Raw genomic sequence first — 288,358 nt, 5'->3', positions numbered from 1 at the left:
ATATTATTATCCTCATTTTACAGTTGAAGCCCAAGACTCCACACAGTTAAGTGTTTATCAATAAGTAATACAGGTCATTTGTAAAAAGAGTAAATGAAAGAAGAGATGATATGTCCTCCCTGAGGCTAACCATGCCAGGAGATATTTGCAAGACTTATGACATTTTTACTTTGCTTCCTTACTTCCCTTTTCTCTGTTATGTAAAAGAAGCTGGCATCCAGACCCCAATTTGTTGTTCAGTCACTCTGTTGTGTCTGAATCTTTGAAACCCCATGGACTGCAGAACACCAGGCTTCCCTCTCCTTCAGTATCTCCCAGAGTTTGCTCAAACTCATGTCCTCTCAGTCGATGATGCCATCCAATCATCTCATTCTCTGTCATCCCGTTCTCCTCCTGCCCTCAATCTTTCCCAGCATCAGGGGCTTTTCCAATGAGTCAGTTCTTCAAATCTGGTGGCCAAAATATTGGACCTTCAGCTTCAGCATCAGTACTTCTTATGAATATTCAGGTCTGATTTCCTTTAGAATTAACTGGTTGGATCTCCTTGCAGTCCAAGAGACTCTCAAGAGTCTCCTCCAACACCACACTTCAAAAGCATCAATTCTTAGGTGCTCAGCCTTCTTTAAAGTCCAAATCTCAGTCCATACATGACTACTGGAAAAGCCATTGCTTTGACTATATGGACCTTTATCAGCAAAGTAATATCTCTGCTTTTAAGTACACTTCTAGGTTTGTCATAGTTTTTCTTCCAAGGAGCAAGCATCTTTTAATTTCATGGCTGCAGTCACCATCTGCAGTGATTTTGGAGCCCAAGAAAATATAGTCTGTCACTGTTTCCATTTTTTCCACATCTATTTGCCTTGAGGTGATGGGACTGGATGCCATGATCTTAGTTTTTTGATTGCTGAGTTCTAAGTTAGCTTTTTCAATCTTCACTTTCACCTTCATCAAGAGGCTCTTTAGTTCCCCTTTGCTTTCTGCTGTTAGGGTGGTGTTATCTGCATATCTGAGATTATCGATATTTCTCCCAGCAATCTTGATTTCAGCTTGAGCTTCATCCAACCTGGCATTTTGCATGATGTACTCTGCATATAAGTTAAATAAGCAGAGTGGCAATATACAGCCTTGACATACTCCTTTCCCAATGGAGTTTGTTGTTTCATGTCTGGTTCTAACTGTTGCTTCTTGACCTTCATTAAGGTTTCTTAGGAGGCAGATAAAGAGGTCTGGTATTTCTATCTCTTCAGGAATTTTCCACAGTTTGTTGTGATCTACACAGTCAAAGTCTTTGGCATAGTCAATAAAGCAGAAGTAAATGTTTTTCTGCCATTCCTTTGCTTTTTCTATGACCTAAAGGATGTTGGCAATTTGATCTCTGGTTCCTCTGCCTTTTCTAAATCCAGCTTGCACATCTGGAGTTTCTCGGTTCACATACTGTTGAAGCCTAGCTTGAAGGATTTTGAGCATAACCTTGTTGACTTGTGAAATGAGTGCAGTTGTGTGGCAGTTTAAACATTCTTTGGCATTGCCTTTCTTTGGGATTGGAATGAAAACTGACCTTTCCCAGTCCTGTGGTCACTGCTGAGTTTTCCAAATTTGCTGGCATATTGAGTGCAGCACTATAGCAGCAGCATCTTTTAGGATTTGAAAAAGCTCAGCTGGAATTCCATCCCCTCCACTAGCTTTGTTCATAGTAATGCTTCCTAAGACCCACTTGACTTCATACTCAAGTATGGCTATAGGTGAATGACCACACCATCCTGGTTATCTGGGTCATTAAGAGCTTTTTTGTACAGTTCTTCTGTGTGTTCTTACCACCTCTTCTTAATCTCTTCTGCTTCTCTTAGGTCCTTGCCTTTATTGTACCTATCTTTACATGAAATATTCCCTTGGTATCGCCAATTGTCAAAAAGAGATCTCTAGTCTTTCCATTTTATTGTTTTCCTCAGACTGGGCAGGATGGTTATTTGGAGACATTAGTCTGCCATCTTCTCTGTTTGCTAGCTTTCTGAATAAAGTCATATTCCTTGCAGTAAAGGCTTTGTAGGTGGCTCAGTGGTAAAGAATCTGCCTACCATTGCAGGAGATGCAGGGGATGGGGGTTCAGTCCTTGGGTTGGGAAGAATCCCCTGGAGAAGGGAATGGCAACCCACTTCAGTATTCTTGCCTGGAAAATCCCACTTCCTGGTGGGTTTCAGTTCAGGAGGTCGCAAAGAGTTGGACACAACTGAGCGTGCATACATGCGCACAACTTGCCTTTATAAAAAAAGAGTGGGCAGGGAGATGGGAGGGGTCTTCAGGATCGGGGGACACATATAACCCATGGCTGATTCATGTCAATGTATGGCAAAAACCACCACGATATTGTAAAGTAATTAGCCTCCAATTAAAATAAATAAATTAATTTTAAAAAAGAAGAGATAATACCTACTGAATAATTGGGAAGGAAACAATGTGTGGTCTTTTAATAGAGGAAATAATAAGGTGAAAATAGTTGAAAGCTTGATCTGATGGCCATTTGTAGGGTAGTAGAGGTAAGTGGTTCTGAGATTTGGCTGTATGATAGAATCATCTGAAGAGCTTTGAAAAATCCAGATTGTCCCTCAGTACACAAATTCTTTACCAGAAATCTCTCCCCCAGATCTTTCCTGCTTGTCTTCTCCTCTCTCATATGCACTGCCACTTCAGCCCCAGTTTTCTCTTCCATTTCCATTGTGGTTATTTTTATTTTGCCTACTCACCCTATCAGACTAGCTCTTTTAAAAATGTGGTCCCAGTATGCCCATTCCTCTTGTGGCAGATCTACTGAGTATTGACATCTCTTTGTTAGTATTACCAGATTCAGAAGAATCAAGTCATTGACCTCTTTAAATTTTCTCCCAGTTCCTGAGCAAATGTGGAGTCGGTGTCTGTCTTTCTGTCCATCTGTCCATCTGTCGATCTCTTTCCTTCCTTCTATCCATCTACCCATCCACTCAACTTTGGCACTTGTAGGGTAGGGTAATTCTGGTAAAGATTATAAATATTTAATCCTCTCTTCTTAATTGATGTCTCTGCATAGTTATCCTATCTCCTGCTATAGACTTCTTTTGTTTGTCTACCTATTTTTGCTTATTTTGCTGACTGAATCCTGCAAGTGGTAAGAGCCATGCCTTTTTTATTTATCTAAACAACAGTTAGCACAAAGCAGCTTCAGAGGTAGTAGTAAATATTTTTTCAAGAACGATATCAATAGCCCTTTCTGAACAGAAGGGTTAAGAGCTTGCATCGCCCAGCTGAGTGTGTTAACTCTAGCTTCCATGTGGATTTTAACTTAAGATGGAAAACACAGCTGGCAGGGTGAGCGCTTGTGTTTTCTTCTGCCCACCAAGGCAGGATGTGACCAGATGCTCTGGGATTGCAGGGGGAGCACGTGTACATGGGGAGGCCCAGAGAATCTTTTGATCTGGCTTGCAGCACAATGATTCTGCCTGAATGATTCATCTTCACTCTGTTTTCCTACAGGCAATACAATCAATCCTCTTAAACAGTGGTTCTCATATTCTTTACCCCAGGAGTTTATACAGGCTGAACATATAAACAGGTTCAAGAAAAGTTTAGATAAATTAAAGAAAGGCAGGCCCATTGATTTGTGTTTCTGAAGGGAAAGGGAAGTTAGAGATGTGAATTACCCCTGCCTCTGACATTATCATTCAGAGTAGCCCTCTCTTTTGGCCCTGTTCTCAGACTTGCCAGACTTAATTTCCTAAATGTTGGGATTACAGACATACAGTGAGGTCACTGATTCTACATATATCTGGGACAGTTTCAGTCTGAGACCCTCATGTGTGAGTAAATGATGCTGTCAATCATGTCATCACAAAATCTCTAACAAGGAATGGAGATTTTCCATTGTTTTGTTTTTGGCATAAAAAATAGAAATGTACCCTCTTATAGTCTTGGAGGCCAGAAGTCTGAAATCATTTTCCCTGGGCTGAAGTCAAGGTGTGATCAGGGACACTCTACCTTGGGCAGGGCTAGGGCAGAAAGTGCCTATCTCTTCTAGCTTCTGGTGAGATCCAGCGTTCCTTAGCTTGTAGTCATCTCACTCCAATCTCTGTTCCTGTCTTCACATCAACTTCTCCCCAGTGTGTCTAATTTCCTTCTGCTTCTCTCCTATAAGCACTTGATGGCAATTAAGATTCACCCAGATAATTCAGAATAACCTCATCTCAAGACCCTTAACTTAATCATACCTGCAGAATCTTTGTCACCTAAGGTAACATTCATTAGTACCAAGGATTGAGACATCTTAATCTGGGGATTATGATAGACTTTTATTTCTTTCATAAAAGAAATCTGGAGTTAGGCAGCCAAAGGTAGCTGTGCAGTGTCAGCAGAGTGCTGCGTGTGCGCGCTCTCTCAATCATGTCTGATTCTTCGCAACCTCAAAGACTGAAGCCCGCCAGACTCCTCTGTCCATGGAATTCTCCAGGCAAGAATACTGGCGTGGGTTGCCGTTCCCTTTACCAGAGGATCTTCCTGACCCAGGGATCAAACCCGGGTTTCCTGCATTGCAGACAGATTCTTTACCATCTGAATCACCAGGGTGGCTAGTTCTTAAATAATTGGCCAAATGCATTATGAGATAAATTTCAAGTGAGATTGTACTAATACCTAGCAAACTACTGAACAAGCAATCTGTGGTTGATTCTATTAATACCAGTGAGAAGATCATATAGGAGAACCTAAAGGAACACTCTGAAGAAGATGTCCAAGTTTGGGCTAATGAACCCGCCCAAAAAGATTCTTTCTTTAAGAAAAGTGGAAACATTAGTTTACCATCAGGTCACTCTCTTTCTGGTAAAATGGACAATGTAAAGTTTCTTTTAAAAAGTGTTGACTTTAGGCCTCATTATTTTACTTTTCAGAAATGTTCCAGACATTGCAAATAACTTATGCAGAGTGAATGCTGACAGGTCAATTAGCTGCCAGATCAAGAATGAGGAGACAGGGGGACACTTGTATTGGAAAATTCCACTTACCTGAGCAGCCAGGGGAAGCTGACATCTAGGAGAAGAGAAGTACAAACAGTGCTTCCCTAGTGCCTTTCATAATGTGGCAGCAGAAAGAACAAACTAAAGAAACTGGACCCAAACCAGACAATAGCAACTTCCTGTGGCTTTAAAAAATAATAATAACCACAGCAAGCTACAAGATGAAACTCTGGCAGTAACAATAAACAGAAGAGAGGAAATGTGCCTTTGAGACTTGGGGTTCAAAACGGCAATACTCACTTGCCAGGGATTATTGTGTGACTGCTGACCACAAGCTATTTCCTTGGCCCAAAGCGAGAGCTGAAGAGCGCGAGGGCACAGGGGACTCTTCCTGTGTGAGAGGTGGGGCTTCGAAGCTCAGATGCTCGCAAGGCCTCGCCTGCAAATGCAGAGAAACAGCCTTTATTTTCTTAGCAACTGAATTGTAAAAGGGGTGGAGGGGCATAGGGGCTGCTTTGTTAGGAGGAAGCATTCATAATCCTGGATTTAGCTAGAGGACAGTTCTTCATATTCTCTGAAATTAGAAAAGCAAAATGCTAAATCTTTAAGGAAATCAGCTCAAAACCAGGAATAGCAGATATCATTAGGATATTCAATTTAATATATTGGTTGTGAATGCTGGGATCATTGAACAGATGGGAATAGGCTGCAAGATTATATATTTTTCTCCAAGTTCTCATGGCTTGGGTTCGTTTGTTTTATTGGAGTGAGTCATGGTGCTATAAGAATTTCCTGCTGCCTAAGCTCCCGCCCCCTTAAAGCAGGGGTGTGCCCCCTAGCAGTCAAGGCCTTAAAGTTACTAGCTCTTCTTTGCTGCCAACTGGAGGGTGATTTTTCCCTGGATGTGGGATAAGCAGTGATGAAACTGCCCAGTCTGAGCTTTTATTGTGAATAAAAAGTGAAAACTACCTCTTCATGAGGTAACACAGCCTCTTAATAGTGGATGCAGATGACTTTATAAAAGTGATCCTATGGCATAATGATAATGAAAACCAGAGAACATGATGCTCTTGCTGATAACTGTGGTCCAGGGGATGAAGTAGTAAATAGGCTGAAAGATGCTACATGTAAAAGTTAGAACTGATAATTATTCTTTTGAATTATATTTATCTTTAAGACTTTTGTCTTTGGAAAAAGATTTTTTTTTTTTAAGTTTGCAACATCAATTTAAACTCAGATATTTAAGCAAAATTTTATGAAGTCAAGCTCCGAAAAGAATCCCCTATATTTATTTTTACATATGCTAGGAAAGAATGGGGTAGAGTGTGGTTATTCTTAGGTCCCATTCAAGATGTCTGCTTGAAGTCAACTAAAATTGTAAAAGTTCACATGAATTTCCCTGATTTATTTTTAACTGCCTTGTCAAGGTTGACATATAATAACTGCACATATTTTAAATTGTGCAAGTTTGATACATTTTGACATATTCATATACCCATGAAATGATCACCACAATCAAACTTGTGAACATAGCCATCACCCCTAAAAGTGTGGATCTGTTGGTAATTCCTCCTTCTGTCTCCTCCCCACCCCTCCCTTCATTCTAGACAACCACTGATCTGTCATTATCAATTAAGTTTGCATTTTCTAGAATTTTGTATAAATGGAGTCATAAAATATATACTCCATTTTGCCTGGCTTATTTCTCTCAGCATAATAGTTTTGAAATTCACCCATATGTGTATATTTCTTTCTATTCCAGAGAGTGTTACACTGTACAAATATACCACAGCTTGCTTATATTTTTTATGTTACAGGTAGTATTCTGTTATATGGATACACCAACATTTACATATTTACCTTTTGATAGATACTTGGTTGTTTTGAAATTTTGGCAATTACAAATAAAAATTTTAATGACTTTCGTATAAAAGTCATTGTGTGGACACAGTTTTCTTCTTTCTCATGGCTAAATGAGAATGGAATGTCTGGGTTTTATGGTAGGTTTATGGTTTTTAAACTTTGTTATATTTTTCATTTTATGAGTTCAGATTATCTCAAAATTTCTCTTAAGATGTCATTGATTTGTGGGTTATTTAGAAATTTGTTGTTTAATTTCCAAATATTTGTGTTTAAAACTCCAAATAGAGTTTTCCAGATACTCTGATTATGATTTCTAGTTTAATTCCACTATGTTGTACAATTGCTATTCTTATTAATTTGTTAGTGTTTGTTTTATGACATGGAATATGGTCTCTCTTATGAATATTCCCTGTACACTTGAGAAGAATGTTCTCCTGTTGTTGGATGAGTGATCTATAAATGTCAATTAGGTCAGGTTGTGTTGTTAGTCTCTTCTCTATTCTTACTTATTTTCTTACCACTTTTTGTATTAATATCTAAACCCAAAATAGTAAAAATACATTGTGTTTTAAGCATATGTAAAAGTAAATTGTATATTAATAATGACACAAAGGATGGGAGGAAGGAACCAAAAAGACACTTTTACAAGATCTTTATATGACATATAAAATTTTATATTATTATTTGAATTCTGATTAATTAAATACACCTGTTGTGAATCCTAGGGCAGAGACTAGAAAGGCGTTTTCTTTTAGAAATAATAGAAATAACAAATCAGCAGTGGAGACATGATCGAGGCATAAAAATAGTCAATCAAAAAGAAGAAAAGAAAAGGAATAAGTAATACAAATGGGAAACATTTACTAGGATGATAGATTTAAAACTTACCGTATTAATAATATTAAATGCAAACTAAGCATCTCAATCAAAAGACAAATTATATAATTAGACAAAAATTAAATCAGACCCAACTATATACTGTCTACAAAAATCAACTTTAAACATAAACTAATAGCTACGTTAAAAGTGAAAGAATAGAAACATATTACACACAAATACTACTAAAAAGGAACCTGGAAAACTAGATTCTTGGTGGTAAGCAGGCTAGCAGTATATTCAGAAGCCGAATTATAATTTTGTACAAGTGAAAAATACAATGTTATAAACCAATGTTACCTCAAGGAAAATAATTATTATTTGTGGGAAAAAAAGAGAAAGCTATATTGATATCAGGAAAAACAGACTTAAGAATGAGAAATATTATAGTTACCTTTTAAAGCAAGTTTTTAAAAATAAAAATTATTTTTGCCTTCATTTATTCCATTTACAATGTTGTTCATTTCTTAGTGTAGATTCAAATTTCTGTTTGATATTTTACATCTTCTACCATAAGAACTTCCTTTAACATATCGTGTAGTGAAGAGCTCATGGCAGTGAATTAGTTGAGATTTTGTTTGTGTGAGAAGGTCACTATTTCGTCCTTCCTCTTTGAAAACTCTTTTCTCTGGGTTTTCGAGTTCTGAATTGACAGGTTTTTCTTTTTTCTTTCAGCACGTTTAAAGACATTGCTGCATTGTCTTCTGGCTTGCATGGTTTCTGATGAAAAGTCTGCTCTCATTTTATTTTTATTTTTCTGTACTTAATGTGGCTTTTACCTTCTAGCTGCCTTTAAGATTTTCTCTTCATTGTTATTGTTTTCAGCAGTTTGAATATCTTGTTTGATGTTTTCTGAGCTTCTTGGATCTGTGATTTGGATTTTGTCATCAAGTTTATTAGACCATCTGACATTATTCTGTATCTCTTAGATGCTCTTTTTGATTTTTCCACCATTTTTCTTTGTGCTTTTGTTCGAGTTATTTCTGTTGATTTATCTTCAAGGTCACTGATTTTTTCAACTATGTGACATTTACTGATGGGCATGTGAAAGGCATTTTTAATCTCTGTGATTTTGTTTCTAGCATTTCATTGGATTATTGTCTTACAGTTTTCATCTCTCCACTAATATCACCCATCTGACCTGTTGCTTTCACCTCTTCATTAGTCTTTGACATCTTAATCAGTGTTTTATATTTTCTTGCTATTTGATTTCTGTTTATCCCACTTGTCTTTTTTCCTCTTTCACCTCTTCACTGCTTTCTTTTAAAGTATATTTTACAATTTTACTCTGTTTCCTTTACTGGAGTATTAATTGTCACTCTTTGTTATGTTAGCAATTGCAATAGTATTAACAGCACACTTAAATACTTAGTACAGTTTACCTTAAGTAACACTTTTTTTTTTTACCTTAAGCAACATTTTATGTTTCACATATAGTAAAAAAAAAAACTTAGGGTAATATATGTCCAGTTAAAAAACTTTAAAGTAATATATGTCCAGTTTTCACCTTCTGGCTTTAATCTACAGTTGCCACATTTTGTATTTCTATATGTGTCATAAATCCCACAGTATGTTATTATTATTTTTGCTTTAAATCAGGGATTGGTAAACTAAGGCCCAAGGGTCAAACCAACCTCCCACCTGTACTGGTAAGTAAAGTTTCACTGTAACAAACCCATGCCAATTTGTTTACACACCTTTTAATGGATGCTTTCATACTGTAACAGCAGAGTTGAGTAGTTGCCACAGACTACACATCTTACAATGACTAAAATATTTACTCCTTAACCCTTTCCAGAAAAGTTTTTCATTCCCTGTTCTAAACAGCCAATTATCTTAAAGATATTCCAGTAGTAATAAATAAATCATATTTACCCATGTAGTTACCATTCTGATGTTTTTCATTCCTTTTGGCAGAAACATATTTCTATCTGATATTATTTTCCTTGTGAAGTGAAAGATTTTCTTTAATGTTTCCTGTACTGCAGGTCTGATGCTGATGGATTTTCTTTCAGCTATTGTATATCAGAAAAATGTTCTATATTTCACCTTCATTTTTAACACATTATTGACATGAGATGTATTAAATGCCACAGGTGTTAGTTTCTGCAAAAATCCCCTAGTCAATGATGTGTTAAAAGATTTTGCTGGATATAGAATTCTATGCTGACAATTATTTTTTTTAATACCTTAAAGATGTTCCACTGTCTTCTCATTTGCATTGTTTTTATGAGAAATATGCTTTTATCCTTATCTTTGTTACTATGAACATATCATGACTTGACTTTTTTTTCCCACTGCTCTTAAGGTTTTCTTTTTATCACTGATTTTGAGCAATTGGATTATGATATGCTTGGAACAGTTTTCTCATAGCCATCTTGGTTCTGTGGGTATATAGTTTTTGTGTTTTTTTAAATTTGAAAGTTTTTTAACCATCATTTCTTCTATTTTTTTCCTATCCCTTCAAGGAGTCTAATTATATAAATGTTAGGCATCTGAAGTTGCCTACGTCTCCTTTATTGTTCCCCAGAGATGAAACCCGAGTCTTTCACATTGCAGGTAGATGCTTACCATCTTAGCCACCAGGGAAGCCCTGAAACACATCTCATTTATGTTCTCTTAATTATTTATTTGTATGCTTGTTTTCTCTGTGCTTTATTTTGGATAGTTTCTATTGATATCTTCCAGTTTTCTTTTGCAGTGTCTAATTTGACCTCAGTCCTACCTAGTATATTTTTCATCTTTAAAAGATCATTGTGAGTCTTTTAATATATGTATTTTACATTTTTACCTAACATGTTCCATCTTCCCTGCAACTTTTTGATCATCTAGAATATAGATGTAATCACAATGTTAAGATCTTTGTCTATAATTTTATTATTACTGTCAGTGCTGAGATGGTTTTGATTTTTTATTTATTTCCTCATTTTAAGTCAAACATTCCTGCCGCTTTGCATACTTTATAACTTTTTAGTCAGCGTTTCAGGAATCAGTGAACTAAAATGGACCAGAATGGATGAATTTCATTCAGATGATCATTATATCTACTATTGTGGACAAGAATCCCTTAGAAGAGATGGAGTAGCCCTCATAGTCAACATCAGAGTCTGAAATGCTGTACTTAGGTGCAATCTCAAAAATGACAGAATGATCTTGGCTCGTTTCCAAGGCAAACCATTCAACATCACAGTAATCCAAGTCTATGCCCCAACCACTAATGCTGAAGAAGCTGAAGTTGAATGGTTCTATGAAGGCCTACAAGACCTTTAAAAACTAACACCAAAAAATTATGTCCTTTTTATCATAGGGGACAGGAATGCAAAATAGGAAGTCAAGAGATCCCTGGAATAATGGGTAAATTTGGCCTTGGAGTACAAAATGAAGTAGGGCAAAGGCTAACAGAGTTTTGCCAAGAGAATGCACTGGTCATAGCAAACACCCTCTTCCAACAACACAAGAGAAGACTCTACACATGGACATCACCAGATGGTCAACACTGAAATCAGATTGATTATATTCTTTGCAGCCGAAGATGGAGAAGCTCTACACAGTCAGCAAAAATAAGACCAGGAGCTGACTGTGGTTCAGATCATGAACTCCTTATTGCCAAATTCAGACTGAAATTTGAGAAAGTAGGGAAAACCACTAGACCATTCATGTATGACCTAAATCAAATCCCTTATGATTATACAATGGAAGTGACAAATAGATTCAAGGGATTAGATCTGATAGAATGTCTGAAGAAATATGGATGGAAGTTCATGACATTGTACAGGTGGCAGTAATCAAGACCATCCCCAAGAAAAAGAAATGCAAAAAGGCAAAATGTTGTCTGAGCAGGCCTTACGAATAGCTGAGAAAAGAAGAGAAGCAAAAGGCAAAGGAGGAAAGGAAACATATACTCATCTGAATGCAGAGTTCCAAAGAATAGAAAGGAGAGATAAGAAAGCCTTCCTCAATGATCAGTACAAAGAAATAGAGGAAAGCAATAGGATGGGATACACTAGAGGTCTCTTCAAGAAAATTAGAGATACCAAGGGAAATTTTCATGCAAAGATGGGCTCAGTACAGGACAGAAATGGTATGGACCTAACAGAAGCAGAAGATATTAAAAAGAGGTGGCAAGAATACACAGAAGAACTATACAAAAAAAGATCTTCATGACCCAGATAACCATGATGTTGTGATCACTCACCTAGAGCCAGACATCCTGGAGTGCGAAGTCATGTGGGCCTTAGGAAGCATCACTATGAACAAAGCTAGTGGAGGTGATGGAATTCCAGCCAAGCCATTTCAAATCCTAAAACATAATGCTGTTAAAGTGCACTCAATATGCCAGCAAATTTGGAAAACTCAGCAGTGGCCACAGGCTTGGAAAAGGTCACTTTTTCATTCCAATCCCAAAGAAAGGCAATGCCAAAGAAGATTCAGACTATCACACAGTTGCACTCATCTCACATGCTAGCAGGACTTCCCTGGGTGCCTCAGATGGTAGAGTCTGTCTACAATGCAGGAGACCTGGGTTTGACCCCTGGGTTGGGAAGATTCCCTGGAGAAGGAAATGGCAACCCACTCCAGTACTCTTGCCTAGAAAATCCCATGGACGGAGGAGCCTGGTGCAGGCTACTGTCTATGGGGTTGCAAAGAGTTGGACACTACTTCACTTTCACTTTCACGTGCTAGTAAAGTAATGCTCAAAATTCTCCAAGCCAGGTTTCAACATTACGTGAACTGAGAACTTTCAGATGTTCAGGCTGGATTTAGAAATGGCAGAGGAACCAGAGATCAAATTGCCAACATCCATAGATGTTGGTATAGAACATCTATGTTAATAGAAAAAGCAAGAGAATTCCATAAAAACATTTACTTCTGTTTCACTGACTATGCCAAAGCCTTTGTGTGGATCACAACAAACTATGGAAAATTTTTAAAGAAATGGGAATACCAGACCACTTTATCTGCTGTCTGAGAAATCTGTACACAGGTCAAGAGGTAACAATTAGAACTGTACATGGAACAATGGACTGGTTCCAAATTGAGAATGGAGTACATCAAGGCTGTATATTGTCACCCTGCTTATTTAGCTTATGTTCAGAGTATACATGTGCAATGCTGGGCTGGATAAAGCACAAGCTGGAATGAAGATTGTGGGGAAAAATATCAATATTCTTAGATATGCAGATGATACCACCCTAATGGCAGAAAGCAAAGAACTAAAGAGCCTCTTGATGAAAGTGAAAGGAGAGTGAAAAAGCTGGCTTAAAATCAACATTCAGAAAACTAAGATCATGTTATCTGGTCCCATCACTTCATGGCAAATAGATGGGGAAACAATGGAAACAGTGACAGACTTTATTTTCTTGGGCTCCAAAATCACTGCAGATGTTGCTGTAGCCATGAAATTATAAGATGCTTGCTCCTTGGGAGAAAAGCTATGACACACCTAGACATCATATTAAAAAGCAGAGATATTACTTTGCCTGCAAATGTCCGTCTAATCACAGCTGTGGTTTTTCCAGTAGTCATGTATGAATGTGAGTGTTGGACCATAAAGAAAGCTGAGTGCTGAAGAATTGACGCTTTTGAACTGTGGTGTTGGAGAAGACTCTTGAGAGTTCCTTGGTCTGCAAGGAGATTCAACCAGTCAATCCTAAAGGAAATCACTCCTGAATATTTATTTGAAGGACTGATCTGAAGCTGAAGCTCCAATACTTTGGCCACCTGATGCGAAGAACTGACTCATTTGAAAAGACCTTGATGCTGGGAAAGATCGAAGGCGGGAGGAGAAGGGGATGACGGAGGATGAGATGGTTGTATGGCATCACCAATTTGATAAATATGAATTTGAGCAAGCTCCAGAATTTGGTGATGGACAGGGAAACCTGGCGTGCTGCAGTCCATGGTGTCACAGAGAGAGACAACTGAGTGACTGAATTGAATTGAATTTTTTACTATATATTAAATATTGTGAGGTTTTTTTTTTTGTTTTTTTTTGACTGCTAGTTATTTTTGTGCCCTATAGATATTCTAGAGTTTTGTTTTTGGATATGGTTAAGCAGGGCTCCCAGGTGGTGTTAGTGGTAAAGAACCCACCTGCCAATGCAGGAGACATAAGAGACATGGGTTCAATCACTGGGTTGGGAAGATCCCTTGGAGGAGGCCATGACAACCCTTTCCAGTATTCTTGCCTGGAGAATCCCATAGACAGAGGAGCTAGTCAGGCAACAGACCATAGGGTCACAGAGTGTCAGATACAACTGAAGCAACTGAGAACAAGGTTAAGTAACTTGAAAGCAGTTTGATCCTTTTGGGTCTTGTTTTTAAACAAATCAGCCTGATTTCCAGTTTCAAGAGTGGGGATCCACACTTATCTGCTTTCCCTTCATGCTGAGTGAGGATTTTCTTTTCATTATTCTTGTACTGATATCATCTCTTAGTTTATAAAGAGATGCCTCGATCTTGCGATCACAAAATACCTTTTAGATTCTCTAGAATGCATTGCCTTGGATGTTCTATATCAATACCTTCTAAATTCACAACTTTCCACAGTCAGGTTTCACAGCAGCTGGAGAGGAATATGCAAAGATAAAATATGTTGTTATGAAACCCTCCTGATGGTTGAGACATATGAGCTACTTTAGAGGCTTAACGGTATGTCCTGGTGATTACCAGCTTTCTTCTCTGCACCAGGCTCTGAGTCCTTGCTGCACCTGAGTTGCTGCTTTCTTCAGCACACCTACAGTTGTAGCCTAAGGAAGCTCATCCCTGTGTGTGTCGTGGGGGGACTGGGCAGGAGAGATTCTTGTGCGCTTGCTTTGAAGCAAAATACAAAAATCAAAAATGAGCTACTAATGTTTCCCTTGAGTCACTTGGCTCATCTCACAAAGAAACCACTACTTACAAAGAAATAGATTTTGTGGAACTGACCAAATCATAGAACCTTGGGATGGAACTGAAGAGGCCAGAGTCAAGGCATTCAAGTGTGTAAGCAGGTGAGAGAGCTGTATGGATATAATGGATTAAGTTTGTAAATTTACACATGTACTTTATAATGTGCTTTTCAAACTTTATTTTGTGGGTGAATCATGTGGGAAACTTACTGACATAGTAGATCTGGGATAGGTCCTGGGATTCTGCATTTCTCACAAGGTTCCAGCAGTGCCTATGCTGGGAACTATACTTTGAGTAACAAGATTTTGAAGGTATACATTCAGGAGTAAATATATGAAAAAAGAAGAGAAATGCAGTCACAATCAATATTCATTCATTTATTCAGTGTTTAAAGGCCTAGTATGTATAGCAAACTAAACTTAGTTATATGGGAAAAAAAGGGGAATCAGAATATAACCTGTTATTACAAAGTAGAAAGAGGTTTAAAAATATATAAGCATTAGATTATGAGTAGTATAGTGCAGAACCTAATGGTTAAAGATGCCTGGGCTTGAATCTGGTCTGTGAAAAAGTGACCAAGTTACTTAAGCACTATATGATTAAGTGACGATTCAATTTTCTCATTTGTGAAAAAAAAAATATGACTAATGATAACATCAACAGCATAGGGAGGTCAAATCGATTAAATGAGTTGATACATGCAAAAACATACAGAACAGTAGCTGACACATAGAAAAGACTAAAAAAATTTTTTATAATAAAAGTTGAAAGATGAGAAAAGTCATAAAATAGGTTTAGATAAAATATGAAGTTCAGTCTCCATCAATTGCCAGTGACCATTCCCTTTCAACTGTATGTTTGAAAATGGAGAGTTTTTTTTTTTCCTGCCAATGCCAGGCAGATATAGAGGGCAGATATTATGTTTCCCTGCTATATAGGGAGAAAATACAGAGGGAATTTGAGAAAAAGGTTTGAAAAAGCTGTCATTAGTGTTTCGTTGTATCTCTGATATTTTTTCTTTCTTTCCACAAATCTAGATGAATTGACTCTGTTGCTCATTACCTATAACAATGATACATTTCTCAATCTGACTCTGCATCAGGAGCCTTATCTTTAGAATGGAGATAACAATGTGTATGTGATTGTGTAGTTGTGAAAATTAAAAACAGATTTGTAGGAGGTTGATTAATAATGGCCCTGAAGATATCCAGGTTCCAACCTCTGGAAACTGTGAATGTTACTTTATATGGAAAGAAAGATTTTGTAGATGTGATTAAGCCAAGCATCTTGAGATAAAGAAGTTATCCTGGATTATCTGGGTGGTGTTCTTATAAGAGGGAGGCAGAGCAAGCTTTGACACAGAAGGCAGCAATGTGACCACTGAAGCAAGATGCCGTATGGCTGACTTTAAAGAAGAAAGGAGTCATGAGCCAAGAAATGCAAGAAAAGTAGCTCTAAAAGGTAGAAAAGTCAAGAAAACAGTTTCTCCTCTAGAACCTGCAGAAAGGAGTATGGCCCTGCTGACACCTTGATTTTGGCCAAGCAAAACTGATTTCAGACTCCTGAACTCTAGAACTCTAAGAGAGTAAATGTACAATTTTTTAAAGCCATCAACTTTGTGGTGATTTGTTATAGCAGGAACAGGAAACAAATAAAAAATTATGAAAAGCAGCCATGGAGCATTCCACAAATATTATTTTTCATCCATTCCCTAAGTGGAGAGCAATCATGAGTATGAAAGATCTTTTAAGTTAAGGCCACTGTAACAGTTCTAATTTTTCCCAAAGAAACCTAAGGCCATGAAACAATTTCTTCTAGCCTGTAAGATTGAGATATAAGTGAAGCAGTCCTTCTGATTCTCCAGAAGGATATTCATAAATTTAGTGACTACGCTACTCTTAAAGAGAAGTCAAAAGACTAGGTGACCAGATGTCCCAAATGAAAAAAACACTTCTCAGCTTTCAGTTTGTTTCAGCAGGGCATTTGTCCTGTGGTCTAAATTGAGTCTTATGGATCCTGCTAGAAACTTCAGAAGCTTCAGAACACAAAAATATAGTTATTTCAGATGAGAACTTCAGAAGGGAGGGAAAAGGAAGGGATAACCCTGGTGGTTCAGTGGTAAAGAATCTGCCTGCCAGTAAAGGAGATGCAAGTTTGATTCCTGGGTCTAGAAGATCCTCTGGAGAAGGAAATGACAACCGACTCCATTCTTGCCGAGAGAATTCCATGGACAGGGGAACCTGGTGGGCTTAGTCCATGGGGTCACAAAAGAGTTGGATGTGACTTAGTAACTAAACAACAACAAAACAAATGATTTGTGAAGTAATTGAAAAGCATTGTTTGTGTTTAGGATTTCTTATCCTTTTCAAGTTTCAATTTGGGTCCCAAATTACATTTTGTTTAGTTCTGTTACTCTAAGTTGATATTGACAAACCTTTGGTATTTGAGTTAAGAAGGAGAAAGATTTTGTGAAAAAGTTAATTTTTAATATGCTTGGTATAAACAAATTACTAGTTCAGTAACACAAGATTAAACTTGTGTGCCTTTAAATCTTTAAATAAGGAAAAATGTTCAGTAAAGGTTAGTTAATCCATTAATTATAAAGTGAAAGGATCTTTTTCTTCCTCCCTGAATATGTCTTCCTTATGTTCCCCCGTAGACACAGGGGCACACCCAGACCAGTCTGACACATAAAGAGAGCAGAGAAGGTGTGTCAACAGTCAAGACTAGCCTTTTTGTCTTCTTACACTTCCTACTCTCTTTTAATCTTCTGTTCTCCACTAGCTGATTTTCTTAAAGAGGTGATCTAAGTTCTCAGCACAAAGGTTTGTGATCATTCATTTAAATATTTTTGAGACTCTATCATGTTGTCATGTTACTTTCAAGTAACACCCAATTAAACACACTAGTTTTGCCAAGAGTTAATAGGGTTCAAATGCTCCACCAAAATATAGTATTTGATAACCATTATAGTTAACCTAGCAAAGTTAGCCTAGGCATCCTTTGAAAACTCTGTCCTTTAATTTGGAGAGCCCAGAATCTGACCCTCAAGTGAGATATTTATGGTAACCTTTGGGAAACTGAAATATGTAGTATGCAATATTATATAATCATCACAATAACTGCAACAAAAGTTTCAGGAAAGAGGACACCTCCCAGGGCCTAGAGTGAGCTCTTGTCTAATACTCAGAAATAAATTGAGGAGACACATATGCTGACATAGCAGGAGACTTTATTGTAAAGGGCTGCCCAGGGTAAGGGAACCCAAGAGAATTGCTCTGTCACACGGCTTGCAGTCTTGGGCTTTACGATGATGGGGTTAGTTTCTGGGATGTTTCTGGCCAGTCTCTCTGGCTCAGGGTCCTTCCTGGTGGTGCATGCATCACTCAGCCAAGATGGATTCCAGTGAGGATTCTGGGAGGTTGGCAGGACATATAGACTGGTTTTTCCTGTCTTCTTTTGAGCTTTCCCGAATTCTCCAAGTTGGTGGTAGCTTATTAGTTCTGTATGCCTTACCAGAACCTCCTGTTGTAGGATAGTTAACTCATGCAAGTGGTTACTATCTTGCCTAGCCAGGGGAGGGTGGTTTCAGTCAGTGGTTCCCCTAACACAACCACATGCAAACAGAAAACATTTGGAGGAGGACATTGTGTATAGTGGAGCATCCTATGGAAAGTAAGTCTCCCTCTCTAGTGGAGTTTTCTTCCATAGAGAGGTTCAGAGTTCCTGACTTTGGCCTTCACATAGAGAAGAATCTTGTCTGAATGGTCACAGTATTGAGAGCCCTCCCTGCTGAATCCTCTGGTGACTGATAATCAGCTTGAGTCCTGACGCCTACATCCAGTCTTATGTAAGCAAGATGTCTCCAACAGCAGATTTTATCTTTCTTTCTCCCCTCTTATTACACTTTTCACCCTTTATTCTCTCCAGCTAGCTCTTTTGTTCCCCAGGCCACCAATCTTCAAATTCTAATCCTATTTTAAGGACTACCTTAAACTATCGTAAACTACAAATAGGGTTAAAACAGATGTCAAAAAGTTCATGAATGAAGGCACATTCCATGTCAATCAAGGTTAGAAAAGGATAACAGGCGAAGTCATGGAAGACTTTGTATACTAAATGAATGCATTTCAGCTTCATCCTGAAATTAGAGGTTGTTTTTCTTATTTCTTTTTTTAAATTTATTTTTAATTGGAGGATAATTGCTTTACAATACTGTGTTGGCTTCTGCCATATAGCAACGTGAATGAGCCACAAGTACACATATGTCCCCTCTCTCCTGAAGCTCCCCCTCACCCCATCCCAGCCCTCTAGGGGGTCACAGAGCACGGGGTTGAGCTCCCTGTCCCGTCAGCAGCCTCCCACTGGCTGTCTGTTTTCCCCATGGTAGTGTATATATGTCAGTGCTACTCAAGGTTTGTCCCACCCTCTCCTTCCCCCGCTGTGTCCAAAGTCTCTTCTCTATGTCTGCATTCGAGGTTGTTTTTTGAAAGAATTTTAAATAGACTATGTTGTGACTAGATTTGTATTTTAGGTAGATTATTCTGAGAGCAGCAGTGATAGATGAACCTTATATGAGGTTATGTGTTGGGTGAGGTGAACTGGGCAAGCTTGTGGGCAGATCGATTAGTGTGGAAGGTATCGCAATGGAGCAGGCAAATGGCAATAATACTCTGAACCAAAACAGTTACAAATGGAATGGGAAAAAAAAGGGATTAGATGGGTAACTGGTGACATTTATGCAGTGGCATCTATAGGACATGGTGAATATGTGAAAGTGGGAGAGCGGGTATCAAGTAGAAGAATACCTAAGCAGAAGAGAGAGCCAGATCAGAAAGCCCTTTCTACAATAATTGCTCCAGATGGAAATAACAGCTCCATCCCAGACTAAATTGTCATTGTTTATATTTCCTTATGGCTCTTATGACATTCTAGTTTGTATTTTATATTAATGTATTTTATTCTGCTACTGATTGGCAAATTTCTAGGGCACAGAGACTGTTGTCGATCCTTCTGTCATACTCCTGAAATATCTAAGTCTTTGCCTTAGACTGACCACTAAATAGATGTGTTGAATGAATGATTGAGAGCATGAATTAGAGGATTCTACAATCTGTGAAGTGCTTTCATGTGTATAAATCTTTGGATCCTTTCAGCATCTTTGGGAAAAAGTATAGCAGGCTATATTATTCCCATTTTTCAGAGAAGAAATGGTCAGAAATATTAATATAACATAGCTAGTAGTTGGCAGAGGTAGGCTTGATACTTTTGACCCAGCACCCACCACTCAACTAAGCTGTTTTTCATTATAAAAGGTCTCAGTGTTCTCACTCAGGGTAGTTTATTCTTAATAAATTATCAGATTTTCTACTCAATACCATGTTAAGTGCCACAAAAATAAAAGATGGAAAAGAATGGAGTGGGATGACTAGGACAAACACACATAGTAGGTGGTAGAGTGCTCAGCAACAGGCAAAGAAGGCAGGAAAACCATATGTACAATTGATGTCTATTCATGTCATTCTCTCCTGAATTCTCTCCTATGGGCAGGCCCTGGGAGTCTGGAATCTACATTTCCTTTTACTAGGAGGGTTCAGGTTTTGGTTTTACCAAAGAGATGTTTGCACAAGACATAGAATGTGTAAAAGGAGAGGCTGTTTTCTAGCTATAGCTTTAGTGGGCATGTGGACATCAGCAGTAGCAAAACGAAGTTTTTTCAAGGACTTCCAGATAACCCTCTGAGAATCACCTACTTTTGCACCACAGTTAAGGTCATGAAGAACAGCCTCCGATGAAACCTTCATTTTCTGAATTATTAAGTGCTAGAAGTGGTTTCCCTGATCTTTCCATCACCCAGCCTTTTCAGTGATTGCATATGTTGCTAAAATTCCTATATTACATTCCATCATGCTTTAAATACCTAGAGTGATTCTGTTTTCCTAACTCACACACCATATGGAGAAAATACAAGTATTAAAAAGGCATTGCACACTTGAAACTAACACACTGTTTAAACCAACTATAGTTAAATACAAAAAAGTATCCCAAGCTTAGATCCTATAAAGTCAAACAGTCCTGTTTGCCTCAATCACCTTTAGAACATTCTTGCAATAAAGTCCTTTAAGAAGGAGGTCCTTTAAGAAGGAGGAGTAGATCATAGATTGACAAATAACTTCTACTCAAATTGGTTTAAATACAAACCTCCGATAATTTAATGCTGAGGCTCAATACTTAGAGCATTTAGTTGCCTAGAAAACTTGGCTCTTCAGTTGACCTCATTCCCCTAAAACACTGGCAAGAAAACTAAAGTTTTACCATGGGTAGAATGGCATTTCACAGTGGCCACATGCAAGAATTAAAGGTTGCTAAACTTGAAATTTCATGTATAGTCATGTTCAGATGGGTTGCTGATAGATGGATTTAAATTTTTTTTTCCATCAACCCATAGGTTGATGGAAAGATATTTCAATGGACTGGCATTAGAGTGCAAAAATTTCCATGCAATTCTTTGGAATTTTTTTTTGAAAAAATAAAATTAAGTTCTTAATGCCTGAAAAAAACTTCTAAACAATATTACCTTACTTTTCACCAATAATTTTATTGTCCATTACTCTTCTAAATTCTTCTGATCAATGCAGGTAATATAAGCCTCCTGTCAGCCATCCAGCTATGGTGATGACCTCCCTCAAATGAGCACTTCCTATTTATTTGCTGCTTTGTGCTAATTTTCTAGGCTAGACAGCACACTGGCTTTGGTTCAGTTCTTAGTATCTTGGTGAGGGAGGAGGGGAGCAACTCACCTTTTTCTCAGGTCAACGGATTGCTGCCTTTTGTGGTGCTGGGGCAGACTGAGTTACTCAATAACTATTGGGCATTTCCACTGCACTCCCAAGGCACGTAGACAGTTTTGGTGCTTCAGAAACTTATTTCCCCACAAATACATTTGAGAGTGAATCAAACCTTGATGAGCCAAATTCCATTTTTCCAAACTCCAGGGATGGGTAAACCTGGCTTTGTGTTCAGTTCACTGAATATCTCAAAACTATTTTTCAAATGTCCTGGGTTTGGCCAAAGCCAAATCTACTTTGCCAAACATTTTACTTTATTTAATAATAACAATAAAAAAAAACCCCATCTGTGTTTTAATGAAAATTTAATCCATATGTTTGATTCACTTTTTGCACTCAATCCATCAAAATATTTTGTAAGAGTTATCTGAAGTCCAAGAGGCCTTCTAAGCCATTAAAAAAAAAAAAAAAAAAAAAGCCAGTGTAAGCCTTTCTTTCCTCACAGTTTTTTCCTCTGCTAATAGGGAATTGTTGTCTTCTCAGTCCCTACCTGACTCAAGCTTTATTGTACCCTTCCTCTGACTCTCATTCCATGCCAACTGTACTCTGGTATGATCGCTGATGACTTTCCTCATGGCTCAGATGGTAAAGAATCTACCTGCACTGCAGGAGAACTGGGTTCAATTCTTGGGTTGGGATGATCCCTTGGAGAAGGGTATGGCAACCCACTCCAGTATTCTTGCCTGAAAATCCCATGGACAGAGGAGCCTGGTGGGCTAAGTCCATGGGGTTGCAAAGAGCTGGCCATGACTGAGTGACTAATACACATACATGATCACTGATTGAAGTGGCTCATCAAGACTATCCATTTTGTTTTCTTGTGCTACCTGAAGGAGGAAATAAGTAAAATAGAGGAAAGAATGAAGAAAAAGACCTTAACTTTTCTTTTGGGTAGGAGTCTGATTCCTTTAGTAATTTGCATCTTCTTTGGTCAGGGTTATTGTTCGGTCACTCAGTTATGTCCAACTCCTTGTGACCCTATGGACTGCAGCACATCAGCCTTCCTTGTCCTTCACTATCTCTGGGAGGTTGCTCAAACTCATGTCCATTGAGTCAGTGATGCCATCCAACCATCTCATCCTCTGTCGCCTCCTTCTCCTCCTGCCCTCAATCTTTCCCAGCATCAGGGTCTTTTCTAATGAGTTGGCTGTTCACATCAGTTGGTCAAAGTATTGGAGCTGCACCTTCAGCATCAGTCCTTCCAATGAATTTTCAGTCAGAGAGTGGAATGAAAAGCCATGTTCCCACATTTCTGTGGAGGTATTCAGTGCTGAAGGAGGATAAGAGAGATAGTTAAGAGTTTCCTCTAAATATGACCTATAGAGATAGCTCCAACAGAGAATTTTTGGGGGGAAGAAGAAGAAAGAAGACCAACCATTGGAAAGCAGACATGGACAGGATTGACAGATTGATAACTCTTTCTTGATTCCGTGGATGGTGGTGCACTTCTACTGGTTTAAAGTTTAAGATCGATCGGGACAGGAAGACACTTGGTTGGTTGATTGGAAAAGAGACTGTAGGTTCAGTATATTGACCTATTTACTTCTCAGGTTAGCTCTGCTTCACTGGGCAACTGGCAGTCCATCGGTGATGGAGAGGAGGTAAGGCAGGCTCGGAGAGGGAGGGTCAGGGCGGGAGGTTGGTGGCCTTGGCTGCCTCCTTCTGTGATGTAATCCTTCCTCAGCGCCGCACCGCCGTCTCTGTGTCTGTGCCCCAAAAGCTCCAGATGCAATTGATCTCATTAGAGATCAGAACAGAATTGGCTTGGACAGCCTGTTCTTTCCTAGTGATTAGGACATAGCATAGTTTTCTTACCCCTCCCCCCTCAGCCCTGGCTGAAGGTTGTTTTGTCTTTGGATTAATCTAGGGTTAATCTAAATCTGTTTACTCACTGCAAGGCTTGGGCTGACCAGGTAGACACAGGTCTTCATATACCTCTGAAAAATCTGCTCCATCATCAATGTGTGCTCTAATTAGTTTAATCTCTGTCTCTACTGGACCCAAACTAACCCAAAGAAACTGGCCACAGGACTTAGTAGGATTAAATCAAAGGTTAGTTTTGCTCTTATCTGAGATGACATATTCATTTTGATGTTTACTTGCTGGGAGGGCTCTCAAAACTTTATGTTTCTCCTAGAGAACATTGAATAGAAGAATCATGGGACATGAAAGGAATTTCAGCAGTCCTTCAGTAAGGACTGTGTGTCAATTAGTCCTTAATAGAGAGCTCCTTCTCCTTCTTCAAACTGTCTAGAGAGAGACCCACCAACCCCTTGCTAATGTGTCTGTGTCTCTCTAATGTAAGGCAGTCCCTAGGGAAGCTGATTATGAGATTTGGGGAGCACAGATGGTAGGTCATGAGCTGCCTCTCTCTCTTAAGAAAATGAAGGATCAAAAAGCAAGAGCTGAAAACAATCTTGTGGTTTGCAAATTTAAGGAACATTTTTCCTTACTTGGACCTAGAAGCTAATTTGACTCTGAGTTAGTGACATAACCTGTTTTGGCCTTGGTTTCCTTGTGTGTGTAATGAAGATCACTCCAGTCTCTTACAGCTCTAAGATTCTTATAGCTTGTGACTTAATTCACTTGGGAAATCAGTTGCTAGTTTCAGAAGAAAAATGTAATTAGTGACCACTGGTTGTCTCACATCTGCCTTGGAATCTTCCTTACTCACACACCCAGAAATTTACCTACCTAAACAGGATACAGATTTTTCTATTTTTTTGGTACATACCAAAGTTTCATGCTTAGAGTTACTAATAGAGTCTCCTAAATGTTTTGCCACTATTTGACCCTTGGGAAACGGGTATGAAGCTGAGAATCCACATGTCCTCACTTTCAGCCATTGCGATGCTATGTCAGCATCTAAAGACAGACCTTTGTTACAAACTTGAGGCTTTCTCTTAATGGACCTTCATTATTGAGGGAGTTAGGTACTATATGGGTTTCACAGGTAGCACTAGGGTAAAGAACGTGCCTGCCAATGCAGGAGACCTAAGCACCGCATGTTCCATCCTTGGCTGGGAAGATCCCCTGGAGGAGGGCATGGCGACCCATTCCAGTATTCTTGCCTGGAGAATTCATGATCAGAGGAACCTGGTGGGCTATAGTCCATTGGGTCTCAAAAGGTCAGACATGACCGAAGTGATTTAGCATGCATGCATGCAGATACTGTATGCTTTTTCTGTCTGTATTCCTCATCTCTTATTTTTTTGTTTCTCTATAGATAAGGAACTTCTAATAGACTCTGGATTTCAAGGGAAAAGATATAATAACCAGAAAAGACATGGTATTTAAGTAAAGAAAATCCCCAATGTTTCAGGATTATTGATTTTAATGTTCTAGTGATATTACCATTGCTTGGCAGCATTTACTCAGGGTAAGACAGAGTTCCCACTTGGGCTTGAGTAATGCTGAGCAAGCCACTTACAAAGCAATTTTGAAGTTATGAACGGAAAGTATAGATACGATGTAATTTGAAACAGAGAAATAAGGCTTAGTAAGACAGGACTCTGTAAGGCACAGTTTTTAAAGTTTGACATCTGGAAACCACTTAAGGAATAGATTACTGATGTCCAACAAGTGAAAAAAATTCATCATGATGTTTTAAAAAGAAAACGTATTTTTAAATTAATCTGAATAAGAAAAGCCTTGTCTCAACCTCCGTCTGAGTTTTAGGCCAGATTCCACATCTAGGTGGCTTACCTTTTACTTTTTCTTTGTATTTAATTGCAAAAATCTTAGCAGAATTATAGTTCTTTAGAAATGGCAGTGAGTGCTAGGTATTAAGATTGAGAAATTATGGAGCAATTTCTCACTGTAGATTGCTTTGGGTTTTTTATCATATGTTGAGTCGATGTGTCCATTACATTCAAAAGTGGGACATTTGAATGCTGAGTGACTCAACTTGGAAGATGAGGGTGAATGGATTCCAAATTACCTCTTTGGTAGTATTGGCCTCTGTACTTTTCCGTGTTCTTTGTTACAATGTGGATGTGATTTTTGAAAAATATGCTCAATAATAATACTCCTAGATTTATTTTTCAGTTGAGTGAAGAAATTCATCTAATGCTGAAAAGAGACAAGCTCAGAGAATGAGCCATTTGGGTCACAGTTTGGTCATAAGAATGCCGATATTTTGTGCACAGAACTAAAATCTGTGTGATAGTTTTATCCTAAGGCAACAGGTCCAACCTATTTAAGATACTATATGCATCACTGATAAACGCCACTCAAGATCAGTGTCATGAAGAAATCTTTTCATTTTATCTTTCAACCCAAAAATTACTGTAAGCACCCTTATTTTCCATGGATAGAACACTGCAGGTGGAAACACAGAATATCCAACATCCAGTCCATTTCATGCCTCAAGTTATGACTTGATTGTATTAACAATTTTCACTACTTCCCTCAACACTGAATCAGAAGTCAAAGATGTATTGCTGACCATGGGCTGCTGTCTGTATATAAGCTAACATGTGGACTTATATTCAAGTGTAACATCTTTTATTCATATAATAAAACCATCTCTTGCTCTGTCCAGTCAGTTGGTATTTAACAGCTGTTAGCCCAAATGCAACCAAATGGAATTTGTCTATACCTTTTAACTCCCCAAATGATTGGCATTGAAAAATAAAACAAGCAAACATCTTCTCTAGTAGCGTGTGCTTTCAGTGATAAAATCTACATATTTACCAAAAGTTCGCCAACATACCACATATATGCCAAGAGTTGATTTGTTATGTTCACCCGTAGTTTTGTTTCACAAAATAGTTTATGTATATATGAAAGAATTGGATGTCCACAGTTTGATAATATGCACTGTCCAGCAATATTATTTGACACAGGAATTTAAGAAATCTTTGCTACCACCTTTGTAGCTAGCTGTAAAATTTCTTGGAAATATTATGACTTTGAACTTCTTTTTGTTACGAAGAGTGCACTTTTTGAATGATACACCTGAGATTTTCATCTCTTCTCTGCTCTAGACAATAAAATTAATCAATTTTGGTTTGAAACAAAATTTTCTCTCATCTAGGAAGACTTATTTGGTTACTGTGCTTGGTTATTTGTCTATAAGAGATACTGTTCTAAGACTTCCTTGGCAGTCCAGTCGTTAAGACTTTGCCTTCTGATGCAGTAAGGGTGGTGGGTTCCATCTCTGGTCAAGATCCCACATGCCTCAGGCCACATAACCAGAACATAAACAACAGAAGCAATATTGTAACAAATGTAATACAGACCTTTAAAAAAGGCACTTTGCTGTTATTGGTCTTCCATCCTTCCTCAACAAGGAAATAAAAATAGTCTTTAACCAATGTGACTTAAAAAATAGACCTTGAGCTTCTTATTTGTAATGTTAAAGATATGTTGGGAACTTAATAAATTGGTTGGGCCCAGATGGTGCAGCAATTTGATCTATGTGATAAAGAATTTGGGAAAGGATTCTACACACTATATGATTGACTGATATATTTAACTGGGAAAGTAACTGCTATAGGAATATTTATTTGATGTTAGTGTGATAAACAACTTCTAAGTGTAGAATATAAGAGGCAGAGAGGCTATGTAGGAACAATTATAATTAATCAAGAGCCTTAAAAATATTCATAACCTTTTATGGAGTAACTCTACTCCATACACAGAGAAGTTCCTAATATGGATAATGGTTCATACATGAAGATGTTCAGGATTCCCCACATATAACTTGCTATTCCACCTCCTTTTTTTTATTGAACTCTGATCTCTGAAGCTGGAGAAATATGCCCTCCATTTGCACTGAAGCTGTTTAATGTGAAGTTAACTGCATAGATTCTGAAACTAGACAACTTGACTTTAAACTTTGGCTGCAAATGTGTGAACTCCTTAGGTCTCAGACTCTTGAGCTCTAGAAATAAGGATAAAATACCTCAAAAGAGTTATTTTGAGGCTTATATAAGATATTTATAAATCCTTTAGTGTAGAATATGTCACATAAAATATATTCAATAAGTGTTGGCATTGTTATTATTATAATCCGAGCCATCCTTGAGAACAAAACTTAAAAGCCATCTTCCTATGGAACCTCCCTGAATCCCCAAAGTCAGCATCCTCTTCTTTTTTTTCCAAAATGTTTTCTATAGTACCTTTTAAAAATAGCCCACTGATTCGTGTCAATGTATGACAAAACCCACTGAAATGTTGTGAAGTGATTGGCCTCCAACTAATAAAATAATATTTAAAAAAAAAAAAAAAGCCCACATAATACATGCATATGTGTCCACTGGAAAAATATTCTAATAGTTCACAAAATGTAAAGTGGACATGCCCCAGATAACAGTTTGGTGTCTATCTTTGTGGGCTTTTATCTGTGACACATAAATATGGAAGTGCTTTTCTTTTAAACCTTCTGAATACTCTTCTACCTCATAGCAAGTTTCACATTTTATCCTTTAGTTATTTTTGTATCTATTTCTCTATAAAGCCAGATTCTAAATTTCCTTCCCATTAGGAAAGGTGCTTTTCACTTTTGCATCAAGATCTCCTTGGCAAACAAGGGGCGTTCAAGCACAGATGTTGAATGAATGGTGACTGTCCTCTCCCTACTCCCTGTCCCCATTACAAACAAAATATTGAATATAAGCTCCCTTAAATCCCACTTTTCCATAATGTTTCTCTAGACCATTTATCAGATCAATCTTCTACTTATATCCCACAACAGTTATCTGTTTCTGAGACTTTGGTTCTGCCTGGTATCATGAATCATCTGTTCCATGTGGATTTAAAATCTTGTCTGTCCCATCAGATAGGAAGCTCCTTGATAACGTGAATCACATCTACAAGGACGGGGCCCTACACATAACAGACACTCAACGAATGCTTCTCGAATTAAAGAATTGAAGAGCTGAACCGTGTGTAACTAGGAGCAAGCTGAAGAAAGGAGAAAGAAACCCTATCCATGTTCTTTACTACATGAACAATTTAGATTCCCCATTTTGAACGTCTAATGACGTAAACATGAAGAACACAGACACTTGAAGCTTCTAAGAAAATCCCCTTTCCCTTGCCCTCAAAGGCTCACAGGGAGACAAACAACACATGGAGGAGATAAAATTAGAGGGAATTACAAAGTGCCAGTTCACAGGTGCTTGTTTGCATTATTTCAGTTTGCACATGCTGCGTTGGTGTTTATCAGCTCCCGTTAGACTGAACCAAGCGTGACTCTGGAAACAGTGACTGATGGTGAAGTCACACATTTCCATGAAGTTTCTATTGCAAGAAGCCTGTTTGTTTCTTTCAGAGGAGTCACGTTAGAAAGACAGTGCTTATTTTAAGTGTGCTGCCATTATTTAACACATTTTTCAAAAGTCCAGTTTATTAGCCTACAAAAATAAAAGATACTTCTTGTGTTGTTGTCTCCTCTTGCTGCTGACATAAAACTGTTATTTGTTTGTATCGCCCATCTACTTTAACAGTTATTTTCAAAAGGCTTTCAAGACTGAAAAACACATCCTTCAGGAACTGTGACAATGGTAATTATACTACTAATAATACTAATAACATTTACTGAATGCTTGATAGGTGCCAAGCACTGTGCTAAGTACTATTTGTGAATTTTCTCATATAACCTGCACAGAAAATCAGTGAGGTAGATTCCATCATTATCACTATTTTACTGTGAGTCAACTTAGGCACAAAAAAATTAAATCACTTGCCTAAAATGATTTGTCACCTTTGAGGTTGTTTAAGAGAAAATGTTTCAGACTCTGGAGGGCAATTCCAAAAGTATTTCTTGGCCATCTTTGGCCAATGGCATCATTATGACAATGTTTATAGCTTTGTGGGTGTCATCTGTGAAGGAAAAGAGTAGTTTTTTGGATTCAAAATATTGGGATTCTGTTTAAAAATCAGGCTCATGAGTTTATAGCCTCACTCCTTGAGCTGCTTCTCTGTTGCTATTTCTCTACAGAAACTAGTGCATTATTTTAAAGAAAGTGGAGACACAGTTGATGTTTCTTGTCTGGTAATATGCAAGCTAAATCTTTAAGGATTGAAGTTTTTTAATGACAATTGTGGTAACATAAAAAGTCATCTTTCTTTTAAATTGCAATAATAATAATAACCTTAAAGGAAACACTTCTTTGTCCAGTGAGTGAAGAGTAAGGGGCCTTCAACTCCTGATGGAGTGGGGATGGTGCAGCTGGGGGCAGGAAGGGACGGAGCTGGCCAGCTAGGCCGGCCAGGCCTGTTTAATGGTTATAACCCCTACTAGTTCTTCCCATAGCTCTCCTGCTCTGCTGTTGGGCTGAACCTCCTCTGCCTCGTGCAGGGTCTTGCACACATCTCCACTAGGTAAATATTTGATCTATCTGTTTCTGAGGCTGAGTAAATGCTGAAACTTCAAGTTAATCTTCAGCAGACTTGAAACCATCTCTGTGACAGTTATGTTCTAAGAATATTATTTATTTAATACCTTTGAAGCCTCATTCCTTCCAGGCTGTACATAACCCCAAACTATGAAACTCCAGCTTCCTGAAGTACCTATAAGTTCAAATATCTGTTGGTTGCTGTTTTGAAATGAATGGAGACAAGCCAATTCCTATTGTTTCTCATTTTACTCTTGATATAATAGTAAGCCTTCATATTTTACATTTCTTTGAGACACCTTAATAAATTATACCTAGGTTCATCTGTGCTGCTACAAATGGTATTATTTCATGCTTTTTATGGCTGAGTAATATTTCATTGTATATATGTACCATATCTGCTTTATCTACTCATCTGTCAATGGACATTTAGATTGCTCCCATGTCGTGACCATTGTAAATAGTGCTGTTATGAACATTGGGGCACATGTATCTTTTCTTTTGGGGAGTACATGCATTAAAATTTTTGCTGAAGTATTTGCAATATTGTGCCAGTCTCTGCTATAAACTAAAGTGACTCAGTTATACACATATAGACATCTTTTTATAAAATATTCTTTTCCATATTGCTTTATCACAGGATATTGAATATAGTTTCCTGTGCTGTATAGTAGGACCTGTTTTTCAGGACCTGGTCCTTGTTTTTCCATCATATGGAAAATATATATATGAGTTTACATCTGCTAATCCCACACTCCCAGTCCTTCCCTTCCCTATCCCCCTACCTGTATATTTTCTAATTAGAGTTTTTTCTTGATATATGCCCAGGAATGGGATTGATGGATCATAGGATAACGGATAACTCTATTTTTAGTTTTTTGAGGAGTCTCCATACTGTTTTCCATAGTGGCTGCATCAATATACATTCCCAACAACAGGAGAGTTGGTGAGGGTTGGAGGGTTCCCTTTTCTCCACACTCTTCAGAATTTACAATTTGTAGACTTTTTATGATGGCCATTCTGATTAGTGTGAGGTGATACATCATTGTATTCTTTCTTTGCACTTCTTTGATAATTAGTGTTGAGCATCTTTTCCTGTGCCTACTTGGATATCTTCTTTAGATAAATGTCTATTCAGATTTTTTTTAAATTGGGTTGGTTGTCTTTTTGTTATTGAGTTGTATGAGCTGTTTGTATATTTTTTAAAGTAAGTCCTTTACTTGACCCCTCTGTCCATTTCCTCAGCTATTTGGTTTGAAAAAAAAAATTCATTATGTAGACAGACAAAAATAACAGAAGTGGGAAAGGTATTGGATTAGTTTGCTAGGGATCCAGTAACAGTGTCACAAACTGGAAGTCCAAGATCAAGGTATTGACAGGGGTAGTTTACTCTGAGAAGTATGAGAGAGAATCATTTCTATGTCTTTCTTCTAGCTTTTTGGTAGTTTGCTGGCCATCTCTTTCATACCTTGACTTGTACAAGAACTGCCCCATTTCTGCCTTTATCGTCACATGATATCCTCTCTGTGTGACTCTAAATTTTCTCCTTTTATAAAGACAACAGTCATATTACATTAGCGTGCTCCCTAATGACTTTATTCTAACTCTATTACGTCTCCAAAGATCCAACCTCCAAAAAAGGTCATATTCTGAGTTGTTGGGGATTAGGACTTTAAGATATAAATTTAATTTCCCACCTTAAATGTCTAAATGACCAATTCATTTCTTAATGAAGACATGGCAGGGAACTGCAGTTTACACATCACTGTGCCATTCTTAGGTTGTTTTAAAGTTCAATTTATCCGGCTCATCCAGAAACTCTCCCTCTTCACTGCTGTAGAGACCACTCTCTTACTTCTAGGCTGTGAATCCATGTGAGCAAATTCATCACTTACTAGCTAAGTGACCTTGGGTAAGTCATCTAACTTCTTTGTACCTGAGTTTTCCCATCTGTAAAATGAAAATGATGATACCGCGTGCCTCATGGAGCTGTTGTGAGTATTCAATGAATTAATAAATGTTGAGCACTTAGGGCCAAATCCTTGCACTTAGGGCCAAGCACTTGAAATAGTTAAATTGTTGAGTCTGATTCATATTAAAAATGATTATACAGCCATAGAAATCTACCATAGACATACTACCAGGAGTGTACTCTCAGGGAAGGCCAAGACAGTCTAGCCTGTTGAGTCTTTGTACAGTTTAGTGCGTAGTTGATCACCAATATGCTGTAGATATTCCTAATACCTACGATAATCTGGGAAGCAGACATTAGCCTTTTTTCCTCTGTAGAAGGGGTGTCATGAGAAGCTGATCATAGTGGTGAGAGACCCTCCATTTCCTTTCCTATGCTAAGCTAATTGCCTCGCCACCAGCTCACTGAGTCTAGGTAGAATCCAAGTTTGACAGAAAGATACACGAAGTCTAAGTTTCCTCGCATGGATTCACAGTCCAGAAGTAAGAGAGTGGTCTCTGTGGCAGTGGAGAGGGAGAGTTTCTGGATGAGCAGGATGAATTGAGCTTTAAAATAACCTAAGAATGACATGGTGCTGTTAACTGCAGTTCCCTGCCATGTTTTCACTAAGAAAGGAATTGATCATTAGGACATTTAAGGTGGGAAGCTGTCGTGATCAAAGATTTTTCAAAGGGAATGAAGAGGGTTAACCTTATGATTTTACCATTTAAATGACAATTCTTGCTAATTGGATATTGTACTCTACTCAATGTTTTGCATATTTCTTCTAATTATAGAATAATCATTTTCCTATTAAGTTTCTTTTTAACTGCATTTTAACAACCACATAAAATTCCTCACATGATGCATTGTGATTTACTTTAGTGTCCCCTTGTTGGAAATTTGGATAATTTTAATTTTTTCATAATTACAAATAGTGCTGTGATAAACATCTTGGTAAATGAACCTTTTCCCATATTTTGGATTGTTTCCTTAGGACAGGTTCCCAGAAGTGAAATTATTGGATCAAAAAGTAACTACATTTTTACGCTTCTTTATACATATTACTAAATTGCTTTCCTAAAGAGCTGTACCAATTTCACAAACATAGCAGCTATCGATAAAAGTGCAACTATTACAAATCTCTCCAGGATTGGATTTTATACATTTTTGTTTATTTCTTCAGTAAAGGGGTATCTTTACTTTAAAGTTGGATTTTATTAGTGAGACTGACCACCTTTCTAATTTTTAAAAGTTTTTTCCTGTCTTAAACTGTCCTTCCTTTGCTCATTCAGAGATCTTGGTAACTCAATAAATTAAGTTCTTTTTTTACTTTGAAGATATTATCCATTTGTATATTATATATAGTACAAGTAATTTCTTTAGTCTGTGACTTCTTTTAATAGATTTATTTGTTTTTATTCATTTATGGACATTTAGGATTTAGTAGTAAGCCTGTTGACTTTTCCCTTCTAAAATAACTTCTGTTGCTTCTAAGCTTACAGTCATTCTCTCTTCAGATGTTTGATAGTTACCTGATTCCATTTTCTCCTATGATTTGAATTTTTTAAGCAATTTACTCTAATCCATCTGGAATTTATTTTGGTCTATGGTATAAGAAAGCATTTTTTTCCCATTTATTTAAAGTGATTCTTAATTTAGAATTTCCTTTTGGAAAGATAACTTTAAGGTAAAGAACTTAATTTAAAAGTACTTATAGGAAGTCACTAATGGGATGAGATCTCTGGTTGGGAGAAGTGGAGCAGGGAGTTGAGGGAATAAAGGAATTGAGGGAGGACACTGAAATTAATGGATGAAACTTAGTTGAAAGCAGGAAGATGGAGAAAATAATAGAGCTTCCCTGGTGGCTCAGATGGTAAAGCAGCTGCCCGCAATGCGGGAGACCCGGGTTCTATTCCTGGGTCAGGAAGATCCCCTGGAGAAGGAAATGGCAACCCACTCCAGTGTTCTTGCCTGGAGAATCCCAGGGAGAGCGGAGCCTGGTGGGCTGCCGTCTGTGGGGTCGCACAGAGTCGGACACGACTGAAGCGACTTAGCAGCAACAGCAGCAGGTCCTGAGGGTGGAGTGCTCATTAATAGAATTAATGTTCTTTGAGACCCAAAAGAACTCCCTTACCCTTTTCAGCATAGGAGGACAAAGGAAAAGATGACTGTTTATGACCCAGAAAATTTTTAACAAAAAATAAATCTTCTGGTGCCTTCATTTTGGGTTTCCCACATTTTGTAATTGTTAGAAATAACAATTTCTGTTATTTACAAGCCATCTAGTCAATGGTATTCTTTTGTAGTAATCCAAACATACCAAGACAGTCTCTCTATGCAAAAAAGAAAAAAAATCTTTTAAAAAGTATAGAAAAAAGTACCATTTATAACACATCCCAAAATAATAAAATATTTAGTAATAAAAGTACTGATAAATCTTTAGAATTGACACAAAGAAACTTTTGCAAACCTAGATAGGTATGAAAACTTGAGTAGAATGAAAGAAAATACTTTTTTCATGCATAGGAAAGCTCATTATAGCAAAGATAATTTCTTCCTAAATTAATCTGTAAATTCTATTCATAGAATTTAGTAAAAAGAGAGAGGATGTTTAAATGTAATCTTTTGAGTTGGTGGTAAATTCATTTAATTGGAAAATCTAGAAAAATATTTAAAAGTTAATATATTCCTTTCACCTTATGCCTAACTCATATAGCCTTCCCCACCAACAAAACCTCTGTTTTACATTTTTAATGTGGCCTTCCAGTGATCTTTATATAAGCAAATATGAATGTATTTAACACTTACCCCAAAGTTATCATACTTATTCTGAATTTTGTACCTAGTTCTTTTTATTTAATGTATCGTGGAAATCTTTTCATATCTCTATATAGCTTCCTCATTTTTTAAAACTTCCTAGTATTTTTCAATGGATGTACTATACTATTGCTTATTTAACCAGTCATAGTGATATTTGGGTTAATTTTACTATTAAAATATTGTAAAAATAATACTAAATACAACATTTTCAGATATACCCATAGAATAAATTCTCCAGTACTGGATTGCTCAGTCTGGGGCATATGTATTTATATACTTTTGTAATTTTTGATAGATATTGCCATCAAAATGTCTTTTTAAACATTTGGATTTTTGGTCAATTTGATGTCAATGTTAAAAAATGCATCCTAGGGTTGTTATAATGCGCATTTCTTTTTAAAAAAATTTTTATTGAAGTATAGTTGATTTACAGTGCTGATTCAGTTGTACAATCATATATACATATACATATATATATATATATATACACACACACATGCATACATACATATACACATTCTTTTTCTTATTCTTTTCCATTATGGTTTATCACAAGATGTTGAACACAGTTCCCTGTGCTATACAGTAGGACCTTGTTTATCCATTCTATATATAATAGCTTGAATCTGCTAATACCAAGTTCCAGATCTGTCTCTTCTCCACTTGCCCTTCTCATTGGCAACCACATGTCTGTTCTCTGTGTCTGTGAATCTGTTTCTGTTTTGTTATGTCATATTTTAGATTCCACATATAAGTGATATTGGCCTTCCCTGGTGGCTCAGCTGGTAAAGAATCCTCCTGCAATGCAGGAGACCCTGATTCAATTCCCGGGTCAGGAAGATCCCCTGGAGAAGGGATAGGCTACCCACTCCAGTATTCTTAGGTTTCCTTGGTGGTTCAGATGGTAAGAATCCACCTGCAATGCAGGAGACCTGGGTTCGATCCCTGAGTTGGAAAGATCCCCTGGAGGCGGGCATGGCAACTGACTCCAGTATTTTTTCCTGGAGAATCCCGATGGACAGAGGGGCCTGATGAGCCACAGTCCATGAGGTCACAGAGTCAGACGTGACTGAGTGACTAAGCACAGTGTAAGTAATATCATGTAATATTTGTCTTTCTCTGCCCGACTTACTTCACTTATTGTGATAATCTCCAGATCCATCCATGTTGTTGCAGATGGCAATATTTCATTCTCTATGATGGCTGAGTAATATTCCATTGTCTACATGTACCACATTTTTCTTATCCATTCATCTGTCAATGGACGTTTAGGTTGTTTTCTTGTCTTGGCTATTGTAAATAGTACTTCTATGAACATTGGGGTACATGTATCTTTTTGAATCATGATTTTCTTTGGGTACAAGCCCAGGAGCGCTATTACAGGATCATATAGTAGCTCTGTGTTTAGTTTTTAAGGAAACCCTATACTGTTCTCCATAGTGGCTGCATCAACTTATATTCCTACAAATAATGTACAAGGGTTCCCTTTTCTTTATACCTGTCCAATATTCATTATTTGTAGACTTTTTAATGATAGCCATTCTGAACAAATCCCTGGGTCAGGAGGATCCCCTGGAGAAGGAAATGGCAACCCACTCCAGTATTATTGTCTAGAGAATCCCATGGACAGAGGAGTCTGGCAGGCTATAGTCCATGGGGTCGCAAAGAGTCGGACGTGACTGAAGTAACTTAGCATCAAAATATCATCAAAGCATTCTGAACAGTGTTAGGTGGTACCTCACTGTAGTTTTGATTTTCATTTCTCTAATAATTAGTGATGTTGAGCATCTTTTCATGTAACTATTGTCCATCTGGAGGTCTTTTTTGGAGAAATGTCTATTTAGATCTTCTGTCCATTTTTTGATTGGGTTTTTTCCATTTTTCTGTTATTGAGTTGTATGAGCTGTTTGTAGATTTTGAGAATTAAGCCTTTGTAGGTTGCATCATTTGAAAATATTTTCTTCCAGTTCACAGGTTGTCTTTTCATTTTATTTATGGTCTCCTTTGCTGTGTAATAGCTTATAAGTTTAATTAGGTTCCATCTGTTAATTTTTGCTTTTATTTCTATTACTTTGTGAGACTGACTTCAGAAAACATAGGTGTGATTTATGTTAGAGAATGTTTTGCCTATGTTCTCTTCTAGGAGTTTATGGTGTCATGTCTAATATTTAAGAATGTAAACTATTTTGAGTTTATTTTTGTTCATCGTGTGAGGGAATGTGCTAACTTCATTGGTTTACATGTGCTGTCCAGCTTTCCCAACACCACTTACTGAAGAGACTATCTTTTCTTCATTTTATATTCTCACCTCCTTTGTCAAAAGACTAGTTGATTGTGGGTGTGTGGTTTATTCCTGGACTTTCTATTCTGTTCCATTGGTCCATATGTCTGTGTTTGTACAGTGCCATATTGTTTTGACTACTGTAGTTTTGTAGTATTTTCTGAAGTCTGGAAGGGTTATGCCTCCTGTTTTGTTCTTTTTCTTCAGGGTTGCTTTGCAGTTCTGGGTTTTTTATGGCCTCATATTGATTTTATGATTATTCATTCTAGTTCTGTGAAAATGTCATGGGTAATTTGATAGAGATTGCATCATTGCTTTGGGTAGTATTGGATTGGATGGTATTGTATATTGCATTGGGTAGTATTGCCATTCTAACAATATTCTTCCAATCTAAGAGTGTGACACTTTCCTTTATCAATGTTTTATAGTTCTCAGCATGTAAATCTTTCACCTCCTTGGTCAAGTTTTTTCCTATGAATTTTATTTTATTTTTGATATGATTTTAAAAGGGGTTGCTTTTTCACCTTCTTTTTCTATTATTTCATTGTTAGTGTAAAGAAATGAAACCAGTTGCTGTATATTAATCTTGTATCCTGCTACCTTGCTGGATTTGTTGTTAGTTCTAATAGTTTTTGTGTGGCATTTAGGGTTTTCTGTATTTGATATCATGTCATCTGCTTCCCTGATGGGTCAGACAGTAAAGAATCTGCCTGCAATGCAAAAGACCTGGGTTTGATCCCTGGGTTGGGAAGATCCCCTGCAGAAGGGAATGGCTACCCACTCTAGTATTGTTGCCTGGAAAATTTCACTGACAGAGGAGCCTGGCAAGCTACAATCCATGAGTCAGATACGACTGAGCAACTAACACACAAACTTTTGCATGTAATGTTTAATGTACATCGCTTTCACTGATATTAAGCATCTTTTCAAGTGTTGTTTGTATTTCGTATTTCATATTCTGTGAACTTCTGTTCATATCACTTGTCTATTTTTATGTTTTTTTTAAATTTATTCTTTTATTGAAGGATAATTGCTTTACAGAATTTTGCTGTTTTCGGTCAAACCTCAACACGAATCAGCCATCGGTATACATATACCCCCTCCCTTGTGAACCTCCCTCCCATCTCCCACCCCATCCCACCTCTCTAGGTTGATACAGAGCCCCTGTTTGAGTTTCCTGAGCCAGACAGCAAATTCCCGTTGACTGTCTATTTTACATATGGTGATGTAAGTTTCCATGTTACTCTTTCCATACATCTCACCCTCTCCTCCCCTCTCCCCATGTCCATAAGTCTATTCTCTATGTCTGTTTCTCCACTGCTGCCCTGTAAATAAATTCTTCAGTACCATTTTTCTAGATTCGGTATATGTGCGTTAGAATATGATATTTATCTTTCTGTTTCTAACTCACTTCACTCTGTATAATAGATTCTAGGTTCATCCAACTCATCAGAACTGACTCAGATGTGTTCCTTTTTATGGCTGAGCAATATTCCATTATGTATATGTACCACAACTTCTTTATCCATTCATCTGTCAATGGGCATCTAGATCACTTCCTTGTTCTAGCTGTTTTAAATAGTACTGCAATGAACAATGAAATACATGTGTCTTTTTAATTTTGGTTTCCTCAGAGTATATACCTAGGAGTGGGATTGCTGGGTCAGATGGTGGTTTTATTCCTAGTTTTTTAGGGAATCTCCATACCATCTTCCATAGTGGCTGTATCAATTTATATTCCCACCAACACTGCAAGAGTGTTCCCTTTTCTCCACACCCTCTCCAGCATTTATTGTGTGTAGACTTTCTGATAAGGGCCATTTTGACCAGTATGAGGTGATATCTCATTGTAGTTTTGATTTGCATTTCTCTAATAATGAGCGATGTTGAGCATCTTTCCTTCTATTTGTTAGCCATCTGTATGTCTTCTTTGGAGAAATGTCTATTTAGGTCTCTTTCCCACTTTTTGACTGGGTTGTTTGTTTTTCTGGCATTCAATTGTATGAGCTGCTTGTATATGCTAGAAATCAATCCTATGTCAGTTGTTTCATTTGCTATTGTTTTCTCCCATCTTGAGTATTGTTGTTTCACCTTGCTTATAGTTTCCTTTACTGTGCAAAAGCTTTTAAGTTTAATCAGGTCCCACTTGTTTTACTTTTGTGTTTATTTCCATTACTCTAGGAGGTGGGTCAGAGAGGGTCTTGCTTTGATTTAAGTCATTGTGTTCTGCCTATGTTTTCCTCTAAGTGTTTTATAGTTTCTGGTCTTACTTTTAGATATTTAATCCATTTTGAGTTTATCTTTGTGTATGGTATTAGTAGTGTTCTAATTTCAATCTTTTACATGTCGCTGCCCAGTTTTCTCAGCACCATTTATTGAAGAGGCTATCTTTGCCCCATTGTATATTCTTGCCTCCTTTGTTGAAAATAAGGTGCCCATAGGTGGATGGGTTTATTTCTGGGGTTTCTATCTTGTTCCATTGGTCTATATTTCTGTTTTTGTGCCAGTACCATACTGTCTTAATAACTGTAGCTTTGTAGTATAATCTGAAGTCAGGAAGGTTGATTCCTCTACTCCATTCTTCTTTCTCAAGACTGCTTTGGCTATTCAGGGTCTTTTGTGTTTCCATATGAATCATGAAATTTTTTGTTCTAGTTCTGTTAAAAATGCCATTGGTAATTTGATAGGGATTGCATTGAATCTGTAGATTGCATTTGGTAGTATAGTCAGTTTCACAATATTGATTCTTCCTACCCAGGAGCATGGAATATCTCTCCTTCTGTTGATATCATCTTTGATTTCTTTCATTAGAGTCTTATAATTTTCTATGTACAGTTCGTTTGTCTCCTTAGGTAAGTTTATTCCTAGATATTTAAATCTTTAAGTTGCAGTGGTGAATGGTATTGATTCCTTAATTTCTCTTTCTGATTTTTCATTTTTAGTATATAGAAATGCAAGTGATTTCTGTGTATTGATTTTGTATCCTTCAACTTTGCTAAATTCACTGATAAGCTCTAGTAATTTTCTGGTACTATCTTTAGGGTTTTCTCTGTGCAGTATCATGTCATCTGCAAACAGTGAAAGTTTTACTTCTCCTTTTCCCGTCTGGATTCCTTTTATTTCTTTTTCTTCTCTGATTGCTGTAGGTAGGGCTTCCAAAAATATGTTGAATAATAGTGGCAAAAATGGACACCCTTGTCTTGTTCCTGATCTTAGGGGGAATGCTTTCAGTTTTTCACCATTGAGAATAATGTTTGCTGTAGGCTTATCATAAATGGCCTTTACTATGTTGAGGTAGGTTCCTTCTATCCCATTTTTTGAAGAGTTTGAATCATAAATGGGTGCTGAATTTTGTCAAAGGCTTTTCCTGCATCTATTGAGATGATCATATGGTTTTTGTCTTTCAGTTTGTTAATATGGTGTATCACATTGATTGACTTGCGTATTTTGAAGAATCCTTGCATTCTTGGAATAAACCCAACTTGATCATGGTGTATGAGCTTTTTGATGTGTTGCTGAATTCTATTTGCTAAAATTTTGTTGAAGATTTTTGCATCTATGTTCATCAGTGATATTGGCCTATAGTTTTATTTTTGTGTGTTGTCTTTGTGTGGTTTTGGTATAAGGGTGTGGTGGCCTCTTAGAATGAGTTTGGAAGTGTTCCTTCCTCTGCAATTTTTTGAAAGAGTTTTAGACGGATAGGCATTTCTCTTTAAATGTTTGATAGAATTCTCCTGTGAAGCCACCTGCTCCTGGGCTTTTGTTTTTGGGGAGATTTTTTATCACAGCTTCAACTTCAATGCTTGTGATTGGGTTGTTCATAATTTCTATTTCTTCCTGATTCAGTATTGGAAGATTGAGCTTTTCTAAGAATCTGTCCATTTCTTCTGGGTTATCCATTTTATTGCCATGTAATTGTTCATAATAGTCTCTTATAATCTTTTGTATTTCTGCATTTCCTGTTGTTACCTCTCCTTTTTCATTTATAATTTTGTTAATTTGATTCTTCTCTCTTTTTTTCTTGATGAGTCTGGCTAAAGGCTTGTCAATTTTGTTTATCTTCTCAAAGAACCAGCTTTTAGTTTTATTAATGTTTACTATTGTTTCATTCATTTCTTTTTCATTTATTTCCGCTCAGATCTTTATGATTTCATTCCTTCTACTAATTTTGGGTTTTTAAATTTTTTTGTTCTTCTTTTTCCAGTTGTTTTAGGTGTAAAGTTAGGTTTACACCTAACATATATTCAATGTTTTTCTTGTTTCTTGAGGTAGGATTGTATTGCTATAAACGTCCCTCTTAGAACTGCTTTTGCTGCATCCCATAGGTTTTGAGTTGTCATGTTTTCATTGTCATTTGTTTCTAGAAATTTTTTTATTTCTCTTTTTATTTCTTCAATAACCTGTTGGCTATTTAGAAATGTGTTATTTAATCTCCATGTGTTTATGTTTCTTACAGTTTTTTTCTTGTAATTGACAGCTAGTTTCATAACATTGCGGTCAGAGAAGATGCTTGATATGATTTCAGTTTTCTTAAATTTACTGAGGTTTTATTTGTGACCCAAGATGTGGTCTATCCTGGAGAATGTTCCATGTGCACTTAAGAAAAACATGTATTCTTCTGCATTTGGATGGAATGTCCTGAAGATATCAATGAGATCCTTCTCATCGAATGTATCATTTAAAACTTGTGTTTCCTGATTAATTTTCTGTTTTGATGATCTGTCCACTCGTGTGAGTGGGGTGTTAAAATTTCCTACTATTATTATGTTACTGTCAGTTTCTCCTTTCATGTCTGTTAGTGTTTGTCTTATGTACTGAGGTGCTCCTATGGTGGGAACATAGATATTTGCAATTGTATGTCTTCCTCTTGGATTGATTCCCTTGATCATTATGTCCTTCCTTATCTCTTGTAATCTTCTTTATTTTAAGGACTATTTTGTCTGATATGAGGATTGCTACTCCAGCTTTCTTTTGCTTTCCATTTGCATGGAATATATTTTTCCATCCTTTTACTTTCAGTCTATATGTATCTTTAGGCCTGAAGTGGGTTTCTTGTAGACAGCATATATGTGGGTCTTGTTTTTGTATCCTTTCAGCCAGTCTGTGTCTTTTGATGCAGCATTTAATCCATTTACATTTAAAGTAATTATTGATATACATGTTCCTATTGCCATTTTCTTAATTGTTTGGGGTTGATTTTATAGATCTTTTTTCCTCTCTTGTATTTCTTAGCTATATAGTCCTTTAACATTTGTTGTAAAGCTGGTTTGGTGATACTGAATTCTCTTAAATTTTGCCTGTCTGAGAAGCTTTTTATTTCTCCATCAATTTTGAATGAGATCTTTGCTCTGTACTTTAATCTTGGTTGTAGATTTTTCCCTTTCAATACTTTAAATATATCTTTCCATTGCCTTCTGGCCTGCAGAGTTTCTTCTGAAAGATCAGCTGTTAAAGTGTAGAGGGTTTCCCTTGTATGTTACTTGTTGCTTCTCCCTTGCTGCTTTTAATATTCTTTCTTTGTGTTTAGCCTTTATTAGTTTGATTAGTATGTGTCTTGGTGTGTTTCTCCTTGGATTTATCCTATATGGGACTTTTTGTGACTCTTGGACTTGACTATTTCTTTTTCCATGTTGGGGAAATTTTCAACTATAATCTTTTCAAAAATTTTCTCATACCCTTTCTTTTTCTCTTCTTCTTCTGTAACCCCTATAATTCGAATGTTGGTGCATTTAATGTGGTCCTAGAGGTATCTGAGACTGTCCTCAACTCTTTTCATTCTTTTTACTTTATTCTGCAGTTCAGAAGTTATTTCCACCATTTTATTTTCCAGCTCACTGATTCATTCTTCTGCTTCGTATATTCTGCTATTGATTCCTTCTAGAGTATTTTTAATTTCAGTAATTGTGTTGTTTATCTCTGTATGCTTATTCTTTAATTCTTCTAGGTCTTTGTAAATTGATTCTTGCATGTTCTCCATTTTGTTTTCAAGGTTTTTGATCATCTTTACTATCATTATTCTGAATTCTTTTTCAGGTAATTTTCCTATTTCCTCTCATTTATTTGGACTTCTGTGTTTCTGGTTTGTTCCTTCATTTGTGCAGTATTTCTCTGCCTTTTCATATTTTTTAAAGTTATTGCATTTGAGGTCTCCTTTTCCCTGGCTTCAATGAAGGTTGAATTCTTTCCTTGAAGAAGGTTGAATTCTTTCTTCCTTTTGGTTTCTGCCCTCCTAAGGTTTGTCCAGTGGTTTGTGTAAGCTTCATATAGGGTGAGATTTGTGCTTAGTTTTTGCTTGTTTGTGTTTTTCCTCTGATGGACAAGGCTAAGTGATGTGGTAATCCTGTCTGCATTATTGACTTTGTATTTTTGTTTTGTTTGTTGTTCAGATGAGGCATCCTGCACAGGGTGCTACTGGTGGTTGGGTGATGCCGGGTCTTGTATTCAAGTGGTTTCCTTTGTGTGAATTCTCACTATTTGATACTCCCTAGGGTTAGCTTCATGGGAAATAGATGAGGAAACAGTGGAAACAGTGGCTGACTTTATTTTTTGGGGCTCCAAAATCACTGCAGACGGTGATTGCAGCCATGAAATTAAAAGACGCTTACTCCTTGGAAGGAAAGTTATGACTAACCTAGATAGCATATTAAAAAGCAGAGACATTACTTTGCCAACAAAGGTCCATCTAGTCAAGGCTATGGCTTTTCTAGTGGTCACTTAGAATCTGAGAGTTGAACTGTGAAGAAAGCTGAGCGCTAAAGAATTGATGCTTTTGAACTGTGGTGTTGGAGAAGACTCTTGAGAGTCCCTTGGACTGCAAGGAGATCCAACCAGTCCATCCTAAAGGAGATCAGTCCTGGGTGTTCATTGGAAGGACTGATGCTGATGCTGAAAGTCCAATACTTTGGCCACCCCATGCAAAGAGTTGACTCATTGGAAAAGATCCTGATGCTGGGAGGGATTGAGGGCAGGAGGAGAAGGGGATGACAGAGGATGAGATGGCTGGATGGCATCACCGACCTGATGGACATGAGTTTGAGTAAACTCTGGGCGTTGGTATAGACAGGGGGGCCTGGCATGCTGTGATTCATGGGGTCGCAGAGAGTCGGACACGACTGAGGGACTGAACTGAACTGAACTGACTGAGGGTTAGCTAGACTTCCCTGTAACTCAAATGGTAAAGAATCTGCCTGTGAAGCTGCAGACCAGGGTTGGATCCCTGGGTTGGGAAGTTCTTCTGGAGAAGGGAATGGCAATCCACTCCAGTATTCTTGCCTGGAGAATTCTATGGACAGAGAAGCCTGGGGTTGCAAAGAGTTGGACATGACTGAGCAGCTAACACAGTCCATAGAGTTAGTTCTCTGGTAGTCTAGGGTCTTGGAGTTGTTGCTCCCACTGCAAAGGCTCAGGGCTTGATCTCTGGTCAGGAACAAAGATTCCACAAGTGGTTTATTATGGCATTAAGTGAGATTAAAACAAATATCCAAAAACAAGAAACCAAAGAGGAAGCCCAGACAAATGGCAGTTACAAAATCAGGCAAATAATAATTAAAATAATGGAATATACACATATACATATACACCCATGAGAAAAGTCAAAACAGTCCAACAAAAATAAAATACAGTAGATTGACCTGGCAAACAAAGGAAATAAAAAATTATATTTACCAGTTAAGAACAAAACTAGAAAACAAAACTAAAGCAACGTGCCAAGTGGGGAATAAAGCAATGAAAACAAAACTAGCAAATATGTTGAGAGGAGAAGAAAGGAAAGAAAGAAAAGAAAGAAAGAATAGATATGCAAAGTTGAATAGAGGTAGATAAAGAAGATTTATATACATTAAAGATTAACTTTAAGGGGAAAACAACAGTAGGAAAGGCAAACAAAGGAATAAATATAGAAAAAATATAATAGTTTTTAAAAAATTAAAAATTAAAATTATAAAAAAGAGGAAAAAATGGAAGAAGAAAGAAAAAAGGGGAAAAAAAAAAGAGAAAAATGCCACAGAACTGCAAAAGCCCAACACAGAGGCAGAGGTTTACAGCAACAATAAAAATTATGACTGAATATACACATATGCATACATACCCATAAGCAAAATCAAAACAATCCAAGAAAAATAAAGTACAATAGATTGACCTGGTGAACAAAGGAAACCAAAAACTAACTAAAACACAAACTGGAGAACAAAACTAAAGCAGGATGTCAATTGGGGAATAAAGCAATGAAAATAAAACTAACAAATTTGTTGAGTGGAAAGGAAAGAAAGAAAAGAAAGAAAGAATAGATATACACAATTAAACAGAGCTAGATAAAGATTTATATACATTAAAGATTAACTGCAAGGGGAAAAGAACAGTAGGAAAAGCAAGCAAAGGAATACATGCAGAAAAATAATAGTTTAAAAATAAAAAATTAAAATTAATAAAAGAGAAAAGAAAAAAAAAAAAAAAAGAAAATTCCACAGAACTGCAAAAGCCCAACGTAGAGGCAGAGGTTTATAACAACAATAAAAAATTTGACTGAGGGATAAAAATAAGCTCAAAAGCTTAATTAGATTTCAGAGTGCCAATAAAATCAACACCTACAACAGAGGATGGACAAAAAGGGAAAAAAAAAATCCCAAAGAATCTACAGAACAAGTCAAAACATGAGAATAATAAGTGTTTTTCTTGAGTCACTGCTGTCAGAATCCTTTCCCTGGCTGGGAGTCACAGTCCGCCTCACCTCCCTAGGACGCCCTCCAGCACTGTGCTGATCTCTGGACCTGCTGTGGGGGCAGCTCAGATTCTAATCTGGTCCTACTCCTGTGTGTTCTTGCCTCCAATGTCCACAGCTATCAGAGCTAGTGAATTTTATTTTGTGGGAGCTCTCAATGGCCTTTTATATATTCCATAGACACAGAGTCTGCCTAGTTGATCATGTGGATTTAATCTGCAGCTTGTACAGCTGATGGGAAGGTTTTGGGTCTTCTTCCTTAGCCACATTGCCCCTGAGTTTCTGTTGTGGTTTTATTTCCACCTCTGCATGTGGCTCATCCCCTGGGGTTTGCTCCTGAGGCTGCCCTGGAGGGCTTGGGTTTGCCCCTGTGAGGGCCAGGTGTGGAGGTGGTGCAGCTGCTTGGGTTGCAGGGGTTCTGGCAGCACCAGGTACTCAGGGGAGTTGGCGGCTAGGGCAGCAGGAAGTATAGTGCTCTAGAAGGGGATGGCAACCAGTATTGGCCAATATGCTCCAGTATTCTTGCCTGGAGAACCCCCTTCTCTGACAGAGAAACCTGGCTGACCACAGTCTACTGGGTTGCAAGGAGTCAGACACTACTGAAGCGACCCTGGGACCCTGGGCGCATGGACACAAGACTTTTTTTCCTGTGCCAGCTCTGCCCCAGTGAGAGTTGAGTGTGAAGGTGGTGTAGCTGCTTGGATTTCGGGGACCCAGGTGGTGCCAAATGTGCAGGGACGGGGACTGCCTCACCGCAGGAGTTATGGCCCTCTCGAGCCTCTTGTAACTGGCCATCAGCAGGCCTCTTTGACCAGACTTTCTCCTTATCTCCGCCTGTTCAGGCACTTAAACGGCTCTCTTGCCTGGCGTCCTTCTCTGCTGTTCAGAGTGTCAGGCACATAGAGGGGCCCCCCTGGCTGGGTCTCACTCTGTAGATCGGGGTGTCAGGCACTGACAGGGGCACCCTGGATGGGGTCCTGCTCTGCAGTTGCGCGCATCAGTTACTCAAGGGGGCACCCTGGGTGGGGTCCTGCTCTGTTGTTGCGTGCATCAGTTACTCAAGGGGGCACCCTGGGTGGGGCCCTGCTCTGCAGTTCCGTGTGTCAGATGTTTGATGGGCCAGCCTCTCTACTGTTCAGCTGGCGGTGCTGGCGTGTGGGGAGAGGGAGGCTATGGTGATGGCTCCACCCCCTAAACGTGACTCAGCAGTATTGCCTTGCTTCCATGGCGGCCCGGCTTTCCTCCACAGGCACTTCCCATCACAGTCTCCTCCCTCACCTCCCCTCAATCCATCTCTCCACAGTCAGCACCAGCCATTGCCCTGGGATTGCTCCACAATCCCTAAACTTCAGCTCCCAGCCGCTGTGCCTTCCAGGGGACCTGCGTCCCTGTCCGGGGTACCTATGGCTGCAGCAAGGACTGTCTGCTTCTCATTCCATTTAGGCTGCCGCAAATCAGCTGTTTCACTCTCAGCCTTAAATGCTTCTCCTCTGACTCAGACAATTGTCCTGCTGTGGGGATCGGACCCCTGCTTCAGTTCCCCCACCCACCAAGGGCAGGTCCAGTGCTACTAATACTCCTGTTTCCCCCCTAGTTCCTTCATCCTACCGAGTTTTGCATGGTCTATATATTCTTTTCCTCTGGTCAGGTACTCCTGTCCGCTCTCAGCTGGTGTTCTGCATGTGCTTCTGTGTCTGAAGATGTATTCCTGGTGTATCTATGGAGAGAGATGTACTCCACATCCACCTACTCCTCCGCTATCTTGTTGTTCTGTCCCGTTTTTCTCTTTAATTGTTGGTTGTTTTCTTTTCACTTCCTAGGAGTGCTTTAAACGGTAAAAAAATTTTCTGTGGTATAAGTTGCAACTATTTTTTCTTAGTTTGTTATTTATCTTTTGACCTTGTTTATGATAATGTTGCCATGAAGAAGTTTTTTTTAAAAATGTAGTTACATTAACCTGTACTTTTTATGGTTTTATGGTGAGCTGTAGTCCATGGGGTTGTGAAGAGTCGAACATGACTGAGAGACTAATGCTTTCACTTTGACTTTATGACTTTAGGATTTTTTTGTTTTAATCTGAAGTGCTAGTCGCCTTTTAAAATAAAAAAAAAAGTCTCTCACATTTTTTCCTATTACTTTGAAGGTTTAATTTTGCATGTAGGTCTTTGAACCGTTTTCATTATATTCTGGTAAATTGTCAGGAGTTGATATAACAACCTTTTTTAGATGACTGTTCTTTTAACTCTTATTAATTTGAAATGTCTCCAAATTGATTTCAGCTATTTTTCTATTTTCTATTTTGTGCTGTTCTGCTGTCTATTCATAGCCAATATCATACAATTTGAATTATTGTAGCTTTATAATATATTTTAATATTCAGGGAGTTTTTTAAAAAATTGCTTCTCTTTCTCAGAATTCTACTGAAAATTTGTATTATTTTTCACACAATATTTAAAATCAGCTTATCTAGTTTCAGACAAAAAGTGTTAGTGTGCTATAATACAAATTTGTTGATATGTTATAAAGTTATTAATTTATAAAATTACAGCATTTAATTAGCTTCCTACCTCAGAAAATAGTGTCTTTTTGTTAGTTCAGATGTTATTTTATACCCTAGAAGAGTGTTAAATGTCTTTTTTATTCCTTTCACAAACTTTTGAAAACTTTTTTAAAATTTTCTCTTAGGTATTTTGTGGTAGAGATTATATTTTAAATGGGATTTTTGTTCCAATACATCTTGTGATTATTTGAACACATGAAAGCAGTTAATTTATATATTTTAATTTGTGAATTCTCTAATTATTCATAGTGGTTTTTTGATTCATTTGATCCTTTTGAGAATTCCAGTTATATTCCTTATATATAATTTTTATACCATTTTTCTTTTTCTCTCAGATAATTGCATTACCATAGTGGTGATAGTGGGCATTACTGTATTATTTCTGATCCAAATTGAAATGCATGCAGTGTTTTTCCATTGAACATGACACAACTTTGGAGCTGAAATGCATATTTTAAAAATATTTAGATGTCTTTACCAATTATCATTTTAGAAGAATTTTGTTTGAAATCACTCACCTGGAAATCCATGAAAATCATTGAATAAGAGACTATATAGTTAGCTATTAGGGTTTAAGGGCTTCCCTTGTAGCTCAGACGGTAAAGCGTCTGCCTACAATGCGGGAGACCCGGATTCGATCCCTGGGTCGGGAAGATCCACTGGAGAAGGAAATGGCAACCCACTCCAGTACTCCTGCCTGGAAAATCCCAAGGTTGGAGGAGCCCAGTAGGCTACAGTTCATGGGATCGCAAAGAGTCGGACACGACTAAGCAACTTCACTTCACTTCATTAGGGTTAAAAATTAATGTACAGATGTCAACAGGTCACAAAGTTGAAGGTATTTTAAAAAACTATATAAAAGTAAAACAAAACAAAAAATAAAACAAAAAACAAACAATAAAAATGAGAGTACTATAGCTAAAAAATCTACCATATCAATAAATGTGAGTTTGATGCATCTATTAAATGAATTAACTTTTCAAATTGAGCTATATATCAAAACCAAATTTGATGAACAAGTGAACACTTAAAGCTAAAAGATATTTGAAAATGAATAGGTGAACAAAAAATGGTAGAGCAAGTTAAAAGACAAACACACTCTCCCCAAATAAAAGTTGAAGCCCTGATATTAATGTTAGATAAGGTGGAATTTAGGAAGTTAAATCATTTCAAGGAAATTAACGCTAAATGGTGCCATAGGATGCAGTTTGTATGGGTGATATTAGCTACAAATATGTCTCTAATTTACACATCAGCAGTAACAGGAATTATAGGAAAAAGGGGCCAAAATAAGAGGAAAAAGTAAGGCTAAAGACAACTAATATAAGATAAATAATATAGTAGTTGCTATGACTTATATGTAGGAACTGATAATTGGGAATATTCCATCTTTTAATACCCAAGAACATTCATGAAAATAGACAAATACTCATTTCATATTAACCAAATATTAATCTCAATAAATTCCAAAAATGAGACATACTGTAGTCAACACTTTCTAACCACAATTCAGTAAATTGGATATTAACCATATCTAAGGACAAAGAGCTTGAGCAAGCTCCACGAGTTGGTGATGGACAGAGAATCCTGGCATGCTGCAGTCCATGGGGTCCCAAAGAGTCAGACATGACTGAGCGACTGAACTGAACTGAAAGACAAAGGCATTTACCTGTTCTATAGAAGCTTTCTAATGGAGTTGGGGCCTATAAGGATTGTTCAGTTTGGTGAAATATTTGATTTTTATAAAATCTATCCATGAAGTGACAGTTCCTGTGGTTAAAAAGTTTCATCAAAGTTGCATGTATATATGTTCAGTAAGTACTTGATAGGCAACTGAAGTGAAAAGAAAATTCTCTCTTATAATATTGAAGTGAGCGTAGAATGATGCTATTATTGATAATGGAAAGAAGTTACTGAGGACTTAATTTAGCCATTTCCAAGAGATATTAGCCTATCTGATACTTTTGATATTACCATCAAGTGCTTGCTTCTGAGTAGATGAAGAAAAGTAAGAAATGTGTGAGAATGACACCAAGATTGACACATATGTAGTTACTGTGCTTACTTGTTTATGGTCTTAAAGCCAGTTTGGTGAGCTGTAGTTCTAACAAAAACTTTGTTGGAATCTCAACTGACCGAATTTTAAATTAAATATTTCCCAAATGGAAGTTGTAATTTAACATTATCAACTATATTTCTGTTTTTGAAAGTATAAAACAAAATCAGTACTTCTTTTCTTGGTATTATCCAAAGCAACAAAGATAATGAAAAGCAGAAGCAAAAGTTCTATTATCATTGAGAAAAGAAGACACCTGAAATTTAAACCATAAAATAAGCGGAAGCACTGTCCGAAACAGTGAAGGTCAAGCAGTAGAGGAAGACACAGAGAAAGGATGCTTTGAGCATCTCACTGCTGCTGCTGCCAAGTCACGTCAGTCGTGTCTGACTCTGTGTGACCCCATAGACGGCAGCCCACCAGGCTCCCGTCCCTAGGATTCTCCAGGCAAGAACACTGGAGTGGGTTGCCATTTCCTTCTCCAATGCATGAAAGTGAAAAGTGAAAGTGAATTCGCTCAGTCATGTCTGATTCTTCGCAACCCCATGGATTGTAGCCTACCAGGCTTCTCCGTCCATGGGATTTTCCAGGCAAGAGTACTGGAGTGGGGTGCCATTGCCTTCTCCGGAGCATCTCACTAGAAATTAGCAAACACACATCTTTAAAATAAGTGGTATATTTTGTTGTTGTTGTTCAGCCACTCAGCTGTGTCCTACTCTGTGACTCCATGAACTGCAGCATGCCATGTTTCCCTGTCCCTCACTGTCTCCCAGAGTTTGCTTAAACTTATGTCCATTGAGTTGGTGATGCCATCCAACCACCGCATTCTCTGTTGCTCCCTTCTCCTCCCCTCAATTTTCCCAGCATCATGGTTTTTCCCAGTGAGTCGACTCTTCTCATCAGGTGGCCAAAATATTAGAGTTTCAGCTTCAGCATCAGTCCTTCCAATGAATATTGGGTTGATTTCCTATGGGACTGACTGCTGAGGTATAAAACCAGCTTTCCTTTGTTTGTATCAGTAAAGATGGAGTGAGCAGACTGGCAGAGGCAGCTTCCATGAGTCTGTACAGAAAGGTGTTTTGAGAAGCCAAGTAATCAGTATTGAAGAGGAAACATATAGACGGTCATGTTGACTGGAACTGGTTCACTGGTGAGACTGGAGAGAAACCACTTTTGACTCGCAGGGTGAGCCGTGCAGTGTAATTTTTGTTAGCTAGGGAGTAAAGGTTAAACAGTCTCATTCACATACTCACAGCCTGGTGCTATGGTAATTATTTTGTCTTTGAACAAGTTTGTAGACTTTTCCCTAAAGCAAGCTGACTGTGAATAGCTGATGCAGAAATCATTTATCTGATTCAAATATCAACCACCACGTAGTAGCAGAGGAACCACCACAGGATCTATATAGAAATAATACAAGGAAAAAATTTGGAAAAAAGGAGGAGTTACCATTTGACAGGGAAAATACTTGTCATTAAAATGTTGTTACAGCACAGGTAAAAACTGTGATTCCACATACTGCTATAGGGTTGAAGAGAACTTATAGACCTGGGAGACAGGCAAAGAAGATCCAAAATATGCACAATTAGCATTTTGAAAGTAAAGAGTCAAATAAAAATATATTTAAAGAAACTTTCAGGACTAGAATCTAGAAACTTTTAGGATGTATCAGGGAAACATTGCCATAGAACAATAACTCCAAAATCTCCCTATAAAATTACTAGACTTAAAGCTAGAGAATATTTTGGGCATCTGGGCAAAAAGATGATGTCACCTATAAAGAAAATAAGTAATGCCAGACTTCTTCACTGCAACTTTCAGTGTTGGCAGGGGATAGAGTAGTATTTTTAAGTACTGGAGGAAAGAAAATATAAGTTAAGAATAATATACTCAGACAAGTTTTCATTTACACATAAAAATAAAAACATCAGCAGAATATTTAACATAAAAAATAATGGAATTTTTTTTCCCATAAGCTCTTTATAAGGATATTGACAGAGAATTTTAGCCAACCAGTAAGTGAATGAAAAAGTAAAGATAAAGAGGAATGGAAACAGTCAACAGAATATAAATATTACAAACCCTAAAAATGTAGAAATGAGGTATATAATAAAAATTGATGGGGATGGGGGATGAAAAGCTATAGATAGTGCAGTTATATCTGACTTTTCTAATACTACAGATCACAGAAAAAGAATGTAAGCTTCCAAAACATTTCACAATGCAAGTATAACACTGATTTCAAAAGACTGAACAAAAAGCTCAGGCTATCAGTTTCACTTATGTCGTCTAATATAAAATCCAAAATAAAATAGTTGCAAACAGAATCCAACAGAATATAAAAAATTAATATAGCATGGATAAGTTTATTTCAGGAAAGCAAGAATTATTCAATATTATAAAAATTTAATTTCAAAATCTATAATAGTTATAAGTAAAATAAAACAAATATTATAAACCTCCATAGAGGCTTAAAATGCATTTAATAAAGTTCAGTTTTTATTCCTGAACTTTAAAATCTCTCAGTAGATAGAAATGGCCTGTGTTTGTGTATGTATGTGAATATATATACATGTGAATATAAGATATATATATATATATATATACACACACACACACACATACATTCTGCTCAACCATGATGGTTCTTTTTTATAAATTTATTTGTTTTTTAATGGAAGGATAATTGCTTTACAGAATTGTGTTGGTTTTTTTCCAAACATGAATCAGCCATAGGTATACATGTGTCCTCTTCCTCTTGAAACTCCCTCCCATGTCCCTCCCCATCCCACCCTTCTAGGTTGTTTCAGAGCCCTTGTTTGAGTTTCCTGAGTCATACACAAATTCCCATTGGCTATAAATTTTACATACGGTAATGTAAGTTTCCATGTTACTCTCTCTATACATCTCACTCTCTCCTTCCTCCTGCCGTGTGATTCTAAATAGGAAAATATTAGAAACATTTCTGTTAAATTTAAGAACAAGACAAAGATATACTCTGTAAGCAGTCTTATTTTATAAGCTCTAAGGATTCCAGCCAATGCAAGTAGATTAAAACAAAAAGGAAACTTGCCAGAGAAAAACTTAAATGCTAATAAGAGACTTGAAGACTAATAAAAGAAGATTTACACAAATGAAAAGGCATGCTGTTATTGATTTTGGATAGGAAGCATTAAAATCAGAGAGATGTGTATTTCCCGTAATCTCTAAATTTCATGTGATCCCAATGCAAATATCAAAGGATTTTTCTTGTGGAACAATACAAGCATTTCTAATGTTCAAATGGAAAATAAGCAAAGGTAGCTAGGGAAAATTCTGATAAAGAAGATAATAGGAGGGAGAAACTAGCCTTACTAGCTATTAGTTCTTGTTATGAAGCTGTAATAATTAGAACAATCTGATATTGTTTCATGAATAGACAGGAAAATCAGTAGAACAGAACAGAAATTATCAAAATAGATCCAAGTCCATATGGTTATGTAGTACATGATAAAGATGATATTTCAAATCAATGGAGAAAAGATGGATTATTCAATAAATGGTATTGGAAGAATTGAGTAACCATCTGGAAAAAATATGGGAACTTTGCATGCTATACCAAAATACAGTCCCAATTGATTAAAAGTTTCAGCATAAAATATAAAACCATAAATACCTTAGAAAACTCTGGAGAATTATTTTTATAATCTTGGGATGGGAAAGACTGAAGCATAATATGAATCACAGAAATCATGCAAGAGTGATGTATTAGACTATATATATATTTTTTTATTTATTTTTATTAGTTGGAGGCTAATTACGTTACAATATTGTAGTGGTTTTTGCCATACATTGACATGAATCAGCCATGGATTTACATGTATTCCCCATCCCGATCCCCCCTCCCACATCCCTCCCCATCCCATCCCTCTGGGTCTTCCCAGTGCACCAGCCCTGAGCACTTGTCTCATGCATCCAACCTGGGCTGGTGATCTGTTTCACCCTTGATAGTATACTTGTTTCAATGCTATTCTCTCAGAACATCCCACCCTCACCTTCTCCCACAGAGTCCCAAAGTCTTTAGACTATATTTTTTAAATGTTTGTAAAAGTCAGTATAATTGAAGTCAAAGTGTAAGTGGCAATCTGGAGGAGATATTTGCAACTTACAACACATATAAAGATTAATATACTTATATAGAAAGAGCTTCTACAAATAAATACATAAATATCCAAGAATTTAATAGAAAAATAGGCAAAAATTACCAGTGCTGTTTTACAGAAAAGAAGATACAAATGATTCTGAGAACTATGAACAGATATTCAATCTTCCTCACAATTATAGAAGCGTGACTTCAAGTAAAATAGATTCCATTTTTACTTAATATTGTCAGAGATCAAAAAAACCAATAAGGCTTCCCTGGTAGGTCAGTGGTAAAGAATCCTCCTGCCAATGCAGGAGACACAGGTTCGTTCCCTTTTCTGAGAAGATCCCACATGCCACAGAGCAACTAAGCCTGTGTTCTAGAGCCCAGGAACTGCAACTCCTGAGCCCATGAGCCTTAGAGCCCACACTGCAACCAGAGAAGCTGCAGGAATGAGAAGCCCACACACCACAGGCTAGGGAGGAGCTCCCGCTCGCAGCAGCTAGAGAAAAGCCACGCAGCCGCAGACACAGCACAGCCAAAAGTAAGTATGTATACATACATACATAAATGCATAAATTATTTAAATGGTTGGAATGGCAGATTAAAAAACCCCCAAAAACCAATAACTCTTGTTGGTAATATAAATATATACAATCTCATGAAGGAGAATTTATTGTATCTATCAATAGATAGACATAATAGATTTTTGTTCCAGAAATCTCTTGGCTAAAAATTTAGCCTCTAGGTAGATGTATACTTGTGTGAAATTACATGTGCACTGTATGTAATACCAAAAAAACTGGAAATAAACCTGAACTGAACTGAACTAAGATATTGATTGAATAAATTATGGTGTATCCATACCACCCATTTCTAATCAGATGTAAAAAAGTAATGAAGTTCTTTATATTCTGATGGAGAATGAGCTTCAAAATATATTAAGTGGAAAAAGCAAGGTGTAGAGTATGTATAGTATACTACCATTGTTTTAAGAAAGTAAAAATAATGTATTAAGAATATACTTACACATATATAAAATATGTCTAGGAGAATATACAAGAAGTTGATAAAGTTAATTGCATATGGGGATGGGAAATGGGTGCCAGAGGAAGGAAGGAGACTTTTAGTGTATACTGTCTATACAATCAGCGTGATTGATTTACATATAATAAGCTGCATTTATTTATAGTGAACAATTAAATGATTGTCACAGTATCATATATGAAGCTACTGATACAATGAAGATATAAAATATTTTCATCACCACTAAAAGATTTCTCATGCTCCTTTGCAATAAACTACTGACTTCCAGCAATAACTGATCTGTTCAATTTTTAAAATAATAGCTTTATTGATATACAATTCACATAACATGCAATACACCCATTTAGAGTATGTAAATCAGTAGTTTTCAGTATATTCACAAAGTTATGAATATAGGCTACAAAACAGACCACACATATAAGATCTATCTATAGATTTGCTTATTCTGGACATTTCCTATAAATGAAATCTTTTGTAACTTTTGTAACTGGCTTCTTTCACTTAGCATGATTGTTTACAAGGCACATCCATGTTGTACTGTATGTCAGTACTTCATTCCTTTTATTGTTGAATAATAGTCCTTTGTATGTATACACCATGTTTTTATTTATTCATTCATCAGTTGATGGATAATTAGGTAGTTTTCAATTTCTGGTTATTATGACTAATATTTTATTATGAACATTCATATGTAAGTTTTGTGTGGGGGTGTATATTTTTGTTTCTCTTGGGCACCTGATTGGTAATGAATCACTGATCTATTTTTATTGCTATACATTAGTTTATATTTTCTAGAATTTTGTTTAATTGGAGTCCTTTATATACTCTTTAAAATTTTTTTAAATTTATTTTTTAATTGGTGGAAAATCACTTGACAATTTTGTGTTGGTTTCTGTCATACAACCACATGAATCAGTCATTGTTTCATATGCATATATATATATATATATATCCCTTCCCTCCAGAGTCTCCCTCTCCTTCCCCATCCTACTCCCTGGGTCATCACAGAGAGACAGGCTGGGCTCCTTGTGGTATAAAGCAACTTCCCACTGTCTATTTTACAAGATAGCATATATATGTCATTGCTACTTTATTAACTCATCCCACCCTCACCTTCCCCCACTGTGTCCACAAGTCTGCTCTCTGCTGGGTTCAGTGCAGTCACTCAGTCGTGTCCGACTCTCTGCGACCCCATGAACCACAGCACGCCAGGCCTCCCTGTCCATCACCAACTCCCGGAGTTCACCCAAACTCAAGTCCATCGAGTCAGTGATGCCATCCAACCATCTCATCCTCTGTCATCCCCTTCTCCTCCTGCCCTCAATACCTCCCAGCATCAAGGTCTTTTCCAGTGAGTCAGCTCTTTGCATCAGGTGGCCAAAGTATTGGAGTTTCAGCTTCAACATCAGTCCTTCCAATGAATATTCAGGACTGATCTTTAGGATGGACTGGTTGGATCTCCTTGCAGCCCAAGGGACTCTCAAGAGTCTTCTCCAACACCACAGTTCAAAAGCATCAATTCTTCAGCACTCAGTTTTCTTTATAGTCCAACTCTCTCATCCATACATGACCACTGGAAAAACCATAGCCTTGACTAGATGGACCTTTGTTGGCAAAGTAATGTCTCTGCTTTTTAATATGCTGTCTAGGTTGGTCATAACTTTCCTTCCAAGGAGTAAGCGTCTTTTAATTGCATGGCTGCAATCACCATCTGCAGTGATTTTGGAGCTCAGAAAAATAAAGTCAGCCACTGTTTCCACTGTTTCCCCATCTATTTGCCATGAAGTGATGGGACCGGATGCCATGATCTTAGTTTTCTGAATGTTGAACTTTAAGCCAACTTTTTCACTCTCCTCTTTCACTTTCATTAAGAGGCTTTTTAGTTCTTCTTCACTTTCTTCCATAAGGGTGGTGTCATCTGCATGTCTGAGGTTATTGATATTTCTCCCAGCAATATTGATTCCAGCTTGTGCTTCCTCCAGCCCAGCGTTTCTCATGATATATACTCTGCATATAAGTTAAATAAGCAGGGTGACAATATACAGCCTTGACGTACTTCTTTCCCGATTTGGAACCTGTTTGTTGTTCCATGTCCAGTTCTCACTGTTGCTTGCTGATCTGCATACAGGTTTCCCAAGAGGCAGGTCAGGTGGTCTGGTATTCCCATCTCTTTCAGAATTTTCCACAGTTTATTGTGATCCACACAGTCAAAGGCTTTGGCATAGTCAATAAAGCAGAAATAGATGTTTTCTGGAACTCTATTGCTTTTTCGATGATCCAGTGGATGTTGGCAATTTGATCTCTGGTTCCCCTGCCTTTTCTAAAACCAACTTGAACATCTGGAAGTTCAGGGTTCCCGTATTGTTGAAGCCTGGCTTGGAGAATTTTAAGCATTACTTTATTAGCGTGTGAGGTGAGTGCAATTGAGTGGTAGTTTGAGCATTCTTTGGCATTGCCTTTCTTTGGGACTGGAATAAAAAGTGATCTTTTCCATCCTGTGGCCACTGCTGAGTTTTCCAAATTTGCTGGCATATTGAGTGCAGCACTTTCACGGTGTCACTTTTCAGGATTTGAAATAGCTCAACTGGAATTCCATCACCTCCACTAGCTTTGTTCGTAATGATGCTTTCCAAGGCCCACTTGACTTCACATTCCCGGATGTCTGGCTGTAGGTGAGTGTTCACACCATCGTGATTATCTGGGTCATGAAGATCTTTTTTGTACAGTTCTTCTGTCTATTCTTGCCACCTCTTCTTAATATCTTTTGCTTCTGTTAGGTCCCTGCCATTTCTGTCCTTTTTTGTGCCCATTTTTTCATGAAATGTTCCCTTGGTATCTCTAATTTTCTTGAAGCGATCTCTAGTCTTTCCCATTCTATTGTTTTCTTTGCATTGATCACTGAGGAAGACTTTCTTATCTCTCCTTGCTATTCTTTGGAACTCTGCATTCAAATGGGTAGATCTTTCCTTTTCTCCTTTGCTTTTTACTTCCCTTCTTTTCACAGCTATTTGTAAGGCCTCCTCTGACAGCCATTTTGCTTTTTTGCACTTCTTTTTCTTGGGGATGGTCTTGATTCCTGTCTCCTGTACAGTGTCACGAACCTCCATCCATAGTTCATCAGGCACTCTGTCTATCAGATCTAGTCCCTTAAATCTATATCTGACTTCCACTGTATAGTCATAAGGGATTTGATTTAAGTCATACCTGAATGGTCTAGTGGTTTTCCCTACTTTCTTAAATTTCAGTCTGAATTTGGTAATAAGGAGTTCATGATCTGAGCCACAGTCAGCTTCCAGTCTTGTTTTTGCTGACTGTATAGAGCTTCTCCATCTTTGGCTGTAAAGAATATAATCAATCTGATTTCAGTGTCGACCATCTGGTGATGTCCATGTGTAGAGTCTTCTCTTGTGTTGTTGGAAGAGGGTGTTTTCTATGACTGGTGCGTTCTCTTGGCAGAACTCTATTAGCCTTTGCCCTGCTTCATTTTGTACTCCAAGGCTAAATTTGCCTGTTTCTCCAGGTGTTTCTTGACTTCCTACTTTTGTATTCCAGTCCCCTATAATGAAAAGGACATCTTTTTTGGGTGTTAGTTCTAGAACGTCTTGTAGGTCTCAATAGAACTGTTCAAATCAGCTTCTTCAGCATTACTGGTCGGGGCATAGACTTGGATTACCATGATATTGAATGGTTTGCCTTGGAAACGAACAGAGATCATTCTGTCATTTTTGAGATTGCATCCAAGTACTGCATTTCGGACTCTTTTGTTGACTATGATGGCTTCTCCATTTCTTCTAAGGGATTCCTGCCCACAGTAGTAGATATAGTGGTCATCTGAGTTAAATTTCACCCATTCCAGTCTATCTTATTTCACTGATTCCTAGAATGTCGATGTTCACTCTTGTCATCTCCTGTTTGACTACTTCCAATTTGCCCTGATTCATGGACCTAACATTCCAAGTTCCTATGCAATATTGCTCTTTACAGCATTAAACCCTGCTTCCATCACCAGTTTCATTCGCAACTGGGTGTTGTTTTTGCTTTGGCTCCATCCCTTCTTTCTTTCTGGAGTTATTTCTCCACTGATCTCCAGTAGCATATTGGGCACCTACTGACCTGGTGAGTTCATCTTTCAGTGTTCTATCTTTTTGCCTTTTCATACTGTTCATGGGGTTCTCAAGGCAAGAATACTGAAGTGGTTTCTCCAGTGGACCACATTCTGTCAGACCTCTCCACCATGACCTGACTATCTTGGGTGACCCTACATGGAATGGCTTAGTTTCATTGAGTTAGACAAGACTGTGGTCCATGTGATCAGATTGGCTAGTTGTCTGTGATTGTACTTTCAGTGTCTGCCCTCTGATCCCCTCTCTCAGTGCCTACTGTCTTACTTGGGTTTCTCTAACCTTAGACGTGGTAAAAAAAAAAAAATCTATTTATTTAGGTCTTCTTTAATTTTTTGTAATGATACTGTCTATTTTTTAGTGAAGTTTTCCTTTATTTCATTATATTTTTCTCTAGATATTTCATGTTATTTTGATACTATTGTAAATATTTTCTTTTTCATTTTTCTTTCCTTTTTTGTTTTGCTAACAAACAGAAACACAATGATTATTGTTGTGTAAAATATCATCCACAAAATTATCTGGTAGTAAACAACAATAAACATTTCTTACATCCCACTGTTTCTGTGGGTCATAAATTTAGGCTTAATTTACCTGGATAGCTATGCTGTAGATTATTTATAAGATTTCAGTCGAGGTGTTGGTTGGGGCTGCAGTTAACTGAAAGAGCTGAATGATATGCTTCCATGATGGCTCACTCATGTGATGGCAAGTTGGTACTGACTCGTATAGAACCTCGGTTTATTTCCACATAGGCCTCTCCATAGTGCTGCTTGAGTGTCCTCATGACATGATAGTTAGTGTCTCCCATAGCAAGTGATTCAAAAGAGGGCTAGGCAGAAGCTGCAGTGTCTGTTAAAGACTCCTACTGATCTAGATTCATGAGCCATGTGCTGTTATCTCCATAATATCCAATTAGTCACACAGGTCACTACAGTTTTCTGTGGGGGAGCAGGGGGAAATATGCAAGAGCATAAATATCAGCAGGTAAGGATCATTAAGAACCATCTTGGACATTGATTATCACATTTGGTGCATATGTGTGTGTGTGTGTGTGTGTGTGTAAGACTTTTTAAAGAGGAATTTTAGATTCACTGAAAAACTGAGAGAAATGTAGAGAGATTCCCTCTGCTCAAAACATGCATAGCCACCTCTATTACCAGCATCTCTCATCAGAGTGGTACATTTGTTAAAACTGATAACAACCTACATTGGCACATCAAAATCACCCAAAGTCCATAGTTTACATTAAGGTTTGCTCTTGGTGTTGTACATTCTATGGAATTGGACAAATGTATAATGACATTTACTAATCATTACAGTATCATGTAGAGTATTTTCACTACTCTAAAAATCCTCTGTGTTCCACCAGTTCACCTCCTCCAACCCCAACACACACACACACACACACACACACACACACAAAACACAGGACAGCCACTGATCCTTTTACTGTCTCCGTAAGTTTTGCCTTTTCCATAATGTCAGATAGTTGGTAACATACAGTATGTAGCTTTTTCATAGTGACTTCTTTCACTTAGTAAAATGCACTTGTTTCCTCTGTGTCTTTTCATGGCTTTACATCCCATTTCTTTTATAATTAAAAAATATTCCTTTGTCCAGATGTACCATTTAGTTTACTTATCTTTCTTGGTTGCTTCCAAGTTTGGGTAATTATGAATAAAACTGCTATAAATATCTATATGTAGGTTTTTGTGTGGATATAAGTTTTCAACTCCTTTAGATAAGTATCCAGAACCTTAATTGCTGGGTTGTGTGATAAGATCATGTTTAGTTTTGTAAGAAAAATGGAAGACAAAATTGTCTTCCAAAGTGCTATACCATTTTTGCATTCTCACCAGCAAAGAATGGAAGTTTCTCTTGCTTCACATCCTCACCAGCATTTAGTATTGTAAGTTGTTCTGGATTTTGGCCATTCTATTAACTATGTGGTGGTATCTTATTTTTGTTTTAATATGTCTTTTTCTGATGTCATATGTTGTGGAGCATTATTTCATATGCTTATTTGCCATCAGAATACTTTCTTTGGTGAAATGTCAGTTAAGGTTTTGGTCCCTTTCTTTTTACTGGGTAGTTTGTTTTCTTATTGTTGAGTTTTAAAGTTCTTTGTATATTTTTGGATAACAGTTCTTTATCAGATATGTCTTTTGTAGATGTTTTCTCCCAGTCCATGACTCATCTTCTCATTTTCTTGACAGTATTTTTTTCAGAGCAATATTTAAAAATATTAATGAAGCCTAGCTTATTATATCATTCATGGATTATGCCTTTGGTGTATATCTAAAAAGTCATTGCTATGCCCAAGGTCATCTAGATGTTATCCTATGTTATCTTCTAGGGGTTTTTTCATTTTGTGTTTTACATTTTGACCTAGGATCCATTTTGTATGAATTTTTGTAATGGATACAAAGTCTGTGTCTAGATTTTTTTTCTCTCGCATGGATGTCTAGTTATTCCAGCATCAAATATTAAAAAGACTATCTTGTTCCCATTATATTACCTTTGCTCTTTGTCAAAGATTAATTGACTATATTTGTTTGGGTCTATTTATGGGTTTCTTGGGCTTCCCAGGTGGTGCTAGTGGTGAAGAACTCACCTACCAATAGAGGAGGCCCCAAAGACCTGGGTTCTATCCCTGACTCAGAAAGATCCCCAGGAGGAGGGCATGGCACCCCACTCTAGTATTCATGTCTGGAGAATCCCATGGAGAGAGGAGCCTGGCAGGCTACAGTCCATAGGGTTGCAAAGAGTTGGACATGACTGAAGTGACTTTGCATGCACACGCACATGGGCTTCTTATTCTGTTTCATTGATCTGTTTGTCTCTTCTTTCACCAGTATCAACCTGTCTTGATTACTGTTGCTTTCTGCTGCTGCTGCCAAGTCACGTCAATCATATCTGATGCTGTGCGACCCCATAGATGGCAGCCCACCAGGCTCCTCCATCCCTGGGATTCTCCAGGCGAGAACACTGGAGTGGGTTGCCATTTCCTTCTCCAATACATGAGAGTGAAAAGTGAAAGTGAAGTTGCTCAGTCGTATCCAACTCTTAGTGACCCCATGGACTGCAGCCCACCAGGCTCCTCCATCCATGGGATTTTCCAGGCAAGAATACTGAAGCGGGTCACCAGTGCCTTCTCTGACTGCAGCTTTATAGTAAGTCTTTAAAAGTCTTACAATTTTGTTCTTATCCTTCAGTATTATGTTGGCTGTTCTACAGCTTTTGCCTTTCCGTATGAACTTCAAAATTAGTTTATCAGTATTCCTGAAATAACTCACTGGGATTTTGATTGCATTGAATTTATAGATCAAGTTGGGAAAAACTGACAACTTGACAATATTGAGTCTTCCTATCCATGAACATGGAATAGCTCTCCATTTACTTAGCTCTTCTTTTATTTCTCTTACCAGAGTCTTGTAGTTTTCTTCAAGCAAATCTTATATACATTTTATTAGTTTTGTACCCAACAATTTCATTTTGGGGAGGGTGCTAATATAAATGATATTATATATTTAATGTCAAATTTCATTTGTTCATTGTTGATGTACAGGAAAGCCATTAACTTTTGTATATTAGTCTTATGTCCTGAAACCTTACTATAATTGCTTTTTAGATCCAGAAATTTTTGTTAATTTTTCAAGTTCTATATAGGTGACCATATCATCTGTGAACAAAGATAGTTCTACTTATTCCTTCCTGATGTGTATATCTTGAATTTCCTTTTCTTGTCTTATTATGTTATCTAGAACTTCCAGTATGATTTTGAAGAGAGTGGTGAGAGGAGACATCCCTGCCTTTTTTTTTTTTAATATTAGTGGGAAAGCTTCAAGTTTCTCACTATTAAATATGATGTTAGCTGTAGGATTTTTGTAGATATACTTTGTCAAGTTGAGGAAGATCCCATCTATTCTGAATTTACTAAGAGGTTTTATCATTAAATGGGTGTTGGATTTTGTCAAATGTTTTTTCTGTGTCTATTGACATAATCATGTGGTTTTTCTTTTTTAACCTGTTGATGTGATGGATTGCATAATTGATTTTAGAATGTTGAATCAACCTTTCATACCTAGGATAAATCCCACTGGGTTATGTTGCATAATTATTTTTATACACTGTTGTTTGATTTGCTAATATATTGTTAAGGAGTTTTACATCTATGTTCATGGGCAATATTGGTCTATAGTTCTATTTTATTACAATACCTGTCTGACATAAGTATTAGGATAATGCTGGCCTCCTAGAATAGTCCTTCTGTTTCTGTCCTCTGAAAGAGATTGTAGAGAATTGGTGTAATTTCTCCCTTACATGTTTTATAGAATTAATTTGTAAATTCATTTGAGCCTGGTTATTTCTTGTTTGGAAGATTATTAATTTTTAATTTAATATCTTTTCTAGATACAGGTCTATTAATATTACCTATTTCTTCTTGGATGAGTTTTGGCAGGTGGTATCTTTCAAGGAGTAGGTCCATTTCATCTATATTATCAAGATATGTGGGCATAGAATTGTTCATGGACTTACTTTATTATCCTTTTAACTTCTGTGGGGTCTGTAGTGATATCCTTCCTTTGGTTTCTGATATTAGCAATTTGGGTCCTCTGTTTTTCTTGGTTAACCTGACTAGAGGTTTATCAATTTTGTTGATCTTTTCAAAGAACCAGATTTTGGTTTTATTGATTTTCTCTGTTTCCTGTTATAAATTTCATTGATTTCTGCTCTAATTATTGTTATTCCTTTTCTTCTGCTTATTTTGATTTTGCTGTTCTTTCTCTAGTTTCTAAGGTGAAAGCTTAGGTTATTGACTTTAGATCATTCTCCTTTTCTAAAAAATTATTAAGTGCTATAAATTTCCTTCTAAGTATTATTTTTTCTGCAGCCCACAAATTTGGGTAAGTTGTTTGTTTTCATTTAGTTTTGAGAGATTTAAAATTTTCTCCTGAAATTTCTTCTTGACCAATGTATTATTTAGAAATATGTTGTTTAATCTTCATGTGTTTTGGTATTTTCCAGTTGTCTTTCTGTTACTGGTTTTTATTTTAGTTCCACTATAGTCTGAGAACAGACATTGTATGATTTCTATTCTTCCTGATTCATTAACTTGTGTCTTAAGGCCAGAATGTGGTCTATCTTTGTGGATGTGGAATTTTAAAAATTTATCTTCTCAAGATTTTCATACATTGTAAAAGTGTAAGTTTTAATTTTTAAAATCAGTTGTGGCGTATGTTCAGCCATTTTTTTCTTTAAATATTTTTTTCCTGCCTCTTTCTTTCCATCTCTTGATTCAGAACTGCAATTACACATGTATTGTATGATTTGATATTGTCTCACATGTTACTATGGTCTCATTCATTTTTCCTCCGGTCTTTCTGTTTTGTGTGCTTGTTTTGAGTAGTTTCTATTACTATGTCTTAAAATTCAGTGATCTTTTTTTCCTGCAATATCTAATTGGCCCTTAAATACATAAGTGAATATTTTCATTTCTGCTATTGCATGTTGGACCTCTAGAATATTTATGTGACTGCTTTTTATGCTTCCAACTTCTCTTCTTTTCTTTGTTTTCTCTTAAATTGTTGGCCTTTTATAATAACTCTTTTAAAGTCCTTGGCTTCTAAGTTCATATCTCTGCCACTTCTGGGTTTATTTTCATTGACTAATATTTTTCCTGATTGAGGTCACATTTTCCCATTTCTTGACATATCTGGTATTTTTTAATTGGATGTTGGATGTTAAGAATGTTACATTTGTGAGTGTATTTTGTTGCTTTCTCTCAGAAAGTATAGGCAATTGTACTGGCAGACAGGTTACTTGTGATTTGTTTGATCCTTTTGAGGGTTGTTAAGTTTTGTTAGGGCAGATCTAGAGTAGCCTTATTATAAGGCTATTCTATTCCTACTACTAAGCCTTGAGTTGTCTTTACGTGAATGCTTAGGTGTTCAATGAAATCTTTCCACTCTGAATGTCTCTTAACCCAGTGTGAGCTCAGAGAATTGTTCAGTTAAAAAGTCCTTGCAGCTGTTCTTTGCCTCTTTTGTGGTGTTCAATACGTATGTGCAGTTTGGGATTCAGCCTAAGACTCAATGAAACTCCTCTACAGACTTTTGGAGCTCTTGTTTTATGTAGCTCTCCCCTCTCTGAAATGCTTCCCTGCAATTACCAGATGCTTCAGCTTTTCCAAGCTCCTTTCTCTCTCTCTCTTCAGCTCAAGTCTCCAAGCTCTACAGGTGCACTCCTGCCCTGCCCTGAGGCTAGAAAATTTGCTCTAGGATGAAAATGCTGCTCTTAGGGATCACAGATTTGTATGTATGTTATCTAATATCTAAAATTTCATACTTTTCGTCCAATTTGGTAGTGTTTATCAGTTATGGGGCAGGGGGAAGAATACAAATACCATCAGTTACTACTTATCATGGGTCGAAGCACAAGTCTTTCCCTTTGTGATTTTAAAAATAAATGGGATGAGCTATTAAAAGGAATAGAAAACAACTCCAGATAATAAAAATAGTAACAGTTAATATCGAGTATTAGCTGGAGTATGTGGAAGTAGGCCACGTTAAAAAACTACTGTTTGGTGCTTTACTTTGAACAGTCTTTCAGGAGGACATTTTGGCAAAATAAAAAAGAAAACTTAGCATTTTCAATTTTTGAACTAGCAATTTTTCTTTTAGAGTTTTATTCAGAGAAAATAATCAGATATATAAAATTATACATTATAGAATTAATTATAATTAAAAAGTTAACATATAATAAGCAAAAAATTTAACCTAAATGTCCAACCATATGAAATTGGTGAAATAAATTTGTTGGTGCAGCCGCATAAAGATATACTATTTAACTACAGAAAATTTTTTTATAAATATAACAATGATACGGGAAAATGTTTTAACAATTTTACTGAGTTGAAAAAATTAGATTACAAAAAGTATGCTCAGATTAGTTACAACAGTATCAACCTATTATAAGCATTCTTGGGTGATGTAATTATAGAAATATTTTCTGCTTTGTGCTTTTCTTAGTTTTCCAAATTTTCTACAATAAACAAAACTTTAATTTTTTTAAAATTTAAAACATTATTTAAAATACTTTAGTAGATTAATTTATATTTTAATTAGAATCTAGATAAAATATCTGTAAGAGAACTGATATGGTGCAATGGATAAGGGGACAGGACATGAAATCTGGAGTTGAATTTCTTTCCATAGTTTGTTAGGTGAGTGATCTTGAGCAAATTATGTAACTTCTTGGAACCTCTATTACCTTACCTTCAAAATGGGGATAAATACACTACCTACTTTTTAGGGTTCCTTCCCTGGTGACTCAGGTGGTAAAGAATCTGCCTATAATGCAGGAGACCCAGGTTCAACCCCTGGGTTGGGAAGATCCCCTGAAGAAGGGAATGGCAACCCCCTCCAGTATTCTTGCCTAGAGAGTCTGGTGGGCTATAGTCCATGGGGTTGCAAAGGGTCAGACATGACTGAGCAACTAACACACATACGAATTAAATGAGATATTCTGCATAAAGCTTTAGTATGACAAGATTCTATGAATGTCAGTTAATACATTGTATTATTACTATTATTTTCACTACTCCTGCTGTTACTGCTACTAATTACCAATGCAGCTATTAGGATAAAAGACCTTATGCGGATATGGGAATATTGTTAGAGTACAGAAAAAGGAGAAAGCCAAGAGCCAGAATTAAACTTTACTAATTTCATGGTTTTTCTTGTGAAGAATATTGTTTAACAACAATAACAACAAAAATCTCAAATGGAGAATTATTTTCAAGATAATTACGATAAGCACTTATCTTTTAAGAGCCCCAGAGAGATAGAAATGAGACTCCTGTTCAGTTTACAGGGTATCAGGGTTTTTTTTTTTTTTTTTTTTTTTTTTTTTTTGATAGAGAATCTCTCTAGGTAAGAAAATGGATTATGGAATTTTCAGATATTAATACTGACTTTCCTGGTGGTCTAGTAGTTAAGAATCTACCTGGCAATGCAGGGGATGCGAGTTCTATCCCTGGTTGGGGAACTAAAATCCCACTTTCCTCAGAGAAACCAAGCCTGTGCGCTGCAACTATTAAACCTGTGCCACAACTAGTACATCCACGCATCACAATGAAAAGGATGCCTTGTGACCCAATAAAGACCCCGCGTGCCACAACTAAGACCTGATGCAACCAAATAAACAAATAAATATTAGACAACTACTGACCAAGATACTTATCTCATGACTCAGTTTTCCCTTGTCATATTTAAAAGAGTTTACAATTTCAATAGGCTTTTAAATAAGATATATAAAATGGAAACCTTAAAAACATATGGGAATCTATCGCTCGGACATGGAGGCAACCTAGATGTCCACTGGCAGATGAATGGATAAGAAAGTTGTGGTACATACACACGATGGAATATTCCTCAGCTAGCAAAAAGAATGCATTTGAGTCCTTTCTAATGAGGTGGATGAAACTGGAGGCTATTATACAGAGTGAAGGAAGTCAGAAAGAAAAACACCAATATAATATGTTAATGCATATATACAGAATTTAGAAAGATGGTAATGACAGCCCTATATGCAAGACAGCGAAAGAGGCACACATGTAAAGAACAGACTTTTGGACTCTGTGGGAGAAGGCGAGGGTGGGATGATTTGAGAGAATAGCATTGAAACATGTATATCACCATATGCGAAACAGATGACCAGTCCAAGTTCCATGCATGAAACAGGGCACTCAAAGCCAGTGCACTGGGACAACCCAGAGGGATGGGGTGGGGAGGGAGGTGGGTGGGAGGTTCGGGATGCGGGGGCACATGTGCACCCATGGCTGATTCATGTCAATGTATGGCAAAAACTATCACGATATTGTAAAGTAATTAGCCTTCAATTAAAATAAATAAATAAATTTTTTTAAAATATGAGAATCTGAGCACTATTTTATACCTTCACTGCTATAACCATGGGCTAAGCCACCAGCAACTACCTCAGTCCATTCTTCTGCTCTATCCTTCTAAAGTCTGTTTTCTATATAATATCAACACTGATGCTTTTGGAACATAAGTGAAGTCAAAACAGTGAGAAGCAATTCCAGACTAAGAGAACGACATGTGAAAATGCAGAGAGGCACAGAACAACAAGGCGTAGTTAGGAAACTGTTAGAGTTTGTCACGGCTAGAGCTTCATGTGAGATTTGGAGACCAAAGTAGAGAGAGAGGTTGAAAAGTTTGAGAGGGACCATATCCTTGTGTTCCACATGTAGTCAACAAAGGATGTACGTTTTAGGGGACAAAAATTCATTTAACAAATTTTAGCAGAGGTGTCACAATTGCAAGTAAACATTTTAGAAAGAAGAGAACAGACTTAAGAGGGAGAAGAGAGATGAAAAGGATGAGATTTAGGTTAGTATATTTAAGAACTTACTATCTGGGATAGTGGGATAACAACCTGTTCACTCACTTAATTGGGACAAAAGCTGCCTCAACACATCTCCTCTAGGAAGTTCACTATCTGATATAAAAGAACTTAGAGAAAGATTCTGAATAGAACTGTACCTCTACTTAGTAAAAACAGTATGAGTTTAGATTATCCAGCAATTCTGTCTAAACTCATTTGATCATTACATAGTTTATTAGGGGTCCTTTCACAGCCAACCGTCAGGCTGAAGATGTGTTACGAAGATGTTCCTGAAAACTCTGGGCTGGGAAAGAAATGGTTATTATGGAGAGAGAGAGGGAAGAGATGATTACAAAAGAGGTAGAATTACTTTGTGAGTAATTGTGGGATTTGAATAAGAGGAAGGAGTGAAAGTTGATACCTAGGTTGCTGGCTTTGATTACATGCAGCTAACAGAGATAGAATTTCAGGAGGAAAATCAGATTTGGGGAAGTGGGAGATGACAGGTTCTGCTTTAGGCAGGAGGTTAAAGTTCTTTTGTATCATCCAAGTGAGAACAGCTAGTCAACAATGGATTAAAGCAGATGAGAGATATTTGGGCCAGGTGTGATAAAGTGAAAGTAAAAGTGTTAGTTACTCAGTTGTGTCTAACTCTTTGCAACCCTATGGACTGTAGCCCACCAGGCTCCTCTGTCCATGGGAATTCTCCAGGCAAGAATATTAGAGTGGGTTGCCATTCCCTCCAAATAACACAGAAATTCTCAAGCTATGTAAGTGGTGTGGTCTCTCCAAGGGCCATTTTGAAATATGAAAGTGTGTTTTTGGTTGGCACAATAACTGGAGGCGGTACTGATGGCAGAACTGAGTGGGAATTGAGGATGTTAACTGTCCTGCAACACAAAGAATAGTTGCGCATGATGAATTTTTCCAGCCAAATTGCCAATAGTGTTCCCCTTAGGAATCACAGAAACACTGGAAGGGAGAGGGTGTAAAGTGAGCACAGTAGAGGTTACAGTTAGGACAGAGAAGTAGGACCCAGCAATGGAAAGCAAAAAATGGTTAAGCAGAGTATGCCCTAAAATGGGAAACAGGTTGCTCTTGAATCATTTGTTTCTAAGAAGAACTGAGGGAAAGTGTTCCATGAACAAAGGTGAGGGAAATTGCTGAGGTACTTTAAACTATTTAATCATTCCCATAATTATCAAGTATTTTTCAATCAGAAATAGAACACTTTTTAAACTGCAATTAGCATTTGTGGTTCTACCTAGACAATAGTGACAAATGATGCTTTTGTTTCAATAATTACCATACTGCTTGGAACAGTCTTTATCCTAATAATGCTACTTTGTGTTTGTGATGCCAGTATTTTAGAAGAGGTTGTCTTATATTGGTTATTGCGGTCTAGTTTCATAATTCCCATCTCATTTTACAAATGGAGAAAGAATCAGAAACTTTAGCACACTTATGAAGATGTGCACAGAATACAAGAAATCTGAGCTATTCAAATCTTACCTGGGAGATTTTAGGTGTGTTTGCCCTTTGGTTGACCCTTGCTTCCTATAGGTAGAAAAACCTAAACTTCTAAGGCATTCTGAGCTTATTTGCTGTGGACAGAGTTCTGTCGAATTTCCTAATTTTTGTTTACATCTCTCTCCCTCCCTCCTTCCCTTCTTTCTTCCTATCTCCTTTCTTCCCTTCCTTCCTTCCACTATATAAAACCAGAAGGGACTGAAACCCCAGTTTATGAGCATTCGTGAAACATAAAAACAGCATATATAAAAAGCAAAGATGAAAGAAAATATGAAGCAAGGGAGGGGATCATTAGGTAGAAAGAAGATACTTGTTATTTAGGAGTAGCAAAGCAAGAAATTGCCCTTAATGCCTTATAATTTGGGACCCACTCTGGTAATGAACGTTGTGCCAAGAATTTTAAGGTTCATATAGATTATTGATAACCAAGTGATTTTGAACACTGCTGGTACCTGGGGATGTTATTAACATAAGTGTAAGGACTGGGAGCCACAGACTTCTGATTATTAAATCCTAAAATATTGTCCTAGACCACATAAAGTAGATAAAATTGTCAAACTCAAATCCCTTGCCTGAGGGAAAAGAGCTTGAGTGGCTTGTCCCAGAGATGGAGTAGAGGAGGCCAGGTGGGAGGGATGAGTGGGGATGGAATGTGCCCAAGAAAGGTGGGGCTCCCAGAGTGTGAAGGGGGGCTGAGAGGAGCATAAAGTGTATTGATTGCAAGAATTCCAAGTTGTTCTTGGCAGCCCTCAGTGTCAGGAGGTCCCATGATAAGTCTGGGTTCAGAAGGCAAGGAATTGTCTAGAAGGCAGTCCTCTTGAAGGCAGAATGGAATATTTAGCAGGCCATGCAAGCTGGGGTGTGTAAAGAATATGGAGGTGTGGCTTAAAATGAGAGAGGAAAAGAATCTCACACATTGGTCAAATAACATTCATCTTGGGTGCGGAGGCCCTCTATCAAGAAATATTTACTGCAAGCAAACTATTGCATCTGAATTCAGGCAAAACAGCACGAGTTGCAGGACTCTGGGGCATGTGGAATGCATGTTGCCAGAGTGAATGGTATGTGACAAATATGCATTTGGGGCTGTGGCATGCTGTGAAGCTGCACTGTGTCCTTGCCAGTTTGTGGTATGCTGCAGGGTATGAGCAGGTGGATGAGAACCATGCTCGCCTGTGTCCCTAGCTGGAAGCTTGCTGCATATCATATCCCCTCAAGCACTTCGTATAGGCAGCAGCTTTTTGACTGCATTCCTTCATCATAAGAGGTGTAAACTGCCAGAAAGACATTGGTTAATGTGGATAAGGCAGCACCACCCAACTCTTCAGATAAGAACTAAGATTACTAGGGGGCACAGCTGTTGCCTATAACTTGCTCCCCACCCCACATGGACTTTCCTTCCTGACTTGCACATGATTTGGATCTGAATTAGTAAGAAGAGGACACAGAAGTTTCTATCAAGATATGTAGAACCAGGAGCTGCAGAGGTCTGCTCGTTTGAGAACAAGTGCAGTTAAATGTACAGGCTCTGAAGTTGGCTGCTTGGACTCAAATCCCTGTGTGATGTCAGGCCTCAGATTTCTCACTTGTAGAATGGAGAAGAGACCAGAACTGTCCTTTTGGAGAGGCTGTGAGGATTTGGTGAGCTGATACGTGGAAGTGTTAGTCACTCAGTCGTGTCCAACTCTCCGCAACCCCATGGACTGCAACCCTCCAGGCTTCTCTGTCCATGGAATTCTCCAGGCAAGAATACTGGAGTGGGTTGCCGTGCCCTCCTCCAGGGGATCTTCCTGACCTAGGGATCAAATCCAGGTCTCCTGCATTGCAGGCAGATTCCTTACCATCTGAGCCATCAGGGAAGCGCTGGTATATGGCAAGTATACTTTCAAAGTTTCTGGACCACATCAGATACTCCATAAATAATAACTAGCATTCTTATACTTATGGTCATGATGCTCAGAAGTGAGGAAAGACCTGCCGCACATGGCAAAACTTCTGGTGCTAAGGCTGTGCCCACCCCCGGCATGGACTTCCTTGTCAGCAGGCCCTTGTCCCTGCCTAGTTCAATACAAACTGCATTCTCTGCCCTATCAAAGTTCTGCTTTATTCCTGGCAGAATAGGAGTGAAGACAGAGCTGTCCCTTGGACCTGGAAAGAGTGAGTGGCTAGTGCTGGCCCAGATCCCTGGGATCAGAGGTCCAGCTCTTCTGTCCGAGGTGCTGAGTCATGCATGAGCTGAGGTTGCAGCTGCTGTGCTGCTGGGCTTGGCATGGCATCTGGGGAGGATTAGGAGATTATGATTGGAACAAGACACAAAGGAATTGCAGCTGATGTTGATAAGGGTTTTGGAAGGTACTCAGAGGAGGGGAAAACATGAAGGCAGTCTGCAGAATCAAAGTGAGCGTGGGCAGAGAGAGCCATATATCAGGCAGGGGCATAAACCATGCAACTCAAAGAGAGTGAGGGCTGCCCTTTCTGTTCTTTCTTTGGGTGCCTAAAGGGAACTGTTGAAAGGACTTTGATTTTGACATTTAGTGAAATAAAAACACTTAAAATGTAGAGCAAGGACTTACTCATTACATTGCTGATGGGAATACAAGATGGTACAACCACTTTGGAAAAGACTATGGTAGTTCCTTACAAAACTAAACATGCAACTATGGTATGACTCAGCCATTGCACTCTTGGGCATTTATCCCAGAGTAATGAAACCTGGCTTCCCAGGTGCCGCAGTAGTAAAGAATATGCTTGCTAATGCAGGAGACGTAAGAGACACAGGTTTGATCCCTGGATCAGGAAGATCCCCTGCAGAAGGAAATGGCAACTCACTCCTGTATTCTTGCCTGGAAAATCCCATGGACAGAGAAGCCTGGCAGTATACAGTTCATAGTGCGGCAAAGAATCGGAATGACTGAGAACACACACATATACACACATACAATGAAAACATATGTCTATACCAAAACCTGAAAACAATTGTTCATAGCAACTTTATTTGTGATAGCCAAAAATTAGAAACAACTCAAAAGTCCTTCAGTGGGCAGGTGGTTAATCAAACCATTGATACGTCTATTCCATGGATACTCTTCTATGTATTCCATGGATACTAATCTATGATATAAAGGAGGCTTCTGAGACATACAACAGCCTGAATGAATCTCCAGAGAATTATGCTGAGTGAAAAAGCCAATATCAAAAGGTTACATAAAGGTTATATAGGACCCATAAATATAAATTCCTGCAATAGCAAACTACTAGAGATGGAGAACAGATTAGTGGGTGCCAGGGACTGGGGGTGTGGAAGGAAGTGGCTGTGGCAACATCTCTCTATTATTTCTTACAATTGTGTGTGAATCTACAATTTTCTCAAAAAAGTCATTAAAAATGTAAAGCAAGCCCTTAAGACGCCCCTTCTACCTGGAACTTTAACATTGTTAGAGGGATTTTGTAAAGTATAGTCCATATTGGTTTATACAGGTGAAGTCCCATTAAAAGAACAACTGGTATCAACCCTTGGTCTGAGGCCAAAAACTAAGTCATGAAGGTCCAACCTAGCCACACTTTTAAGAGTAAGTCCTATTTGAAGAGAAAAAGAGATGAAAAAACAGGGTGGGAGAACAGAGTTGGAAGCAGGAGGGGGATGGTGGAGCACTCTGGTCAGCTATTGGTGGAGGAATCTCTGCTCAGGGACATTCAACCAAGATCAAGTTCCTTGACAAATGGCTTGTAAGAAGTGGCTTAATGTTTTACCCTTGCAATTGCATTTTCACAGATGTCTTTGGTGTCTTAAAACAAAGGAAGGTTTTATGGTGGAGCTTTTAGAGACCACGAGAATTGGAGTAATTGATGTGTTGATGTATTTGACTGAGAAAACTTTTCCAAATTTCCTCCAATAACATTCCCTCTGTCAAAATTAGCAAGTTTCCTGGCCAGAATGTAGGCTTTCTAGGAGTTGAGAGGTCAGATCAGAGCAAACCCCATTATTCCTTAAGCTGTTGTGAAGCAGAGAAGTGGATAAAAGCTCTGCCGTGCAAACAGCCCATTGGTGGTTATTCTTGTTCTCCTTACTTGGGAGCCATAGAAGTTGTCCTATAGATTGTGTTTCTGCTAGAAATGAGGAATGTGGCTGGACTAACTCTTTAAAAAAGGGAAAGTTCATTATCCAACCCACTGATTCGTGCTCATAAGTTCGCATTTGCCAGAAATCCAATCTTTCCTCATACTAGCTATCACTTATCCATTCCCTCACTTAGGCTTTTCCATTTGGGTACCATGAGATTGACCTTGCTCTGTGGAAGGGAGAGACTGCCTAGAACTCCCTTGCAAAACAGGGGCACTTGGATAGGTCAGATGTGAAACTGTGGTCAAAACATAGGCTGGGGCCAGCATGTAGAGTAAATCCAGAGTCCCACTGTTCAGAGAATTTTGCCTTATTTTTACCATTGGTAGAAAGAGTTCTCATATTTCTTATTGACTCAAGATATGTTTGATATGGTTGCTTGGCCTCTAAGTGTGTCTGCCCGACAACTGCAGAAGATCCAGAGATACACAGCCATCCATCAAATCTGACAAGACTGCCTCCTACAGCAGCTGTATTGTTTATGAAATGAGTCACTTTCATAGCAAATCCAAAAGCAAACTTGTGCTGGATTTGACAGACGCATCCCACTTCATTCTTCTCATTCTCTCCCTTCACATGCTTGCCCAGCTCCTGAGTAGCAGCCTAAATTTGCTAAGATAGAATTGAGAAACACAAAGTAGGGTTATTTTCCTTGAACAACATCATTATACTTGGTTTGCTAGGTTTAGATTAGTTCAGCAAGCATGTGTCTTATCTGTTTTCAGCAGAGGTAAGTGAGGGAGGAAAAAAATGAGGGGGAGAGAGTGGTGGTTGCCACACATGTATTCAGAGAAAAAGAATCTCATTATTATGTTATTCTGTTTAATGGCCTATATTGTATCTAAGTCCTGAATATTCATTGGAAGAACTGATGCTAAAGCTGGAGCTCCAGTACTTTGGTCACCAGATGCAAAGAACTGACTCACTGGAAAAGACCCTGATGCTGAGGAGAAGGGGATGACAGAGGATAAGATGGTTGGATTGCATCACTGACTGGATGCACATGAGTTTGAGCAAACTCCAGGAGATGGTGAAGGACAGGGAAGCCTGGTGTGCTGCAGTCCATGGGGTTGCAAAGGATCAGAAATGACTGAGCAACTAAACTGAACTGATTGTATCTAAAATTTTTTATACAGCATCAATTTCTCAACAGAGGTCTAGCTTCACTCCCTTATGAACAGTAAGAGTGAAATGGAAGCTACTAAAGATGGGGCTTTGTTGACTACATGACTCTGAGAAGAAATGAATGACAATTAACTTAAGAAATAACCAAGGTGTTGGGTAAGAAAGTCACTCAATCTGATTCAGCCTCAAATGTGGATAAAATAGGCCTAGAGACAGAATCCTTTGAGTGAATTCAAAGGATTCAGTCCTTTGGATTTTGTTCTTTTTTGCTAATAAAACTAGTCTTGTAATAGGGTTATGTGACCACTTAATACCATGTGACCAACAAGCTGATGATGTCATAAGATGCTGAGTTTTGAATAACCCAGGAGAATTTAACATGCAAGACACAGATGTTAAAGGATAAGGAGCACCCAAGGGAGAGGAGAGCCCCCCCAGTGATGACATTCACATATGTCAGGTAGGTATTCACTGTAGCATTCACCTGTGTTGAACGTGCACTGGGTTAGGTTCTAGGGCTAAAACAGTGAATCAAACATAGTCTCTGCCTTCAGTGGAGGTCAGTTTAATTGGAGACACAAACATCTGCCCAACTGCATAAAATATGGTAAATGGTATAAAAGAAATGCTATTTGATGCTATTAAATGTGTCTTATCCAGGATATTGCAAAGCCATCCTTGAAAAAATAAAACCTGTCACTTAAGGAGCCTGTGCAGTTCCTCAAGGTTCCTAGAGAAGTCAGACCTGAACAACTCCTGGTGTAGGAGGCAGGGGACAGAGGATGCCACTAGGGAATCAACAAGGCTCGTGAGAGGAAAACACATGGGAAACACAGAAGATAAAAAGGAAAAGACTTATTACTTGACTACATAAGCATTTAAAATTTTGGCAGGAAAAAGTTCGTAAATAAAACTGAAACTTGGAAACAGGGAAGAAAATGGGCCACATTAAGAGCCACCTTCCTACATATGTAAAGAGCACTTACAAAAGAAACACTGAATCAGTGAGCAGAGGTATATTTCACCTCTAGGTGACCTTAACTGATTACTCAACAGGTTCATGGATCAAATTTGATTTCACAGTTATTCTGGGAATGATAACAAGTTTAGAGCAGAAGATGAAAACCCCATAATGCCCTTAGGAAACTTAGCTTTCCTTTGCTTCTTGGCATGAGCACAAAAATGATTGTGAGGGGAAAGGGCTGCAACTATTTGACTGTGACATGTGATCCAGGAGGTTCTTTTAGCAAAATGTTTCCATAGCACCTTGTGTTCTGACTGAACACTCTGGTGGAGTGTCTTGAAAATCCTAAGGCTTCCATTTGGAGATTATATCCCTAGAATATGCTACTCAGCCTGGCTTTCTAAACTCTATTAGAAGTGACCATATTCACCCTATAGAGAATATTGAAATATTTCGATCTCATTGTGATTTTAATCTTTCAAGTGGCCAGCTAAAGTTGCAGTGACATCCACTGTTCCTATTATGGGTTGGATCATGACCCACTAATTTCATTTTTTTAGGTCCTAATCCACAGTACCTCAGAGTGTGACCTTATTTGGAGACTGGGGTCTTTTTAGAGCTAATCAAATTAAAATGAGATCATTAGGAAGGGCCCTAGTCCAATATGACTAGGGTCCTTATTAAAAGGGAGAAACTTGGAGACAAACAGGCATACAGAAAGAATGCCATGTGAACGTGAAGACAGCCACCTACATATGATGAAGGCCTGGAAGAGATCCTTCCTTCATAATCCTCAGAAGGAATCAGTCCTGCTCACACCTTGGTTTGGCCTCCTGGCCTATACATTTCTGTCATACAGGCTGCCTTGTCTTTGATATTGTGTGGTGGCAGCCCTGTGAAACTGATCAAATGCTCACGTTCAGTCATTTTCACCCACTTCTCTATGTTTAAAGTAAAATAAGTTTTTATTTTAATGAAACCTTATATTCTATTAAATTGTTTTCCCATATGGAAAGCAATGGAGAGATGGTGAGAAAGAGAGAAGGACATTTGGCTATTTAAAAACTCTTTGTGTTTTATAAGCATCCCTCTATATGTCAGGCACCATGATATATATACAATGGTGAATAACAGAACATGGTTCCTGCCCTCATGGAGCCTATTATCAGAAGAAAAAAAAAAAAAAAAAACCTGAACCTAGACAGAGAGAGTGTGATGAGTGTTTCCTGTGAGAAGGGTATGCAAAGCCTCCTGTGAGAGGAGGTAAGAGAGCCCTGAATCTTCTCCTGGGATCCAGAAAGACTTCTCTGTTACTCTGAAGAACTGAGCTGAAACTTGAGTCATGGATAGAAATTTATTGATGAAAGGGGTGTAAAATCAATGAAAAACAGTGAGGGCAAAGGAGGCAATGTTTCTAGATAAAGGCAACAGCTAGGCTGTTTCACTTATAAAGAGGGAAGTAAACTTGTTCTCTATTTGGAACTGAGGAAATGGCCTCAGGGTCACCAGGGAAACAAACAAAGCAGGTAGAGCTGTGCAAGTGGAAAAAAAAAGTTATCAGCGGCAGACTTTATTTGGGCAGCCTGTAGGTATGGAGGTGACCTTGACCTTGGTGGATCACCTCAAATGCTAAATGCAAGAGGAATAACACTGGCTGCCCCCAAGCAGCCCCTCAGGCATGCTATCCAATCTTCCTGACCTGTGTCCCAATGTTCTCACACAACACTTTCACAGCCTGATTTGGGAGTTTCTAAAAATGTTTTGTACAGAGCCAGATTTTGTGAGGGGGCTAGGCAACAAAGAACACCCCACTTAGTCGATGGAAGCATTGTTCAGTCTTGTCCCCTGATGGGAAAGGCCACTCCCTCCTCTCCCAATCCTTTCCAAGAACCTTAAAACTGAAAGAGCCTTTTATGTTTCTGATAAATGGTTTGGCAAACATTTAAAGTTTTGGAATTGCATCCTACCTGACTTGCCTTCCACTAATCCCCTCTCTCCTTCATCAAAATATGTTGTGTCTCCTGGCAACACAGCCTGCAGAATGAGTGGTGTCTTGGAAAGGTTAGTGTTCTAGAGGTTGCTTCTGGGTCCTCATTCTCATTTTGCTGATAACTAGTCCTGTAATGGAAAAAAAAAAAGAATCCTCTCATCCCCAAGTATCAGTTTTTAGAAGTAGAAACCAACTGAGGTCAGCAAGCCTGTGAGATGTCACCCCACCAGAGTGTTAGGATTCTGTTATTCTTTCTGCATCCATCCAAAGCCAGTTTAATTCACCCCTACTCAAACTAACCATAGTCTAGTCATTGTCAGAGGTGAGAGGAAGTGACTTTGGCAGGGGTGGTCAGTCCTATGGCCGCTGTGTTATTGTGATGGTGGGTAAACATGAATCAGCAGGAACTCAATTTCCCCTCTTTTCTCTCACCTGCCGTCATCTACTATGTCAACCTTCTCCCTTCACCTCACCCCCCATCCTCTTCCATCCACAAATTCATCCAAAAACTTTTGCCTAGAGGGTAATTCAAGACTTATTTCTTTAATGGTCAGAATTGTGCTGGGTCAAGACTTTTAACTGTGTATTTAATTAGTCATCTGTATGCATGTAACTTAAAGGCGTTCAGCTGTGCCTTTTTATAGGATTAATAAAGCGAGTTGTAAATCACCTATGCAGCCTTTAAAAGTATTTATAGCAGCTTTTCTCTCCCTTTGCCATTACAGAAGCTTTGTTTGAACTAGCTGAGGTTTGCACAGGGATAGTTCTACCCAGTTCTAGGAGGAAAGCGTTAACAGTCCCTTCCTGGCAAACCACAACCCCATCATTAGGCAATGCAAAATGTGCTGAAATGTTAAGCTCCAGCAAGGACGTTCCATGGCGTTATTGCCAACAGCAAGCCTTCTGTGTTAATGAAAATCAAAATACAAAAAAGGCAGTCAACTGCAGGCACAAAACTTAAGCCGAACTGGAGAAATATGACCAGAGTTGGAATGCCATGGCTTCTTGACTTCTATAAACCTTAACAGGACTTGGCAAGGCCTTCTCCAAGCTCATTCATTTGCACTGGCCAAACACCTTTTGAACCACCTCAGCCAATTCCGCATATCATTGAGTCTGCAGAGGAACAAGCCACCTTTTGTCTGATAGAGGTTCAGAGCTGTTGTGGGTAAAGTAAACAGTTACGAGAACCCCTTCTTTGTGTCAGCAGGAGGTTTATTTCTCATACCCTTTTCTCCTGCCTATCAAAGGAAAGATCCCAGTTCTTAAATGAGAACTAGACCTCTCTCATCTCCCCAACATAGCTTCTCTACAAGTCCTTCTTTACTTGAATTCTTCCAGCTGAAGGCAATAGAAAATAACATTGATTGGGATCATGGTTGACAGTAAGTTAAACACACACCCCCTAGTTACCATTTCAGGGTTAACCCTGGAGAGAAGCAGCCACAGGTTTTGGATTTACGACACATGTTCTGAAACCTCACAATTCATAATTCTTCTTTAGAAGAATCTTGACAGTCTAATAACCAGCAACCTCTCAGTTGAAAGAATAAAGGAAACATAACTATTAAAGGAACAGAAAACTGTGATAAATAACCTGACTTGGGGTTTGGGACAGGCTGCATTCTCCTTGGCACTGGAGATTCCATAAACAAGTAGCTGTTTGTGTATCTCCCTGGCTATCAGAAGCTAAAGGACTTGGCCAATTTGGTGGACCCTAGAGTTAGTCAACTCAGGGTGCAGCTGGGCTTTTGTTTGGAGTCCTTGGTATCACTTGTGTTCCTGTTTGTTCAGGAATGGAGTGTGAGTTGTGTGTGTGCTGTGCGGGGGTGGTAGGGGAAAAGTGTGGAATAGCAATGGGCTCTTCACCCTGAAAACTAGCCCTATGAGTGGGGAGTCAAGGGAATTTGATTCACCAACTTTGTGAAATTTTTCCTACCTTGGAGATTGGCTGGAGCTTCTTCAAATCTCAAACGCCTGTTTCTTCTTTGAACGTGCTCGCTTTTCTTTTCCTCCCTTCCATCCTTCTCCTTTCATCTTTTCTTTCTGTTTGGAAAAGGTCTTCGGTGAAAATATCGTGGGTGATATCCCCAATATCTGACTTTAGAATATGAGGTTCAGGAATAATTCTTTTTGAGATAGGACACATATATATTGAGATGGGATATCTTCTGCAAAGAAAATGCATAGAAGAAAACTAGCTTTCCCTTTGATTATGGCTTGGTTAGTTTGAACTTGTTTTCTACTGATGGATCATCTTATGCTTCTCCATTATTTTCTCTATTGTTTTCCATTATTTCTTTGCAGCTAGAGATCTAGTCTCTTTTTAAAGGGGTTAACAAACAATGGAAAGAATTTGAAGTTAAGATTGAGAGCTTAGGTTTACATCTTCTATCATGTTTCCTTTGGTGGCTACTGACTTTTAACAAACAATGTATTGTGAGATCCACCCGTTTTAGGTGTGCAGTTCAATGATTTTTATGTCTATTTATGTAGAATCTCATTAATCATATAGAAATATTTGTATCACTCTAGTGAAATTTCTCATATCCATTTTACCTAATCTATTTCCTATCCCCAGCCTCAATCTCTAGTTTACTTCCTGTTTCTTTACATTTCTTTATATCTCATGCATTTTCTTTACATTTCATATAAATGGAATCATTCAATATGTAGTCCTTCATATTTGGCTTCTTTCTTTGAGGTTTGTTAATGTTGTAGTATGTATCAATATTTCATTCCTTTTTATTGCTGAGAATATTCCAATATATGAATATACCACATTTTGTTTATTCATCAATTTGTGGACATTTGGGTTATGTCCACTTCTAAGCTATTATGAACAGTATGGCTGTGAATATTTGTGTGCAGGTCTTAGTGTGGACATATGTTACCATTTCTCTTGGTTAATTGAGTAGGTCTGGAATTCCTGGGTCATATGGTAAATTTATGTTTAACTTTTAAGAAACTGTAAAACTTTTTTCAAAGCATCTGTACCATTTTATATTCTTGCTAGTGCTGTGTGAGATTTCCTGTTTCTCCATATTTTGGACAACATTTGCTATTATCTGTCTTTTTGATTATAGCCATTCTAGTGGGCATGATACCTCGTTGTAGTTTTGATTTCCATTCTTCTAATGACTAATGAGATGGAACTTCCCTTTGTGAGCTTATTTGTTATTCATATATCTTCTTTAGTGAAATGTTGATTCATACCTTAGGTCGACTTTTATATGAATTTTTTGTCTTAAAGAGTTTTTTTATATATTCTGGTTTGACAGTCCTTTTCCATGTATGAAATTTGCAAAAATATTTTCTCTCAGTTTGCGGCTTACCTTTTCATTTTCTTAATGATGTCTTTGAAGCACAAAATTCTGAATTTTAATGAAGTTTGATTTATCAATGTTTTTCTTTTCATGGCTCATACTTTTTTGGTGTTGTATCAAGGATATTTCTGCCTACCCCAAGTTTCTGAAGATCTTTTTCCTGTTTTCTTCCAAATGTTTTATATTTTACCTTTCACGTTTAGGTCTCTGATCCATCTTAAGTTAATTTTTGTGTATGGTATGATGTCTGAGTTTACCTTTCCTCAGGTGGAATACAATTTTCCCAACATTGTTTGTTAAAATGATTATTCTTTCTTCATTGAATTTTGTGTCAAAAATCAGTTGACCTTAAATATAAAGATTTATTTCTCTCAATTCAGTTGCATCTTTATATCCTTAAGCCAGTGGCTACTATTGACTTTGATTTTTCTGAAATTCTAATGGTCTAAAGAGAATCAGTGCAATTGGACATAAGACATTAGGGTAGATTTTTTTAAAAAAACAAATCCTCCCATAAACAGAAATGGGGGAGATGAGGTGATTTAACACATGATTCATAGGAAAGGAGAACCCAGAACCAGGACTGTCTGTGGGACTGGAATGACTCTCCTTCAGAGAAGACCCACAGTATTGAATGAAAGCCCAAAGCAAATAACAAGACTTGAATTAAGCAAGGGAGTTCTCAGGAGAGGGGTCAAGAGATGGGAGAACTGTTGCCAGGTGGCCACTTAGGGAAAATATTTCTCTCTCCTGCCTGCCCAAACTCATCAAAGAATGTAAACTTGGAACAGTTTAGTAAGAACCTCTGTTTATTTTTAATGGAGATGTCTCTAAAAGACTATGATTTATGAAAAAATAAAAAACATTCTTTGTTTTCCTTAAAACAAAGAGACAAAAGCAAAGCCACTTTGATAAAGAAGAAGAGTGGGAGGAAGGAGACTTTTATTTCTAGCTTTCTTTTTTTCTCACTCTTTCCATCCTTCCTCCAATTTGTAATATGTCAGGGATCTGTTATTGGTCTGGACGCAGAACCAGCCCTCCATGATCATTTTTTAAATGTCTATATCATCAATAGCATAAATACCACTTACAGTGACAACTATGTAGCAAGCCTAGTTGAGGATTCATAATTTAGAGCAATATGCAAGGCACAAAGAAAAAATTTGGCATTATCTAAGTCCACTGATATGAGATGTTTCCCAAGGAGTCTCTTTACTCAATTACGCATGACAAAATATGAGTACTAAAATCATTTCCTCAAAAGGAATACTGTTTTCTAAGCTTCTTGTAGACCAAGAAAAAAAGTTCACTGAAACCACAGAGCTGACTATATAGAATAAAGGGGCTTTTCCTGGATTCATGTTGTGATGTGACTTTGGCTCTTCATGTCCCCTGCCTGGAGTAGTCTGAGATCCTTAAGAGATCTTAGATGATAGGCATGAGCTATAATTAATGGTGGGGGGGCGGGGGGGAGTCTCATGTATCTGTAGGTGAAGTGAGCTCCATATCATGAAACACTACAATCTAAATCCCTCCTTCACTCACTGGGTTAAGGGAAAATAATATGACCTCTAGAATCAGGAACATATTACAGTGAGTTTGGGCCAATACATGCCTGGAACCCACTGATGTTCAGCAGTCTTGGCTTCTCTTTTGTGCCTACCACTCTCCATCCTCCACTCCCTGCAGAAGGAAGCGCTCAGGAGGGCTAGGACACTAGACAGGGAAGTCATGATGGATAGCAAAGGGGGCAGAAAGATCTGGTCATGGTTCAGTGCTTGCCATTCAAGCCAAAGCTTCAGAGCTCAGCATGTGAAAATGAATAGACCCTTCAAAATGTTAAACCCATATGTATTCTGTATTAAATTTTCTTCCAAATAACCAGACTGATATCAATGATTACTCTCAGTGCAGAACAAGAATCTGATGGATCTTAGCTGAGTACCAACCCTTTCCCCCTGTATACTACACTGAAGATATACCACCCAGGGCTGGCCAGGACAAAAAAACATGAGGGAAACTATGTCTTCAAACTTCTTCACCCTGCTTGAAACACTCCCCTTTTCTGGTTTTCCTCTTCCCTGATGGCCCTGGAGCCCTTCCTTGGCCCCTGCATCACTCATGGTTTCCTCCTAGATCTGGTCACTTAGGAAATACCTTTATCATTGCCTCCCTCTCCTCAGAATGCCCTGCCCACCATGCTGTTTCTAATGGGCCCTCTGAGGAGAAGGCCACACATCCACTCACATGGACTACTATGGATTGATTGTCTTTAGGTTTCTAGAAATTACTTTAGTTGACAGAAGTTGGGCTTCCCTGGTGGCTTGGCTGATAAAGAATCTACCTGCAATGTGGGAGACCTGGGTTTGATCCCTGAATTGGGAAGATCCCCTGGAGAAGAGAAAGACTACCCACTCCAGTTTTCTGGCCTGTAGTATTCAATCACTTTCTTTTGATAGAAGCTAGTGGGGTGGCTTCTAGGTGTCACAGTGGTAAAGAATCCACCTGCCAATGCAGGAGATGCAAGAGACATGGGTTTGATCCCCGGGTCGGGAAGATCCCCTGGAGAAGGGAATGGTTACCCACTCCAGTAGTCTTGCCTGGAGAATCCCATGGATCGAGGAACCTGGCAGGCTACAATCCATGGGTCGCAGAGTCGGACATGACTGAGTGACTGAGCACACACATAGTGGAGAGGGGCTTAGACACTAAGATAAGCTTTCAATATCACTGTGCTTTTGTGGCCTGGAACCTACTCCATCTACTGTCCATCTCCCCTCTTTCTTTTGTTGGAGAAGTCTAGAGAAGCCAGGCTCGCCTAGGCCAGGTGCCTGGGGGAACAGTGGCAATGTCGTCTTGACTTTGTTCTACACAGTTAATCTCAATTATTGTAGAGCAATTCATGTCTGCTTGTGAAAAAAATCATCCCAGACTGGCCTCAGATGCTCTGGTTAGTCACTGCCATTCTATGGGTCTCTGTTGTCAGCCTGAACACATGGTTAGTGACAGCAATCGCCACAGGCTGCCCTCTGCTCTGCAACTTGGACACTTTGTTCTGACCACGCTGGGCTCTTCACTTGGCTTCCTTTCTGTGGAAGCTGTGACGTTCCCATTGTGTTGGGGTTGGCTGGGGCTCAGCAGAGTCATGCAGGGATGAGTCTGCTCGAGGGTGCACTGTCCACAGGGGTGGGGGGTGGAACATCGGAGCGGCTGTGGAACCCCAGGGCTCAGGACGGGAGTGTCCCTGGTGCTTCCTTATTCCAGGAACCCAGGAAAGAGCTCAGAGAAGGAGCAGTTTGTGTACGAAGTGTACAGAGGAGCACTCTGGGGATACAGCCCTGGAGGAGGGGTGGATGAGCAGGGATGGGGGAGGAGAAGGCAGCCTGAGTATATCTGGCTTTGACTTATTGAGCCAAGTTCATTACCACCAATTTTGGGGAGAAAATATTTAGTAACTATCGTTAAAGGGCTCAATCATTTTTTTCTTTTAAATAGTGGATTTTCTTTTCCTGTTTATAAAAACATCCACGCTCACTATAGAAAACATGAAAAATACAACACCAGTAGGAAAACAAAAATCATCTAAGTGGGGACAACTCTTGTTAATATGTTAATTCAATTCAGTTCAGTTCAGTCACTCAGTCGTGTCTGACTCTTTGCGACCCCATGAACTGCAGCATGCCAGGCCTCCAGGAGTTTACCCAAACTCGTGTCCATTGAGTCGGTGATGCCATCCAACCATCGCATCCTCTGTCATCCCCTTCTCCTCCTGCCTTTAATTCTTCCCAGTATCAGGGTCTTTTCAAATGAGTCAGCTCTTCGCATCAGGTGGCCAAAATATTGGAGTTTCAGGTTCAACATCAGTCCTTCCAATGAACAACTAGGACTGATTTCCTTTAGGATGGACAAGCTGGATCTCCTTGCAGTCCAAGGGACTCAAGAGTCTTCTCCAACACCACAGTTCAAAAGCATCAATTCTTCTGTGCTCAGCTTCCTTTATAGTTCAATTCTCACATCCATTCACGACTACTGGAAAAACCATAGCCTTGACTAGACAGACTTTTGTTGACAAAGTAATGTCTCTGCTTTTTAATATGTTATCTAGGTTGGTCATAACTTTCCTTCCAAGGAATAAGCGTCTTTTAATTGCATGGCTACAATCACCATCTGCAGTGATTTTGGAGCCCCAAAAATAAAGTCAGCCACTGTTTCCACTATTTCCCCATCTAATTGCCATGAAGTGATGGGACTGGATGCCATGATCTTAGTTTTCTGAATGTTGGGCTTTAAGCCAACTTTTTCACTCTCTTCTTTTACTTTCATCAAGAAGCTCTTTAGTTCTTTACTTTCTGCCATAACAGTGGTGTCATCTGCATATCTGAGGTTATTGATATTTCTCCCGGCAGTCTTGATTCCAGCTTGTGCTTCATCCAACCCAGCACTTCTCATGATGTTAATATTTTTACATAAATTCATCTGGTCTTTTTAACACATCTGTTGTTTTAGTTGCTAAGTCATGTCTGACTCTTTTTTGCAATCCCATGGACTGTAGCCCACCTGGTTCCTCTGTCCATGAGATTTCACAGGCAAGAATACTGGAGTGGGTTACCATTTCCTTCTCCAGGGAATCTTCCTAACCCAGGGATCAAACCTGTGTCTCCTATATTGCCAGGTGGATTCTTTACCACTGAGTAACCAGGGAAGTCCTTTTTCATATATATACACGCATATATATATATATTTATACGCATGCACATACACATATATACATATATTAAATGTATATAAAGTTATATATTGTATGTGTGTATATATTTTTAACTAAAGGAGGAATATGTCATACATCCTGTCTTTCTTACTCAGCATTGTATGTTTTTCTACAAAATGATTTTAAGAGCTATTATTCCATCTTTTTCATGTACCTTAATTTAGTCAATCAAACCTCCATTGTTGGACATGTAGGTTGTCTCTATAACTTTAACTGAAGTCTTTGTTCACCTTTATAAGTATATATTTAGAATACATTTCTAGAAGTGGAATGCTCATGTTAAATTTTTTATATATACTGACATGTTTCTCTCCAGTAAAATTGTTCTGAATCATATTTGTATCAGTAGTATATGAAATATCTGTTTCTCTTTACAGTCTACATTGGATAGACTGTTTCTTTGTTAATCTTTGTCTAGTTGAGAAGTATAAAGCTCTATGTCATTATTTTAATTTGAATCTTTTTATTAGTGTGATTTGGTATTTTTTCATTTATTTATTGTTGACATATATACATATATATCACCAATAAATGGGGTCTCCCTGTTTTTAATTGCTTTATAAGAGCTGTGTATACATTAGTATGCCTTCTCTTTCTTTTATGTAATGCAAATACTTTTATAATTTATTTTCTTTTAATTTTAGTTTGTAATTATTCAAATGTTATATAATCAAATGTACTCATCTTTTAACTTTAGGCTATGTATATATGATGCTATTTGGGAAGATTGTTTCCCTTGTAGGATAGAATAGTCATATTTTTTCTAATATTTAGAAATAACATTTTAATGTTTAAAGTAACTCTTTAATCATTTGTAATTTTCGGTACATAGTATAAGGAAGAAGTCTCACTTCCTCGCCTGACGTCTTGAGGTTAACCTATTTTCCCAGCACCATTTATTAAGTAATAGAGTCATCCTTCATTGATACAAAATGCCACCTTGCTGCTATATGAAATACTTATATATGAACTCTGTTTCTGGGAACTTTATATAATTTCATTCATCTGTCTGTACAATTCTGAAGCATTACACACTACTTGAGTAATCATAGATTCTTCTTGCCCTTATATTTATTTATTTTTTAAGCTTTTTATTTTGTCTTGGGGGTATATCCAGCTTCCCAGGTGGTGCTAGTGGTTAAGAACCTGCCTGCCAATGCAAGAGACTTAAGAGACGTAGGTTCTATCCCTGGGTCGGGAAGATCCTCTGGAGGAGGGCATGGCAATCCACTCCAGTATTCTTGCCTGGAGAATCCCATGGACAGAGGAGCCTTGTGGGCTACAGTCCATCGAGTCACACAGAGTCAGACAGGACTGAAGCGACAGCACATGAACGCGCATGGGTAATTAACAATGTTCTGATAGTTTCAGGTGAACAGTGTACAGAGGTACAGACTCAGCCATCCGTATACATGTATCCATTCTCTCCAAAACTCCACCCCCCATCCAGGCTGCCACATAACATTGAGCAGAGTTTATGTGCTATACTGTTGGCCCTTGTTGGTTATCCATTTTAAATATAGCAGTGTGTACATCCCAAACTCCCTTACTATTCCTCCCCCCATCCTTTCCCCTGGTAAACATAAATTTGTTCTCTGAGTCTGTGAGTCTATTCTATTTTGTAAGCTAATTTGTATCATTTCTCTTTAGATTCCATATATAAGGGATGTCAGATGACATTTCTTTCTCTGTCTGACTTACTTCACTCAGGATGACAGTCTCTATATCCATCCATGTTGCTGCAAATCCTGCCTTATATTTCTAATGTTCTAAGGATTCTTTCACTACAGTTTTGATTTTTCCTTCATCCCAAGAATTATTTCTGAAGGGATCTTTAAGTAATCACATAGTGATTTACTTTTCAATACTTTCATTATTAAAATAAAATATTAAATGTCTTATGTGGGAAAGTTATTACTGTCTTCTCAGTAACCCAATATAGGGAAAAATATTTATCTGTTTGTTTGGTCCAAAAGTCAATATATGTTAAATGAGCCAACTATATATCAATTATATTTCTCAAATTCTCTTTCTCTTTCTTGACTCCAATCTAGCAAAAAAAAAAAAAAGTATATTGTTAATGTCTTCCCTATTGTTGTGTTTCATTGTTGTTGTTATGTTGCTAAGTCGTGTCTGACTCTTTGTGACCCCATGAACTACAGCACTCCAGGCTTCTCTGTCCTTCACTGTCTCCCTGAGTTTGCTCAAACTCATCCCGATTGAGTCAGTGATGCCATCAAATGATCTCATCCTCTGTGTCCCCTTCTCTTCCTGCTTTCAATCTTTCCCAGCATCAGGGTCTTTTCCAGTGAGTCGACTCTTCACATCAGGTGGCCAAAGCATTGCAGCTTCAGATTCAGCATCAGTCCTTCCAATAAATATTCAGGGTTGATTTCCTTTACAATTGACTGGTCTGATCTCCTTGCAGTCCAAGGGACTTGCAAGAGCCTTCTCTAGCACCACAGTTCAAAAGCATCAATTCTTCAGCACTCAGCCACCTTTAGGATCCAACTCTCACATCCATACATGACTACTGGAAAAACCATAGCTTTGACTACACAGACTTTTGTTGACAAAGTGATGCTTCTGCTCTTTAATACACTGTCTAGGTTTGTCATAAATTTTCTTCCAAGGAGTGTCTTTTAATTTTGTGGCTGCAGTCACCGTCCACAGTGATTTTGGAGTTCAAGAAAATGAAACCTGACACTGTTTCCACTTCCGCCCCATCTATGTGCCATGAAGTGATGGGACCAGATGCCATGATCTTTGCTTTTTTGAATGTTGAATTTTAAGCCAATTTTTTCACTCTCCTCTTTGACCTTCATTAAGAGGCTCTTTAGTTCTTCTTCACTTCTGCTATGCAAGTGGTATCATCTACATATCTGAAGTTGTTGATATTTCTCCTGGCAATCTTGATTTCAGCTTGTGAGTCATCCAGGGCAGCATTTTGTGTAATGTACTCTGCAATATAAGTTAAATAAACAGGGTGACAATATTGTACTTCTATAAATTCCTTCATAAGTCTGAGGTTTTTGCTTCGTATATTTTGATGATATATTATTCTGCTCATAAAGGGTTAATGTCAAGGGGACAAATTGATGTACCACCTGAGATATAATAAGAGCATCAGTTCTGTGATATCGCTATACAAAATGCAAAATCTAATCTATTCATGAAGATAAATGCAGATTGAGGAATTTCCTATGAAATAATTGTCCTGTATTCTTTCCAAAGTGTTGAAGTTACAAAACTCAAGGGAAGACCAAAGAATTGTTCTGAATTGCCGGGGATTAAAAGACATGTGTAACTCTATGGCTGATTCATATCAATGTATGACAAAACCCACTGGGGAAAAAAAAAAAAAAAAAGACATGACAACTAAATCTAATACACAATCCTGAATTGGGTGCATTTGCCATAAACAACATTATTTGGACAATTGGTAAAACTTGAATGAGGTCTGTGAATTAGAGACTAGTTATATATCATTGTTAGTGTCTGGAATTTGATGTTTATATTATGTAGGACAATATCTTTTTTAGTGGGAGTTATGCACTTAAGTATGTTTTGAGTTGGGGAGTCATGGCACTTCTTGTCAGCAACTTAACTCTCACAAGGTTCAAAAAAAGTTCTTTAAACTCTTGACATGTTTCTATAAGTTTGAAATTATTTTAAAAGACCAATTTAATACACATATCTTCTGAGTCATCTTGACCTTCTCTTTATAACCAAATTCTGTCTTACAGTTTGTCTTCATGGTCAGGTTGGTGCCAATTAATTTCACAATAAAGTGATAGTTTTTAATTTTGAATATGTTAGTGACATCTGAATGTTCTCTGTCCAAAAGGGTCCCAGGCTATGGCCTGACAGAGGAATGACATGAATTCTGCTGAAAGCAGTAGCCTTTTGCCTCAGTGGCTTTTTAGGGGGATTAAATATGCCCTGCCCAAAGCCCTTAGGGATTTTCAGGCATCCCTGTCTCGGACAACTTCTGCAGGAGAGGTGGTGGGCAAGCCATTGCCAGGAGGCTCAGATTCCTGTCTTGCGCTTCTACAAACCAGCTGTAAGACATAGGGAGACTCACTGATGCTCAGAATGACTCTACTTTCTATTCTGTAAATGGACAGCATGGGAATCTAGGCTCCTTCCGGGTTCAAAATTATGATTTTGAATATTGATAAGTACAGACATGTTAAGAATTCAGAGAAAAGAGAGATTCGTTTGGGCTGGAGCAGATAGAAAAGCCTTGGTGAAGCTGCTAGGAGAGATGGTGAGCCTTCAATGGGAGGGCAGGATATGGACCTTCCGACAGGAGGAGAGAGCAGTGGAGAAAATGTATGCCTTGGGGGCAGACCTGGAGAAAAGGCAGAGAGGTTGGGTGAGTTCTGGTGAAGAAGGCACCAGTGGGGGCAGGCCCAGCGTGGGCTGTGGTTACTCATCTGTTACCCGCGTGAACTCTGGCCCATGAAGATCCGGGCACAAGTTTTCACTTCTCAGGTTGTTCCTGGATGAAACTCATGATTGTTTTCAGTACCAATGGGAAATGCTCAGCAGTGAAAAGTAGACCAAATTTGCATTCTTACACTAGAATTATGAATGTGGTATTTTAAGGGGATACTAGGCTTGTTTTTCCTTAAACTAGTGGGCAGAGTCGAGGAGAGGGAAGGGACTGGGAGGAAAGAAGAATTATGAAAATTAATTCATCATTGCCTTATGAAACTTAATATACCATGGTCAGGCCTTGTGGGGGCTTTATTATTTTTTCCCCTCACTCAAAGTAAGGGTATGGGTAGGGGCCATGTGGAAGAATGGAAAGCAAGCAAAATGAGGCTTACAAATTGTGGGATGACTCACGGGAGCTTGTAGACCACATCCTCTTTATTTTGGTGAGCCTGATACCCAAGACCCATGATCCGCCATGCCCACACGCCCTCTGGAGAGGCAATCACTTGGCAGCAGAGAATGGGGAGCTGCCCACAGTACCTGGGTCTGGCTGGGATACCCAGGGCACATGTTTGGGTAATGGGCCTGCCTGCTGTGGGCGACATGCTGGCTTGGTCTCATGGTGACAGAGGGTGTGATCTTTCTTGGCTGTTGGTCCTCGAGTGGTCAAGCAGGTAGAAATCCATTCCAGGGGGGAAATGTTAGGCTTAGTTGGGCCCTGTGGCTAGGAGATCGCTCACTTATATAAAGGAAACAAAAAAATGTGGGTTGACTCTTTTGTGAAAGGCAGACAAATGCAGCCTGGAGGAGGGAAGATCGTGTACCCGATGGGTAAATGGAGCGTGGAGCCCTGGCAGGGAGGAAGGGAAAGGCAGGCCTGGGCGGAGGGCCATGGGCAGCCGCCCACTGGGAGCACCCTCATCCCAATCCCTCCTTCCTGCTGTGGTCGGGAACACAAAGAGAAAGAGGGTGGGGTGGGAGGCCTTGGTCCCTCTCTCTGCAGAGGTCAGACCACTGACCTCAAGCCATTATTGTGTTTAATGAATTGCAGCTTGTAAAAGGCTTTGAAGCTTGAAGGCAGAGCCTGAGCACTGAGGATTCTTTTTCTTAAATCATTTGATTCTAGGATTCGAAAAACAAAATCTCTCTGGAGCAGAGAACAACAGTCAAGGCTGCCAACCTCCAGTGGTGGTAACTTCTCTGCTTTCCAGCGGCAGTTAAATGATGAAGACTACAAAATGAGGAAACCCAGAAGCCCAAGAAGACAAGGACATTCAGGCAGGAGGCAGGGAAATGGTACAGGGGCTTTGGCTGGAGCAATTAGCCCCATCAGCTTGTGCATAACCTGTAACTGTAAGGAGCAGAGAAACCCAGAGAGTAACTCACCGGGGGGCCCCTGGGAAAATCTCTCTCTGTTGGAACCATCTCACTAGACGGACATAAAAAGATCGTATGGCATGCATCATTCAGTGGCAATTGACCTCAAGTACTCTCCTATAGTCGATAAAGACAGCAACATGGAGGAGGGAACCGGAGGGATCTATAGCTGAGACCGGACCATCTCCACTAATTAGCCTGTGGACAGAAGCCACGTTGGGGGCATTTTCAGAGCTGGTGTAAATCCTAACCAGCACCATGTACTCCCAGCTGTAAAAGAGAGAGTAGAAGGTGTGTCTTTCCAACCAGGCCTTTATTGCCTGGGCGTTGTGACAGCATCTGGCTGCCTGCACCTTAGTAATGACCCAAGAAAGGCAAGGAAAGGAAGGGAATTGAATTCTCCAGGGTTTTTCCAAGTATCTTGGAGGAAAAAGTGGAGCCCAGCTTTCTTATTCATATAACTCCCTTCCCTGAAGAACCCCTCATTGATATTAGCACTTTAGCCTTGTCTCTGGTTTTCAGAAACACTGAAAACATACTTTTTCCCCTGTGTCTTGCCCCTCTCCACTCTTCTCCCCAGTCCTCTCTCTTCCTCCTCCCCTACCCCTTCCCCTCCAGCTCCTGCTCCAGCCCCTCCCTCCCCTTCCTCCTCCTCCTCTTTTTCTTCTTCTCTCTGCTTTGGGCAACTTATTTTCCTAATTGTTTTACACATTTCTAGGGTTTACCACTTATAGAAACTTGTTCTTATTTGTATTTCCTTTTCTACTTTTAAACAAGACTAAAGAATTACTTGCTTTTAGTTGATGTTGTCCACATTCCTATTCTCCATCATCTGGGTCATGTTTCTGCAGCACCTCTGTTATAGTACATTCATATATTCGTGGACAAGCATTTGGTGCTCTTTCTCCTTTCTTCCTTTTCTTATCAATAGGTCAAATTCTTATCTACCCTGAAACTTTTAGTGCCTCTCATTAATTCTCAAATTTGTCTTTCTTCAAAATGCCTGCCTGTTTTTAGCACTTTTTTAAATGTTGTTTTATTGTGAATTATTATTAGAAATGTATGTTTTGTTTGCCTCCCTGTTTCTGGCACAGAACTCCTAGCACCTTTGGAATTTCTTAAATGAAATAGGAAATGGCAATCCACTCCAGTATTCTTATCTGGAAAATTCCATGGACAGATGAGCCTGCTGGGCTACAGTCCATGCGCTCACAAAGAGTTGGACAAGACTGAGTCTCGCACACAATCACACGCAATTGATTAAAGTATCTCATTTTGTGTTAATGAGGTGACTTCTGGAAAGCTCCTAGGTAACCAAAGGGTGGGGGCTGGTTGCTAGGGGAACCAGCCTTGATTAGAGAGTTTGAAATTTCAGCCCCACCTTCTGACAGCTGGGGTGGGGAGAGGGCTGCAGGTTGAATTCACCTGCCCATTGCCGATGACTTAACTAACCATGCCTGTGTAAAGAAGCCTCCATAAAACCCCAAAAGGATGAGGTTTCTGAGAGCCTCCATGTTGGTGAATCAAATAGAACACATCCATGTGCTGGGCCCCAAACTCCATGGGGCAGAAATTCTTACCTTCAAGGCCTTGACCTAGGTATTTTCATATTATATGAGTAATATCCCTTGGTATGCTTTGTAATCAATTGGCAATCTAGTAGGTAAACTAATATCCTGAGTTCATTTGCACTAGTAAATGAATCCAACCTGAGGAGGAGGTTGCAGGAACCTCTGATTTGTGACTGGTAACAAAGATGACAACACTGACCTGCAATTGGCATCTGAAGCGGGGGTGTAGTCTTGTGGGACTGAACCCTTATCTTGTGGAATCTGACATTATCTCTAGGTAGACAGTGTCAGAATTGAGTTAAATTTGTGGGACATCTGGTCAGTATCCACAGAAAATTGAGTTAATTGCTTGGTGGCAGGTTGAAAAAACACACAATGGAATCAGTGTCAGAATGGGACATGTTTTGGTTGCACAATCCACGCAAATGTCTTTGATGTTTTTCCATTGTACACTCTTTCTTGATTTTCCATTTTAGGTTGCTTATCTTTGTCTCCCATTCTGCCATCTTTATTTACTATATCCTTTCCAAGAAGGTCACCTAATATAGAAGAAAGACAAGTCTTGGTTCCAGTCTTGGCTCAATTTGATCTTGGGCAAATTACATAACCTCTCAGCCTCAGCTCTCTTAACTCGGAAATTGTCAGTCCAGCCTCTGAGTGCTATTATGGTGACTAAATTAAACAGCACATAGCTGGCATCACTCACTTAGTGCCTGGTATATTGTAGGTGTCCACAAATGTTAAATTCCCTTTTCCATTTCAGGCAAACCCTATTCATTTTATAAAGTCTTTGGGAGTTTGAAATAACTGCCCTTGAGACCTTCAATACTGACAAGTGAAACTGGAGGCCTTATCTTCCATTATTGTTACACTCTGACTTGTTGGGATGAAACCATATAAAAAGAAATCTTTAATGGATGAGTCAAGTAGGCTTTGGTCATGCCAAACTTCATCTCCGAGGAGCACATCTCCTCCCCTTGCTCCTTAAGGGCTTCGGAGGCATGGCAGCTCTTGTTCAGGGCTTGTTGTAAGTTACAGAAGCTGTGCCATCATTGAGGGGACTAGTATCATCATTCTCCTTTCTGAAAGTCTTCACCATCACAAGTGAATGGGAGAGGGGAGGAGGGAGACTCCCTACAGTCCAGAGTAGAGAGCAGAGATGTTGTTGGGGAAGAAAAGGTGGGAGAAAGAAGTCCTGTTATATCCTTGCCCTTGGTAATCAGGGTATCTGGCTATTTCTGTTTCAACTGTTTTATTGCACTGCATCAGATTCACTGTTGAATTAACCAGTGATTAACTCACTCATGAGAAAAATGTGAGCAATAAATGTAAGACAGAGAGAGAATATGAGGGAGAGGGATACACCCTCCTAGAGGAAGAAAAACTCAAACTCATTGAAAACATTGGTAATAAGGTTGCATCTGTGTGGGTGCCTCAGTGGCTGAGTTCACTGTGGGATCACAATGATGGCACCAGGGGAGCTCAAGAAAGATAGGAAATGCACAGTATTCTAAACTGTGAGAACTAACTTAAGAGCTGGGATGGTCGAGAGAAAAAAAAAGTCATTCCCATAGCGTCAAGTCCTGCCCATGTAAAGGAGGCATTCACTTCCAAGGGGAGCTTCACTTCAAAGTCATAGTCTGCAGGATGGATGCCCTGGTCCACTATAGAGAGTTTATTTGGATTGAGACATTGTTATAAGAGAAATAGGTATCTCTTCTTCCTTCCCTTTTCTTTTTCTCTACTTAGCCTTGAGTGTACCAGCCATCCCTCTCAGTTTCTCTTTTAGGAAGTAGAGACAGGAACAGGAGACAAAGAATGGCATCCTGTATTTGAAGCTCTTCCTTGAGTCTATTTAGAATATGATTGTTGATGATCAGAGAGAGCCATTAGAGTTTCCAGTCTCAACCTGTGAACCTCTGATCTACTGAATCTGAAATTCTCAGGTGAGGCTCAGCGTTTCATTTTGACAAGCCTTCTAGGTGATGCTGATGTCTTCTTAAGTTTGGAGACCACTAGATGAGAGCAATTGCAGAAGGCAATGGCAACCCACTCCAGTGTTCTTGCCTGGAGAATCCCAGGGACGGTGGAGCCTGGTGGGCTGCCATCTGTGGGGTCGCACAGAGTCGGACACGACTGAAGCGACTTAGCAGCAGCAGCAGCAGCAGATGAGAGCAGGGGGCTGAAAAATGTAGACTATGTTATGCGGGTTCTAATATCAATTCTGGTTTATAGCATGACATCCAAGGGGGGTTGCAAGGATTGTGTGAGAAAATCAACACAGGTGTTGATTCCATTAAACATAAGAGAATTTGTTTTTGCTTATCAAGCCTCTCCCCACCCTATTGAATATCCTGGGTTCTGAACATGGTCTCCCTTATATCCTTCCACTATCTAAAAAGCATGGAAAATGTCACCTTGTGGGTATCTTGCTGGTGAGTGGAATGGCCCCACAGAGAACAGTGAAAACACAGGCTGAATGAGGCCAGAACTACATTTTGTTGCTTGGAAGGTGGGTGGAGGGAGCAGGAGCTACCCAGTTTTTTTTCCCCTTTGGCAACACGGTTCTTCCTGAACCCTGAGGAGTAATGAGGAGAGAAAAATGAACATTTTTGTGATTCAACTGACATTAAAATGGGAAAAAGCACATCACTGGAATTAGAATGTCCAGTTAAATTAGTCACTTTTTCTTCTAAAATTAAAATGTCTCTGCAAGCAGGAAAGAGAACAAGCCCTCGATGACCTCATAACTCATTATTTCTAAGGAATATACTTAATTCCCAGCAGAGAGAAATCTAAAATCGATTTTCCATTTCTGTCAACCATTGACTGGCGGCCTGGTGAGTCCTTGTGAAGGAGTCCTTGTGAAGGAGAATATGTATTCTTTGTGGGACTAGCAGGGGCTGGTGAGGAGATGGGGGCTGCTGTTGTTTGTAACCTTGAGGGCAGCTGCTGAGCATCTGTTTTCCTTTACAAGCCATCCTGAGCCTCTCAGAAACCAAAGAAGAGGGGCTTGGGCCGGCTTTTTCATCATAAGACCTACCCAACTGTGCACACAGCCACTTTTGCAACTGGGATCCCCTTCCTAGGCCATTAGGAAAGAATGTGGCAGGCACCACCTGCTGATAAAGAGCAAGAGGAAAAGGCACTGGAGCCTTCATTGACAGAAGGATGGTCGTTAGCAAGAGGGTCTGCTCTGATGCTTTCTGGAACATTCTTTGCCGCCCGTTCCCCAGAACTCTCAGCAGAGCTGTAGCTGAACTCTGAACTCTCAGAGAGTCCCTCCTATTGCCAGTGTTATGCCTATTGCTTATATCAGTGTTCCTTTCTGTGGTTAGAACAGAAAAAAATCCTCTCGATAAGGTTTAAGTATCTTGTACTATGTCTGGGTGAACATTAGACCCCCATGTGAGTGACATCACACTCATTACCACCCCCCACTCCCACCAACAAAGTCAAGAGACTAAGAATATAAATCAGCACAGAATTCAGCAGTGACAGATTCAGCCCTGAGCTTAGTGACATGTCCGCTGATTTTCAAACACTGTTTTCATGTTGAATTGACAGTTATCAGTTGTGCAAACATGAGATGGTAACAACGGAAGTCACGAATGAGCCACACCTCAGAAAAATGTATGCTAAATTTAACGTTTTATAACTTAATTCCACAGAAATGTGCTCATATTCATTTTTACAGCATTCATTAAATTGAAATTCTGCTCCAGGCAAAAAACAAATCATTTGGGGCTTGACAACATGATGCAAAGTAGCTGAATGGTGAGCAGATCTGTATTTCCTTAGCTATATTAACAGCCAAGTAAATTGCATTTAAATAGCAGATTGACATATACCGCTATAACTGGAGCCGTTGTGTAGCAGCACCCCTTCACCCTAGGATGACAGCGCAGTTTCTGGGGACCGGGACAGGAGACTGTTCCTTCACAGGCCCCTTGGTCAGGCTGTGTCGTTCAGTCACTCAGTCATGTCTCTTTGGGACCCCATGGACCGCAGCACGCCAGGCCTCCCTGTCCTTCACCATCTCCCAGAGCTTGCTCAAACTCATGTCCATTGAGTCGGTGATGCCATCCAGCCATTTTGTTCTCGTCCCCTCTTCCCCTGTGGCAGACTGGATGTGCATGCGTGCTCAGTCACTCAGCTGCATCTGACTCTTTGTGACTATATGGACGGTAGCCCACCAGGCTACTCTGTCCGTGGGATTCTCCAGGCAAGAATGCTGGAGTGGGTTATCATTTCTTCCTTCAGGGGATCTTTAGGGATTAAACCCCTGTCCCCTGCGTCTCCTGCATTGGCAGGTGGATTCTTTACCACTGAGCTACCTGGGAAGCCCAGTAGGCTGGATAATGGCCCCTGAAGATCTGAATCCCTGGCATCTGTGTATGTTAGGGTATATGGCAGAGTCTTTGCAGATGTGATTAAGTTAAGGTTCTTGAGATGGGGAGATTATCTTGGATTATCAGGGTGGGTCCCAAATGTAATACATGTATCCCTACAAAACGCAGATATGCCAGACAATGAAGAGAAAATGATCTGTAGTCAGATATGAGGGAGATACAAAGGTGCTGGCCTTGATGACTGCAGTGATGTGGCGACAAGCCGTGGGGTGGTGAAGCTACAAAAGCTGGAAGAGGCAAGGAATGGGTGTTTCCTAAGAGTCTCTGGAAGGAGCCATGCTTCACATTGATTCCTGCTCAGGGATAGTGAGTTTGAATCTCTGGCCTCCAGAACTGCAAGAGAATAAATTTATGTTGTTTTAAGCAACAAGGATGTGGTAATTTGTTACAGCAGCCACAGGAAACCAATACAGTACCTACAGTCTCTTCTAAGGATGAAAATGACTGGAGAACTGAGGTGCTCAGATTTAATTTCAACAACTGTGATATCTCTGAGCCTCACTACATTCAATCACTGATTCTCCCATGAGACACTTGGGGTCCTTATGGGAATAAACTGCCACTCATCTACTGTCTATGCATGCCCAGTGGAATGGCAGAATATGCAGGAAGGCCACAGCTTGGATCCCCATTCTGGATCCTATTACACAAATAACCCTATTCAGGACACAGATGTAACTTTAAGATAATGTAACCCATTACTAAAAAAAAAAGGGAAAAAAATCACTCAGTGTGGTTCTTTCTTTTATTCATTAAATCTTTTAAAATTATTTTTGAAGAGCCTCCTCTATGCCCTGAACTGTGTACTTTCAGAAACTCAGCAATAATTTATCTCCCAGTTCTTCCCCTCTAAGTCAAAACTCAACTGAATTTCATTTGGTAGGAAGTTTACACAGAAAGAAGTACTACTTTTCCTGCTTAAAGAAAAGGCCTTTCCCCAAATCTGATCTCACTTGTAAATCATTTCCGGGCAAAGAGGATGAAGTATGATTTATTTCTTCTCCCACCCAGTATGAAAGTTAAGCCATTTCTGGACATAAAGCATAGGATGTTGCCTATGATGATAATATTCAGCCTCATCAGGTTTGCTCTTATTAAATGATTTCAGGTGATGCCACTATCTGTACTTTCAAAATATCTATTGCAATCTGTACTTTCAAAATATCCATTGCATTTTAGAGTAGGGACCTCAGTGATCTGAGCTCATACAACATTAATCTATGTTGTATGATAGCTAACAGTGTCAAGTCTAGTAGCATGTATATGATGAAATTAAATTATAACAGAGGAATATGGCAAATTAACCAGACTGATTCCACTGAGTTTTATCTATTAAAATATAATTCACATGGATTCTAAATGTTAAAATCAGCTGAGTAACTTTTGCAATATGTGTTGATCTTTTTACCTCAGTGGATGTGTGTACTGGTTGAAAGTTTGAGCATCTCCAGATCTTGACAGTTTTTCGCAGGTTGTCTTAGTGCTTGAATCTCAAAATGACAGCTTCAAAAATGGCAGAATGATCTGTTTGTTTCTGAGGCAAACCACTCAGTATCACAGTAATCCAAGTCTATGCCCCAACCAGTAATGCTGAAGAAGCTGAAGTTGAATTGTTCTGTGAAGACCTATAAGACCTTCTAGAAGTAACACCAAAAAAAGATGTCCTTTTTCATTATAGGGGACTGGAATACAAAAGTAGGGAGTCAAGAGATACCTGGAGTAAGAGGCAAATTTGGCCTTGGAGTACAAAATGAAGCAGGGCAAAGGCTTAACAAAGTTTTGCCAAGAGAATGCACTGGTCATAGCAAACACCCTCTTCCAACAACACAAGAGAAAACTCTACATGTGGACATCACCTGATGGTCAATACCAAAATCAGATTGATTATATTATTTGCAGCCAAGATGGAGAAGCTCTATATAGTCAATAAACACAAGACTGGAAGCCGACTGTGGCTCAGATCATGAACTCCTTATTGCCAAATTCAGACTGAAATTGAAGAAAGTAGGGAAAACCACTACGTCATTCAGATATGACCTAAATCAAACCCCTTATGATTATACAGTGGAGGTGAGAGATAGATTCAAGGGATTAGATCTGATAGACAGAGTGTCTGAAGAACTATGCACAGAGGTTCGTGATATTGTACAGGAGGCAATGATTAAGACTGCTGCTGCTGCTGCTAAGTCACTTCAGTCGTATCCAACTCTATGCAACCCCATAGATAGCAGCCCACCAGGCTCCCCCATCCCTGGGATTCTCCAGGCAAGAACACTGGAGTGGGTTGCCATTTCCTTCTCCAATGCATGAAAGTGAAAATTGAAAGTGAAGTCGCTCAGTCATGTCTGACTCTTCGCGACCCCATGGACTGCAGCCTACCAGGCTCCTCCACCCATGGAATTTTCCAGGCAAGAGTACTGGAGTGGGTTGCCATTGCCTTCTCCGATGATCAGGACTATCCCCAAGAAAAACAAATAGAAAAAGGCAAAATGGTTGTCGGAGGAGGCCTTACAAATAGCTGAGAAAAGAAGAGAAGTAAAAAGCAAAGGAGAAAAAGAAAGTTTATACCCATTTGAATGCAGAGTTTCAAAGAATAGCAAGGAGAGATAAGAAAGCCTTCCTGAGTGATCAGGGCAAAGAAACAGAGGAAAACAATAGAATGGGAAAGACTAGAGATCTCTTCAAGAAAATTAAGAGGTACCAAGGGAAATTTTCATGCAAAGATGGGCACAATAAAGAACAGAAATGGTATGGACCTAACAGAAGCAGAAGATATTAAGAAGAAGTGGCAAGAATACACAGAAGAATTATACAAAAAAGATCTTCCTGACCCAGATAATCATGATGGTGTGATCACTCACCTAGAGCCAGACATCCTGGAATGCAAAGTCAAGTGGGCCTTACTTAGGAAGCATCACTGTGAACAAAGCTAGGGGATGTGATGGAATTCCAGATGAGCTATTTCAAATCCTGAAAGATGATGTTGTGAAAGCACTGCACTCAATATGCCAGCAAATTTGGAAAACTCAGCAGTGGCCACAGGACTGGAAAAGATCAGTTTTCATTCCAATCCCAAGAAAAGCAATGCCAAAGTATGTTCAAGCTACCCCACAATTGCACTCATCTCACGTGCTAGCAAAGTAATGCTCAAAATTCTCCAAGCCAGGCTTCAATAGTACGTGAACCGTGAACTTCCAGATGTTCAAGCTGGACTTAGAAAAGGCAGAGGAACCAGAGATCAAATTGCCAACATCCATTGGATCATCGAAGAAGCAACAGAGTTCCAGAAAAACATCTATTTCTGCTTTATTGACTACACCAAAGCCTTTGACTGTGTGAATCTCAACAAACTGTGGAAAATTCTTAAAGAGATGGAAATACCAGGCCACCTAACCTGCCTCCTGAGAAACCTGTGTGCAGGTCAGGAAGCAACAGTTAGAACTGGACATGGAACAACAGACTGTTTCCAAATCAGGAAAAGAGTATGTCAAGACTGTATGTTGTCACCCTGCTTATTTAACTTATATGCAGATTACATCATGTGAAACATCAGGCTGGATGAAGCACAAGCTGGAATCAGTTTTGCTGGGAGAAATATCAATAACCTCAAATACGCAGATGACACCACCGTTATGGCAGAAAGTGAAGAAGAACTAAAGAGCCTCTTGATGAAAGTGAAAGAGGAAAGTGAAAAAGTTGGCTTAAAACTCAACATGCAGAAAACTAAGATCATGGCATCTGGTCCCATCACTTCATGGCAAATAGGTGGGGAAACAATGGAAACAGTGAGAGACTTTATTTTGGGGGGCTCCAAAATCACTGCAGATTGTGACTGCAGCCTCTAAATTAAAGGACTTTTGCTCTTTTGAAGAAAAGCTATGACCAACCTAGAAAGCATGTTAAAAAGCAGAGACATTACTTTGCTGACAAAGGTCTGTCTAGTCAAAGCTATGGTTTTTCCAGTGTCATGTAAGGATGTGAAAGTTGGACTATAAGGAAAACTGAGCACTGAAGAATTGATGCTTTTGAACTATGGTGTTGGAGAAGACTCTTGAGAGTCCCTTCAACAGCAAAGAGATCCGACCTGTCCATCCTAAAGGAAATCAGTCCCGAATATTCATTTGAAGGACTGATGCTGAAGCTGAAGCTACAATATTTGGCCACCTGATGCGAAGAACTGACTCATTGGAAAAACACTGATGCTGGGAAAGATTGAAGGCAGGAGGAGAAGGGGATGACAGAGGAGGAGATGATTGGATGGCATCACTGACTCAATGGGCATGAGTTTGAGCAGGCTCCAGGAGATGGTGATGGACAGGGAGGCCTGGCGTGCTGCAGTCCGTGGGGTCTCTAACAGTCGGTCACGACTGAGTAACTGAACTGAACTTAGTGCCCGAAATAGTGGTTCAGAAACTGGATGCCGGAGGCAGAATGTCAGAGCTTAAATCTCTTCTCAAGCCACTTGAAAGCCATGTAATCTTGGGCATGACCTCTCTGAGTTTAAGTATTCTCACATGAAAAAATAAGAATACAATAGTTCTTATCTCACAAGGTCTTTGCAAGGGTTTTCTGAGACATGCATATGAAGTGTGTAGTATAATGTTTCCCTCTAAAATCAGGAACATAGCAAGAATGTCTTCTCATCACTGTCTTTCAGCATCATACTGAAAGTCCTAGGTAATACAGTAAGAAAAGAAAAGTGTGCAGATTGAGAAGGAAGATATAAAATTGTCTTTGCATATGATGTAATTGTCTACCTAGAAAGCTCAAAAGAGTGAACAACAGCCAAACACTTCCTGGAACTAATAAGTAATTTTAGCAAAGTTTCAGGATAAAAAATTAATATAAAAAAGTCAATGACTTTCCTGGACATCAGCAATGAACAAGCGAATTTGAAATTTAAAACACAATACCATTAACATCACCCTCCCAAAGTATAGTACTTGGTATAAATCAAACAAAATATCCTTAAGAACTATATGAGAAAAACTATAAAACTTTGATGGAAGAATTAAGAGCTAAATAAAAGGAGAGATATGCCATGTTCATGGATAAGACGATTCAATATTGTCATGGTGTCAATTCTTCCCAACTTGATATACAAATTCAGTGCATTGCCCATCAGAATCCTAGCAAGTTGTTTTATGGATATCAGCAAGTTTTTTTTTATTTTAACATAGATTGTCTTTTTAAAATTTATTTTCAATTGGAGGATAATTGCCTATAATATTTCTTCTTTTAAAAAAAATTTATTTATTTTTATTGGAGGATAATTACTTATTCTAAAGTTTATATGGACAGGCCAAGGATGCAAAATATGCAGCACAACATTGAAGGAAAAGAGCAAAGTTGAAAATCTGAAACTACCTAATTTTAAAACTTACTGTAAAGCTATAGTAGTCAAGACAGTGTGGAGTGTTGAAAGAACAGATAAATAGATCATTGGAATGGAAAAGAGAACTCAGAAATAGACCCACATAAATGTAGTCACCTGATCTTTGAAAAGGAGCAAAAGCAGTACAATGAAGCAAAGATAGTCTTTTTAACAAATGGTGCTGGAACAACTGGACATCCATGTGCAAAAAAAAAATCTAGAAACATATCTTACACACTTCACAAAAATGAACACAAAATGATCCATAGACTTAAATGTAAAGCAACACTATAAGACTCCTAGAAGACAACACAAGAGAAAAATCTAGATGACCATGGGTATGACAATGACTTTTTAGATGTAACACCAGAGGCACAATTCATGAAAGAAAAAAATTGGTGAATTGAACTTCAGTTAAAACAAAACAAAACAGCAAAACTTCTGCTCTGAGAAAGATACTACCTATAGAATAAGATATGCCACAGACTGGAAGACTGTATTCGCAGCAGACATATCTAAATGCTCACTAAATGTCAGCTATTACTATTGTTTGCTTATTGCTATTTCATTTTGCCTCAGTATCCTTCCATTACCAGAAGTTCTCTCATTTAATTTTTTGTTCATAGTAGTTGGTTTATTCCATCCAAATATTTCTCTCAGTCATATCCTGAGAGCTGGTCAGCTGATTTCACGGGGGGTTTATTGGGCCCCTTTTCTAGTCAAACCTTGCACAGAGGCAGTGAGTTTGATGGACTTGGGTTCATGCAACAGAGATGGAAGTTCAAGTGCTGTTGGGCAGATCAGAGTTAGTACCAGAAAGTGTGGGCAGCATACAGGCTCACTTATTCCCACTGCTTTTTCAGTGAGAAAAGTGAGTGGGGCTGATGACATGTAGGAGCAGACATCACTGTGTGTGCGTGCAGACTAGCTGTGAGCACTGACTGAGCCAAATTTGAAGACAGTACAACTCTACGGAAGCACCTCCCTGGCCTGCCTGTCTTCAGGAGAGCTGCCCACCTCAGGGCAGAACTCTGGAGATTCCCTCTGCTCCTTCTGGCCCTCCATGTGCTGTGGGCGCAGCCGTCACGCTGCCGTGGAGCTCACAGCGACTGGGTGGTGTTGGCGTGGAGTCTGGCCTGCGGTGGAGAGCGGACCGGGTGTGACTTCAGGGTCAGAACGGCAGCCCTGGGAGCCTGTGAAGCCTCCTCCAACACCCTCTCGCTTCCCTCGTCTCTCTCCCAGCCTCCCCTCTGGGTCACCTCCTGCTGAAGTAACAATTTTCCCTAAGCTTTTGGCGCAGTGAATTAAAGAATAATAAAATATCACAAATGAAGATTAGAGTTTTAGATTTTGGGTTTCCCTTCGATTATTGTGAGTACTTAATTGCCTACTACATATTCATATGGTGTTCTCAGCATATAGAAGATAAAGAGAGAGTTTTTGGTTGGTGGATTTATATTTTTTTCTTTAACTTACTTTTTTCAATAGAAGTATATTTGATTTACAATATTGTGTTAGTTTCAGATATACAGCAGAGTGATTGTATATATGTGTGTGTATGTACGTGTATATATATATATATATATTCTTTTTAAAAATTCTTTTCCAATATAGGTTATTATGCAATACTGGATATAGTTCTCTGTGCTATATAGTAAAACTCATCTATTTTATATACATAATGTGTATCTGTTAATCCCATATTCCTAATTTATCCTCCTCCTACCCCCCCACTTCCCTTTGGTACTATAAGTTTCTTTTCTGTGTCTGTGAGGCTGTGGGTTTATATTCTCATCAAAAATGAGAGAAAGCAAATCTATAACACAGAGATGTTCTAGGTAAAAAAACAAAGCTTCCTGGTGAATTGCTGAGAGCATTTGATTTCATTTTCCCTTTGCCCTCGGGTCTGTTCTGATCCTTCGACCTTACATCATTCAGTGAGGAGAGGGTAAAATTATCAGGATCCCTTTAACATGAAAACTATAATGAAAGTTTTTAAAGAGCACAAAGGCACAAGTTTGGCAAACCAGATTAAATAGCATGTGCAAGTAAAAATAACAGTGAGGAATAAAATAAAGAAATGGAAAAAATATGAAACTTAATGACATTTAATTCACTTTATTGACAATAGATGGTGATTGAGTACCCAGTGCTTGAGGGCTTTAGGCTTTTTGTGGAGGGAAGTGAGTCTATGAAGATACCCAGGGTTTTTTTTTTTTTTTTAAAGGGCCAGAAGGCTGTATGACTTTGGAAGCTGCTGACACTCGGCGATCCCTGTCTCTGTGATGAGCCTGTTGAGATCAGCTCTGACTGCAAGCAGTGAAGACTCAAATTATAGGAGTGCAAGTAAGACATTGCTTTCTTGTGTACAAGTAGGAAGTGGGCCGTCCAGGAATGAATGAACTCTGCTTCACAAAGTCCTCAAAAACTTGGACCCTGCAGCTCGCTGGTCTGCTGTCTCTAAAGTGAGGCCTTTGTCCTCCGAGTCCAAGATGGTGACGAGTTCAAGTCGTCAGACCCAAGCTTTAAGGAGGAAGAAGCAGTGGAGATGAAAGGGGCAAAAGGCATATTTCAGCTTTCTTTGAGGAAGTTTATTGAAACTACGTGATAGTTCCATCTATTTCCCATTGGTCAGCAATTAAAGACGTGGCTACATCTAGCTATAAAGGAAACTAAGAAATGTGGTCAGGACCTTAGCTCAAATTGGGAGTTTTAGTGTTGTGAAGGAAAGAGAGAAAATCGCCATAGTAATTTCCTCAGTCTTAGCTCTCACTAAGTCGTCGTTTGAACAATGCTTGCCAGGCTAGCCTTCAAGTAAGATTGTCATTATATGCAGTTTAAAAGATGTGGCTACTTACAGTTTAAAGTTGATAATCAAAGAATGTAGCTTTCTTCCTTGATTCTGGTAAATCTGAACGGCTCTTCTAAAAGGTGATTGAATACTTGAGTTTCCACTACCTGTTGTCAGGATTAGGAGTCAGACATAACTGGATTCGGATCCTAGGTCATCCACTTACTAGCTAGAGCTTACTACTAGAGCATCCACTTACTACTTAGAGCATATCATTTAAGCTCTCCTAGCTTCAGTTTTATTACCCTTACAATGGACTTGGTGCCCATGCCCAAAGATGTTGCTAGGGTTAAATATCAATACAAATGTGAAATACCAGGCATATAGGTACAATTGATAGGATAAATAGAAATGTCTGTTCCTTCTTCTTTTGATATACATTATTCTCTCTCATCTGGAATCTGTTCTCTGCTGTCTGATCATGTCTACACTCTCACGTTCTCAAAAAGTCTTTTTTCTTCCTGATTCAGGTCTTTTCCAATCAATACACATAAAAGACTTTTGTGAAATTAAAAATAAATTAGAACAGATTCAGCATTAACCTTATGCAAATTTCACTTACTTTAAATCACATTCTGATAATCTTGATTAGCAGAAAAGAATAGGGTGGAGTCATATACTGTTGGCACAGAAAAGGTTTAGGATCCTGGGCACAGGGGTCTTGAACGTGAAAGTTGCTATTGTCATATGGAAAGATCCCAAAAGATGGAAGGTTTTCTCCTGCTCAGAGGTGGATGAACTGGGATGTTCAAGTTAGGAAGTGCATTGTGCTAGGCTTGTGTGTGTGTGTGTGTGTGTGTGTGTGTGTGTGTGTGTACATATGTGCTTGGGAATGGTTTTGTGTGTGAGTGACCATGTGAATGTGTGACTGTGTGTTTGTCTCTGTGCATGCAAGTTTGTGTAAGTGATTGCATACATATGTGATGAATGATTGTGTGTCTATGTATGTGTGTGTGAAATTTCTAGAAGAAGGAAATAATGGGAGCCCTGAGATGTTAACAGCGGTTAGGACAGGGTGAGAAGAAAGGTCTGTCACAGGGGCAGATCCTCTTACGTTAGATCTGGTGAAAAGGGACAAAGAAGACTGTATAGAGCTAGAAACTCTGGAAGTCTGTGCCAACTCTGTATCCAGTTGCCTTATGCTTCTCTTCCTCCATTTTTTAGGATGAATGACTGTAGGCCAGATCCGATTGTAGTTTCGCCTTTGATTTTTTAAAATGAAAAACAAACATTAGCATTTTTCATTTTGTCACATGTAGAAAGCTCTATCTCTTCCTCCCTCTTTCTTTATTCTACTCTCAGAACCACCAAACAGATTGAGATCAGTCTTGCCAAGAAAGTTTTATTATGAAGATGAAAATACACAGAGAAAAGTTTTAGTCTGAAAATATAAGGTACTTAGATAGCTACAAAATTGGAAATCAAAATTTTAATGCATGGGCACATTTTGCTATAATTATTTTGCCATTAGCATGGACTCTCAAACTGTAGAGCCGCCAAAAACCTATTTGAGAACTTAGTACTAGTGAATGAGCCATTATCTTTACTGATGCCACTTATTCTCACTTTATTTTTGAAGTCCTTTGATGCCACATCCAAAGAGATTGACTTTAATGAGATAATGTAAGAGAAGAAAACAGAATAGAAATTGAAATTAACTTTCAGGCTATCTTTTTTGGAAAAAAAAAAAAACAGAATTCCCAAGGATGAGATACACTGAAGGGAGATGAACATCCTGTAACTCCTGCAATAAAATAAATATGAATCAAAATATGGTGCCCTCCACGTGGAAGATACCAAATAAGAACTTGTTTATGATAATGGTGGTGGGTGTGGGGATTTGAGATCTCAAATAAATTGAACTAAAAAAAATTTTCACGTGGCAGATATTGTTTTCCAAAGATGGCCATAATATGGTGGCTTCAATTTTATGGCCATCACAGAAATATCACTTCCCACAAGGTATTCTTACAATGTGAGCTTGATGGACCTCTGTTTTTATGTCAGAGTACGACCTTGACATGCCTTGGGTCTCTCTCTGTTGCCTTCCTGGGCAGACCTTTGTAATTACCTTGACCAACAGAATGTGGCAATGGTGATGCTGCGTGACTTCCAAGGTCATAAAATGCAATATGGCTTCTGTTCGGTTCTTTCTCTCTCTCTCTCTCTCTCTCTCACTGTCCTTGGACCCCAGCCGCCATTTTCTGAGGAAGATAGCCCACATGGAGAGACCATCTGTGTGTATCCCAACCAACAATGGTAAGGAAGCCCCCTACTGACAGCCAGCATTACTGCCAGACATGTGGTTGGAGGAGCCTTCAGATGATTCCAGCCCTCAGTACATCTTCCAGCTGAGGCCCCAGATCTGAGGAAAGTGAAAAATGAAAGTGAAAGTCACTCAGCCATATCTGACTCTTGGCAACACCATGGAATTCTCTAGGCCAGAATACTGGAGTGGGTAGCCTTTCCCTTCTCCAGGGGATCTTCCCAACCCAGGGATTGAACCCTGGTCTCCCACATTGCAGGCAGATTCTTTACCAGCTGAGCCACCAGGGAAGCCCAAGAATACTGGAATGGGTAGCCTATCCCTTCTCCAGGGGATCTTCCTGACCCAGGAATTGAACCGGGGTCTCCTGCATTGCAGGCAGATTCTTTACCAGCTGAGCTACCAGGGTCTGGTGCCCTGTCTGAATTCCTGACCTGCAGAACTGTGAGAGATAATAAATAATTACTGTATTGTTGTTTTAAACCATTAACTTTGGGAGTAATTTGTTATTCTTCTGGGAGAATTCAGGGATGCCACCAGATCAGCCACCCAGGGAACTGGCAGATTCTGCTTTTTGCAGCACTATTTTGCTAGGATGGTGCAAGGGCTGTCTGTCCTGGTCTCTCCTTCTTGACCAAGGTCCCATCATTGCTGGGCTTAACCATTAGTCTCTCATAGACTCTTCAAACTGAGGAATCAAAGTTATGGTTAAGGTTCTCTAATCTACTTATCCTTTTTATGTGTTCCAGATCCTTTTTTTTTTTTTTTTTTTTTTTGTGATGAATGTTCATAGCAGCTTTATTTGGAATAGCCAAAAACCGGATCCCACCCAGATGCCCTTAGACAGGACAGCGAGTCTGTGGTGGAATACCACACAGCAATCACGCCAGATCCTTTTTATGTGTTCACATAGTTCACTTATTTTGAATTTTTGCCAGTGCTTCCTAATATTTAATGTACATATCAATCAAGTGGGGATCTTGTTAAAATTTAAAATTTAAGTTCTCATTCAATAGCTCTAAGGTGGGGCTTGAGAGTTTGCATTTCTAAATTCTCTGAGGTGAGGCTGATGTTGCTGGTCTGGGGACCACCCTTTTAGTATCAAAAGTTGGACGGCCACAACAAAATTTTGCATAACCTGTTTCCAAGGAAGTAAACCAGGGGTAATATTTACTGTCATTGATCACGTACAGTGTGATAAGACCCTTCCTAGGTGTTCCATATATATCAACTCTACTCCTCTCAACATCCTGCTAGTAAATATCTTCATTTCTATTATGAGAAAGCTAAAGTTCATAGCCAGGACTCATCACAAAACTGAGTCCATGACACTGTGCCATCCATCTTTCCTGCTTCCTAAGCCTGGAATAGGTTCTCTGGTTATTGTTCCACTTTGAATAAGGAGATGGTGCTATAACAGTGCTGTCCAATAGAACTTTCTGCAATGATAGAAATGTTCTGTGTCTGTTCTGTCCAATATGGTAGCCATGTATAGCTATTGAGAATAAAAATGTGGCTTGTGTGACTAAAGAACTGAATTTTTTATTTAATTTTAATTAAAATTTTAAATCACTTTACGTGTCTAATGGCTAGAACAAATGGCTGATGGCTGTTGGCTACTATATAGGACAGTGTAGCTCTCTAGGAGAGGTCCTCAAGAGCACTGGGTGTGAAAGGTGACTTGGAATTGCATTGTAGGTATGTATGCCATAACTGCGTCTGCATGGACACTTTGTAAGATTTTATACAGTGTCCAGAACTTTCATCCATAACCTTTACTTCCCTCTTCTTTCCTTTCCTGTGTCCCATTGCTTCAAACAATTTCTTCCTTTTGAATTGCATCAATTAAACAGATGCCCTATACACGCTGCAAATACTGGAGGTCACGTAGAGGTAGAAACACTAATTCAGTAACAGGGAGGACTGGAATAGCAAGTGGAAACCACCCTTCCATTCTTTACAAGTTCGGGAAAGAATGAAAAAGATCTATTCAGATGCTTCCCTTTCCTCTTGAGACTTTAAACAATCAGAATGCTTTCAGCTACAAGTAGTAGAAACCCTGACTCACATTGTTTTAAACAATGAAGGAGTGTATTATTTCACGTAACTGGAAGTCCAGGGCAGAGTGGACTTCAGAATGAGTTGACTCAATGGCTCAGTCCTGGTCTCTTAAAGACCCATGTTCTCACCAACACTCCTATGTCTCATCTTTAAAGCTGGCTTCCTCTGCATTCTGGTAGCAAGATGGCCACAGTAGTTTGGGGCTACATGTCCAGACATGGCAATGTCTGCGGAGGAAAGGGGAACACAATCTCTTCCTATAGCTCTCTTGGAAGATTGAAAAGTTTCTCCAGAAGTGCTCAGATTTCCCTTCATGTTTCTTTGGCTGGAATTAGGCCACATAATCCCTCCTGAATAAACTTGACTAGGAAAATGAGATTTTCCTTACTCTTATCCAGATCACTCTTGGGGCTAGGAGTGGGATCAGTTTTTCCTGAGTACCAGGCTACCTGGACAAGATTGGGGTTCTTTTAGAAGGGAAGAAACCCCAGTATCTACTATAGTATGAAACCTTGAAGTGGGAACTAGGATAGAAAATTATTGAAGTTTAGTAAAAACAAACCAGAGAATGTCAGAGTAGCAGCTTGTTTCTCTGAGCATAACCATGGGTGGCTCCAAATCTCTTTTTGTTGTTGTTCATTGGCTGAGTCATGTCCAACTCTTTGTGACCCCTTGGACTTCAGCATATCAGGCTCCTCTGTCTTTCAGTATCTCCTGGAGTTTGCTCAAATTCATGTCCATTGAGTCAGTGATACTATCCAACCATGTCATCCTCTGCTGTCCCCTTCTCCTCCTGCCCTCAGTCTTTCCCAGCATCAGAGTCTTTTCCAGTGAGTCGGCTCTTCACATCAGGTGGTCAAAGTATTGGAGCTTCAGTTTCAGCATCAGTCCTTCCAAGGAATATTCAGGGTTGATTTCCTTAGGATTGACTGGTTTGATCTCCTTGCTATCAAAGGGATTCTCAAGAGTTTTCTTCAGTACCACAATTCAAAAGCATCAATTCTTTGGTGCTCAACCTTCTTTATGGTCCAACTCTCATATCCATACATGACTACTAGAAAAACCATAGCTTTGATTATATGGACCTTTGTTGGCAAAGTAAATGTCTCTGTTTTTTAATATACTTTCTAGGTTTGTCATGGCTTTCCTTCCAGGGGGCAAGCATCTTTTAATTACATGACTGCAGTCACCATCTGCAGTGATTTTGAAGCCCAAGAAAATAAAATCTGCCACTTTTTTCACTTTTCCCCCTTCTATTTGCTATGAAGTGATAGGACCAGATACCATGATCTTGAATGTTGAGTTTGAAGCCAGTTTTTTCACTCTCCTGTTTCACTATTGTCAAGATGCTCTTTAGTTCCTCTTCACTTTCTGTCATTAGAGTGGTATTATTTTCATATCTGAGGTTATTGATATTTCTCCCAGCAATCCTGATTCCAGCTTGTGGTTCAACCAGCTCAGCACTTCACATGATGTGCTTTGCATGTAAGTTAAATAAACAGTGACAATATATAGCCTTGTCATACTCCTTTCCCAATTTTGAACCAGTCCATTGTTCCGTGTCTGGTTCTAGCTGCTGTTTCTTGACTTGCATACAGGTTTCTCAGGAGGGAGGTAAAGTGGTCTGATATTCTGATTTCTTTAAGAATTTTCCACAGTTTGCTGTGATCCACACAGTCAAAGGCTTTGTTGTTGTTGTTTAGTTGCTCAGTTGTGTCACTCTTTCCAACCCCACAGACTGCAGCACGCCAGTCTTCCCTGTCCTTCACCATCTGCCAGAGCTTACTCAAGCTCATGTCCATTAAGCAGATGATGCAATCCAACCATCTCATCCTCTGTCATCCCCTTCTCCTCCTGCCTTCAGTCTTTCCCAGCATCAGGGTCTTTTCTAATGATTCAGCTTTTCACATCAGGTGACCAAAGTATTGGACTTTCAGCTTCAGCATCAGCATCAGTCCTTTCAATGAATATTCAGGATTGATTTCCTTTAGAATTGATGAGTTTGATCTCCTTGCAGTCCAAGGGATTCTCAAGAGTCTTCTCCAACACCACAGTTCAAAAGCATCAATCCTTCATCACTCAGCCTTCTTTAGGGTCCAACTTTCACATCCATACATGACTACTGGAAAAACCATAGCTTTGATTATACAGAGCTTTGTCGGCAAAGTAATGCCTCTGCTTTTTAATATGCTGTCTAGGTTTATCAAAGCTTTTCTTCCAAGGAGCAAGCGTCTTTTAATTTAGCATAGTCAATGAAGCAGAAATAGATATTTTTCTGGAATTCCCTTGTTTTCTCTATGATCCAACAAATGTTGGCGATTTGATCTCTAGTTCCTCTTCCTTTTCTAAACCCAGCTTCTACATCTGGAAGTTCTCAGTTCATGTACTTTTGAAGCCTAGCTTGAAGGATTTTAAGCATAATCTTGCTAGCATGCGAAATAAGCACAATTGTATGGTAGTTTGAACATTCTTTGGCATTGTCCTTCTTCAGGATGTGTGTCTTTGGAGGAATCCCATATTTGGCTCGGTGCCACATCTAGTGCATTTTAAGACTGAGAGCAATGGTGAAGTCTAGGCCAAGTCTATACATCCACTATACTAGGATGTATAGTGGTGCTTCTGATTCCCCATTTTCCAGGCAGGGCACACAGGGCCCTGGAATTTCCCAAATGGCTTGGTGAGGGCCAAAGCAGGACCAACAGGTGCTGAGAAGTCCATTGGACCTGCAGAGGCCTGAGAAGCATGTGACTGTAAAGTATGCAGTACAGAGTTCAGAGTAGGATCTCCCTTTTGCACATAAGACTCTTCCTCATCAGACTCTTGCTCTGTCTTGCTCTGTCTAGAATATTCCCAACTTATGGTGCCACATCCTACCATCCTGTGGCTGATACCTACCTGCCCCAAGATGGCTCCATTATGTCAGGGGACTGCTTGTGCCTCTACCTGAACTCTTGATTCCTTCTTCCATTTAGAGAACATCTGGCTGGCTCATCCTATGCCTTCAGAGGGTCACGTCCAGCCCTCTGTGTGCAACCAAAGGCCTGGGAACAACGTGGTTTGGGTATCTTTTTCTCCATTTAAAGATATCTAGTGAACCAATGGGTAATATCAGCATCAAGTATTTTTCTACTTAAATAGATCATCTCCTTGAGTCATATTCTCTGATTTTGCTCTTGTTCAAATTCACTTGGCCTTTCCTGGATCTCTCAGAGGGAGACACCCAAGGTGCCCAACAGTGGCCCTGAACCACTTCACATCTGTTCTGTCTCCTGGGTGTCATCACAACTTACCCTATTGAAATGAGAAAGGAGCTCAGCCTTGCCTCCATCCCCGTGCATTCAGGCTGGAACACCTGATTGTCCTGTGAAATCTCTCCTGTCCTGTGAGTTGGAAATCCCCCAGGCTGAACCGCTGCACAGCCTTTCCTGAACCACTGTACAACTTCCTCAGGCTTCCTGCCCGCCTCTCTTTCCTTGCCTCTCGAACGCCCTGTTTCTGGAGAACTTTTCTTTCATTACTCATGTCATATCCTGCCTTCCTCCTTGGTCCAACTTTCGGTTTATCCTCTTACCCTCACTCCCATGCCACTCCATCCCCGGTGTCTCTCCTAATGTATCCCTCCACCAGGCAGAACAGTTCAGAATGTTGCCACACCTCTCCCCAGGTGCCCTTCTCCTTGCCTTGGTTCTATATCCCTTGTAACACAGTGGACCAATGAGTTTAGGAAAGTCTTAACTGAACCCTGCTGGAGGACCTAAGTCATTGTTTCCAAAGGCAAGTCCACTCACGGGAACCAGGCAGTTGTATCAGAAGAGCTGTTGAAACATGCATATTCCTAGGCCTGTGTCTTGACTACTGACCTGCAGGTGGGGTGGGATGGGGTGGGGTGGGGAAGGAGACAGAGGGGAGTCTACAGTTTTAAAATATACGTTCTGAGTGATATTGTAGATCCTGGTGTGGGAATTTGTTACAATATTGCTTCTGTTTTATGATTTGGTTTTTTGGCCATGAGCCATGTGGGATCTTAACACCCTGATCAGGATCAAAAATGCACCCCCTGCATTGGAAGGGGAAGTCTTAACCACTGGATTACCAGGGTAGCCCCCAGTGTCGAGGTTTAAGGAGGCTCTAAACTCTGGTGGGAACAGTGGAAGAACCCTTAGGAGAAAAAGGGGTAAAGGCAGCCCATTGAGTTGTCCAGCTAAAGACTTGGTCAGGGTTTAAGGTTTGATGACTTCTTTATACAGGTACACCCTGTATTTAATATCCAACCCTATCTGGAGGGGACGAAGGGCTGACAGTATGGGGGCAGTGGGGAGAGCCTATATGGCAAGTCATGATGAGTGAGATTTTTGACTGTGTGGAGGGTTGGCCCCAACTCCTGCATTGTTCAAGGGTCAACTCTACTATGTTTTCGAGTTCTCCTAGTATTTTTCTATCTCAGCAGCTTGGAGATAGAGTCAGAGAGAGCAAGACTGGGTCATCATAACTCACAAAAGTAGTATAGAGAGAGAAGGAACAGATTCAAGAGACATTTCAGAACTCTCATAGAAGAGAACTACTGGATTTCCAAGCTGCCTTGATTGTTGAGGATTTTTACTTTAAGACTGGAAACTACAATATTCCAGCTCTACATAGACATTTGACTTTGATTCCGAGTTCAGAAACAACTAAAAGAAGTTTTAGGCCTGATAGATACACTGCTATTCACAACATCATTTTAAATAGGTGTTTTGTGTCAACATGAGACAGTCTATGACTTTAATGGTTTTAACCTCAAAGCAGCTGGACACTTTGCCAGATACATGTTGATTTTTATAATAACTGCATGTGATTGGTGGGTGTTCATTGTATGCCAGGACCTGTAGGAAGTGCTTTGCATGTGTTATCTCATCAGTTCTCACAACTGCTCCGTGAATTAGGTGTTATTATGATCCTCATTTTGCAGATAAACGAGTGGAAGCTCAGAAAGGAGAGGTGACCTGCTGAAGGTTTTTGTTGTTCATGCCCTCAGTCGTGTCTGACTCTTTGCAACCCCATGGACTGCAGCACGCCAGGCTTCCCTGTCCTTTACCATCTCTAAGAGTTTGCTCAAACTCATGTTCATTGTGTCGATAATGCCATCCAACCATCTCATCCTCTGTCATTCCCTTCTCCTCCTGCCTTCAATCTTTCCCAGGCTGAAGTTACACAGCTGACAAATGGTGGCATTGGAATTAGAATTCAGGTTCGCTGACCAGAGTCACTCTGGCTGCAGGCAAGGTCCTGATGAGAGAGCTCAGGGGCTTGGAAAGTGAGCTGGGGTGTGGCCACACCTCCATCTTGGTTGGGAGATCTAGGCAATGCCAGCAGCAAATTCCTCTTAGAGTCAAAGCGTTCCCTCGGGGAGACCCGCCTTCTATGCAGAAGGAGGCACCTGCAATCCTTTGACTTGGAAAAGGAAAGGTTGGACTTAGTCCCCATTTTCCAAAGCTCGCCCCTAATGCTGCCCAACTCGCATCCAGGTGGAACATGAGATAGATACGGGTGCTTGCTGGTCACAAAACTGGTTCCTGAATTGTGTGACTGATCCCCAAGGGCACTTCTAGAGATGGGGCAGTGGAGAAGGCACGACAGCCAGGAGCAGAGTCTCAGAGCAAAGCAGAGAGGGTCACCCGACACCTCTGGTTCAAGGTCCCCAACAGCTAATTGACCTTGACTCCTCCTCACCTGGGTTTTATTAAATATACCCTTTGCTCATACTTTTTTCATTTAATTATTTAAACAAGTTCTGTAAAAGGTGAACTTGCTTTTGCTTTTAGAATTCAGGCATCATAAAATCCTTGAGCAGCTTTTAAACATTTAACTCTCAAAGTTTAACAACTTCAGCTGCAACTGTGAAAGAAACAAAGTTACAAATGGCATTTAAACATAAATTGAGTTTTTTTTTTCTCACAGCTGATATGGACTTCAGTCCTGTTCACCACAGGAGGCAATTTATCTATGGAAGTCTTTTTTAATCTGTTATGGATTCTGGGGGTGGGTGGTGGGGCATGGGGAGGGGTACACTGTGTGCTTATCAAATGTAGCTGTTTTAAAAACAGACTGTTCTTTAGCCGCGGAGTCATGTCCAACTCTTCAGACCTCATGAACCACACCATGCCAGGCTCTCCTGTCCTTCTCCTGGAGTTTGCTCAAACTCATGTCCATTATGTCGATGATGCTATCTAACCATCTCATCCTCTGTCGCCCCCTTTTCCTCCTGCCCTCAATCTTTCCCAGTATCAGGGTGTTTTCTAATGAGTTGGCTCTTCATACCTGGTGACCAAAGTATTGGAGTTTCAGCCATTCCTTCTGTTGTAAAAGCCACTTGTGAATTATTTCTAACAGGGCCTAAAACCTAAATTACTAAAGTTTAAAAATACACAAAGATCTCACCAAGGCCCTTGGCTACTGTCAAGCTCTGTTCTCCATGTATTTGTCACCCTGGTCTAGGTCAGAAAAGTCCCAGCTATAATTTGGTGGTGACTAACCTAAGCATTGTGATCTATGGCTCTAGAAAGGAAAAAGAAAAACCCCATCTCTGAAAGACTTGAAATTTGCTACCACTTCACTGGCAGAAGCTGAATAGTGTAATGGTAGAACAATGAATCCACATTTCTTTGGAAGAGGAAACTAAGTAAGAATGGAACAATCTATAAATATGGGAGGGGTGTAGGTCGTGAGTCTCCCAAGGTTAACCGCATTGCCACTACTTCAGTTTTCCCAAGTTGGAAAAAAAACAGCCCAAGTTTTGCACCACCCAAAATGAAGTCAGACCAGGCCCATCATGTTTTAAATATGTGGTGATGCTTTCTTTAGAAAGGGTCCCTGAAGAAGACATAAGAAAGAACAGTTCTGCCCGCAGGCCTGGTCTAATGCTGGCTTTGACAGCTCCTGTGGGCTTTTATGTGACTATTTACTCTGAATAAATAATGGAACCACATTCTCACACAAGAACTGCTAATTCTGCAACCTTCTCAGATCCCAAGTTACCGCAAAACCAAACCTTGTAGTTACACGTACATAGGGATCTGGAGCTCCAACAAAGAGCTTGCATTCCTCTTACATTAGAATCTTTAGTTGTAACCAACACCAGGAATTTTTGTTACTTTTGTATTTAGGGCGTCCTGTAGCTTTTTGTTTGGCTGATTGTGTCACAGTTACATTTGGAGAAGTGATGGGGAAATGGAATGTGTAGATAGATTTGTAGGAAAGAGGGTGATATCAATCTCTTTCTTGTGAATCTGGCTGTGCCATTGAGTTTCCAAAGAGATGCCCTCCATAAACAGGTCTCTCCAATTCCTCACCTTGTGGCCACTGAAGGTGTTCAGATGGTTCACTGTAATGAGGGAGGGGAGTGGAATTAAATGCAGATCTTGACTGACCTCTCAAGATTGCAATTGTCTCTCATTTCCACACTTAGCACACTCCAGGCCCTCAGGGAGTCCTCTGTCTTTACAATGCCCTTTGAGAATTGAATTGAATTCCAAGCCCGTGAGAATAAATAGATGGGAAAGACTAGGAAAAAGAAGAGAAGCGGCCCTTCGATTTTACCATAGTCAGACTTCAACTTGAAAAGAGAAAGAAATATAGACTGTGGCTACTATAAACAGGGAACAGATAAAATTCTACCCGTTAAATGAGGTGCATGTTTTTACCCTGACCTACTTGGAGAAGGAAATGGCAACCCACTCCAGTATTCTTGCCTGGAAAATCCCATGGACGGAGGAGCCTGGTAGGCTACAGTCCACGCGGTCGCAAAGAGTCGGACACAACTGAGTGACTTCACGTCACTTGTAGACTTTCCAATGATTCTTTTTACTTAGATACTATAGAGCAGTTTTTTGTAAAGTTTCTTCATTTGCTGACTGTTGTCTGTAGAACCACTAAAATGAGAAAGGTGTATATTAACTTCCTCAGTAACTGCCTATTCATTACTTCTGATTGTAATCTCCTTGATAGAGGCATTGGGTCTTAATCACTGTTGTAAACCCAGGCTATTGTGCATGGGAGATACTCAATGGATAGTGAATGAATGAATGATGAATGAATGAATGAATTAGCAACAAAGGGGATTACAGAGTTCTATAGTAACAAATGCACTAAATTAACATTAAACATTCATCATGTGAATCCATAATGGTGATGTTAGAGTGAAAAATATGCTTTTTTTCTGTTTACGCTGAAGTTCAGTTTTAGGAATGAGTAATGACAAGAAGAGGTAAGGGTCAAAATACTCAGTGAAGTTGCAGTATCCAAGGATTGATAAGCAAAAGAAGTTAGCAGTCAGTGGCAGGTTAATTTTTTAAGGCTCAAATCAGTCATTTGCAAGAATGATAAAAAAAAAAAAAAAACAGAGCTGGAAAATTTTACATTTCCTCTGCCCTCATTATGACTCAACCACTTTCATCCAGAGGTGTTACACTGACCCTCTGAAGCCCCAGGTTGGCAAGACTGGCAAGACTGTCCCATCCCCCCATATTGTTGTTTCTTCTTTCATTCAATATGTATTTTTATACCTAATATAGGTGTAAAGCTGTAGAACAGAAAAAAACTGTACACAGCATACTTACCCTCATTACTTATAAACTGTCTTAGTCTGTTTGAGCTGCTATAACAAAAATATCATTGACTGGGTGACTTGTTAACAACAGAAGTTTATGTCTCACACTTCTGGGAGGTGGTAGTCCTCAATCAGGGTGCCAGCATGGTCAGGTGAAGGCCCTTTTCTGGGTTTCAAATGGTGGCTTCTCACTGTATGCTCACCCAGGCGGGGGAGGGGCAGGGGAGCTCTTGAGAGCCACTTTTATAAGGGCACTATTTCCATTTGTGAGGGCTGGGATTAGCCTTAATCTAATCACTTCCAAAATGAAAGTGAAAGAGGAGAGTGAAAAAGTTGGCTTAAAGCTCAACATTCAGAAAACTAAGATCATGGCATCCGGTCCCATCACTTCATGGCAAATAGATGGGGAAACAGTGGAAACAGTGAGAGACTATTTTTTTGGGACTCCAAAAATCACTGCAGACAGTGATTGCAGCCATGAAATTAAAAGACCCTTACTCCTTGGAAGGAAAGTTATGACCAACCTAGACAGCATATTAAAAAGCAGAGGCATTACTTTGTCAACAAAGGTCCATCTAGTTGAGGCTATGGTTTTTCCTGTAGTCATGTATGGATGTGAGAGTTGGACCATAAAGAAAGCTGAGCGCTGAAGAATTGATGCTTTTGAACTGTGGTGTTGGAGAAGACTCTTGAGAGTCCCTTGGACTGCAAGGAGATCCAACCAGTCCATCCTAAAGGAGATCAGTCCTGGGTGTTCATTGGAAGGACTGATGTTGAAGCTGAAACTCCAATACTTTGGCCACCTGATACGAAGAGCTGACTCATTGGAAAAGACCCTGATGCTGGGAAAGGTTGAGCGCAGGAGGAGAAGTGATGACAGAGGATGAGATAGTTGGATGGCATCACCAACTCGATGGACATGGGTTTGGGTGTACTCTGGCAGTTGGTGGTAGACAGGGAGGGCTGGCATGCTGCGGTTCATGGGGTTGCAAAGAGTCGGACACGACTGAGTGACTGAACTGAACTGAATCACTTCCAAAGGACCCCATCTCCTAATGCCATCACCTTGGGTGTTAGGTTTCAACATATCAAATTTGAAGGTATACATTCATACCATGGGGCTTCCCTGGTGGCTCAGATGGTAAAGAATCCACCTGCAGTGCAGGACACCTGGGTTCAATCCCTGGATCAGGAAGATCCCTTGGAGAAGGGAATGAATACCCCCTCCAGTATTCTTGTCTGGAGAATTCCATGGACAGAGGAGCCTGGCAAATCACAGTCCATGGGGTCACAAAGAATCAGACACAACTGAGTGACTAACACTTTCACTTTCACATTCACACCATAGTATAACCTAACTGAGGAGAAAAGATACAAGCACATGAAAAACTAAGGTAATCAATAATGGAAATGTCAATACAAAAATAAATAAAAGGCAATATATGATCAGAAAACTGAAGAATAAAATCTACTTTTTCCTTTTCATTTTTAGGGGATGCATCACTTCCCCATCCTGATAGACAAGATTACTGTAGAAGTCATGTTCTTGTAACGTGAACCCACCTGCTTGGCCAAAGTTGAATGGGCCAAGGGTGGTACCTGACCAAACTGGACCAATCAGATCATCTCCTGGGTATTTGGAATTGGGTGTAGTTTGGTTATTATCCTTTATAGAAGAGACGTAAACATTGGTAGCAGCTATTTTCCATCTTGACAAAGAAAATCATTTGCAGTGAGGAAAATGAATGGGGCAGATGTGAAAAGAGAAGCAAAGATAAAAGAAGGAGAGAAGGGACTCTGGTTCTCTAATGGGCTCTAGTCTCTAAGTTTCCGCAGTCCTGAGTTTCAGTTTTCTCTTTGTCCTTGAGATCCATGAGACAGTTCTGTGTCCATTTAAGGGTGCACTTCTTCTTCTGCAAGAAGCAATTTAATCTTTAACAAGTTGACGAGTTGATCTGACATCTGGCTGGCCTGGAGCATTGGAAATCCGGGGAATTTCTGGTCCAAGTTGTGGATGCTTTTCTAATATCCCCTTCCTCCCGCCCTGTGTGTTTACTAGTACCTCTCATTTAATAGCATCTCAGAGGTTGAGTCCTTCCAAAACCTCCTCATTACACTTTATTTTAGGCTCCATAGTAGACAGGTGCTTCAAATCTTTCATCTTATTTAATCCTTATAATAGCTCTTTCATGACGTAAATACTGTTATTATCTCCACTTTGCAGGTAAATTTGGTACACAAAAAGTGAGGCATTTTACCCAGTGTCACATGTCTAATAACTGGTTGAATCAGGATATGAACTGAAGATGTGTGACTCCTGAGCCCATGCTCCTAATCACTAAGCAACTCTCCCTCCTTTTGCTGGAAGAGCCCAGGGAGCATCGCCTACGGTGATCTTTTCTTTAGCACTTTATGTTGGGATCTTTCTATTTCTCCCACTCCACGTTTTATTACTGTAAAGCATATTACTTGTAGTGGAGACTAGGTAGATACTAACTTCTTTCCTCTCATCAGGCACACTGAAAGTCTAAATTTCCTATTCTCCCTTGAAGTTAATTTGAAGATACATGCTCATACTACCGCTGAAATGGGACACAAAGTGACATATGCTCCTTCCAAGCCTGGACAGAAACTTCTCTAGACCATTTTCTTTGCTCTTTCTTCTTTTTCCATATAGATAAGGAGTCCATATGCTGTAGATGATGGTGGCACAGTTATCATATGAATGCAAACTATCTAGGAAAACCATTCAACTCTTAATGACTGGGACATGAGTATTAAATGGATGTTTATTGTGCTGAGGATGAGATGGTTGGATGGCATCACTGACATGATGGATGTGAGTTTGAGTAAGCTCCAGAAGTTGGTGATGGACAGGGAAGCCTGGCGTGCTGCAGTCCATGGGGTCACAGAGTCAGACATGACTGAGCGACTGAACTGAACTGAACCAAGGTTATTTTTCATAGAAGCTTCATCCTTTTAAAAATATCTGGTTTGTATTATTGGTTAAAGAAAGTAGTGATAAAAACTCTCAGTCTCAGTGATAAAGACGCTCAGTCCCATGTTTCTGTGGTCATTAAGGGAATGGTACCATGAGTCTCTGCCACAGCTGATGGGGAAAATCTTTTTGTGTTTCCCCGGAGTATTCCCTGGATGGTAGGGTCAGCTTCTTGCTTATGCAGTGACAGAGACTTCCGTCAGAGAGTCACAGAGTTACATTTCAGGAAGGGACGCTTAAGAGCCCAGCTCCAGCTTACATAGAGGCTGCATTGAGTTGCTTTTTGACAGCAGCTGAGTGGGACAGAAGTTGTCTTTTTTTAAATTTACATGCAGTGTAGCCATTCAGTCTTCTTGGGCCCATAATTGTAAGGGTTTTCTCCCTTCCTACAAGTGAAAAAAAGAGAGTCACTGTTACCCAAATGGAAAGCTTCTGTCTTGGGTGGATAAAGGAAGATGTAACCAAGTGGTGTTGATTAAAGAATGAACCTTTATTTGCTGCAATTCCACTGGTGGAGCTATAGAATAAAGCCTAAGTGTCCCTATGCTAGGAAGTCCAAACTGGAAGCTGATGAAGTCCTTTGGGGAAGCAATTGAAAATGTGCGGTAAAAGCTGCTAAGTTTGTTCTTACTCTTGTCATTAAGTCAAAGGTCAAGGTTTTATTTCAAATTAAATTTATCATGAATTTATGAAAATGAACTTGCCACACTCAGCCATTTCCATGTGGTTTTGGTAAATTGTCATCTTGCAAAAGAACCTTCTGACTTCCTCAGGGCAAAGGGCTGTCTGCCCTACCATATTGAAGGTAAGGAGAGATGCAAGAGCTAAAATCTATGCTTTTGTTATATTCTTACAGTTTAAATTAAATGTCCCAAGACTGGGCTGCCAAAATATTGCTGCATTGAGATTCAAGGACATGAGCTTGGGAGATGTCACACTTAAAAATGATCTGGGTTTTTTTTTACATTATTCTTCATTCAATTAATATTTCCTGAGTGCTTTAATATGCTATGCACTATCTAAGTGCAACAAAACTGCTATCTACTGTCACTGGGGTAATTATTTATTTGCAATTTGCTGCCACCTCTGTGAGAGCAAGCCTTGTTTTAATGCACTACAAGATGGAATCCAGAGTCTGGCACATAGTGGGTGCTGAGTAAATGCCTGATGAATGAATCCACATGCCCATTACAACATCTGAGAAATCCTATGTGAATAGTGGCATCGGCATCACTTCTCAGACTGTGTCCCCAGGAAAAAGATGTACTTTCCCTGATCAAAAAAGGAAAGGAATTGCTTCTACAGTGTGTTCATGCAACAAACATCTGCCGAATGGCTAGCTGTGGTAGACCCAGTGCCCGGAATACTGGCTGGGGGACACTCATGCTCTGCCCTCTAGTTCCAAGAGTAGCCTGTTGGGTGCCCCAGTTTGATCGTCTTGGGTAGGGAGGTAATTAGTTAAGCACTGATACCTTTGAGAATGTCTTCTTTCTTTCACCCTCAATTATTCCAAGAGGGGAGAGAGGGAGGCAGCTGGTTCATATGCATGTCAGGGGCATAATACACCCTGACTTACTTAGGAGCACGTGGAATGAAACAAAGTGTTAACCAACATCTTCTTTGGAATGAGACTGGGAAGGATTAGCTGAGGGGAGGGCATCATTAGAGGGGAAAACATCATTAATCACTGTCCTGAAATAATCCAAGTTGAATATCATATTGTTTAATTATTTTTAATCTTCTGGAAATACAGAGCTGCCCCAGGGTGTTTTCTTTTCTCTCTCCCGCCTACGGAGCAGCTTGCTTTGGGAGCTGAAGGCTTCCTGTGTATTCCTTGAACTTGATCCAAATTCATTACAGATATACTGTGAAGTGGACAGAGATGATGAAGCTGATGGAGAGGGTAGGGGGAAGAGGAAAAGAAAGAAAGCTATGGTAAGTAGCCAGGGTGAGTTTTAGAAGTTGAAAGGTGATCTTTGACCTTCCCATGACTCAAAAAGTACTTTGTGACTCTCACCCCTTAGTCAAGACTTTTCAAGTTCAACAAAAGTGCTGTTAGCTGAAATGCCATTTTCACTCAGCCTCAGAAGGACAGCTTATTTTAGTTTCTATGTTGACCAAGTACAGTTCTTCCTTTTGACTATCTAATAGCTAACCAACTTGGTTGATCCATGTCTATTGGCTTGGTCATGCATTTGTTCCAGACATTGAATTGGGTGGTGAGGTCCTACATCTCTGTTATGGGAAGTGGATCACAAGATGTGTGTTATTTCGGCACATGGATGGATGAAAGCTGCCACCATACAAAATAAGGAGAGGAGATTCTCCAATTGAGAGTCATCCAGAGAAACAACCTCCTACATCCAGAGTTGGACCCAAAGTTACAAGCTAAGGGAATCTTTATGGTAGAAGATTCCTGGGCTCAGTACCCTAGGTCTGTTCCCAGGGGGTTCTAACACTTTTGCAGCTTCAATCTCTGAGCCTGCCCTAAGACGGATGAGGAGTGCCAGTTATTCCATTCAGCGCCAGTGAAATGTCTGGTTTCCTTATTTGGCTCTTTGAAAGGACCATAAAGCCAGATGAAAGAATTACAGCCATTCTTCATTTAGCAGGCTTTGGTGTATGCTAAGTGGTAGTTTACAGACGGCTACAAATTCTTCTCTCAATGAGAAGCGAGGTCTATGTCCGCACAGCTTCAATCTGGACATGTTCTGTGGCTGCTTGATCAATAGAATACTTTGGAGGTGTCACTGTGCCTGTTTCTGTGGTACTTTGTCGTGTGGCAGTAGATACCAAGAACACAGTGGTTGTGCAAGAGATGAGCATTTGAATATGGTGATCCATAGAGACATCTTAAAATTGTGCAAAAATGATCACATTTAATTTAAAAATCTACTGTTTTCCTGGTGGTGTGCCAAGCTGGAGCATATAGCTATTCATACATGGCTCCTGTTTTTAGAAGTTCACAGTCTGATGGAAATGATAGATGTACGTGAAACATCAAGATTTGGACCATTGATGCCATTGATGGGATGCAGGCTTAACAAGATTCCCTGTTATTCTGAAGAGCATGACTGGAAATCACATTTTTAAGGAGCATTAGCTGTAGAAATACTCCTGAGTTTGGAGTGATTCTGAGGCTGTGCAGGGCCTCATCTGGAAAACCTCCACAGAGGTGACAGTACAGTCGGTCCAGACTTCTGCCAGCCCTGTGTGCTGGGATTGGTTTGCGGTTGTTACTCAGTCACTAAGTTGTATCCAAGTCTTTCCGACCCCGTAGACTGCAGCACGCCAGGCTCCCCTGTCCTTCACCATCTCCTGGAGTTTGCTCAAGCTCATGTCCATCGAGTCAGTGATGCCATGCAACCATCTCATCCTCAGGGACTGGTATAATCTGAGAAATGCCAAAAAGCTTCCTTCCCTAACCAAAAATACCTTCCTCATTAGCCCCCTACAGGGTTCAAAACTCCTGCATAACATTTCATCCTCCACCTTTTGGCTTTGAAGGTCTCTGCAAAGTTTAAAATATTATTTGGAAACAGTTATACAGTGGGTCATTTTTAGTCACTAATATATTAGACTGAACTTCCTTATTTTTATGTTCCAAATTATTATATTTTATTGATTATCTGGGCTAGTCCTTGTGTACTATATATGCTCAAAATACTTCTTTAACAATTAAATACTTGTCCCGGGCTCATAGTGGTGTTTAAAGGCATAGATTGTTTTGAAGAGAGACACACCAGTGAGTCATAAGACACCCCTCCTTTCAAAGCACAAATTGCTTCCTAGGTAAAGAATGATCATATAAGCTCTTGAAAAAACAAATACACATTTAGCACTGAGGTGGCAGTGAGGAACACACAACAGGATTCAGCATGGTGCATTCAAAGAGGTTGCAATCTAATTAATCAAAATTAACAACACAGTCAGAGAAAATTACACTGTGTACATATTTTAATGTGAAATAATATGGCTGGCATTTAAAAGGTATAAGAATTTAGCAACAAAATCAGCCAGAGGGAGCTTCAAGTGCCAAGGAGGGGTCTTCACAGCTTGTGACAAAAATGGGCCTGTTTCTTTTGTGTGATATGTTCAAGTTGTTGCAAAGATCATCTGTAGATTAGGGAAAGAACATTAGAAACAAGAGGAAGACTATCTTTTGGCAAAGATAATTGAACATAATAATTGTTAGGGTTAGGAAGGAGGATAATTGTACTGACTCCTCAACTATTACCAAGACCAGATCATAGTCAGAAGAAATTCTTTCACTTATTGTGATTATCTAATCTCCTTGCCCTACCTGTTTCCAGAAAAAAAGTTAGAAGCCCCACAGCATCACTCATCCCATTTCTGTATAGCTAACAGCCTTTCTAAAATGAAAGTCTGATTATAACACTTCCCTGCTTAAAATCCATAAAAAATCCCAATGCCACAACCTAGCATAGGATTCCAGAGCCTGGCCCCCTTCTCCTTCTCCAGACTCCTACTTGACATGCCATTTACATTCCAGGCTTCAGCCACACAGCTTATTTATTTATTTATGTATTTATTTGGCTGTGCCAGGCTTACTTGTGGCAGTTGGCATCTTTGATCTTCATTGCGGTATGCAGTCTTTTAGCTGCCACGTGAGGGATCTTCACATATGGCTCGTGGGATCTTAATTGCAGCGTGTGGGATCTAGTTCCCTGACTAGGGATCAAACCCAGGCCCCCTGTATTGGGAGCGTGGCATCTTAGTCACTGGACCACCAGGGAAGTCCCTACACAGCTATTTTCTGAAGCTTCTCTCCCCACAGCCTTCTCTACCTATATGACACTTCTACCTGTGCGCAAACCAGCTCAGGCATCAGCTCTCTACACATTTGCTTTTAACTTCCAAGAAAGAACATATTTATTGTAGTCTTTTGTTGTGTTGCACTTGGATAAATTAGGTATTCTAGATAGGGGATTTGGCCAATGGGAGTCACTGGCAGGAGATCAGGGAGGAGGATGCAAGGGAGTTGAGGCATTTATTTCTGGGCTCCCCGCTGCATGGTTGCTATGATTTGTTAGGGTCTTTCTACCAAAAAGCTACAATTCCTCGAAGGCAACTCTCTCGCTAGAAGTATCCTTTCCTGCCTCTGGGATCCTCTCCCCCTTCCTGCTTATTCGGGTCTCTAGCGGTAGCAGCAGTTTTTCCTTGCTGCTGGCCATGGCGTATTGCCCCGCCCTTGTCTGTTCCCTGAAACCCTGCCTAGGCCTTTGTGAATGGTCTTTAATGACCCAATCTGAGTGGACCATCTGTACCCTGTAGGACTCTGAGTGATACACCTGGTTTGCAGAGTAGAATCAGGAGCTTTATGTAACATCTACAGTCTGATAATTTAGTATCTCTTTTTCCTCAAGATGCCATCTGAACTGCTTCTTTGACCTATAAGATGGGTAGCCCAGACTCAACAAGAACAGAAGACACTATCCCAACCCCCCCAACTTTTGCACCTCAGATGGGGAGTTTGGATGCCGTGTCCATTTGCTGAGTCCATAATGACATAACTAGTCAATTCTGATCAGGAAAATTCTAACAGTAGAACTTCGATATCTGGATGTACCCTATGCCCCTTAGCAGAGGAGGAAACATTTATATAAAGGCTGGAGGCAGTGTGGACCCCAGTCCTAATCTTCCAATCCCACCACCCATTATGGTGGTAGCAATGCAACTCAATAGCAGGTGTTAGTAATTTGGGTGGCCATAGATAATTAATCCAAAGTAGATGCTCAATACAGGCCTATAAAATATAATTTAACTGAATGATTGCTCAAGCCACAAGGTGCTGACTTGAAACCAGAATTGAATTCTTATCTGAACCCGCCAGTTTCTGAAGGCACCCAGGTCCTTGCTGGAACATTGATGGCAGAGGTAACATTGTGATCCATCTGTGGAGTGTCCCAAGTGGGGAAGACCACCCAATAGTTTCTCAGTTGCAAACCAAGGAGGGTAACTTGCTGTAAAGTATTTGCCAAATGATAATGTCAACTGCACATAAACCACAGCGGGTGGAAAATTACTTGTCTGAGCTGGGGACAGTTGAACATTTAAAGGTAGGATCAGCAAGGAACCCCTCTGGCTTTCCTCCCTGACAAACGCCCAGGTTCACACAAGCAGATGTATCAGAGCCTCTCGGCTGGGGGGTCTGGAGAGGCAGCCACCACAGAGAAGGAGATTTTTCCTGAGTGACGCTTATGGATGAAAGTGAAACCCTGACTTGTGTGCCCAGGGGCAAAGATCTGAACTCCTGGCCTGAAAGAGGGGCTCTGTTAAAAGAACAGTAGGCCTTCCTATGCTGAAATTGGCCAGTGGGATTTTTTCAATTTGCACCTGGTGTTGGGCAGGGGTTCATGAAAATCCACAGAAAGGAATGTTTCCGAGTTGAATGAGGGAAGAGGAAAAAAAAAAAAGTTGAGTGGTAGTCCTTTGGAATCATGAAAAGCACTGATTCAACGAGTAAAATGAAGACTTAAGTCTCTGCGGAGGAGGACGTTTCTTACCGGCCTTGGAGGTCTACACTTCACAAACATGTGCAAGGGAGTATGCGCTGTCATGCCACTGGTTAGCCTTTGAAAGCTGAGCTGAGATCCTCAAAACCACCCAAGGGGAGCCAGAAAGGTTGTCCTTTTCTAACCAGGAGTCTTTTTCATCTTCTCTTTCCAGTGCAGAAGGCTTATCCCAACCCACTAAATATTTAAAATTCATACTCAGTGACAGACCTTTCTCGACTAAGTTGAAGGGGTTGGCGGTTTTGAAGCTTACTTATTTCCAAAAGGGCCAAGGTCTTTCTGTAAAACATGTATTTTATTTCATCTAGAATTGTATTTATTTTTAAATAGTACAAAAATAAATGCTTATATACAAATTTCAAATGCCGCTAAACAGACTACTTTAAAAACATAGTCACCTTTAATGTTCTAGAAATGACCATTATCAAAGGATTGGAGGATACTTTTCCACACTTTATTTTCTAAGCATTTAAGAACATTCAAGGCATGAATTTTTTTAACTATAAAAGAAGAACCAAATATATATTTTAGAACTTGCAACTACAACAACTGAAATTAAAATCACCAAAGACCACGTGGCTTTGTTGAAAGGAAACCTCTCCACTCCAATTTTACTTGACTTTCCAGAGGATTTGAAATTGTTCATGAGGTATCTCTTTGTGCTTTTATTGCTTTTTATCAGTGTTCTGTTCTGGCAGCCCTCTTGTTTCATGGTCTTTAAAACCTGTGGCTTCTAAAGCTCTTCTGTTTTGCTACTTCAGGTCTATGTGCCCAAGATTTTCAAATCTGTGTGCTGTGTCATCACAGGGTACACGTTTTAAACATAATGTAGAAATATGAAAACAAAGTTATGCAGTGAATTCTCTACACTTAACTGCTTCACTGATAAGTATAGATGACCTAAATTGTTTTATTCTTGGCCTCTTGCTAGTTTTAAAATGTTTGGGAAACTTTCAAATGACTTGTCCTAAAAATATTAGGTGGGGCATATGTTCAGGAACTTTGGAGTCAAGGGATCAGACCCAGGGAGAGGTAGAGAGAGAGTGATTCAGAATATGATTTTTATTCTAAGGCTGGGTCCACACGAATGGTGGGGAAAGGATGGTGCTGTTAATCCAAGTAATATGGAAAATCTTTGCTATGTTTCATTTAAATGCCCTATAATGTTTTTTACAGACAGAATTGTTCTGACATTGTGAGCTCCCAGTTTCTTCCTCAGGCAAGGCTGCTGGCCCATCACTCATGATTTCAATTTACAATGAAATGCTCATTTGCTCCCAGGTTGACTTATCTCAGTCCTGTCTTCCTCTTTTGTGACCCGGCTTAAATGTGCTTGAGTTCACGTGTGTTAGATTAAAGCGGTGGTCAGACTTCAAATAATTTGTTAAGTTGATGGATGCAAAGACTTCAGAAATATTGGACTTTCTAGTGCCTTTAGGAAAAATGAAGAATTTGGGGGCATACATAATAATGCTAGTAAAAAAAAAGTTCAGTATGTGCCATGCATAAAATTGTTTCATAAGCATATCTCACTTAATTCTCCATAAACCTTATGAAGTAATTACATTTATAAGTCTCAGCCTATAGATGTGTAAACAGAGGTTCAGAGAGGTTAAGTCACTTGCCCAAGGTCACCAAGTAGGTAAGTTGCAGGATTTCGATTTGAACCTAGGCTATTCTACTCCAGAGCCTTAACTGCTATCTGCCACTGTTTTCCTTTATTGTCCTGGGGCATTTCTCATCAATTTAACTCTGTGATGGCATTCCAGGCTAGCAAGGGATCTCAACCCAGGGTGCACATAGACTCACTAAGGACCTTGTGAAATATACCAAGCCTAAGCCCAGCCTTCAGAGATTCTAACTTAATTGAAGTTAAGGAGAATATTAATATCTTCAGTTTAGGTAGAGGCCAGTATTTGGTTTTTTGTTTTTTTTTTTTAAGTGGTTCCATCTAAAAAGAAATGATAAAAATGAACTTACTTACAAAAGAGAAAAAGACTCACAGACTTGGAGAATGAACTTATGGTTGCCTCAGAGGAAGGATGAGAGGAAGGGATAGTTAGGGAGTTTGGGATCGACATATACATACTGCTATATTTAAAATTGATAACCAACAAAGACCTACTGTATAACACATGAAACTCTCTTCAATGTTATATGGAGCCTGGCTGGGAGGGGAGTTTTGGCAGAGAATGGACACATGTATAGCTGAGACCCTTTGCTGCTTACCTGAAACTACCACATTATTTGTTAACCGGCTATACTCCAATACAAAATAAAAAGTTAGAAAAAAAGTGAATGCAAAACTCAAGCAAGTTCTGGATTAGAGATACATTTTCTCTGAGAAATGGCTGCATAAATTCTGGAGATTCAATGGCTTCCCCTCATTCTTCCCCTCCAACCCACCCCCTACTCTGAATGCCCTTGCCTTCTTTTCCACAGACACTTCTGTCTCAAGAATCAGCTCCTGTAAGAAGTTTTCTGATCACTCCCTTCCTCAGTACTCCCTAAGTAATTTCATATTTAGCTTGGCCCAGTTACTGTGGTGAGTGCCTCCTAGTTGGATTTTAATCAGTTTAAGTACGCTGCATCTTCCTGCCCAGTTAATTTGTATGGTCCTTAAGGGCAGAACTATGTCTTCTCCCATTTCTGTTTCCTTTCAGATACACAGTTGAGTGCTGTGTGTGCAGGTGTGTGAAGTACACTGGCTGAGTTGGTGGCGAAACTGCTGTGGGATTTCAGACCTGTGAAAGGGTGAGCAAGGGGAAAAGAAGGAAAATAAATCAAGAATTGACAGTCTTGTTATAACAAGCAAATTGTATTTCATTTATACAGTCAGTTAATACTTATTGAGCATGTACTACATGGCAATCATATTCTAGTGAGAGATAGAATCATCACGTAGATCCATAAGCAGGTATTTCAAGTAGTATTAATATCTTGATGGAAATAAGTTAATGTGAAAGAGAGTGACTGGGCAGGAATGGAGCCTTCGGGAAAATTAGGGAAGGCCTTGCTGAGGGAGGGGATGATTGAGAGTAAAGTCTGAGTAGTCAGCCATGGGATTTCCAGAGAGTGTTCTAGATGGAAGCCCAGACGGTGGACGTGACTCTGGTTTGTGTGCTTGAAGAAGAGAAAGAAGGTCATCGCGGAGCAAATATTGAACAAAGAGGCTAGTGCGGAGGTCAGAGATGAAGGCCGTGCCAGATTCTGTGACCTTGAACGTCATAGGAAGGAGTATGAATTTCACTGTGGGCAGAATGGAATTTTGAAAAATGTGTGTAACACAATTGCAATTCACAGTCAACTGATGATGCAAGTGCAAATGTATGTGGGCTGTCCTAATTATTTCATATATTTGGGTGGGGCCTTAAGGTAATTCTACTAGTGACCTCTAGGGTAAGGAAAGCTTTAGTGTGTTCGGTTCTATTTGTTCCAACAAAACATGGCCCTTGACCCATGTTTTTCATGACAGTCTAAGGCTACCTCCTATCTTTTTGTAGTAAGGGCACTCCATCGTGTATTTAGGTACGTGATGTCCAAGTGCCTAAGGGACAGAAAGGTCATCATTATCTATGATTTTCTTTCTAACTATGCTGAAATGGAAGAGGGAGAAGGAATACCCCTGACAAACTCTTTTGCTCATTTTACTTTGGTGGTAATTTGGCAGTTGGAGTAGGAAATGGCAAGCCATTCCAGTCTTCTTGCCTGGCAAATTCTATGGACAGTGGAGCCTTGTGGGCTACAGTCCATGGGGTCGCAAAGAGTCAGACACGACTGACTGACTGGGCACGGGGTGGCCGTAGCAGAGTTGCGGTTCACTGTGTCGTCTAATAAGTTGGCTACACAACTCAGCTGTCTTTTCGGTTATTCAGCATTAAACCTCTAAGTAGCAGAAACCCTGTGATAGAATTTGGTGTAGTATTTATTGTCTCACAGATTCTGTGAGTCAGGAGGCCAGGTTCAGCTCAGCTGGGTCCTCTGCTCAGGGTCTCAGAAGGCTGTAATCAGAGTGCCTGTTGGTCTACATTCTCATCTGGAGGCTTACCTGGGGAAGAACCTGCTTCTGAGGTCACTGACAGTTTGTTGAGAGAATGTATTTCCTTGTGGCTGCAGGACCAAGGGCCCTGACTTCTTGCCAGCTGTCAACTGGAAGCCATTCTGGAGGCTGCTATTGGTCCCTTGCCTTGTGGGTCAGCCTGCTACGAAGATAGAATCTTAATAACACAACATAATCATTGAAGTGACAGCTCATCACCTTCTCCACATTCTGCTGGGTTAGATGTAAATCTAGTGCCCATACACAAGAGAAGCAGAGTACAGAGGGTGTGACTGCCCAGAACACAGGACCAGGAGTCATGGGGCCATATTAGGGTCTTCCCACCATTCTTGGTTTTATTTAAAAAGATAATTGTCTTTGGAAGTTATAACCTACTAATGTAATAAATTTCAGTGATTGCTAAGCAGCAGATGTCTTAAATATGTTCTGTTTATAAATTTAAAGTTTATTGTCCATGGGTGTCTTCTGAAACTAGGGCAGTAGGTGTATCTTTTTAATGTTAATTTGAACTGGTTTGTAAATCAACAGACATCTGCACAGTTATGTTTTTTGACAGTCTAAGGCTACCTCCTATCTTTTTGTAGTAAGATCACTCCATCCTGTACTAGGCAATATTCAGCCAAAATAAATCTATGGAATTTTTTAACTTGCCTTTCTAGGAGACTGCTATCCCTGGACTATTTGCAAAGTAAAGTACTCTGTGAACACTCATATGATGCTCTGTCATCTTTGGGAGGAGAGCCAATATTATAAAATATTGCCAGGGGAGGGGGGTGGGGAATGGATCACAGCCAAATAACCTGGGCATTTAACCAACCTGTGAGTTTGGCATGCTTAATGTCTGCATCCTTTTAGCAAAGATTTGCCTTTAATTGCCACTTTTTGCCTAACCAATATTTGAGTGTTTCCTTTTGCTTCTGGAAACACCAGCCCCAAAATATTAAGCTCAAAGTGTGGTGCTGTCAGGTCAGGAAGAGTACTAAAGAGTAGCTTGGAAGGAGTACCAAGAATCCTCATTATTACTATATCCACCCCTGCCCTCCCCTCCACATTACCACTGTCCTTTTAAAAATATGGACAGTTGATGTTTTCTCAGACTTATATGAAGTGCTGTGTAAACTGGGCTCCAGGGTGAGGTTCCCATACCTACACCCTTCTAACCAGATTGCAGCCCCCAGACCTCTCCCACTGAGGTGTTCTGGGACTTCTAAATTTCAAGTTGATATCAGCTAGGAGAGGTTTGAAAGCACTTACATCTTTTTCTTTACCCTTGCCTTAGAATTCAAAGACAAAAAAAGATTGTAAATATCGTCTGAAGGACAGATGTAAACTAGTTGCCTCCAGACCCAGAGAACTGGTTTGATTTCTCCAGGAGGTGGTTGCTGCCAACCTCTTCAAGTTTCCTGAGTCAAAGAAACAGAATTTAGAAACTATAAGTGTTGTCTACGACAAATGTGGCAGTTTTGATCAGTAAAGTATGAATAAGTCAGAAATTCAAGGTTTAAATTCCCTTTGAAATACATATACACCTAGAGGTTAAAGAGAGAAAGCCTTTGGCAGAATATATCCACGAAGTTGCCAGCCATATAATGCTTGAAAAATAGCCAGAAAGAGTTTGCCAGAACCAAAAGCAGCCAGATTTGCTCATCTCCACATTAAAGGAACATTAAGGTCTTTATCTATTGACCTGAACTACTGAGGAAAAGGGAATTTTAGGATTGAGACTAATGTGTCTTTGAAAAATATCACCTCCTACTGCCTAATTATTTCTGAGATCTCTGTGCTGTATTGCATATCTAACGCCTGATATTCAATAGTACACAAGTGTCGAGTTTGCAAGTAAGTAAAGGATGTTATAAAGAGGGTAGGGACCAGTTCATCTCATTAGGTTGAACAAGCATAAGGACAAGTAATGGCCTCTGACTGCAGTAGGGAAAAAGGAACTGAAATGTTAGAAAAGATGGCATTATGTAACAAACAAGGCCACAGCTGCATCCTCAGGATATAAAGTGACTTTCCCAAGAGCCCCAGGTAGAAAGTATAGAGCGGACAGACTCCTGAAGTTCTAAGAAAAAAAACGATGTCTTCAAATAATAGTGACAATTATTTTTTATTTGTTGTTATTGCTAATATATATTAGATACCTAGCATGCACTTGAAATTGGGTTATGTTCTGGGCTGCTGCACCCAGTGCATATGCTATTTATAAGCTTAACAACCCTTCAGCACAAGTATTTAGTTGGTGTAACTTCTTTTATAAAATTCCCAATCAGAATTTAGAGGCCGTGTTGTCATCCATCTGAATCTTAGGTTAATATGGAAAGGGATCTCCAAACAGTCAGAATGACTTATACTTAGAGGTTCTTGCAGATTTCCAACCACTCAAATATACTATCTTGCCCAGTATGACCCAAGGTGATTATTTGAAGCGTATCACAGAATTGATTTAACAACTGTGAGGTATAGGTGGCCCAGTCTGTGCTCTCTTTGCAATCCCAAGGACTGTAGCTGGCCAGGCTCCTCTGTCCATGGGATTTTCCAGGCAAGAATACTGGAGTGGGTTGCCATTCCCTTCTCCAAGTGATCTTCCCAACCCAGGGATCGAACCCACGTCCCCTGCATTGCAGGCAGATTCTTTACTAACTCAGCCACTAGGGAAGCCTCTCAAATTTGCTAAGAAGATGCAAATATTACTTTTTATTCTTTAGAATTAATGGACCAACTAACAACCAACTGGCCAATTCTATACTGATTATGGTATGTGAAATAGTATTTATTGAGAGTTTAAGGATTTCCCTGGTGGTTCAGACAGTGAAGAATCTGCCTGCAATGCAGGAGACCCAGATTTGATCCCTGGGTCAGGAAGATCCCCTAGGAAAGAGAATGGCTACCCACTCCAATATTCTTGCCTGGAGAATTCCATGGACAGAGGAGCCTGGTAGGCTACAGTCCATGGGGTCTCAGAGAGTCAGACATGACTGAACGACAAACACTTTGTATAACAGATACTATTCTAATAGCTTTATAGATAGTAATGCAGTTAATCTTTACAATAACCTTACAATATAGCTTTATTCAGGAGTGGCTCATATTTGAGATAGCATGAGAACTGACGAACTGCTGTAACAAGCATCCCCTAAATCTTAGTGGCTTGGCACAGAGGTTTATTTTGTGCTTATATCACAGGCAGCTGAATGGTTGGCAGAGAGCCGTGATTTGAGGAGGCAACGACAGCTATGGGGTCCTCACAATCCTCTGTGGGATCTTTTGTAATTGGTCAGCAGACAGTGAGAGGGCAGAAAGAACATGGAAAATCTTGTGGGAGGTTTTCAGATCTTCCTAGTAGTGGCATAACTGCTTGTGGCCACATTATAATGTTTAGAACTAGTCACTGCATTTCCCACACAGATGCAAGGGGAAAATGGGAAATGTGATTTTCCTTTGTTCCCAGCAAGGAAAAGAAAAAGTGTGTGTAGTAGACATTGCAACAGTGTTTCTGCCCCACATAGGCACTATGATAATCCCTGCTTTATAGCTGAGGGGATGAAGGCTCAAAGGTTTAACACACAATATCACACAGTAAGTCAGTAGGATAGGGGTTCAAAAACAAGTAGTTTTATTCCTAAGTCCATGCTTGTAACCACAACTCTACTGCCCCTCAGCTACCACAGGGTGAGAAACATTATTCTCAAGACATCACTATTTTGTTTGATAGTTTCACCCCAGGGCTAGCCCCAGATTATTATTTAAATATTTTTATGATTGAATAAGTGTGCCATTTACAGAGTCCCATTCACAGGTCATATTATAAGCCAGTTATTTAAACAAAACAAGATTCCAAACTCTGTAGGAAAACTGAATATCAGCCTTTCACCCTACCACCCATATTCTTTTCCAATCTTAGACCCACCCACCCACTTACTCCCTACTATTGCTACCACAACCAAAAGAGAAAAAAAGAAAAAAAAGTCCTGATAAAGCTTCCACAGTATTCAAGAAGGTCAAGGGGAGTTTAGTGAGTTAATATCTGCCTGCTCCTGAAATTATCCAGACATTTGGCTCTCGTCCTATAATGGATGGTTAAAAATATCAGACCGTGAACTCTGAAAGAGTTTGGTCCAACCTACAGGCTGTGCTTCACAGCAGGCTGCTACATGACTTTCCTTCCCCACCGCTGCTGTTTCTCATGCAATCACACCTGAAACAGTATCGCTGGGGCCCCTGCAGCGCTTCTCCCTGAAGTCTTGGAGACACCATCAGCTGGCCTGGTCAGACCCTTGGAGAGCTTTAGAAACCTGCCTGTCATCCATGCACATGTCAGCACACCACCTGTTCTGGCAGGAAACCAATTTTCTATTTCTTCCTCCTTTGGCAAGTGTGCCTGTTTCTGGCATCTGTGCCCACTTACCCAGCTTCACACACTGAGACAAAGAAGTCATTTCATTTGTCAAGCCATCTTTCCCGCTTCTTAAAGAAAGTTCTTGAGTTCTCTCTCCACAGTCCTGTGGGCTCTGTCGTCCTCCTCTGCTTTATGTATTTTAAACTATTCTTGTTTTCTTGTGTAATATTCTTCCTCTGTTTTTCCCTTCTAGTTCTCTTGTTTTCATTTGGAGTCTTCATCTCATCTGTTTTTACCACCTTTGATTACAAAAGAACGCCTCTTAAGTCATCTAAGAACAACTATAGATCTTAATGGTTTTCATTGCTATTCTGGACATTTTGTCATTCATTTTTAGGCAGGTGTGATGATGACTTGCTATTTTCTCCTTCCCATAGTATACACTAAGATATAGCCAGTCTGAATGAGAAAGCAAGACAATATTAAAATGTGGCCTCACACTACTGAGCTGTACTTTAAGAAATGCTGCTTTCTGAATTTTTAAAAGAACATTAAACTTTCTGTTTTATTTCCAAATTTCTGCCACCTCTGTTGTTTGAAACATGATTTCTTTGGAGTGTGAAAAGAAATGGGTTCCAAGGAGGTTGCCTCATTGTCGTGTAGGCAGGTCAGATGGATTTTCTTCTTCCTACAGATTCATCCTGTGATCTTGAGAAAGTGGAGCTGCAGGACAAAAGTGTATTTAAAGAAAGATATTATGGGACCGGAAGCTTAGAGAATTTAACTTTACTTCTGTGACTCAGATGGCCTCCCATTTTAAGAAAGTCATCTGAACGCTGTGTACTTTGCTTTTGCCTTTTTATAAAAAGGAAGCCAATAAAAATATAGCACCCAAAATATAGACCCTTAACAAACTCCCAATAAATGGCTCATTAAAATCATCTTCAAAGTGATGTGGGTGAAAAATTAATGAACTCACCAGCAAGTCTGTTTCCCAGGAATTGGAATTCTGTGAACACCCGATGCCTTCCTCTTCCTACCTCCTCCTGCCAAACTGTGAGCCAGGCCTTCTCGTCCAATGAGCAGTATTTGGATTTGCCTGATATGTTTCAAGGGGCATGAAAACTGAAGTGAAAAATATGGAAATCAGGGTGTGATGAGATTTATGGAGTGTGCTCTTGGACATGATGTGGATTTCCATGTCATCACCCCCTGTTCTCTCTCTGACACAGCATCACAAGTCAGTCATCCTGCCAGCTGTCAAGGCAGAGCCCCTGGGCTCCGATATTGGCTCCACTGCTGATTAGCTCTGAGATTTTCAATAATATCAGTAAGTCCTATAAGCTTTAGTGTCCTCATAAGTAAAGACCTCCTTGGGAGCTGTGAGGATGAAAGGAAGGGAGGAACAGCAACATTTAACACTGTGCCTGGCATATCGTTGATGGGCCACAGTTAGTTCTCCCGTAAGCTCAGTAGAGCTTTAAATATTAAACTAGTCTTTCTTCCTCTTCCCTTCAAACATTAATCCCTGGCAACTCCTGTTTCTGTAAATTCCTTGGACCTTTACAGTTGATTGCCACAGGAAAAGAGAGGGTGGGCACATACTCAAACGCCTCAGAAGTTAGCATTTAGCTCTGAGTTGAAAAGCTGACGTTCTGAGTCTATAGTGTGACGATAACCTTAAAAGCCAAGCCTTTGAAAAAGAAAAGACTCTTCTAATTGTAAAGCTTTCCTTTATTTAACAAGAGTCAAGATGGCTAGATTTGGATTCCAGAGCTTTACTTATGAGCCCTAGAAAAAGAAAGAAGGAAGATGTGATGTAAGAAAAAATTTCACCTGACTGAAAGGGAAATTAAGAAATCCCTGAAGGTTCCAGAGAGAGGAGTTCAAGGAGAGAGAGAGAAAGAGAGGCAAGGTAGCAGAATTGAGGAATGTGACTTCACCTTCAGGATGAAAATTCTGGGTGGAAGAAGGTTTGAGAAACCCTCAGAGTAGGTTGAAGTAGCCCAAACATCTCAAGATATCAAGGTAAGCAGAGGGACTACAAAAGCCCCTCAGTGAACTCCCTGTTCTCAGCCTAGCACTGGACCACCCGAGTGGGAATTCAGAAAGGCCCAAACTATCCTACATGGCCAGGATGGAACTCCAGAATCCTCATGCATTTCAATAAAAGAATCAAGAAGTGCTGGACACCACTGACCTCGAGAAGGACAAAGCAAAGTCCAAGAGGTGAGGTGGGGAGGTTGTTTCATGATGCTGAGTCCTCAGGTCAGGAGACTATGGCTGAAACCACAGACTTCTACCTCAAGGGCTAGGTGCACATGAGACAAGCTACACCACACTAGAGACACACACAGGTAGCAGAAACAAGGCCCAGATGGTCGCCTGGTGTCAGAGACCTGGAGCATTCAAGGGACAGCAGAGACCATGACCTGGAAGTGATGACACTAACTTTGCCTACCCGTGGAAACAAAGCACTCTTGGAAAAGATAAGATCTGAGAGACAAGATAAAGACTCTCTATTTGCTTTTGCAAATTTGAATATAATTTATAAGTTTCTGGCCCTTTAGCCTCATATTGAAGCTGGCTTTTCAATTTGCTCATGTGTCAGGAGAGAGGTATTTGGCATAGGATGTCTAACTGTATCTCAGACCTGTGGTGAAAAAGAGAAGACCCTTTTGAAAAATAAATTCTGAAGCTCTGCAGAATAAAGATGGTAGACTGCCACAATTATGCATTATTTTTTCATATGAGAGTGGTTCACCTAAGGGCATCCACCAAAACGCACACACCTGTAGACATGCCACGTCAGCCACTTAGCCATCTGAGTAGTCCTAAACAGTTTATGAGTCCTAATCAGATGTACCTCGCTACTTACTGCCTGAAGCAGTCCCTGTTTGGGGCTGAAGTAATCCAACTAAAAATATACCTACCAATCAACACCTCCCTGTTGTTCCTAACTGTGTGGAGGCTAAGGGCAGAAAAAGTCTCCAAATAGACTTCAAAGAGCCCACAGCTCTTCAGGACACTAATTCACACCAGTATTGTGGAAAGCAGAATAGATGTGTAGCATAGTTACCAATAATGTCAACAAACTCAAGGTGTTAGCGTGTGAAATGAGGTTGTTATGTTGATGACAGTCATTATATCAACTGTTTTTCCTTACAATCATAGGGTACTTTTAGATCACGGACACTAAAATTACCAACCAGTCATTTAGAGCTCAAATTTACAGCAGCCATTCAAAATAAATTGGTTCATTTCAATTCAGTGGCATTAGGCAATAGAAAGAATGTGAAGTTCTCAAACTGGTTTGTACCAACTCAAGCTTGATGAAGTTCTGGACAAATGGTTCTTTCAGACATTGCTCAACTAGGACATCATTTCTGCTGTTGTCAGAATGGAAATCCCAAAAGCACATATTTTAGAGTCCACAGAGAATCTGCATAATGTATTTCAATAAATCATAAAGCTTCCCTATTGGAAAATTCTTTATTTTGTAACCCAAGTCTTCCAGCATCATGAGGAGTCACTATGTCCTTGAATGGCCATCAGTCTTAACACCAAGTCTCCATCTTGGATACAGCAGTCCTGTCTCTTCCTCAAGTATTTCTAAACATTCCTGGATGACTTACATTCCTGGTGGTTGCTTATTGTCTTAGTTAGGAATTGGGAATGTCTGCCTGTAGCCAGAACTTAGCTGCTGCGGTTTAACCCGACAGAAGGAGGGGTGTTTTCTCACACTTCAAGTCTGAAATTGAGCAGTCCAGGGGTCTGTGAGGTCTTCAGTGTTCCAAGTCCTGTCAATATTTCTCTCCTGTCTATCTTTAACACAAGGCTTTTGCCTCATTCTTGTTGCTTCATGGTCATGAGATGGCTGCCCCTTTTCCAAGTTCAGGTCTTTGCTCTTAAGCAGAAAGAAGAAACGACAAAGAATTAAGGGTTAATTAACAATTAACACTTGAAGCAGGAAAGCAAAAGATTCCCCGAAATCCCCCCATAGACTGTTAGTTACGTCTCAGTGGCCTGACACGAATAACAGTGCTTTCCCTCAAGTCTGGGAAAGCAAGGGTTCCGGTGAGGTGCGCGCCCACCTGAAGAAACAAAATATGAATGTGGTTGGTAAGGAAAAGGGGAGCTTGGCAGCTGGATCCCCCAGCAGGGTCTGCCAGCACCCCCACCCCTCACCCCAAGCCCCTGCTCCTGGCTTCTCCTCACAGGCCGGGTCTGGTCGTCACCTCACTGCGGGCCAGAAGAACTCGCACAAGATACGAGTCCTTGGTGGTGGCCGTGTCTCCTCATGGGGGCGTGGCCTGCTGGGCCTTACTTCCTGTTCCTCCAGCCTGACGTCATATTGCTGAGACCACTTTAGTTCCTTATTCATTCAATTTAACAAATGGTCTTAAATAACTTCTGTGTGTCACAGATTGTTCTAGATATGGGAGAACGGGAGACACCAAGATCTCAAGGCCCCACCCTTCTCAGATCTTATGTTTTAATGGGAGAAACTGGGTTTCCACCCCGAGTTGTCCCCTTGGCTGAGCGCCTCCATGCAGGACCCAACTGTACCACTGTTTGTTCCCCTGGTGACGCTGATCTTTCCTGGAGGATGAAGGCTTCTCTCTCTCTCTCTCTCTCTCTCTCTCTCTCTGTCTACCAGAAGAAGAAGTCAGGGGGGAAAAAAAAGCACACTACAACCATTGTTTTTTTCCCCCCAAATGAACCCACCTACCTGTTTCAAGTCTTTATGTTGTTCAACAGGATATTTACCATCTCAGTCTGAAGCACCTGCCTCTAGGTCACTCTGTTTGTTCAGAGATTTCTCAGAAAGTACATTTTCACTTTTTTCCGTGCATGAGAGACTGCTTTAAACACCAGTTCCAGTTTGCACCTTTACAGCCACCAGGAGTTCAGGAAATGTGGGATATTACTGAACTTACACCTCATGGAGATTCCTCACAGAGTGGTTCCTGCCCATTGACAGTTCATGGCTTTATTTCCTGGGGCACATTTCCACCAACATTCTGTGTGTTCTGACACTCCTTCATAAAATTCAAATTCAGAATTTACTTAAGTCTAGTTGCTGTGTTGCTTTGAACCTATTCTTTAAGGGGATGGTAAAATCTAAGTCCTGACTTTTCCTGCTGACTCAGTATCCCATGTATAAAGGGAGATGACAGTGTCAGAGCGGTCACATGCAAAGGTGTTTAAAGAGAAAGTGAGTCCTTGAGAAGGTTTGACGGTTCTGTGTGTAGGCAATCAAGGGTAATGTGGTTGAATTTATAAATTTCTCAACTTCCTAATATATACTCCTAACCAAACTGCCTCATCTCCAGTACCCATGCTGTTTCACGTTCTCTGTCCCAACTAAGCATGGGATTTCCTTCTCTAGCTTCAAAACCTTCCCTCAAGTGCTTTTCCCTGCTCTCTGCCAAGCACATCCTTCAAACCATCACTCATGATATTCCTCCTCCTTAAACTTGGCACATATGTTCCACCCTTCCTGTCCTCATCCTGCTCCATCTGACTCTCCCTTGACTCTAGCATGTAGCCATGTCCAACTATCCATCACCTGGCCCCTTTACTGCTAGCTGTTCTGACTCATCATGAAAGGATACAACTCACAAAAGGGGCATCAGGGTCTTCTGCATCCTTGGGAAATCCTCATTATATATTGTGTAACTCCTTGCCCAGAATAGATTATCTGTAAATGAGGCCACTACAAGTTTAAATTGCAAATTTTCTCTTCAGCGGGCTAGATGTTCTAAGCAATTTACGTTGGAGACTGCAGAGCAGTGGGTGTGTAACTGGTTCCAACCTTGTCTGGGTGGTGACGCAATCGTGGGGAGGCCATCTGCGTTTTCTCCATCTGCTGAGTCTTCTCTGCACCTAAACAAGTACAAGAAACCAACACGAGCCTTGCCTCTCTGAGCAGGCTTCTCCGCCTGGACCACTCCTCTTTGGGAGTCTGCTGACTGAGGCTTCAGAGCTGTAGGTGGATAGACGGGCCACAGTTCCATGCATGTGCCAATAAAGATTTGCAGAACTTTTGATCCTCCGTTCCCTTATCAATAAAATGGAATGATTATGTATTCCTCATAAGTTTAACATGAGGATTATGTGAGAACATGTGCAGTGGAACCCTTTGTAAATTGCAGATGCTTAGCACCCGTTAATTCTCCGCCCCTACCCATCACATTTGCCTGCTGGGATATTCATTATTCTTTGGCATGAAGTCTCATTTCCCTTTCATTACTGTAAACCCCTCCAGGACAAAAGTCACATCTTATTTGTTTTTACACAGGGAAGAGTAGGGCTTCCTAGGTGGCATAGCTGGTAAAGAATCTGCCTGCCAATAAAGGAGACACAAGAGATGCAGGTTTGATCCCTGGGTAGGAAGATTTGGAGGAGGAAATGGCAACCCACTCCAGTATTCTTGCCTAGAAAATTCCATGGACAGAGGAGCCTGGTGAGCTGCAGTCCATGGGGTTGCAAACAATCAGACATGACTGAGCATGCAACAACAGCAGCAACAACAATAACAAGGGTGATAGAAGGAACATAAAGCCATCTTGGACATGGACCTGCCATTTGTCATCTATGTGACTCTGGGCTAGTTCATTTGTCAGTAAAACAGGGGGTTTGGTTTAGACAATTGTTAAGATCTGTGTGTCTGATCTAAATCCCCTAAAGAACTTAGTAAATGGGCATTTTGAAAGTGTGATGCCCAAGAATATTTTTCCCCTAAAACTTTTTACTAAATAAATAGGAGAATGTCCAATATCTTTATGGCACTGTGGTCATACTGGGTGTTCTTTCCTAATGGGCTCATTCAAGCCCAACAGACTAGAGAGCTTGATTGTACTTCAGCTTCTTAGGCCCAGAGAGAAGTCATCCCTTAGAACTAAAGCCCTACCCCAGGCCAAATTCTAAGAACCAGGAAAGCACATCACAAGAATAGACACACTCGCTGACATCCCATCCCTTCAACTGCCCAGCAGTTGGGGCAGTTGGCATACTGGTGGGAATGATAGATTGAAAGAGAGAGGAGTCTGGATTCAGGCTCTGCTATTTCCCTTCCATTTTATTCCAGGAGCTAATGCTGGAAACTAAGGTACACGACTGGTTAGAAAATATTTGATACCTTCCCCACCCACTGATAGTATAATGAAAGTCAGTATTGATGCTGAAAATTGCTTTGAGATTATCAGGTAGAAAATGCTATTTCGGTCAGATTCAAAAATTACCAATTCTATGACTACATCTTTATACAAGGAGAAATGTTTCCCCCTGTGTCATGTCATTTATTTAAAATTATACACAACCTGACAAATTTGCTATATGGCCAATCAATTTTGATGATACTTTTGAGCCTATATTAAACAAAGCTGTAATGAAGATCCCTGTTCTTTGCTTGTTCTTGGTACCATCACAAGAATATCTACCATATTTACTTCTAATAAGCTTGTCTGGATCTTCCCTTAAGAATACCAAGACCCTGGATCACCTCAATGCAATGTCATTTCTGTCTCTAAAATCAGGAACCTCAAACAATGCAAGTTTCTATAATTAATTAAAATTGGCCAAAGATCAAACAAGTGGGAGGAAGGGATTGGAAATTAGTCACCAAAGGGAAATGAATTGTCCAGCTCAAAAGATAAGTTAGCTTATCTGTGGCCCTAACCTCCATTTCAGTAGAGTCCTCATTTGGAAATCTGGACTGGAAGGCAGTAAGGTAAAGAGGTATAACTTATTCTAAAATATGAGCTCCTGGCAATTTTCACAAATTCTTGAGTTTAAGAATTTGCCGAAGGACTTGGAAACATATGCTATGAAGTCTGCCAACTCAAATGCACCTAGGCGTCACTAATATATCCTGCTTCATCAGTTTAGAATATGAAATAACCTCACACTTCTTTGAAAGTTCAGTTTATAATAACTTTAATCCCCTGTTCTCACCAAGAAGTCTATACTTTCTTTCCTGGCCATTACTCATGAGGAGACTAAGAACCCAAGTCCACAAAGGACAAGCACTCATAGAAGAAGATGACAAGTCTCTTCTTCAGCTTTGTCTCTGCTGACAACCATCTGGGGTCGGGGAGGTTGGCAGGGCAGAGTGTTTCTCCCTGGAGTGCCATGTTCCACTCAGCTATGAGGCTCCATGCCATAGCATATGGGGTCCTGGCAAGATGAGTCTTTGTGATCAGTTTTCTCTCTCACATCCTCAGTTATTTTCCACTGGGCATGGCCATTGTATGAAGACTACTGAATCAGGAAAGAGTGGCATCAGTGCCACACCAGCTCCCCTCTTGGACAATCTCGACCCTGTTCTTGAGCTGAAGGCACTCAAATGTACCTGATGGTGAGTTTTCCTTTGAGCTCAATGACTTTTCTTGCTAAGTTAGTTCAATACAAAACATTTCTCTATTTCAGAGATATTCTTTAGAAGTTTTTAAAGAAATTTTTAAACTTGGAGTATCTAAAATAAGAACTTTGAGTCTTGTATCTCTTCAACCACTGCAGAATCCCCTGAATCTCATTATGAATACTGGATTGGTACTTCCAGGGGTGCACTGTATAATGCCGTTGCCAATAGCAGCCAAGCACTAAGACTTTGTCAAGTCAGGGAATACCCTGTTACAACCCTTTCATGAGAATGTTGGGTGAGCATTAGCCTTGCTTCAATTGAACCCTTCATACAGCTTAGCACAGAGCAAAATTGTCTACATCAAAGGGACTTGATAGCTAGATAGTTAGTATCTAGCTAGATAACTTGATAACTAGAATCAGAAACAGGGAATTTTAAATGGCCTTTTTCAAATACTAATAATAAAATAATAATTTTAAGTCCTACATATTGGGTGACAAAGACGAACTAATAATTTGTGAGAATTGACTGTAGGCTGAGTACTTTCATACCTATCATTTTTATTAATAGTGAAAAGGAAAAAGTAGGTAAGGAAGAGCCCTGACCCCCCAGATACTATGCAGCTATTCTGCTAGTCCTGAAATACTTTGTCTCATTATTAGAAAGCTAAGACTGGGAGAAGTTAAGGGGCGTGCCCATGGTCACGTAGCCATTACATGGCAGATCTGGGATTCAGAGTCAAGATCTCATGACTCCAACATCTGTGTCTTAAGCACTGTATCCTAAGGCCTCTCTGGTTTAGCAGTGAGGGAAGTTGTTATCTCATCAACTAGGCAGAAATGTAGAAAACACAAGGCATGGAGTCCACCTGAAACCCTATCTCCTCTCTCCTCATATCTCTGTTTGATGCCAGGTGTGCTTTGGTGATTAATGCTTTTGAGGCTCTGGGTGTGTCCAGATGATCTGCTATCTACAGCACACAAATGGGAAATTTCAAGATGGTGTTCTTTAACAGGCTTGCCACCAAATGCTGTCAGAAAACTAAAATTGTCCAGGCTATTTTGAGATCAAACTCAAAGTTTTATCCAGCTTCTCCCCAAAGTAAATTGACATTCATGAATCCCAGAGCTGTTCTCTGCCTCACATTTTAGCTGGGAGCCCTATAGCTTGAGTTCTGTTCAAATTCACGTCCTTGTGTTGACCTTAATCCTTCTGAAAAGCCCAGTGGAATCACAAGATATCAGGTCACTTTGGAGGCCTGCCTTCATTTGCTTCAAAATAAAGACAAGAGTTGACTCAAAACATGAATGCAATACCAGGAATAAAATTAGAATTGCCCGTTTTATGTTTACATACCTCATAGGCTGACAGTGGGTGTAGCTTGTTTACTTTTAAGTATAAATTATCAAGTTTTCCCACCTTGAGATAGAAACCTGACCTGTGAGACAGAATTTTCTCTTCTCTCCTCCTTTTCTGACAAGTAGGAATGGTTTGGTGAAATGTGTGTTGGTTTTCATTCCAGGTGAGAAAGTAGAAGTAAGGTTGTAAATTCTGAGTAATGCATCTAAAATGATCTGAGACTAGATTGGATGGGAAACAAATATAAATAGTAACAAGGACCGGAAATGTCATCCCCCCACCAACCCCGTTATTGGTGATGGATGCTTGGCCCTGGGTCCTGAAGTCCTCATGATCACTGTAGGACCCAGGAAGTGATGCAGGGCGACACACACAAAGAATCTTTTCCTGGAAATGGGTTTGGAGGACAGCTTATTATACACAGTAAACCCTTGTGTATGTGTTTGAAAATAAACTCAGACAGTGCATAAGGTCACAGTTATGTGTTGAAAGGCAAAAATCCACCATCTGTCACCTATCTACACGCCCTGTCCAAAGCATTTGCCTGAGCCTGGAATCCCATCCCAGGACTTCAAACTAAGTATCAGACACTTCTTTATCTAGAGTCCAGTGACTTAGGGATAGATTCCCATGGAATTTAAACTTCTTTTAAAAAGCACATAACTTTGGGGGTCTTTTTAAGAAAGGTGGCCATGTTGTAGAGAAGGTTATACGATCTCTTATCTGTCAGCACGTTGCTAGTTACCCAGAGGCTACAGTGGAGGGCTACTGTGAGTCAGCTTTCATATATTTTCCTCCATTTATTGTTCCTTATATTATCCAGTTACAGCATGTTTGTTGGCCCCAAACTGAATGAATGAAAAATATGACAAATTCTCAAGCTTTGTCCCTCCAGACAGAAAAACAGAAATTTTTATCATTGCTTTTGATTTTGTACTACAGTTCTTGTTAAGCAAATAATATTTCTGGAACAGAAAATGGTGTATATGGGTCAGGATGTTATGTCTTTTCTTCCCCCATAATGTATATCTCAGTTGAATTGTTTCCTTCCTGTCTTCTTTTCCCATGTGGCAAAGCTGTAGTTCTGTAGTTGACTGTATAATTTCAAGAGGATAATTTTCCATCAACTTGAAGCACTTGGGAGGACTCAGGGAAAGTCTTTTGGCACCTACTTAGGGAGAATTATTATGCTGGTGGCAGTAACATTTTGGAAATAAGAAGTGTCTTTAGTCTCATGATTACATAAATTTCTACTTGGCAAACAAGGACTTTTCTGGCATTGTGGGCCTAGAATTTAAGACATCCTCTCTCTCTCTTTTTTTTTTTACGTAAATTCCTTTCCTGTGACTCTACATTGTTGGTGAAGACATAACCCAGGGGGATACTGGCTGTAATATTGGTGCTCAAGTCTAAGGACAAGGGTCCAGGGGACTTAAATATTTTAAACTATTTTAGCAGGCGCTAGGACGGGGAGGAGGGGGTCACAGCTTCTCATTAGGTCAGCTCATGTACAGCTACCAGAGAGAGTACTGGGACACACGGGGGAAGCACGGCTCCTGCATTTTCATAATAGGTTCCCTGAAATAGGAACATTTCAGGTAGTAAATGAGTCCCAATGGCAGCTTAATGCTATAAAAAGAGTTACAACTTTTCCCCTAAGTATAGGTTCCCAACCTGTGTACTGTGGGCTCTTGGCAGGCTGCAGTTTTGCAAAGGGTGAGAAATTGGGTAGAAAATAGCCTTTGTGATATGTCTCATACAGTTGTGTCCTCAGACATCTAACCTAGTGGTTAAGGCCCTGGAGCCTGATAGGTTCAAATGCTGGCTATCGTGTGGCTTCCTAGTGGTGTGGACGTTATTTCACTTCTGAATGCTTTTATTTCCTCATTTCTGCAAAATGTGAACTAGTTCACTCACATAGTTAGGAGCCAACACATTTTAACTATTGTTACTGCTTGACAGACATATTAGTGGCTGCCATTATGGTAAATGAAAAAGATACTTGTTTGAATGTGATTTCGTTGCTACTCTCTGCAAATATATGAGGTTTCAGTGGATAGAAATCAAATGTAGGATTACTATCATATAGGAGATCCTCATTCTCAGAAAGGGATGGAAGGAATAAAGAGGTGGGGCTGAGTTATCTCAAAATAGAGAAGAAAATATATGTGGAAGTCAAGGCCAGTGTCTCCCATTAAACACAGTAGATACAGAACCTAGGACTCAATTTTAGGGGCTCATAAAAATGTTCTTTTAAAATTAGAAAAAATGTCTTAATATATAATATTAACATAATTAACACATAATTTTGCACATTATTTTAAGACTTTTATAGAGGAAGAGCCCAATGAAGACAAAGTATTCGGGGCCACAGGTATCATAATGCAGCCCTGACTAGCAAGTGCCTCGTTACATTTGCTCATGTACTTCTCTGTGTCCCTGACAGAATGAAGAGGTCTTTGAGCAGAGGTTGCATCTTCTTTGTGTACACACAAAACCCTGTCATGGTGCCTGACACATAATAGTTATTCTTGCTTAGTTGCTAAGTCATATCTGACTCTTTTTGCAATCCCATGGACAATAGCTCACCAGGTTCCTTAGTCCACGGGATTTTCCAGGCAAGAATACTGAGTGGGTTGCCATTTCCTTCTCCAGGAAATATTCCCAACTCAAGGATTGAACCTGCTTCTCCTGCATTGGCAGTCAGATTCTATACCACTGATCCACTTGGAAAGCCCTGACATATAATAGGCAGCCAATAAATATTTGATGAATGAAGGAAATGATTAGCATTTTGGGTCACATGCAATGTATGATGCTCTGAAAATATTGTTGCTAAGTCTCTAAGTGAATCAATGTAAGGGCCACCTAGAAGTGCATTTGAAAGTGGTATTATATACAGCCTGATAACCATGATAAATTTCTATATGGAGAATTTTAAACAGATGCAAACAGCAAGAATACTATAATTTCCTCCATGTACCTACTACTCAGCTTCCATCTTGGCTGATTCTGCTTCATCTCTGTGATTCACCCCTCCTTCATTATTTTGAAAAAAATCTCAGACACCAGAGATTAACGCAATTTTGGTCAGCTGGATTGCTTGATTTATTTAATTAACTCTAAGCTATAAAACAAGGTGGGTGCAGAGTGTAATGCATTGAGATCCCCTCTTTTAACCCACTTTCTGCCCTGTGGAGCAGGTCATGTAAGCTCTCTGGGTCTCAGTTTTCACATCTGTAAAAACAAGCAGGATGGACTCAAAGATGTCTAGGGTTCATTTCAGGGATAATATTTTGTGATTTTCAGTGACTTGAACAGACCATAAATGGCACGGATATGGGGACTTAAAGACCAGAACATTTGATCTCTGATTCCCCAGATGGATGTTCTGTTTCTACACATGCCGTAACCTAGGTCTTGAGCTCTCATGTATTTCCATATTTTATTGTGACTTGCATAATTTAAAAGGAAACGAAGTTTGCAAAATCTTCTCCACAAGTCCCCATGTTACATGGAGCAAAACTTTTCTTAAATAAGAGTTCTCTAAATGGGAACAGCCATTAAATCAACCTGAGATTCTAGGTATTCTCTAACACAGGTCATAGGTAGAAACTGTCTCTCTAGTTTGGAGAACTTGAAACACACACACACATTTTTAGTTGAAGGAAGCATCATTTTTCAGTCAGTGCAGAACATGGCTCTTCTATCTAGAGAGGAACAGGTGACAAGGCATTAGGTGTTGATGCCAAGTCCCTTCCTCGGTACCTAAGGGAAAATGATGCTGAGATGGGAGGACAGATTCTACCCTCCTTAGCCTCAGTGACAGTCATGGGGTAGTCATGGGAGGAATCTGTAACTGGAATCAGGATTAACATATCAGAGAAAGTGAAAAGAAAGCCTAGAGTCAAACCCAAATATAATTTGTTCTTAACATGTGATGAAGGTCAAGTCAATGGGGAAAAACACATAATTTAATAAATAGTGCAGGAAACACTGTTCATTTCAAAAGTGTCAAGATGAACCTTTAACTCACATTATATACTTAAATATATTCCAGATGGACTAAAAAATTAAATAGAAAAGTAAAAGTTACAAACTAAGTAGGAAAAACTGTATATGATTTTGGATTAAGGAGCCTTTTCCAAGACAGAAACTATGAAGAAATAGGTGGATAAATTTGAAAACCTAACAATTTTCTGTTTCTGTACATCCTAAAAATATAAAAGTTAAAGGCATAGGAGAAACTGGAAAACATATTTTCAAAATATGATAAAGAATCAGTATCTCCCTGATAGCAACAATTCTTATTAGTCAATTCAGAAGAGATACTTCCTCAAAAGAGAAAAAAAAAAAAAAAAATTGGCGTGGGCAATTGGTAAGAAAAAAGTACAAAAGAGCCTTAGGGATACTTAAAGTAGAATAAATTAAAACAACAAGACACTATTTTGCCCATAAAATCAAAGACTGATAATAGTCTTAGTAATGGTGTGCCAAAGTTAAAACTCCAAGATTAGATTTTGTTGTTGTTGTTCAGTCACTCAGTTGTGTCTGACTCTTTGAGACCCCATGGACTGCAGCATACCAGGCCTCCCTGTCCTTCAGTGTCTCCTGGAGTTTGCTCAAACTCATGTCCATTGAGTTGGTGATGTCATCCAACCTTCTTGTCCTCTGTCGTCCCCTTCTCCTCCTGCCTTCAATCTTTCCCAGCATTAGTGTCTTTTCCAGTGGGTCAGCTCTTTGCATCAGGTGGCCAAAGTATTGGAATTTCAGCTTCAGCATCAGTCCTTCCAATGACTATTCAGGACTGGTTTCCTTTAGGATGGACTGGCTGGATCTCCTTGCAGTTCAAGGTCCTCTCAGGAGTCTTCTCCAACACCACAGCTCAAAGCATCAATTCTTTGGCACTCAACTTTCTCTATAGTCCAACTCTCATATCCATACATGACTACTGGAAAAAACATAGCTTTGACTACATGAACATTTGTTGGCAAAGTGATGTCTCTGCTTTTTAATATGCTGGCTAAGTTTGTCATAGATTTTCTTCCAAGGAGCAAGCGTCTTTGAATTTTATGGCTTCAGTCACCATCTACAGTCACCATTTTGGAGCCCAAGAAAATAAAGTCTCTCACTGTTTCCATTGTTTCCCCATCTATTTGCCATGAAGCGATGGGACTGGATGCCATGTATAAAATCTTAGGAAAGCTTTCTTAGCCTCAACTTGCTCATCTTTAAAATGGAGCACATAATAGTCTCATTTACAAGGTTAAAGATTAGATAAGATAATGAATTTTAAAAAGAACTTTGCAAATTCAAAAGTAATAGACACACAGCTATACAAGTATAATATGTTGTTGTTTAGCTGCTAGGTCATGTCTGACTCTCTGTGACCCCATGGACTGTAGCCCGCCAGGATCCTCTCTCCGTGGGATTTCCCAGGCAAGAATACTGAAGTGGGTTGCCATTTCCTTCTGCTGGGCATCTTCCCTACCCGGGGTTTGAACCCGTGTCTCCTGTATTGGCAGACAGATTCTTTACCACTGAGCCACCAATATGCAGGTCTCATTATTGGGTCTGATAAGCCAAGAGGACCAGTGCTATGCCTCAAAGAAAAAAAGGGAGGTGAGGGGGTGGATAAACTAGCTTTCTTGCTGCCATTTTTAAACTATTATACTACTCAAATAAGTTCCTTGAAAAAACTGTGTGACACTGAAGCTTCAGTAAGCTACAGTTTAGATAGAGGTGGTGCTAACAAGGGCTGAGACACCTGGATATTTTTATCAGAGGTGCAGACATGAGGAGGGCCCTAAAAATGATGTTGGCAGGAGTGGATTCCCAAAACCACCTTTCATCTGCAGCAGCCTTGACAAGAGGTGGTGATGGAAGCCACTTCCAACGACAAAAACTTCCGCAGTGGGACACCTGCTGAGCGTGGTCCCTGCCACAGGACCGTGTCTGAGGAGAGGATGCCCCTTGCAGTGATGGCAGTGAGCCTGGCAGGAATTACCCCCAGCACTACCACTGAGAGTCACCAGTCAGAGATGGCACTGGGAAGATCCCAGGGGAGGTGGGGACCATCAGTCTTTTGTGCGGTAATTAAAATGTGTGGGCTTCAGACCAGACTTCCTGGGTTCAAATCCTCATTCCACTTATTGTGTGACCTTAGGGGAGGTCTCTATGCACCACTTTTCTCATTTGTTAAATGTGTATAATAATTGCATCTAATTCATATGGTTCTTGTGAGAATGGTATGAGTTAACACATGTAAAGCATTTAAAGATTCCTGGAATCTTTAAATAAAAAAGATTCCTGGACTATGAGTCATGCCTCAAGCATGTTAAGTATATATTATTGCTGTGGTGATTGGTAATCCTGCTCCTGTCACTTACCATAATCTTGTTTAAAAAGAGTATAGCAGTTTCTTACTAGGAAACCTGGTATCACAGGAAGCTTATATTTTTTGGTTCTCATCTCCATGCAATACCTAGAGCTCTTCTAACTCTCCAAAAGGAAAGAAGGTCGAGTAAAAGAGTTTTACTCATAACAATAGACTATTCCCATTGCTACACTGAGAAGTATTCATCCATCATTTGACTCTACCTCCTCTTTTCCATGGAAAGAAAGGAAGTAAAAGTCTTCAGCCTGCACTTACAGCATTCACAAAATGCAGCATCATTTCACATCCACCAGAGACCCCTTTCAGGTTCATAGTCGCAAATCCACGCTCCAAACAAGTGGCTCTAGTGGGAGGGCTATTACTGTACTCCAGCAGGAGAGAAGCCAAGTATAACTTCTGTTTCATGTGTCCAACAGTAAGCTCAAATATCTCAACCATGAATATTTCCTAGAGAATATCCCATGATGTTTTTGGAATTTCAGATAAGGGGGGTATAATTTAAAAAAATGAATGAGAGCAAGTCAAACTTCACTTCCCAAATGGCTTTGCCCTTCCCTTCTGGGTCAAAGTGCTTTGTGCCCTGGTGTTAATGGTATTACAAAACATAACCTTTTCCATATGTAATTTGGAAATAATTTTAAAGTACAGCATTTGGATGACTGTGACCAGTGACATGTGCAAAGTGAACCTGCAGTCAGGGATATTCTGGTCCCTAATGCTACAAGACTGGTGCTATTTAATAATCATAACTGCCATTCAGAAGAATGCTCACTGTAAGATGTTCCTATTGAAGACATGTAGTTGGAGTAGCAATTCATTATTTATGTCATAAGAGAGAAAGTGTACTTGTTATGAGTGCTAGCTTCTGCTGTAGAAAAGGCAGAGGCTCAAGGGATTCTTTAGGTCATGTCCATTTCATCAGACACACAAGGCACCTTCATCTCTATAATGGAATCACCAAAATTTCAAGAGGTTAACTGACTTGTCCAAGATCACTCCATTAGATCATTGTTAGTGGGAGGGAATAAAGGTGAAAGGAGGAAAAGAACTTTACCTTATGTGCCGTCCATACTGTCTTTTTTCTCCAGGGAGAGCAAGGGGTCATAACCATCAATAATGATAGAATATACACCAAATTCTCCACTATAAACTATAGAAGAGTTAGAAAAAAGAGTAGAAAAGAAAGAAACAAAATTTCTGGACACTAAACATGGATACAACAAATCAAATCCTAGATGTTGAGCAGGCAGCACCCTTGAGAGATGGGTCTACCCATGTTGTCAGGAATGAGCTTGAAAGAAGAGAATAATGAGAGGTGATAGTGTATTAGCATTATTGACTTCTCAGAGGAGCAACTCGACTTTTCTGTCCTATTTATTCCCAGCTACTCTGTTGGAGCAAAGGGACCACTATGACTTCTGGGCTTTCTTAGGGAATGTGGAAACAAGTTCTCCTTTCCCTGTGGGGTAGAAAGAACATCCTTAGAAAGAAAGAAAGGAAGGAGGAACATCCTTTCAAGTAATATGTGATACTGATTTGGCCATTTATCAATGTGGAAACATATTTCTGTGCGTGTGTGCTCAGTCAGTCATGTCCGGCTTTTTGCTACCCCATGAACTGTAGCCTGCGAAACTCCACTATGCATGGGATTATTCTGGCAAGAATAGTGGAATGGTTTGCCATTTCCTCCTCCAGGGGATCTACCCAACCCCAGAATCAAACCCACATCTCCTGAGGGTCCTGCATTGTCAGGCAGATTTTTTTTTTTACCACTGAGCCACCTGGGAAGCCCCAAAATATATTTGCTAATCTATAAATGAGAATGACAGTGTAGTGAATGTGGAGGGTTGTTGCAAGAACTAAATTAGATGATATTTGTGAAGTAGTCAGCATTATATCTAGCATATGGTTCGTCCCTAACAGAAGTGAATCCTCTGCTGCTTTTTTGGGAAATGGAAATAGGGGCAAACGCTGGCAATATACCCTGTTGGTTTTCCTCTTTCCCTCTTCTTTGCTTTAAACTTGAAATAAGAGTGCCTTGGCTGAATAATATACTTCTATTACAGGGATTTTCCTCCCTTTATCTTTTGAACTGTGAAATATAAGAGGAACCAAGAAAACAGTTGTTCAACTCACCAGCATTTTGACTTTGTGCAAACCTTTGATAAGATAGTTTCACCCAGTCACTGGTTACATAGCCTCTGTGTCACATATTTATAAATAATGTAGCACTATTACTGTAGATTTAATCTGGATGTTGTATCAAAATGCATTAGCAACCCAAGAGCTCAAGTTATGGTGTTAATGTGACTAAACTCAAAGTAAAGTCTACGGAGTACTTACTTATAACACACTCTAGAGCAGGAATAAAATTGGGATGTACTTTTGAGGGGTTGCATCTGGGGTTAGCCTATTGATATTACAGAATATGCCACGCTTCCAAGGGCACATCTTCCCCCCATAGTATGACTTGAATAGTATTCTGGTCCTGGCTGTTTTAAATAAAGAGGGTCAATAAATCAGCCAATCTTAAGATGAGTCATATAAGAAAGGTGCACTTGTTTTATCAGAAAGAAGGGAAGAGTAGGAGTAGGGATGCTTGCATGCTGAGTCACTTCAGTTGTGTCCACCTCTTTGTGACCCTATGGACATGTAGCCCGCCAGGCTCCTCTGACCATGGGATTGTCCAGGCAAGAATACTGCAGTGGGTATCCCTTCTCCAGGGGATCTTCCCAACCATCAAACCCACATCTCTTATGTCTCCTGCATTGGCAAGTGGGTTCTTTACCACCGTGCCACTTGGGAAGCCCTGTATTCCTCCAAGAGTAGGGATAGATCTGTTACAAAACTCACTGACCACAAAGGAAGGAAGATATGTCAATCCTACAAAGGCTTGGCTGGACCAGGAAGCTCAGAAGCAGGAACCATTTCACTGAGAGAGGAAGAAAAAGGAACTCGGAATCCCTTATAGAGGGGATACTCTATAGTACTTTGTATTTGTATTAGTTGGGTTTCTTATTAATAGTTGGAAACAACAAACTTTGGCTGAGTTTTAATTTAAAAAATTTTCTTGAAGATATATTTAATTGCTTCAGAAAGGCCTGGGAGATAGAGAACAAAGAATCTAAAGAGGCTAGGACCAGAGCCAAAACCATGCTACAGGAATTTTCTGGTGAGGTTGGTTTACTGGTTTGCTAAAGCTACCATAACTCGGAACCACAGGCTGTGTGGCTTAAACAACAGAAATTTATTGTTTTGTTGTTCTAGAGATCAGAAGGCCAAGATCCAAGTGTCTTCAGGGCTGGTTCCTTCTGAGGGCTGTGAGGGAAGATCTGTTTCAGGCCACTCTTTGGCTTATAGATGGCAGTCTTCATGTTCACATGGCATTCTCCCTGTATTTCTCTTCACATTGTCTTCCTTCTACACATGTCTCTGTGTCCAAATTGCCACTTTTTACAAGAGCATCAGTCATTTTGGATTAATACCCACCCTAAGGGCATCACTCTAACTGATGACCTCCGCAAAGACCCTATCTCCAAACAAGGTTACATTCTGAGATACTTGAGATTAGGTATTCATCATAAGAATTTGGTTGGATGGCATCACTGACTCAATGGACATGAGTTTGACAAAACTGCGGGAGATGGTCAAGGACAGGGAAGCCTGGCGCGTTGCAGTCCATGGGGTCACAAAGAGCTGGACACGACTGAGCAGCTGAACAACAGAAGAATTTGGGGGGACACAGCTGGGACACGAGTCACCCCAAAACAGATAACCCCCCTGAACACTAGTTATAGAACTCATTTTCATGCTTCTGCTATTACCTCCACTCCCTTGATCACCGAGGGAGCAATACTCCACTATTCCAGGTGGTAGCACCTGGCCAAACTTGGTCTCATGTACACACCACTCCTGCCAGTGAACAGAAAGAAAGTTAGACTGGCCTCCTCAGTTTCTAGAATGGGGGCCAGGTTCTGCCTTCTGCCAAGATGCATGCATACCCCGAAAGGAAGGAGGGATTTCAATGGCTGAGCAGTTTAAAACCTGTCAAGTAGCCACATCAGTCCTTTTTAAGCCAACCAATGTCTCCAAGTAAGCACATAGTCTTTGAAAAGTTTCAGAATAACATATAAATAAGGGCACATAGAACCAAGCCAACTGAAGAGGAACTCTCATGATTAATGATCTCTCTCTTGTTCACAAGGAGAGGGAGAATAATGTGGAATCTTACTAGTCAAAGTGATTGACTTTTGCCTTCACAATCTCAAAAGGAAAATGCAAGGACCCACGTCCGCATGTCCTACCTGACTTTGACACCACAGCCATCTGTGAGGACACATACAAGAGCTGAGAAGTAGGGAGCAGAAGTTTCTTTGCATTAGGGGAGAAGAAGAACTAGGCAAATGCTGCCTGAGCTGTATGTCAGAATCACTGCTGAGTGATAGACATCTGTGTCAGGAGGGTCCCTCGGGAGACTTAACTAGAGAGAGGAGTGTCAGGGAGGAAAGTCAGTCCTCGTGTCTTCTCATGGGGATACATGAGTCGAACAACAGCAAAAAGAGCCTGAGAATGAATAGCTCTGCCACTGCAGGGCTCTTGGCTCCGCCCTTCTCATCATCCTGCCTTCTGTGGGCAATTCCTTCTGCAGGGCTCTCTTGCCCACATGCAGTTTCATTGTTTATTGAGCATCTCCTGCATCAGACAGCATGCTAGGGACTGGGGATGCAAAGATGAAAAGACTTGGTCCCTGCCCTCAGTGAGATCCCAGCAGAGTGGGAGAGACAGACATGCTCATAAAGAGCTACAAAACAATACCTTTAAAGCACATATCAGTATGTGGAATTATATGTATTTTCATGTGTTTGTTTATTCACTCTGTCCTTCACCACAATAGTGCAGTGGACTTCATTACATTCACTGCTAGGTTGGTAGCACCCCAGCACCTAGAGTCTAGAGAATGTTAAAGATTCAATACATATTCATGAGTAATTTCTACATCAGAAGCAAATCAGAAAGAGTGTGCAATCCTGCTGAGAGAAATCAGGGAAGTCTTTCCAGAGGAGGAGTCTCTACATTATCATTTGAATTCATTGTGATGAATAAATTGCATTATTAGCCATGGGATTTTCATACCTCCCTATAGGCATGCCCTTTGACATTGAGCTTTGCCATATAACTTGTTTGGACAATGGAATAGTAGCAAACTTGATGCAAGCAGAAACTTGAAATGTGATTTCCAATTTCTCTCTTGGAACCCTGCTACCACCAGAAGTACAAGTCTAGACTAACCTGGTGGCAGATAGGAGACCCTATGGAACAGAGATGAGGTACCCCAGCTGAAACGCTTCCCAGACCAGCCAGCTCTGTGTCAATGGACAGCTGGTTGCAGATATGTGTGTGTGAGCCCTGGCCAGATCAGCAAACCTTCTCTATGATTCATAGAGAAATGAGAAAAAAATAAGTGGCTGTTTTAAGCCAGGAAGATTTGAGGTAATTTGTTACACAGCATTATTGTGGCAGTATATAACTGAAGCACTCATCATCTCACTCAACTACAACCTGTGAAATAATAATACTTTTTATTTCCACTTCAAATATAAGAAAACCGATGCTCAGAAACAAATAAATAGGAGGAAAATAGTATTTAACCTGAGTCTTTGTACCATAGCTGCCTTTATGTTAGAAATATGACTCTGATACATCTTGGGAGCCTATGAGTTAATGATGAAAGGGAAGGGAAGAAGGGAAAGATGGATGAAGAGAGGGAAAAAGGGAAGAAGGAGGAATCTATCTGCCCTCAAGGGAATGTTCTCCACTAATTTAACCAGTGATGTTTTTTATAAATCATAGGCCAAATTAAGAAATAGATGAAAAAGGTCTTTTTAAGAATGAAAAAGGAAAATGATGGATATGTTTCTGTGAGACATATGAAATGATTTATCCTACTTTTGGCTGGGTGGGCAGGGAAGGACTCTCTGGAGAGGTGGCAATCTGAGATCCTAACAACAAGAAAGAACCAGCCATGTGAGGATCAGGAAGAACAGCATTCCAAGGCCAGAGAACAGCTGTGGCAAAGGAATGGAGGCTAAAACAAGCTCAACAAGTTCAAGGACTCAAAAGAGGGCCAGGGTAGACTGAGTGAAGCAGGGGAGGAGGACAGATTTTAATTCTAAGTGACATCTGACTTGTGCTTTGAAAAATGTGGCTCTAGCAGATGGATTGTGGGGAGAATAGACCAGCAAACGTGAAGTAGGGAGACCAGGTAAGAGGTCGTTGCAGTTGTCCCTGGGAGAGATGATGGTTGCTAGACTGCCACAATTGTGGCAAAGAAAAGTGGATCTTTCTTGGAATTAGAGTCAATCAGACCTGTCAGTAGACTGAATATCAGAGAAAGGCAGCAATCAAAAATGACTCCCAAGTTTTTGGCTTGATCATCTGGATGAGTAGTGATACTATAGAGACTACTGCAGGAAAAAAAAAAAAAAATGGTTTGGTTTGGTTTTTTTTCCAGAGCAGGAGATTAATGGGAAAAAGAAAATGAAGAGAGAAAAAAAAATGAGAATAAAGTGTTAAAAATATTGTGCCTCTCGTTGGGGAGAGACTGGGTAACCTCCTCTACAGCATCACTCTGAAGCATCAGTCCTCAGGCAGTGTGCCCTGATCTAATGTTCTAATGTGTGTGGATGATCCAGGAAGGCTACAGTGTTATGGAATAAAAACAAACAATTAAAAAATTAAAATAGAGCCACAGCACTGCTAAAGAACAGCTTGTTAGTAAACAGCAACAGTTCAAGACAGAGCAGGCAAAGTTTGTTTTTCCTCTTCTAACCTAAGCACAGCACACATGTGAGGCCGCCGCCAGTCGTGGTGAGTTCTTGGGTAACCACCTCTCTTTCCACACACCCCTCTGTGCACAATGGAAAAAACAGACCTTTGGGTCTGTTTTCTAATATAGCTCACACGTTAATAGCACTTCAGCTGGTTGCCGACAATAGCTCAGTGAGGAGAAGAGGAAAGATACCATTGTCCCCAATTTTTAAATCGGGAATCTGAAGCAGAGACAAGTTCATGTGACTAGTATGTGGCAGAGCTGAGACCTTCCCACACCCACCTCAGGGTGCTTTTGTGGCATGAGGCTGGCTCTCCCTTCTCAGGATGACTCTGTGTTGCTGACGTTCAGTCCTCTTGGCAACCCGTTTTCAGTGCCTTCCTGTCCCCACCCCCTTCCCACCAACACAGGTTCCATGGCTCACCCCTTCATTCATTCTCTTGCAACTCAGTGAAGCCTCATGAGAATGGTAACCTATCCTGTGATAATGTGAATTCAGTAGACCTTCTCTATGTGGCCCCAGTCTCATTTCACTCACCTGGGCATAACAAGGCTCTTCATTTTACCCTGTGCATATGTTATGATAGGATTTTACTCTACTATCAACTCCTTTTAACTGAGAGATCCTTCATCACATCCACTGGCCAACTGTACATCTCCTCAGGCCCAGCATTTGAACTGCTGAGAACTGCTGGAGGGAATCACCAGCCGGCCAGGTGAAGGCAAGTTCAGGTTCTGCTCTGAGATCCTGCTCTAGCTCCAGTTTTCCTAAACCCTGTTTCAAGTCTTTCTACTCTCTTCACACTTCAGATCCCTTCCTCACTTAAAGGAGATGACTTCCCACTCCACAGAGACAATAGAAGACTTCATATGAAATGACTTCGACTTCTGGCCATGGAATCCACTCATGTTCCTGCATCCGTGTTCTTTTTTTTTTTTCTCATTTCAGTTACAGTGGAGGAAGTGGTCCTTCTCTGTTATAAGGTCTTCATTCACGGGGCTCTGGATCCCATGTTCCTCTATCATTTATCTTGTGTATGTCTAACAGTCTTCCTCAATAAGTTCATGTCTCTATCAAAAAATAAGACAAAACAAAAATCCTTCATTAGACCTCCACCTCTTACTCTAGCCATTATTTTGTCACTTTTCCACTCATTCATGGTAAACTTCTCATCTTTATCGAATTTTAAACTCTTATTCACTCCTCAGGCTCTTACCAAACCTGCTTCCTTCCCCATGATTCTATCTAAACCTGTTCCACTAACTAAGCTCACCAACAATCTCCAGATTGCTGCATTCAGTGGACAATTGCTCATCTGATCTTATCTCTCAGAAGTATGAGACACAGTTAGACATTCCACACTTACCTTCGGGAAACATTGTGGACTTTATGGAACCATTCCCACTAGGTTTTCTTTTAACTGGCTGTCCATCCCTTCTTTTTCACCCTGCTCTGTAGCCGCCTCCTCTTCTACTCAGTATTAAATTTCTTCTCACTTGACACACTCCTCAGATGATCTCACCCATACCCTGTACACTAATAACTCCCAAACCTTGACCTACTGCCAAGAACTTTCTACTGATCCTCAGACGTGTATCCATCTGCCTACATGACATCTGCATGTATAAGTTTAATAGGCCCCCCGAAAAGAACATGGTGCAAACTTGAGCTTGTGATCATTCTTCTTGACATTGTACCCTTCCTCCAGCAAATGACCCTACCATTCACTTAGTTGTGCCTGTAAATATCCTACTTGTTAACTGTAGTAAGTACTGACCCTCTTGCCTGCTTAGCTTTCATTCACCATTGTACTGATAAGAGCTCCTCAAATTTCCTTTCCTACCCTGGGTCTATTTGCTTCAGTGGGACAGATTCTGCCCTCCACCTCCAGGGGTACCCAAGACTAGGCAATGAAACTCAGCTCTAGGGCAGTTACTGAAAATGAGGAGAAGTTCTCTTCTGCTGGAATTGCTGCTCTTTGAGAATGAGAATCTCAACTTCCAGCTGCTATTTTGCCCGCGTGTAGAAAGAGCTTCCCAGAGAGGAGGGGATGCCAAAGCAGCAGACAAAGCAGCAGAAGGAGACCTGCTCTGAGAAACGTCATCTGAACTCCTGGATCCAGCCATGCCCGAAGCATCTGAGCTACTCCCAGGACTTTTCCTGAACTTGAACCCATCAATTTCCTTTCAGGCTTAAGACACTCTGAACTGGGTTGCAGTCACTTACATAGAAACAGTTCTATTATTTTTAGTGCCTCCCCTTCTCTCACACACAGCCCCTCCCTGTCCAATTAGTATTTCAGTCTTTTTTATTGCACCGCCTAGCTGGCTAAATATTAATATCCCTAAAATCAGCCTGCTTCACTTTAGCCCAACCATCACCCTGAGCCAAACCATCATTTCTGGACAATCACATTGGCGTTCTAACTGGTTCCTTGTATCCCCTCCAGTATCTTCAATCTGCTCTCTATACAATGGTCCACAAGATCTTAATAAAACCTAAAATCTGACTCTGTATCTCTTCTACTTCGAGCTCTCTAGTGATCCCTCTTGCCCATATAATTCCATCCCCAAATGGCTCATATGCCCTGTGGCCTCTGAATGGGTGGGTTCCTGTCTACCTTTCCAGCTTTATCTCATTCCATCTTCCCTCTTCCTCTCTTCATCCCAGCGGTGCTAGGCACTACTCCCAAATCTCAGCTCCTTTGCAAATGCTATTCCTACTGCCTGGAACAGTCTTTCCCTGATCTCCCCTTACCTATGATTTAAACGTCATTTCTCAGAAGAAAGCTTCCCTAACATACTGAACCAGGCCCCATTTTCCCCTGAGCCATCTCTCACACCTTGTACTCTATACTTTTCCTTCTCAGCATTTGTATTTGTCATCATTTAATGTTAATGATTAACCTCCAATCTAACTCTCCCACTAGTCTATATACTCCATGAGGGTCGGGGTCATGACTATTTTGTTTACCACTATAGTTTATCAAAGGGCCTGACATGAGGAAGGATGTGGGAGGGGGTTCCAGACGGGGGCAATAGGGGAGGGGGGAAACACGTGTATGCCCATGGCTGATTCATGTCAGTGTATGGCAGAGGCCACCACAATATTGTGGAGCCTCCAATTAAAATAAATTAATTAGTTAAAAAAAAGAAAGAAATTGAAGCTCAGAGAGGTTAAGTGACTAGCCCGAGCTCACACAGTTACAAAGTGGAAGAGCTGGGGTTCCAGGGAAGACAGACTGACTGGAGCAGCCAAGATAATTGAAATGCCACTCTGACATCAGAAGCCCCCCTCCTCCTTTAGAAAAGTCACATCTCCAGCCCCAGCCCCCTTTCCTCAGCTCCTGACCCTTCGTCTCACACTCCCTGCTGGACACTACCGAAGGGTCGGTGGGCTGGACCTTCGTCCTTCCCTTTTTCTTTTCTATTGGGAGTATAATTGCCTTGCAATGTTGTGTTGTTTTCTGCTGTGCAGTGAAGTGAACCAGCTATATGTGTCCATGTGTTCCCTCCCTCCTGGACCTCCCTTGAAACCATCCTGCCCTTCTGGGTCATCACAGAGCAGCAAGCTGAGCTCCCTGTTCCATGCGGCCGCTTCCCTCCCAGTTCAGTCCAGTCGCTCAGTCATGTCTGACTCTTTGGCCTGCAGTATGCCAGGCTTCCCTGTCCATCAGCAACTCATTTCCTTCTAGCTAGCTGTTTTATACATGGTTGGGTATTTATGTCCAACCCAATCCCCCGATTCATCCCAGCCTCCCGGGATCTTAGTTCCCCTACCAGGGATGGAGCCGGTGGCCCCTGCATTGGAAGCTCAGAGTCTTTACCACTGGGACTTCACCAGTCCTTTCCTTTTTAGACGGTGTTTCCTTGGGATTTCAGGGAGCTCCACGCTTCACCCTTCTCCAGGTCTGGCTTGAAACCTCAGCCTCATCCTCTAGCCCTCTCTCTTCCTTACTCCTGACCTCACATCACCTTCCAGGCTTGCTGATTCCACCTCGAAAGTTTCCTCACCCCTGTTTCTCCTTCCCTTCCCTTCGAGTCCTCTTCAGCCTCAGTAGCCCTCAAGTGGACAACCTCTCCCCTGGACCCCTCTTATCTAGGCTTTCCCTGTTTCAGGTCATTTCACACTTTTAATTCTTTGTGTTGACCCTTGAGGCCCTCAGTGCTTTTCTATATGGAGACTCTACAAAAGCCTAAAGAGAGTTCTGCCGACATCCCCGCTGCCTAATGCACCCCGTCCCTCAGTCCGATCCCAAGTCAGACAGCGCAGACTTGCCCCGAGTCCCTTCTCTTAGCTGTGCCCGAAGAGCGGTGTGTGTCTTCTTTCCTTTGGTCGCCTTCTTATGGAGGGTGTTCTGGTCATTGCTGCATCTGTCTTCGGTCTGAGCCCCATCAGGGCAGGGGACGGTGGTTTACTCCTCTCTGCCTGCACATAATAGGTGCTCAAAGAAAGCTGTTCTGTTTGTGTGTGTGTGTGTGTGTGTGCGTTTCCTTTCAAAAAATACTTGTTTTCAGAAATAAAATTAGTATTTAAAAAAGAAAAACAAGGTGGGGGCTGACATCATTTTGATTCATTTTCCTCTAGGTGCTATAGTGGGAGAGAGAAACTCAGGAAAAATAGAGATGTTTGATCCAGTTTACAGATTTCATCTTAGACTAAAAGATTTCATCTTAGACTAAAAGATTTCATCTTAGACTTTATTTTTAAGCAATTGACCATCTGTTATACCATTAAGGCAGTATTGCTTCAGGTGAAGATAAAGCGGAAAGTTGGGCAGTTTCCTAAAAATCTGGTTTATGTACAGAATAAACTATGAAAGACAAAAGGAAAACATACAAAACTTCAACCTTCCCTGTTCTTTTCAAGCAGGAGTTTGATGAAAAATAAAATAATAATAAAGACCCTAGATTAAAGATGTTTAAGGGACAGAACAAATAGGTGCAATGCAGAGTTCTAGGTTTGAGTTTGGTTTGGATAAAACATTGTAAAGGACATTTTGGGGACAAGAAGCGGAAATTTGAATACAGACTATGGTTTATATAAGAAAACAATTTATTGACAAAGAAAGATGGAGATCGTTAACTAAAGAAAGCAGGTTATGAACAGCATATGATCTCATTTGGCAAAAAATATGTATATGTATATTTATATATGCATGGGAAAAGCTTTCAGAATCTACATACAGGTGTATTAACAATGATAAGAATATGGGGCATTTTCATATTTTTTTAAATCTGATTTTATAACTTTCTGCAAGGCACAGTGTAGCTTTTGCAATAATAAAAATTAAAACATGAATGAATTTTTAAGATGTTTCAAGGAGGCTTAGACAGACTCAGATTTTCACTGAAAGCTGTCCAGGACATTTTTTTCTGTGTCCTCCACCTTGGAAATGAATAGCGTCCCAACTTCCTAGTAGGTCTCTGTGTGAAAATTAACATTTTTAGCAGTCTTTGAACTGAAAGGGAATCAATCAGATATTGAGCATGCATACATTTTCTACTAGCAATATAGGTAAATGACCTCCCCATCAGGAGCAGAAAACTCCTGAAGAAAGCAGCCTGACAATGCGGTGCCCACATAATTACCAGGCAATGCTGAAACAACTATTTCCTGCTCTAATGGAAAAATCCACAGTTCATCAACTCCTAAGAGTAGTAAGTTCATAGAAAATTTAGAAAATGCTGAGTTCCAATGCTGTCCAACAAGGGAAGGGAAGCATATTTTGAAGACAACTGCAAGAGACTGGAAAGGTCATTTATTGGATGTTATTGAACTGATTATGAAGACACTTGTATTCAAGCCCAGCCTTACTCCAGAGGAACTGGAAAAGTTCACAGCCATGGGAGTCCTCATGTTCCTTATCATTCCTTATCTGTTAAATGAAGTCTAGACAAAATCTAACATTTTAATTGCTTCACACCCATGGTTCATTGAATAACAAGATATTCTGTGGGACGCTGTCACAACTTGAAATATACCCAGAGAATTTTGCCAACATCCCCTTTACGAATTCTCAAACTGAGGAGCTAGTTGCCTGTAGAGGGCAGTAGTCAGTTAATAACATCTTTTTGACTCAAGCAGGAAGGGACCTTATGGATTCCTCTTTCTTACAGAGGAGAAAGTTGAGGCCCAGAGAAATCAGCTGACTTGCTCAGAAATGCACAGCCAGCACTAAGGAGAGCTGAGATAAAAATAAAGAATTTTTTTTAATTTAATTTTTAAAATTAAAGTATAATTGATTTGCAACATTGTGTTAGAGAATGAAGAATGCTGATCCATGTTTAAAGAAAACTTACAGAATCTAAAACTCAAGTTGCATTCAGTTCTGTAGTTACTGAATCACCTTTTCTGAAAACAATAATATCACATCACCATAAAAGAGGAAACTATCCCAGAAAACCTTTGACATTTTCTCTGGAAGGCATTTTACTCCCCAGTCAAAGTGCTATCCCAAGAAATTCCCTTAGCCTGCTGCCATCTTTGTTGATAATCTTTGCTGTTGAAATACTTCTTTGCCAGATGCATGCAGTCTTCAAAGTGCTTTGGAGGACTGGATGGTGTGTAGAGGGTTTTTTTTTCCCCCTCCTAATCCCACCAATGGCTGTGGTCCCCTGAGATTCAGTTGAGTTCAGTTCAGTCGCTCAGTTGTGTCTGACTCTTTGCAACCCCATGAATCACAGCACGCCAGGCTTCCCTGTCCATCACCAACTCCTGGAGTTTACTCAAACTCATGTCGATTGAGTCGGTGATGCCATCTCATCCTCTGTCGTCCCCTTTTCCTCCTGCCCCCAATCCCTCCCAGCATCAGGGTCTTTTCCAATGAGTCAACTCTTCGCATGAGGTGGCCAAAGTATTGGAGTTTCAGCTTCAGCATCAGTCCTTCCAATGAACACCCAGGACTGATCTCCTTTAGGAAGGACTGGTTGGATCTCCTTGCAGTTCAAGGGACTCTTGACAGTCTTCTCCAACACCATGGCTCAAAAACATCAGTTCTTCAGTGCTCAGCTTTCTCTATAGTCCAACTCTCACATCCATACATGACCACTGGAAAAACCATAGCCTTGACTAGACGGACCTTTGTTGGCAAAGTAATGTCTCTGCTTTTAAATATGCTATCTAGGTTGGTCATAACTTTCCTTCCACGGAGTAAGCGTCTTTTAATTTCATGGCTGCAATCACCATTTGCAGTGATTTTGGAGCCCCAAAAAATAAAGTCTGACACTGTTTCCACTAAGATTAGTGTTTGCTTATTTCAATCACCCTGTGATCAGATTAGATAAACCAGTTTGCAAGATTGTCTAGTCTTTGCCAATATTTCAGAAAATAATTCACCTGGTGAAATACCATACATGGAACCAAGTTTTGTAAAACCATGGTGAGGATGTATTTGATGTCTTATCCTTGGGCTTTTCTGTTTGCCCTTACTTTGTGAAATAGACATAATAAAAATAGCATGTACCATGCTGTAGTAGAGAACCATCAACTTTGGAGCGGAACAGCCACTACTCATGTATCAGCCAGGTCTCTGCAGCGAGTTACTTTGACTCTATGCATATCAGATTTCTCATTGCAATATTTCCCTTACTGAGTGACAATTAAATGAGAAAATTATAAGTGCCTAAATCAGTACCTATAGAATATGACCTATTATTAAAATTAGGAGAGAGCAAAAAGCAAAATTCCACAGTGTAATGGATTCAAGCTCTTGACTATTAAAGCAAGGTATTGTTTTTAAAACATCCCATGGAAAATAGATGAACATTACATTGGGTAAGTTTCAGGAAAGTAGCTTTATAACCTACCCCAGGCTAGTGCCGTGGTGCTCTTACTGTTCACCGACTTTCACAGCAGCGACATTAACCAAACCACAGCCTAAGTCACCCCTCACATTTTAGTGGTGATCGAAGATCAGGCTCCATTAAGAACATGAGTGAAGGAACTTAGAAAAGGTAGCCACTCTCTCTCTCCATGATACTCTAGGGTGCAGAGAGAGCATTTCAGTTTCTTTTTCAACCCAGTCTTTTCTTGCTGCTAGGTCACTTCAGTCGTGTCCGACTCTGTGCGACCCCACAGACAGCAGCCCACCAGGTTCCTCATCCCTGGGACTCTCCAGGCAAGAACACTGGAGTGGGTTGCCATTTCCTTCTCCAATGTATGAAAGTGAAACGTGAAAGTGAAGTCGCTCAGTCGTGTCCGACTGACTTCGAGACCCCATGGATTACAGCCTACCAGCCTCCTCCATCCATGGGATTTTCCAGGCAAGAGTACTGGAGTGGGGTGCCATCGCCTTCTCAACAGTCTTTTCTTAGACCTTATAAAAAAGAGAATGCAGTGGGTCTTTAAAACCATGATGGTCTAAGCATAGGTACACTCTTGCTAGGACATTTTTCTCACAGTTTTGCATAATTGGTTCATACCCTTTGAGTGCATATTATGTTCTGCGCTCCAGACAAGTATTATTTCATTCAAGCTCCACCACAGTCTGATGAGGAGATAATATTACTGACTTCAGTGTATTTATTGATGGAGAAGCTGAGGTTTGACAAGAGTGTGTTGCTTGCCTAGGTCACAAATAATGTGGTGAAACCAGGATGGAACCCTCAGACTAACCCAGAGTCTGCTTCACTTCTGCATCTTTGGCGTCTCATATACTAGCTTTTGTGAATGTGGTGATAGGAAACAAAAAGTCAGGTAGCAACCTGAGGAGGGAAGGCTCAAGAAACCTACCAAGAACCAAATCCATTTCCATCCCCACACTCTACATTAACAGGCCTTTTCTATTCTGCAGTCTTCACCAGCATAACTTTTCTGTTCCAGAAAGCCCAGGAAGATGACAGTTACAAATGACTTTGTCATTCATTCCAAATACCTCCTCAAAGACCCTTCAATTCATCTATGAAAGTGAAAGTCGCTCAGTTGTGTCTGACTCTTTGTGACTCCGTGGACTATACAGTCCATGGAATTCTCCAGGCCAGAATACTGGAGTGGGTAGCCTTTCCCTTCTCCAGGGGATCTTCTCAACCCAGGGATTGAACTCAGGTCTCCTGCATTGCAGATGAGCTTTTTTACCAGCGGAGTCACCAGGGAAGCCCTCAGTTCATCTATAGAAAACAAAGGATAATTTTACATCAATTTGGGCATTTTTAAAACCCTCACCTCAAAATGAGGTTTCCCAGGTGATGCTGGTGGTAAAGAGCCCTCTGCCAATGAAGGAGTCTTAAGAGACGCGGGTCCAGTCCCTGGGTCAGGAAGATCCTATGGAGGAGGAAACGGCAACCCTCTCCAGTATTCTTGCCTGGAAAATTCCATGGACAGAGGAGCCTGGTGAGCCGTAATCCATGGAGTTGCAAAGAGGTGGACATGACTGAAGCAACTTAGCACACATACACCTCAAAATGTTCACTTTGCTATGTCCACTCATCCTAAAGATTATATCACAGTCCTCATTCAGCCCTAACCAGTTCTTCCCCATACTCAAAATCGAAGACACATGTTGAAAAAAGTATGCTTCAAAAGTCTCAAAACTCTTTTCAATCTTCTTTCCCAACTCCGAGCCTCTGATAAGACTGTCGAGGTGGTGATCTCTATTACCTGTAAAGCATTCGCTTCTTAACTGGTGCTGATTTTGCCTCCCAGAGGACATGGGTCAGTGTCTGGAGATATTTTTAATTGTCATGACCGGGGTTGCTACTGGCATCTAGGTCAGGGTCAAGATTGCTGCTAAACATCCTTCCCAAGACAATCCCCCTCTTCTAACAAAGCTTTACCCAGTATCAAAAGGTTGTTTTGATCGTGTTTGGGTGAACTAACATTTGAACCACTAATTGGCAATGTCTAAGTTCATTCTATATAAAATTATGTAGGATGGCTCAATGGTTCAGTGGTTCAAACTCTGAACCATTGCAGCTATGATCTTATTTTCATTGCTATTCATTTCTAGTATCCCTGTGGGTTAGTAAGCCCCAAATCCATGTTGCCCATCCTTTAGAATTTCATCCTGAGAGTCTGTACTGCAAACAGATACCTGCCTTTTTATGATGTTTTTCATCTTCTAAGATCGCCTGGTAGTTCATTTACCTTTAATTTCTACACTTTGAATTCTGGATGAGAAATTTGAATTGATGGACCCAAGACTGCAATTTTTTATGGAGATATCCTTATCTATCTTAATAACTAGAATTTCTAAAAGTGTGAAAATGACTTTAATGAACAGGAAAGTTGTTCTTTGGCAACCAAACAGCACTAAATCATACCACTAATTCAAAGTAATAGAGAATATGAAATACTGCCTTGGAAATCAGAATTGAATTTTTCCTTTCCTTCTAGATATTTTCCCAGATAACAGCATTTCCTTGGACATTAGGATTTTAATTATAAGATCAATTTGTAAAAAAAAAAAAAAAAAAAAAAGATCAATTTGTGACCTGAAAATATAAACAGCATGCCTTTCTTGCTTGTGGTGGGTAAAAGGCAAAAGCAACTATATATAAACAGTTTGAAAACTGATATCACTTAAGTCTCGAAATATTGTGCAATGGTTTTCTGAAGGCAAGTAATGGGTGTTGAACCTTGGGGACCTAAAGAAGTTAAAGACCAGCCCTCACTGTGGGCACAGAAGCCAGGACTTGCATTTTTGGAAGGAGGCCCATGATGATCTCACCATGTGGATAAAGGCACAGTGCCTTTGTACTAGGCACCAATGTGTCTGTCCCCAGGAATTTCACTGAATCTTCCAGAAGCTCTTATGTCCATCACAGAAATATAGCCTATGCAATCCTTGTGACAGGAAAGACCCGGGAGATTTTTCTTCTTTAACACATGAAAAGATGCTCAACATCACTCATTATCAGAGAAATGCAAATCAAAACCTCAGTGAGGTACCATTACACGCCAGTCAGGATGGCTGCTATCCAAAAGTCTACAAGCAATAAATGCTGGAGAGGGTGTGGAGAAAAGGGAACCCTCTTACACTGTTGGTGGGAATGCAAACTAGTACAGCCACTATGGAGAACAGTGTGGAGATTCCTTTAAAAACTGGAAATAGAACTGCCATATGACCCAGCAATCCCACTTCTGGGCATACACACCGAGGAAACCAGATCTGAAAGAGACACGTGCACCCCAATGTTCATCGCAGCACTGTTTATAATAGCCAGGACATGGAAGCAACCTAGATGCCCATCAGCAGACGAATGGATAAGGAAGCTGTGGTACATATACACCATGGAATATTACTCAGCCATTAAAAAGAATTCATTTGAATCAGTTCTAATGAGATGGGTGACACTGGAGCCCATTATACAGAGTGAAGTAACCAGAAAGATAAAGACCAATACCGTATACTAACGCATATATATGGAATTTAGAAAGATGGTAACGATAACCCTATATGCAAAACAGAAAAAGAGACACAGAAGTACAGAACAGACTTTTGAACTCTGTGGGAGAAGGTGAGGGTGGGATGTTCAGAGAGAACAGCATTGAAACAAGTATACTATCAAGGGTGAAACAGATCACCAGCCCAGGTTGGATGCATGAGACAAGTGCTCAGGGCTGGTGCACTGGGAAGACCCAGAGGGATGGGATGGGGAGGGAGGCGGGAGGGGGGATCGGGATGGGGAACACATGTAAATCCATGGCTGATTCATGTCAATGTATGGCAAAAACCACTACGATATTGTAAAGTAATTAGCCTCCAACTAATAAAAATAAATGGAAAAAAAAAATCTTTGTGATGATGAGAGTCTTGTGGGGGATCCACTCAGACCCCTAGAGTCTAAAACCTAAAGATAATTTTAAAGGCAAATGTTTTAGCTAAAGCAGAAGCAGAAAGAAATCTTACCTAAATGGTCCTTATCTGACTATGGCAGAACCTCCAGAAAAATACAACTGGGGTTAACTCCTTTCTTGGAGCTTCCCTGGTGGCCCAGGCAGTAATGAATTTGCTTGCAATGCAGGAGACCCAGGTTCGATCCCTGGGTTGGGAAGATTCCCCCGAGAAGGAAAATGGCTACCCACTCCAGTTTTCTTGCCTGGGAAATGCCATGGACCCAGAGGAACCTGCCAGGCTATAGTCCATGGGGCCGCAAGAGTCAGACAAGACTTAACAACTAAACTACCACCACCAACTTCCTTCCCAGGATGTTTCCTGTAAATTCAGTTGCCATGGAGACAGACTACCCATTCCCTTAGCATCAAAAAGCCCCACAGAGCCTTCCTTACCACCACCACCACCACTACCATGAGCCCTGTGTTAAATTTGCCACATGAACCTATTAATCCCTGACTGTTGAGTGAGTTTCTCATCACTGACTACTTCTACCTGCATGTGTAAATTATCCTTGTGTTTTCTCCTGTTAATCTGTTGTTGGTTAATTTGTAGGCCCTCAACCACTAGACATAAATAAGTTGAAAGAAGAGAAGCTTTCCTTCTTCAATAGTTCAACAGCTTCAGTGATAAGGACAGGATGACTGGGGTACCCTGCTCCCTCTGGAGCCTATAGCAAGATCTTGGGACCTCTGGTCAAGCTGACAGTTAAATTTCTTTACCAGCCAGACTCCCACATCTCTCAGGGTCTGGGTGAGGAAAGGCAGTAGGAGTTTCTCATTTTCTTTTCTTTCTAACGTTGAGATTAGAAAGAAAAGAAAAAAAAAAAAACACTTACATGAACTAGTTGTTTGTATATTGTGACTCATGGTTTGAGTTCTCTTATGATAGATCCTCTCCCTCCCAGGAATAGCTTCCTGTCCTATCTGTTCATTGCTTTTTGTGTCCTGAGAGCCTGGTTTGGATCTAGTAAGAAGAGCATTTGTCCTTTGGTTGTCTGTCTGCACAGAGATGCAGATTTTTGGATCTGTGTTCAGAAGAAGCCAAACATTAGGATAAGGGCATGAAAATCTGTAGCCTGCCAGACAAAAATGTAAGCAGACTGGGCACCCCATTTGTGGCTGGTGTCCTGCGAACCATTGGCAGCTCTGAGTGTGTGCATCCTAGGTCTCAGTCCATCAGGACCTCATCCTCTGTTTCCTTGTTGCCTTGACTTATGCTGGGAAGTCCTATTCTGGTATACCCTGACTAATGTCAGGTACGGATAGGAAGGTCTGTAACTGGAGGCATCTCACTTTTATGGGAAACTAGACACACAAGTTTTCACAAACACTCATCAACTGTGGCACATGAGTGTGTGTGTGTGTGCTGAGTTGCTTCAGTCGTGTCCAACTCTTTGAGATTTTACGGGTTGTATCCCGCCAGGCTCCTCTGTCCGTGGGATTCTCTAGGAATGGAGGAGGTTGCCATGCCCTCCTCCAGAGGATCTTCCTGACTCAGGGATTGCACACTTATCTATTACGTCCCCTGCATTGGCAGGGGGTTCTTTACCTCTAGTGCCACCTGGGAAGCCTCACAGCAAATGAGATGCTTTACTTTCTTTCTCTTCGGCTATTGTTGGGAGTGACGTTAAACTATGCTGCTTCATTTTCTCTACCCTTTCGGAGGGATGCCTCTGTGTCCAGGGAATAAGTCAAAAAAAGGCTACTTGGTTTTGAGTCACATTTTACAATAGATATACCTTTGGGGATCCTAAATATCAATGGCCAGTCAACAAGTCCTTTGATTTGGAAAAGAGTTTATACTTGTAAGAGTTTTGAGAAAACTCTCACCCTAAACAAATATCATTTTACCAATATGAAAAAAGGACATAAAAAAGATCACAGCTAGCTTAAAGTCTCCACTAGCAAAATTAAAGGAAAATCAGATTTAGAACAAAAATTAAATCTGCAACCACCATAAACTCCCCTCCACCACCTCCCTGGTACAAATGGCCCACTTGGAAGCTAGTATTCAGGGCCCAATAGGAATTATTATAGAAGCCTTTCCCCGAAAGTTAATTGGGCTGAAGTGGAATGGTACCCAGAGGAAAGAAATACATCATAAAGCCTTTGTTGAGTGATTTATAAAAAAACATTTCAAAGACATAGAACTCTAAATCCAGGCACCCTAGAACCTTAAGAATCTTGGTTTCTGCCTTAACTGGAACTCTCTCTAAGTAAGAAATAAGTTCAAAATAATATAGTTGGATGGGTAAGCCAGCCCCTCGGTACTATTGAGTTCAGTTCAGTTCAGTCGCTCAGTCATGTCCGACTCTTTGTAACTCCATGGACTGCAGGCCGCCCTGTCTATCACCAACTCCTGGCGTTTATCCAGACTCATGTTCCTTGAGTCGGTGATGCCAGCCAACCATCTATGGTACTATTGAGGCTGCCACTCAATTCTTTGAAGAATTAAAAGTATCTGTCTTTACCTTATTAATCTTTACACAATCAGATCTCTGGCTCTAGAAGTAGTGCAAAGTCTACCATCTTTCTTGCCAGTTCCAAAGCCTCCTCTATTCAGCTCAAGATACTTGCTAACACTTTAAAATGTCAGGACATTGGGGAAAAAACTGACATGAACTTAAGAAAAAGAAGCACAAATAGTAATTATTCCAGGCCTCAGCCCCCTCATTTAGGCTCCTCTGACCCTCTTGGCAATCAGGCCTCAACCTGGGCCAATTAGAAACTAGAGACTCTCAACACAGATAATTTTGTTCACCAGTCCCCCCCACCCCGCCCCCTCACCCCGCCCCCTTCCCCCTTAAAAATGCCTGCTTGCAGAGCTCAATGTTACCAGGTAAATTTACTCTTTGTCCCAGTCAAAATCTGGCAATACGCAAACATGGCTCTGAAAACCCTCTTAGAGCAGTTACTTTAAAAGGTTGCTTTCTTCCTCTCCTTCTTTGAGATGTAAATCTTCTACCACCCAGAACTGTCTTCCCCGGGACTCAAGAGCCAACTCTTTAAAATGCAAACGTCCGAGGAAATAAGGCTGGCTGTCAGCCTGAGGGGTCTCTGGCTTTCACTTGTACTACTGCTTCCTCATAAAATATGAGAAATGTATTTCTCCTCCTGATACGAATCAATTAATATATCCCCTTTTAATCAGCCCCCCCCCCCCCCAGTGCTCTTTTCCTCAGCACAGCCCAGACTTTAGCAGGTAACTTGTCAGTCCAGCATAACAACCATCCGAGGCTGCACTGGTGACATAGGAGGGCAAAGTAAAGATGTGTAACCAGTGGGAGGCTCCCCTACAGATGTTGGTAAAAAGCTTTTAGCCCTTACCTGGAACAAACAACAACTCATTCCATCTGCTAGAAACATAGTCTGAGTAAACCATGGGACCAAGACAAACACAACTCTTCCTGTTGAGGCAGGAGATGCCTGGGTCCCTGGTTGAACAGCAGGAGCCTGTCCCCTGTGGACAGACACTCCGAGGTGAAGAGGAGGGGAAGCTAAGCCCTGCCCAGATAAGAGACCTCATATTTCTCCTTTTCAAGGTCAAGGAGGCCTTCCTGACTATACTTGAACAGAAAGGCTTCCTGGAGATCAAAAAGGGAGTGACGTCAACATACCCATAGACTTCTTTGCTAGAATCCATCTTGGCTAAGACTCTCATTAGAAAAGACCCTGATGCTGGGAAAGACTGAAGACAGGAGGAGAAGAGGATGACCTAGGATGAGACGGTTGGATGGCATCACCGACTCAGTGGACATGAGTCTGAGCAAGCTCTGGGAGATGGTGAAGGACACGGAAGCCTGGCGTGCTGCAGTCCATGGGGTTGCAGAGTCGGACATGACTGAGCAACAACATCATCTTGGCTAAGAGATGCGTACACAGACATGGTAGTGCGCTGAGATAACCAAATACAGACTCAGAACCAGGCAAAGCAAGATAATTGGCCAAAGGAGACCCAGAAAAAATGCCCCACATATGTGACTCAAACTATTACGAGGGCAGAGCATTCTCTCTGAGCCCTCCCATGCCTCTGTCCAAACAGACCCTTTTTCCTCGTAATAAACACTTATTTCACTACTTTCAGTCTCTATGTGGAAATTCATTTCTACATAGTTGACAGGCCAGGGCCTTGCCACTGGTTCCTAGTCTCTGGTGGGCTGGTGGCTAGAATTCAGGGATCTCACTGCCATGGCCTGACTTCAGTCTCTGACCCAGAACTGAAATCCTGCTTCAAGCCACAGCAGTCTGAGGACACCCAGGATTACTGTGAAAGCTAAAAGGTCTCTGTTGGTGTCTACATGTGTGCTTATGTCTGTCTCTGTATATATGTTACGTGTATGTGGCATTTTCTTACCTCTGGATGGCTTTGCCAAATCAATTTATAAAATTCCTTAAAAGAGCTCTACTTTATTTGCTTAGTGAAAAAGAAAACTTACATGAATGAAATATTTCTAAAATTCAAAATTATCTTATTCAAATTCACATGCTTTGGGTAAATCTTTGATAAATAAGACTAGTTTAATTATTTTTGGCTTAATAATAAAAACAACTGTGTCATCTGAATTATCAGCATTATGATACAAACATGTATGTTTAGACTACTTGGGTTTACCCAAGAAAAGAAGTTATTATTTATTATATGTTTAAGACTATAAAACTTACAGATTTTATTTTTTTAAGTTGAGGTATAGTTGATTTACAAAGTGTCAGAAGTACAGCAAACTGATTCAAGCATATATATATATATACACACACATATATATATACATTAAAAAAATATATATATATATATATATATGTTTTCTTCCAGACTCTTTTGCATTGTAGGTTATTACATGAAATTGAGTTATGAGGTAATACCTCATCATAGTTTTTTTAAATTTATTTTTAATTGGAAGACAGTTACTTTACAATGCTGTGTTGGTTTCTGCTATACAACAACATGAATCAACCATCAGTGTACATATATCCCCTCCCTCTTGAACCTCCTTCCCACTCCCCATGCCATCTCTCTAGGTCATCACAGAGCACTGGGTGAGCTCCCTGTGTTGTACAATAACTCCCCACTAGCTATCATTTTACACATGGTAATTATATATTTCAATGCTTCTCTCTCACTTTGTCCACCCCCTCCTTCTCTCACTGTGTCCACAAGTCCATTCCCTATATCTTCTCATTCCTGCTCTGTAAATAGGTTCATTAGTACCATTTATATGTATGCGTTAATATACAATATTTTTTTTCTTTTTGACTTACTTCACTCAGTAAACAGGCTCTCGGTTCAGCCATGTCAGTTCAACTAGCTCAAATATGTTTCTTTTTATGGCTGAGTAATATTCCATTATATATATGTACCACGATTTCTTTATCCATTCATCTATCAATGGATATCTAGGTTGCTTCATGTCCTGGCTATTGTAAATAGTGCTACATGAACATTAGGGTACATGTGTCTTTTTGAATTATGGTGTTCTTGGATATATGTCCAGTAGTGGGATTACGGGTCATATGGTAGTTTTAGTCCTAGTTTCTTACGGAATTTCCATACTGTTCTCCATAGTGGTTGTATCAATTTACATTCCCAACAGCAGTACATTCCCCACAGCAGTACATTCCCCTTTCTCCACATCCTTGCCAGCATTTATTGTTTGTAGATTTTTTGATGATGGCCATTCTGATCGATGTGAGGTGATACCTCATTGTAGTTTTGATTTGCATTTCTCTAGTAATTAGCAGTGTTGGGCTTCTTTTCATGTGCCTGTTGGCCATCTATATGTCTTCTTTGGAGAAATGTCTATTTAGATCTCCTGCCCCCCCCCCCCCCCCTTTTTAATAGTGAGTCGTGTAAGACGTATATTTTGGAAATTAATCCCTTATTGGTCACATCGTTTGCAAATATTTTCTCCCATTCCTTAGGTTGTCTGTTTGTTTTGTTTCCGGTTTCTTTTGCTATGCAAAAACTTTCCAGTTTAATTAAGTCCCATTTGTTTATTTTTGCTTTTGTTTCCATTACTCTAGGAGACTGATAAAAAAAAAATTGCTGGTATATGTGTCAAAAAATGTTCTGCCTATGTTTCCCTCTTGGAATTTTATTTAGGTCCTTTTTGAATTTATTTTTGTTTATGGTGTTAGGGAATGTTCAAACTTCATTCTCTTACATTTAGCTTTCCTGTGTTCCCAGCACTACTTATCAAAGAGACTGTCTTTTCTCTATTGTATATTCTTGCAACTTTTATGACAGATTAATTGACCATAGTGAGTGGATAATTTCTGGGCTTTATTTCCTGTTCCATTGATCTATGTGTCCTTTTTTGTGCCAGTACCACACAGTTTTGATTACTGTGGGTTTGTATTATAGTCTGAAGTCAGGGAGTATGATTCTTTATACATTTTACTTCAATCAAGTTGAATCATTGCTGTTACAAACTTTATTTCAACAATAACTGTATTTTATTGTACATCTGGTTAGAAGTAGTTTCTAAAATCTTTTAGGTAACTTGAAACTCCAGAGTTATATGAAGTTAAATGATAGATATAAGTTAGATCATTTTCAAATAATATAAAATACTGAGACATTAATTACCAAACATAGTTTTAAGTTTTCTACTATTGACTTATTTACACAAAGGCTAAAGATGATCTTTTTGTCACATTGAGAAATTGTATTATGAGGCTGTATGTATATATCTTTAGAAATTGTGAGATGGTGTTTTGATAAATTTACTAATCTACTACACAATGCTGGTATATATGACAGACAATTCACAATTGTCTACTTCATAATTTTCTCTGGAAAATAAAGGTTACTAAGGGTTGAAAATTATAATCAATGCATGTAAATGAAACTTAGAAATAATAAGAATGAAGAAGGAAACTCTGATTCCAGAGTATTCAAGGAATGTAGGATTATTTTTGTTAAGAAAAAGAAAAGAGTAATTCTTTCCAAAAGTAGTTGCTTAAAGGTTGTTCCTGAAGGAAAAAGAAAAACAAGAGATGAAAATAGGAATAAATATAGAAAGTTTAAAAAGTTGGGAGAGAGGGACGATTTCATGGGACACAAACACAGAGAATCTTGCCTCATGCAGTTAGGCTGGCTGAGATTGAATGGGTTTATTATAAGGCTTTAAAATGAGTTTTAACATCAATAACATACTGATGCAAAACTAGAGTTTGGTTATCTGTCTCTTAAAAGGACAATTTCTTGGATTATATCTGTTCTTAATAAGGAACTGCAAAAGTTTCTCTTTATCTTTTAACCCATCTTAAAAGGTAAAGAGAACTTTTCAAGCAAGGATTCTGTGCCTTATTGGAATAATTTCCAGTACTATATCATGGTGGAAAACCACTAGACCATTCAGGTATGACCTAAATCAAATGCCTTATGATTATACAGTGGAAGTGACAAATAGACTCAAGGGACTAGATCTGATAGAGTGACTGATGAACTAAGGATGGAGGTTTGTGACATTGTACAGGAGACAGGGATCAATACCATCCCCAAGAAAAAGAAATGCAAAAAAGCAAAATGGTTGTCTGAGGAGGCCTTACAAATAGCTGTGAAAAGAATAGAAGCTAAAGGCAAAGGAGAAAAGGAAAGATATACCCATATAAATGCAGAGTTCCAAAGAATAGTAAGGAGAGATAAAAAGGCCTTCCTCAGTGATCATTGCAAAGAAATAGAGGAAAACAATAGAATGGGAAAGACTAGAGACCTCTTCAAGAAAATTAGAGATACCAAGGGAACATTTTATGCAAAGATGGGCACAGTAAAGGACAGAAATGGTATAGACCTAACAGAAGCAGAAGATATTAAGAAGAGGTGGCAAGAATACATAGAACTATACAAAAATGATCTTCACGACCCAGATAATCATGATGGAGTGATCACTCTCCTAGAGCCAGACATCCTGGAATGTGAAGTCAAGTGGGCCTTACAAAGCATCACTACAAACAAAGATAGTGGAGGTGATGGAATTCCAGTTGAGCTATTTCAAATCCTGAAAGATGATGCTGTGAGAGTGCTGCACTCAATATGCCAGAAAATTTGGAAAACTCAGCAGTGGCCACGGGACTGGAAAAGGTCAGCTTTCATTCCAATCCCAAAGAAAGGTAATGCCAAAGAATGCTCAAACTACTGCATAATTGCACTCATCTCACAAGCTAGCCAAGTAATGCTCAAAATTCTCCAAGCCAGGCTTCAACAGTACGTGAACTGTGAAATTCCAGATGTTCAAGCTGGTTTTAGAAAAGGCAGAGGAACCAGAGATCAAATTGCCAACATCCCTTGGATTATCAAAAAAGCAAGAGAGTTCCATAAAAACATCTACTTCTGCTTTACTGACTATGCCAAAGCCTTCAACTGTGTGGATCACCACAAACTGTGGAAAATTCTGAAAGAGATGGGAATGCCAGACCACCTGACCTGCCTCTTGAGAAATCTGTATGAAGATCAAGAAGCAACAGTTAGAACTTTACATGGAACAACAGACTGGTTCCAGATAGGGAAAGGAGTATGTCAAGGCTGTATATTGTCACCCTGCTTATTTAACTTATATGCAGAGTACATCATGAGAAACGCTGGGCTGGGTGAAGTACAAGCTGGAATAAAGTTTGCTGGGAGAAATATCAATAACCTCAGATATGCAGATGATACCACTCTTATGGCAGAAAGTGAAGAAGAACTAAAGAGCCTCTTGATGAAAGTGAAAGAAGAGATTGAAAAAGCTGGCTTAAAGCTCAACATCCAGAAAACTAATATCATGTCATCTGGTCCCATCACTTCATGGCAAATAGATGGGGAAACAGTGACAGACTTTACTTTTTTGGGCTCCGAAATCACTACAGATGTTGACTGCAGCCATGAAATTAAAAGACGCTTATTCCTTGGAAGAAAAGCTATGACCAACCTAGGCAGTTTATTAAAAAGCAGAGACATTACTTTGTCAACAAAGGTCTGATTAGTCAAGGCTATGGTTTTCCCAGTAGTCATGTATGGATGTGAGAGTTGGACTGTAAGGAAAGCTAAGCACTGAAGAATTGATGCTTTTGAACTGGGGTGTTAGAAAAGACTCTTGAGAGTACCTTGGACTGCAAGGAGATCCAACCAGTGCATCCTAAAGGAAATCAGTCCTGAATATTCATTGGAAAGACTGATGCTGAAGCTGAAACTCCAATACTTTGACCACCTGATGCAAAGAGCTGACTCATTTGAAAAGACCCTGATGCTGGGAAAGATTGAGGGCAGGAGGAGAAGGGGACGACAAAAGATGAGATGGTTGGATGGCATCACCGACTCAATGGACGTGGGTTTGGGTGGACTCCGGGAGTTGGTGATGGACAGGGAGGCCTGGCGTGCTGTAGTTCATGGGGTCGCAAAGGGTCAGACACAACTGAGCAACTGAACTGAACTGAACTTTATCATGTCTTTGATATGATATCTATGTCTATCATGTCTATCTATAGACATGATATCATGTCTATTTAAGAAGACCAAGTCTTTTTTCTTAAAAAAAAAAAAAAAAAAATGGACTGGTGATTCTGTTTAATCAGATGTTCAAACCTTTTGACATTTGGACAACTTCCCTAAATTAAATTCTAAATGAAGTCTTTTTGACCTGGAACTGACTTTGAGTCTTTCCAGGTGGGTCCCTGCAAAATCTCAAAGGATTTGTCCTCTCGCCTTGTAAAAAGGGATATGTTTAATTAATTAAGTTTATTTCATAAGATAAGTTGCATGGGAAGCATTGTCAAATGTGAAGAGGTGCTTAGCCTTCCCTACATTATATTTGTTTGCCTAAATATTATTGATATTATTGTTCTTAAATGCTTTATTTCTCTGGATATAAGGAAACACTTTTCTATACTCCCCTAAGCTATCGATAACTCTCAACAATTTAGAAGATTTTCTTTGCAAACTAACAGAAACATTTATTGTTTTCTTCCTACCTGATCCCTCCAGAATTCAGAAACCCTCATTGAATATTCTCATTCTCATTGTAAAATACTTGCTTGTGTAAGTTCAAGAGGAATCTGTTCTCTTTGTAACAGAACATAATTGAGAAAATTGGTTATATCACCAAGGCTTTAACTGGACTATCATATTTGAGATTTAGGTGTACAGATTCAGATATGACCAAATAGTTTTCAGGAATCAAGATTGCTTTATGAAGTCAATGTTTACAAAACTCTTTTGGAAAAACTGGTCTGGTACCTGACTTACGGATATTTATGTGGGTAAGGAAAGTCACTTTCAGGAAGGCCCGGAAACTTTAGAATATTTTGGGAACCTCAAGAAGAAAGGAACTCACCAAATCTGTAAACACACAGATTAAATCTGGTAATTTCATGGTGTGGTTTACAAGCGTCAAGAGGCATTTAAAAGTCCAATCTGAGATTCCTTACAAAAGTTCCAGCAAAGCAAACTTTAAAAGGCCTTTGTGGTCCAATTACCAATCTTGTTGCAGTTGTGTAAATGATCAGAGCAAATTTAATGAGACTAGTTTTATTTTGTAAACAGGAGTAATCTTTCTTTGATAATCTTTGATCAAAATAGGGATGATTATAGAAAGAAATTGTATGTTTCATCAGAAAATATTAACCTACCTTAGTATGCTACCAGATCTGTGTCCTGTTCACTGTCTCAGAAGTATTTTCCATCTCTTGTGAATTCTACCTGCTCTCTTACACATTTTGTTGACAATTAAATTTTTCTCCCACTCCCAACTTGGCATCATTGTGAACTAAAACTACAATTTTCCTGAAGCCCTGTGAGTTGAAGCTGGATAACACACCATAACTTCAAAGGATTTATCACCACCACAGTGTGGCCCACTCAGAAAACTCACCAGAACCTTGCTCTGCTCCAGGAAATAGCCATGACTGTGATACTGCCACTAACATCCTTGCTAAAAGTGCTTCAACACCCAACATTTAGAAATCTTGACTGGCTGCCCTCTGAACTCAGAAGGCAGTCAACTTTGTCTTTCTCTCCCTTTCAACTTCTAATCCAAATCTCTCTCTCCGTAGCAATCAACCAAGCCTCCATTCTTTGGAAACTTTCAGGGATGTTTCAGGTGGGGGGACTGTGGGGAGCCACATTTCAAACCCCTAGAGTTGAAAAAAGAAACAGAAATAAATCTTATCTCAAATTCCTTTATCTGACTCAAACACGGTTTTCAGAATGTACAGCTGCAATTAACCTCCTCCCGTTCCCCGCCATGGTTGTTTCCCATGCATTTAGCTGCTGTGGAGGCAGACTGCCCATAGCCATTAGCATCAAAACTCCCACAGAACCTTTCCTACCTTCCCTCTGAAGGCATAACCGCCACCATCACCACCCCCTTTGTTAAGTTTGGCATATAAACCTTTTTATCCTAGTCTATTGATTGAGTCACCTATTACTGAGTAGCTCTGTGTGTGGACATAAGTAAACCTTGTCTCTTTTCCTGTTAACCTATCTCTTGTCAGTTAATTTGCAGGCCAGCAACCACTGGACCCAAGTTGAAAGAAAAATTTCCCCCGTAACATGCTGACTGCAATGGCTTGCTCCCTGATGAAAGCAGCATTCACTGCCATGCCTACAAAATTATGTATTCCTATGCATATGTGTGCATAGGGGCATGTGTGTATTTACAGAGTTGGAAGCTCAGCAGGTTGTGACTAAATGTCCTTAGGAATTTCCTTGGTGAGTCAAAGCTTATTAAAGCAGAAACACTTCCCAGAAGATCCGAAATCTGTCTTCAAACCCAGCTCATTCCCCTGCTTGTTGCATCATCAAACCAGGCAGCTTAAAATAAATCATCTATTAAAAGTGAACCAATTACCAAACTCACCTCCCAACACTTCCAAGACTAGTTTTGGGAAATGGACTGGAAGGACTCCTTCAATAGTAACTTGACTGTGTTCTCCCTGATGACATCGTCCTGGAATGTTGGTAAAGTTCTTTTGGCTTATGCTTCAGGGAGAGGAGAGTTGTCTCCACTAATGACAATCCCTAATGAGAGATAGTGTGAGCTTTGGTATCTGGTGAACTCAATCATTTCGTAGCTTTATAACCTTGAACAATCCTTTACTTCTTTCGGCTGCCTCAGTTTCCTTATTTGCCAGGTGGGGAGTATAACTCTCCACTTGAAAGATTTGGGAGGGGATGAAATGAGATAAATATGTAGCCCAGTGCTGAATTTTTTTCCTGTTGTCTTTAAAGTACTTTCAGAGTCACTTGGGACCCAGGCTTAGAACTCTGTAGGCAACAATGATATAGCTCTTCCCTGCTGTTACAACTTATGCCCTAATCCATTTACTTAATTTTCTTTATCTGTCTTCCTGCTTCCCTTTTTCCTGGAAAAAGACCATATACATGCTTTCTGTGGACAGCACACATTAAGTTTTTCCTATGAAAAATCAAATCAAACATTTTAAAAAGTAGAATACATTTATTTTTGGTCATTTTCTAAGTAATAATAACAATAGCAACAATAGAACTTTCCTGTTTAAGTTCATGAAGATGTTCTAGATCTCCCTTTAGCTTGAATTTGATGGGCATAAACTGATACGGAGTCTGGGTCTCCTTCTCTTTCCTTTTCTTGTGTGTATAAGTCTCATTATAGCCGACTCCCCCCGCCATGACCTGAGCCACCCCGGGTCTGGACTGACCGCATTAGGCAATACGCAGTCCAAGATCTTTCTGGTCAGAGCTTGGCAGCAGGGATGGAAGAAGATGCCAACAAGGTTGCCAAGTGGATGGCTCATATTTTCCATCTTTGTCTTTGTGGATGGTAGTCATGTGCTCCTGGTGGTGCCCAATTGTGCAAGAGACAGCAGAGGCACAGAGCCAGAACAAGGGCTGGGATGAGGTTAGCCTTCCCGTGGGCCCGGGCCTGGGTGGGACTAGCAGACACGTGTTCAGCTTGAATAATCAGCAATGGCAGGTGAGACCAAGGTTTGTTGGATAGGTAAAATCAGGAACAGAGGCTGAGAGTGGCCCCAGAAATGACAAGAATGGGGATCAGAATGAGGAAGTTGAGCTGCTGTGGATTTTAGAGGTGTGGTCCTCAGATCAGGCTTAACGGAGGGAATTTGAGGAGTTCAGGTAAGGCCATGAAGACAATAACGAAGATCATTCCAGATGCTTCCCCAGGGCCGTGTGTTGCTCATGAGAACCTCCACTTTACAAAGTGTGGCTTAGAGTTTCTCTGGCAGCTCTACTATGGGGCAATCTGTTTTCTCTAAGACAGTTTATGGTGGACAGTGAAGAGGAGATTCTGCTTCCATTGGAAAAAAAGTCTTTGAATATTCCTTGGGCCAGGGCCACTGACTCTTTCTAGATAGGCTGCTGCTGCTGCTAAGTCACTTCAGTCGTGTCCAACTCTGTGTGACCCCATATACAGCAGCCCACCAGGTTCCCCCGTCCCTGGGATTCTCCAGGCAAGAATACTGGAGTGGGTTGCCATTTCCTTCTCCAATGCATGAAAGTGAAGTTGCTCAGTCATGTCCGACTCTTAACGCAGAGCTCCTGAAATGAAATCCAAGGATTTCTCTGTCCATTCACAAGGTATAGAGAAAGGTTCCTACATGGGGACCTTTAACCATGGGACATCTAACCAGAGTCTTGATATGAGAAAATTAGTACTTTAGGAAATGTGTTTTTCAACTTCTATCTGTAGCCATGTGAGAGTAGGGAGTAATAAATGGGCTAGACCTACTATCAAGAAAATACATCTACTGAACTGAACACTTACCCTGCTTCCAAGTCTTTCTATCCACATCTCAGAAAGGAGAAAAGTTTTTGTTGACAATAAGTTAGGTGTGACTGTAAGAGGTTATCAGCAACTGTAAAAGTCCTTTGAGGTTCCTTAATTAACCTATCAGTCGCAGAACTGCGGGTTTTTCTTGACTTGTTGTTGGTCCCTCAACCTGGTGTGTGAAAACCCTAGGGATTGGCATCAAGTAGGTAGGTTAGGGGTTTGAGAGGATGTGAAGAGTGAGCCACTTCCATGATATCTGTGGCCCTCTGCTGATGATGTCTTTCAGGGCTTCCTAACTCTTTGCGGAACTCCTGCAACTCTCCTGAGTCATTTAAGAATCCCTCAAAAGGATAAGATCTAGGCAGCCGGTGAGGTCCTTCCTTGCAATAGAGATGAGGTCAGGGAGCTTCAGTGACTTCTTTGGTAGTGATATCCACACCTGGAGTAAAAATGAAGACTGTAGGGTTGTAAGGATCAGGGCTCAGGTGTTTAGCAGAGAGTCACATCTTCTCTGAGAGCCTCCATCCTGACACTGCTGCTGCTATTTATTCACTCAAATCCAACTCTTGGTGACCCCATGGACTGTAGCCCACCAAGCTTCTCTGTCCACAGGACTTTCCAGGCAAGAATACTAGAGTGGTTTGCTACTGCCCTCTCCAGCGGATCTTCCCAACCCAGGGACAGAACCTGCATCTCCTGCTTGGCAGGTGGATTCTCTATCACTGAGCCATCAGGGAAGCCATCCTGATACTGAGGCAGCCGTCACTGACCAGACACCCTTGGCCCAGCCTCATCTCAACCAGGTGTCTTTCCAGAAGTAGAGGCAGCCTTCCCAAATGACAACACCCTAGTTCCCTAAGGCTGCCAGGCCACCTGGGCTTTCCCTTGATAAGCTTTCAGGAAACTCTGGAACACATTATATATGCTAAGTACATAAATTAAAAGTCTGCACATGGTATTTTCTTCACTGGCAAATGAAGCCCTGATCCTAGATACAGAAAGAAAAATTGGCTTTATAGTGCATCTCAAAAAGCAAAACAAAACAACTCAGGCTAAAGTCAATAAACAAAAACTTTGGATCCTAAAAGTTTTGCATACAAATAAGAGACCTTGAAATTTTCAGCAGAATCTCTGTGTACACATCAGAGCAAGATACAGGTGCTTGAAGTTCATAATGAATACTGGAATATCCTCAGAATCGAGGTAACATGCAATGTAGGGTAAAGGAGAATTTTCACATACCTCTGGCCTGTATGGCAATGATCTCATCTATCTGGATCATGTCCACCTACAAAGCATTTTTTAGATTGAATTATCCAGGTGATTGCTTTATCCTTCCAGCATATTTTTCATGTGTAAAATTATCTTAAATGAATACTAAACACTATGCCATTTTATCAAGTTGAACTTGAACTCTTATTAGCATTTTGCAAATCTATAGTTTGACTTGTATTTCCTGGAATTTTTGATTTTTTGTAACATTATTTCTTAAAAGATTCTCTCAGTGTTGATTTGTGTGGCTGAGCTCCCCCAGGAATAATCTGGCCTCCAGCAACTTCTCTATCCACCCCCAGTAGGAGCTTGAATAATGACTGAGTGACAAAGTGTCCCATTCAGTTATTATTCAACTATATTAAATTGCTAAAGTTGGTCATTGGAGCATATCTTATTACAAAGGCAAAAGTTCAACATTTTTCCCCAGGCACAATAGGCTTGCACATTTAAAAACTTCTGGTCTGGTAAAGAATAAGATGTCAGGGCATGGAGCACGCAACAAATTAAACAGAGAAAGATGTATTAACCAAACCTGAGCAAAATTACCAGGCATTACCTTCATGATATTTACCAAACTCAAGTCATCTATAATGGAGTGCAAGACATAAAGTAGAAAGGAATCTTGAAAATACAGCATTCTTCCCAAGCTCTATTAGGCTAACACAATTGAAAAAAGTATCATTTAAGGGGGAGGAATACATTAGGGATTTGGGAGTAACAGATTGACATCATTATATATAAAATAGATAACCAATAAGGACCTACTGTATAGCACAGGAACTATGTTCAATATTTTGTAATAACCTATAAGGGAAAAGAATTTGAAAAAGAATATATATATATATAATCAATCAACTATACTTAAATAAAAGCCATTATTTAAAATATTACACTAGGGACTGATATCTGGACAGTAGCTATTGGTTGCTTACATTATATATACTCTGTGTCTACTTGGATTAGTTGGTGCCCAGATGGTACTGATCATTAGACATTTTGAAATCTTGGCAGATTATGTTAAAACCCATTTGAATCCGTAACTGTAGACTATGGAAGCATCATATGGTGTATGACTGAAGGGTCTGACTTTTTCTAAAAAGTGAAGGTGCAGTTTTGCCAAGACAGTAAGAACTTCAAGCACCTGCTTGAATGTGGTCACCCCAGTTTTTGCTTCAAAGAACAGGAAATGAGTGTTGCGGAAACTGTAGAGACCATAACCTATATGGTAATATTCCCCAAAAGTGCCTCTTGATAAGACTCATCTAGGGCCCTTGTTTAAGAATCTAGATTCTCAGATGCTTTCTCTGCAGACTGTGATGACTATGTCTGGGGTAGGCTTAGGAATCAGTATTTTTATTAATCGTACCAATGATCATCCTGGCAAGGCAAATGAGGGAAATACTGTTCAATCACTGATTCTCATTCATGACACTACCATCCTTCCACTGAATTCTTCAGTACTTCCTATGGTATTTCTCAAAGTGATCCTAGATCCCCTACATCTAAATCATCTGGAGTGCTTGATTATAACCCAAACCTTGTGTTGCATCCCATGCCTACCATATATATATATACACACACACACACACACACACACACACACACACATGCATACATACACTCTCCAGAGGTAGAATCCCGAAGTCTGCATTTTCAATGGGCTTTCCAAGTGATTCTTACATAACCAAGTTTGAGAGTATTGCTATGTGCCTGGCACATAGCATGTCTCTTCAGGTTGTCTGTGCCCAGTCAATAGGTCAGTCAGTTCAGTCCCTCAGTCATATCTGACTCTTTGAGACCACATGGACTGCAGCACCCCAGGCCTCCCTGTCCATCACCAACTCTTGGAGTTTACCCAAACTCATGTCCATTGAGTTGGTGATGCCATCCAACCATCTCATCCTCTATCGTCCCCTTCTCCTCCTGCCTTCAATCTTTCCCAGCATCAGAGTCCTTTCAAATGAGTCAGCTCTTCGCATCAGGTGGCCAAAGTATTAGAGTTTCAGCTTCAGCATCAGTCCTTCCAATGAATATTCAGGACTGATTTCCTTTAGGGTGGACTGGTTGGATCTCCTTGCAGTCCAATGTACTCTCAAGAGTCTTCTCCAACACCACAGTTCAAAAACATTAATTCTTCTGTGCTCAGCTTTCTTTATAGTTCAACTCTCAGATCCATTCATGACTATTGGAAAAACCATAGCCTTGAAAGCACTTATTTTAAGACTTGCTGGGACTTCCCTGGCAGCCCAGTGGTTGAAACTTCGCCTTCCAATGCACGGGATGTGGGTTTCGATCCCTGGTTGGGGAGGTAACATCCCACAGGCTTGGGGCCCGAAAATCAAAATATAAAACCGAGGTAATATTGTAACAACTTCAATAAAGACATTAAAAACATAAATAAATAATAAAGACTTACTAAGACAGGGATCAGTGAATGATGTATGTGGGAGTGGCGTAAAAGGCAAGGGGGAGAAACAGCTCTTCCTGCCATAAACTGGGAGCCTACAAGGCTTGTAAGAGCAGAAGGGAAGCTCCGCTACAGAGACAGTGACTGGGTTTGAGGAGATGTGGAAAAACTGAGAGAGCCTCAGGCCCCTTTGCCTCTGGAGACTGTGGAAGGAGCCAACACATGCTTGGTGGGAGATGGCCACACAAAACCTCCACAACCCCAGGTCAGGTGGTAGGGCAAGGATGAGGGCTCTCATTCAGAACTTCCTGCCAGAGTTCCAGCCCTGCAGGACATAAATTCACTTTGCTTTTCTCCTTTCTTCTCCCATTTCCTTCATTTGGTTTGGGGAGCGGTAATGGAGCTTGCCCAGGCATTGTTTCATTTTGACGTTGTAACAAGGTCTGTTCTGAATTCACTTTCTCCAATAGAAGCCTGTGGAGGGTTCATTGTTCCCATGGACTTTTACTGATGTGCAATCATGTTTAAAATAACTTGTCCAAAGCATGTCTGGGAAATAATAAGTAAGTTATTTTAAGTAAATTTTGGTTGATGATTCCAATTCTGATTTCTTTGACTGCTTATATGGGTGGAAGTTCAGGAAAATGCCCTTCTGGTTTTGAATGGTAAGAGTAATAACAACAATACTAGTGAAGCACTCAGGAATTGTATTATTGTGGTATTGGGGTAATATAGCTGTAGCATGGAATTTGAAATAAAAAGGTCTGAATGAACCTCATTTTGCTCATCTGTAAAATGGGCATGATGAGGTCTGCACTAGTTACCTCCCTGGATTGAAACTAGTGTCACTAGTGGTAAAGAGCCTGCCTGCCAGTGCAGGAGGTGTAACAGACCCAGGTTCAATCCCTGGGTCAGGAAGATCCCCTGGAGAAGGGCATAGCAACCCATTCCAGTATTCTTGCCCAGAGAATCCAATGGACAGAGGAGCCTGTCAGGACCTTCAGTCCATAAGGTCGCAAAGGATTGGACACAGCTAAAGTGACCTAGCACACGAACTTTAAAACTTTATAAAATGTTGATTGTTGGTTTTAATAATTTTTTTCTTAGTACCTTGTCCCTCTCTAGCTTTAGCTGTGACTGAAACATTTTTCAATAACATGAGTCAACCTAAAAAAACACTGGAAAAACATGGGAATTTGGGTAAAAGGTGCTTACCATTGCAATTACCTCCATTACAGAGACAATTATTTGGACCAAGATATTATATTTGCTAAGGTGTGGGAAGGAGGAAGTTTGATCCAAATGCAAAGGTCCCACTGACAAATGAAAGGCACTTGGACACTATGGAGCATTGTTCTGCTCTTCTGGAAGGCAAAACACTGCCGGGATGAAGATGGAGTCATTCCAAGTGGGTGATGAAATTTACTTTATTGACATTATCAATAAGGATGTATTTATGGGAAACAAACATGAAATATAGCTCACACTTATGGGACTTGGCAGGTAAGCAAAGGGAAGCAGAGTGTCAGCTCATGAGGCCCAAACCTTTGGGCTTATTTGGCATTGGTTTCATTCTTGGTTAGCTAAGTGATTTTTAGGTAATTATCTGCCTTCATGGATCCTCAACTTTCACATGCATGAAATGGACATAAAACTCCCATTACACCTTATAAGAGTAAAGAACATCATGTTTTTCACTAAAGTAAGAGGCCATATACGTTTATCACTATTAGGTCATGAACATTACTTATTCCATGGGTTTTAAATCCAGGAAGATATTCCATAGAGTTAGAAAATCACAGAGTGGCACACAGGCTTCTCTTTAATATTTTGGCTTGTGTAATATGAATATCTTAACTTTTAGTTTTCTGGTTTTATTTTCTTTCAAGTAAGGGCATGTATATCTAACCTGTTGTTAGACAAAAAAAAGAAAAAACATGCCCTTCTTCAGGACTAGAGATGAAAAGGGAGCTTTATCATTTCAAATCACTGCCTCTATGTATCTCCTGAAATCTTGTGAGATGAATGAAAACTTTTGGTACATTAAACATAAGTTCAAAAAATAATTATGGCCATGTCCTAAATTCATGCATATTATTACAGGCTGAATCTTTGCTGGTTCTGGTAAAAATTTTTTACTGGAAAGAAAAGTTAACATATTGATTGTTAAAGTTGCCAGGTTGACAAATCTAGAAAATGAAGAATTTTTCTTTTAGGATTAGATAGGAGTTACAGCATGCTTAAAGTAGAAGGAACCTTTAAAACCATCAATTTATAGATGAGAAAGCTGGTACAAAGAAATAAATTGTAACAGTAATAATAAGAAAACTTTACTGAGTGTGTTTTATATGCTAGATGTACTACGTTATTTCATGTATTCACTTAATTCTCAAAACAACCCTCAGAAATAGGTACTGTTGCTGATTCTATAATAGAAGTAAAGGAAATTGATGTTTGCATAAACTACTTACTTAAGGTTGGAGCTTGTTAATTCTCCTAAGCTGTCTTGATGTCTTAGAATCAGAATACCACAGACTGGAGCCTTAAACAACAGAACTTTGCTTCCAGCTCTGGAGAATGGTAAGTCTGGGAGCAAGATGCCAGCCGATTTGGTGTCTGGTGAGAGCCTTCTTCCTGGTTTACACATGGACACATTCTTGCTATGTCCTTACATGGTGGGCAGAGATCTCTCTCTCTCTCTCTTTTTTTTCCCATGATGGCCAGAATGTGGGATCTTAGTTCTCCCACCAGGGATTGAATCCAGGCCCTTACAAAGAAAGTGCTGAGTCCTCACCACTGGATTGCCAAGGAATTCCAGAGAGATCTCTTCTTATAAGGGCACTAATCCCACTTATGGAGATCATGACCTAATTATGTCCCAAAGGCCTCACCTCCAAATATCATCACAATGGGGATTAGGCTTCAGAATTCACATAGGAATCTTGGTGAGACATAAACATTCAGTATAAAGCAACTAATGGGAAGAATTATTGATTCTTTTACAATTATTGATTCATTTGGGCTTCCCAAGTGGCGCCAATGGTAAGGAAGATGCCTGCCAATGCAGGAGATGTAAGAGAAATGGGTTCGATCTCTGGGTCGGGAAGATCCCCTGGAGGAGGACATGGCAATCCACTCCAGTATTCTTGCCTGGAGAACCCCATTGGCAGAGGAGACTGGTAGGCTACAGTCCACAGGATCGAAAAGAGTCAGACACAACTGAAGCAGCTTAACACACATACACATTGATTCATTTACATAATCAATTAACATTTATTGAGCACATATTATGTACCAAACACTATTCTTGGCCCCAGGGATGCAAAGGTAACCAAAGAGATGTGGTCCCATCCTCATGGTGTTTACAGAGCTGTGGAGGAGACAGACATTAAATAAATTGTTACACAAACTATAAACTAAGAAAAGTAGCAATTGTTTTAAAAGGAGAGTTTCATAGTTACGAGAGCAGGAGAACTTGTCTGGTCTGAGGAGTCAGAGTTCTCAGAGGATATGGCCACTGAGCTGAGATCTGAAAGGTTAGTAAGGGTTTACTGGAGCAGTTAGAGGAATGTAAGTGTTTCAGAAATACCAAGTTCAGAAACCTTTGGCTGAAGTTGGGGTGGGGGGCGGGGAGGAAGTGGAGAGAGATGATAGGTAGGCAGGGACCAGATTATCTAGAGTCTTGAGATATTTGGTCTTTGTCATGAGAACAATGGCTTCCAGAACTATTCTCAATAAAGGTTACCAGTGACCTACTAGTTAGCTGGATTTGCAGCATTTTCCCAGTTTCCTTCTTCCCCAGATGTCAGGGTCCCTGAGACTGAGGTTTCCCAGGTGGTTCAGCAGTAAAAGAATCTGCCTGCCAATGCAGGAGACTCAAGAGATGCAGTTTCAATCCCTGGGTCAGGAAGCTCCCTGGAACAGGATATGGCAACCCACAACTGAAGCAACTTACACACACACAAACACACAATGTATTCAGTATTCTTGCCTGGAATATTCCATGTGTCGACAGAGGAGGCTGGCAGGTTGCAGTTCATGGGGTGACAAAGAGTTGGACACAGCTGAGCATACACACGCTTCCCCTGAGACACTGGCTTCCATAAATCCTGTATTTTCCAGGTCCTTCAAGAGCCTCAGGGCCCTACCCCATGCCCCTGTACCTCTTAATGTAAGACAAGATACAGCACACTCTGTTATGTGTTTATTTTATTGAGTATAGTTGACAAACAGTGTTCTGTGAACTTCTGCTGTGCAGCAAAGGGACTCAGTTATACAAGCATGTACATTCTTTGTAAAGCCTTTACAGTGTGGGATGTGTGTGTTAAAACAAAAGGAGTAGCCATCATAGTCAACAGAATAGTCTGAAATGCAGTACTTGGGTGCAGTCTCAGAAATGACGGAATGATCTCTGTTCGTTTCCAAGGCAAACCATTCAATAGCACAGTAATCCAACTCTATGTCCTGACCAGTAATGCTGAAGAAGCTGAAGTTGGACAGTTCTGTGAAGACCTTACAAGATCTTCTAAAACTAACACCCCAAAAAGTTGTCCTTTTCATTATCGGAGACTTAAATGCAAAAGTAGAAAGTCAAGAAATACCTGGAGTAGCAGGCAAATTTGGCCTTGCAGTACAGAATGAAGCAAGACAAAAACTAATAGAGCTTTGCCAAGAGAACACACTGGTCATAGCAAACACCTGCTTCCAACAACACAAGACAAGACTCTACACATACACATCACCAGATGGTCAACACCGAAATCAGATTGATTATCTTCTTTGCAGCCAAAGATGGAGAAGCTCTGCACAGTCAGCAAAAACAGGACCGGAAGCTGACTGTGGCTCAGATCATGAACTCCTTATTGCCAAATTCAGACTGAAATTGAAGAAAGTAAGGAAAACTACTAGACCATTCAGGTATGACCTTAATCAAATCCCTTGATTACACAGTGGAAGTGACAAATAGACTCAAGGGATTAGATCTGATAGACAGAGTGCTTGAAGAACTACAGATGGAGGTTCATGACATTGTACAGGAGACAGGGATAAAGACCATCCCCAAGAAAAAGAAACGCAAAAAGGTAAAATGGTTGTCTGAGGAGGCCTTACAAATACCTATTAAAAGAAGAAAAGCTAAAGGCAAAGGAGAAAAGGAAAGATATATCCACTTGAATGCAGAGTTCCAAAGAATAGTAAGGAGAGATAAGAAAGTCTTCATCATTGATCATTGCAAAGAGATAGATGAAAATAATAGAATGGGAAAGACTAGAGATCTCTTCAAGAAAATTAGAGATACCAAGGGAACATTTTATACAAAGATGGGCACAGTAAAGGACAGAAATGGTATGGACCTAACAGAAGCAGAAGATATTAAGAAGAGGTGGCAAGAATGCATAGAAGAACTATACAAAAATGATCTTCATGACCCAGATAATCATGATGGTGTGATCACTCTCCTAGAGCCAGACATCCTGGAATGGGAAGTCAAGTGGGCCTTAGGAAGCATCACTGCGAACAAAGCTAGTCGAAGTGATGGAAGTGATGGAATTCCAATTGAGCTATTTCAAATCCTGAAAGATGATGCTGTGAAAGTGCTTCACTCAATATGCCAGCAAATTTGGAAAACTCAGCAGTGGCCATGGGACTGGAAAATGTCAGTTTTCATTCCAATCCCAAGAAAGGCAATGCCAAGGAATGCTCAAACTACTGCATAATTGCACTCATCTCACAAGCTAGCCAAGTAATGCTCAAAATTCTCCAAGCCAGGCTTCAACAGTACGTGAACCATGAACTTTCAGATGTTCAAGCTGGATTTAGAAAATGTAGAGAAGCCAGAGATCAAATTGCCAGCATCGGCTGGATTATCGAAAAAGCAAGAGAGTTCCATAAAAACATCTACTTCTGCTTTACTGACTATGCCAAAGCCTTTGACTGTGTGAATCATAGAAAACTGTGGAAAATTCTTCAAAAGATGGGAATACCAGACCACTGACCTGCCCTCTGAGAAATCTGTATGCAGATCAAGAAGCAACAGTTAGAACTTTACATGGAACAACAGACTGGTTCCAAATCAGGAAAGGAGTACGTCAAGGTTGTATATTGTCACCCAAGTTATTTAACTTATATGCAGAGCACATCATGAGAAACGCTGGACTAGAGGAAGCACAAACTGGAATCAAGATTGCTGGGAGAAATATCATTAACCTCAGATATGCAGATGATACCACTCTTTTGGCAGAAAGTGAAGAAGAACTAAAGAGCCTCTTGATGAAAGTGAAAGAGGAAAGTGAAAAAGTTGTCTTAAAGCTCAACATTCAGAAAACTAAGATCATGGCATCCGGTCCCATCACTTCATGGAAAACAGATGGGGAAACAGTGGAAACAGTGTCAAACTTTATTTTGGGGGGCTCCAAAATCACTGCAGGTGGTGATTGCAGCCATAAAATTAAAAGATGCCTGCTCCTTGGAAGAAAAGTTATGACCAACCTAGACAGTATATTAAAAAGCAGAGACATTACTTTGCCAACAAAGGTCCATCTAGTCAAAGCTATAGTTTTTCCAGTAGTCATGTATGGATGTGAGAATTGGACTATAAAGAAAGGTGAGCACCGAAGAATTGATGCTTTTGAACTGTGGTGTTGGAGAAGACTCTTGAGAGTATCTTGGACTGCAAGGAGATCCAACCAGTCCATCCTAAAGGAAATCAGTCCTGAATATTCATTGGAAGGACTGATGGTGAACCTGAAATTCCAATAATTTGGCCAGCTGATGTGAATAACTGACTTGTTGGAAAGACCCTGATACTGGGAAAGGTTGAAGGTGGGAGAAGGGGATGACAGAGGATGAGATGGTTGGATGGCATCACCAACTCAATGGACATGAGCTTGAGTAAACTCCAGGAGTTGGTGATGGACAGGGAGGCCTGGTGTGCTTCAGTCCATGGCATTGCAAAGAGTCGGACACGATTGAGTGATCGAATGGAACTGGTTGTGTATTTATCTTCTCAATGTTCACATCTTGCTATTTTTACCAAATGCCCAAATATTTTGTGCTGAGGCTACTTAAATTCCGGCACACAACTATTTTTTTAAAAATATGCTTATCAAATATTTTGTTTTAGCCCACGTTCATTGATATATTTTCATTAATAGCTCTAAAACTGATTTGCTATTAAGATCTCACTTGGGTTGGAAAGGCATTCCCCCAGTATCACCAGCTTCACAGACAAAAATCCTTCCCCTGGGGTCCGGCTACTCACATTCCCAATAGAGTTCCTACCTTTAGCCTAAAGCATTAGCAAGTATGTTAAAAGAAATGAATAATCTGAAAACATGTAATACTTAAGTTATCAGTCGTTTATACCACAATGAAAATGAGTTTCAGATTTTTTCCATTAGGCAAGTTTGAAAAAAGATAAATGATGGGAAGTGTATAAGGTTTGAGCTCCTGGTTGAGGTGGGAAGGGGAGTTGAGGGGGTGGGGGAGGGGAGCTGTGGGGAAGGGATTTTGCTCTGAAAAGTTGGCAGCTTTTTAAAGATGTCACTTTTCTTTCTTTCCTGTTCCTGAATGTGATTTATTTGTTCTTTGGTTATTATCCATTACAGTAAGTAAATTTCTGGTTCAAGTTTTTACTATGCTTTCCTTTAGGGTCCAATTATATGAAAACTCTTGATTCAAAATAGTAACTTGCAGTGCAGACACTTAACCCTGGCAATATAACCAACCACCCAAACAGACTTACTTTTTTTTCCCCACATTTAAAGTTCTTTTCTATTCAAATACAGTATAACATTTTAAAGGAATAATGTGCCTGAAGGCACCTTTGGCTTAATGGGAGATGCTACTTTGGAAAAAAAAAAAAAAAAACAGTAGCTCAAATCAACACCAGGGTGATTCAAGATGATTGACACTTGAGGGTGGGCATCCAAGTTCCTTTCATGGATAGAAAGAGGAATTTGGCTTCTATTGAACATTTACTTATCAGCGTTCGTGCTGCTGGTTTCCAGGCAATTATAAATGACTGCTTGCTTGCGTGTGGTACAGAGAAACAAAGCAAATTCCATCTTTTAGGAGGCAACCAGCCTCTATCTGATTTCTTAGATATAGTAACCTAAGGCTGACTAGTGGCAGGGCTCAAATGGAGCCATGGCAAGGTGGCGGCTTTGTGCTAACTCAGGACGATGCTGGAATTCTGCTGTTACACTGGGCTTACTGCTTGGTTGGAAGGAAATAGGCTGGGCTGCTTAGAGGAGAATGGTCTTTCTGCTTCAACTCTTTATCTCTAGTGAATTTGAGGTGGGTTGTGACATTATATTTCAAATTGTACCACCTCCTGCTGCTGCTGCTGTTGCTAAGTCACTTCAGTCGTGTCCAACTCTCTGCAACCCCATAGAGGCAGCCCACCAGGCTCCCCCGTCCCTGGGATTCTCCAGGCAAGAACACTGGAGTGGGCTGCCATTTCCTTCTCCAAGGCATGAAAGTGAAAAGTGAAAGTGAAGTCGCTCAGTCGTGTCTGACTCTTCGAGACCCCATGCACTGCAGCTTTTCTAGGAAAGAGTACTGGAGTGGGGTGCCATTACCTCCTACCATGTGTTAACCCACGGGTAAGTGCTTTGTGAAGTTCCCTTCAAAGCCTGTTCAAAACCCTGAAACAGAGGAAGGCATCTGATGTTTGGGAATCACTTGCATTGTTTTGGATACAAAGTGATTCAGCCTTCTCTGAGGAACAGCCACTTACGGACAAAAAGAGGTAAAATGGGTCACCAAGTCAAAGATAGTCTAGGAACAGAGAGAGACTCAGGCCAGAGCTCTCCGGATGGGGGCAGCCGGCACACAGTGGGGCTCACAACATGTCATTTGGGCCCTACTGGGTAGTGGATGTGTTTTCTGCTAGACAGGAAACATACCAATTATGGGAACTCGCAGGAGTCGTGGAGACCAGCAACACTGATGCCTGTATCTTTCTGCTCCCTCAAGGGAAGTGCAAGCTAAAAGGGGAAAAGATGTCGTTTACATGGGAAGTTGGCCATCCACCTATGTCCTGCCAAACGGAGAAGAGCAATAGCTCATATATATGGTGTAGGGGGAAGCAGAGGAAGAACTGGGAATTTTCATCAGTCACTGCTCTTGGAAGGGAAGGTTCCTTGGTGTATTTGGTCAGATTGGAGTGATGCCATTTAAAAATCATTGAGCTCTTTCCCTCACTTATCAGCCTCCTTTTTCTCAACCCACACAAGCTGATTTGACCAGAAATTTTGCTCAACACGCCTTGGAAGAGGCCAGAGGTGAATGACAGGGGAATGGTCTGAGGGCCCAGCTTCCACCACTGTCCCTTTCCTCCTGCATTTGATAAAGCAGATATTCCATGGAGGGGAATCAGACTCCTGTAAATCACCAATAAGTTTTCTGAATGTGTTTCACTGCCTGCTGAATGGGCCACAGCAGGCAGTGTAGGCAGTGAGGGGAAGCGGGGGGCCCTGAGGGTGGGTGCACAGTCACAGGAGTGAGATAGCCCCTGCCCCATATGTGTGTATGCAAACTGTAATCTTACAGCACTTTTATTTTTAAGTACGTAAAAAGACAGAACTTATATAATTGAATTCACATAAGTTAAACACCTATATGGTGTCTCTCTAGATAGGTACATGTCTAAGTGTGTGTCAGATAAACGGTGTTACATATTAAGGAATAACACAACTTTAGAGCTGAAAGGACCTTCTGTGATCAACTGATTTGTTTTACATTGGTGGAAACAGAGGTGAGCCCCAAGAGGTTGTCCTTTGACCAACTTCACTGATGCTTTGTGATCCCAAAGGAAAGTACTCAGAACCTGCCTCTCCTTATTTCTGCCCATTGAGGGCCTTCAAACCTCATGAACCAAACACAGGGAAGTGTGGTAGGCAAGGTCTGGCCTTGGCATCTTACAGGGAGTCTGCTCCTTTGGAGAGGGATTGACTGCAGAGAGGGATTTGACTGCAGCTTTTGGTCTGCCCCCAGGAGCCGGATTCCCAGCCAGCTCCCTGTTTGTGCAGTCCCTGGGATTGTCCGAACTGACGTCCCCACGAAAAGGCCTGAGGGGCGCATGAAGGGGATAAAATTTGTAGCTCTAGAGCCCGACATAACTCCCAACAAACACACACACCTACACCCACACCCACACCCACACACCACCTGCCTTATTCCTTTGTGAAAAGAAGAAGGCAAAATAGACAATGTGGTCAGCTGTTTAGACTTCTCGAGTATTGACTCTAAGGGATGGGGCAAGCCAGGGAGGGAATAAGGAACAATTTCATCTCTAATCATAAGGATGAAGGGAGTTAGCAGAATTGGTCTTTGACATGGGAGACTTTCCCCTTATTAGGTGCCTTGACTGATCTCATTAGTTGTCTCCCATCCACCGTCTGATACCTCCTTTCAGTTCAGTTCAGTCGCTCAGTCGCATCTGACTCTTTGCGACCCCATGGACTGTAGCACATCAGGCTTCCCTGTCCATCATCAACTCCTAGGGCTTGCTCAAACTCATGTCCATTGAGTCAGTGATGCCATCCAACCATTTCATCCTCTGTTGTCCCCTTCTTCTCCTGACTTCAATCTTTCCCAGCATCAGGGTGTTTTCGAATAAGTCAGTTCTTCACATCAGGTGGCCAAAATATTGGCGTTTCGGCTTTAGCATCCTTTCAATGAATATTCATTTAGTCCTTTCAATGAATATTCAGGACTGATATCCTTTAGGATGGACTGGTTAGATCTCCTTGCAGTCCAAGGGACTCTCAAGAGTCTTCTACATCACAGTTCAAAAGCATCAATTCTTTGGCACTCAGCTTTCTTTATGGTCCAACTTTCACATCCATTCATGACTACTGGAAAAACTATAGCTTTGACTAGATGGACCTTTGTTGGCAAAGTAATGTCTCTCTTTTTTAATATACTGTCTAGGTTGCTCATAGCTTTTCTTCCATGCCTCCTTACCTGCCTTAATCCTCTCAGCCAGCTGTCAAGATATCTAAATCCCTACCCAGATGGAAGATGTCAAAGGGAGGAAGATATTCCCTCTCAGGCACTTTCATGTGGGTAGTGTTATAGATCCCACTGCTTCCAGAGATCAAGGGAAACCACGTAAGGATAAAGTGTCATATAAACTGGAGAGATATTTCTGGGCCCCATGCCTTCATGTTGCTTTTCCTATCACAACCCAGGTCAAGCCTGCTACTCCTGTAAGCAGGAGGGAGGCCTGGTGGAAAATTAGAGGCGGCCCCTCACCCTCTGGCCTCAGGAACCCTCTACACCTGAGTCTGGAGGTGTAAGCCATCCTCTGAAACACAGATCCTTATCTGCCCTCATTTTCCAAATCTTTTGTTTTTTTACACCTGAAAATCTTTAGTTTTGCAGAGCCATTGGAAAACATGCTCAAAAAATATGGCCCCAGGTGACTCCTACTTATATATTCTTTTCCTAAGATTTTCTGCAGGGCAATTCATAGTATTATAGGTTGCTCTCCACCAGCACCCCCTCCCCCACCAAGATCCTTTACCTGTGGTTGTGAGTAAACTGTTTCCAGGTCATTTTCAAAAATAAAAGTATCCTGAACAGTTATGGTGGCCAGCCGAGACACCCAGGGTTGTTGGCTTTTGTTTGACAAGGGGACTTTAGTTTTCCTCTTTTCATTTAACTGGGAGGATGGCCCACATCCCATAATATAAAAGGCCCAAAGCTGTGTTTCATGAAGAATAGTCTTAACGACTATGTGTATCAGAATCACCTGGGAAGCTTGTTAACACGCCAGTTGTTAGGCTGGGAGTATAGTTGTAAAGGCGTTGGTGCTTGAGAGCTTCTGAAGTGAAGGTCGTGTAGCTCCATTTAAGCAGCCCGTTGTCCTGTCATCTCCTGGAGCGTGCCAGTGAATCCCCTATGTAACAGGAAGGTCCACCCCGTGCAGGGCATCCAGAGAACAGGGCAGTGGCAAGTCTATGCTCTTCCAGAGGGTCCGTTGCCCTCTGCTGCCTGGGACCTCCCTCCTAGACCCACTACTCAGCCAGGGGCATGTCAGCCCCATCCGGCCCATAGGTAGGCCCTGGGGCAGCCTGGCCCCCATGGGTTGGAGCCAATCTCTCTTAGAATTCCCCAATCCTCCACCTTTCCAGTTCTCCCTAGAGTTCAGTAGGCTGACTGATACACCCCTGAGAACACAGGCCTCAAAAAAAGGCATCCAGAGACTTAAATCACCATCCTCCTCCTCCTTCTCAACTAGGACTAAATTGCATTGGGAGGGGGCATGGCCTGTGTCAAAGTCCACGCCTGACAGGAATAGCTGTGTGGTGTGAGGCAGGTCGCTCTGCCTCTCTATGCTTCCATCCCCTCACCCTTCTAAAAGGATACTGAAAGTGGCCCAGACACTTGTCTGCCTGCAGTGCAGGAGACCCAGGTTCAATCCCTGGGTCGGGAAGATCCCCTGGAGGAGGAAATGGCAACCCACTGCAGTATATCCTTGCCTGGAAAATTCCATGGACGGAGGGATGGGATCACAAAGAGTCGGAAAGGAGTGAGCGACTTCACTTTCAAGAATTTGCTTCTTAGGATTGCTGTAAGAATTAAATATGCAGATGTGTCTGAAATTCTTCATACAGACTTAGGCATAGAGTAAGTTCTCAGTAAACAGGACCACTGCTAGCATGCAGAATGGTGTGCTATTTAGGAAAAAAATGCTGTTCTCCTTTGGGTAGACATATCAGAAAAGATTTCCTTTCCTCTGGACTGGCTTATGCTGATGTCCCGGCTCTTATTTTGGTGGGCAGAGTACCGTCTCAGCTGGCCACCGCTTCAGTTAATCACATCCTGAAAAACTGAACACGAAGGCTGTGACTAGATGTTTAGTTCACTTCAGTCACTCAGTCATGTCCAAATCTTTGCAACCCCATGGACTGCAGCTGTCAAGGCTTCCCTGTCCATGGCCAACTCCCAGAGCTTGCTAGATGAGTGGATGTTATCGAGTCATCTGTGATAAAAGAGATCTGTGACTAGATGTTAGCTATATTAATAATAATTCCACGTGAGGGTAGGAATGAGCTTGAACCAAGATTCTCCCTCAGCAAGCTTTGAAAATGACAGGATGGGGGTGGGGGTGGAAGGGGTAGGAGGAGGGGGAGGGGAGACAAGGAGAGGGAATGATGCGTCTCACTTCTCAGAAGCACAGTGCTGCGTTCAGCAGACGCTCATCTTCATAAATTTCAGCAAGCACAAAGGCACGGCGACAGGTGATTTTCCCTTCCTGAGCTTGCTACCAGCTGATCACTTCCTGTTTCTCTAAGAGCTTCCCAGACAGAGGCGATTTGCTCTTTCAAATTTGGTCCTTGCCCTCTGGCTTTCCCGTGTGAGTCAGCGTCGCTGCCCCAGTGCCCTCGGCTCCCTCCCCAGTCTGTCTGCAGGCGGCCTCCCAGGTAAATCCCCCTTGTCCTGGTGCGCGTCCCCGCCCACACCGCTGCCTGGGGACGCCGCCAGGCCTGAGTCACCGCACCGTCCTCCCGGGCTGCAGCTATTATTGGAATAGCCGCCTCGGCACGCAGCGCACGCTCCCTTCCCGGACTTCACAGTCCTGTGTTCAGGATTTGCAAATCTCTGCGCAGCCCGCAGCACCCCGAGGTTCCGCCTGGGAGATCACACAGTGGTTTGCGCTCAAGTCGCAAGTTTCTGGAAAAGGTCTGCATAGCCCAGGCATTCCGCTTTTTCCAACTGCGCGTCTCCAGCGTGCGCCCAGCAGCGGGCCTGCCTTTATGGGTGACTTAAAAGGAATCCTTTTACAGTTCTGCTTTGAATGTAAAGGTTGTTGTTGTTGAGCCCCTTAAATCCTGTCCGACTCTGTTACTCGATGGACTGCAGCGCCCCAGGCTCTTCTGTCCTCCATTATCTCCTGGAGTCTGCTCAAATTCATGTCCATTGAATCCATAGAAAATGAAAAGCAAGAATGAGGGTTGCAAGTGAAAGTCAAGTGAAAGTCACTCAGTTGTGTCTGACTCTCTGCGACCCCACGCCAGAATTCTCCAGGCCAGAATACTGGAGTGGGTAGCCTTTCCCTTCTCCAGGGGATCTTCCCAACCCAGGGATCGAACCCAGGGATCAAACCCAGGGATCGAACCCAGGGATCAAACCCAGGTCTCCTGTATTGCAGGCGGATTGTTTACCTGCTAAGCCACCAGGGAAGCCCATAAGCAAGGAAACAGAGATCTCTGGGCAGAAGTACCTGGGGAACTGGAGCTGGGAGTGGACAGGGAAAGAGGCAGAAAACCAGTATCAAGTCAGTGGGAAGAGAACCAGGGGTGTGGGAAACTTGGACAAAGATGTGCAGTGAAGGACGTGTTGTGCGCATTTGTGCACGCATGCTCACTCATCCGTGTCTGACTCTCTGAAACTCCCAAGGACTGTGGCCCACCTGGCTCCCCGGTCCATGGGATTTCCCAGGCAGGGGTATTGGAGTGGGTTGTCATCTCCTCCTCCAGGGGATCTTCCTGACCCAGGGCTCAAAGTGTCTCTTGAGTCTCTTGCATTAGCAGGTGGCTCCCTTACCTCTGAGCCACCTGGGAAGCTGGGCTTATTTATACCAACCTAAATATTGAGCTGAATTGGAATTTGGAAGCTCCTTCTTCTCCATGCCAGAGTCACTGATAGCCTGTATCATCAGAGTCTCTAATATTGCTGGGCAGTCTGCCTGCCATGAACCCTGCCGGTTACATGATTCCTGTCTCCGTTTTACAGATGAGGAAACTGAGGTGCTGGGAAGTAAAGACCTGAGCTCCAGGTCATGTAGCCAACAGGTGGTGAAGTGCACACGCAATGCCTCTTAAGCATTAACCTCTGTGACTCGGGGTAAGAATTAATATATTTTGTCCAAGTAAATATTAGAAGGCAGGGGAGATATGTTTAGTTCATCTATTACTCTGTGAAATCTAATGTAGAACCCACGTCTTGCAGGTGAGATACTGATTAATGTCCAGCTGATAGGGATCTCAGGAAAGTTCTGGTATTTCTTACAGGTTGGATAATCTTGGAGACAAAGCATGAGTTCTGAGCTCAGGACTCCTAATTCTATGTTGATGTGTCTGAGTTTCTGAGACAGACAGAGAGAAAGAGAGAGAGCAGTTACCCTCCTTATATCCCCTACTTGACAAAAACGTGAGAACATGAATATGACTGAAAAAAAACCTTTGGCTAGAACATTTTCACATCCTAAGAGATAAAACCAAGCAGCTCCTGGACAACATGGAAGAGAATCTTGGAGGAGGTTGCAGGTGGACTGTGTCAGAGGTGCCCTAGCAGTAGTAGGCATGCAGACAAGAGTAAGGGAGGGCTGAGAAATTCCTCTCCAAGTTGCAAACACATGCGACATCCCAGGAGCTGCCACTGTCACTTCCTTCCTTCCCCAGTGGCGAGGGGCAGGGAGGGAGCCTATGACTCTCTGTACCTGGTGAGATGGTGATGGCACAGGTACTTCCACTAATAGAGACCAGTTAGTCTTACCCTGTTTCTTGGTGCCAGTCTTATCCCAAGTCTTTCTCTTTCCCCCAGATTGGTCACCTTATAAAGGAATGAGAAAAGCCTGCTTATTGTCTGCTGCTTGAAATGCAACTATTGAAATTAATGTGGAGGAGGAGGCTTATGTTTTCCCCTCACAGATCAGTTCAATGTGAGGCTCAGGATTGGCAGAGAAGTGGAGATTTGGGGTGCCTTTTTATCCCTTGATCTGAAAGGGAAAACTTACACTTCTGCAGTTAAGAAAAGTTGAGGGAGACTGGAAACTTCCCCCTAAGGATGGCTAACCATAAACTGTGGCACTGAGATCTCTCCCCACATCCTCTCAGGGATGTCTGAAGATGCCCATCTCAGCCTGACTCCAGTCCAAAGAGTGAAAGAAGCCTGTCTGACGTTAGGATAATTGCTTCAGACACTTATAGAACACCTAGCAAGCAGTTTACTGGAATCTTCTCAGCATAATTTTCTCAGTCCCCTTGAGTGAGGTCCTGTTGCCATCTTCATTTTTTTAGATGAGAAAACTGAAGCCTTTGAAATTCAATTTAAAAGTTGTTACTTTTAGTAGACCTGAAACTAACATAATATTGTAGCATAAATATCTCAATTTAAAAATAAATAACAAAAGTTAAACAAAAGCTGCAAGTTTAATAGGCCTCTGATGAGTAGACATCTTCAGTCATTACAGTAAATGATCTTTAACCAAAATGAAGCAATTAAGTTGATAAAAATCCAAACAACCAGCTCCACTGGGGTGAAGAATAGAAGAAATGGGAAGTTTCCCACAAGGGAAACTTGTATGTGTGTGATGATGAAGAAGGGCAAGAGTCCAGAGGAAGTGTTCATTTTCTAAGGCATTTCGTTGAACTCTTTTGTGGCTAAGAAATGTGTGTGAACTACTTCACTGGGGGAAAAGGCATTTAAAACCACCAGCGACACTAAAAGAACTCAAAACCACCGTACTGTTTTTGCCAAAGCAACATCACCAGATAAATGTGCTATCAAAATGAGTGAGTTGGCCAAAGGTAGGGACGTCCCTGGAACAGAGCCTCCTGTTTGCACATCCCCCTCTTGGTTCTGCTGTTCGGGCTCTGTGCATCTGTGTTGCAGAAAAAAGCTCCTCACATATCCTTGGGCATTTCAGACGTTTCGATGTGACCTCCCTGAAAACCTCCTCCAACAACCCCTCCAAAATACAGAACCAGAAACTGCTTCTGTCAAGTCAGTTCAAAGTTCAAGTCAGGACAGAGGTCTTTAGAGAATGAAATGGTATGCTTTGAGCATAGAAAACCATTGTAAAGGAGATGATTAAGGAAATTTAGAAAAAGAAGGATCTGCTATTTTTCAATCCAAAATGGACTGACAAACCTTGCAGTTCATCTTGTTTAAATCATGGCCATCAGAAGCCTATTGTTTAGTGATTTTCAAAAAAATTTTTGCATTCTTGAGGCTTTTTGTTTTTTTGTGTGTGTTTTGGTTTTTTATCTTTTTGTTTTTTCTTTCTTTCTTTTTTTCTTGGATCAAATTCATACTCTGAATATTCATAGACCTTTTCAGTACCTCAACAAAACAGAACCATGAAAATGTAAAGTCCTTGACATGAAACCCCCAGTAACACTCATCAGCAATGTTTTTAACTGAATTTTAAAACAAATCAAAATGAGCTTTGCCTTATAAAACCATCAGTGAATTGTGCACAGTCAGAACTGAAATTATATCTTTTCCTAAGTATTGCATTAGAAAAAATGAACGTATCAATATCATTTCCAAATTCATATTCCAATTAGTTCAAGTTTCTTTCCCTTTGACATTAAAGAGGAAAAAGTCCCAGTGATCAGTAGCACACTTCTCTGTCTACTAAAGGACACTGTCAAAGCGAGGAACATGACCACTAGAGTGATGCTACTGGAGAGGGTGTCCTACCCTCTGTTATACCCGATGAATGCTGTAGTTTTATCATATCACATAACAGAAAGGTGACCGTGGGTTGGACTCTGCCTGCACAGTTTTGAGTAGTTACACATGACTAAAAGAGCTACAGGTTTCGTTATTATGGGTTTTTGGAAAATCCTGGAAGCAGAAGCAGCCTTTTGAGCATGGCAAGAGAGGAGTCAAATCCGTTTAAGAAGAGTTTTAACTCTGAACTGACCTCCCCCCACTTATTCCATTTTTCCACTCTTTCAATCCAAGGACAGGTGAACATGGAAGGCCAAGTCATTTCCTCCAGAAAGATGATCAATATTTTAAACAGTGCTGTGGAGTGGGGGGAGTGTTATGAATCAGAAGGCTTGGTTTCTACTCTTCATTTGACCTTTTAAAGAGCCTTGATAGTTTTGAATAACTTAGTTATCTCAGAGTCAGTATTCCCATCTGTAAAATGGGGCTATACATGTAGCGCTGAAAGAGGAACAAAGTCAGAGATGGTGTGATCTCTGGCGTATCATGTTGGTTGTTTCAAAACCTGGTTAATAACCCCTTTTCTCTCTGTGAACTGCTTAAGATGCAACTTAAAATGCGGTTCATCTCTGCAATCAGAGATTCCAGATGGAGATTATTTGGACATAGCAGTCACTGCTCTAAAGTGAGCGTCATCTCCTTCGGGGAGCATAAGACCATATTTAATTTTATTTACTATTTTGTAAATATATTTTTCCTTCAGTTTTATAAAATTACACTTACCCTTTTCTCTCCCTTCATTTTTGCCATTAAGCCTTTAAACTCTAAATGACTTGCAATGCATCTATTTAGGAGTTAGATTTGTCTGTGCTATGGTATGAATATTAATAGAAAGTCCATATGTTTCAAGGCCTTCTGCAAAATATGAAGAGTGCTCTTAGCATTCTGTGTAAAACTGTACTGTTAAATATATGTGTGCAATCATTAAAAAAAAAAAAAAGAGGGGTGCAGAGAGGAACTGCAGCCCTTTCCTGCAGTGAGGGCTTTTAAACCAAACATCTCCCCCTCTCCCAGTCTGAGGAAGTGCTAACTAGATAGAGAAACTGGAAAGACTAGTCGGGATGGGGGCAGGGGAGCAGCTAAGAAAGGCTTAAGCAGGTATTTAAATCTCTTTAGAAAGGTGAGCAGACTTCTTCAGGATTTAAAGGGGCAGAGTGGAGAAACCAGGGAAAGCTTCTGTGTCAGACCTTTATTGTGTGACTTCATGAGGTCGCACATGCGCGTTCCGAATCAAGTACTGATATTTCAAGGTGAAGAACTATCTGGGGATTTTCCACTCTTTTGACTTTTCCAGGCCTTTGCTGGTCTCCATAGTCCTGACAGCTAAAAGGTCATGGGATCAGAGGAAGTGGGAGCAGCAGGGGGATTTGAACACCCTCTGACCCAACCTTTTCATTTTAGGGAGATGGCCCAGAGGCTGGGGAGCAGGACCCAGTTTAAGGAGCACAGGCTTTGAAAAACCTAAAGGAAATGTCTTCTCTGTAACCGACTGATCAGCAGGTCTGAAGCCTGCCTAGCACTATCCTGGTTTTATTTTCAGGTCTCACTAAGGGTAACTACCCTGTATCCAGTGGCGGGAGCCCCAGAAGCCTCGCTCCGTCTGCCTGCTGGAAGGGAGCCCTGAGGTGAGCTGTCAGCACCTTCAGCGGGAGCAGGACTCTTGCTTCCGGCTGTTGCTCGCAGCCCGGGGTTTGTTTGTATAAAGGGCCAGGGGTGGGTTGTCCCTACTGCTCCAGCTTTTGCATTTGGGGGAGAAAAACGTCTTGGTCAAAGCAATGGGAACGGCAGCCTGGAATGGAAGGAACAAAAGGCATCCAGTCAGAGCCCAGGTTCCCTTCCAACCCCCCACCCACACACACCCCTGCACAGATTTCTTGCTTCTCAGCACTTGCCTGACAGGCTGCCTCCAGTGCTTATTTCGAAATACCGACTGAGAAAGTTCCCGGCCTCGGTCGTGTAGTACAGGCAAGCCCTCCAGTCTCCCTTCTGAAGCGGAGGGGAGCCAGACAGAAAACCAGGGTAGATTACAGACAAGCTGAGAAGGGGGAAGCCCCACCCCGCTGCCTCCAGCTCCAGGCCGGGAATCAGGTCCCTGAGCCAGGCATGACCTCTGGCAGCCAGAAGCAGGGGAATGGCCCGCCAGGGGCCCCGTTATCAACCTCTCCGCGCTTCTGCCTCAGCTCTCGGCGCCTTCAGCAGCCTGGACACCAGGGCTGCGCACACAGCAGCTTCGTGTTTGATTAACAAGGAGCTGGCCTCCGTCTCCATCTTCTCTTCCACTCAGGCCTGTTTGGAGATGATCCTGGCTGAGATAGGAACTGCAGATCAGAAGGGATCGTTTAAAGTCCTCCACCCTTGCTTCTGCCTCAAGTCTGCTCTTCAGTTTCCACACATTTGTTCCCCCTAAAGATTAGAAGGAAATTAACTTGTACTCAAAACTAAAAGGATAGAGCACTCACAACTACAATTTCCCATTTTCTTTCCTTCTTTTCCTTCTATCTGACATTTTCTGTGATGATTAGAGTTTGATTTTTGTATTATGAAATGCATCTGTTTATGTGTTTCAGTTTCTTGGTAACTGCTTACAAACCAAAGTGTACATTTCTACTCACATAGGAAAAAAGGCAGTATGTACAAGATGGCTAGAGGTAAGGGGTCAGTCATTAGTATAACAAACATCTATTAAGCACCTACTGTTTGCTAGCCCCTGTGCTAGAACTCCGGAGACAGAGATGACAGGGCACCCACCTGCCTCCTATAAGCTGAGGTTGTTCTCAGACTTCTCCTCTATTGAGAGAACATAATTCTAATCAATGCTTAATCCGCGAATGTTTTTTTTCAGAGGGATGAGGGTGCCTGATTACCCGTATATATTTATACAAACATTGGGGGTCTAAAAATGTAACAACATTTATAAAAGAAAAGCAAATCTTCTTTACCCAACTATAAGCCTTAAGATTTCACAATGCTTGAGTTCACGATACATTCTTAGCTATCTGCTGTGAAGTGTGGAACAACACTGAGTTCTATCTGATATTTGATATATCTAGGCAACAAGAAGAGGATAAAAAGAGGGAGCAAATTCTCAGTGTCACCCCAAGGGTAGTAGAAGAAGCTTGCAGGGGTAAGGACTTAATGAGAGAACCCAAGACAGGATAGATCCGTGATCTTCACAGTGGAGTGTAAAAAAATAATACACAATCTTCTGTTCATAAGTGACACTTATTAAAATTCTAAAAATACATTAAACTTTATTAATATTTAACAAATAGATTGGCAGTAGTATATGTATATACTATATATGTTGTTGCTGTTTAGTCACTAAGTCATATGAGACCCTCTGCGACCCCATGGACTGTAGCCCATCCGGCTCCTCGGTCCATGGTATATGCCAGGCAAAAACACTGGAGTGGGTTGCCATCTCCAGGGGATCTTCCTGACCCAGGTATCAAACTCGAGTCTCCTGCATGGGCAGGTGGATTCTTTACCACTGAACCACCTGGGAAGCCCGTATACTGTATATATACTACTATATAATGTATAATATACACATAACGTGTACTTACAGTTGACCCTTGAACAACATGGGTTTAAACTGTGTGGGTACACTTATACAGGGATTTCCTTCACTAAATACTGCAGTATTACATGATCTGGGTCAGTATAAAGTTATACATATATCTTGTACTAAGCCAGTTAGAGGTCACTGCCTCTAACTTGTATATTGTTCAAAGGCAGTTACATGTACACATTCAGTCCCCGCTAGGTACCCATGGGGGATTGGCTCTGAGATCCCCATGGGTACCAAGATCAGTGGACGCTCAAGTCTCTTATATAAAATGGCATAGGACAGTCAGCCCATTGTCTACATGGATATATGTATGCAAGCTTGCCCAGATATTTATTATTAATAGGCTATGTAAGCAAAATATGTTGAGGCCATTGATGAAGAAGCAATAAAGGTCAAAGTTAAGGTCAACAGCCTCATTCTCTGAATTGTGAAGTGAGGATAGAATCAAAATAAATGTCAAAGTTCACGTGTGGGAGAATAGAATCCCGAGAGTGTGCAAAGGTGGCTGCTGATTAATCCCCTCCCTCTCTGTATGCACAAGCTTTCTGTCCTTTGAGAGGTAGAGCCCATTCATTTCTCCTCTGCTTGAATCAGGACACTGTGCCTCTCCTTGAGCCAAAGGATATAATGGAGGCAACGTTCTAGGTCTTTCATGCCCAGGCTGTTAGAGGTCTGGAAGCTTCCACTTCCTCCCTCTGGGCAGTCAGAGTCTGACCACGGGCGACTGAGTTATGAGGATGCCTGAGTTAGGCCCCCAGGGGCACCGGGAAGCTCTCTTAGATCTTCCAGCCCAGCCAACTGAATGTAGCTAAGTGAGTGGCCCAGCTGACACCGCAGGGGCAGAAGAGCCCAGCAGACAATTCTGAGAAAAGGGGAATTATTGTTCTAAAGCAGTAAGTTTTAGAGGTAATAAAACTGTCATATCTTATGGTTCATGAATGAGCCCTGGAAACAGACATATTTACTAAGACTCTTCTTTTCACACGTTGCCATCTTAGACAAGAAAGCAAAATTCTGATGGCTTAGAGGTAATAAAACTGTCATATCTTATGGTTCATGAATGAGCCCTGGAAACAGACATATTTACTAAGACTCTTCTTTTCACACGTTGCCATCTTAGACAAGAAAGCAAAATTCTGATGGCCAAGAGTTTGTAGACAGTGAACAAATCCTAGGGCCAAATCCTAGGGCCAGGGTAAGCCCACAGCAAGTTTCCAAAGTATCATTTTAAAATAAAAGTTACAGATAGATACAAAACACAGGGATTTTGCTCTTTTGCAATAACCAGGAACCTGAGCACTAGTGATTGTTTTCCCTTTTCCTTTGGCCAAAGTTTTCTCTCTCTGATTCTTTGGGAGTGTTTGTTTAGCTGTATAGACCAGCTTGTCTGTTATGCAATTCCTTCTAATTGTTAAGGTTGGAAGTCTGGGAACTACATTTCCCAGCATCCCTTGCCAAAAGAGATTTTAGTCTGATGCCGAAGACCAGAGGCAATTGCATGGGATTTGGAAGGGGGAGGAGGGGTAGAAGTTATGCTCTTCCTCCTCTGTCAGAAGTGAGCAGATGTGTGGCGCTCAACAGATATCAGAGTTTGCCTTAGATCCCAGACACTTCCCTTTGAATCATCCACCTCGGTGAGTGCTGGAAGCAGATGAAATCATCGCCAGCCGCTTCCTGCAGTCCCTGAAGCTTCCTGTCTCTAAAGCTAGCAGCAAGTTTAAAAGCTTGCTGCTTTCCCTGACCTGCCCTCCTCCAGACCTTCCAGGACTTTTGTGTGCATCCAGTTCCTTGTGTTAAATTCCTTCTATTGCCCAAAACACCTAAAGTGGTTTCTGTTTTTCCTACTAATTCTTATGACATAAGCCTAAATTTCATTTTATAATGGAAGTCAGGAAGGTAGAATTTCTCTCCGCACAGTTTTCTTCTCTTCAAACAGCTACAGATCTCTTTCATAAAACTTTGAACGCAAACACATTCGCGTCATACAGCCTAGAGGGAGATACATATGGGGGAATTGTAGAATGGAAAGTGGAAGTAACACAGTGTGCAGCTAGGGTTCTGGGGCAGGGCAAACTAGCGTTTTTCCTGCCAATAAATCAAAGCATGTTTTATAGGTGGGTTCACAATCACCAGATTTTGCAAGCAATGAGAGGTCACCTAGTTGAATTAGAACTTTAGATTAACAGTGGTGTATGAGTGTGTGTGTGTGTTTGTATGCTCAGCAGAGTCTGACTCTCTGAGACCCCATGGACTGTAGCCTTCCAGGCTCCTCTGTCCATGGAATTTTCCAGGCAAGAATATTGGAGTGGGTTGCCATTTCCTACTCTAGGGGACCTTCCCAACCCAGGGATTAAACCTGCGTCTCCTGTATTGGTGGGCGGATTCTTGACCGCTGAGCCACCAGGGAAACCCCAGATTAACAGTGGAGTAGGCAGAATAATGTCCCACCAGAGATGTTCCTCTCCTAGTCCCTTGGACCTGTGACTGTGTTCCCTTATATGGAGAAAGCACTTTCAGAAGTGATTAAGCTAATGGTCCTGGAAATGAGGAGAGTCTCCTGACTTTTGCAGCTGGATTCAATCTAATCAAGTTTGTCCTTCAAAGGGGAGAACCTTCATCAGCTGCCATCCGGGAGATGTGATAAAGGAAGGCGAGTCAAAGGCTGCAACGTCTCTGCCTTTCAAGATGGTGGAAGAAGGCTGGGTGTGCGGGTGGCCTCGGGAGCTGTAGCAGGTAAAAGAATAAGTTGTCCCCTAGAGCCTTCAGCAGGAACGCAGCCCCTCTGACACCCTGATTTTAGCACAGTGAGAGCCATATCAGTAAGATGATAAATTGGTGTGACTTAGTTTGTGATAATTTTCTAACAGCAGCAATGGAAAATTAATTTTAAAAAGGTAGTTTTTTTAGTATAAGTATGACCATGTGATATTTAGGACACACATATCTAATACTATTTCTGTTTTGAAGTTAAAATTTAACTGTGAAACCTGTATTTTATTTGTCAACCCTGTCGATCGGAAAGTGGGATTCCAAAATTCTTTTACGTTTCTGCCTTGAATTCTAGGACACTTACTATATACCAGCCGGTTAAAATAGGCACCTTACCTCTTCTCTTTCATTTGATCCTCACAACTCTGGTGTTGGTGTTATTTGTGTTGGTATTGTTTACTGCTATTTTCCAAACAAGGCAACTGAGTTTGTGCAGAATTAAATAATTTGTTTAATGCAAATTTTAGGAGGTGGTGGGGGTAGAGGAGGGTCAGGTCAGTCCGACGCCGATGTCCGTCTTCCTAAGTGAGCTCTGTCTAGTTGGCTAGGTTAGCACTCCTTTCCTCTGCTTGATTTCATTGCTGGAGCTCCCAAAGCTCGCCCCTACCGCTGCTTCCACATCCTCTCCACCCACTTCCTCCTATAACCTGGTTTATGACCCACCCCCACCTCTTCCCCCTCTCGAAACTGTTCTCAAAGGTCAGGGCTGACCTCTAATCTGCTTCGCTTCTTAGTCACCCTTCTCTTCTCCCTTTGTGCATCATGTGACTCTGTAGTCTCCCCCTCCGGTGGGAGCTTACCTCCCACCTCCAACACCCTAGGTTTTTATGCTGTAACACGGCGTCTCCCACTGCCACTCTGATGATTTCTCCTCACCGATGGCTAGATTGTGTATCACCTTGACTAAGGGATCCCAGAGAGCTAGGAAAACATTTCTAAGGGCTGTCTGTGAGGATGTTTCTGGAAGAAATTAGCATTGGAATCTAATCTAGAAGGTGGCCCTCCAACACAGATGGGTGTGATGCAACCTGCTGAGCTCCTCGGCCCGTCACGAGGCCTTCTTTCTCCCTTTTTGTGCCTCCCCCTCTTTCTGTTTTCACATCACCTTCTCTGCTCTAAGCCAAGTTTTCCTCTGCTTCCTCACAAGGATACCTGTGATTACATTTAGGGTCCATCTGCATGATCCAGGGTCATCTCCTCATCTCAAGATCCTAAAGCATAGTGGTAAAGTCTCTTTGGCTCTATCAGGTAGCATTCGCTGGTTTTCTGGATAAGCAATGACGATCCTTGGAAGTCATCCGTCGGCCCATCACACCAGGTGATTCTAATTTGTAGTCAAGTTTGTGAGCCACTCATCACTGAGCAAATGTCTTCCAGGCTCCCTTGTCCAATCCATCTTGCTCACCATCTTCCTAACATGTCCCCATCCCTGTTTCACGTGACTCCTGATGAAATGCCATCAAAGTTCATCTCTGCCTTTAGAACACATTTCAAATGCCTTAATGGAGAACACAGCCTCGTACGAGCTGACACAAAGACCCCTTACCTTACAAGATATGTGGTAAACACTCTCCCCATGAACGTTTTGCTTCAGGTCAACTGGTTTTCTCACGCTGTGCGGGGCATTGCGATTGGTTATTTTGTTTGTGCTGTTTCACTAACATGTAAGGCTTTCCTCATTGTTCTGTGCTTACTTAGGTCTTACCCATGTGCCAAGCTGTATTTTTTTCTCAGAAAAGTACCACTGACTAGGTGGCTTAAAAAAACCACCTAGAGACTTGTCTCAGAGTTCTGAAGCCTAGAAGCCTAAAATCAAGGTGTCAGTAGGGTTGTCTCCGTCTGATGACTGAGAGAGAAGGGTCTGTTCCAGACTGCTCTTCCTGGCTGGCAGATGGTCATTTTCTCCCTGTGTCTCTTCACACTGTCTTCTCTTTCTGCATGTCTGTTTCCAGAGGATCTTCCCAATACTGGGATCAAACCTCCATCTCCTGCATTGGCAGGAGAATTCTTTACCACTGAGCTATCTGGGAAGCCCCTATGTGTCTATGTACCTTCCCCATATAGAATTTGAGCTCCTTACATAGGTTCATCCCATTATACTCATGACACTTTTGATATGAACTCAACACATACTTGCTGACTTAATTTTGGAAAATCTGAAAGGTTATTTTGGGGTAAGGAGTAGGCAGAGACAAGTCCAATGATAGGATAGGAACGAATACTCAATAGAGTTAAATAAAGGATTCCTTGAATATATTTATTGGAGAGAATCTAAGAGAATGCTTTCAGGTGGTATGGTTGCTTAAAAGCTAGGAGCTGACTAAAGGGAATGGAGAGGGGAGAGAGGAAGAAGGCAAGTCTCTATATCCTCAATTCATTAAAAAACTGGGTGAGTCAAGCTTAACAGCATTTTGCATCATCAGCATCACCACCCCAGCCCTTGCTCTACAATGATAGCCTGGTGCTTTGGAGGGCTTATCAGGCTGACGCAGGACACCCGGCTTGGGCAGCCTGCCAGTCCTTTGCTGGAGGCCTTGCATTTCCATCTGCGTGCTCTGGGATACTATTCTGCCTCTGGTCACTTTCACAGAGCCCGTGTACAGATGAATGAGTGGACTGTCAGGCTGAGAACTGAAAAGGGTTGTCTGCATCGGAAGTCTTTGCCTTAGCACGAGAATCTAGGGGAATGATGCGGAGGGAGTCTGCCACGCTAGCAAGGGGCCCCAGAGCATCCAAGGGTGTCATCCCTTCAGAGACGATGTCTGAGTCCCATTAAGAATGTGATGAGGCTTGGCTCACCGACTCTAAATAAACTCCTTTTACCTTGAAATAGCACAGAGCTTTAAAAACCTCCATCTTCCCCGGTTTATCTGGACCCCGGCTTAGTCCTTCCTGCCCCACCCTATTCTCCCCAGGGACCACGCGGCTTCCTCGCCTACTTGACACAGCTGGGCTCCACTTCCTGCTGCTTTGGTTTCAGCCTGGTTTCTTGTTATCATGCCCAGGTCACACCAGCTGTCCCTTCCCGGTGTTGATGCTGGGAGAGACCGGAGCTGTTCAGAGTCACCCGGACTCGCCAGGGGTGGGGGCTTTCCATGGGCTTTTTTAGCTCTGTGCCCCTGGCCTTGTCGCTGCCTGCCGAACGGAGCCCTGGCGCCCAGGAACGGCTGCCACCTCGGCTGCCACTCCTGCGTGCTTACCGAGCGCGTGTGACTGCGCATTCTCAGGGTCCCTTCCTTCCCTGTGGCAGCTGCCACACTCGGGGAAGGAAGAGGGAGCCTCAGGCATCTGATGCTTGCCTGAGTGGGCTGCGCTTCCCTCTCCAAACTCCAAGTGTGGGGTCGGGCCCGGCCCCATGCCCTCTGGCACTCTCGGAGCAGCTGGGGGTTATTTTTGCAGCCAGGCTGGTCAAGGAACAAGAGCGCAGTTGCCCAGGGCTTTCCTCTGCGTGGGGCTGTACAGAAGGTCAGAGGTTAGGGCGGAGCAGGGCAGGTTGCATCAGCCCCAGAGAAAGGGAGCTGGGCTGCTGTCGGCCTGGCCCACGTACCTTCTCAAAGTCCCTTCTGTCTGGGCTTCTCTTTCAACCGCTCAGCTTATTCCCAAGAGTCTGTGGGTCCGGATTACCTCATTTTAGCCCACCAAACTGTTCAAACAACTCTTGACATTTGACCTTCAGGCATTTATGCAAGCTGATGACCTTTCCTCACTCCATCCTGTGTGGATTCAGAACATGATTCTTCTCCCTGTTAGTGATAGAAATGATCAACCTAGACTTAATGTGCATGCCTTAGGATTTCTATATTGTTCACGGGTAGATCTCATGCCTCTTGTATTTTTCCATATCTCTGTGCCATATCAGTGCTGTAAGTTGGCGACTTACCAATTTGACTCATACCAAATTGCATTCTGTAACTTTGGGCTTATGTGCACAGTGAAATCCAAAAAGAGCTCAAGAAATAGATGTCTCTCAGGTGAGTGTAGACAAAAGCGTTGCAAAGCTGGTGGGGTGACTGGGCTCCTGGAAGTCCTTAAACAGTTCTCTGGGCTGTTTCCTATATGGTATGACTTCATGTTCATGGTCAAAGTGATATCTACTTCTAGGCATCAGGAGGGGTGAAGTAATGAAAGAGAGGCAGAGGCCATATGTCACCCAAATCTCATTTAACTTTCCCAGAAGCTGCTCTCTGACACTTTCGCTTACCTCCCATTAACTGGAACTTAATCACGGACCATGCTTGGCTGCAAGGAAGGCTGGGTAACATCTTTATCAGGACAGTCATGTGCCTGCTACCCATCATATTATTAAGGAGAAAGGATAGTCGAGGAAAAGGTGCTGCCTCTGCCTCAAAAAAGTCTAAAAATCGACTTGGAGGGGGTGAGGTGGGCTGCTCTTTGTAAAATGAAGAATATATGTTTCTAAAAAGCAATCTAAATGATTTACTCCTTGAATATAAATTGTTAGGCATTTAAATAAGCATACAAACAAATTTATATAGGTCACTACGTAATATTTTAAGCGGAGTTATATATTGGGAAAGTTTCAAAGCTATTTCTGTAAGTAATAATGACTTGTTTTAAAATGTTTTCCCCAAGATTGCAGTAATCCTCTGAACCCATTAAGTTGGCCAGTGATCTTAAGGCAATCAGATGGTGAAATCTCTGGGGTCCCAGTTGCCAGAATTATTTCAACCTAGTGGTAGAAAACAAAGTCCCAGGGCTACCAAGTCTGCATCTTCTGTTATGGGAAAAACAGGACATTGGAGGAGACTGGTACTTAAATTACTGCCAGGTGTGGGGAAGATGTATGTGTGTGGGGGGTAATTGCACAGGTGGAATATCTTTATGTGGGGGGAGGAGATTCATGAAGCCACAGGTGAAATAATGTACTTCATAAAGAATAATTAACACTCTTGTGGACAAGTCTATCCCTTGGATGATGATCTCTATCTAATAGGACTCAAAATAATCTTTGGGTTTTAGGTTAACTTTTAAAAGGGGACATTCAGTGTTCTTCCTTAATTTTGTTCTTTGCTCATTTCTGTGTAAGAGAAAGGATTTGACTTTTCCTGCCACAGCCCCCCACCCCCCACCCCCGACAAGAAATACTAAAATGACGTGAGGGAACAGCCTCTGACTTGATCAGACAAATAAACCAGAAACAAACTCAAAAATAGCCTTTGAAGGTTAGTTTTCAGATATATTAAATGAAAATGCTAATGTTCATAAAAAGTAATAGCATTTTTAACTTTTTAGTTTGTGTTTTCTAAGGCAAAATATAAAAATTAGGAGCTGTTCTTAAAACTTCTTACTTTCAATTATCAGATGTCTTTATATATCTAGCCCTTCTCAAGTCCCACTATATGAGTAAGTTCGCAGCACCACCTTTTCTAAGTCCCCAGAGTTATTCATGATGCTTTGATAGATAATCTATTAGCAAGGCCAGGTTGTCCCAGGCAAAACAGTATATGAGGAAGATGTTTTACAAACATTGAATGTGTTCTCCAAGGTATAGGTTTTCTGTGATAATTTTAGTTTTGTGTTGTCTGTTACTGTAGGTAATTCTGGACATTGATCTGTTACCTTGTACCTGAGTGTTGTTACTCAGTTTCCATATGTGAATTTGCATTTGTTTCCAAAAGGTAAACACTCAAGAAATAGCAGCCTAGGAAAGCCCGGCTCAAAAAAACCTCAATCTTAACAGTCAACACCATGATTGTGCTGCTGGCCAGCGTGATGGTTGCACCCATCTTTTTATTCATGGACACAGAGCGGGTCATAAGTAGACATATGGGAAGTTATAAGACCACTTGGAAAACTTATTACGTGGAATTTAATGTTTTTCCCCCACTGTATTGCATTTTGGCGCAGTTTTTTTTTTTTTTTTAGTTTTATTTGAATACACTTCATTTATAAAGCTGTTACCTTTTGTTGCACAGCAAAGTAAATAAGTCATGCATGCACATATATTCACTCTTCTTTGGATTATTTTTTCATATAGGTCATTACAGTTCATTCATTATAGGTCATTACCTGTGGCACATAGTTTTTAAATGACTGATCAATCTGATGTACTGATGACTAAATATTTTTTAACAAAGTAAGAATAATGAGTCAAGCAATAACTTGTCAAAAGCAAAAGAATCAAGTGAAAAAAAAAGAGGCATTAAGCACACAGATGCATCTATCTTTTTATTCTTAAATACAATCTGGATTACTTCGTTTTAGCAAAATCAAAATCACTGTTTTCTTTAAATGATTTTTACTGATTTAAAGTGATAAAGTTTTGTAACTTAACATTTCTTTGGGTTTCAGTGTAGTTCTAAAGCTACCTACATGTGTTCAGTACTTGTCTCTCTTCATAACTATTTCAGGAAAATGATCGAACATGTCTCAACATTAAAAATCCTGAGAATGGTTATCTTTTAAAAGAGACCACACAACAAGTCTGCAAGATGCAGAACCAGGAGGCTAATTTTTCATGTCTTCCTTGCTCAACATTTGAATACCATCTCCCACCAGAACTTTCAGACCCATCTGCCTTCCTGACCCAGTCATTCAAAAGCCCCACAGTTGCATTCAACCCATGTGAACCTCATTTCAAAGTTAGTTTCTGCAGAGGAGATTGATTGATTTTTAGCCTAATAACTACTAGTGAAATGTCTAAAGGTTAGTCTCATAGACAAGGTGCAAGAATTCATATTCAACACCAGAAAGCAAATATGATAAGGAGTGTTGGTTGGCAGAGGGTCAATCCTGTAGGGCTTTCAGTTAATGAATTGAGTTAGAACTGTCATTGTAGGAACTGAGGTCTAAGGAGGGCTCTCTGGAAAATTTGTGATTGTCAAATTTAATGTGACCCATTATACTTTTGATTTTTGCTCAATTGCATATGTATATAGTTTTTATTATTGAACAGTCTTTAGTTCTCCTTGACTTTATGGATTTGTCCCCTTCTCATTATCTGAGTACATCCACCCTTGCCTCCGTTGTCCCCAAAGCTCATTGCCCCAGTGTGTGTCCATTCAGACACACACAGTCCTTGGGCAAGGAAGGGATTGATAGAATATATAAAATACTCAAGAACAACAAAGTGAAATACAAACTAGAAGCAAGATGAAAGTGAGAAAAATTCAGTGCATCTTGTTTTTTTAAGGTATCAAGTAGAAAAATTTTTTAATTGCTCTAATTTTAGTTTATGGATTTGTATTTGCCCATCTGAGCACAGCCAGGATAACTGAGCAGGCTTCTGTTCTTTATTTCATCCTTACATAATACAGTGTTCAACCAACCACTGGAATGCCTGTGCTGTCTCTTTTACTGGAAGAGATCTTAACTCTCACAGGTTACAGATTACAGAGCCAGCCTGAAAAGATGTTGGGTTGTTTTTTTTTTTCCCCCATCTTCTGAAATTGTTAAATTCTGACACTGGGAGCTGATTTATGTCCGTGCATTGGGAAAGGATGTTTGGTGGACAAAGACCAATAGAATGAAGAGAATTTGGCTCATGACTTGGTACTGAGTTTTGTAGTCAGGAAAATAGAACATTCATTTGTGTTCCTTCAAAGACATTCTCAAGATGTGTCAGCCCATAAACTTCCAAATGAGTAATTTGTAGTCTCAAAGGCCCCCTGAGGAGAGCTTTGCAGAGTAACCTTCAGGGACATTCAGGCAACTTGGGGTTGGGCTGGATCCTTCAGGGAGTACCTGGCTTTCTCAGAACTTTCTTAAATCCTATCAGACTTGGGGAAAACCGTCTCGTAAGATGGTTCTTCCATATAATTTGACTTCATCCTTTTCAATGACCTAAAGTTTAACCTTTAAGCAAAAATGTGAAAAATTTGCAAATGATTTTCAAGGTTCATTTTTCAGTCTGTTTAATTGGAGGCCAAATGGGAAAGTATACAAGTGAAATAGTGCATGGCTAAGGAGTTCTAACTAACATTTCCAATTATGACAAACCAATAGGTTGATCTACTTTACGGAAGAGGAAAGGCCAGTCGCTAAACCTGTATAAGGATCAGCTATAAAACAAGGACCGTGCCAAACTCAAAATGGCTGAGATTATGTAAGTAAGTCACTTCTTACAGTATGAGCACATATGCATGGCAATTATAAATATAGGTGTATCAGGTAGCTATTGCTTCCTTAGTTAAGAAAACAACTATTTATTTTGCTTGCTTAGGCTGGAATTAGCTGTATAGTTCTACTAGTTTTAGCTGGGCTCCCTTATGAATCTGGAGCTCGTGACAGAGCACCCAGATGTCTCTGCTTCTGGAGTGTGGCTGGTTTTTTACTAGGAAAATGGCATCAGTGATCCCGAATGTCTCTCGTCTTAATCTGGGTTTGTTCACTGTGGTTGCATCAAGGACCCAAGAGGGAGAAAAGCATTCAAGGGGTGGAGGCCTAGGCTCAGAACTGGCACGCTATCATTTCTGTCATATTCTATTGTATAAAGCAAATCACAAAGTCAGTCTAGATTTAAGGAGTAGGAAAATAGATTCTCTTTCTGGGAGGAGTTATGTCCTATGGCAAAAGCCGTGGATATAAGGAAGCATGAAAATTTATGACCATTTTTGTCATCTACCACAGTAAGTGTGATTTATTTCTTTATACTTTATTTCACAGTGGCTTTCAGGTGGCTTATAGCAAAAATGAACACAGTGATATGGTAACAAACATAAAAACTTGAAAAAAATTGAAGTAATATAAATTAGAATAGGAGGCCAAATCTAGGATTCTTATGATAAAGAATGCACCAGTATAAACAGTGAATTTGTCTTCAGAGTACTTTTGAAACATAGAGGTGACAAGTTTTAGCCAAAAGCCCATTAAAGAGTGGCATAAATTAATAGTGATGTGGCCCTTGGACCATTTACTGCATAATGTATATTGCGACTGAGTCAAAAGCCAAGGGACCAGTGATACAATTGGTAGTATCCTACTCTTGATCCCTTTATTGCTGCTATTCAAAAGCCTCATGAGGGGTTTCATGATGCAGAAGAAAGGGCTTTGGAGACAGATTTGAAGACCATCCCATCCCATCCCAGAGAAACTGAGTTTTAAATCTAGTGCTACATGGCTCTTCCTCTCAGTTTTCTGAAATTGGGAGTAATGATGCCAATCAGACAGAATGTGTTAGGTAACATGAAAAAGGTATTTTAGATGTCACTGTCACCTTCCTCCTTCTGATTCTTTTAGTTACCATATCTGCCACGAAATGTGAATTACTCACTTTTTAAAGAAAGATTGCTTCTTGGGTAAACTTCTCCATCTCAATCAAAGGTATATCCAAAAGTATAGCACATTTATGAAATTGAATGGAATTTGTGAGTATTCTGAATCTTGACTCCATGTAAGGTTTCCAAGAATAGTTTGCAAACCCAAAGCAAGTGCTCTACCTGGTATATTGTTGGGAGTTTTCTGTGCCTTTGAGCTCCTGATCTGCTCACCTCTGCAGTTGTTCTTAAGCTCTGGATGCATGATGGGCATTTTATAACATAGTAGCTTCTTGCAAGTACCCAGGGGTGCCCTTTGCTGGAATGAGTCTAGCCTGGTGAAGCTGCAACATTTGCTTCTGCCTCTGTGAAAAGATAGGTGATCATTACAGTTCCTTGACTGAGTCATCCATTTGTACTTCTTGTGTTCCTATGTGTTTTTTTGGCTCTAGGGATGTGAATAAGAGAGATGAAGATTTTTGTCTTATGCATGGTTCTTATCATGGAGAAATGACTAAAAGAACTAAAAGTTTTTTTGTCCATTTTTCAATTGTTGTTTGTTGTTGCTGTTGAGTTGTATGGGCTATTTATATATTTTGGAAATTAAGCTCTTGTCAGTTGCATCATTTGCAAATATTTTCTCCCAATCTGCAGGCTGTCTTTTTGTTTTATGGTTTTCTTTGCTGTGCAAAAGCTTTTAAGTTTAATTAGGTCCCATTTGTTTTTACTTTTGTTTCTATTGCCTTATGAGACTGACCTAGGAAACATTGATACAATTTATGTCAGAGAATGTTTTGCCTATGTTCTCTTCTAAGAATTTTATGGTCTCACTTCTTATATTTAAGTCTTTAAGCCATTTTAAGTTTATTTCTGTGTATGGTGTGAGGGAGTGTTCTAACTTCATTGATTTGCATGTGGCTGTCCAACTTCCCCCGCACCACTTGCTGAAGAGACTGTTGTCTTCCCATTGTATATTCTTGCCTCCTTTATGGAAGATTAATTGGCTGTAGGTGTGTAGGTTTATTTCTAGGATGTATATTCTATTCCATTGATGCATGTCTGTTTTTTTGTGTGTCAATACCATGCTGGTTTGATTACTATAGCTTTGTAGTATGGTCCTGGACCAATTTTAATGATTTTCTACTTTATCCAGGGAGATGCATGATTTTCTCTATTTTGGTGGAAAATGGGTAACAAAGAACAACATATTCTAATTGTATCCAAAATGTAATTGACAAGATTCCAAGGGCAGAGGGTGCTGCTTTGTGAAGGGGAGATACTAAGAAAGGGAGACAAATGAAAAGTTTTGAGACAAACGAGAAGTTCTTAAGGAAATGCAAAGATAAAAGCCCAATGAGGAAGAGAAATTCTTAGTGCAAGCATATAGAGTACCTCTAAGTTTCCAATCTAAAAATAGCTTTTTGGTTGTAGTTTCCATTTGTGACTGACTCCTTGGTTCACAGCCACAAAGTATATGAAAGTTCTTCTGTTAAAATGACATTTTCAGTACGCTAACTCCTACATGCTGAAAGCATTTTAATTAAAATATTCCTTGAAATATACTAGGACAGAGGATCACAGTTTCCTATCTAATAAAAGCACATCTACCTAGGAATAAATCCAGGGTTATGGTGACATCTGAGGATCCTTGTGTCCTTGCATATTATCAGAGATTTCAGAAATGATTCCTTTGCTCTCAGACTTCTTTTCCCTTTGGTTTCTATAAAGAAATGTACCTTTTTTTGGTTTGAAAATCCAGAATGAGTGATTTATGCCAGAATATATCCATGTATCTGACATCTGTTAGACATTAGCTTGTAAATTCCTGAACTATACTTGATACTCTTACAAATTTTCTACTCAAGTAAGCTGTTCTATAGCAAAATTGGTCTTCTATGTATATATAAGTATTCATGTAGGAATTAGGGGGAAGTTTTTTTTAAGGCTATTTAGAAATTTATCAGTGTTTGAAATCTACTATGAGCCAAGAACTGCACTAAATACAGGGATACATATTAAAAAAGAAATGCACAGCCTTGTAAGGGAGACCAGGAAATGAGCTGAATTTTCTCACACAGAAATAATAGATAAGATGAAGTGTGTGGAGGCTACAATGAAAATAGGTAGAAAGGTACTTCCCTTAATTCTGGAAATTAGAAGAGAGTTCCCAAGTGATAAGGGAACAGAAATCTATTAAATAAAAATGAATTTGGCAATGTGGGAGGCTGGGGAAGAGTGAAACAGGAATGTTGGAGGAGAGAATGCTACTGAAGAAGAGACATGGGCAATCTGAGTGAAAAATAGTGAAGTTAGGAATGGAGATCAAGGAACTGATTGTAGTTCAAGTCTCAATTATAGACAAATGTGAGATAAAATTTATACTCTAAATGCTTTGAAAATTCTGTGACACAAATTGAGGAAATTTACAGTGTATATTATGTGAAGTGATTGAAACTGAGATCATGGGTAACACTTCTTACTAAGCCCTGTGTTGTCTTTTAGGCATCTTTCTTTTCTTGAGGCAGAAATGAGGAGTCACCAGAAGCATCAAGGGCTCTTGATTTGGATGGAGCCTAGTAATACTGAGATCCAAACCCTTATCTAGTAGTGTGACAGGCAAATATTAATGCTAATTTTTGTAGCACTTCATAGCTTAACAAATATTTCCACTTACTCTTCGTGGCATTTCTGAGACTCAGAAGAAATGTAAAGCCCTAATTTGTGGTATTTGCCAGTTTCCACAGTTTACATACTGTTATGGCCAATTTCAAGCCACGCACAACATTCCTGAATATTTAACAATCAGCTCTCTCCCACACCACTGTGCATAGTAGGTGAGACTCAGTTTCAGTTATTTTCATTCCAAGTTTTATCCCCCAAGGCTACTCTATCTTTAGTTCCTTGAATTCAGTTTGGTCAAAAGGTGAAACTGATGATAGGATCTGTGTTTTTGATTGGCAGTTTTCTTTAGCAAAGAAATTCAATGATCGTCTGTCTCTTTTTCTCCTTTAATTATCTAACACGCATAACTCTCACTATGTGCCTTATAAATCTCACACAAAAATTTTGAGGTAGCTACGAATATGCATTTTTGCTAATGGCAATGAAAATGCAGACTGAGTGACCCAGTGTCATACCAGTGCTAAATGCAGGAGCTGGGATTGGAACCCAGGTGGCCCAGCTTGAATCTGTGCTTTTAACCAGTTTATACTGCTGCCTAAGTGTTCATGTCAGAAATACACCTACAGCATATTAATATCTCAGCCCATGTGTCCTAGGTAATTAAACCCGAGTCAAATTCTTACATGCTAACAATTTACTTAGATGTGAAATCCTAGGGAAGACACAATGATGTGAAAAGAGAGGAAGTTAACACAGAAGGAAAAAGCAAAAGCAAAGAAATGTGCTTCTGAGCTGCTCATAGCTTTCAGGAACTATTGCTTGGCCTCAGAGGATGTCTCCAGAGAAGTCACATGAAACTACATCTCTGAACAGTCCATTCAACAGAACAAAAGGAGAAGAAATTATCTCCTAGGGTTCACACCCATTGGTCAAAGTCTGTCCCAAGGGCTATTAACTCACATGTATTTTCTGCATTGTGCATACATGGATGCCAAGTGGGCCCTATGATAACTCATGTCTCAACAGCAACAGAAAACTCCTAAGTCAAGAAGCAAGACTCTAGAGGTATGGACTGTGGCCAGCTGCTGTTAGGCTGTGCCTAGGAGCGATCCCAGGGTCTAGGTAAGCAGTCACTGAAGTGGCTTGTGATGCTGGCCAAGGCAGTGGGGATCTGGCTCCTTAAGCACAAGGCATTACTCCTCGCGAGGTCAAAACCAAGGCACGTGGACAAAGCTGGAGTGATGCATGAATTAGTTGAGGTCATTTACCTTCCAAACTTCTGAGGACATTGAATGGAAGAGTATCAAATACTATATACTACACTTAGGAATAGCAGCATGGACTAGGCCATATGTGGACTCAGTCCACAATTCATCTGCATGCTGCTGGTAATGAAGAAGGGCTTTAATGAAGAAAGGCATTATTCCTTCTGATACTACCAACCATGTAATTGCCCGCTGACTAGGAATACTGGTAAACTGAAACTTGGGACACAGGCCTAAGCCTCCTGAGGAAGTCAGAAAGGAACTTAGAAACATTTGAGTTGTCCCTTAAAGATACTTGAAGATCCTAAGAGATCATAAATTAAATGATTAATCTCCCTCTATATTCTCATAATACTTTCATTGTTCATTATATGATACTTAAATTCTACCATATATTAAAATTATTTGACCTTGAAGGTACATCTCCCACATTTTCATCTTGATTCAATCAATGTGCATTTCAATCAATATACATTTGTTGACTTGAATGCAATGTTGTATCCAGGGTCAGCTATATAAAGTTGGCAGAGCTCAATGCAAAATGAAAACATTGAGCCCATGTTCAAAAACCAGGAACAAGTGCCATTAAAGGTACAAAAACATAAAGATTTTTCCTTAAAAATATTTTATAATGAAACATAGTAAGAGTAATGTCAATGCCTAAGTAATAACAGACACTTAAAGTTTACAAAAAGATATTTTTCATGACATAATTTCATAATACATAAATGTAATAAATTAGTATCTTGATTGCTCATAAGATTATTTATTGGCTCAGTTTTCTACAAATTCAGGTCATCAAATTTATACTTTTAACAATCTTGATATATTTATACTTTAAGTAATTTTGAAAATGATGTCAGTCCTTCTCAACAAATTCAAGATAGAAAATAATTTCTGATAATTTTTGATTTTGAGAAATCTGATGCATCTAGAGTTACTAGAGTTAGGAATATGTTATAGACTGTAACATTAGGCTACATTTCTGATAATTTCAAAATATATAAAATTTTCACACATCTAGAACTAATTTTTGTAGAACAACTTTTCTAAAAAGATGTAACTCTCTACAAAGCAGTTGATGTTAGCCTGAATTTAATTTCACATGTAAATTTATTCAAAGGCCTTTTAGTGTTTCCTCTGCTAGTTTCTGTCAGCTTGTAGAGGCTGTACAAGAAACAAGTGAGTTCATAATTTTTATATAGATTAAAACATATTCATGCATGCTACTGCCTTACCTTCGATTAAGCAGAAAGTTTAAATTTTAAAATTGTTTTCTTTGTTAATCATTGGTTCATCTAAAGCTTCACGTGAAAATAATGTAGGGTTTTCCACTCAGTGCTCCCATATTTTTATTAATTCCCCTTTCTGAGTTTGCAGACATTCTCTCTGCAATGTTTGGCAGCAATTTCCAAACTGGTGATTCTAAACTCTTTGAATTCTAATAACTCCATAAGAAGCTCTGTTTTGATGTCCTCATTTATGCTTCTGTTTTATAATAATTTACTTTTGAAGTTTACTGCCTAAATGTCCGTATCCTGTTCTAGTGCTCAGGTGGGAGAGCTAATATTTGTGTGGGCACAGCAAGGTCAGGCTCTAGGGACCAGTGGGCAAGCTGGCCTCCCACCATGGGTTTCCTTGGGTCTCCTCCTTTGCCCTGGGCCTGGGACCCAGCTACTTCCGCTGCTGTGGCCACTGCCATACATCTGGGTCGAGGTCATGGCCCAGCCAACCCCTGTGGGTCCATGGTAGCCCAGTGCCCGAGGCCGCTCCTGCACGCAGGATGACTCAGACAACTGTCGGGCACCCTGCTCACTGTGCTACAGGGTTGCTGTCAAATCACAGTTGTATGTGTCTATTTGTGTGAGCATAGAAGATATACCAAAGAATTATTAAGAATTCTACAATGACGGCATAGCTCTGAACCAAGCACTGGGCCCTTCTTGGCCTAGAGCCTTGTGCAACTGAATTGATCACAAGAATAGGTCTCATGTCCAGAATACATACTAAGCCCCCAAGAAATATTTGTCGAAGTTTGACTTGTTGTCTCCTGGATTCTCTCTACTGCTTTGTAATTAGCATGTAGAGCAAAGAGAAGAAGGTCAGTAAGTGCCAGCACCCACTTCTGAATGCATCAGAGGGTTCCCCACCCCTAGCCTGTCCTTCCCAAATATTTAAAATGCAGGAAGGGGAAGAAAGTCTCAGTAACACTTTGAATGTCACTTGCCATGGGAAATAAAGGACATAAAGCAAAAATATTATGACAACCTTGGGATCTTGGCCAAACTCTTGGACAGGTCATTCTTTGCCTGGAAGGAGTACTCAGGTACACCATCACACAGGTCAGTCCAAGGAACACAGTTATGCCGCTTCCTGAATTGGGCTGTTTGAGTGACAGGTTATCAAGCTAGCAGGTGATGGCTCAGTTTACAGGGTCACTGTGCTATATGATCGACTTGTGTCCGAATTACCCAGAGTAGAGTCTCCTTCCCTGCACATGGCAGGCTGGACAGCCATACTGTCGGGCCTGAGTTCCCTGCTGCATTCTGCTCGCGCAGGATGATAGGCCTTGTAGCCGACTGAAGGCACTGCGTAACAAATAATACTGATCAGGGCTGAACGCTGGACGACGCCAAGGTCTGCAGTGTTAGAAACCTTCTGGGGTTTTCTTTTAATCCGTTCATCGAACCTCTTGCTTTCTGTTTGGTAGGCAACTGATGGTGGCTCCCTCCCTCATGTTTTTATTTTTATTTTTCCCCCTTCACATTCAAGCTTTTAAAAATCTCATTATTATCTGGGTATTGGGTGGATGGGTTTGGGGAAGTGTGAGCTTAGAAAGATGAAAACTGTTTCTCAGAATGGCAGAATAGACCTTGGTTCTATTGCAGACTGGTAGATTCTACAGGTATAGTAACTTTGTGTGTGTATTTAGAAGTATTGTTACATAGAGCATATTTTGAGATCCTCTCTCTCATTAGCAAAAAGTACCTGGTGAAAGGAGGAGTCAGTTCTATCTAGGATTATGGTAAGGAGAAAGTCTTTGATGGGGTTGCTTGTGCTTTGGCAATGGTGTGGTCACTGGAGATGCTCCTAAGGATTTGATTAGGAACTTACTCTTAAGTCTGTCTATTTATCAATATTTCTCTCTATCCATCAATTATGAAATTACAAAGCAATACACAACAAAATGTGTACAAGGGGAGTATTGATAGTATTCATAATACCTTTGTAATATCATTCGTAATGATAGTATAATAAAACTACAGTATTTGTACTGTTTGGTAGAGTAACCAGCATTAATGGTTTTGTGTGAATAATATTGTATTTATATGTTGTTTGGTTTTCTTAACAAAAAATTATCCAAAAATACTGCGTACCTGGTTGTTCTCATTTAGTAATACCCAAGGTGATGGTCAATATTTTATGGTCAATTCATGTAGCCTTAACTAATTCTTTCTAATGTCTACATTATATCCAAAGTATGTCTGTACTGCATTGGAGACTGTTTTTATATTCAGATTTTTATCCTTTGATCAATGCTCCAATAAATATTTTCGTATCCACATTCTTAGGCATGATGTAGCATGCTCAAAAGGTGGAAAGCCTGCCCTGCACCCCAAACTGATGTTGTATTGATATATTCGTGTTGTTCATTAGACACATGCACTGTTAAGTTCCTGCAGTGTGGCTTGTCTGAATGAAAATGTGCTCTAAAATACATGCCAGATTTCAAGGACTTAGTATGTAAAAAATTTAAATATCTCTAATAATCTTATATATAGAAATGGTATATGTTAGATATAATAGGTTAAACAGATTGTATTGCTAAAATTAATTACACCTGTTTCTTTTTCTTTTTTAAAATGTGGCTACAAGAAAATTTAAAATTGCACATATGGCTCACATCTGTGGCTGCACTGTATTTCTGTTGCAGAGGAGTGTTACAAATGCTTGAAAATTTTCCAGATGACATCAAATCACTGTTCTGAATAGCTGTTTTGTCTTGTTTTGATTTGAATTTTGAATAGGTAATATATGAACACAGCACAAAAGTCAAAAGGGTATAAGAAGTATTTCTATTCTATTCTATTGCTGCTGTAACAAATTATCACAAAATGAGTGGCTTACCAACACACATTTACTCTTTTAGAGCTCTGGAAGTCAGAAGTCTGAAATGGGTCACACTGGGCTAAGATTAAGGTGTCTCATCACTTCCAGAGGCTTGCTTGCCTTTGCCAACTTCTAGAGGTTGCCTGCATTCCTTGGTTTGTGGGCCCCAGCCATATTCAAGGCCATCAGTGATAGGTTACTTCTCCTACTCTGATCCCCTTCTGTCTTCCTTTTCTACTTTTTTTAAAGCCAACGTTATAGAGACGTAATTTACATATCATACACCTGACTCACTTAAATGGCTTTGTGTATAATCACAAAGTTGTATATCCATGACCACTATCAATTTTAGAACATATTCAGCACACCCAGAAGAAACCTTGTACTCATCACCTCCTCTGTAATCGCTCCTTCTTCCCCAGCCCCTGGCAACCACTAATCTATTTTCTGACTTCTATGGATTTGCCTATTCTGGATTTTTCCTATGAGTGGAACCATAAGTGATCCCTGGTGACTGGCTTCTTTCACTTAGCATGATGCTTTTGCAATCCGTCTGTGTTGTTGTATGTATGGGTACTTCATTTCTTTTTATTAATCAAGTAACATTCCAATTGGGTTTCCCTTGTAGCTTAGTTGGTAAAGAATCTGCCTGCAATGCAGGAGACCCAGGTTTGATTCCTGGATTGGGAAGAGCCCCTGGAGAAGAAAATGGCAACCCACTCCAGGATTCTTGCCTGGAGAATCCCATGGACAGAAGAGCCTGACAGGCTACAGTCCATGAGATCCAAAGAGTCGGACACAACTTAACGACTAAACCACCACCAATATTCTAATGTCTCCCTTTTCTACTTGTAAAGACTCTTGTGATTCCTAGGCCCACCTGGACAGTCTAGGATAATTGTCCTATCTTATGGTCAGATCTTTAGCAACCTTAGGCCCATCTGCAATCTTAATTCCCTTTTGCCATTGAACGTAATAACCCGGTCACAGGTTCTGGAGGTTGGCATGTGGATGTCATTGTAGGGGGCCATTATTCTGCTGATCAGAGTGCTGCCCTCTCTGTTTAGAACAGAACACAAGTACCTTTCTCTCCAGAGGTAGCCCTGTTGCTAGTATCTTTTATATCCTCAAGTCATATGCTATGCATATGCAAATGTGTTCTTAAAAACATATTTCTTAACAATACCAAGAGTAGCACGTACTATGCACTACCTACTGTGTATATTCTTTCACCTTGTTTCCTGTTTTTGGTTTTCTAGTCTTAGATCTATCTTAGAGATTATATTAGTTTCCTAGAACTATTGTAACAAATTCCCATAAACTGGGTGACTAGAAACAACAGAAATATATTTTCCATGGTTCTGGAGGGCTGATATCCAAGATCAAGGTGGCCACAGGGATGTGCGCCCACCAGAGGCTCTACAGGAGAATCTGTTCCTTGCGTCTCCCAGCTTTTGTTAACTCTAGATGGTCCTTGGCTGTGGTTGCATCACTCCAGTATGTGCCTCCATCTTCACTTGTCCTTCTCCCTTTCTGTCTGTTATTAAGGATACTTATCATTAGATTTAGGGCTTCCCTGGTGGCTCAGTTGGTAAAGAATTCGCCTGCCAATGCAGGAGACCTGGGTTTGATCCCTGGGTCAGGAAGACTCCCTGGAGAAGGAAATGACTACCCACTCTAGTATGCTTGCCTGAGAAAGTCCAGGAACAGAGGAGCCTGGCAAGCTACAGTTCATGGCATGACAAAGAATCAGACACATCTGAATCAACTATGTATGCATGTGGGATTCTGCTGGGGGTAGAAATAAGTAAAGGAACCTAAGAAGGGATGTCAGGAACACTCGCTATTGTGGACCTGGAGAATCTTTCTTAGTGACAGAGGCACTGAAATCCTGCTGAAATATTTTAGCAAGATCCTCTTCAAACTTGTGAGGGGACTCAAGGTCACTCCCCGATGAGGAAATAGGACAGAGCCCTTGTTGGCTCTTTCCAGGCTCTCGACCACGTCAGGGGGCGGGGAGCTTGCTTTAACAATGAGGCCATGTTGACAGACTGCTTGAGAATCCCTAGAGAAAGGTGTGTGGCGGCCAGGTCTGCCCAGGTCAGGAGCAGCCTCTTCTCCTCTGGGAAGAATGAAAATCCTGGAACCTATTTATTGTTTAACCGAGAGTGCGCCAGTGGGACACACACCCTGCAACTCTGTGGCTGCCTCTGGTCAAGTCCCCCTCCATGTGGGATTTCAACCGTCACATTTTACACCCTCTCTTCCCCTACAGATTTTACAGGTGAGAAGTTGACATGCGAGTTCCAGTTTGGTTCATTTACCAGCTTCCCTGCCCCCTCAGAACACACACACACACACACACACACACACACACACACACACGCGCGCGCGCGCGCGCACACACCCCTACCTTGAAAAGAAATCATGTCAGGTGAACTTGGACTATTGTGTTTCTTTGCTAAGGCTTTTAGATAAAAAGCCTGCTTACAGTGGCTCTCAGCCCAGAGGCCGTTTGCACAGATTTTATTACACAAAGGCAGAATTCAGGTAGACCTTCCAACAAGGGCATATTGTATCATTGTCGCTTTGTCGGGAGGCCTGTTAATGGTTTACACACTCTGTCCTCCAGTTTAAACATATACTTCATGTTTGGCAGGGGCAACCTGAGGACTCTGTGACCATCTATGCAGACTCACCTCACGTAAGGGAGGCTCTGCACTCCTAAAACCTGGGGGATGCAGAGCCTCCCTCCTGCTCCCCGCGGCTCTCCTCACTCATCTGGTGTCTGCCCCCTCCCCCTGGAACCACTGCTGGCTTCACACGTGACTCCACGCCCTCAGGGCCTCAGGGCTCGGGTCCAGCCGGCATCACGAGGCCTGAGAGGTGGGGCAGTGGGCACCTCGGGCCTGACAGGACCGAGCAGCACCCCTCCCACCCCCCAAAGAAGTAACTGCTTCAGTGCCCGCTGGGTGACTTTCTTCCTCTCTGAGAACTGGGCTGGATCGCCCTGTGTTCTCTCAGATCACTCAGTCAAGCAACCGGCTTGTGAAATAGGGCAGCCCAGCGTTCATGGTCGTGTGTCTGTCTGGCCCTTTTTAGAATGACTCCTGTTACTCCTCACAAGGACCCTAGGAGGTGCTATGATTGACACCATTCATGCAGATGAGGAAGCCTCAAGTACAGAGGGATGGAAACTCGAGCCCAAGGCCACATCCTGGTAGGAAGCAGCTTCCGACCTAGCCATTCTTCTTCTTGGCCCCACCTAGGCCTGCTTGGGGCACACAGGAGGGTCTGGAGGGGGAGGGGGACGAAAAGCGGTGTGAACTGGGGGTAAGGGGCCATTCCTCTGATTAGGTCCGTAATATCAGAACCATGTGATACCTCATCACAGGCTCTGTCCCCATGAGACTAGATACCTGGGTGAATGCTAAAGGAAGGGTGGCTGCTGATCTCTGCAAACTGCCCTTTAATATTGACAATAGCTTTTCTTTTTTTTTTTTTTTTTTGCCAGGCTGAGTAGCATGCAGGATCTTAGTTCCCCAACCAGGAACTGAACCTGTGCCCCCTGCAGTGGAAGCACAGAGTCTTAATTAGTGGACCACCAGGGAATTTGCAAGGATGGCCTTTTCTTTATCATAATTGACCCCACCCTCCTACACACCTAAGGTGGATTTGAAAAGAGAGCCGATACTGTATGTCAATTTTAAGGAGGATTCCCAGACCCTCTCTTTTTGGATCCATGCTGACCTTGTTCTCTCAAAAGTCAGTGCCATCCAAAGCATCTTCCTGGTCCTGTGAATCCTCACATGATAGGGTCCTAATGAGGGCCAGTCAATTATTATTTGTACTGGGCCCCCTGGGGAACTCCGCTGTGCCTTTCCTATAATCATTTATCTCCTTGCAATTGTTGCCACTCTTTGTAGCAATGACCAGCACCGTTAATAGTCTATCAAGTGCTTATCTAATCTGTTCCTTGGGTCAGAACTGGGGCAGCTACCTATGTGCAGAGGAGCTCACGTTGTATGAGTGATGGAGAGATGGGAGGGTCCCCATCCCTAAGAACTTCATCATTTCTGAGGAGCTCCACAGCTCCCAGGATCTTACCACTGGGTTCTGGGCTCGCATTAAGCATTTTCCTCTCTAGGCCTGTGTCTCCATTAAAACTGAGTTGAGTTGCATGGACTAGAAACCCATCTTGAACGTTGGAACCAAACTGTTTGTTTTTCTCTCGTAAAGAGGAGACTTGAGCTATCTAGTGCAGGATGGAACCCCAGCGGAAGGAAACTGCAGGGCCCCCCGGCCCCAGGACTCGAGCTCTTTTCTAGGCTCTTGCTGAAGCACCTTCTAGGTGTGGCTCTTTTCTTCACACTTATGAGATGGAAGCTACTTTTCTGTTTCAAATCACACCCTCAGTCCAGGTGCCAGTTATGTCTGACCACATTTAGTGACAGTCTCCTTCTGAAACCTCCACCTAGCAGACTTCCTATCCTATCTCATATCCACCTCTAGCTGAGTCGATGTTTGAGGAGGTCCATATTTTCAACCGGGTACCTTGCTTCCTTGGACAAAGCTGAATGTCCTCCTAGTAAGAAAAAAGAAGATTGGCTCCAAAGTAAGGAATGAGCAAGGTCTACCACACCATCTTTTGAACAGGGACATGTTTTAAAAAATTAGCACATTATGTCTGATACCATCATAAAAATTGGGGTGTAGTGCACAGATATTGTTTTTCTCAAAGGAAGCAAAAGCAACGTCGGGACTCTTTGCAGAGTTGGGATTGTTGGACAAAGGTCAGGGAATAGAGAACTAAAACTTTCTCCTCTTCACAAATTTGCTTAGGGTTGGCCTTGCTTCTGAAACATGGTCACGCTTTCTCTTGCCCAGGGTTTCTGAACCTCCGCCCTGTTTGCGTCTTGGATGGGGTCATGCTTGGATGCAAGGGCTTCTCTGTGCATCGTAGGATGTTTATCCTGGCCTCGGCCCACTACGTGCCAGTAATACTGCCCTCTACGGTAACACTGCCCCTACTCCCAGTTGTGATAACCAAAACTATTTTCAGACTTTGCCAAATTGCCCCTGGTTAAGAATTACCACTCCAGTCTATTTTGCACCACAGAAATTTGATGACAGAACTCATCTTTTTCCTGGTTTTGAAATGAGAAGTGTGAAATTGACCTGCTCCCCAGCAGTGGACCCAGGCCAAGTAGGGCAGCGGTGGGATTGCCTCCCGGCAAGGTTTGTCCTGCACATCTGCATGACAGCTGACTTGGCTTCAGCGGGCTTGGCCAGGATGGCACCTGCGGGGTGGCCTCCTCAGCCCCTTGGATTCAAAGCCTAGCTCTCCACGGGCAGAACTCATGGTAGCCAGTAGATCAGGCTGGTGCAAAAGTAGGGCTTGCAGATTTAGCAAATTAAAAATATAGGATGCCCACCTAAATTTGAATTTCAGATATGCCTGGTCTCTCACTTTTGTCTGACTCTTTGTGACCCCATGGACTGTAGTCCCCCAGACTCCTCTATCCATGGGATCTTTCCAGGCAAGAATACTGGAGCAGGATGCCAGTTCCTATTGCAGGGGATCTTCCTGAGCCAGGGATCGAACCTGTGTCTCTTGTATCTCCCTCATTGGCAGGTGAATTCTTCACCACTGCACCACCTGGGAAGCCCTGAATTTCAGATAAACTCAAATAAGATTTTTTAGTATAAGTGTGTCCCAAGAAACCCTAAGTGGGAGCAATATTGCCCTGTTATCTGGGTGCCATAGAGTGTGTTCCCTGAACAAGGGGCAGGATTGTTTTACCAGGAAAAAATCCAGGTCTTCACCAGACTCTCCAAGGCTCAACTGCTGGCCATGGCAGGGACCCCTGATGTTCCTCCTGAAAACATTCAAAGTGTTTCCAAGAGAGAGTCCCCTGATGATTAGGCTTTTTGGACCGCTGCAGAGTATAAGGGCCTACGATGCCCCATGCACACCGGGGGCTCTTTAGAGTCCCAATAAACATCAGCAGGTTAAAGTCTGGAGAAAATCCTGCATGAAGGAAGCCTGTTTGACTTTGTCTATAGCAGGCTTCCCAAAATTTTCTGAGAGTTTTTCTTGCCTAGTATCTCTTACCAGAATATACTTGGGCATTTAATGTCCATGCAGATAACCACAGAGGCAGACATTCGACAAATATTTGTTATGCATATGTACTGCGCTAGGTAGGCCAAGTGCCTGGGATATAGAAATTTGTCATTCTTTTGTAGTTCTTAAATCGGTTGTAAATATTTAATTAACTGTAATTATTTGTTTAGTGTCTAACTCCCCCAGTGAAAGTCCCATGAGGTCAGGGACACAGCCCCTCCTGCCCATTATCACGTGGCCAGCCCCTACAGTTCCTGGCCCATTGTAGATGTTCAACAAATATTGTTTGAATAAATAGAGAAAAATACAGTCTTTGCTCTTGGAGAAATTCCCATCTATAAAATGGTTCTTATGGAACTGCAGAGCAAAATCATGGAAGTTTAAAACAAACAAACAAACAATAAGGTATCTGGTCCCTACCATTGGAAAGAACATAACCAGATTGGGAGATGGTGCTTTACAGACAGAGCTGAGAATTGAAACAGTGCCCTAGACTCCTCGAGAAACACACCCCCATAACTGCCCATCAGAAGAGATTCCTTGTTTGAATTCTCTACTTTGTCTCTGTAGGCTAGCAAGTCTGGGGCCAGGCTGGGCCCCTAGAGGCCTCAGGAAAAGGGCTAGGTTCTCATCAGAGGCAAAACTAAGAGAGCTTATTTAAGACAAAAATCTAAGCTTCTAGAATATGTTGGTTTAATGGATATGGAGTAGGTGACGTTTCGAGAAGGCATTTAAATTCCTTTTGGGAACTAGCGCCTGGGCTCCAACCTTCGTTCAGCTCTAACTCTTCTCTTCCTTCCATGAGCTCCTTGCCGCTCACAGTTTCAGTTCTTGGCTTTTCCTGAGATACATCAAATGCCTGTTCCAGCCCCAGATGGGTTTGTGGTCTCCCTGAGTGTCACCTCCCATCACTGCCCCTCATTTTAACTGGTAGGAAACCATCTGCCCGGGGGTTTCCCCTGTTGGTTCAGTGGTAAGGAATCCACATGCCAATGCAGGAGACCCAAGATACACAGCTTTGATCCCTAGGTGAAGATCTCCTGGAGTAGGAAATGCCAACCCATTCCAGTATTCTTGTCTGGAAAATTCTATGAAGAGAGGAGCTTGGCAGGCTCCAGGGGGTTTTTAAAAAACCTGACTATTTTATTTCTGCAGAATGCTTTTAACAAGACTTCAGTCTAAATATAACTATGCCCCATACAGACACCTGAACTCAGAGTCTTAGGGGCTGTTTGTTACATTTATAGTGCCTAGAAACATATTTTTCGGAGTTTTGGGGTATCTTTTGTACTGAATTTTAGTGGTGATGTATAAAGTCTTTGCTTACCGGTGTGTGTATGTTTTTAAGCAAGTGTCCATTCAGCATCACAGCAGTCCTTTGCAGCTGTCCTGCACTGCCGGCTAACAGAGGGCAGTGTCAAACCCAGACGGTGACCTCCACACTCTTCTTTCCTGGCTGACTTCTGGGGAAGATCAGGCTCGTAGGAACATACTAGCCACTCTTAAGGAAATCATAGCTTTGAATTCTTCAAAGTATGTTAGGATAATAGAACCCAATACATACTAAAATAAATAAATAAAGAGGGGTGGCACTCTTCTGTTGGTTTTCAGTTTCAAATTTCACTGATTTCTACTCCTATTATTTCTTGACATTGTCTTGGTTTGGGTTTAACTTGCTCTGTCTTTACTAGTTTCTTAAAGAAGGAACTTTGATAACCAATTTGAAAATGTTCCCTTTTTATAATATAAGCAATTGGTGCTATACATTTTCCTCTAACTACTGCCTTAACTGTATCCCATACATTTTAATATGGCTTACTTTTATATCTATTCTATTAAAGTCATTTTAACTTCCCTTGAGAATGTCTCTTGGAGCCCTGGGTAATTTAGAAACACATAGCTTAATTTCTAAATATTTTAAGATATCTTTCTCTTATTCCTAGTTTAATTTTCTTATGGTCAGAGGCTGTTTTTCTGGTATGATTTTCCCATGTTTTTAATTTATTAAGATTTAGTTTATGCCTAGAATATGGCCTTTCTTCATGAAAGGTCCTTGTGCACTTGTAAAAAATGTGTATTCTGCCATTGTTAAATGCAATATTCTATAGATTTCAATTAGGTCATTTCACATACTCTTTGCTCCTACTGATTTTCTGCCTATTTTTGTATTAGTAACAGAGAGAAGAATATGGAAGCCTTTAGGTGTGATGAGCAATTTCTCCTTTCATTTCTGCCAATTTCTGATTCAAGTATCTTAATGCTCTGGTGTTAGGTACATTTGGGATGTTGTCTTTTGGATAGTTCAGTTCAGTTGCTCAGTCACGTCCAACTCTTTGCAACCCCATGGACTGCCACACGCCAGGCTTCCTTGTCCATCACCAACTCCTGGAGCTTGCTCAAACTCATGTACACCGAGCTGATAATGCCATCCAACCATCTCATCCTCTGTCATCCCCTTCTCCTTCTGCCTTCAATCTTTCCCAGCATCAGGGTCTTTTCCAATGAGTTCTTCGCATCAGGTGGCCCAAGTATTGGAATTTCAGCTTCATCATCAGTCCTTTCAATGAATATTCAGGACTGATTTCCTTTAGGATGGACTGGTTGGATCTCCTTGCAGTCCAAGGGACTCTCAAGAGTATTCTCCAGCACCACAGTTCAAAAGCATCAATTCTTCGGCGCTCAGCTTTCTTTATAACCCAACTCTCGCATAGATACATAAATACTGGGAAAAAACCATAGTTTTGACTAGATGGACCTTTGTTGGCAAAGTAACATCTCTGCTTTTTAACATACTGTCTAGGTTGGTCGTAGCGTTTCTTCCAAGGAGTAAGCATCTTTTAATTTCATGGCTGAAGTCACCATCTGCAGTGATTTTGGAGCCCCAAAAAATAAAGTCTGACACTGTTTCCATTGTTTCCCCATCTATTTGCCATGAAGTGATGGGACCAGATGCCTTGATCTTAGTTTTCTGAATGTTGAGTTTTAAGTCAACTTTTTTCACTCTCCTTTTTCACTTTCATCAAGAGGCTCTTTATTTCTTCTTTGCTTTCTGCCATAAGGGTGGTGTCATCTACATATCTGAGATTATTGATATTTCTCCCAGCACTCTTCATTCCAGCTTGTGCTTCATCCAGCCCAGTATTTCTCATGATGGGCTCTGCATTTAAGTTAAATAAGCAGGGTAACAATATACAAACTTGACATACTCCCTTCCTGATCTGGAACCAGTCCATTGTTCCATGTCCGGTTCTAACTGTTGCTTCTTGACCTGCATACAGATTTCTCAGGAGGCAGGTCAAGTGGTCTGGTGTTCCCACCTCTTTCAGAATTTTCCACAGTTTATTGTGATCCACACAGTCAAAGGCTTTGGCATAGTCAATAAAGCAGAAGTAGATGTTTTTCTGGAATGTTGGGAATTTGATCTCTGGTTCCTCTGCCTTTTCTAAATCCCGCTTCAACATCTGGAAGTTCACGGTTCATGTACTGCTGAAGCCTGGCTTAGAGAATTTTGAGCATTACTTTACTAGCGTGTGAGATGAGCACAATTTTGCGTGAACATTCTTTGGCATTGCCTTTCTTTGGGATTGGAATGAAAACTGACCTTTTCCAGTCCTGTGGCCACTGCTGAGTTTTCCAAATTTGCTGGCATGTTGAGTGCAGCACTTTAACAGCATCATCTGCAGGATTTGAAATAGCTCAACTAGAATTCCATCTTTTGTCTTTGGGATAACTAACCCCTTTATCAGTATGCAGTATTCTTCTTTGTCCCAGGGGTCAGAGGGTTTTTTCCTCATCCCAGTTGCAATGGGCTGTTGCCTTTTCCCCACAGTAGTTTAAGGCTTTTGTTCTGTAGAGAGGAAGCCAGGGGCGAATCCAGGCAAAGCTTCACACCTTTCTTGTCGTGGCTGCTCTTCTTCTCTGGCAGTGTGTATCTGCAGGGACTTTTTCCCAGGACTCTCACCAGTCTTTTCTTTGAGTGTCCTCTGAGGCCAGTGGAGAAGAATCAGCATGAATTTCATTGTATCTATGGCTCCCAGGATTCTATACTGTCTTATTAGCCCGCGCTCAACCACTGCCAATCAATTCATTCATAATTTTAACTGAATCCCTCTCATTCTGGGTGTCCAGCTGCATCAGTCCAAGGGAAAAAAGTACTCACATCCCATCTCTGCTTTCAGTCATCTTGTCTTCCTTCGAATTAGTTTTGGTTGGTTAGCTAGTTGGTTGCCTAGTAACCTCAGCTCTTTGATAAATTTATGTTGTGAATATGCAAGTCCAGGTTTTGCTGTTGTAAGAGTAAGAGTGAAGCTCTTTTCACCTTTCTGTATTCCATACATAAATGGAAAGTATAGGTTATTATTTTGTGGACTACCCCATCCTTTCCAAAGAGGAATTTGCAAAGGCATTCTTGAGAATATCTTTCTGGAACCCAACCTAACATAAGGTTCATTTCTTTGCTCAGTACTGGAGCTAAGCTTCCTAAAGGAGGGAAGGAAGGATAAAATGGCCAGTTGTATAATTCCTTGTTTAGTGTTAGTCTTTGCTTCTTGCCTCCATAGAAGTTAAATGAGATGGCAGCAATATTTCTTTGACTCCAAAAACAATAGGTTTGAGCTAGAAAATATTTGCAAGACAAAGAAAAAAATGGAAGAAACCTTTAATCCCTTCCAAATGAGCTGAAAAGAAAAATCTCCAAAGCCTCTGTAAGGAATTAAACAATTTAGGAGGGTAATTAGTAGTATACACTTTATCTCCCTTTCCCCCACCCCCAACCCTTTGCCCAGTACAACTGGGGCCTAAATCCACTGTCCCTTTGGGAGAAGGCCAAGAGGCAGGTCATGAGCAGAGGATGAAGCCCGGTTTGCTCCTGCCACTCACGTCTATTAAATGGTGGCTTCTGCCCCTTGGCTGTGTTTGCATCACAACACACATCATCAGCTTGCTTTGACCCTGACACCATTTTATAGGCTTAATAATAATAAATCTATGTCCTGAAATAGTTTTGCAGATTACACCAATCAATCAAAATTCAGGGAGCCCAAGACCATTAATGTCATCAGCAGTGATGCAGTACCCTGGGAATCCATCTAAATCAGCCATTACAAAGGAAAATATGCCTTAAGAGCCTGAAGACAGAGGGAGTAGATGGAAGCATAAATTACAGTTCTATTTTTATCAGCCACGAAGGGATGATTTTCTTGGGGAGGCTTTGTCTATTCCTGGTAGGAAGTGAAACTAGGAGTTGTCCACTGCTGATTCTCACTCCAAATTATAAACCGGGAAGAGTTCGTTGGTCCTGGGCTATGGGTGCTGAAACACAGTCTATCGCATTCTGCAAACCTAAGCTCTGGAGAATTCTCCTTTAAGACTCCCCAGTAAGCAATCATGGCCCAGGGCTTTTTGCCTTTCTTTGTAGATGGCTCCGTCACTCCCATCTTCCCTTTCTTGAGACAAATCTTAAAGGAATACTCAGCTGAGAAGGGCTTGAGATGGAGCTACATGGAGGTCTCAGACCTTCCACGGTGACTGTGGTTAATCCTTAAAACTGAGGATGGAGGGGTAAGGAAGAATGAAAGCCCTTCTTAGGTCTTCTATAGGTTGAATCTTTCTATAATCTCTAAGACTGATTTCTTATAAGACAGTATGATATAATGAAAGCAACTGAGATTCAAGATTCAGGAAAACTGTGTTTTGGCTCTTGAATTAAGTTGTATGACCTTGAGAAACTCATCTTGCTTTTTTATGGATCTTATTTCTTCATCTGTAAAATGAACAGGTTGCTCTAAACCAGGCATTCTAAACCAGAAATCCATGGACCAGATCCACATGTCAGTTTTGTTTTGCTGTGAGTGAAATGGTAACTTAGACATGACTAAATTTCACGTGTGTGCTTAGTCGCCCAGTCGTATCTGACTCTGCTATCCTATGAACTGCAGCCCGCCAGGCTCCTCGGTCCATGAGATTCTCCAGACAGGAATACTGGACTGGGCTGCAAACTACCATTTTATCTTTTCCTGAAAAACTGCATACATGGGCTATACAGGACCATGTCTCCTCATGGCAGCAGTGGTATTGCTGGGTATTGCTTTTGATAGAGTCTGCCTTCCCCTCCAGGGCCCCAGAATTCCCACCTGTTGTTCTGCTTGCCTCTACCCCTGTGACTCATTCACATTAACTGACTCCTAGATGCATAACTCCTGAGTTATATGTTCTGTATAAAGAGAGATGTCTAACTCTTGTCTGATGAAGCAGAACTCACGTTAAAAGACTTTTTAATTTTTTACACTGAATACAGTTGATTTACCATGTTGTGTTAGTTTCAGGCGTGCAGCAAAGTATATCTGAATTACTCTGCTTCCCCGGTGGCTCAGACAGTAGGGAATCTGCTGCAATGTAGGAGGCCATGGCTTGATCCCTGGGTCAGGAAGATCCCCTGGAGAAGGGAATGTTTACCCACTCCAGTGTTCTTGCCTGGACAATTTCATGGACAGAGGAGACTAGTGGACTAGAGTCCATGGGGTTGCAAAAAGTTGGACATGACTGAGTGAGTGACTAATACTTTCACTTTTTTCATATATATATATATATTTTTTTTTTCTCAAATTGTTTTCCCCTTATGGGTTATCACAAAATATTGAGTATGGTTCCCTGTGCTAGAGAGTAGGTCCTTGTTAGTTATCTTCTATACAGTAGGATGTTCATGCTAATCCCACATTCTTAATTTATCCCTTGCCCTGCCTCCCCTTTGGTAACCATAAGCTTGTTTTCTGTGTCTATGGGTCTATTTCTGTTTTGTGCATAACTTACTTTGTATCATTTTATTAAAATTCCACATATAAGTGATATCATGTGATATTTGTCTTTGACTTACTTCACTTACTATGATTATCTCCAGGTCTATCCATGTTACTGCAAATGGCATTATTTTATTATTTTTTGTGACTGAGTTCCATTATGTGTGTGTGTGTATGTATATATATGTATATTTATACACCACATTTTCTTTATCCATTCACCTGTAGATAGACATTTAGGTTGCATCCATGCCTTGGGTATCATAAATAGTGTTACAATGAACAGTGAGGTGCATGCATGTCTTTGAATTGTTTTTTTCTGCGTATATGCCCAGGAGTGAGATTGCAGGATCATGTGGTAGCTTTATTTTTAGTTTTTAAGAAACCTCCATACTGTTCTCCATAGTGGCTGTATCAATTTAATTAAGTCTTTTTAGAGTGATGGTAGGTAGAAGACCCAAATAATCATGTGCTGTCTGGATTCCACATTTGTGTTCTTTTCTGAAAGTAATAAGTGAGAATACAAGCAGCCACAGATAACTAACTCCTGGCTTCTTAATTCACAATGGCCTCTTCCATTTTAAGCTTCTCCTGTGCTGTGCTTAGCCACTCAGTCATGACCGACTCTTTGTGACCCCGTGGACTGTAGCCCACCAGGCTCCTCTGTCCATGGGGTTTCCCCAGGCAAGAATCCTGGAGTGGTTTGCCATGCTGTCCTCCAGGGGATCTTCCCAACCCAGGGATCGAACCCTGCTCTCCCACATTGCAGGCAGATTCTTTACTAGCTGAGCGACCACTGCACATACTATAATGGCTAATTGTAAGCTGGGGGAAATAAACAAGAACATTGGAATTAGGAAACTTTTATTAAATGCTAAGTTCTTGAACTGATAGTACTGTAAGGCTAATCAGGCCCACGCACATCTCATTCTTCCTCTCCTGGCAGCATTTTCTGTTTAAATGCTCTTCTTCAGTCCATATCCTCAGGTCTCTCTGGATGCTTTGTGCACAGGGCAGGGATCAGATATAATGCTTTGGTAACTGCTCTTCCTCTCAACTCTTGTGTCAAGCAGAGCCTAGACTCATCCTAAGTGATCACTAAGCACTGACCTGTTTTTGCAGCATTGACTATGGTGAGGATGTTCCTTCCAGTGAATCAGCCAAGTCAAGGCCTCTCAGCATAGACCCATCCAAACTCAAGATGGAGGTGCCCTGTTTGTGGATAAGTTCTACTGGAACCCAGGGTCCAGATATAAGCAATCAAAGCCAAAACCCTGGAGATTAACTGGGAGATTCATGATTGATGTTCCTGAGTTCACTGTGTTATTTCACTGCCCTCCATGGCAAAGCCATCACTCCCAGATGAGTCCCTATTCACCTCATTCCCTTTCTCCCCTTCAGAGTCTCCCCTCCCTCTGTCTACTCTGCAGATGGATAATAAGATACGTGGAAATGTCCATCAAATAAATGCACATAAAGATAAATCATCTGACCCATCTCTTCCTTTGCCCTCTTAACCATTGTCTCAAATGAAACTTGTGACCCTTTATGCCTTTTCTGATTAAAAGTAAGATTGATTACTTGGCAGACAGCGGTGACCTCAACAGTGTCAAATAATGTAATACGCCAGACCTGTTCACTGGGTTCATTTGTAGTCCTTATTGGTGCCGTTTCCTCTGAATGGTACGGCTGTTAGGTGGGACTGAGGTGGTGGTCGTCAATGCAGCAAGCTGCTAAAAGGAGCCTTCTAGTTTCATTGTTAATAGGAAAATAAAATCAGTTACTGTATCAGCAAAAACTTTTCAGAAAATCCAGGTCATTCTATGGTCCATGGTTCTTTTATTATGAGTGGAATCATGTGACAAGCTACATACATAAGAAGAGACCGCCTTATAGATCTGGGGAGGTGGCAAGCAAGTGAGTTGGATTTTCAAAAGCTTCCTTAAAGTATACTTTCCTGAGACAACAGAAATGGGGGCGCTTTAGGAAAAGAGCAGCTTTAGCTTGGCCAGGCAGGAAGTTGAAGCTGTAGGGGTCTCCTCTGTGGAAAAAATGGAAAATTTATTTTCTCATGGGAACATGCACAGCCTGCTCCCCTCATTGAGAGGCCAGTCATTGACCATGACCCATCACTGTCCCTTAGGATCACACTGGCCACCAGTTTTTTACCTGAGCTTTTTTGGCTTTGGACAAGATAAAAACCATGCCTTTATTAACAGACATTCTATTCCTTTAAAATATAGAGAACTGGATTTGAATTAAATATGACAAATTGCAAAGACAACTTCTGATAAAATCGTGGAAGAGTTGATGACACCCAGAAAATCAAAACCAGTTATAATAGTTCCAAGCATGCATGCAAAGTAGCTTCAGTCATGTCTGACTCTTTGTGACCCTGGGGACTATAGCTCACCAGATTCTTCTGTCCATGGAATCCTCCCGGCAAGAATACTGGAGTGGGTTGCCATGTCCTCCTCCAGGGGATCTTCCCAACCCGGGGATTGAACCCATGTCTCTATGTCTCTTGCATTGGCAGGTGGGTTCTTTACCATTAGCACCACCTGGAAAGCCCAATAGTTCCCAGAAGGTCAGGGCAAATATGTTAAGGGACAAAAAACCACATTAAATTTCTCTCAAACTCTCTAAGCAGAAGTTTAGTTCTGTGAGTTAATAGCCAACTCAGAAATTTTGCCTGAGCTTGATTTTGCGTCCAGACTCTCCCACTTCCTGGGTGACCTTGGGTAACTGATTTAATCTTTGTCATATTGTTGTAGAAATTAAATGCAATCTTGCTTATAAAATGCTTCTCACTTAGAGCCAGAGGTCACTACCTAATAATTGTGATTAGTATCGGTACTATCGAGCTTGGTCCTTGGCGACTTAATCATCTGTGGGTCTCACCCCATCAGTGTCTTTCTGCCTCTCGAAATAGCCTTCTCTCTGTGCCCTGGTTTCACGGTTGGACCCTGGCCAGCTTCTCCCCCACAAAACAGGGAATGGCGTCCTCTTCCCTTCTCTGGGTTGTAAAGTGATAACCTCTAGGCACTTTCACATTCCTCAAAGCAGAGCTGTAATCTAACAATAAGTGCTCCTTGAACTGTGAAGGCTAAGAGCCTGGGGGCACACAGCAGAGCCCGACTGGCCTGAGCTCTTTGGACCACCCTGTAGGGAACTCCAGGTCTCTGAGCCTTCCCATGAGTGCCCAGCCTCTGCAGGAGGAGCCCAGGCATAGTAATTCTTTGTTCCTGCACAGAAATGCAATTCCAAGGTGCAGTAGACTTTCTTTTAACACTTCCAAGTACCAGTCAGCATCCCTTGCACACAGGACTCCAGGCTGCCCTGGTTACATTGTGATCTCCCAGGGGCCAATCAGTGTTCCATATAGCCTGAGGATGGGAGTTGTTTTGTGCTCCTACAAGTTCCATTGTTCAAATCTGAATTGCCAGCATTGAAAAATCAAGGCTTTCTCGTGTAAGTTTGGATTTGGGGCCTTCCTTGATAAAAATCAGAGACTCTAGAGACTCTAGCAACACTGGACCAGCACAGTTCATTGTGGAGAGAAGAATAGTTGCCCTACAAGTTTTTTTGTTTTTGTTTTTCCATAGAGTCAACTTGTCATTCTAAATTACTTATTTCCAAACAATATGTAAAACTCGGTTAAATAAACCCTTTACCAAACTGACCTTCATAAAGCACTGTTCCCCTGCAGGTTTTTAAGAGTGCTGGGAAACAGGGTTCTATGTTAAACAGTTAAATGACTTTAGGTACTATAGTACATCTCTAATCCTTGAATATAATGTTATACATTCTAAATCTCCAAGAGAGATGCCCAGTATGCCCTCCAGAATTAGTAGCAAATAAAATGCTTAATATACAAACATCCTACTTCCTTATGTGAACTTCCTGTCCCACTAGATATCTGAGTTTGCAGATCCTAAACTAGAGGTTACTTCACTATTATCATAAAGCATAATGTTTTAAACTGGGGGTATGCATGCATGCTCAGTCACTTTAGTTGTGTCTGATTCTTTGCAATGCTACGGACTGTAGCCCACCCGGCTCCTTAGGGTCCATGGAATTCTTAAATTGGGGGTGTCCCTAGGATTAACTAGTCCAGGAAACTAGTCCCAAATAGATTTAAATGTATTTAAAATTCACAGAAAATGTGCAGTGAAGGAGAAGCTGGCTCCTTAGTTCCTTGACTAATTGCCATTTCTTAGGATATCATGCTTTGTCTACATTTAGAAAGAAATAGCATGGGGACCTCTGGTTTAGGGGCCCTCTCTCAACATTCTACAAGTTCTAAAGGTGTGATCCATGAGTCTGATAAAACTATTCAATCTAGTCTCTCTCCCTTCTGCCTCAAAGCCTCAAATTCCTACCATTTATTTCATATCACCATATGGTCATCTGTAAAACAGCACAGTTTACTGAGTTAAGACACTAATACCTCAAAATGGCAATCTATTGCTGAGAAAGTGCACCAATTAGAATTTTTCTCTGAGTACTTTAGTTCTGTCATAACCAGCAGACAATAGGGGGCATAGAGAAAATGCTCTGGACAATTTTGAGTTGATGCTGAACTTGTTAAGGATGGCCTAATAAAGTAGAAAAGATGTAGGTTGTGAGTCATGAATCCAGTATGACCAAGGGCTCCCTTGCACTCAATTTCTACCCCTGTAAAATGTGGGTGTTTGACAAGGTGATGTCTCAGGGCCTTGCCAGTCCAGGCAGTTCATGACTTCAGAAACAGAAAGGTCCAGAGAAATAGTTGTTCCTGGTCTGGAAGAATAGCACAAGGAGGGTCCTTTGGAAGCCAAATCCATGGGATCCTAGGACTTGAAGGTTGAAGGCAGAGGTGGCTTGAGAATATAAGATTGAAAAAAAAAATTGTAAGAGAAAGAGAAAGTTAGAGTCATAAAGAAGTGATTAAGAAATGCACTTTGATTTAGCAAGGAATGTCAGGAGAATGTTGCTAATTTTCAAAGCACTATGATATAGGAGAGAGAACACTGCCTATTGAATTCTGAAAGTCTTGGGCTCCAATTCCCTCTTCTGATGCAAAAGACATGACACGTCAGACACTCAGAAGAGAGACTTTTAGAAGGACTCTCTATACTTGGAAGCCAAGCAAAGTCATCAGTCAAAACTGTGATGTGCTTCTTATAGCAGATTTCTTTTGGATTATACACCCTGCTGTAGGAAGTTTGCAGTCTTCATAAAAGAAGACTTTCTGCCACAAAAAAATTGTAAGGTCAAAGATAAATCTGACAGTTTTAAACACAAGATCATTTTGGACAGACTTGCTGTTTTGAAGTGTGATACAAATGGATATCAGGAAGTCATGGTGGTCAGAAAACCTGCCTAAATGTACTGAACAAAGAAACATCAGAGTCTCAGGGACTCTACTGTTCATCTGAGTGTGCTTATGTGTTTAGTAGGACACGGAGGACAGCAGGTGTAAGAGGAGAGGGGGAAAACCAACACTTGACCACCATGCCTTTGACCATGGGAGTTCTACCTTTGCTCTTGGCATCATTTGAAGTCTTGTGTGATCAAGTCTTATGCCATCATAACCCGCAAAAACAGTGTTGGAAATCCTCCCTGTCTAGGGAGCACTCATCTCCTTGTTTAAGTTGACACACCATGGCTTTTGCCTACTTTGCTAGAGCAATGGTGGATCACAACCACATTCTTTTGAACATTCTTCTTCAAAGGTGAAGACTTCTTCCAGGACTGATATTGAAGAGAGCTTTAGTCTCCTGTTACTGTTGCCATCCTACAGTGGCCAGTTAAAGCTTCAGAGTCTCCATACATGATCAAAGTCCACTCAATCCACTGAATTGTCTGGCTCAATGGTTGAGTTTATAATATGCCTTGGTTCTATCTCCCAGAGAGACCTGGTATCTTCCCCATTGGCAAAGATCCTTTTGGGAGAGAGGACTCAATCCCTAAATGTCCAACTGTGAACTCAACTCTCCAGTGCTAGCCTCATGCTTTTAAGATTGTTATCACAAATTAGAATTGACATAAATAATTACTACCACTGTCTGTTTTTTAGAAACCTCCATCACCAAACCTCATTAGGCCGGTGAGAATCCTTTGTATTTTAAGTATCTCTAGGGGAACAAAGTTTTGTTGATGTCTTTATCAACCTGTTCTGGCAAACCAGTAACCTTCACTTCCTCTGCTACTTAGTTTTGTTTTGTTTCCTGGCTTCTGCAGAGATGGAGAACTGGTTGCCATCATCTTAACAGTAATCATCTTTTGTGGGTTTAGAGATGCAACTGTAATTCTTTCTGTAGTCTTCTCCTCTAGTTTATGGAAACTGGTAACAGTCATTGACATTTGTAGGGTTGAGAATTCATTGTTTCCCATGAGCCAGGTAGAGATGTAGGAAAGAGAAGATTCTTGCCCTCTAGGACTTTCAAGTTGTGCTGGGGCAAGGGTGCAGGAATATACTCACATCAAGAACTAAAGACTCTTAAGTGCCCCTTAATCCTAACCTGGAAATGAAGGGATTCCAAAAGTCTTGCCATGTAGCCCTGGTGGGATGGTTCTAACAAATCGCTCAATTTTTGTAGTCATTTCATTTTGATTTGTCTTATCTGAACCTTGGCAACTTTCCTGGAATTCAGTTTCATTTGTGTTGTAGGTATTTAGGCCCAAACTGAACAGCCTGGTGTATGTTGTTTATTGTCCGCTTGCTACAGCTGCAAACTCCAGGAGGGCAGGGGTTTCTGCCTTTTTGGTTCACTGATTATCCCAAGGGCCTACAACAGTCCCTCGCACTGCAGAAGCATCCCGTGAATTGCTATTGAAGGAAGAACTGGGGAGGAGAGGACTCGAGGGCAGATTCTGATGCTGCTAGGTTGTCAGTAGGATTCACCGGTGGCTCAGATGGTAAAGAATCTGCCTGCAGTGCCGGAGACCCAGGTTCGATCCCTGGGTTGGGAAGGTCCCCTGGAGGAGGGAATGGCAACTCACTCCAGTATTCTTGCCTGGAGAATTCCATGGACAGAGGGGCCTGGCAGACTACAGTCTCTGGGGTCACAAAGAGTCGGACCCGACTGAGGGACTAAAACACACACACACACACACACACACACACACACACACACACACACACACACACACACACACACACACACACACACACACACACACACACACACACACACACACACACACACACACACACACACACACACACACACACACGATGTCAATACCCTCGTTCAATTTCTTTTCCACCTGAAAAAAAGACAATGAAAAACCACCAGAGTTTTTGCCTTCTGATTAAATTGGTATAAATGAGAAAAGATCAAACCAGCCCACAGATAACCCCTTTCCAGCTAGAGATATCACCTTTATTACCCTTTTCCAGTTTCCTGTTTGGGCAGAACCTTGCCTTCACAGTGTGCTGTTTTACCCCCTGCCATGATTTCTCACCTGGGGCAATTGGCTTTAATGTGCAACCTTATCAAATGCTTTTTGAAATTTTAGGTAAATAGAATCCTAGACTTCTCTTTTTTCTTTTGTCTCCTATAACTGTAATTCCTCTTCAAAAAATAAGACCAAAACAAACCCAACGAGTTCTTTCAAGCTAGGCCTGCCCTCACAAATCCACACTGGCTACATCTTATCAGACTCTGTTACTGCAAATCCTTTTGCAGTTCCACAGTCCAAGTGTTGCTAGTGTTTTCTTAGCCAATCTGATAGACGCCCTCTTCTAATTCTAACAGTTTGGTAATAAAATGTGTTGGGCTTGGCACTCACTCCTTTCTAATTCTTAGCCTTTCCACTCTCCTTTGTAATTGGCTAAGGGGAGGTTTGTTAGCTGGAACCCAGCCCTGGTGTGCTAAGCCGGGGGCAAGACATCTCTCTTGATCGCAGAGATGAGCTTTTCTAGAATGACCAAGTGTTGCGTTATTCCAAGACAAGAACGCATAACTGCTCTTTGGGCAGCAGGCTGAGTGAGGGTCTGGGAATGAGAGGAGGCAGGGACTAATAAATTGATAACATTTGGAATTTATCAAGTTCATTCCTGTTTCTCCTTTCACTTTTCTCAGCCTCTACTTACCTACCTCCATCTTCTGCATTCCCAAGACATACGATGATACAACCTTCATCCTGGCTTTGAAATGGTGCTTTAGGGTCAAGTATATCTGAGTGGGACCTATGAGGGTGGGGCTCCCATGATGGGGTTAGTGCCCTTACAGAAAGAAGAAAAGACCAGAGTCCTGTTTTCTCCATCGTGGGAGGACAGAGTGGTCTGCAGACCAGAGAGATGGCTCTTAGCAGGAACCTTGACCTTGGACTTTCCAGCCTCCAGAAGGGTGAGAAGGAGTGTTTGTGCTTTCAGTCACCTGGTCTATAATATTTTGTGATATCTGCCAAGCAGTCTAAGACATCTCTCTTAGCCTCCGTTTCTTCTCATCCAAATGGGGTAGTAAGACCTTCTTGAAAGTGTTGCTATGAGGAGTATATGAGATAATGAAGGTAGAAGGCTGGACACTTAGATACTAGATGAAAGGTAGCCATTGTAGTAACCTCTTTATTCAAGTCCACATTCTCTGTGAATAACAATAGTAGTTACAATAATAGGCATGTCTAAAGCTCTGATCGTAAGTTAATGATCAGTAAAGCTCTGATCACTTAGATCATAGCTGTTCTAAGTGCCTTGCTTATATTAATTCATTTCATCCCAATTACTGGGCCAAGTTGACTAAACAACAACAGCCATCTTTCCCTGACCAAGTATAGATTTGCCTTCTCTCCATTATTTTCCTCTTTAAAAAACATCCTTTCTCTAAACTGACTTGGGGACGAGGCGGGGTGGTGGGGAGAGTTGGATGAATGGAGAGAGTAGCGTGGAAACATATACATTACCATATGTAAAACAGATAGCCAGTGGGAATCTGCTTTGTGACTCAGGGAGCTCAATCCGGTGCTCTGTGACAACCTAGAGGAGTGGGTGAGGTGGGAGGGAGATTCTAGAGGGAGGGAACATATGTATACCTATGGCTGATTCATGCTGGTGTAAAACAAGTATCTTTCAACAGAAAAAACAAAAAACAAAAAAACCCAGAATGCTTGGGGGGTGGGGGTAGGGGGAATCCTTTCTCTAAACTTCCATGAAGATTTTTGCGTGGAAAACTAACAACAGCAAAAATAAGCTACACTCCCTTGGGTCAAGAGTACTTGCCCAGGGCGCTCTTCTTGTCCTGGGCTTGTGGTCACAGCCCAGCCCTCTGGGGCAGTAAGTAGTTGTCAAGTGTGGCTACCCTTTAGAATCACCTGGCTGAGTCTGTCAATGTGTCCATGCCCAGGCCACAACAAAGGCAACCAATTTAGTCAGGATCTCTGGGAGTAGGACCAGATACTACTGTCCAAGTTGAATGCATGTGAACATCACCTGCAGATCTTAAGACCCTGTGGGTTCTGCTTTTTTTAACAAGCTCCCAGAAGAGGCTGATGTCCCCAGGAGGGGACACGTTGAGTTGCAAGGTCAAATCAGACCTCACTCACTGCCTCGAGGCTTTCTTCCAACTGGGCCAGAACTCTCTCTTTTTTAACTTTTTTCCCCTTATTTACTTACTTTTATTGAAGAAAGTTGATTTACAGTGTTTCAAGCATACAGTAAAGTGATTCAGTTCACATATACATATATATATTCTTTTCCAGATTCTCTTCCATTATAGGTTATTATAGCATATTGAGTACAGCTTCCTGTGGCATTTCTGTTTTGTCCATAGTAGTGTGTATCTATTAATCCCAAACAGCCAGGACTAATTCTCTGTCTTTTCCACTCCTCCTTGGTCAGCCTGGGCCCTAACTGGGCTTAAATTCCAGGTGCCACAATACCAATAGATATAACCAGTGGCAGTGAAAGAGTGGTTTACACACACAGGATAACCAGATTTCTTTGCTTGGGAGATTCAGTCTAGAACCCAGGGTTTGGAGATCAGGGATAAACCACCACCAGCGCCTGGGAACATCTTAAGTGGGAACACTTCTCACTTTGTGCCCCTTTATAAATCATGAACCCTTAAAAATAGTCCACAAGGGAGTAGGGAATTTTGATTTCGAGGCTATGTCACTTTTCTGAGGCAATCTATGCCAAGATCCTCCTGTTCTGACCGTTACCTGAACTGACCAATGACCACCCATACCACCTTCAATCTGGCTCTGTGCCCTGTGTAGCCGATACATATCAAGCTGCCATGGTATTTATGGAATTCTTACCTGGGCACGTCTGTTTGCAGAATTTCTTGATTTATTTGTCACAACGAGGGAAGCCAAGGTAAATTCCCCCTAGGAAAATGCTGGAAGGACTTGATGTCTCCTCTAGGGCTCAGCTTCCGCCTTTATAGTAAATGGAGAGGTGAGAGGTTGCTGTTCTCGGAGGAGTCTTCCCCTTGACGTGACTGTGTGTTTTGTGTTGAGATCAGATCATCAGTTATCTTCCTTGGCATTAGACACCCAGGACTTCAAGGGTAATGATCATTTCCCAAATATACATTGCCTGGTTGTCTTCTCAAAATAATAAAGTCAATATTATCCTTAAAAATAAGACAAACAGCTGTTGCTAGATATAAAACTAGTTCTTCTGTATCATAGCTGCCAATAAGACAGAGAACCTGAATAAATGGTGAATTCAGTTTTGGGAAAGAGACTGAATCCAGCCATAAATCTGCTGTAGAGATGTCCAAGGAGGAGCAAAATCAAGTTTTTAATAAGTGAAATTATTTTTCTCTTCATAGAGGTCTCCAACAGGCAGCAGTTCTGGTCGACTAACACTGAAAATAAAAGATAAATTTATGCTACATGACGAGTATACTACCTAAGTTTGGGATAGTTTCAACAGGCAGATAATAACTTTTTTTTGCCCTTCTCTCTTCTGTTTACCAGAAGAGCAGCAGCTGCAAGGAACATTTGCTGTGGGATGAATCTAGACTGTCTTGAGGAGCTAAGATTTAAGTCCACTCTTTCAACATTTCCATAGCACCCAGTTTGATTTCAGCTGTGTGCATGTTTAATCTTGTTTAAAACCAAGCTCCTGGAATGAACCTGGAAAAGACGGGAAATGCTGGGAAATGAAACTCCTATTTATTTTGGAAGCAAAGATCCGCTGCATTCCAGTTTTCACGGGGGGTGGGTACATCTATAGTGTTGTAACAGTGCAGTTGAAGTGTGGGGAAGGGGGGAGGATGGAATCCTGTCTTGATTTGCCCTCCAGTTGTTTCACAGGCTGGGTTTTCTGATAGCCACAGTATTGGTTTCCTTTTAAAGATAAATAATAGGGACTTAATAAGTAAATGGGACTTGATTCTGAAGCCTTGATTGTAAGTGCAGCCACTTTTTCCAACAAACCCTTTCCATGATCTTTCAATAAAGTACAGTTTTTTTCTGACCACTCTGATTTTTACCAGGAAACTTTTTCTTTCTACCATCTCAGAATTTGCCCCTCCATCCTGCATCCCTCTGTAGTCAGCAACATGATTGAAATAAACACTACTGTGTCACTCAGGTATTGTGGTTTTGCCTTGGTAAAGAGGAAATGGTTATCTGTAAGGCTGCCCAGAATATTACCCATTCCTAGTAAAAGCAAATGGAGGTGAGTATAACCAAGAAAGATGCAGGCATAGCAATTTTAAAACATCAGTTATATTTTATGTTTGCTCCACATTCAAAAGCCAAACCCAGAGTCAATGACAGGAAATTGGAAATCATATGCCTAGAGAACTTTCTATTTATATGGGAAGGAAAAGAATACTCATACTTTTTAGGTGTCAGCTTCCCCCTTTTCAAAAATGAAGGTAATAAACTCTTCCAGCATGCTGTGTTGGTAAAATGTCTTACTTTCCTTTAGTTTAAAAATATATATATATAATTAAAGGTGGAACCTCATATGGAATTCAGGCTTCTGGCTGAAAAGTTTGGAAGAGTTCTTGAGAAATCCTAATCCATTCTTCCTACCTAGTTTGAATTGCAGTTGTGACAGAGCAGAAAGGAAACTGCCCATCTGAGATATAAACGGATTATCTGAGAAAAGAAACAAAGCCATCCTTCCCCATCCTGATGGTCAGAAGACCTCTGTGTCTCAGCTTCATCCGTCTTCCCAGCACTTGAGTCTTCTCCTTCCTGCTGGGTCCTCTGCAGGAGGGCATGGGTGGCTTCTGTCATTCAGACACGCACCCTGAATGCTGGCTCCCCCTTTTCTCTATAATTAAGCCCTCTTCACAAAGCCCTTCTCTTTTCCATACACATTCCTTCCAGGTATGGCTCACTTCCAAAATCTTTCCTCACTTTTGCTATCTGCTTCCCTGGCTCATCCTAGTTGGCGCTGTCCCACTGTCTCTGTGGGGCCCAGATATGGAGCAGGGTGAGCGGATAAAGACTGGCCTGCCTGGGACTAGAGATGAGGAGTCCCTGTGTTGCTCACAGCACTGTAAGTAGGCTGCTGGTGGGGAGAAGAATCAGATGCTCTCAAGAGACTCTTTCATTGCTTCTCCTTATTGAAAGAAAAGAGAAATAGGAAAATCATACCATTCTTTGAAATGCTGATCTTGCATGAACAAGCACACGCCTGTATCAACAGCATGAAAGGAATTGAAACATTTGACCCATCCACCCACCCCCCCGCAAAAAAAAGAAAGAAACCCCCTACTTAGATCAGGCAGCAGCCCACCCCTTGCTACCCCCAACTCATTCATCAAACCAGACTTCTTGATTTGCATCTGCCACCACACCCCAGTCTGTGCAAACGCTGTGTTTATTTGAATATGCAATCAACAATGGTTCTCTTTCCCTCTCTATTTTCTCTGCCAAAGACAACAAATGCAAATGGTGAGAGAGAACTGGGATGAGAGGATGCCAAATAAGGGCTAACATAGCGTTAAGGTTAACGGCCTATATGATAATCCCCACACAATCAGAAGGAGGCGAGTGCCTTACCACAGCTGTGCAAGCCATAAATAAAGCTTTCCTGACTCTTATGCATGTAAAGTCTCAACCATAAATGTTACATTAACATTTTTTTGCATAACCCAAGGGAGTCAAGTCATCCTCTGAGGACTTTTGTTGCCTGTACCTAAGACATATGGAACCAGACTTTGATTTAAGATTTTGAAAGAATTGGGCACTTTCTTGGAATATTGGGGTAACTGTAAAGGGGGTGGGGGCAGTGAAGAGCCTGGTGGTTAGGCAAAGTGCCAGGAGAGAAGTTTCCCAGAAACTGTTGGATCTGTCCTCCACCCAGCAGGAAATACCATCTCTTTTCATTGAGTTCATCCATGATATGAACTGTTGTGCTCCCCAAGTAAGGAGTTAAAAGCTTACAGATAAGGAAGGACATTGCTTTAAAGCTGAGTGATCCTTGGCTTCTTCTTATAACATACAAGTTAAAGTAAAATAGGAATGAATATGTAAAAGGATCAAAGGTGGCTCTTTGGCCAGCAGCTGCTCCTATTGTCATAAAGATCTGTCACTTTAATGTAAAAAAGAAAATTCCTTTAGAATACTGGCAGACTTTCAACCCTGGTCAAATGGATTTGAAAGCACTGTGATTTCTCCTTCTGTCAACTGACCTCTGGGAGAGTTGCTGCTGGCAGGCCCATTCATAGGCGTGGTGCAGCCACCAATGTACCATGACTGTGGGCTTTGGGAGAAGGGAGGAAATTTGGGAGGAGGATTAAAAATAATAGCATTTATATTCTGAGTACTCAATGTGTATCAGGCAGTGAATGTTTTGTTTTTGTTTTTTTAATTTTTGTCTCAGTAATCATTTTAAGACAAATACCATTATTAATTGCATTTTATAGATAGTATATTTTCTATTGCTGCTGCGGTAAATTCCACAAACCTAGTGGCTTAACACTACACAAATTTTATAATCTTATAGTTCTGAAGAAGTCTGACAGTGGTTTCACTGGGCTGAAATCAAAGTGTCAGAAGGACTGTAGTCCTTTCTGGAAGCTATAGGGAAGAATCTTTCTTTTTTTTTTTTCCCTTCAGTTCTGCCCTCTAAAGGCTGCTCACATTTCTTGACTCATGCCTGCCTTTCTCCATTTTCAAAGCCAACAGAGGCTCGGTTGAATTTTTTCACATCTTGTCACTCTGACCCTTTCTGTCTTCCTCTTCCTGTGTGATTACATTGAGCCTATACTGACGATCCAGGATAATCTTCCCATCTCAAGGTCAGCTAATTAGCAAGCATACTTCCATCTGCAAACTTAATTTTCCTTCACCATGTAACCTAACAGGCACAGCGCCCAGGCCATTAGCCTGCCTTCACAGAAACACCAAGGAGTAGAGAGGTTTAGAAACGAATGCAGGGTCACACAACTTGTTTGTAGAAGGGCCAAATCTAGCTTTGAGCCTAAACCTGTTCTGGAGACAGGAAGAGAGGCCTGGGGAAGGCAAGAAGAGAGGAAGAAAGTTGAGGGGAAGTTTTTCTTGAAGAAATTTTTCTTCAAAAAAGGAACTGGGCTTTTGCAATAAAACACAAGTAAAACTGTTGTTTACAAGTCAATTGAACAAGAGGAATGTATCAATGGACAGTTTGCCTTCATTAATCATCTTTGTTATTCCACCACTTAACCTGCAAATTGTTTCTGTAAATCATAGTTCACTAAATTACATCAGCTTAACTCAGAATACTGGCCTTTCTAGTGTCATAAAACACACTAGGGCATCAGGACCCATCCTACAATGACCACACACAACTCTAAGGATCCAGTATAAAGGTTTATTGTGTGTATACACACATCACCAAAAGTCACATCACACTGTTACAGGGAGGAGCCAATTTTGACTCCATGTTGGACATGTTTCTTTGGCTTTAACCTTTGCTTTTCATTGCTTTTGTTATTATAATCATACATACTGCCTGCCTCAGAGAACTCTACCCCTCTACCTGACTGTTGAACTAAAATACCTTTGTTCAGCCCCCAGAGAAACAATCTGATCCTGCCTACCTGTGAATGGCTGCAAAAAATAAGAAATTAGTAAGAAATTAAAACACCCCTTCTCAGAGGCTGGCCATTCCATGAGATATTTGCAAGACTTATAACCTTTTTACCTTACTCCCTCACCTTCTCCCTCTCCCTGTTCTATAAGAGAACCTGTATCCAAACCCTGACAGGATGGTTATTTTGAGACGTTAATCTGCCTTCTCGGTCTGCTGGCTTTCTGAATAAAGTATTCCTTGCCTCAACACCTTATCTCTTGGATTATTGGCTTACTGTGTAGCAAGCACGGTGAGTTTGGACTCCAGTAACAACACCAAGATGCAAATTACACCAAGATGCTTTTGTTCTATGTAATCCTAGTGGTAGAATTTGAATTGATAGATGAAAAGTACAGCAAGGCAAATCAACATTAATGTCAAGAAGATTTTTTTAAGTGTTACTCAACTCAGGTTTGGCTCTTTGCTACTTGAAAGCCAGTATTCAAGAGAAAAGTGTTGGTAGGAATGGAAAGATTGCTTTATTCAGGAGGCCAGAAACCTGGGGAGACGGTGAACTTGTGCTCAAAATCCAAGTCTGAAGATTCTCCTCGAAAATGAAATTTTTAAAGGGAGAATCATTTGGGAAGTAGCTCAGAGTTCTCTTATCTTCCATTGTCTGCAGACTTTCTTTTGATTGGTTGGTAGTGAGGTAAAGCAGTGTTCAGGAATCTAGTGCTCAGCCTGAAGTTACTGTCTTCCACCTGGGCGGGGGCCTTAGTTCCTGCGGAAGAACTCAAAGATAGTTGTTATGTAAATTCATCAAAGAGGAACCAGGATCCTATTTAATCATTGCACTCTTGTTTCTTGATTGTTCCTCCTTTGCTTCTGCATTTCCTTCTTTCTCTAATAAGCAACTGTTTGAATCTCATTGTGGAACTCCGGGAAGGTCAAGGAGGCTGTTTTTCAGTTGCTCAGTCTTGTCTGACTCTTCGCAACCCCATGGACTGTAGCATGCCAGGCTTCCCTGTTCTTCACCATCTCCAGAGCTTGCTTAAACTCATGTTCATTGAGTATGTGATACCATCCAACTATCTCATCCTCTGTCGTCCCCTTCTCCTCCTGCCTTCAATCATTCCCAGCATCAAAGTCGCAAAGCATTGGGGTTTCAGCTTCAGCATCAGTTCTTCCAATGACTATTCAGGACTGATTTCCTTTAGGACTGACTAATCTGATCTCTCTGAAGTCCAAGGGACTCTGAATAGTCTACTCCAACACCACAGTTCAAAAGCATCAATTCTTCTGCAGTCAGCCTTGTTTATGGTCCAACTCTCACATCCATACATGACTACTGGAAAAACCATAGCTTTGACTAGACAGAACTTGGTCGGTAAAGTAATCTCTCTGCTTTTTAACATACTGTCTAGGTTGGTCATAGCTTTTCTTCCAAGGAGCAAGAGTCCTAATTTCTTGGCTGCAGTCACCATCTGCAGTGATTTTGGAGCCCAAGAAAATAAAGTCTGTTGCTGTTTCCATTGTTTCCCCATCTATTTGCCATGAAATGATGGGACCAGATGCCATGATCTTCATTTTTTTTGTGTTGCGCTTTAAGACAGCTTTTCACTCTCCTCTTTCATCTTCATCAGGAGGCTCTTCAGTTCCTCTTTGCTTTCTTCCATAAGGATGGTATCATCTGCATATTTGAGGTTATTGATATTTCTCCCAGCAGTCTTTATTCAAGCTTGTGCTTCATCCAGCCCAGCATTTCTCACAATGTACTCTGCATATAAGTTAAATAAGCAAGGTGATAATATACAAACTTGACATACCCTCTTTCCAATTTGAAACCAGTCCATTGTTCCGTTTTTGGTTCTAACTGTTGCTTCTTGACCTGCATACAGATTTCTCTCAGGTAAAGTGGTCTGGTATTTCTATCTCTTGAAGAATTTTCCACAGTTTGTTGTGATTCACACAGTCAAAGGCTTTAGCATAGTCAATGAAGTAGAAGTAGATGTTTTTCTGGATTTCTCTAGCTTTTTCTATATCCAACAGATGCTGGCAATTTGATCTCTGGTTCCTCTGCCTTTTCTAAATCCAATTTGAACATATGGGAGTTCTTGGTTCATGTACTGTTGAAGTCTAGCTTGGAGAATTTTGAGCATTACTTTGCTAGCATGTGAAATGAGTGCAATTGTACAATAGCTTGAGCATTTTTTGACATTGCCTTTCTTTGTGATTGGAATGAAAACTGACCTTTTCCAGTCTTGTGGACACTGCTGAGTTTCCCAAATTTGCTGGCACATTGAGTGCAGCACTTTAACAGCATCATCTTTTAGGGTTTGAAATACCTCAGCTGGAATTCCATCACCTCCACTAGCTTTGTTCATAGTGATGCTTCATAATGCCCACTTGACTTCACACTCCAAGATGTCTGGCTCTAGGTGAGTGATCACACCATCATGGTTATCTGGGTCATTAAGATCTTTTTTGTATAGTTGTGTGTGTTCTTGCCTCCTCATTTTAGTTCACTAGTTCTTAAAATGTCAATGTTCACAGGAGGCTGAACGATGCCTATTTCCTATAAATAAAAAACAGGGAACAGGGAAAAGATTTTTACCCTGGGGGACCCCACAGTGTCCTCCATTTCATCAAGAAGAACTATGAGCAATCTTATAATGAGATGCTGTCTCAGTAACTGTCAAGCAGATGTTGGGGGACCACTGGACACCACCATGTGAAGCTATTTAGTGTGGGTTCTCATTTGGGCCTCCTAGCTCTTGTTTGTCTAGCAGGTAAATGCAATGAGAGCATTAAAGCAAGAAAGGACAGAAACTCTTCTGTGGTTCCCCCAAGACAGATATTTTCTACAGGTCCTCCTACTCTGGTGGAATAACTGAAGATTGAAGGAATATTTCAGATCTTCTGGTCTAACTTTCCATAGACAGTTGAGAAAACTTGAGCATCAGGAAGACAATAACACTTTAGAGTCACCCAGCTGAATTCAGCAGAATTGCATCAAACATTGGGCATAAGTTCTAAAGTCTAATCAGCAGGGAGAAGTCATATGGAAATTACCTAGACCTCCTCTTAGGAGGGCTCCATGCCAGAGACTGACATTAGATGTCTTGAAAACTAGAGCATTCTTCCCTGGAGGTCACGATAGGACTGAAAGTTCCAACCATTGGATCACCTGGTGTATCCGTCTGGCAACCAAACCCCATCCTTATGTGTTTTTGAAAAGTCACCTCATTAACATAACAAAAGACATCTGTATTGCTCTCTTAGCTTAGGAAATTCCAAGGGTTTTAGGGGCTGTGAGCCAGGAACCACATATGAAAAAGATATTTTGGTCATCTCAATGTCCAAATATTTATTTCTTATAAATCACAATATCGCTTATCCCACTGGAAATCAAGGGCCAGGGCATCATCAAATGCTAAAGGCATCAAATCAGCTGAAGCATGTTCCCAAAGGAAGCAGGGTCCCCAGACATATGAATGGATTGCTCTCTGGCAGAAGCAGAGATCAGTTAGCAGTTCAGCAGGTGATGATATGTCGTGAATCCATCCTCTGTTTGGGCCTCACATTGTGATACAATTGCTCTGCAGTATTGCCACCTCACCCACTGATGGTGTCCTAACTTCTCTGTCCATTTTTTAAAAGCTGGGGTACAATTGCTTTCCAGTATTGTCAGTTTCTGCTGTACAACAGAGTGAATCGGCTATTGTTCAGTCACTAAGTCATGTCCAACTCTTTGTCCCATGGACCTTAGCCTGCCAGCCTTCTCTGTCCTCCACTATCTCCTGGAATTTGCTCAAATTCACCATTGAGTCAGTGACGCTGTCTAACCATCTCATCTTCTGCTGTCCCTTCTCCTTTTGCCTTACTCTTTCCCAGTATCAGGGTCTTTTCCAGTGAATCAGTTCTTTGCATCAGGTGGCCAAAGTATTGGCGCTTCAGCTTCACCATCAACATCCGTCCTTCTGAAACCATGTGCTTGGGACTCAGACATGGCCAAAACCCAGTTTGGGACTCTGACCCACATGGCTAGGACTCTTAACTCAGCCAAAACCCACAATACCTGGTTTCAGGACCCAATGAAACTCAAGTTCTTGATGTCTTATTGCAGAAAGAATTCAGTGAGAGACAAAGTGATAGGTGAGAAGTGGATTTATTTAGAGAGAAACAGACCCCACAGACAGAGTGTGGGCTATCACAGAGGGTGAGTCTGACAACCTCAAAATTGTGGCATGATTAGCTTTTATGGGTTGGGTATTTTCATAGGCTAATGAGTGGGAGGATTATTCCAAGTGTTTTGGGGAAGGGGTGGAAATTTCCAAGAGTTGGGTCATCGCCCACTTTTTGGTCTTCTGATGATGCTAGGAACTGTCATGTCATTTTGCTTGCTGATTGAGAAGGAAAGTTGACTTGTCTACCCTCTTGGGCCCATTTGATTCTAATCAGTTTCTATTGTATCCTCGGGCTATATCATTCTTTCAAAAGTTGTGCCCTGCCCCTTTCCCTCCTGTTTCACTTCTGATGAATATTCAGGGTTGATTTCCTTTAGGATTGACTGGTTTGTTCTCCTTACTGTCCAAGGGACTTTCAACAGTCTTCTCTAGCACCACAATTCAAAAGCATCAATTCTTTGATGTTCAGCTTTCTTTATGGTCCAACTCTCACATCCATACATGACTACTGGGAAAAACTGTAGCTTTGACTATATGGAGCTTTGTCAGCAAAGTGTTGTATCTGCTTTTTAATACACTGTCTAGATTTGTCATAGCTTTCCTTCCAAGTAGCAATCTTCTTTTAATCTCATGGCAGCAGTTACCATCTGCAGTGATTTGGAGCCCAAGAAAATGTCACTGCTTCCATTTTTTCCCATTCCATTTGCCCTGAAGTGATGGAACCAGATATCATGATCTTAGTTTTTTGAGTGTTTCAAGCCAGCTTTTTCATTCCCTTTCACCTTCATTAGGAGGCTCTTTATTCCTCCTCACTTGAGGCATTTAGAGTAGTATATGCAGATCTGAGTTTATTGATATTTCTCCTAGCAATCTTGATTCCAGCTTGTGATTCATCCAACCCAGCAGTTTGCATGATGTACACTGCATATAAGATAAATAAGCAGGATGACAGTATACAACCTTGTCGAATCAGCTATATGTATGCGTATATCTCCTCCCTCTCAGACCTCAATCCCATGCCACGCCCTCTCCCACCAAGCTCGGTCACCACAGAGCAGCAAGCTGAGCTTCCTTTGCTTTATAGCAGGTTCCCACTAGCTATCTATTTTACACATGGTAGGGTGGATATGTCAATCCCAATCTTCCAATTCATCCCATCCTGCTTTCCCCACAACCTCACAAACAGATGTCCATGCATTGTTTCCTACATCTGTATCTCTATTCTTGCCCTGAAAGAGGTCACTATAGCCTTTTTCTAGATTCCACACATATGCATTAATACATGATATTTATTCTTCTCTTTCTGACTTAACTTCATTCTGTGTGACAGTCTGAAGGTCCATCCACATCTCTACAAATGACCCAATTTTATCCCTTTTAATGGCTGAGTAGTATTTCATTATTATTCGAATCTTCTTTGTTCATTCAGCTGTTGATGGACATCTAGGTTTTCTCCATGTCCTGGCTGTTGTAAACAGTGCTTCAGTGAACATTGGGGCGCATGTGTCCTTTTCAATTGTGGTTTCCTTTGGGTATATGCCCAGTAGTGGGATTTCTGGGTCATATGGTAGTTCTATTTTTAGTTTTTTAAAGAACTTTCATACTGTTCTCCATAGCAGTTGTATGAATTTACAGCCCCACCAACAGTGTGGAGGGTTCCCCTTTCTTCACATCCTCCCCAGAATTTATTGTTTATAGACTGTTTGATGATGATGGTCATTCTGACTAGTGTGTGGTGATACCTCATTGTAGTTTTGTTATTGTATATTTTATTGAAGTATAGTTGATTTACAATGTTACAGGTACACAACAAGGTGATTTGATTATGCAAATACACATATTATTTTAGAAATAATTTTCCATCATAGGTTATTACAAGATATTGAATATAGTTCCCTATTCTATACAGTAAACCTTTGTTGTTTGTTGCATATCTATTTTTTAATTAGAAATCTAGCATTCTATTTATACTAAGTCAGACAATTGGAATCAAAATGTCATCATATTTTGAGTGAGGCAAAAACACATATGTTTTCTAAAATATATGTATTGTGCATATTTATTTATATATGTATATCAAAGCTTTTCTACTACACTTGATAAAGACTTGAGAAAGAACATCAAGAAAAAAAAAGAAGAGATAGAGAAATTGGAGAACATAAGTTAAATGAAATTGAAGCAGTGAATATGAAATAGCAGAAGTGAAACAAACTCAATAAAAGATCATCATATAGTCCAGTTGTTTTTAAACATGACTGCTCATTAGAAATATATCTGGAGCTCTGGAGGAAAAAACAATACCTGAGCATTTGTATTTTTCAAAAAATTTCAAGATAATTCTGATATGCATCTGGATTTTAAAAAGTTATTACAGGTTTTTCTATTAGATTCTAACTTTGATGAAATAGAGTTCTATTATTTTTCTGTTGATCAATCATGATACATTGGTATTAAGTGAGTAGTAGTTACATAATCACAATAGTAAAAGATGTTTATCAGTTTTCACAATCAAAAGCCAGACAAAAAATAAAAGATAATTGCAATTGCATGCCATAATGGGAACATGATTAACTTAACAATATAAAATAATTATATACAATTTGGGGGGGAGGGTCAAGCAGAGTGATGTGGTAAGTGGAACTGCATATGTGCACATGTTTTCATCCACCCAGCCAATCTATATCTTTTGGTTGATACATTTAATCCATTTACATTTTAGGTAAATATCAATATATTTTCTTGGACTCCAAAATCACTGCACATGGTAACTGCAGCCATGAAATTAAAAGTCGCTTGCTCCTTGGAAGAAAAGCTATGACCAACCTAGACAACATATTAAAAGGCATATTAAAAAGCATTACTTTCCTGACAAAGTTCTGTCTAGTCAAGGCTATGGTTTTTCCAGTAGTCATGTGTGGATGTGAGAGTTGGACTATAAAGAAAGCTCAGTGCTTAAAAATTGATGCTTTTGAACTATGGTGTTGGAGAAGACTCTAGAGAGTCCCTTGGACTACAAGGAGATCCAACCAGTCCATCCTAAAGGAAATCAGTCCTGAATATTCATTGGAAGGACTGATGCCAAAGCTGAAATTCCAATACTTTGGCCACCTGATGTGAAGAAGTGACTCATTGGAAAAGACCTTGATACTGGGAAATATTGAAGGTGGGAGGAGAAGGGGACGACAGAGGAGAGAGTTGGATGGCATCACTGACTCGATGGACATGAGTTTGAGTAAGCTTCAGGAGTTGGTGATGGACAGGGAGGCCTGGCGTGCTGCAGTTCATGGGGTCACAAAGAGTCAGACAGGACTGAGCGACTGAACTGAACTGATGATCTTGTTACCATTTTCTTAGTTGTTTTGTGTTAATTTCCTGTAGGTCTTTTCCTTCTCTTGTGTTTCCTGCCTATAGAAGTTCCTTTAACATTTTTGTTGGTTTGCTGATGTTGAATTCTCCTAACCTTTGCTTGCCTGGAGAGCTTTTGATTTCTCCATTAATCTGAAGGAGAGTGTTGCTGGGTAGAGTCTTCTTGGTTGTTGGATCTTCCTTTCATCACTTGAAATTTATCATGCCATTCCCCTCTGACTTTTGAGTTTCTGTTGAGAAATCAGCTGGTAGCATGGTGGGAGTTCCCTTGTATATTATTTGCTATTTTTCCTTTGTTGCTTTTAACATTTTATCTCTACCCTTAATTTTTGTCAGTTTGATTACAATGTCTCGATGTGTTCCTCCTTGGGTTTATCCTTCCCGGGACTCTCTGTGCTTCCTGGACCTGGTTGACTGTTTCCTTTCCTATGTTTGGGAAGTTTTCAGCTACTATCTCTGCAAATATTTTCTTAGTTCCTTTCTCTCTTCTCCTCCTGGGACCCCTAAGATGTGAATGTTGGACGTTTAATGTTGTGCTAGAGGTCTCTGGGGCTGTCTTCATGTCTTTGCGTTCTTTTTTCTATATTCTCTTCTGTAACAGTGATTTCCACCACTCTGCCCTCCAGAGGGTTTACAGCAAGGGGGACCTTCCAGTGCCCCTGTCCCTGTGGTGAGGCCCTGCTGACCCACATCTCTGCAGGAGGCCCCCCAACACTCGCAGGTAGTTTTGGTCCCGCCTGTGGGGTCACTGCTCCTCTCCTCTGGGTCTTGGTGAGCATAACGTCTTGTATGTGTCCTCCAAGACTGGAGTCTCTGTTTCCCCCAGTCCTCTGAAAGGCCTATAATCAAATCTCCCTGGCCCTCAAAGCCAGAGTCCCTGGGGATTCCCAGTCCCTTTGTCAGATCCCCAGGCTGGGAAGCCTGACATTGTATTCAGAACCTTCACAATAGTGCAAGAACTTTTTTGGTATTATTGTTCTCCAGTCTGTGGTTCACCCACCCAGTGGGTATGGGATTTTATTTTATCATGATTGCACCCTCTCCTACCATCTTCCTGCAGCTTCTTGTTTGTCTTTGGACATAGGTTATCTTTTTTGATGGATTACAGCATCCTCCTGTCGATGGTTGTTCGACAGTTAGTTGCAATTTTGGTGCTCTTGCAGGAGGAGATGAGTGTATGTCCTTCTACTCTGCCTTCTTGAACCAGAAGTCCTCATTGTAGTTTTGATTTATATTTGAGGACAGCTGCCTCCTTCTCCACAAAGGACAAGTGGAAGGATAGGGCCTTAATCTGGTCAGGAGGTAGAGGGGGTTCAGGAGTCCTGGGAGTCCTCCTAATATCAGAGGTTGTAAATTCCTCCTTAAAAAATGGGAGACCTAAATGTGAAATGGGGCAGCTACTACGGGAAACAGTATGGTGGTTCCTTACAAAATTAAAAATAGAATTACTATATCATTCAGCGATACTACTTCTAGGATTGTATCTGAAAGAATTGAAAATGGAATCTTGAAGAAATACTTGTATATTTATGTTCATAGTAGCATTATTCACAATAACCAAGATGTAAAGGTAAGCCACCAGTGAATGGATAAAGAATATGTGGTGTATACATGCAATGAAATAGCATTCAGCCCTGAAAAGGAAGGCTATTCTGACACATGGTACAACATGCATGAATCTTGAGATCAAATAAGCCAGTCACAAAAAGACAAACACTACATAATCTCACTTATATGTGATGTCTAAAGTAGTTAAATTATAGAAATTTATAGAAACGGAGAGTAGAATGATAGTCTCCAGGGACTAGGAAAGGAGGAAATGGAGAGTTGTTATTTAAAATGGGTATAGAGTCTTAGTTTTGCAATATTAAAAATTTTTGGAGGTCAGTTAACCAACAATGTGAATATACTTAACACTACTGAACTATACTTTTAAAAATGGTTGAGATAGTAAACTTTGTTGTGTTTTTTCCTTTTTTCAGGATTAAACATTATAAAAATGATAGAAAAATAAAATTTAACTTTTTTTGTTTTTGCTTTCAGGAATAGTTTATTTATTTTAAAGATTTTTTTAAGTCTATGCTTGAATTTTTTTTAATATAAATTTATTTATTTTAATTGGAGGCTAATTACTTTACAATATTGTATTGGTTTTGCCATACATTAAAATGGGAGACCTAACAACAGTGTCAATGGACATGAGTTTGAGTAAAGTCCGGCAGTTGGTGGTGGACAGGGAGGCCTGGCGTGCTGCGATTCATGGGGTTGCAAAGAGTCAGACATAACTGAGCGACTGAACTGAACAATAAAGCAAACAATAAAAACCCCAAAAATCCTCTTGTCTTAACAACTTTCTGAGATTTCTGAAATTTCCCTTTCATTTTCCTAGTGTTAATAGAGAAGACTTTGGGAAGATCAGTATGTAAGAAGGATGCCTTGGAGTATCTGTCCCGAAAGATGATGAGTCTATTTAGTCAGTTTATTCTGGAAGCCAGCAAGCCTAGAAGAATTATAATAGTTAAGCTACAAATGCTCTGCTTTGTTTCCTTCAAAAAAAAAAAAAAAAAAAAAAAAAAAGACTAAATAAATAAAAGGTAATTTAAAACTCTCTGGGCTTTTTCCAAGAACAAGCTTGAGAAACTGTATTAAATAGCCCACCCTGAGTCCCACTTCACACCTGCACACTTCTCTGATCCTGCTCAGTGCTGCCTAGAAAGGCTGGGAAACAGCATGCAGACGGACAAGCACGGGTAGATGCATCAGTCTTTCTCGTTTACTTTCAATGCATCTCCATCTCCATCTTCATCTTCTGTAACACCTGTCCTGCTCCTCTCAGGCTACTTTAGACCCTGCTACATGCGTCTGTATCGCCCTGTGTATGCAGGTATCATGAATCTGCAACTCTCTGTGTATACATTTATCTTAGCACTTCTCATGGCATATTGCAATACCTTGGTACGTATCTCTCACCTACAAGTCTATGAGCTCCTCAAGGGCAAAAGGTTTTTGACCATTAACATAGTGCTAATATGCTGATGCTTTTAGTAAGTAAATATTGTATGAGGATGGCACCAGTGATAGTTTGGGGATTCTCAGGCCATGCATATGTCCTTTCCTGGGTAATTATGCATGTGCATAGAATAATTCAGATCATCTTTTTGCCCAATGTTCTGTTCATGCTCAACATTTCTTTGAGATCCACCTTCAGCTTCCATGACTTGCCTTGTTTCTCCCCTCATCCCTCTTCCTAAATATGTGTGTGATTTCTGTTTGATTGCTTGGTTATACAAGTCCTTGTCAGCTATTAGGATTTGAGAAGAACCCAGCATTTCAAAGTGCTCTAATGATATCTCCAGGTCCTTATTCTGCCAGGACCTCAAAAGCAGAACTTAACCATCTTTTCTGCACCAACCCGCTCATTTTTCTGAATTTCTTGATGGGTGATTGTTTATATATTTTGTTTGTTTGATTTTTGGAGGGGAGGTGCTTTTCTTAACAGCATCAAACAGTTTCTCACTCTTAGACTTAAAACCCTATTGTGATCTTTCACCTGGAATTCTTTGTGCTGGCCCCATTTTGCTTTTCAACCCCCATCAAAAATTTAAGCACTGACTCCTATTGATGATATTTCACAACATATTCTGAATAACTCCTTTCTTCTACCCCCGTTGTCATCACCCTGTAGCAATGGATACCCAAATCAGGAAATCAAAGTGCTCATGTCCATCTGTTGGAGTAGCTGTCTAAATAGAGCAAGGTTGCTTTGTTTTACTGAAGTATAGTTAGTTTACAATGTTGTGTCAGTTTCAAGTGTACAGCAAAGTGATTCCCTTATTCATATATTTCTATATCATTCTACCAGCTCAGTTCAGTCGCTCAGTCGTGTTGACTCTTTGTGACCCATGGACTGCACCATGCCAGGCCTCCCTGTCCATCACCAACTCCCAGAGCTTACCCAAACTCATGTCCATTGAGTCGGTGATGCCATCCAACCATCTCATCCTCTGCCGTCCCCTTCTCCTCCTGCCCTCAATCTTTACCAGCATCAGGGTCTTTTCAAATGAGTCAGCCCTTTGTATCAGGTGGCCAAAGTATTGGAGTTTCAGCTTCAGCATCAGTCCATCCAATGAACACCCAGGACTGATCTTCATTAGGATGCACTGGTTGGATCTCCTTGCAGTCGAAGGGACTCTCAAGAGTCTTTTCCAAAACCACAGCTCAAAAGCATCAATTCTTCAGTGCTCAGCTTTCTTCAGAGTCCAGCTCTCACATCCTTATACATGACCACTGGAAAAACCATAGCCTTGACTAGATGGACCTTTGTTGGCAAATTAATGTCTCTGCTTTTTAATGTGCTGTCTAGGTTGGTCATAGCTTTTCTTCCAAGAAGCAAGCATGTTTTAATCTCATGGCCTCAGTCACCATGTACAGTAATTTTGGAGGCCCCCAGAAATGAAGTCTGTCACTGTTTCCACTGTTTCCCCATCTATTTCCCATGAGGTGATGGGACCAGATGCCATGATGTTACATTATAGGTTGTTATAAGACATTAAGTATACTTCCCTATGCTGCACAGCAGGTCCTTGTGGTTTGCCTGTTTTATACATAGTAGCGTGGATCTGCTGATCCCAAACTCCTAATTTATTCACCACCCCCTTCTCCTTTAGCAACAACCGGGTTGTTTTCTATATCTGTGAGTCTGTTTCTCTTTTGTAGATAAGTACATTTCTTCCACCCCTATTGTCATCACCCTGTAGCAGTAGACACCCAGACCAGGAAATTAAAGACACGTAAATTACAACAAGATAAATCATATTTTTAGACCCCACAAATAAGTGATATATATGTGCATGTGTTCATGTGCTCAGTTGCTCACTGGTGTCCAACTTTTTGCGACTCCATGAATATCACGTGACTTTGTCTTTCTCTGATTTATGTTGCTTAGTATGATAATCTCTAGATCCATCCGCATCACTGCAAAGGCATTGTTTCATTCTTTTTATGGCTGAGTAATATTCCATTGTATTTATACCACGTCTTCTTTATCTATTCCTCTGTTGATGGACATTTAGGTTACTTCCATACTTTTGTTGTTGTCAATGGTGCTACTATGAACATTGGGGTGTGTATTATATCTTTTCAAATTAGAGTTTTATCCAAGAGTTTTCTCTGGATCTATGGCCAGGAGTGGGATTGATGGATCATACAGTAAGTCTAGATATAGTAGGGTTTTGAAAAAATGTTGATACCTTGTCAGGGATATCAGCAGGAGAGGATATTTTAATCAATTAAAGATGTCTGTCCTGAGTATAACTGAGAAGAGTGGTCCAAGTGCTGAGATTGCTGGCCAAGGAAAGTGTCATGGTCTTCCTTTTTCCCTGACTCCTCATCCAGAGCATCTTTACACTGACTCAAAATCTACGCTTTTAATTAGCACTATAATTTCTTGCCTCCTAGAAAAATGCCTGATACCCCATTGCTTAAGCCAGCATCTATATCTATCAAGCTTCATTTTTCCTAGTCATAGATGGAAGAGTCCCCAAAGCCTTCCAGTTTCAGGCTCATTCATGCCTAGATCCTGAGCTGGTCTAGATTAAGACAAAGTATATCAGCTGCCTCAGCCCCTCCAGGCGTGGGGCCTGGAGTTAATCATGGCTGCCCACAGACCTGGTATCAGCTCTACCTAGCATATGCCCTTGATGCCAACTTAGCCTCCAGGGCACACCACTTTTTATCTTTTTTCTAGTTCCCCTTCCTCCGCCCCCTCACATATACAGCCCCAAGTGTGGGTCCGAGCTGCTGCTGCAGGCTACTTGGATATTCTTACTTTTATGCTTTGAATATAACTTGCTTATTTGGGCTCCCAGAAATTTAAGATTTGCCAAGGTCCTTACTTCCAGCCCAGACTGAGTTCTGGTCATATATAACCTGATTGCCCAAAATGACATGGGAGATTATGGGAATCGTCTCCTTCTGGGTCAGACCCATCCAACACATCCCCTTCTTGCTTGAGCACACCCTGTTCCCTCAGTGAGGCTGCCACATGCTCTGGACACTGTGTAGGACCACCCAGCTCAGCCCAGAGAAGTCGATGAGTTCCCTGCTCCCCTATCTCAGATGCCTTTCTTTCCCTACAGACCTAGCACGTCCTGTGCCTGAGCAGAGTAATTATGCAGGTGTCCTTTATGGAGCATTTACTATGTGCCAGACCCTAGAATAGCCTTCACCCCACTCCACCTTCACAAGGACCCTGTAAAGCAGGTTTTATTATGATGTCCATTTCACACAGGAGGAAATTGAGGCTTGGAGAAGTTAAACAATTTGCCTCAAGTACCCACAAATTAAGAGCTAGAGTTTGAATTCAGCAACTGTCTGAACCTAGAGCTTATGCTTTTAATCACTATGCTAGAGATTGGAAGCCAATAGTCAGTGATAAAATATTGACCATGACTATATCTGGCCAGCAGCTGTTTTCTTTTTTTTATTTTTTAGTGATGATTATTACTGTACTTTAAAAAGTCAAGAACTATCACGTAAAAATTCAGATGTGTGACTTCTCTTTACAAAATTGGAAGATCTGGTGACATAGGTTCTGTGTCCTAAAAGGCAAAAATCACATAGAGCAGAGAAATGTCTGGCCTTTACATGGGGTGTGAACACCCTAGTTTGCCTCTCTCTACTTTCCTTATTGCAGTATTTCTCAGATGTGACTGTACATCAGAACCATCTGGAGATTGCTGGATCCTCCCCAGAGCTTCTGATTCAGTAAACCTGGGTAGGGCCTGAGAATTCGCCTTACTGCAACCAAGTGTGAGCTGCTATTTCTCATGACGTTTGTGCTGTTGCTATTTTTATATTCAGCCCACCCACCCACTTCTTTTACCTCCATGTTTCCTGTAGGCATTTGAGTTTGCAACCCAGACACTGTGTTATTCTAACACCAAGGGACCCTCACATCTGTTCCTAAATTCTCACTGATCTCTGACATGAATCTTGAAGCTCCTCTGGACTTCTTATTGTTCTGACTTCTTTCAGCTCTTAAAAACATAATGCAATCACTTCATTCAATTTCACAAAGGCAGAGGAAGACTTACTAAAAAGTTTCAAAGCAGGCATGTTGTAGTAGCTTCTTCTCCTGAGCTGGAAGGAACCAGCAGAAAAGAGCCATCTATGTATATGAAAGATAAGAGCCTCTGCTAACACAGTCCTCTGACAGCTCAGATTTAAAAGCCATAGAATTCACACAGAAGCAAGCATTTTGTCTGTTCTCTTCTTCCAGGGACACTTGCTTTATAGCCTGAACAAGTGCTCTTCTGTGGTTATAGAAAGTCGATCTAACTATTCCAGGAGAAATCTACTCAGACAGTTACCCAGGAGACATAGTGCATCAATTCAAATAATATTCATTAGGGTTTGGCTATGCCTAGAATAGTTTCTTTTTTTAAATAACTTCAGGACCTATCTCAGATGCTGCTTACTCAAAATGATCCTCCTGATTAGCCTGGGCAAAATAATTCCTTATTCTCTCCTCTCCTTCCTTTTCTCCAGGTACTCATCCCATACTTACTTGAAATATAAAATAATGATTCTGTCCCATATCTTCCTGAAGAGATGATAAACTTGAGCGCGTAAGATGAGACTGCACAAATTTGCAGCCTGCGTAATGCCTGGTAGAATGTTTTGCTTTCAGGTGACATCTTGGTCAGATTTCTAGAGTGTCTAGATGATTGAAAGGGTTCAAGCACTGTGTCCTGGAAAGGGCAGAGAACAGAGCAGAGATTCAGAGAGATTGGGGACCACCTGGACTTCTAAGTTATTAATTGAGAGTCTGGTACTAACTCAGATACTATTGAAAACAGACGAGAATGATGAGTTCTGCCATCATAAAGTTTGCAAGACCAACACACATGACAAAAGTTGGGGATAATTTATAATATGATAGAAATTGTAAGAGCGAGAAATAGAAGCTCCGAAAAGAGAGTAATTGGAGTGAGCTAGACTGAATGGAAAAGAATGGATAGAGCAGACTGGATATATCATATACATTTGAGAAAGATACTTAAATAAAGGTGGTGTTCCAGTTTCTACTGCCAAGGTCATGAAGATACACTGCTGTGTTACCTTCTAGGTGTTTTATTATTTTACCTTGCACATTTAGATCTATAATCTTTCTGGAATTGAGTTTTCTATGTGGTAGGGGTCAAGATTCATCTCTTTCTGTATAGATATGTAATTGATCAAGGATCATTAAGAGAAAATGACCCCCTTGCCCCCACCAGTGTTGTGACATCTTTATTGTAAAAATAGTTGCTGTGTATGTATAAGTCCATTTTGGGACTCTGCTCCTTCCTTCATTTATTTTTCACATTGTTTTGAAATGTAAAACAATGTCACATCATTGTTTTGCTTGTTTTGTTCTTATTTAATAACTGTAGCTTTGTAATAAGTTGATATTTGGTAGCTTAAATCCTCTGCCTTGTTATTTATGAAGTTTATCTTCTGTTATCCTTAGCCATTTGTGTTTCCATTTTAAATTTTAGTGTCTACTTGTCAATTTACACACACACACACACACATGGTTTCGGGCATTTTTGACTGGGATTTTGTTGAACCTAAAGATTTATTGGGAAAAATGAACAATTTTACAGTATTCAGTGGTCTAGTACAAAAGCTGGTGTGTGTTTTTATTCAGATCTTCTTTTATTTACTTCCTTGTAGTATCCTCTTTATGGGCCTGAGTTTTCTTTGCAGAAAGATTTTTTTTTAACACAAAGACAATTACTGTAATAAATATAAGATTTTCTATTTCTTCTGGTGTCCATTTTGATAATTTGTATTTTCCAACAAATTTTTCCATTTTACCTAAATTTTAAAATGCATTGGTAAACTGTTTATGACTGCTCATCTTTGTTTATGAATTCTCATCATTGTAACACCTGAACAATCAGTCATAATGGCTAGTATTTTATTATTTTTATTGATAATTTCTGTTTTCTCTCTTACTTTTTCCTATTGATCAATATTTTCTAGGGAACAAACTTTTGGCTTTGTTGAATTTCTCTATTGGTTGTTTATTTTTTTTTATCATTGATTTTTATTCTTTATTACGATCTTCTTTCTACTTTCTTTGGATTTAGTTTGTTTTTCCTTTGGTAACTTCTTGAGATTAAAAACTCAAATCTTTCTCAATTTCTCATATCTGCATTTCAAGATATAAATTTCCCTATGAGCACTATATAAGCTGTGTGTAGACAGTGAAAGTGACCACACTTTTTTTCTATCTCTGTCTGCATGAGCACTGTAACACAATTTTGCAGTTTTTTCCATCAGATGTCTCTGCTCTTGAGTCTAGATTTGGCTATATAGCTTATTTTAATAGGCAGATGTTAGCAAATATAAAACAGAGATTTGGAAAACTTTATTGTCCTTGAAAACACTCCATGAATGAAAGCAGGCTGGCTTGCTGGAGGGAAAGAGGTCACATGGAGAAGAACTAAGGTATTCTGGCTGAAAGCCTGCTAGCTGCCAGACATGTGAGTGAGGTCATTCTAGATCTTTCATCTTCCCCAGACTTTATCTTATCATAGATTCAAGAGAGTCCAAGATATCAACTAAGCCAGAAGAGAAGAACCATCCAACCAAACCATAGAATCTTGATGTAAATAAAATGGTGGTTGTTTGTAAGCCACTAAATTTTGGGATGGTTTGTTACATGTCAAAAGCTAGCTAAAACAAGTTCTAACCTGACCCAGTAGTGTTGATATGATTATCATTTAGTTTAAAATGTTTTATAATTTCCACTGTGATTTCTTAATTAGATCAATGAACTATTTAGTAGTTTATTGCTTAATTTCAAACATTTTTAGTGTTTTTTTTTTTTTTTTTTAATGTCATGGATTTCTAGCTTAACTTCGCTGAAGTCAGAAAACACTTTTTTTTCCTCAGTCCTTTGAAATTTGTTGAGGCTTGCATTGTGCCTTAGAAAATAGTCAATTTTACTAAATGTTCTGTATTGTATACTTGAAGTGTTCTAGAAGAGTAGATTGATATTAAGTATAGGATTAATCTGACACATGCTGTTTTATAACTGGAAATGAAAGATTTCTGTCACATTTATTATCTTTAAAAGAAAGTATTCATGTATTTCTTATGAAATTAAGCAAACATTTTGTAGGCATGATCTGACCAACTTGATTGGAGCAGAAAGTAAATATAGGGAAGCAGTAGGTAAAATATGTTTTTAAAATATAGTATATGCCAATACATGTTTGCAATATTGACTCATAATTCTTCAAAATAATCTTGCCTTAATGCAAGTGAATAGGACTATTGGCTCAACTGAAGTTTTTCTGATAATAAAACCCTTTAAAAGCCATTGCTTGTTAAAGCTTTTGGATTATTATATCTAGCTATTATAAAATATGTCAAATCACAGTTACCTTGAGGTGGATGTCAGTCATAGTTATCAATAGTAAGAAGTGAATCTGGAGTGATTTATTATTCATAAAAGCGTTTCAAAACTTCTTTTGTCAAGTTTTAATTTTTCTTATTTCTTTAAACCTCAAACAGCAGATACTATTTATGACTATTGACTACCTGGCAATTTACTTATTTTTATGATAATCATTCATGATTCTAATGCTATAAACTTTTTTTAAAGTTACTCTCTAAGTGGCTAAGGGTGCAATAATGTAGGCCTTTTATACATTTGTAAAGCCTTCAGCATGTCATTTAAAATACATAAAAGAAAGTGTAGAATAATTTGCTGCAAATTTATGATATTTTGTAATGATTCTACTTTGATGTATTTACAATAAGGAAATAATCATACATGCATGACAGTATACACATAGGAAATATTTTAGCCCTATGTATAATAGCAAAATATTGGCCACAATGTTAAACAACTTAAATAAATTAAAACATCCAACAGCAAGGCATTGTATTTTATAAGTGTCACATCTATGGACTGAATGATATGCCACTATTTAAAATAATATTTTAGAGGACTATGTAGTGACATTGCAATTTGTAAAGAAAAAGAGAAATTATTTTTTAAAGAACCTCTTGGAATTTGAACTGTTGGTCAAAGAGCAGAGTAGGATGCCTTTTAGAGTGAGACTTCACCCTTGGTTTAGAAAAGCACTTGAAAGGGCTTGTTTCACTTTGAAAGTTGTGGCCTTCCCCCGGCATCACCTCGATAGAAGACATTACACAAAGAAGTGTTCTGTCCCACTGCTTTAAAAAGCAAGGGAATGTGGGACTGGGCCTTTAGCAGCTCTCATAGCAGTAGGAGGGGGTTTAGATGAATATAGTACGAGTGGATGGATTGGGGGGGGGTCAAGGGAGAGTCAGCTACTCCAGAGCAGGAGGGGGCCGGGGGAAGGGAAGCAGTTGGCAGTGTAAATTTGCCTGTGGTAGGGGTGGCCAAGGAACTTTAAGACACCAAAGTCTAATAATAATTTTTATGTTGTTTTCTATGCTGAACTGAGAACCGCACACGGTTTATTCACCTGTTAACCTGAGTACCACCAGTAAACTACAAATAAAATAATGTGCTTCTGATGTTAACTCTCACTCTCTCTTAACCATGGAATTGGTGAGACCCACAAGTGAGCTGTGGCTTCAAAAACTCTCAGTCCCTGTCTGGCCTGCATCCTTTCCTTTCTTCTTTCTCATTACCTGATCTTCTTCTTTTCTGTCCCATTTTTATTCTTTCTGGCCGTGTGGAATTTCCTTGTTGTAAGGCTTTAACGCCAATTATAGAGAACTCTGTCTTTCCATCCGCAACAGTTGAAGCTCCATAAATTGCAGCATGTTGCCTGTGTATGAAATTGCCTCTTGCTCTGCTTCTTCCTGGTGTTGATTCTCCATCTGAGAGGAATATCCTGTGCTCTGGCTTTTGGCTTGGGAGGCTGAAAACCGCCTCCAAGTTAAATCCATGTGGGAAAAGACTCATTCAGGAGTTACATATGCTATAGACTTCCGGTGTAGCACAATCAAATGTTCTCCTGGCTGCAACCCTTCCTGTAGGGCTTGTGAGCACAGGGCACACTGTATTTCAAAACGATTCCTGAATTAGCTAGTAAAACCTAGCCTCTTGCTGCTCTCATCTCCTTTCCTACTCTGCCTTCTCTGTGGCTGGTTGTATTTATGCTATAGTTACCCCCTGTGCTGTTGCCCTTGCTCTGAAACTTCAGCGACTGCCTGGGTCTGAGAGAGCATGCTCAAACGTATCAATAAAGGTCCATAGATAGATACAAGAAGAGATGTGGAGAAGGAATGTTACATACTGTTCCCACTATACTATGTTATAAGGTGTTACAGCTCCCCTCGCTCACCACCACCTTGTTTCCAAATAAGAATGTTTTATTTAACCTACGCTGATGGTGCCCTTGCAAATTGAATCCTTGGGAATGGAAGATGAAATTCAATGTATTACATCATTCTCAACATCAGAATCCCACCATGGTCATGCTTTGGGGATTTCACTTCCTTCTCAGTTTTTTTTGATTGTGTCTTTTGACTGGCTTCTGCTTTATTTCTTTAAATGATTTTATCATCTACCTCCTGATTACAATTCTGCCCTGCTTTTCAGCTCTCTTTCCTTAAATGTCATTCAGACACATCCCCAAGTCCCTAAACAACAAACTGGAGTAAATATCCTGTAACTGGTAATTTACTTTAGAAAAATCAATTGTTATATAAAGGACAATTCCCCTTGAGAACTTCGTTTGACTGAGATCTGAATATTTGCTTCTTGGTACTTAATAGCATCACCTTGATAGCGTTAGCACATTGAATTGGCAGAAGTCTATACCCAGCAGTTTGACCTATTATTCCTTTGAGATTTTCTGTAACAGAAGCTGTCACTACCAGGAAAATGGGAGATTTGTAGCTTGTTTCTCTTTGGCAGGGAACACACTGGTAGTTGGCATTTCATGTATCACATTAGGTTTCTAAGTTTCAAGTATAATTTTTAGATTTAACCAGGCCTTTGTGCAGGTTATAACACATAGGAGGATTTCAAATGCCTATGGACCTTAGCTTGAATATACTCTAATGAAGAGTTAGAGAAGATGTTATATTATTGATCATTAATTTTCTTCAGATAGTGAGTAAGCATCTATTATACAACAGACAATTGGTTGGGTACCACAGCCAGAACCTGCTGCGTAATTTGCAGAACCCAGTGCAAAATGAAAATGCAGGGTTCCCTGTTCAAAAACTGTTAAGAATTGAATAATATTTGTTAAGAATTTGATGTTCTGACAGCAGAACATCAAACCAATTATAGAACCATTCTAAAAACTGGGCCCTGTGAGACTGCAAGGCCATGAGCCCAGGAGGCAGGTCCTGACTGGGACTTGTCAGATTGTGGTGTCCCTGATCCCAAGGGAAAAATAAGTGAGCCCCAGACTAGTCCCTAGGTGGGATGCAAAATGTTCTAGAACCCATTTTTACAGATTCCTTAAGCAGTCAGTTGACTGTAGAGTTCATATTTTATAAGCAAGGAAATCTAAATGCTGAAGGGAGTTACCTGAGTTTTATACTTTTAAAAAATTATGTATTTATTTGGCTGCACCTAGCCTTAGTTGCAGCATGTGGGATCTAGTTCCCTGACCCCTTGGGCCTGGTTCAAATCCAGACCCCCTGCACTGGGAGCCTGGAGTCTTAGCCACTAGACTGCCAGGGAGTTCCCCTGAGTTTTTTACTTAAAAAAAAAAAAAAAAAAATTATTAAAAGTCCCAGAACTAAAACTGTCAGAGGCCTTATTTTTGCTCTCAGCCCATCAAATTAGCCTTTCTCAATGTTCAGGCAATTTTTTATACATAATGGATTCACTTTAGTCATCCGGCTTGAAAGACTTAAGGATGTTCTTCTTTCTTCCACTATCTGCCCCTAAAAAACTTAGTGGTCTTTGGGAGCTTGGGGGTGGCAGGGCTGCATTTCCTCCTAATCCCTAGACCAAGTGTGTCTTCTAATGTGACCTTGACTTGGTGACAAGCTGTGAATAAAGGGTCGATAAAGTGGAATGTGAGGTGCCCTTTCTGATGGTATAAACAAGTCTCCAGTCTGCTTCTCCAGAGGAACAGGAGAATCACAGGTACATGTAAAGGATGAGTTGCCACCATCTCTGAGTCACAGGAACCGGTCTTGCTGTAAATAAAACTCCCATGTATTACGCACTTGCTCTGAGCCAGGCATGGCACCAATTTACATTATTGTAAGCACTCTTAACAAATACTTTCATCATACTCATTTAAATGCCCAAGCTCTTTGCTACCACACAGTTCTGTCTGCTATCTTTGTTATAGAAACTGGCGTTGCAGGGATTATATACCCCATACACTGGGAAGAGGCCCCAGCTCAGTCCCCAAAGAGGCAGGAAAGCGGTTCTTGGGAACCCGCTTTCTAGCCGTTTTCCCCAATACAGAAGACACTCCAGACACGACAAGGTGTTAGTTGCCACAGCTCTCTGAAGTGAGAGCGCAGGGAGCTGAACTTCAGGCAAAGTGGAGAATCTTTCATGGTACTGAGAGCTGGAAACTCTGTGTGATGGGGAGGGGATAGGATGGGCCTGGTGGCAGAGCCTGGTGACAATTCCTGAGGAGCCTCCTTGGAGAGCTAAAGGAGGTGGCCTGGCTGGTGATCACGGCAGAAGGATGTGGAGATGGCAGTGCATGAATGGCTGACAGGCAGCCTGAGGATATGGCAAGTTCACCAGAAAGCAGGACCAGAGAAAGAGAGAAAAGAGATCGTATGGATTCAGCTTTGATGAACTTACCCAGAATTTTGAAATCAGGAAATCTAGAATGAACGCACATCTTTTTCAGTGTGCATGTGAGCATGGTATTTGTGTTTTATGATTTTACATAATGTTTAGTGAGTTATATGGGATATGATGATCACCAAATTGTTATCAGTGTTTAGGGCCTCCCACAGTCAATCTGGCCCTGAAACTTTTGCAACTCTTCTGGTCCTTTCACCCTCCATCTCCTGCAAAATGCCTCCTTGGATGATACTTGTGCCTCAAGTTCCACAAATACAGATCCGTCTTTGGAAGGTTAAGAACTTTAATATATATATATTTATTTGACTGTGCTGGGTCTTAGCTGTGGCCCACAGGATCGGTGTAGCACGTGAACTCTTAGTTGCAGTATGTGGAGTCTAGTTCCCTGACTAAGGAACGAATCAAGGACCCTGCCTTAGGAGCTAGGAGTCTTAGCCACTGGGCCACCAAGGAGGTCCTGGATAAATACTTCTGCCAATATCTCTAGAGTAAAAAGTCTTTTAGTCGTTATCTCAGTAGTTCAACCCAGTTTAGGGTTAACACCATTTTAGTTTGACACCAAAATTGTCAAGATATGAGATAAGGACTTGGACCACTAAGAGCTCAGGATGGGAAAGGTCCCAGAATGGGCAGGTAAGTGGCCCGCCCCTCTCCATTGTATAGAGTTGGGCCTGTGAACTTACTCAGTCACTTCCATCCTCCTGTTTAAATACCTCCCCCTTCATTCCATGAAGTGTACCCTTGACCTCCATGTAAAATTTAGACCCCAACTGAATGCAGAGGGTTGATTCTATATCTGGATCTGTTTTTTCCCACACACCACACAACCCCAGATAGACCATCGAATACATATTTGAAAAGTAATTACTTTGTGAAGGATATGGAAAACCTCTTAAGTATTATAGGGTTATTCTGAATTGTAACAACATCTTTTATTTTTGTATTAGCCTTCCCTCGTAGTTCAGTTGGTAAAGAATCTGACTGCAATGTAGGAGACCCGAGTTCTATCCCTGGGTTGGGAGATCCCCTAGAGAAGGAAATGGCAACCCACTCCATTATTCTTGCCTGAAGAATCCCATGGACAGAGGAGCCTGGCAGGCTATAGTCCATGGGGTCGCAAGAGTCGGACATGACTAAGCCAATAAACCACCACCATATTCATTAAGAGCTTGCCAGCAGTAATTCACTGATTCTCACAGAAGCTCTCTGACGTGGGCACTCCTATCCCCATTTACAGATGGGTAAGCCAAGGAACAGAAAGGTTAAATAATTCACTCATATTCACACATTAAATGGGGCTGGCAGGTTTGAGCTCTCGATCACCCTATATTCTCACTCTATCTCTGTATCACTTAAGGTACTTTTGCTTTAGAACATGTTTTTGTATAAAGGTATCTCACTAATTCTTCACAGAATCCCACAAGGGATGAATTAATTAGCCTCATCCTATAGATATGGACACTGGGCCTCAGAGGTTTAAGCCTCACTATTGTTTGTAATCATGTTACTATTTGAAAGTTGCTCAGTCGTATCCGACTCTGCGACCCCATGGACTATGCCGATCAGGCTCCTCTGTCCATGGAATTCTCCAGGTAAGAATACTGGAGTGGGTAGCTGTTCCCTTCTTCAGGGGATCTTCCCAATGCAGGGATTGAACCATGATCTCCTGCACTGCAGGCGGATTCTTTATTGTCTGAACCACCGGGAAGTCCATCCTGAGTAAGGTACACTTTAATTAGAGTTTTACTGTCGAACATTCTTAACGAGAAATGAAGGGGGAGGAGAGTGGCTCATGAATATGAAGGAGGAAGACAATGTGAAATGTTGAGAAATCTTGGTTTACGGAAATAATTCCTTCAGCAAGGGGAAAATAAAATTTAATCATCTGCTGTGAAGAGCTCTTTTCAACTAAGGTGAGAAAGCCCTGGGGAACAGAGAACGCTCTGGATTTTACGGAATTAATGAAAGGGTCTTTAAAGGAGAGGATGGGAAAATGATGAGAAAGAAGACATCATTGGTGCCACCTTAAGCTCTGTACCTTGCCTCCCAGAAAACCCACATACGTAGTTTTTGAATGGAATTGAATGCAGTTCTTCTCTGTGCATTTTCCTCTTGAGCAATCTAATGCCACCTCAATAGCAAAAGAAATAGCCTGCTTTCTAAAACATTTAGGCTTTTGCAAGACTTCAGGTCCTTCAGATTCCTATAATTACGTTCACATTATTGCTACACATCAATTTGGTGTCTAGATTGAAAAATGGAATAAATGTTTACCAGAAACCCATTTACTTGTCAACTTCAACAATCAGTCTGGGTCGAGAAACAATATTCTCTGAGCTGAGAGGTGTAATTTCACCACGCAGTGCTGTTGTCAATGATTCATCAATTGAAAATCAATAAACTTCAATTCGTTCCCTAGCTTCTAGTACCTTAACCTTTGGACGGCAGAAGGGCCTTTTCTGTTCCGGCGACTTTCAGATCCCGTATGGCTCTGCTTTTTTCATATAAATAGCAAAACTCAAATTACTTCCTGATGGAAGAAAATTGCCCAGCAGCCCCTGGCACATGATTGGAAAGTGTTTTCCAGTTTCTGACACTGACCTCAAGAAGCAAATGCAATTGGAGGGGCCAGGCTCTCAGCGTCTCTGTACGTCCCTGATGTTCTTTTCTTCTTTTCCCTGTTTTGTTATTTTCCCTTTGTTTGTTGTAGTGACCTGAGGTTAGCTGGGCCAGTGTCTCCTTTCTAAGGGACAAGATGACCCCCGTTGGGAGCCCGATTTAGCGAAGTTCTTGCATTGCAGGCACCAACTACTCCACCACCCAGCCTCGACTCCCAGCCCTGGCTACTCCAGGAGTATCTGGATCTAGGAGATTCTGCCAGATTCCTGCTCAAGTGCAGGAGAGCTCTTCTTTGCTCTTAGTCAAATCGTGGGCTAGTTGATTCTTCTGCTGTTTCTGTCTCTGCTATTTTGCCCAACTCCTCTGGGTTGGCCACCTGTTCATAGCGCTTTTCACTGTATTTCAGCATAAAGATGCTTGGCTGTTTTTTCTTTTAAGCCATATTCTAAAATATTTTTGTGGTCATTTCCATAGGAACTGGGGAAGAAAGGGAGTAGTTAAACAAATCGGCATCTTACCATAGAACGGAAGTCTCGACATCCCTTTCAAAAACAGTTACTAATACAATTTATAGACCCGTTTGTGGCATGCAAGTAAAAACCCATGAAACTACTCGGCACTGTAGGAAATGAATGGTTTATTAAACTGTTCACTGTGCTCTAATCCTGGCTTCAGAATGATTAACCAACAAATCCATCATCTGGGGGAAAGCTGACTTGGCAGAGATTAATTCTTAAACTATTCTTATTTGGGGGCATTGATTGCTTTTATTTGGGAGAACTTCCAGAATTGTTTAAAATACTGATTTGTTTTTAATTAAAACAGAAAGAACCTGTGTTTTATGCCTGGCTATGGATGTGCTTTATACATTTTAACTGATTTTTCTTTCTTAAATGGTGAAAAGGACCAGAATTCCAACAAGGGGTTCTAAAAGTTTTTTATCAGAATCAAAAGGGAGGTCAGCATATCAGGTTTTGATTGCTGGCAGATACCAGAATCAACTTATGTTAACTGAGATTAAAAGGGGAATTTATTATAAGGCTATGATACAAGGAAGGCCCTCCCAGAATCTGCAAATATAGGTGAAGCTAAGGAAGGTTGTCAGTTACAATGTATTCAGCTGCCCTTCACAGAAAACTAGATATAATGGACTTCTGCCTGACTCAGGTAACTGGAGGTGCAGAGATAGGAAGGACTTCCAGGTTAGTTATTGATGCCATCATGTTTCTGTCAGCTTCCCCCATGCCTTTCATACAACCAGTCCATATACTGGTTCCCATAAGAGAACTGCCAGCAGTCCTTGAGGTTATAGCCTCCTGTGTTAGCCTGGGTTCCCAGAAACACTGATGTGTTGACACTTTGAGACTGGAGTGCAATTTGGGGAAGCAGGAGAAGGAAAAGCGGGGATGAGATGGGAAAGAGGAGAGAGCAGGTTTGAAGGGAAGTTTTCAGAGGATGCAGCAGCTGCCATATCTCAGGACCAGCTGTGTCAGTGCAGGAAGAGAGCAGAGTTTATCAGCAGCTTCCGGGCCCACATCTTCCACCAATCAGAGTCATTCTCGTGGAACCCACCTCCCCCTCCTTCCTAGTTCCGTACCTAGGCTTCTCTAGGCGGCTCCTGATAAAGCCGTGGTCCCCACAGAGCCAGCAGGGCTAGAGAACAGACCCAGCAATCTCTCTTTGCCAGATGGCCCTGGCTATGTGACTTCTCCACCTCTCACAGTGACCCAGGTTCATCATCTCAGGAAGAGCGGACCATACCTAGGGTCTTGCTGCTCGAAAAGCAAGGCAAGTGTGTGCATCTGGGATGGCACATAAATTGAGTCCAGAGTGTCACCCCCATGTGGGGTGGAAGTCTCTTCAGAAGAGTAAGGAAACCTCTTTCCTTAGATCTCCCAGCAGTTACCTTCCTCTGTTTTGTTGGCTCCCCTTGGTGGCCCCCTCTAACTCTGGACCAACACTTGTGCCCAGAGACTAGGAGTATGATAGCTGCAGGCCATAGTCATTTGACTTTATATGTGTGGGGTAGCTGTGCATATCAAAGTGAAGACTGAAGCAGTTACTAAAAGAAGGAAGAACTGATGCTAAGACAACCATAATAGTTTTTTCAAAAAAGTGCTTGGAAACAGGAGCAAAAAGGAAATAGATAACAAGATTCTGTGATCCTTCCTCATACACATCTGTATCATTCTCATTCTAAAGAGAATTTAGTGTCCAGATTATAAAATATGACCTCTAATAGCATGAAAGTTTAATTGTTAGAAATCTAGCCACGCTCAAAGAAATGGAGTTTTCCCTTTGTACTTGGCTGGCCCAGCTTGAGTCCATGTCCTCTTTTGGACCAAATACAACTGCAGCCAGGGGGATGGTTCACCTGAAGACTGTGTGTGAAACACACCCATGAAACAGCCATGTGAATGAGGGAACAAAATAATATGCCATTCCTCAACAGAACCATTTTTATACATCTGAAGATAAATAAACTGTGTGTGTGTGTCTAACATTGCCTAAACCTGACATCTCTGACCCTATTCAACCTTTCTTGGCACTAACTTAGTGTTGCCAGTACCATTGGCTTGTTGCTGGGCAATGTCCTCTTTAGTTACTATTTGACCTATTTCCGTTTTGCAGATAGTGTCTTCATTCTTAAAAATGCCTAACTTAAAATTCTAATTGTTGAAGTGTCACTACTTTTTAGAGTATCCAGTAAGTCACTTGCAGCCTGAGTCGCCAATTTATTGTGTAAATGTTGGCATTCTACCTTAAGCACACATTTCACTGGCTTTAGGTACATACTCAAATACCACCAGTACCCAAGTTGCCAACCAAAATGACACTCTAAGTCCTGTCACTTTCATAGAGACTTAGTACTTGCATGAGCTAATATCAAGGGGCAGGAAGTTCATAGTGACCGATTAAAAACATGAAGTGGGAATCTAAGGACAGAGAAGTAGAAAGGAAATGATGGTGTCCTTCCATAAATGAATGGCTCAGCAAAGTTTGGTATATCAATATAATGGAATACTACTTAGTAATAAAAAGTAATGAGCTATCATGCTGAGAAAAGATATGGAAGAATATTAAATTCATATTGCTAAGTCAAAGAAGTCATTATGGAAAGGCTACTGTATGTAGTTTGTTCTATAAACATACTATATGTTTCTAGTTCTATAACATTCTGGAAATGGCAGAATTACAGACATAGTAAAAAGATGAGTGGTTACCAGGAATTTGGAGGGAAGAAAAGATGAATAGGTGGAACATGGGGGATCTTTCAGTTTAGTTGCTCAGTCATGTCCGACTCTTTGTGAACCAATGGACTGCAGCATGCAAGGCTTCCCTGTCCATCACCAACTCTCAGAGCTTGCTCAAACTAATGTCCATTGAGTCAGTGGTAATATTCAACCATCTCATCTTCCATCATCCCCTTCTCCTCCTGCCTTCAATCTTTCCCAGCATCAGGGTCTTTTCAAATGAGTCAGCTCTTCCCGTCAGGTGGCCAAAGTATTGAAACTTCAACTTCAGCATCAGTCCTTCCAATGAACATCCAGGACTGATTTCCTTCAGGATTGACTGGTTTGATCTTGCAGCCCAAGGGACTCTCAAGAGTCTTTTTCAAAACCAAAGTTCAAAAACATCAATTCTTCAGCACTCAGCTTTCTTTATAGTCCAACTCTCTCATCCATACATGACTACTGGAAAAACCATAGCTTTGACTAGATGGACCTTTATCGGCAAAGTAATGTCTCAGCTTTTTAGTATGCTGTCTAGGTTGGTCATGGAGAAGGAAATGGCAACCCACTCCAGTGTTCTTGCCTAGAGAATCCTGTGGACAGAGGAGCCTGTTGGGCTGCTCTCCATAGGGTCGCACAGTCGGACATGGCTGAAGCGACTTAGCATGCATGCATGCATTGGAGAAGGAAATGGCAACACACTCCAGTATTCTTGCCTGGAGAATCCCAGGGACGGAGGAGCCTGGTGGGCTGTTGTCTGTGGGGTCGCACAGAGTTGGACATGACTGATGCAACTCAGCAGCAGCAGCAGGTTGGTCATAGCTTTTCTTCCAAGGAGTGAGAGTCTTTGAATCACTGCAGTCACCATCTGCAGTGATTTTGGAGCCCCCAAAATCTTTAGGGGTATCTTGAGAGCAGTGTAACTATTCAATATAATACTATAATGACAGGGGCATGATAAACAATGGTCAAAACCTATAGAACAATAAGGGCTTCCCTGGTGGCTCAGTGGTAAAGAATCCAACTGCAATGCAGGAGCCGTCCACAGGAGGTGCGGGTTCAATCCCTGGTTTGGGAAGATTCCCTGGAGGAGGTCATGGCAACCCACTGCAGTATTCTTGCCTAGAGAATCCCATGGACAGAGGAGCCTGACAGGCTACAGTCCATAAGGTCTCAAAGAGTTGGACACAACTGAAGTGACTTACCAGATACATAGGCATGGAATAATAAAGCACAAAGAGTGCACCCTAATATAAATTATGTGTGTGCATGCTTAGTCACTCAGTCATACTGAGTCCTTCCCCTGGCTGTAGTCGGATTGGGCCAGGAGAGGACCCATTGCTCAAGTTGGACCAATTCAGAAAACTCAAAAATGTGGTCTCTCTGAATACAAATAGATCTGTAATGTTATTAACAAAAGTGGCCCAGACACAAACTATTCTCAGGGAATAGATTTTGTATCTTT

This window comes from Muntiacus reevesi, chromosome 14 (assembly GCF_963930625.1).
Source record: "Muntiacus reevesi chromosome 14, mMunRee1.1, whole genome shotgun sequence".
NCBI classification, from domain to species: Eukaryota; Metazoa; Chordata; class Mammalia; order Artiodactyla; family Cervidae; genus Muntiacus; species Muntiacus reevesi.
Note: the sequence above shows the minus strand (reverse complement) of the source record.